We start from the raw sequence: 261,132 nt of genomic DNA, 5'->3' as shown, positions 1-261,132 counted from the left end.
GTGGGACTATTATTTGTTTTTCAACAGAACAATGACCCAACACACCTTCAGGCTGTGTAAGGGCTATTTGACCAAGGAAGAGAGTGATGAAGTGCTGCATCAGATGACCTGACCTCCACAATCACCCGACCTCAACCCAGTTGAGATGATTTGGGATGAGTTGGATCACAGAATGAAGGAAAAGCAGCCAACAAGTGCTCAGCATATGTGGGAACTCCTTCAAGACTGTTGGAAAAGCATTCCAGGTGAAGCTGGTTGAGAGAATGCCAAGAGTGTGCAAAGCTGTCATCAAGGCAAAGGGTGGCTCCTTTGAAGAATCTCAAATATAAAATATATTTTCATTTGTTTAGCACGAGTTTTCTTACTACATGATTCCATATGTGTTATTTCATAGTTGTGATGTCTTCACTATTACTCTACAATGTAGAAAATAGTAAAAATAAACAAAAACCATTGAATGAGTAGGTGTGTCCAAATTTTGACTGGTACTGTATAAAGGTAGTTATCATTGAAACGTCACAATATGGTGAAAAACTTTCGATTTGCCTGCTGGGGGGCAAGGAGACCCCCAGCTCTGCAAAATCCATTGAAAACGGCATGCTATTTGGTTGTAATATCATCACTTCATCACATCACATTTCCGATTATTTGCGCACATTTAGCATCATCGTCAGAGTTATACAGCAAGTAACTAACTGCATGCTTTTCATGATCAGTAAACATATTTGAGTGATATAAAATAATAGTCAACTATACCTGACAAGTATGAGTGGTTTAGGTTCATTTCCCATCCTTTGTGGGGTCTGCCTGTCAAGCAGCAGTAGCATGCATTTGCCATGTACTGTTGTGTTAGCTGATAATGTTTACTTTGCAAGCTACCGGTAGAAACGTTGTACAATTGGCTAAACATAGTGGTAAGTAGTCCTAATGTACTTTTTCTCCAACCAACGTAGGCCTACCTAGCGAAGTTAGCTAACATTATCCCCGTTTCAACATTGTTTTTAAGAGTGCTTAATCACAATTGCTACGGACAGACATGATACATTGGTTGAAGGACCACATCAAATTGGCTAGCTAGCTAATAACAGATCACATCAATATGGTTAGTTAACAAGCTAACTTTCAAGGGATAAACTAGATGGCTATATCCAAATATTGTTTGATTTGCTTTCCATCTATAGTGGTGATGACAGTAGTACGACTGACAACTTTACCAGGATGAGGACTTGCCGATGTCAAGCTCTTCCCGAAAGCCCAATCTCTGATGAAGCAAGCTAAATTACACGTTGTTTGCTTAGCTTGCTAGCTACATGCCAACTGGATAGGCTACCCTCACGTATCGGAAAGTACATGATCAATTTATATTTGTTTATTTCTTTAGGGGGTATGATTAATTGATGTTTATTGATCATGAAAAGCATGCAGTTACTTACTGTAGTAACTGATGATAGAGCTAATTATTGTTTTGCATGAAATAATCTAAACGTTTTTGTTCTGACTATGCTCTTCAAGATGTGATGATATTACAACGAAATAGTTTACAACGAAATGTATTTAACAATACCTTGAAAACGGCATGTAGTTGTCAATGGTTTTAGCAGAGCTGTGGTCTCATATGTTCTGCTCCGTATTGTTTTATTGGTAGTTTTTATTGATAATTACCTATATTGAACATTTTTATTTACTGTTAGATATTTTATTAAACTAATATTTGTTGGCTTATTTACAGTTTGAATTATTCCACAGTTTGTTGTGGGTGTGCGGCATTAAACAGCAAACTTCAAGTCTTTTCCACAGATTTTCAATGGGATTCAAGTCTGGGCTTTGACTGAGCCACTCAAGGACTTTTACATTCTTGTTCTGAAACCATTCCAGGGTTGCTTTGGCTGTATGCTTGGGGTCATTGTCCTGTTGGAACATAAATCTTTGCCCCAGTCTAAGATAATTTTCACTCTGAAGCAAGTTCTCATCAATGGTTTGCCTGTATTTTGCTCCATTCATTGTTCCCTTTAGCCTTACCAGTCTCAAATTCCCTGCCCCTGAAAAGCAAACCCATAGCATGATGCTGCTACCACCTTGCTTCATGGTAGGGATGGCTAGACGGTTGATGAGCTGTGCTTTGTTTTCTCCAGACATAGTGCTTTGCATTCAGGCCAAAGAGTTACATTTTTGTCTCATCAGGCCGCAGAATGTTTTGCCATATGCTCTGTCTTTCACAAGCCTTTTTAGCAAATTCCAGGCATGTTCTCATGTGCCTTTTTCTCAGGAGTGTCTTCCATCTGGCCGCTGTCCCATAAAGCCCAGATTGGTGAAGTGCTGTAGAGACTGTTGTCCTTCTGGCAGGTTATCCCATCTCAGCCAAATAACTCTGTAGTTCTGTCAGAGTGGTCATTGGGTTCTTGGTCTCCTCCCTGGCCAAGGTTATTCTTGGCCGGTTGCTACGTTTGGTCGGATGGCAAGCTCTAGGCAGGATCTGTGTAGTTCCAAATGTTTTATATTTCCCAATGATGGAGACCAGTGTGCTCTTGGAAACGTTCAACACTCTAGAAATTCTTGTATACCCTTCCCCAGATATAGGCCTCATCACAATCCTATCTCGGAGTCTACAGACAGTTCCTTGGACATCAAGGTACAGTTTCAACTCTGACATGCACTGTCAACGGTAGGACATTTATATATACAGTACCAGTCAAACATTTGGACACACCTACTCATTCAAGGTTTATTATTATTTTTTATGTTGAGATTGTTGATGGTGAGATTGTAGAATAATAGTGAAGACATCAAAACTATGAAATAACACAAATTAAATCATGTAGTAACCAAAAAATATATTTTCTATTTGAGATTCTTCAAAGTACACACCCTTTGCATTCACGCTCTTGGCATTCTTTCAACCAGCTTCATGAGGTAGTCACCTGGACTGCATTTCAATTAATAGGTGTGCCTTGTTAGAAGTTAATTTGTTGAATTTCTGTCCTCGATGCATTTAAGCCAATCAGTTGTGTTGTGTGACAAGGTAGGGGTGGTATACAGAAGATAGCCCTATTTGGCAAAAGACCAAGTCCATATTATGGCAAGAACAGCTCAAATAAGCAAAGACAAACGACAGTCCATCCTTACTTTAAGACATGAAGGTCAGTCAATGCAGAACATTTCAAGAATCATCAAACGCTATGATGAAACTGGCTCTCATGACGACTGCCACAGGAATGGAAGACCCAGATTTACCTCTGCTGCAGCAGATAAATTCATTAGAGTTACCAGCCTCAGAAATTGCAGCCCAAATAATAAATAATGCGTCACAGAATTCAAGTAACAGACACATCTCCACATCAACTGTCCATGAAGATTGCGTGAATCAGGTCTTCATGGCTGCAAAGAAATCACTACTAAAGGACACCAATAATAATGAGAAACTTGCTTGGGCCAAGAAACACAAGCAATGGACATTAGACTGGTGGAAATCTGTCCTTTGGTCTGATGAGTCCAAATGTGAGATTATTGGTTCCACCCACCAGACGCAGAGTAGGTTAACGGATGACCTCCGCATGTGTGGCTACCACCGTGAAACATGGAGGAGGGGTGATGGTGTGGGGGTGCTTTGCTGGTTACACTGTCGGTGATTTATTTAGAATTCAAGGCACACTTAACAAGCATGGCTACCACAGCATTCTGAAGCGATACGCCATCCTATCTGGTTTGCGCTTAGTGGGACTGTCATTAGTTTTTTTAAACAGGAAAAGGGATATTTGACCAAGAAGGAGAGTGATGGAGTGCTGCATCAGATGACCTGGCCTTCACAATCACCCAACCTCAACCCAGTTGAGATGGTTTGGGATTAGTTGGACCACAGAGTGAAAGAAAAGCAGCCAACAAGTGCTCAGCATATGTGGGAACTCCTTCAAGACTGTTGGAAAAGCATTACAGGTGAAGCTGGTTGAGAGAATGGCAAGAGTTTGCAAAGCTGTCATCAAGGCAAATGGTGGCTGCTTTGAAGAACGTCAAAGATAACATATTTTGATTTGTTTTACACTTCTTTTTGGTTACTACATGATTCCATATGTGTTATTTCATAGTTGTGATGTCTTCACTATTATTCTACACTGTAGAAAATAGTGAAAATAATGAAAAGCCCTTGAATGAGTAGGTGTGTTCAAACTTTTGACTTGACTGTTTTTCATTTTGGATCAAAGTAGCTCGTACTGTAGCTAGCTAGCTGACAGCTGACAGTGTCAGCTGGAGATGACGTGCAGGACATGCTAATTTAGCCTTTTACAATCTGAGAGTAAATAGAGACCAATATATTGATAAAAGTAACTTTGTCCGAGAGATGGTTATCAACGCTTCACGCCAGGTCGAAAAACCCTTGAATGAATAGGTGTGTCCAAACTTTTGACTGGTACTGTATATTCTTTCTAAATCCAATTCAAACAACTGAATTTGCCAAAGGTGGACTTCAATCATGTTGTAGTGACATTTCAAAGATGATCAAAGGAAATTGGACAAACCTGAGCTCAATTTGCAAACATTTCTAAAACATGTTATCACTTTGTCATTATGGGGTATTGTGGGTTGATAGGTGAGAAAAAATATATTTAATTGATTTTGAATTCAGACTGTAACACAACAAAATACGGAATAAGTAAAGGGGTATGAATACTTTCTGAAGGCACCATATTTCAATTCATGGTGTACTGATGTATTAAAACAATATGGAACTAACATGTTGACATGTTCTGTTGTAGATTCAAAGCCAGATGAACTAATTGCAGAATGTATCCATAATCATGAATGAATAAGCATATTTATTTGGCATATTTATTTGACAAGAATGCACCTAGCCACCACATCAAACACCTGAACGGCAACAATTAATCAATTGATCAAATTACATCAGCTGATGTCACAAAGTGCTGTACAGAAACCGAGCCTAAAACACCAAACAGCAAGCAATGCAGGTGTAGAAGCACAGTGGCTAGGAAAAACTCCCTAGAAAGAACCTTGGAAGAAACCTAGAGAGGAACCAGGCTATGAGGGGTGGCCAGCCCTCTTCTGGCTGTGCCGGGGGGAGATTATAACAGAACATGGCCAAGATGTTCAAATGTTCATAGATGACCAGCAGGGTCAAATAATAATAATCACAGTGGTTGTAGAGGGTGCAACAGGTCAGCACCTCAGGAGTAAATGTCAGTTGGCTTTTCATAGCCGATCATTCAGAGGATCTCTACCGCTTCTGCTGTCTCTAGAGAGTTGAAAACAGCAGGTCTGGGACAGGTAGCACGTCCGGTGAACTGGCCAGGGTTCTATAGCCGCAGGCTATAGACTGGAGCAGCAGCACGACCAGGTGGACTGGGGACAGGAAGGAGTCATCAGGCCAGGTAGTCCTGAGGCATGGTCCTAGGGCTCAGGTCCTCCGAGAGAAAGAAAGAGAGAAAAAGATCACAGATTAAAGCAATGTAATTGCTTTAAATAAATCTAAATAGTAAACAATGAATACGCCTTTTAAACATAACATATAAACATCTGACTTGAAGTAAAGATTAAATTATTTATTCCTGCCACAAACCTGGGACATCGAAGAGCACCATATGAACTGTTAATTTTATCCGAGAGTGTACAGATTCTTCTGCTTTTACATTTTTTGCAGAAATAACACAAAATGTAAAACAGCATATTGTGATTTTTGGTTGGTGAGATACAAATGGAGAAACAACTGAATGCGTAAGGTAGGTTTTATATAAAATACCAGGTCAAATCCAGCAGAATGAGAAACACACTTAACAGACTCCAAACCGGGAAGCCAAGCCTAAACACAGCTATATCAACACCCTTGTCAATTTAACAGGTCCATGTTGCTACTGCCATTTGATTGCAGCACATTCAACACTGCATTCAGTCAACCCCAGAATATGCAGGACATCATTACACACGTGAAAAAAAGGTAGCCTAAACAGTACACATCAACACTTTTAAATGTGTTACTCAGTCTAGATGTCATCCAATCAAGAGAAGAACAAGTGAAGGAAGCAGCACAGGGGAACTTGGTGAAAATAGGGTGGGTTTATAGAGTTAAGATGGAGAGTTCCAAAGTTTTGGAAGTTGAGGGACCATGGGTCATAAAAGGCATAGTGTGGAATAAGGGGTAGCTAGAGGGATGGTTGGCCATATAATAAACATTAAATGGTGTGTTGTTGTGCTTCCTTACCCCTTTTAGGTCGTTGCCACAAATATCTGGCCCAAGTCGAGTCATACTCGGGGTCTCAGCATGTATCCCTCAAAGTCATTCCGTCTCAGTTGCAGCATTCAAATCATGGTCATCATTTGTCTGTGAATCACATTGTTAAAGAAGATAAGTGATCACAGCATTTCCACAAATGATCCATTCACAATACAAATTAAGCACTGAGGACAGCTAGCTCTCAAAGTGCTGCTTCAAATGTCTTCGGGTCTGCATCTAAAAAAGTCAAGTGCAAAATGGAGGAACAGGCTTGGATTTAATTCAAAGTAGACAAAAATGATAAACTAAGCTATACAATGTGACAAACTACTACACATATGAAAGACTGTACCACACAGGCCAGTACAATAGCCTACACATGGAGAGGATCCTAAAGACACATACAGTACCAACTAATACTACTCACCCGACAGACAGAACAGGTGTGAACCAGTGCTGCATTGGCTGTAGGCTTCTGGTATGCAGCTGCTCTCTTCTTCTTAAAGCAAATGTATGCTTGATCTGAAAATGTGGTTGAATGCTCTGTATGGAGGGTGTGATACAATAGCGGAACCTCCGGAGGCATGCAGAGGCCAAATTGAGCTCTGTACCGCATCGCACCACACCTCCCAAATTTTGTAACAATGCGGAGGTTTAGGAATAGCTCCGCACTGACATGATTGGTTGATGGTAAGTGGTGGCATTACGTCCTGTATAAACAAACTCACTTCCTTGACAACTTCCTTCACACAGCTCTACTCAACAGCTCTACGCTGCTCTGCGAAGTGCAAAAAGTATGAATGCCCTGACTTCTGCAGAGGCCGTATCAGCATAAATGCTTCACTGCCAATGCGTATATCAGATTGACCATGCAGTACCTTTTAGCAGCTGCCGCCTTTTCATCAGTCAACAAGTTCAACTTCTATCTGAGATTGGAGCATGCATTATATATCATTACCATCTAAATGAATCCTCCCCCAACCCACCTCCAATTGTACCCATAGTGCAGGAAAATGACTTACAGGGGTGGACAGCTCCAGATCTGAATTGCAGGAGTGTGTATAAGCTTTTGTTTCAGCCCCTCTCATACCTAATTACAAATCAGCCTATCGCCGGGATTAGTTATGTTGATCAACATGTTGATCTAACGCCTGACTATCAAATCAACACTTTACGTAGTAAAGATTGTAAAAGTAGTTTTTTTTATTTTATAATTTGATTATTTTGTTGAGCTTCTTTTTGAAATAGAAACAAAACAAACAAAAAATTGGTGGAATTAACCACATCACTGAGACTCTCAAGGGCCCTTGTATATTTTTACAGGGGAGAGGAGGAGGATGAATGAGCCAATCATAAACTGGGGATTATTAGGTGACCTTCATGGTTTGAGGGCCAGATTGGGAATTTAGCCAGGACACCAGGGTTAACACCCCTACTCTCACAATAAGTGCCATGGGGTCTTTAATGACCTCAGAGAGTCAGGACACCCATTTAACATCCCATCTGAAAGACAACACCCCTACACAGGGCAGTGTCCCCAATCGCTGCCCTGGGGAATTGGGATATTTTTTAGACCAGAGGAAAGAGTGCCTCCTACTGGCCCTCCAACACCACTTCCAGTAGCATCTGGTCTCCCACCCAGGGACTGACCAGGACCAACCCTGCTTAGCTTCAGAAGCAAGCCAGTAGTGGTATGCAGGGTGGTATGCTGTTGGCAATTATAGCAACATTAACTCGTGATAGATCTTTAGTAGTAATCAGAGGAATGAAAATTGATTTCAAAATTTAAATAGGCTAACTCTGAATGTCTGATAAATACCCTATTTTACCTCGGTCTAACACCAATGGAAAATGGCACCAAATATTTTCCAACTTTTTTTTAACTTGGCAAGTCAGTTGAGAACAAACTCTTATTTTCAAGATTGGCCTACGAACAGTGGGTTAACTGCCTTGTTCAGGGGTAGAACGATAGATTTTTATCTTGTCTGCTCTGGGATTTGATCTTGCAACCTTTCAGTTACAAGTCCAAACTCTAACCACTAGGCAACCTGCAGCCCCAACTAACCTGGTCTTAGCAGCTTTATAAGTTCTCGATTCGGGGGGAAAAGTGTATCTTATAAATAATAATAATATATTTATTTATATAGCGCTTTTCATTACAAGTAGTATCTCAGTACCTACCTTGACTAGCAGAAAGGTTCGGAAGCATTTTTTCAACTAACCTTTTCTTGACAATACTTTATGAATGTCCGTGTTCAGTTGCAGGTGGTTCCCCCCAAAAATATTCAGAATGTTTTGTATCTGGTGAGAACTAAGAAATGCCTCTTGCTTGTGTGTAGATCTTTGTTTTGGTTGTACTGTGTGATGCACTGTCTACTTCTACACGTGGCCGAGTCGCATAAAAACCACTAGTTCCTGCAAAGATGTTGGGAAATGCAAGATGTCTGGCAGCTAAAATGGCAAGGAAACTCTTACTCGGAGCAAAACAAGGATTTTACTATCTTTCTGAATATTCTCTGGTGTTTGGAGAACCACCTGCAACTGAACACGGACATTTATCAGTCACACTTTTCTTCAGAATCAAGATCTAAGAAAGTATCGCCAAGACAAGGTTAGCTGTTTGGAAGGATTCACATATCACCACCGTAACGATGTGTAGCTTCCAGACGACAGCCTTATGGAGGGCCCAGAAACATGGGTTCGAACCCTAATTGGTAACATTGGTGCTGTGACCCAGGTGGGTCTCTTCGAGGAGGAGAAGGTAAAAGAGGGAGGTGGGGTGGTGATGATGTGTAACTTCTGTTGATGGTTAACTTTGTTTGTTCCTCAGAGTTGCGTGGACAGGTTGAGAAACAGCAGATCCGGGCTACTGGAGAAGTACCGCCAAATGGGAGAGTCAGCACTGTGACACCAAAGGCCAGATGGTGATTGAGGAAGAGTGGAACGCACTCCAGTCAGCCAACGGAGGGCTTCCTTCCCTTTGCAGTAAAGACTGCATAGGAGAGATGAGGGTTTATTGTCAGTTGGCTGTACATGACAGTTAATCATATAGCTAACATGACTCCTACATAGAACAAATCTACAGCTAATCCTACATGAGCCATGTAACATGACATTACATAAGGCAGATGTATTGATACTAGTTAATTGTTTTATAATCCTGTCTTCCCAACACAGATGTAGTATCATGAAGGAGTATGATGAACTGGCAGTGTTTGAAGAGATCCAACAGGAGCTCATGTCTCAGGGTAGTTTAATTTCCCAAATTAATGTTGCCTGAATACATTACACACACAGAGAAAACGAGACGAAACCCCCAAAATGTATGGTTCTCACTGTGAATAATATTTTCTCTTTATACAGCACTCTACATCATTGATGAAAATGGGAAAAGTATGCAGTTTGAAGAGTTCTACGTGAATTCAGTTGTGGAAGAGATGGTCGGGGAAAGGGAAATCATATGTAAGTGTTTCAATCTCTCAGAGATGTGCCTTTGCCCCAAACACACTTCCTCCGAGCTGGCCAATCAGCAGTCTACTCGCGTTAATATATATATATATTTTTTACCCCCTTTTCTCCGAAAGCCATGCGTCCTCCGAAACACAACCCAGCCAAGCCGCACTGCTTCTTAACACAGCTCGCATCCAACCCGGAAGCCAGCCGCACCAATGTGTTGGAGGAAACACCGTGCACCTGGCGACCTGGTTAGCGTGCACTGCACCCGGCCCGCCACAGGAGTCACTAGTGCACGATGAGACAAGGATATCCCTACCGGCCAAACCCTCCATAACCCAGACGACGCCCCACGGACCTCTCGTCGCGGCCGGCTGCGACAGAGCCTGGGCTCGAACCCAGAGTCTCTGGTGGCCTAGACCACTGCGCCACCCGGGAGGGTCATTAATATTTTTTATAAGCCAAATACAGAAAACCTGAAAAATTGGAAGAAAAACACTTTCACTCATATTGTAATAAATTATAGGTCATATTTCATAGAAACCTTCAAACACTGGACAGTTACTTCAAAGTTTACCAACCTCCCAAACCAAGATGCCCTTTTTACACTGAATACAAATATTAACGCAACATGCAACAATTTCAACGATTTTACTGAGTTACAGTTCATATAAGGAAATCTGTTGATTGGGAGAAAAAAAAATGAGGCTCTAATCTATGGATTTAACATGACTGGGAATACAGATATGTATCTGTTGGTCACAGATATCTTAAAAAAAAAAAAAAAAAAGTAGGGGCCTGGATCAGAAAACCAGTCGGTATCTGGTGTGACCATCATTTGCCTCATGCAGCGCAACACATCTCCTTCACATAGTTGATCAGGCTGTTGATTGTGACCTGTGGAATGTTATCCGACTCCTCTTCAATGGCTGTTTGAAGTTGCGGGAACTGGCACACGCTGTTTTAGAGCATCCCAAACATGCTCAATGGGTGACATGTTTGATGAGTATGCAGGCCATGGAAGAACTGTGACATGTTCAGCTTCCAGGAATTGTGTACAGATCCTTGACACATGGGGCTGTGCATTAACATTCTAAAACATTAAGTGATGGCGGGGATTGAATGGCACGGCAATGGGCCTCAATCTTGTCATGGTATCACTGTGCATTCAAATTGCCATCAATAAAAGAGGATACGTCTCTACTTATCATTTGTGCAGAAATCCTTAGGTTGTTACAAACCCACAGTTTCACCAGCTGTCCTGGTGGCTGGACTCAGACAATCACACAGGTGAAGAAGCTGGATGTGAAGGTCCTGGGCTGGCGCGGTTATACGAGGTCCGAGGTTGTGAGGCCGTTTGGATGTTGTAAAATTACGTTGGAGGCAGTTATGGTAGAGAAATTAACAATAAATTATCCGGTAACAGCTCTGGTGTACATTTCTGCAGTCAGCATGGCAATTGCATGCTCCCTCAAAAGTTGAGACATCTGTGGCATTGTGTGTCAAAACTGCAATTTAGAGTGGCCTTTTATTGTGCCCAGTGCACCTGTGTAAATTTCTTGCAGTTTAGTGAGCTTCTTGATATACCACACCAGTCTGGTGGATGGGCTATCTTTGCAAAGGAGAAATCCACACTAAACGGGATGTAAATACATTTGTGCATAAAATCTGAGCGGAATAAACATTTTGTGCATATGGAAAATTTCTGGGATCTTTCATTTCAGCTCATGAAACCAACACATTACATTTATATTTTTGTTCAGTATAGTTGGGCATTTTGTTGTCCTGGCCAGATATTCCTCACGATCATTTTAAGTAAGCAACTTTTTTCTGTTCTATGCTCATGGCTGATTGTTTTTTTTTACCTTTATTTAACTAGGCAAGTCAGTTAAGAACACATTCTTATTTTCAATGACACTGACTGGATCTTCATTACACCTTTTATAAAATGTTAGTTGACCATGCTTGGATACTATTTGAAATAAAATCATGCTGAACCACTCATTTGTGAAACATATTATTTTGTCATACAGTGACTTGTGTGGTGACTGACATGCTTCCAAAATGTTGACAAATGACAATGACAGCCTTCATACATTAACCTTATTTTGAGACACAGTAAAATACAGAAGCATTTGCAACGCTGATAAATTTGTAGCAAAGCAGTAGTTCAATATTAAATTACTGTTCAAAGCGGCAGAAACTCATACAACAGTCTAAATGATAACTGACATGTCCAAACTGGGCAATGACTTCAATCAGTGCCTATACTTTCCCTCAAATTTAAATACTTTCCATTTGTTCACATTTTCAATGTAGAGGGGGATGGTGTCTTACTGAAATTAGTTTGGTTTGTGAATTTATTTATACACAGCTTGTTGAATCTATTCATTCCAAACATTAATTGCATTTGACAAAGCCACTGAGGTCCTCCAGGAACTTGATGTATTCGTGATGCTCCATGGCAGTGCTCAGCTCAATCAGTTCATCAGCAAACGTGTTGTCAACCCCCCGGTCAGCCAGGAAGTCCATGAGGTGGTCATACAGGGCCTGAGGTAAACCACAAAGGAACGGCCAGTGAGAACTTCAAAATTAAACCGTAACCATGTGCAGCGGTCTAAGGCATTGCATCTCAGTGCTAGAGGCGTCACTACAGACCCTGGTTCGATTCCAGGCTCTATCACAACCGACCGTGATTGGGAGTCCCATAGGACAGCGCCCATTTGGCCCAGCGTCACCCAGGTTAGGCAGTCATTGTAAATAAGAATTGATTCTTAACTTCTTTGGGCTGGGGGCAGTATTGAATAGCTTGGATGAATAAGGTGCCCAGAGTAAACTGTCTGCTACTCAGGCCCAGTTGATATATGCATATTATTAGTATATTTGGATAGAAAACACTCTGAAGTTTCTAAAACTGTTTGAATGATGTCTGTGAGTATAACAAAACTCATATGGCAGGCACCTGAGAAAAAATCCAACCAGGAAGTAGGAAATCTGAGGTTTGTAGTTTTTCAACTCTTGGCCTATCGAATACACAGTGTCTATGGGATCAACTTGCACTTCACAAGGCTTCCACTAGATGTCAACAGTCTTTAGAACCTTGTTTGATGCTTCTACTGTGAAGTGGGGGCGAATGAGTGGGGAATGAGTCAGAGGTCTGCCAGAGAGCCACGAGCTGGACACGCGCGTTCACGTGAGAGTTAGCTTGAGTTCCATTGCATTTCTGCAGACAAAGGAATTCTCCGGTTGGAATATTGAAGATTTATGTTAAAAACATCCTAAAGATTGATTCTATACTGGGCTAAACGCGTGAACAAAAAGGAGGTATTTGGAATAATTATGAACATCATCGAACAAAACAAACATTTATTGTGGAACTGGGATTCCTGGGAGTGCATTTTGATGAAGATCATCAAAGTATATATTTATAATGCTATTTCTGACTTCTGTTGACTACACAACATGGCGGATATATGTTTGGGTTGTTTTGGTCCCTGAGCGCCGTACTCAGATTATAGCATGGTGTGCTTTTTCCGTAAAGTTTAAAAAAAAATCTGACACAGCGGTTGCATTAAGGAGAAATGTATCTATAATTCCGTGCATAATAGTTGTATCTTTTATCAATGTTTATTGTGAGTATTTCTGTAAATTGACGTGAGCCACATCTGCAGTCTGCAAAATCACCGGATGTTTTGGAACTACTGAGCGTCAATGTAAACAGATTTTTTAAAATATAAATATTAACTTTATCGAACAAAACATACATGTATTGTGTAACATGAAGTCCTATGAGTGTCATCTGATGAAGATCATCAAAGGTTAGTGATTCATTTCTCTATTTATGCTTTTTGTGACTCCTCTCTTTGGCTGGAAAAATGTCTGTTTTTCTGTGACTTGGCTCTGACCTAGCATAATCGTTTGGTTTGCTTTCGCTGTAAAGCCTTTTTGAAATCGGACACTGTGGTGGGATTAACAAGAAGTATATCTTTAAAATGGCCCTGCACTTTCACTGGCTGTTGTCATATCGATCCCGTTAGTGGGATCTCAGCCCAAAGAGGTTTTAACTGACATGTCTAGTTAAATAAAGGTTAAATAAGCCAGCCACCTTAACTGTCGTGGGAGTAGGTTTGCAGTGTCTGGAGAGTAATACACCTCATAATTCCTGGTTATAACTCATGTTGCTTTCTAAAAAGTGTGTCACAATTCTACCAAAGCTGCATTAAGAACAATATTGAATATTGTTGGCAGTCAAGTTATCATTGACACTTAGAAGTATTTGTAATGATATTTAATTTGCAGACAGATGGTCCAAGATACAGTACTTACCCAGTCCAGAGAGTCTGTGTTGAGTGTGTAGGCGGTCTCCTTCCACTCTACATCTCCCTCAGGCTGGAAGCTGACCTCACGGATGGCAAAAATATCACTCTCCTCTTCCCCTTCACCATGGATTGCCTGGAAAATGTATTTAGCCTAAGATTGTCAGATATATTGCTTATTAATTAAATGTGGTAAGAAACAAAGCAATAAAGCCTTAGGTGATTAGCAACTGAGGGGGCATGCTTCCCAATTATGTTGATAAAGATGTATTTTGTTTCAACTTAGTCTGGACTATACATGAAGCCAATGATGATTTACTTGTAGGATAACTTACCTCATCTTCAGGATAATGGCAGTCAAACACCAAGGAATGTTTTGCCGCCTGTTTTGTCACCTCGACAACGAAGTTGGGTGAAGACACAATATCTGGCTTTAAGGAAACAAAATACACATGGTTCAAAACCTAAACAATGTAACAGTGCAACACATTCAGTGCAGTGTGTGTCCATTTCGGAAAATACAGTACAAAGAGGTTTACCTCATTCTCTGCAGACTTCTGTCCCTGTGCTTGTTCAGCCTCCTCTTCAAACTTAGGGGGAATACTGTTGTTGACGTTGAATGTGACGGTCACTCTAAGTAAAAGGACGAGGGGTCAGACAATGTAGAGTCGCTTATAGAAAATGTAGTTCAAATTACTTTCAAATAATGTTAAAACTTCTTGCCCCTACTTGAGACGCATATGTCCCAAGTAGGCACCTGGAAATGCAAATGCGCTACGCTAAATGCTAAATGTACTCGTTAAAACTCAAACCTTGATCAAAATTCACAAGCAGGGTATTAAATTAAAGCTACACTCGTTGTGAACCTAGCCAGCAAGTCAGATTTTTAAAATGCTTTTCGGCGAAAGCATCAGAAGCTATTATCTGATAGCATGCACCTCCCAAAATGCCAGCTCGACACGTAAACAACAGATTTTGCGATAGACGGCGCTACCCAAAACGCAGAAATAAAATATAAAACATTCATTACCTTAGACGAGCTTCTTTCTTGGCACTCCTATATGCCCCATAAACATCACTATTGGGTCTTTTTTTCGTTTAAATCGGTCCATATATACCCAAAATAGCTTTGTATAGAAGTTGTGTCATTCAGAAAAATTCATCGTTTTTAAACGCTGCGTAATTTTTTAAAATTAAAAAAGTCGACGATAAACTTTCACAAAACACTTCGAAATCCTTTTGTAATCCAACTTTAGGTATTAGTAAACGTTTATAATCTATCTAAATGATTACAGGGCGATGTCTCTTCAATAGGTCCTCACTTCAAAAACAATGCAATCTGATCTCTCCCTAAACTGCTTCCGGGTGAAGACTGGAAAACTTGGGGTCAGACAGATGGATTTTCCAACAATTAATTCGATTGAAAATTAGTACAATGGCGCCATCGTGCGGAATTTGTAGACGGTGCAGGCAAATTCCCATTAAATTCTGTTCTCCTTTAACAACTGGTGGAAGTGACTTATGGAAATTATTTTTTGCTTTCAGAGAGCAGTTTTTCTTGCGTTTTTCAATGAAACACACGCTCTGTTATAGTCACAGCCGTGATTTAACCAGTTTTATAAACTTCAGAGTGTTTTCTATCCACACATACTAATCATATGCATATACTATATTCCTGGCATGAGTAGCAGGACGCTGAAAAGTTGCGCGATTTTTAACAGAATTTTCAAAAAAGGAGGGGGTAGGATGAAGAGGTTAACTGGGTTCATTTTGTGCAGTTATGGATTTATTAATACAACATCTAGGTTAATTATTAGTCAAATAAAATGTCTGCAGGGATTGTATCAGTACCGGTCATTTACTAATCTACTTGGTGTAGCAGGCAGGGATAAACTAATATCGAGATGGACTTACTTTTCTCCAGAAATTGTCCTAATGAGTTTGGCTTCTGTGCCGTTCTGCTGTAGCTCCCACCCTCCAGACATCTTGGGAAGAGTACTGCTTTTCTGGATCTTCTTCTCTTCTTTGATTTCATCCGAAAGGAAATTTCCAAAGGCTTTGTCTCCTGAAACCGAGCAATTATATAGGATCTTAGAACAGAAGATAAGTCAGTATTAGCTACATGCTAGTGTAACGGATGTGAAACTGCTATATATATAGCATCGCAGTGCTAGAGGCGTGACTACAGACCCTGGTTCAATCACAGGCTGTATCACAACCGGCCGTGATCGGAAGTCCCATAGGGCGGCGCACAATTTGCCCACTGTCGTCCAGGTTAGGGGAGGATTTGGCTGGGATAGGCAGTCATTGCAAATAAGAATTTGTTCTTAAAAGACTTGCCTAGTTAAATACAGGTTAAAACTGTATATACACAATGTCCCAAAGATTATGACCAACCCCTATACATTTGCACCCACCAATGTTCCATTCCCATGGTCACATGTGCATTGAATTACACACGGGTCCAGATGTAGATGACATCAAGGATAACCAGCCAGTTAACATCACTTTCAATAGTTACTGAGCTTAGCCTTCCGCACTGCTCTAGAACAAGCGGTCTTAACTGATAAACAAACTAGCTATGAATATGACTAGCTACGGATAGATGTACACAGACGAATGTTCCAAACCGTGGGTGAAACGCATTGGTGACATTTGTTGCCAATTTCGTCCAACCTGTCAGCTACATGACAACGGTTAAATAAATTATGTCCATGTTTTGCATCCTGGTCGCAGCGATTCCTCCATTGCTTTACATACAGGTAACTAGTAATTATATTCAACAAGTCCAAGTTGAACCCTATTTAGCAGGTTAGGAGAGCCTTTCCACTAACCCTAACCTTAATTTCCAACCTTAACCTAATTATCCCGACCTGCTGCGTAAATATAGCCGTATAGAAGTGGCGTGTTTTTAAGGAATGTCATATTTAGCTAGCAGCTAGATAGCTAACGTTAGCTAGCGTACTCACACAACAGTAGATAGTTAATCCAGCTAGTTATTACCTTCTGTGTGTAGTGATCCACATCCACAGGACACAGGAGTAAATCCTTTTGAACTGAAGAGTTTTGGTCTGTATACCGATTCGGCCCCGTTATGGCTCATCATCCAGAGAGACCGGCTGAAAGGCCGTATGGTTCCGGAGTTTGGAGAACATAATGTCGATCTCGTAAGTGGCTGGAGACTTCGGGCCGAAAACATTGTGGTTGTAGAAATTCGAACTGCAGTACTCACCGTTCGGGAAAGAGACTTTAGCATGGTTATAGATTGGTAAATTTGACTAAATAAGAAAATATAATAGTAAAATAAACCCAGAGTATCAGTTACCCACTACTGACGTTACAGACAGATTACTGCCTGAGAAAACACGTGGGAAGGACACCCTGACCTCCTCAAACTTTGAACCGGAAGTGGTCCCAAGGTCCAGCCCACTGAGGTTTTGCAACGTTTTTTGTAATCTTTTGGGGGGAAATAATAGGTATTAAAATATCTTAAATATTGGACCCTTTTTTTCAATTTTCGCCGTCATGCCCAAATCTAACTGCCTGTAGCTCAGGACCTGAAGCAAGGATATGTATATTCTTGATACCATTTGAATGGAAACACAGAAGTTTGTGGAAATGTGAAAATAATGTATGAGAATATAACACATTAGATCTGGTAAAATATAATACAAACAAAAAACATGCGTTTTCTATTTTTTTTTCCTTCGTCATCTTTGAAATGAGAGAAAGGCCGTTATATCACTTAGGAGTGTAGGCGCAATTTAGATTTGGGCCACTAGATGAAAGCAGTGTATGCATAAAGTTTTAGACTGATCCAAATAAATCAAATCAAATTGTATTTGTCACATACACATGGTTAGCAGATGTTAATGCGAGACAATGCAGTAATAACCAACGAGTAATCTAACCTAACAATTCCACAACAACTACCTTATACACACAAGTGTAAAGGGATGAAGAATATGTACATACAAATATATGAATGAGTGATGGTACAGAACGGCATAGGCAAGATGCAGTAGATGGTATTGAGTACAGTATATACATATGAGATGAGTAATGTAGGGTATGTAAACATAAAAGTGGCATTATTTAAAGTGGCTAGTGAAACATGTATTACATAAAGATGGCAAGATGCAGTAGATGGTATAGGGTACAGTATATACATATGAGATGAGTAATGTAGGGTATGTAAACATTATATTAAGTGGCATTGTTTAAAGTGGCTTGTGATACATTTTTACATCAATTTTTCCATTATTAAAGTGACCGGAGTTGAGTCAGTATGTTGGCAGCAGCCACTCAATGTTAGTGGTGGCTGTTTAACAGTCTGATGGCTTTGAGATAGAAGCTGTTTTTCAGTCTCTCGGTCCCTGCTTTGATGCACCTGTACTGACCTCGCCTTCTGGATGTTTGTCCGTGATGTGTACGCTGAGGAACTTAAAACGTACTACCCTCTCCACTACTGTCCCGTCGATGTGGATAGGGGGGTGCTCCCTCTGCTGTTTCCTGAAGTCCACGATCATCTCCTTTGTTTTGTTGACAATGAGTGTGAGGTTATCTTCCTGCACCCCACTCCGAGGGCCCTCACCTCCTCCCTGTAGGCCGTCTCGTTGTTGTTGGTAATCAAGCCTAACACTGTCTGCAAACTTGATGATTGAGTTGAGGTGTGCATGGCCACGCAGTCGTGGGTGAACAGGGAGTACAGGAGAGGTCTCAGAACGCACCCTTGGTGGTCTGTTCAATGCTGGTCCGACCAATCTGATTCCACACTCCAAGACTGCTTCCATCACATGGACTGGGATATGTTTCGTATTGCGTCAGACAACAACATTGACGAATACGCTGATTCGGTGAGCGAGTTCATTAGAACGTTGAGGGCAGCGTTGAAGATGTTGTTCCCATAGCAACGATTAAAACATTCCCAAACCAGAAACCGTGGATTGATGGCAGCATTCGCGTGAAACTGAAGCAAACCACTGCTTTTAATCAGCGCAAGGTGACCGGAAACATGACCGAATACAAACAGTGTAGCTATTCCCTCCGCAAGGCAATCAAACAAGCTAAGGGTCAGTATAGAGACAAAGTAGAATCTCAATTCAACGGCTCAGACACAAGAGGTATGTGGCAGGGTCTACAGTCAATCACGGATTACAAAAAGAAAACCAGCCCCGTCACGGACCAGGATGTCTTGCTCCCAGGCAGACTAAATAACTTTTTTGCCCGCTTTGAGGACAATACAGTGCCACTGACACGGCCTGCAACCAAAACATGCGGCCTCTCCTTCACTGCAGCCGAGGTGAGTAAAACATTTAAACGTGTTAACCCTCGCAAGGCTGCAGGCCCAGACGGCATCCCCAGCCGCGTCCTCAGAGCATGCGCAGACCAGCTGGCTGGTGTGTTTACGGACATATTCAATCAATCCCTATCCCAGTCTGCTGTTCCCACATGCTTCAAGAGGGCCACCATTGTTCCTGTTCCCAAGAAAGCGGGGTGGAGATGTTGTTACCTACCCTCACCACCTGGGGGCGGCCCGTCAGGAAGTCCAGTACCCAGTTGCACAGGGCAGGATCGAGACCCAGGGTTTCAAGCTTGATGATGAGTTTGGAGGGTACTATGGTGTTAAATGCTGAGCTGTAGTCGATGAACAACATTCTCACATAGGTATTCCTCTTGTCCAGATGGGTTAGGGCAGTGTGCAGTGTGGTTGCGATTGCGTCATCTATTGGGGCGGTAAGCAAATTGGAGTGGGTCTAGGGTGTCAGGTAGGGTGGAGGTGATATGGTCCTTGACTAGTCTCTCAAAGCACTTCATGATGACGGACATGAGTGCTACGGGGTGGTGGTCATTTAGCTCAGTTACCTTAGCTTTCTTTGGAACAGGAACAATGGTGGCCCTCTTGAAGCATGTAGGAACAGCAGACTGGGATAAGGATTGATTGAATATGTCCGTAAACACATCAGCCAGCTGGTCTGCGCATGCTCTGAGGACGCGGCTGGAGATGCCGTCTGGGCCTGCAGCCTTGCGAGGGTTAACACGTTTAAATGTTTTACTCACATCGGCTGCAGTGAAGGAGAGTCCACAGGTTTTGGGTTTTGGTAGTGGGCCATGTCAGTGGCACTGTATTGTCCTCAAAGCGAGCAAAGAAGTTGTTTAGTCTGTCTGGGAGCAAGACATCCTGGTCTGCGACAGGGCTGGTTTTCTTTTTGTAATCCGTGATTAAATATAGACCCTGCCACATATCTCTTGCGTCTGAGCCGTTGAATTGCGACTCTACTTTGTCTCTATACTGACGCTTAGCTTGTTTGATTGCCTTGCGGAGGGAATAGCTAAACTGTTTGTATTCGGTCATGTTTCCGGTCACCCTGCCCTGGTTAAAAGCAGTGGTTCGTGCTTTCAGTTTCGCGCGAATGCTGCCATCAATCCATGGTTTCTGGTTTGGGAATGTTTTAATAGTTGCTGTGGGTATGGCATCACTGACGCACTTGCTATTAAACTCGCTCACCGAATCAGCGTATTTGTCAATGTCTCGAGATGGCTATGCATATTAATAGCATGAGGCTAGTAGCATAGCATCTCTCTCCATTGAATACAGGCAATTGACGTCAACAACCCTCATCAAATATTTAAAATAGGATTAAAATAATGACATGTATCCACCAATCCAAAGAATGTAAAGGCGGGAGCTAGACAGCCCATCTTTCCGCTTTGCCCATTGTTAGGACGGAGAGACATGTATCTTGTCAATATATCCATAATCTTTGATATTAAAGATGTACTATGCAGAAATCGCTCCACCATTTCCTGGTAGCTACAATTCTAATAGTTCTCCTAATTTGAGTTTATGTGACAAAACAAGCAAGAGAATCATTGTACCAACTAAACCACTGTGAAATATTTTTTCCATAACCAAAAATATTGTATTTTCAGTTGTTTGAAGCCGGTGTACAATACCAAAAGTAAAAGATGCAAAAAAATTAAACTTAACAACGAGAAGCATAGACATAGCGCTCATAGAACAGATCTTCCGCTTCTTAGACTTGCTTTCAATGAGAATGTCAGATCTATAACTGTGAATTTGGTCAGTTCGTACAAAAAAAAGTACATATCGCAGCTTCAGAAAGTATTCCTTCCCAACTGACGTATCCCAACAGCCTGATTTCAATATGGATTAAATTAATTGTTTCTCCACACCCATCTACACAATACACCATAACTACAAAGTGAAAATATTTTTGGGGTCCATTTTTGTACATTTATTGAAAATTAACCACATAAGTATTCACACCCCTGAGTCAATACTGTAGAAGCCTATCACCTATGGCAGTGATCTAAGCTTTGAGTAATCGCCATATCTATATATCTATGCCTGTATCAGCTTTGCACATGAAGATTTGGGGATTTTCTCCCATTCTTCCTTGCAGATTTTCTCAAGCTCTGTTAAATTAGATGGGGAACAGCGGTGAACCGAAACCTTCAAGTCTTTCCACAGAAAGTATTATTGATTTTATATTTCAATCTTGTCTCATCGCTGCAACTCCCCAATGGGCTCGGGAGGCGAAGGTCAAGTCATGCATCCTCTGAAACATGACCTGCCAAACCGCACTTCTTAACACTGTGTCAGAGGAAACACCATTCAACTGACGATGAGGTTAGCCTGCCAGAAGAGCATGACGAGCCAAGTAAAGCCCCCCCGGCCAAACCCTCCCCTAACCAGTATGACGCTGGGCCAATTGTGAGCCGTCCTATGGGACTCCCGATCGGTTGTGATACAGCCTGGGATCGAACCCGGGTCTTTGGTGACACCTCTAGCACTACGATGCAGTGCCTTAGACCACTGTGACATTCAGGAGGCCCTGTTTCACAGATTTTCAATGGGATTCAAGTCTGGGCTTTGGTTGGGCCACTCAAGGACTTTCACATTCTTGTTCTGAAGCCATTCTAGTGTTGTTTTGGCAATCATTGTCCTGTTGGAACGTAAATCTTATCCCCAGTCTAAGGTCGTTTGCACTCGGAAGCAGGTTCTCATCAAGGATTTGCCTGTATTTGGCTCTAATCATTGTTCCCTCTATTCTTACCAGTCACCCAGTCACTGCCACTGAAAAGCATCCCCATAGCATGATGCTGCCACCACAATGCTTCACAGTATTGTGCATTTTTCTCAGGAGGGGCTTCGGTCTGGCTACTCTCCCATAAAGCCCAGATTGGTGAAGTGCTCTAGAGACTGTTGTCCTTCTGGCAAGTTCTCCCATCTCAGCCAAGGAACTCTGTAGTTCTTTCAGTATGGTCATTGGGTTCTTGGTCACCTCCCTGACCAAGGTCATTCTTGCCTGGTTGCTCAGTTTGGTCAGAGGGCCAGCTCTAGGCAGTGTCATAACAATGAATGGAGACAAATACAGGCATATCCTTGATGAGAACCTGCTTCCAAGTGCAAACGATCTTAGACTGGGGATAAGATTTACATTCCAAATGGATAATTATTATTATGGTTTTTTAAAACCTTTATTTAACTAGGCAAGTCAGTTAAGAACAAATTCTTACGTTCAATGACAGCCTAGAAACAGTGGGTTAACTGCCTTGTTTCTTGGGCAGAACAACATATTTTTACCTTGTCAGCTCAAGGATTTGATCTTGCAACCTTTACGGTCATTAGTCCAACGCTCTAAGTACTAGTCTACCTGTCAACCCAAGCAATGACCCCAAGCATACAGCCAAAGCTCTTAACCACTAGGATGCCTGCCACCTCAGGTGGAAAACATAAGACAGAACATTAGAAGATACTGTACCGTCATACTGTGTCTTCACTTAATCATGCAGTTGAAAAGACAAACATTATTGCAAATAAAACAAAAATAATCGAGGAAAAGGTTTTTATTAGAAATACTAGTGGATATAACCAGCGTATGTCGTATAAAGTCACCCTGTCATGTTTTATAATAATATTCTGACTTTCAACACAGGTCAGGTTGTTCATCATCCAATGAAAAACACTGCCTCTAAATGCAAATATTCTGCAAACAATGACTTTTCAATAATATATATTGCCATTGGTTATCCAATAAACCTATCACACTCATTGAACAACCATTCTTGATTGGGGAAATTATTTATCAGCAGATTATCAAATTCTCCATATGAAATCTTCAGCAATCACATATCTTAGATGCACATTAATTGGCTAAATGAAGTGACCAACCTCACAACAAGCTTTGAAGTCCATTTAATCAGAGATCAGTGCAGCTTCCTTTGGAGCTGCCAGTTAATGTACATTACTGCAGCAGCAAAGCATGCATCAGGTAAGAAAAAGTGACTGTAGTTGAAACAGCAGGCATTTGCGAATGAAAGACATTCAATTCACTCCTTCTTCACCACCTCAACTGACAGATACCATACCATATTAACCCAGCCACACACACAAACACACTATGACCACCCACCCCCACTGATGTGGACAGATGTCTTGGTATTATTTTTAGGACTATTGACAGAGCCATTTTCTTTGTCAGTAATAACACCGATTTCCATGACAGTTGATGTAATTGTGACAAAACTCAATGAAGACAAAAAAGTCAACCTATGCCAAAGTGGCTCCTCTATGCAAAAGCAACAGCTGCTTACCATATGTTTAATTAAATACTGTGATATAATATCTAATTATTTCAATATGTCAAAAGAAAATATGTACATGTTACATGGTATGGCATTTATGGTATATACAGGTAACTGCCAAAATAAAGGAAACACCAACAGTGTCTTAATAGGGTGTTGCCACGAGCTGTCAGAACAGCTCCAATGTGCCTTGGCATAGATTCTACAAGTCTCTGGAACTCGGCTGGAGGGATACGACACCATTCTTCCATGAGGAATTACATAATTTGGTGTTTTGTTGATGGTGGCTGTCTCAGGCGCCGCTCCAGAATCTCCCATAAGTGTTCAATTGGGTTGAGATCTGGTGAATGAGACACACGCGCACCTACCAACCCACCCTTTAAACCCCCTATGCTCCTTTAAGACCCCTCTTTCAAAGTCACTGAAATCCCTTCTTTTAGCCATGGTACCAAAATAATGGGCAACTGGGCATTTCTATACAATTGCTTAATTAAGAGTTCGTGATATCCAAAATCCTTGGGATGCCCGTACCCTAAACCATTTTCAATTTCAATGGGATAAGGACGTCCCAAGGATTCCAGATAGCAAGGTCTCTTAATTAACTCAGGAACTACTTCTGTGTGGAAGCACCTTCTTTCAATATACTTACTATCCCTCATTTACTCAAGTGTTTCCTTTATTTTGTCAGTTACCTGTATGTCCCGTTTTTTAAGCAAGTGACAAACAGCCAATAAGTTAGACCAGGCGCCAATATTTAAATATGAACATTTAATATAAGTAAGATGTTAAAAATTTAGGTTTGAAGGAATAACCAGGAATAACCACCTACTTCTGTGAGTTAATCTATGCTGCTAAAAAAACAGGCAAATATTTAGAATGAGTGTTTGAACTCAATCATGATGAGACCTAATTTCTGGTTGTGTAGCAAATATGTGGCAACAGGCAATGATTAGGCAATAGCTGGAAGAGAGAAAACAAATGAAGAAAAAATGTCAGCTTGTAACTACAGTAGCAGGAACTTTAGTTTGTAACTTCAGTCATAGATGGGTTAGCTGACATCACAAAAACAATGTGCATGCTTCAATGGGGCAGAAAGCCATGTGTTGTGAATCTGGATGACAATAAGCTGCCATGTGGGAAATCGTATGGGGCTAGTTTTATCTTGTTCTTGACTGATGTCACATGTGCATCAAATTCACAAGCTAGCTAACCAATGACTGTAACAATGTATTTGAGAGACAACAAGTGCTCATTGTGCAAATGTATTTATGTTTTAAATAAACATTGGAGACTAAATATAGTTTGTCAGCAATCTAAGCCAACTCTGTCTGTTTTGCCCCATAGTTGCGCACTCGCCTATAGGCCAGAGGAATCTAGCTCTTTGTCGTTCAGCAGATGTCAACTCTAATAAAACATTCTGCTTGTCCATGAAGAGGTAGAAGAAATCACTAAGAAGAACCCAGACCCCTCTCTCTTTCAGACCTGTCCAAATGTTAAATGTTCTGCCTTGGACTGGCACACAAGGAGTGCTGAAGAGTCTTTCTATGCTGTGAATCTTTGTGTAAACAAAAACTAGCGATTCAGCAAACAGGAAAGAGTAGAATGTCAATCTTCTTTCCATCATGCTTCCATCCAGTATTGTCACGGGGTTGGGGGTGAGCGGGGGTTAGGTGTGTCACTGGTCAAGAAGGTTAGGATCTGCTGTGTCTCTTGTCACTCCAGAGTTCTGTCTAATCAGAGGCTAGCTCTTGGTGGGGCGGAGCTTCCGGTGGAAGTACTTGGGTGCGACCTCCACCAGCCAATCAGCATCCACCAGACACAGGTCCCTCATGTAGCACTTAGAGGTGTGCAGGGGCTCATTGAAGACCACGTAGGCAGGCTTGGCCTGGAAGAGGACAGAGGAGGTGTGGATGGCTACAGGCTGGGGGGTGTCCAGGGCCATGTAGCTGCCGTCTGGCTGCAACTCTGCAGCGTTTACAAACAGACCGTGGGCCAGGCAGCGATGCACGCTCCCCGTGTCCGACCCACACGACTCCAGCTTCATGCTCAGCAGGAACAGAGGGGAGAAGGAGATGGACATTATGTGTGAAAAGAGCTAGATCATTTGTGTATATGCAATGGATTTGTTCAGGTGAAAGATATCCATGTATTAGTTCATCAAGAAAATAAGAAGACCTTAAAAGTTGAAACAATGCCGCAAACACATTTGGAAGCATACATTTCAGTGTGCAAATTCCCCTTTTTTGCTGATGAAGAGCAATTTTGAGAGAACTGGTTACTTGTGGTGTGATGGATTTGTTTCGGTACCTTGAGGCAGATATCTCGTAGCTGTGCACGGACCTCTCCAACCATGGTCATGTTCCTGCTGTTGACAAAGTTCTCCCGACACCACTCCTACAACACGGGACACACATCAGAGCCTGTACTGAATCTACACTATATATAAATGATAACACTGCACAAAGAACACAGGGGACAGTTTCCCAGACACAGATTAAGACTACTTCTGGGCTAAAAACAATGCTCAATAGAGAACCTCTATTGAAACAGCATTTTAGCCTGGGAATTTAACTCTACACGGTGCATTCGGAAAGTATTCAGACCCCTTCTCTTTTTCAAAATTTTTAAACAATTAAATTAAGATGTTCCTCATCAATCTACACACAATACCCCATAATGACAAAGTGAAACCAGATTTTTGCCAATATATTACAAATAAAAAACTGAAATACCTTATTTACATAAGTATTCAGACCCTTTGCTATGAGACTCAAAATTAAGCTCAGGTGCATCCGGTTTCCATTGAACATCCTTGAGACGTTTCTACAACTTGATTGGAGTCACCTGTGGAAAATTCAAATGATTGGACATGATTTGGAAAGGCACACACCTGTCTATATAAGGTCCCACAATTGACAGTGCATGTCAAACCAAGCCATGATGTTGAAGGAATTGTCTGTAGAGCTCCGAGACAGGATTGGGTTGAGGCACAGATCTGGGGAAGGGTACCAAAAAAATGTCTGCAGCATTGCAAGATTAAATGAAAGAAGTTTGGAACAACCAAGACTCTTCCTAGAGCTGGCCGCCCCGGCCAAACTGAGCAATCGGGTGAGAAGGGCCTTGGTCCGGTAGGTGACCAAGAACTCAATGGTCACTCTGACAGAGCTCCAGAGTTCTTCTGTGGAGATGGGAGAACATTCCAGAAGGACAACCATCTCTCTAGCATTCCACCAATAAGGCCTTTATGGTAGAGTGGCCAGACGGAAGCCACTCCTCAGTAAAAGGCACATGACAGCCAGCTTGGAGTTTGCTAAAAGGCACCAAAAGTCTCTCAGACCATTAGAAACAAGATTCTCTGGTCTGATGAAACCAAGACTTAACTATTTGGCCTGAATGCCAAGTGTCATGTCTGGAGGAAACCTGGCACAATCCCTACGGTGAAGGATGGTGGTGGTAGCATCATGCTGTGGGAATGTTTTTCAGTGGCAGGAACTAGGAGACCAGTCGGGATCGAGGCAAAGATGAATGGAGTATAGAGAGATCCTTGATGAAAACCTGCTTCAGAGCGCTTAGGACCTCGGACTGGGCCGAAGGTTCACCTTCCAACAGGACAATGACCCTAAGCACACAGCCAAGACAATGTAGTAGTGGCTTTGGGACAAGTCTCTGAATGTCCTTGAGTGGCCCAGCCACAGCCCGGACTTAAACCTGACCGAACAGCTATGGAGAGACCTAAAAATAGCTGTGCAGCGACACTCCCCATCCAACCTGACAGAGCTTGAGAGAATCTGCAGAGAAGAATGGGAGAAACTCCTCAAATACAGGTGTGCCAAGCTTGTAGCGTCATACCCAAGAAGACTCAAGGCTATAATCGCTGCCAAAGGTGCTTCAACAAAGTACTGAGTAACGGGTCTGAATACTTATGTAAATGTGATAGTTTATTTTATTTTATACATTTGCAAAAATGTCTAAACTCGTTTTTTCTTTGTCATTATGGGGTATTGTGTGTAGATTGATGTGTAAAAAAAATATTTTAATCAATATCAGAATATGGCTGTAATGTAACAAAATGTGGAAAAAGTCAAGGGGTCTGAATACTTTCCGAATGCACTGTATGTCCAGAGGTACTGTATACAGCTGATCATAGCTGAAGTGCATTTTGTATAGTCTCCCCCACAGGCTTCTTCTTCCTCGAGTTATCCACTGACCTTGTTGGCGTTCACTTTCATGAAGGTTCTGTAGATCTAGAGCGGTGTCAAGTGATCTCCCACACTGGTGGTGAACTTCTTGCGTGCGGCAAGACACTCCTCTCGGCGTACAGGGGGGTTGTAGACCACCGTGTCCACCGACAGCAGAGAAACGATGGTCAGCACCTCCTCGGAACACTGGAAGTCTGGCGACAGCAGGATCGTCTGTAGATGTAGACACACAAGAGAGAGATACAGCGAGGGATAATGTGTTAATACAGTATTTATTGTTGGTCATGGGGATCAATACAAACAACCTCCAATAAAAAAAACTTTCCTGTGTGTCTGTGTCTTACCTTGGCATAGCGTGGCTCCAGGGGGAAGCTGGCAAATCCTCTTGCCCAGAGGAGTGAGGGTGACCTGCTCATCTTTCTTCTCTACAGCCCCTAGTAGATCCAGCTGCTCCACCGCCGTACGCATCGCCTCTGAACAGTCATATTAACATTACGTGATTACAACCAACTCTGACCAAACACGTTGACAACATGAATGCAATAACTAAATGTAAGTTTCTCTGGATAAGAGAGTCTGCTAAATGACTAAAATGTAAACGTAATTACAGTAGTACAACTAACTCCTATCTGAGTCTACATATCAGTGAATTGACATAATAACACTTCTGAAGACGTTAGCATCTCAGTGAACACACAGCAGACCTGGGACTGGATGACAGACTGCTTACCAGGAGAAGGCTTAGACATGAAGTCAAAGTTCATCACGTCAGGAATCCCCAGAGCCAGAAGCTGCAGCATGACACTGGCCAGGTTACACCTACAGGGGAGAACACAGGACAGGAATAGTTACACCTGCAGAGGAGAGAACAGAGGAGCAGAACACTCACTCATAATGACCTAGAGATGCATCAACTTATGCTGCAGCAAGAACTGGGTCGTGTTCATTAGGGCACACCGTAGCAAAAACTTTTACGGTGGAGAATGAAAACGAGCGTTTCTTATTGGACATGTTAAGGTACCTCACCATTTCATGCCTACTGAAAATTACCCTGTTCTCTTTTAACAGGTGAACAGTGACAGCAACTAGATTTGCTTCGGCTCCTAATCTAAGCCATCATGGTCCTACCCACCTCTATCTCAGGCACGGTCATAGGGATGAGGTTGTCAAACTCGTCCTCGGTGTAGAGGCGGTAGACAGACCCTGAGTCCTCTCTGCCAGCCCTGCCCGCCCTCTGCCACGCCTGGGCTTTAGATACCCACTGTACTGCTAACACCTCCAGACCACTCTCTGGGGGGCAGACAGAAACACATTACAAATAATGAGGAACACAATGAAAATAAGTCTGTAGACTTTATTATATATGTTAATCTTTGATTTTTAAAGCCTATTTTTGTTTTATCATATTTATTTAGAAAATATACAATTTCATTTCGTAATTCGAGTTCATTCATTTATTTATTCACACTATGCCACAGACCTGAGTGACTCGCAAGTAGAGAAACAGAGTTTAAAAGGCATTGTGTACAGTCAGTGAGGAATCTCACCTGGGTTGAAGTGTTTTGCTTTCACCATGCCTGTATCAATTATGTATTTGATCCCTGAGATGGTGATCGACATCTCAGCGATGTTGGTTGAGAGAATGACCTTCCTACAACCCTGGCAAAACAATATAGTTGCTTGCAGAGACCATGTATCACATTATACAGTGCCTTCAGAAAGTATTCATACCCCTTGACTTATTCCACATTTTGTTACAGCCTGAATTCAAAATGTATTAAATCAATGTAACATTTTCCCCTTTGCGAGGCATTGAAAATCCTCTGTGATATTTGTGGTTGAATCTGTGTTTGAAATTGACTGCTCGACTCAGTGACTTTACAGATAATTGTATGTGTGGGGTACAGAGACGAGGTAGTCATTAAAAAAATCATGTTAAACACTAGTATTGCACATAGAGTGAGTCCATGCAATTATTATGTGACTTGTTAATAACAATTTTACTCCTGAACTTATTTAGGTTTTCCATGACAAAGCGGTTGAATACTTATTGACATTTCAGCTTTTCATTTTTAATGAATTTGTCAAATTCTCTAAAAACATAATTCCACTTTGACATTATGGAGTATTGTGTGTAGGCCAGTGACACATTGCAATTTAATCAATTTTAAATTCAGGCAGTAACACAACAAAATGTGGAAAAAGTCAAGGGGTGTGAATACTTTCTGAAGGCACTGTAGATGACTGCAAGACATTGAGGGTGGTGTAGGTGTATCCTACCTTAGGTGCGGGCTGGAAGAGCCTGAGCTGCTGAGCAGGGGACAGAGAGGCGTACAGGGGGGTGGCTGTCATGGGACCACAGCCGTCAGGGAGGTTCTTGGCGATGTCACGGCAGGTACGGGCCAGCGCCTCTATCTCCTCCTGCCCCGTCATGGCCACCAGGATGTCATATGATGTAGGGGCTTCCTGTTTAGAATGGACACATCACAACCCCACCCTGTCTGGCATCATATGGTGATTTGGAATCATGTCTCCAACTTGTGTTTCCAGAAAGGTATGATTAATGTAAGTTATAAGGTTGAGTAGTGATAGTAGTAGCCTGGTTAGTAGCCTGACTGAACTAGTGAGTGCAGCGTTCAGTCTGGTTTAACCAGGCCAGGTGTCTGGGCCATCTTAAACTGAATCAACTCTTTCTACATGAGACATTTATTTCTCTTCAGCTAAAGCACCCCAGCAGCCAGGCCAGCCATAGCACACTTACAGTGGGGCAAAAAAGTATTTAGTCAGCCATCAATTGTGCAAGTTCTCCCACCTAAAAAGATGAGAGAGGCCTGTAATTTTCATCATAGGTACACTTCAACTATGACAGACAAAATGAGAAAAAAATCCAGAAAATCACATTGTAGGATTTTTAATGAATTTATTTGCAAATTATGGTGGAAAATAAGTCACCTACAAACGTGCAAGATTTCTGGCTCTCACAGACCTGTAACTTCTTCTTTAAGAGGCTCCTCTGTCCTTCCCTGTATTAATGGCACCTGTTTGAACTTGTTATCAGTATAAAAGACACCTGTCCACAACCTCAAACAGTCACACTCCAAACTCCACTATGGCCAAGACCAAAGAGCTGTCAAATGACACCAGAAACAAAATTGTAGACCTGCACCAGGCTGGGAAGACTGAATCTGCAATAGGTAAGCAGCTTGGTTTGAAGAAATCAACTATGGGAGCAATTATTAGGAAATGGAAGACATACAAGACCACTGATAATCTCCCTCGATCTGGGGCTTAAGGGGTCTCATATGCAAGTTCAAATCCCAGAGCTGACAAGGTACAAATCTGTCGTTCTGCCCCTGAACAGGCAGTTAACCCACTGTTCCTAGGCCGTCATTGAAAATAAGAATTTGTTCTTAACTGACTTGCCTAGTTAAATAAAGGTAAAATAAAAAATAAAATATGACCTCCCGCAGGAGCTTACCATCTGTCATGAACTTTAGCTTTGTCTCTGAGGAGGTGACATCCTCAAATCGCACCGTGTAGCCAACCTGAAGGGCATGATTGGATTTCCTGTTAGGCCCATCTTGAGTGTTTGGTAATGGTATCAGCCATGCTGCTGCCACTCGACCATTGATGATGATCTAGGCTGCGAGGGAAAGTATGAGCACCACATCCTTGCTATTTGATGCGTGTTCAAAATATGTCTGTCTTTTTCACCATACAGTTTGATCACTGATTGTAATGTAAAAGGTTGTTTTTATTTACCAGCTTCCCCAGTTGAGCTCTCTTCTCCTCTGCCACCCTCGATGCCTGGGAGATAGCTGCCAGTCGGCGGGGCTGTGTGACTGTGACGATGCCCTGTCATCCGATGCCATACAAGTACTGAGGGATCTGGGTGGAAACGCATTATCTGGAATGATGAATCACACTTCACCATCTGGCAGTCCAATTGGCGGATGCCAGGAGAATGCTATCTGCCCCAATGCATAGTGCCAACTGTAAAGTTGAGTGAAGAGGAATAATGGTCTATGGCTGTTTTTCATGGTTAGGGCTAAGTGACAGGTAGCCTAATGGTTAGAGTGCTGGCACAGTAACCGAAAGGTTGCTATATCAAATCCCCGAGCTGACAAGGTAAAAACCTGTCGTTCTGCCCCTGAACAAGGTAGTTAACCCACTGTTCCTAAGCCGTCATTGTAAATAAGAATTTGTTCTTAACTGACTTGCCAGGTTAAATAAAGGCTAAATAAAAAATGTAAATAAATAAGCGCATTAGTTCCAGTGAAGGGAAATCTTAACTCTTCAACATACAATTCTGTGCTTCCAACTTTGTGGAAACAGTTTGTGGAAGGCCCTTCTGTTTCACCATGACAATGCCCCTGTGCACAAAGTGAGGTCCATACAGAAATGGTTTGTCGAGATCGGTGTGGAAGAACTTGACTGGCCTGCACAGAGCCCTGACCTGAACCTCATCGAACACCTTTGGAATGAATTGGAACTCAGACTCCGAGCCAGGCCTAATCGCCCAACATCAGTGCCCAACCTCACTAATGTTCATAGCTGAATGGAAGCAACAATGTTCCAACATCTAGTGGAAAGCATTCCCTGAAGAATGCAGGCTGTTACAGTAGCAAAAGGGGGACCAACTCCATTTTGGAATGAGATGTTCAGCAAGCAGGTGTCCACATACTTTTGGTCATGCAGTGTAGCTAGCGTAGCCAACCCAACTCTCATGTGGCACTACCTGGCAGTGATTACCCTCGCTGTAACTTTAAAATAACTGTGGGAAAGCAGTGCTCGGCAGGCAGGGACACTGTGTGCCAGTGTCCTAGCTAGCAGGTAAATAATATTTCCCTGTGGATATTTTGTCTCAAATTGTAACCCACTGAATGACCAACTGCACAGACAACCGGTAGACTAAGTTCAAATGTAATTGTATTAAACTTTCTGCCTTGTAAGGGAACTTTACAAGTTTTTGCAGTGCTTTGTTTCAAACGGTATACCAATAATTGGTATCATAGTCTGATTTATTAGGAAAAAGTATGGAGAACATACAATTTGGAACTATTATGTGAGTCTACGGTAATTACATCCTTGCTATGATTTGATCTTTACTGTTAATAAATAGGCAAAATATCCAATCAAAGACCTGCGTCTGGAAAGCGATTTTATTTATGCTTTGCACACGTTTAGCTATGAACATTGAGAAGGGTGCAATTGCAGTCTTCAATTCGGGGAGTTCCTGTATGTGCGCATTCCTGCATCTGCAGGAACACCTCTTTATACTTCTATTGGGCAATTTGCAGCTAGGACAGGCGGGAGCGCTCCAGTATAGTTGGTGGCGTTAATGCACAATAACGTTGGGTGCCAGCCGCTGAGAAACCCCAAAGAAGAAGGGGCCGGACCGACAACTGTAGCTAGCTAGCTAGACCTCGGTAGACAGTGTCATTTATCCCTATTTACTGTTCTGATAACGACGGCAGGTGTTCGGCAAGAGGGTGCGAAGGACACTGTGTGCTAGCTTAGCCAGCTAGTTCGGTACACAGCAGGTGCAAGCGACACAGTGTACTAACTAGCAAGCTAGCTAGTTAACCCAGTATCACTGGTAGACAGTGTCCCTCGCCCCCGCCTGTCAGGCACGGTTTTCTCCGGCACACAGCATTTGGAAGGCGGGAACAACATCATGTCCTAGATTTTTTAATTTAACTTGCAAGCTAGCACATGGTGTCGTCCAAACGTCCCGGCTGCTGTGCTAAAGGGAGGAGGGGGCGACTAATAGACAGTGTCCTTCGGCCCCGCTTGCCGGGCACTGTTTTCCCGCAGTTCTGTTAACTACAGTGAGGGTAGGGTGTTCAGCAGGTGGGAGCGAAGGACGTTGTCTATCGGTGTCACTCCCACTACCTAGCAAGGAGGCAGGTGTGAAAACGGAAAACTAAATTATTATTTCCCTTTTGCCCCACAATAAAAAGTGTCACAAGCATGAAGATGCTCAGGGGGAGGCGTTCTTGCATATGCAGCATTGCCCTAAATTGCGTATTCCTGCAAGTGCAGGAATGCCATAATTTGCGTGATGCAGTTGCACACTTGCAATCTCACCTGTGCTGTGCTACATTTTTACGTTTTAGTCATTTAGCCGACGCTCTTATCCAGAGCGACTTAAAGTTAGTCCATTCATCTTACGATAGCTAGGTGGGACAACCACATATCAAAGGCATAGTAAGTACACTTTTCCTCAAAGTAATTATAATGAACATGAGAGCTCGAAGGTGGGGGGGGAGAGTGGAAGTGTTGGTTCAGGAAAGTTCTTTTGGGGGGGATTAATATGCTAGAGTTGGCTATTGCAGGAACTTTTGATTTTGTTTAGCCAATTTACATATAAATACATGATTATGAAGCTGTCTACGTTGGTTAATACATTGAGACTTCGCCTGGTATATAGGAATATGTTTCCTTTGCACTTCTATTGGTACCGATGCATTTCACTTTCTAGGTAGCAGCATCCCAGCCTTGTCAAAACGGGAAAAAGGAGATCCCGGCTTAAATATCGGGTTCGTGGGGCATGGTCTATAGAAACACGCTATACAAAATAAACCTTCAAGCTTATTCTCAAAGCGTGTCCAAAGGGAAATTAAACAGAAGATACGTTTTTATGGACGCATACTTCCGAGCTGAACAGCTGTTTACCTTTTCGACACATTTGGTAAATTCCGTCGCATTAGTTTGACGTCATTGAACCCTCTAGCGGTGACTATGTGCAATGATAATGGGGGCCAACATTAGCCTCATTGCGCGCGAGATGGCGCTGCCTTCAATATCTTGGCACCTTTGGGTTTAAATGTCTCTTTTTTTCTCGATTGGTTTTTCAGGTGGGCGGGCTTAGAGGCGTGTCTAGAAACTTTAGATTGGTCACTTATGACAGAGAGGAAAAGGAAGAGATGCCCAACTCGGCGGAAAAATCTTTCTCCTCCAGCAGGTGGCGTTTTTTCGTTGTTTCGCCCACACTTTATATCGGAGTTGTCTCGAGATGGCTATATGCATATTCATGTCTGGCATGAGGCTAGTAGCATAACATAATTCAATTCAATTCAAAGGGATTTATTGGCATGGGAAACATGTTTTCATTGCCAAAGGAAGTGAAATACAATAATACGCAGAAGTAAAATAAACGTTAAACATTACACACACAAAGTGCTAAAGGAAGAGAGACATTTCAAAAGTCATATTATGACTGTATACCGTGTTGTAACGATGTGCAAATAGTTAAAGTACAAAAGTTAAACATAAATATGGGTTGTATTTACAATGGTGTTTGTTCTTCACTGGTTTCCCTTGTGGCAACAGGTCACAAATCTTGCTACTGTGGTATTTCACACAATATAAATGGGAGTTTATTGAAATTGGATTTCTTTTCAAATTATTTTTGGGATTGTGTAATCTGAGGGAAATATGTGTCTCTAATATGGTCATACATTTGGCAGGAAATTAGGAAGTACATCTCAGTTTCCACCTAATTTTGTGGACAGTGTGCACATAGCCTGACTTTTCTTGAGAGCCAGGTCTGCCTACGGCGGCCTGAGACTGTAGATAGTCAAAGCTTTCCTTACTTTTGGGTCAGTCACTGTGGTCAGGTATTCTGCCACTGTGTACTCACTGTTTAGGGCCAAATAGCATTCTAGTTAGCTCTTTTTTTTGCCAATTCTTTCCAATTGTGTTCTCTTTGTTTTCTTGTGATTTGGTTGGGTCTAAACTTTTTGCTGTCTCTGCGGGATCTGTTTGTGTTTATGAATAGAGCCCCAGGACCAGCTTGCTTAGGGGACTCTTCTCCAGGGTAATCTCTCTGTAGGTGATGGCTTTGTTATGGTAGTTTTGGGAATTGCTTCATTTCAAGTGGTTGTAGAATTTAACAGCTCTTTTCTGGATTTTCAGAATTAGCGGGTATCGGCCTAATTCTGTTCTGCATGTGTTATTTGGTGTTTTACTTTGTACACAGGATATTTTTGCAGAATTCAATAGAGAGTCTCAATTTGGTGTTTGTCCCTTTTTGTGAATTCTTGGTTGGTGAGCGGACCCTAGAACTCACAACTATTTTTTTTACCGTTATTTTACCAGTTAAGTTGACTGAGAACACGTTCTCATTTACAGCAACGACCTGGGGAATAGTTACAGGGGAGAGGATGGGGATGAATAAACCAATTGTAAGCTGGGGATGATTAGGTGACCGTGATGGCATGAGGGACAGCTTGGAAATGTAGCCAGAAATGTAACACCCCTACTCTTACGATAAGTGCCATGGGATCTTTAATGACCTCAGAGAGTCAGGACACCCATTTAACGTCCCATCCGAAAGACAGCACCCTGTCCCCAATCACTGCCCTGGGTTATTGGGATATTTATATAAAGGGCAATGGGTTCTATAACTGATTCAAGTATTCTTTTAGCCAGATCCTAATTGGTATGTTGAATTTTATGTTATTTTTGAGTGCGTAGAAAGGCCATTCTTGCCTTGTCTCTCAGATCTTTCACAGCTTTGTGGAAGATACTGTGGAGCTGATGTTTAGGCCAACATCTCTCACCATTGAATACTGGTGGTTGACATCAACAACCGTCATCGAATATTCAAAAAAGTACAATAATGAGATGTATCCACCAATCCAAAGAAAGGATAGGCGGGAGGACAACCTGCCTTGCCGCTTTGTGGACAACAACTCCCATTGTTAGGAAGGAGAGACGTATCTTGTCAGTATATCCATAATGTTTGCTCATGGCGAGGCATTATACATTTTTGGTATTTCCCTTTCCCTTAATTGTAGTTCTTTCAAAAAGTAAACATACAAATGTAAAAACTTAATGTAGGCCTAAATGTATATTTTCTTTTGTTTATCATACTACCATCATCAAAATGTTCATGAATTTTAACCACATTTAAATGGACATAAAGCTCACTCATTTCATAGAGAGTGTTACAAACTGGACTATATTTAGTAACTTAGTTTACAGAGATAGCGATGGGCTTTAAATAGGCATTTGGTAATAACAATTCTGTCTACTTGTCTTTAACTTAATTTTCTGAAAGTCAGACTCTTCCCACATGCCAACATATTTTTTTCAGCTTCAAAAGCATCTACATTCACAAAATTGTGTGTGGTTATCCTTAGATATATTCTCAAGACTTGCCCAGAGGGAAAATGTTGATATGTTGTTTATATGTTTTTCTAGATAAAACATGTTGGGGAAAAATGTCGTTAGTATTTTACAGATAGAAAGATGAAAAAAGTGTTAATCCTCAATCTGCTCAGGACAGGTCCGGTCCCAGAGTGCCTTAACAAAATGAAGCCAAAATATTTAGGCTGACTTCATCCAGTGTCTAGAAACATGTATTTGTGTGATGTTCAAATGTGCGCATATTTAATGAATGATCACTTAATTTACATGTTTCTAAAACATATTTCAAACAATTTGAATACCAAAAAATATTATATTTGTGTCCACATTCTACTGGTAAATGTTGATTGTGATATGATTAAGGGAAATCTGGCCTTACCTTGGAGGGCCTGAGGGACTAACTAACAAATGCTTGGCCTTGTTGGCGTGTTATTGGTTGAGTATTCTTGGATGCATGACGTCAAACAGATGCGCTTCTGATTAGCTTAATGGCTGACTTGAACAGAAAGCGCCAAACGATTTGGGACTTGATACATAAGTGAAGTAATTGGGAAATAAATTAAATAGCTATACTATACCTTGAGTTGAGTGGAATCTACTTACTAAAGTTAGCTAGCTAGCTAATTACTTGTGAGCCAGCAACGCTAATATGTAAGACAAAAAGCAGGCAGTCGGCTCTAACTAAGTAACACCATAGTCCACCACTAGCTAATTGTTTTTCTTCACCTTTCCACAAAGTGTCTGGTACAGTGCATTCAGAATGTATTCAGATCCCTTTATTTTTTCCCACATTTTGTTACATTACAGCCTCATTCTAAAATGGATTAAATAAATACAAATCCTTATCAATCTACACACAATACCCCATGACATAGCAAAAACAGTTTTTTAGACATTTTAGCAAATGTATTAAAAATAAAAACATTTTTTACATAAGTATTCAGACTCTTTGCTATGAGACTCGAAATTGAGCTCAGGTGCATCCTGTTTCCATTGATCATCTTTGAGATGTTTCTTTTTGATTGGAGTCAAACTGTGGTAAACTCAATTGATTAGACATGATTTGGAAAGGCACACACCTGTCTATATAAGGTCCCACAGTTGACAGTGCATGTCAGAGCAAAAACCAAGCCATTAGGTCGAAGGAATTGGCCGTAGAGCTCCGAGACAGGATTGTGTCGAGGCACAAATCTGCAGAAGTGTACCACAAATTGTCTGCAGCATTGAAGGTCCACAAGAACACAGTGGCCTCCATCATTCTGAAATGAAAGACGTTTGGAACCACCAAGACTCTTCTTAGAGCTGGAAACCTGGCCAAACTGAGCAATTTGGTGGAGAGGGGCCTTGGTCAGGGAGGTGACCAAGAAACCGATGATCACTCTGACAGAGCTCTATAGTTCCTCGGCGGAGATGGGAGAGCCTTCCAGAAGGACAACCATCACTAGAAAACTCCACCAATAAGGCCTTTATGGAGTTCGAATATCTCTAGAGGGACCTAAAAATAGCTGTGCAGCGATACTCCCCATCCAACCTGACAGAGCTTGAGAGGATCAGCAAAGAAGAATGGGAGAAACTCCCCAAATACAGGTGTGCCAAGCTTGTAGCGTCATACCCAAGAATGCTGTAATTGCTGGCAAAGGTGCTTCAACAAAGTACTGGGTGAAGGGTTTGAATACTTACTTAAGTGTAATATTTCGTTTTTTTTATTTGTAATAAATGTGCAAAAAAAAATCTAAAAACCTGTTTTTGCTTTGTCATTATGGGGTACTGTGTGTAGACTGATGAGAAAAAAACTAAAATGTAATACATTTCAGAATAAGGCTGTAATGTAACAAAATGTGGGGAAAGTCAAGGGGTCTGAATACTTTAGGAATGGACTGTATTAAGCCGAAGGGCATACAAATACACAGCATATGGGGATTTTGAACTATATGGAGACACGAAGGGGAGAACCTGCTACACTAACAGTACATAACCAGTGCCAAATTATGTCAACTGAAATTAATGTGATAAACCAGTTAAACATGTCATGGTAGACACAGTATTCAAAGGAGGACATCGTAACGGCGTGCATTCACCAAACATTTAACTGAGGAAAACAGATTTGTTTTATAGTAATTGTCTGATTGGGAACCACTATTGCCTATAAAATTACTGTGTCAAATTATTTCAGTTTGGCATTGGAAGTTTAACGGAGTACAGGAGTCAAATCGTATCGGGAGTCTCGTCAGATCAAATGTTATCAGCAAGCCAGAGCGGATAGAGTACAAGTAGAACAAAGATGTATGTCCAAACAGATAACAAATGTATCATTCAACATTAGATTCCACCTAAAACAATGACATGAGCTCTGTCCAAATTAATTTCAGCTCAACTCCTCACTTCCTCTCTACTCGCATCTTCCTCAAAATCCATTGGACATTTGAGGCGAGGAACTTTGAGTCCTCTCCTCCAATGGGATTTTAAGGAGGCACGGAAAAAGGATGCAAGGAAAGATAAAATGGCACAGAGCTGTTGCATGTTTGCCTCAGTATGGAATGGCAGATGTCACTATGTGAGATTCGTCATTATTATTAAGCCATTAGAAACCTTCCTTAGACCTTTAGCTAAGAAACACATAAATGAGCACATACAAGTATGTTTAAGGATGTTTAAGCATTCATACATTACTGTTGGGAGTGCTGTGCCATACCTTTATCTCCCTGGTGCAGCAGAGCTGACACGCTAAAGATGAGGTTGCGGCAACGCTCTGGCTGTTCTCTAGACAGCGGTAATGCTGGAACGTGTCCCAGGCAGGCACAGTTGGTGGCCACGTCACCGACCTAACACTGTAAAATCATGTTTAATAACTTAGCTAGTCATGTTGGCAATAGAACAAGCTTTCAAATCATACCCATCTGACCCAGATTGCGATTTATAATGGACACGTTTTTGCTTTTCCTTATAGTTGAATACTCTTCGAGTCATAAAGGTGCATTGCAATTGCTTAGGAACTGTGCACACTTTGGAGAGGTGTGTGGCCACTTGGAGACACCAGTAAGTCTCCTCACTCAAACCACTGTCATTTATTTGTCTTATGGTGTCCCTACCCCACATTTTCCAGGAATAGTCTAGTCATGTTACTGAATGTATCCAGAGTATTTTAGATTTTTTTCCCCCCGCCAAATTACAGTAAAAGTATAATGAACATAAAATCAACAGTGTAATGTTTGGATTCAGTCTTGTGTCAGGGGAACTGTTGTGTCCTCACCTTTTGGTCTAATAATTTTCCTATGATCTCTAAACTGTTCCCTTATGCATTTGCTTTTCATATTTCTTCTGCAAAAAACATATACATTTAGCCCTAACCATGTAGGCCAATTCCCATGAGATGTAAAGGGTTAAAATCCTTGTAGCTCAAATTTTTATGCAAGTGACATCAATGCATGATTTATGCAAAAGTCTCAGTTGTGTATAGGTGTTTAACAGTGTGTGTGGGGGAACTAACCGAGTCATTGAGTGTGTATGGAGACTGGACATCACTGAGTGCAGAGTAGAGGGGCAAGCGCAGACCAACAGTGATGTCCCTTTCTCTAAACACTGGTCTGGGGAGCACCAAATATCTAAGGAGATGAGAGAGAGGGATGCCACAAAACACTGCACTAAATCTCACACAAGAAAAGTAGACTCATGTAAACATAACGTATATATCCTACACTAAACACACACTTGCATATACAGTGCCTTGCGAAAGTGTTCGGCCCCCTTGAACTTTGCGACCTTTTGCCACATTTCAGGCTTCAAACATAAAGATATAAAACTGTATTTTTTTGTGAAGAATCAACAACAAGTGGGACACAATCATGAAGTGGAACGACATTTATTGGATATTTCAAACTTTTTTAACAAATCAAAAACTGAAAAATTGGGCGTGCAAAATTATTCAGCCCATTTACTTTCAGTGCAGCAAACTCTCTCCAGAAGTTCAGTGAGGATCTCTGAATGATCCAATGTTGACCTAAATGACTAATGATGATAAATACAATCCACCTGTGTTGTTGATTCTTCACAAAAAAAATACAGTTTTATATCTTTATGTTTGAAGCCTGAAATGTGGCAAAAGGTCGCAAAGTTCAAGGGGGCCGAATACTTTCGCAAGGCACTGCATATACAGACCCATTACTCACTCTCTCACACAGAACAAACATGCACAAAGAGAGAGAGAGAGTCTAGGTATGTGTTAACCATGATCCAGGGTAGAGGAATATCATCTGGTTGTCGTCATCAGGCATGGTGTTGGCATAGCGGCTGTTTGTTGAGATCACACTGGGACGCATCACTGTCATCAACACCTCCCCCCATTGGTCTGGTAACTACGCCAACACAACAGGTACATAGACATGGGAGTTTGATACCCATGGTCAGGACTCCACTGAGGAAGGTGGAGGGACACATACAGTACCAGTCAAAAGTTTGGACACAGCTTCTCATTCAAGTGTTTTTCTTTATTTTTTACTATTTTCTACATTGTAGAATAATAGTGAAGACATCAAAACTATGAAATAACACATATGGAATAATTTAGTGACCAAAAAAAGTGTTAAACAAATCAAAATATATTTTATATTTGAGATTTTTGAAAGTAGCCACCCTTTGCCTTGATAACAGCTTTGCACACCCTTGGCATTCTCTCAACCAGCTTTATGAGGAATGCTATTCTAACAGTCTTGAAGGAGTTTCCACAAATGCTGAGCACTTGTTGGCTGCTTTTCCTTCACTCTGCGGTCAAACTCATCCCAAACCATCTCAATTGGGTTGAGGTTGGGTGATTGTGGAGGCCAGGTCATCTGATGCAGCACTCCATCACTCTCCTTCTTGGTCAAATAGCCCTTACACAGCCTGGAGGTGTGTTTTGGATCATTGTCCTGCTGAAAAACAAATGATAGTGGGACTAAGTGCAAACCAGATGGGATGGTGTATCGCTGCCGAATGCTGTGGTAGCCATGCTGGTTAAGTGTGCCCTGAATTCTAAATAAATCACTGACAGTGTCACCAGCAAAGCACTCCCACACCATCACACCTCCTCCATGCTTCACGGTGGGAACCACACATGCGGAGATCATCTGTTCACCTACTCTGCGTCACAAAGACATGGCGGTTGGAACCAAAAATCTCAATTTTGGACATGAGACTAAAGGACAGATTTCCACCAGTCTGTCCATTGCTTGTGTTTCTTGTTCTTAATATTAGTGTCCTTTAGTAGTGGTTTCTTTGCAGCAATTCTGTCTCCTCTGAACATCTTGAAATGTGTCTATTACATGAACTCTGTGAAGCATTTATTTGGGCTGCAATCTGAGGCTGGTAACTCTAATGAATTGATCCTCTGCAGCAGAGGTAAATCTGAGTCTTCCTTTCCTGTGGCTGTCCTCATGAGAGCCAATTTCATCATAGTGCTTGATGGTTTTTGCAACTGCACTTGAAGAAACTTTCAAAGTTCTTAATCTTCTGGATTGACTGACTTTCATCTATTAAAGTAATGCTGGATGATGGACTGTCATCTCTTTGCTTATTTGAGCTGTTCTTGGCATAATATGGACTTGGTCTTTTACCAGATAGGGTTATCTTCTGTATACCACCCATACCTTGTCACAACACAACTGATTGGCTCAAACGCATTAAGGACAGAAATTCCGCAGAGTCAAGGAAAAGCAGCCAACAAGTGCTCAGCATTTGTGGAAACTCCTTCAAGACTGTTAGAATAGCATTCCTCTTAAAGCTTGTTGAGAGAATGCCAAGAGTGTGCAAAGCTGTCATCAAGGCAAAGGGTGGCTACTTTGAAGAATCTCAAATATAAAATAACACTTTTTTTGGTCACTACATGTGTTATTCCATAGTTTTTATGTCTTCACTATTATTCTACAATGTAGAAAATAGTAAAAATAAAGAAAAACCTTTGAATGAGTAGCTGTGTCCAAACTTTTGACTGGTGCTGAGTTGTGCAAGGCACAAGATGAGTTAGGGAACACCCATGACCCCAAAAGCCTTAGAAGAAAGTTACGTTGAGGTCAAAGGTGACTCACAGGTCCAACCTTGGCGTCCTCTGCCTCGTAGATGTAGTGGTCCAGGGCAATGAAGTAGAAGCCTGACTCCATGTCAGACATATGTTCTTTGCACACATACTGACACGTCTCCTGAGAACAACTGCAGTGAGAGAGAAAGTAAAAATAGGAAATGTCAAGAAATGTCAGACAGAGTTCAACTGGAGTTGAAAAGTTTTAACATCTTAATGTTTCATTCAAGGTAACAGTCCCTTTAAAGACTGCTGCTGTATCAAAAGAGGCAACTATGGAAAACCATGTAGCCAAATAAGTTATTAGGCGAACTGTACCAATCTACGCCACTTGTCAGTCAGTATGGCTCAGTATTCAACAGCCTGCTGTCATTTCATGCCAAACCCTCGTCGTAGAGAGCTATCCTCCTATAGGTTTTCACTTCATCCCTTAACCTAACCAACTTGTACACATTCAGTATAGAATCATCTTTATAGAACTATCTTTCTAACCAAATAGACAACAGTTGGTCAAAGTCAATAACATGTTGGCATCCCGAGTGGCGCAGCGGTGTAAGGCACTACATCACAGTGTTTCGGCGTCACTATAACCTGCGGTTTGATCCCGGGCTGTATTATAACCGTCCGTAACCGGGAGACCCATAGGGCGGCGCACAATTGCCTGAGCGTCGTCCGTGTTAGGGGAGGGTTTGGCCGGGGGAGCTTTACTTGGCTCATCGCGCTCTAGCATCTCCTTGTGGTGGGCCGAGCGCCTGCAGGCTGACTTCTGTCATCAACTGAACGGTGTTTCCTCTGACACATTGGTGCAGCTGGCTTCTGGGTTAAGTGAACAGTTAGAAGTATACAATATTAGCTATTTAGTTTGGAGTTTTATCTCTCTTGGCTCCCCCTCACCCCATCTCAATCAAGGGTTTCTTCTCCAGTGAGGGCCATCCCTGTCTGTTCTCGCCCAGCCTCTCCCTCCTCCGCCACTCACCCCCCAGTCATGCTGGTCTTTCAAGTCCTCCTTCCATACTAATCCCTCGTTAACTTAGCTAGCTAACCCACTGGGCAAACACTGGTTGGATCAACGTTGTAGCCACTTAATTTCAATGAAATTACGTTGAACCAACATGGAATAGACGTTGAATTGACGTCTGTGCCCAGTTGGAATGCTCTTGGTTAAACCAAAGATACTGGTAACTTTTATATGTGATTAAATGCAGTGTTTATTTTGGCACTATATTTTTGTCTAAATAAAATGATAATTTTTTTTGTCATTTGAATAATGATTTAGTCTAGTTATTGTCATGACAAACAGTGGGCCATTTTAGTCAACTAAATGCCCTTTCATTTTAGTCACATCACATTTGTATTGCCTCATTAACATATAGTAAACATAACTCACTGACTTCCAGGTGCACAAACATACATAGCCTTGTCCTACCAACATTTTTCTGCATAACATCCTATTCTCTTCCCAACAGCAAAAATATGACAAACATACAGTGGGGAGAACAAGTATTAGATAACCTGCAAAATCGGCAGTGTTTCCTACTTACAAAGCATGTAGAGGTATGTAATTTTTTATCATAGGTACACTTCAACTGTGAGATACGGAATCTAAAACAAAAATCCAGAAAATCACATTGTATGATTTTTAAGTAATTCATTTGCATTTTATTGCATGACATAAGTATTTGATCACCTACCAACCAGTAAGAATTCCATCTTTCACAGACCTGTTAGTTTTTCTTTAAGAAGCCCTCCTGTTCTCCACTCATTACCTGTATTAACTGCACCTGTTTGAACTCGTTACCTGTATAAAAGACACCTGTCCACACACTCAATCAAACAGACTCCAACCTCTCCACAATGGCCAAGACCAGAGAGCTGTGTAAGGACATCAGGGATAAATTGGAGACCTGCACAAGGCTGGGATGGGCTACAGGACAATAGGCAAACAGCTTGGTGAGAAGGCAACAACTGTTGGTGCAATTATTAGAAAATGGAAGAAGTTCAAGATGACGGTCAATCACCCTCGGTCTGGGGCTCCATGCAAGATCTCACCTCGTGGGGCATCAATGATCATGAGGAAGGTGGGGGATCAGCCCATAACTACATGGCAGGACCTGGTCAATGACCTGAAAAGAGCTGGGACCACAGTCTCAAAGAAAACCATTAGTAACACGCTACGCCGTCATGGATTAAAATCCTGCAGCGCACGCAAGGTCCCCCTGCTCAAGCCAGCGTATGTCCAGGCCCGTCTGAAGTTTGCCAATGACCATCTGGATGATCCAGAGGAGGAATGGTAGAAGGTCATGTGGTCTGATGAGACAAAAATAGAGCTTTTTGGTCTAAACTCCACTCGCTGTGTTTGGAGGAAGAAGAAGGATGAGAACACCATCCCAACCGTGAAGCATGGAGGTGGAAACATCATTCTTTGGGGATGCTTTTCTACAAAGGGGACAGGACGACTGCACCGTATTGAGGGTAGGATCGATGGGGCCATGTATCGCGAGATCTTGGCCAACAACCTCCTTCCCTCAGTAAGAGCATTGAAGATGGGTCGTGGCTGGGTCTTCCAGCATAACAATGACCCGAAACACACAGCCAGGGCAACTAAGGAGTGGCTCCGTAAGAAGCATCTCAAGGTCCTGGAGTGGCCTAGCCAGTCTCCAGACCTGAACCCAATAGAACATCTTTGGAGGGAGCTGAAAGTCCGTATTGCCCAGCGACAGCCCCAAAACCTGAAGGATCTGGAGAAGGTCTGTATGGAGGAGTGGGCCAAAATCCCTGCTGCAGTGTGTGTAAACCTGGTCAAGAACTACAGGAAACGTATGATCTCTGTAATTGCAAACAAAGGTTTCTGTACCAAATATTAAGTTCTGCTTTTCTGATGTATCAAATACTTATGTCATGCAATAAAATGTAAATTAATTACTTAAAAGTCATACAATGTGATTTTCTGGATTTTTGTTTTAGATTCCGTCTCTCACAGTTGAAGTGTACCTATGATAAAAATTACAGACCTCTACATGCTTTGTAAGTGGGAAAACCTGCAAAATCGTCAGTGTATCAAATCCTTGTTCTCCCCACTGTATATAAAAATTATCTGCCATGTAAATTCCTAATTCAACCTACATAGATATGGCATATTACATAGGAGAGAGAAAGAGAGGCACAATCACCTGATGGTTTCGGAAAGAATTGGCAAAGTAGTTTGGGTTGAACCTCCATCACTCAGTTGCATCATTACCATTGTTATCAACGTTCCACAACCACATTAGGCCTTTTCACACTATTGTTCTTAGCCCCATGCTAGACTAGCCCTGGGATAGCTTAGTCTGTGTTTACACACATTTAACCCTGGGCTAAACTTGAGCCTTGGTCTAAGGATTCACACTTGCATTCCAGAGCCCTGGGCTAACAAACAAACACAGAGATGCGACCAATTTTATTTTTGTTTTATTTCACCTTTATTTAACAAGGTAGTCTAGTTGAGAACAAGTTCTAATTTACAACTGCGACCTGGCCAAGACCTGGCAAGGCAAGACACATACAACACAGAGTTACACATGGAATAAACAAACATACAGTAGAAGAAAATCTATATACAGTGTGTGCAAATGAGGTAAGATAAGGGAGGTAAGGCAATAAATAGGCCATGGTGGTGAAGTAATTACAATATACCAATTAAACACGAGTGATAAAAGATGAATGTGCAAGTAGAGGTACTGGTGTGCAAAGGAGCAAGATAAAATAATAAATACAGTATGGGGATGAGGTAGTTGGATGGGCTATTTACAGATGGGCTATGTACAGGTGCAGTGATCTGTGAGCTGCTCTGACAGCTGGTGTTTCAAGCTAGTGAGGGAGATATGAGTCTCCAGCTTCAGTGATTTTTGCAGTTCGTTCCAGTCTTTGGCAGCAGAGAACTGGAAGGAAAGGCGGCCAAAGGGGGAATTGGCTTTAGGGGTGACCAGTGAGATATACCTGCTGGAGCGTGTGCTACGGGTGGGTGCTGCTATGGTGAACAGTGAGCTGAGATAAGGCGGGGCTTTACCTAGCAAAGACTTGTATATGACCTGGAGTCAGTGGGTTTGGCGACGAGAGCACACAGGTCGCAGTGGTGAGTAGTATATGGGGCTTTGGTGACAAAAAGGATGGCACTGTGATAGATTGCATCCAATTTGTTGAGTAGCATGTTGGGAGGCTATTTTGTAAATGACATCGCCGAAGTCGAGGATCAGTAGGATGGTCAGTTTTACAAGGGTATGTTTGGCAGCATGAGTGAAGGATGCTTTGTTACGAAATAGGAAGCTGATTCTAGATTTAATTTTGAATTTGAGATGCTTAATGTGAGTCTGGAAGGAGAGTTTACAGTCTAGCCAGACACCTAGGCATTTGTAGTTGTCCACATATTCTAAGTCAGAACTGTCCAGAGTAATGATGCTGGACGGGCGGGCAGGTGCGGGCATTGATCGGTTGACATGCATGCATTTAGTTTTACTTGCATTTAAGAGCAGTTGGAGGCCACGGAAGGAGAGTTGTATGGCATTGAAGCTCGTCTGGAGGTTAGTTAACACAGTGTCCAAAAAAGGGCCAGAAGTATACAGAATGGTGTCGTCTGCGTAGAGGTGGATCAGAGAATCACCAGCAGCAAGAGCAACATCATTGATGTATACAGAGAAGAGAGTCGGCCTGAGAATTGAACCCTGTGGCACCCCCATAGAGACTGCCAACGGTCTGGACAACAGACCCTCCGATTTGACACACTGAACTCTATCTGAGAAGTAGTTGGTGAACCAGAAACCAGATTGCATAGCGGGGAAGGTATGGTGGGATACAAAATGGTTGGTAATCTGTTTGTTAATTTGGCTTTCAAAGACCTTAGAAAGGCAGGGTAGGATAGATATAGGTCTGTAGCAGTTTGGGTCGGGAGTGTCTCCCCCTTTGAAGAGGGGGATGATCGCGGCAGCTTTCCAATCTTTGGGAATCTCAACAGTGATGGTTTGTATAAACCTTTCCGTCTGCCTGTCTGACCTCAGAAACAACGTTTCACTTTTGAAATTCAATTTCGTCCCTGAACAGAGAATGCTGTGCACGAGACATCAACTTTTCTGATCCAGGCAAAATCATGCAACAATATTATTATCATGGATATGTACAACTAAATGTCAATAGAAAAGCTATGTCAACATTTTGAGTTTGCTGCCCTTCCAGCTGTAGAGATTGTAGCTTTACTTGGCTAATTGAGAAGACGCTAGCCAGCCTGCATAGCAAAATAATTGTTAGGCATAGCAGGCAATATTTTTGCGCAGATTAAAGGATTTTGTTTTTTGTACTTATCAAAATGATATGCAGAACGCATTACAGGCATCACAAGCATACAGTGCATTCAGAAAGTATTCAGACCCTTTGACTTTTTCCACATTTTGTTACTTTACAGCCTTATTCTAAAATTGATTAAAAAAAGTATAATAATCCTTAGCAATCTATACACAATAATGACAAAGTGAAAACGGTTTAAGTGCACTGTAAATTAAGTGTCAGTGCAGCTTTTGTGATTGGACAATGAGCATTATAGGAGTTGTTCTTGACCCTGTTTCACACTACCTATTTTGGCACTAAAATCTCTCTTAGCACAGGGCTAAGGAGGCTCCAAGCCTTGGGCTAAGGTGCAGCTTGAATGCACCTATTAATGTCCAAAAGTAGAACGGAGCTAATAACTTTGAATGGGACCTATTGACTGTTCGCCCAGTGATGTAGTTGAGTCACTAAACCTCGAGTCCAAGTCCCCTGTGCTAGGGTCCAAGTCCAAGTCCGATTCACCAATGGTTGAGTTACACATCTCTATGGCTGAAGTCTGAGTCCCAGCGCTCGAGTCCTGGTCCAAGTGCTTAAGTCTGAGTCACTGGGTCCACATGAACTGAAAAGAAAGTTATTTACCCAGTCAGATATAGCCTAGTGGCAAGAGGAATGTAGTCAATAAATAGTTTGCTATCCCTTTTCCTTTCTTTCTGTGTCACCAAATGTTTTCATATAGGCTACTGGTAATGTTACCAGGACCACGTTCAGTTGAAAATTGTTCTAAAACGTTGCAGATGGAAATTCCATGAATAGAGCCAACGTTATTCAACATGTCAGATAGGCATATTTGTTCTACATAGCATATTTATATCTGAACGTTACAAAACATTGCGTACTGCTGAACGCGCCCCCAAGTTGTTAGCTATAGAAAAGATTATGGATATACTGACAAGATACACGTCTCTCCGCCCTAACAATGAAAGTCATTGTCCACAAACAGTCTTTTTTCAATATTTGATGAGGGTTGTTGACGTCAACGACCACTATTCAATGGACAGAGATGCTATGCTACTAGCCACATGACATGAATATGCATAGCCATCTCGAGACAACTCCGATATAAAGTGTTTTTCTCAAAGTTGCTGGGATGTCACGTAACAACTTAAGCATTACGAAACTTCTATTTGATCAAATAAACCTTATGTAGCAAATTCAACTCAACTCTCTCAACTCTCTCATTGACCAATTCATACCAAAGGTGTTTGTTGGGGTTGAGGTCAGGGCTCTTGGCAGGCCAGTCATGTTCTTCCACACTGATCTTGACAAACCATTTCTGTATGGACCTCGCTTTGTGCACAGGGCATTGTCATAATGAACCATAGAGCCCTGACCTTCCCCAAACTGTTGCCACAAAGTTGATAACAAACTATAGTTTTGGCAAGTCGGTGAGGACATCTACTTTGTGCATGACACAAGTAATTTTTCCAACAATTGTTTACAGACAGATTATTTCACTTATAATTGTATCACAATTCCAGTGGGTTAGAAGTTTACATACACTAAGTTGACTGTGCCTTTAAACAGCTTGGAAAATTCAAGAAAATGATGCCATGGCTTTAGAAGCTTTTGATAGGCTAATTGACATCATTTGAGTCAATTGGAGGTGTACCTGAGGATGTATTTCAAGGCCCACCTTCAAACTCAGTGCCTCTTTGCTTGACATCATGGGAAAATCAAAAGAAATCAGCCAAGACCTCAGAGGAAAAAAATTGTAGACCCCCACAAGTCTGGTTCATCCTTGGGAGCAATTTCCAAATGCCTGTAGGTACCACGTTCATCTGTACAAACAATAGTACGCAAGTATAAACACTATGGGACCATGCAGCCGTCATACCGCTCAGGAAGGAGACGCGTTCTGTCTCCTAGAGCTGAACAAATTTTGGTGTGAAAAGTGCAAATCAATCCCAGAGCAACAGCAAAGGACCTTATGAAGATGCTGGAGGAAACAGGTACAAAAGTATCTATATCCACAGTAAAACAAGTCCTATATCGATATAACCTGAAAGGCCGTTCAGCAAGGAAGAAGCCACTGCTCCAAAACCGTCATAAAAAAAGCCAGGCTACGGTTTGCAACTGCACATGGGGACAAATATCATACTTTTTGGAGAAATGTCCTCTTGTCTGATGAAACAAAAATAGAACTGTTTGGCCATAATGACCATCGTTATGTTTGGAGGAAAAAGGGGGCGGCTTGCAAGCCGAAGAACACCATCCCAACCGTGAAGCACGGGGGTGGCAGCATCATGTTGTGGGGGTGCTTTGCTGCAGGAGGGACTGGTGCACTTCACAAAATAAATGGCATCATGAGGTAGGAAAATTACGTGAATATATTGAAGCAACATCAAGACATCAGTCAGAAAGTTAAAGCTTGGTTGCAAATGGGTCTTCCAAATGGACAAAGACCCCAAGCTTACTTCCAAAGTTGTGGCAAAATGGCTTAAGGACAACAAAGTCAAGGTATTGGAGTGACCATCATAAAGCCCTGACGTCAATCCTAGAGAAAGAATGTGGGCAGAACTGAAAAAGCTTGTGCGAGCAAGGAGGCCTACAAACCTGATGCATTTACACCAGCTCTGTCAGGAGGAGTGGGCCAGAATTCACCCAACTTATTGTGGGAAGTTTGACCCAAGTTAAGCAATTTAAAGGCAATGCTACCAAATACTAACTGAGTGTATGTAAACTTCTGACCAGGTGGGAATGTGATGAAATAAATAAAAGCTGAAATAAATCATTCTCTCTACTGTTATTCTGACATTTCACATTCTTAAAATAGAGTGGTGATCCTACCTGACCTAAGACAGGGAAGTTTTACTAGGATTAAATGTCAGGAATTGTGAAAAACTGAGTTTAAATGTATTAGGCTAAGGTGTATGTAAACTTCCGACTTCAACTGTATGTGGAACCATTTACAGTAGCGTGGTTAGTGAATAAATGTAGTGAAACTAAAGAAGAAGAGGGGTTAGAGAAAATAGAACTGCATTGGGTATATCATTCTATGTTAGGTCCTACTACCCGTACACGGAGATTGAACTGGGTTTTTCTACAGTTCCATACAGATAAGTCACTCAGTCCACATGACATAGAACCTGATTAAAACAAAATCATGGGGCACCATGCCAGATTCAAACAAAGGCAGTGCAGAGACAGTTGGTCCCACACCAATGACGGCTGGGCCTGACCTCTGACACTGCCCTGACTGATGCTGTCTTGGCGGTTCTGCATATATAGATCAAACTACAGGGATGAAACATGCAGGGTTTGGTATTGTTACAATTGATAGAACCACTCACACACAACAACCATTACCAGATACTTTCTCAGTTCAACAGGCTGAGCTTTTGGCACTAACCACTGCCTGTAAAATGGGAGAAGGGAAAAGGGTTACAATTTTCTCTGATTCTGCTTATGCAATAAGGGGTTTTCTCTCTTGGTGTGGTGTCTGGAGGAGTAGGGGTTTTCACAATGCTTGTGGAAGTCTTATTCATAATAGAACTATGGTTTTAGATCTCTTGGAGGCTATGATGCTGCCCTCTGCTTTGGATTTTGTGAGTATGGGTAACGCCATGGCAGATGAGGCTGCTAAATTGGCTGTTCTTCTCTGCTGCTGTTGGGAAAGACACAGATTATTTGGCATCTAAACAGGTTTTGGATGTTGGTTCTCATTTGGTATGGCAACAGCAGGGTTGTAAACTTGGAGACAGACTCTTGTCTTATCACCTCTGTTTGCCAAGTGGCCCATGGTATGGCCCATTTAGTGTTAGTAGTGTTAATAAAGGCCTGTGGTGTACACCACATGAAATGTTGACAGGAAGACCCATGAATGTTCCCGCACACAGACCCATGACTGACAGACAAATAGGCCTGACTCTAGCTGAAGTAGAACACTTGGAGTCCATGAAAGAGCTAATGACTATTGTTAAATCTCTCCACTCTCACACTAGGAAAGCTCAGGAGGAGGTACCAGGTGAGGACCCCAACTACCTGCCTGTAGAGGTTGGAGACTGTAAAAATCCGGGTCCACAAGAGAAAATATAACCAGCCAAGATAAATGGGGCTATTCAAGGTAACCATGGCAACACAAACGGCGGTCAGAGTTCAGGAAAGGTCCGGCTGGCACCACCTGTCCCACTGCCAGAAGGTGTTCAGCCCACATGATGATGATGGAGCCAGACACAGCCTGAAACAAGAGGCAGAAGCAAATGTGAGTCGAGACCAAATACTGGAAAAAGATGAAGGGCAAGACCAAAGCCCTGAAGAACCAACTGTTTTAAATGTTGTAAATAACCAAACCCTTAGGGGGAATAAGAGAGGGAAGATGACCGCATGTGGTCATTGGTAGTTGACTGTTTTGGCTCTATCCACACTACTTGTTTGTGGGGGTGAAGCCGGCCCTGTCAACACGTGGGTAAAGTCTGTTTGAGACTTAGGTAGAAATGTGTCCCCAAACGGGACTGCAGTGTTAATTTTGTCTTAACCCAAATCCATGAGAGAGTTGTTTGGTTAAATGAGTGATTAATATGATGCCATTGGTGTTGACCCCAACTATGACCCTCTTGCTTGCCCAACTGACCCAGAGGATGATTACTATACTACCTATATGTGAATGGTTAAAAGTTCTAGATGTCTAACGTCGATTTCTGTACATGGTTATATGAGACTAGGTAGTCTCAAAGGGGGGAATGTTGGGGTTTACCCTGTGGGTTGGGTGAGGGGCTACACCAATGCCATGATTACTGTATATATGTGATAACCTTTGTATGCCTGCAATGCGCAATGATGGGTACATGGAGATGTACTGCTTTAGTTCTCAGGCTGAGAATCATCTGCACCTGCTGATAGTCACACAGGCTCAAGGCTGAGATAGCAGAGTGAGAAACCACAGTCTAGACATGTTTTTCTCATCTTAGTTACTTTGTATCTAATCCAATGCAACAACGTTAAGGTATGATTGACGTTAGGTTGACAACGCCCACTAGTATATGGAGCTTTGTCTCCTGTCTCGCCTCACAGATCTTTACTATAAACTACTGAGGTATTCTGTATGTGAATCTCTGTCTGCAATTGCATTTTATTATGAAAGAGTTGTATACCAAGGTTCCTGTGTCTGTGTCATCTATCTGAAAGACTGATTGTTAAAGGAAACTTACATCACCCCATGCAAAGGACCAACCAACAGCGCTTCAGCACTCGGCTGTCCCGTTCTGTGAGCCTGTGTGGCCTACCACTTAGCATCTGAGCCGTTGTTGCTCCTAGATGTTCTACTTCACAATAACAGCACTTACATTTGACCGGGGCAGCTCTAGCAGTGCAGAATCCTATGACAGCGCCACTGTGAAAGTCACTGAGCTCTTCAGTAAGGCCACTCTACTGCTAATCTATGGAGATTGCATGGCTGTGTGCTCCATTTTATACACCTGTCAAAAACGGGTGTGGCTGAAATAGCCGAATCCAGTAATTTGAAGGGGTGTACACATACCTTTGTATATATATATAGTATAGATACTGAAGTAACATGACTGAACAAGGTGTAGCTAAACAAATGGTTAACGGTCTGGTCTGCAAGTAGCCTAGTTTTAGAACGCCCTGCGGTATGCCTTATGAATGTAAAATGCAGCCCGCCAATGCACAATAGGTTAATGTCTTTTGAACTAGAATCAATACGTTTTCTCTAAGGTAAAGAAGGAGACTTGGCTATGCTGGATACAGAACCTGTATATGAAATGCAGTGGGAAAAGTGGGAGGGTTGAGTGAGACAAATTCAAAGACAGCCTACTTTTCTATAGCCTACTCAGGGGAGAGAAAAACATAGCTAGACTGTTGGTTTACTATTAAACTCAATGCTATCGTTGTTTTTAATTGTGTAAAGCAGCAGCTTGTGTTTCTTAACCAGACAAACGGTAGCTAACTAGAAGGCTGGTGGTGACAATGGCGATTTTCCACTACAGGCTGTTCAGTGCAGTGAATATCATAGTTCCTATTTCATTTCCACTTGCCCATGGCCTTATCCGGTTTAGTAGGCTGGTGGGTGGGGTTACAAATGGCAGTACTCAATGATTGGTCTCATGCAAAGATGTCAGTCTCGCTCCCGTATGTTAGTCATACTCATGCAGGAGTCACAAGTCATTTGATCAATAGGCGAGGTTTAGGGCCCCATAATAATTATGACTTTGTGGCTGTGTTAACTAGTGACGACAATGTTCATTGGCTCAAATTTTTACCTGTAATAAAATTATAGTATAAGATTGCAGTTGTGAGAGCAACATTTGTTGTTGTGAGAGGTGTATTTCTGAGTCTTGACATGTAATAAGTATCTCTGCAAAAATAAGTATCTCTGTCTCAAATTAATATTTTGCTGCGGCAATGATGTTCTGTTCGCTCAAACTCACACTTGCAATTGAAGTTTAATTTGCGTGCCCCCGATGCCTGTGCGCTCTGTAGGACCCATCCTCAGCCCGCGTGAACACATTCTGTGCTCTCCACTGGTCTGTGGCTTGTTTCACTTATCCTTTGCTCATGGGACATATCCTCTGCACTCTCTATTCAGTGTTTGCTTGCTCAGTGATGTTTATTCTTGCTCGACAGAGCCATCTTGCGCGCAATGTACTTTAAAGGCTGATTTTACAGCAAAGCCTAACATACAAAAAAAGTTAACACAAAGAAATATCATGTAGGAGCAAGCTGCTGAGATAAATATCACCAACAGTTAGTGGAAGGTCACATAATGGTCTGTGCGATCAGGGATCCTTGGGACATCCCTACCCCATTGAAGTTGAAATTCAAAATCAAAATGGTTAATGTAAGGGTTAGGTAATAGTTAAGGTTAGAGTAAGGGTAGGGGTTAGGGTTTAGAGTAGGGACGTCCCAAGAATCCCGTATAGCCCTGACAGTCACATAATGGTCTCAGAATTCCCAGAGCTAGGGCAACAGCACTAGGAACATTGCTACATTGCTAGGCAACCGGTATGTCTAGAGCAGGAGTGTCAAACACAAGGACTGGTGCTGAATCCGGCCCGAGAGGTGGTCCATCCTGCCAGTAATAAAAATAAAAAAAATATCTTAACAAGATTGGTAGCACCAGTTTTTTTTGTCATAGTTTTATAAATTAATCAAACTGTGCATTTTTTTTATTTGCAAAGCCCTTTTTATAGTCTTTTTACAGTAGCCTGGCTTAGATCCAGAAAAGCATGCAAGAGCAGAGTGGTCAGGAAAAAGTTTCTAGAAGGGAGAAACCTAGAGGGGAACCCGGCTCTAAGTGGTGGCCCATACTCTTGTAGCTTTACCAGCTAGAGATAAGCCAGAGTTTCAGTTCAGAGTGTGAGCATGTTTGTCAGACTGATTGACGTGAAATGAATTAAATTCAGTCCACTTATATCTAACCTCTCCTTCCTTAGTCCAGACCTTAAAGTCCAGTAGAGCCATGCCCACATTAAGATAAACATGGAAGGACCAGACACTGAGGACTATCTCCACTAGCACTGGCCTAGACATAGACAACCCATTGATCGTCATGTCATTTTAGAGTAGTGCCATTACAATGGGTAGTTGGAAATATCTATATCAATACCAAGGTTTGTAAATAGTGACATGAGATGTCACTCACTCACTAGCTGTGTTAGGGGATGCTTATCAGCACAAAAAGTTGTGTAACAGAAAACTAAAGAAGAATGATTAAATGTATCGTTCAACCAGTGGACATATTGATTGCAGGCATTTATTTGAAAAATAGAAATAGACATTTATTAACAAACATTAAAGAAACTGTTACACGGTATTAGAATACCCGCTCCAGTATTTCTCCAGTATTTTCTAAATATTCAGTGGAAGCAGGATCAGGCAGCGTTCACCCAATTACAAGCCATGTTTTTCCAGATTAAAGGCAGACACTGTACATGGTTTGCAAATGTTATGTGAATGATTCCAGCCTAGCCTACTTCTAGTCTCTCACAGTCATAAACTAACACATTGATATATTGAACTATTTTCCCCAGTAGCTTACAGCTCAGTAGTCAGTACACAGACACTGTAGTCCAGGATATGACTCATAACATCAGTATCTTTATAGGAACTACACAAATCAATGTACAGTATGTCATGCAAACACTGGGGTTTAATAAATTATCTGGAAGTGAGTAGACCTGCTTGATATAGGCCTAGGGGCAGGTATTTGAGATTGCATTATCGGCACTATTGGTTCCATTGTTTTGCAAACTAAATCAATACACCTGAAGTATTTGAAAGCGTCTAATATGTATTTGACCCAGCCCTAGACTGGAAATGACCTTCCACATTTGAAAATCATGGGAGATTAGCATTGTCTCACGTCAGATATCACGACGAGTGTCGCGTAGGAGTGACACGATCTGATGGAAGACAATAGGGAGATCAGAGCATTAGCTCAATATGAGCTAAATATGGTACCTAAACCAACCACAGAAAAATAGGGGTAAATGTCAAATCAAAGCAAATTGTATTTGTCACGTGTCGAATACAACAGGTGTAGACTTTACAGTGAAATGCTTACTTACAAGCCCTTAACCAACAATGCAGTTTTAAGAAAATCCCCCAAAAAGTAAGAGATAAGAATAACAAATAATGAAAGAGCAGTAGTAAATAACAATAACAGAGCTATGTACAGGGGGTACCGGTACAGAGTCAACTCAATGCAGTAATTATGTACATGTAGGTAGAGTTATTAAAGTGACTATGCAAATGTGTGGTTTTGAAGTTTTAAATGCTTGCTTATTTGCTATTCAAACATTTGGGATAGATAACTAATGTACTGTAAGAGATACTTTCCATTGCTGGACAGAGATATGAGTTCTGAAATTCTAGTTTAATTCAAAATAGCATGATAATAGGCAGAATCTACCGCAAACGCAAAACCGATTTGTGAAGGTGCTGGATGCAAAATGCAAAAATACAAACTACAAAATACAAACTGCTAGTGTGGGAGTGTGCAGAGATGTTTTCCATTTCGTGGTATCCAATTGTTAGTAATTACTATTGCAGGAGTCGCTGGTGCGCGATGAGACAAGGATATCCCTACCGGCCAAACCCTCCCTAACCTTGACGACGCTAGGCCAATTGTGCGTCGCCCCATGGACCTCCTGGTCGCGGCCGGCTGCGACAGAGCCTGGGCGCGAACCCAGAGTCTCTGGTGGCACAGCTAGCGCTGCGATGCAGTGCCCTAGACCACTGCGGCATCCAGGAGGCCCCCTTTTTAAAATTCTAATTAGTAACACCCTTGTGGTGCGTTGTTGTGTTGAACTCATCCCTAAGCGACATACAAGTAACTGAATTATATTACTTTAATGGTTATGTGAACGATTAACAGAACGTAGTATTTATTAATACAATCTAATTGCATTTTATTCAATCTGTTATTTATTAAGTAATTTCTGTCTCTTCCTCATACCTTGTGTAGGCTACCCCTACCAAAAATAAACACAATACTATATGAAACATCTGTATTGGAAAGCGAAAGAAGCAGGCAACATGAAGTCCAAGTTCATCTAATTCATTCACATGGCAGAATACAATAGAACTCTGAATTGCGTGAATAAAACAAAAAATTTTAAACAAAACACCCACATGCATTATACAGGGAACTGTTTTTGTAGCCTAAGTTTAGGTCAAGCATATGTCCGTGCTATCTCTGTGCACCACACAGGAAGACAGTGTCAGGGGGAAATGATTGCATGGTGTGAGAAGGATGTAATGTTTCTTATGTCTGTGACAGATGTTGAATGATCTGATCAGTAGCTAAGGGAAGAAGTCGTTTTTTGACTTAAGGACTGTGGAACAGTAACACCTTGGTTAACAGCAAGATGATATAGTATTTGTTTGTTTTGGAGAGTGGGAAGGAGAGAGAAAGAGGGAGTAGAGTAGAGAGCGAAAGAGAGGGAATGAGAGGGTGTGTTTGAGAGGTAAGGGTGACAGGAAGAAACTTGAATGTGAGGAGAGTCAGAGAGGGAGAAAGAAAGAGAGAGTGAGTGAGAGAGAGAGGAGGAAGTCTAACTGAAACTGAAACATGTCAGCTGTTGGGTAAGTGAGACTGAAGAAGAAAAATAGGTAATAGAGAAAAGGTGTGAGAGAGAGAGAGGCAGGGTCAGGGTGTATGCATGCCAGCGGGATGGAGAGACCCTCCTGTCTCTCACGGAGCAGCAAGATGAACAGCTACATCACCAACGCCCTCTCTGACTTCTTCTTCAAGTATGAGACCCCCCGCCAGGTGCTGGTGCGGAACAGGAGAGTGGGGGTCGTGTGCCGATTGATTCAGCTGGGGGTCCTGGCTTACATCATTGGGTAAGACTCTTTTAAAGGATTCTGTTATTTACCGGGACTCTACAGGCATGCAAACTTAGAGTGGAGCGTGGTGAGCATGTGAGTTAGTGTGTGAGCTTGTCTGTTGCAAGTTTCAGCAAAACTGAGTCATTTCTCGACTGCAAAATGCATGACCCAGCTTTCATTATTTACATTCAATGGCGTGTTTGTTGAAATGTCAAAATGTGTGTAGTGGAGATCTTTACAATGTAAAACACTACAGAGTAAAATGCTACAGATATCACGAGATATCTGACCAAATTAGAAAGTGATATTTAAAGATGCTCTCTGGGATCTAGAGCATGTAACATATAGTACAAATCGCAAAGCAAAAATGTATACATAACATAAACAAAATGGATGATATAGCACACAATTGTGCACAATTTTCGGGGACAGTTTTTGCTTGTGAGCGCTACTTTAAAAACTACTGGCTGAAATTATACAAAACCTTTAGAGCACCACTATATTTAAGGGTGATGACTTCATAATGCAAATATATATATTTTTTGGCATACAGGAGGGATGTATGTATGGAACTTTCTTGTGGATGGATCTAGTGACATCTGGGCTAATTCTGGTTTGATATTTAGGGTGATGAGTCTAATGAGTTTAATGACCAGGGTTGGTGGAGTAACGGATTACATGTCCATTACATGTCCATTACAAAAACAAAAAAAATTATAATCTGTTACATTACTAGCAAAAAAATTGTAATCAGATTACTTCTAGCAGAAGCATGTTTGCGAAAAAATTAATTGACACCTTTCTGTTTTCTCACTGACATTCAAATCAGCATTGAAAAAAGGCACGTTTAAGTTTGTTCCGCCTGAGCAAGTCTGACCACAAGTCAGAGACCACTACGATGACACACCAAATGAGTTTGATGGATTACAGAAAAAGAGCAGGAATAGGTTTTTGTAGGCTACAGTCCAAGCTATGTCTTCCAATGTTGCGACTGCTATCAGCCTCCAAAGATGATCCAACTTGGATAAACGTTTGGAGGTAAGGGAGTGGCCGAAATTGACACAATTGTTACCCGGAGGAAAATGGGGGAGGGTCATGTTTTTTCAATTTCAGTCTGGGGGAGGGTTTAGTATTTTTTGATTTAGTCCAGGGAGGGTCATGTAATTTGTAATCGATTAACAAACCTAACACAATCGTAAATATAAGCGCTGGCGGTGGCACTATAGGTTCAGGGGTGTGTCAGAAATATTTTTGCAATCTTCACATTCAAAAATTATCTTTACAGTGCTTGTTGGTGGTGGTGTGAAAGGGCTGGGTTTTAATGACTAAACCAGTTGTGGGTGTGTCAAGGCTTAGCCCCTCACTGGCCAATATGTGGTTGCTTCACTTTGTGTATTTATGATATTTTATGTATGTATTGCCATGGATACAACTCCAATTCAAATGTTAGTCCCGTTATAGTTTGTTCAACAGCTTACAGAAATGAAATAACAAAATGTAGACCCATCCTATCTTTGCTAAATACTTAACTTGAACCTGTTTGCAGTCAACATTGTTCTAAGTAATTGCATGGCTTCAATGTGGAAATATATAGCCTACATAGCATTCTCACTGATATAGGGGCTCACCCTACTGTATATTGAATTATGGCTGAGCATGGACATGCCAAACGGTGTCAATAAGCAAGATAAAATGAATTATTGATAAGGCCTATAAACAGAGCAAATAATTCTAAATTCTCAAATTCTAAACAAAACGAACAAACAACTTGTTTTAAATCGGCTATGTCTAAATAGACTTACTGACACCATCATGGATCCCTATGGGCATATAATAGGGTATTAAAACAAGGCAGACTAAGCACATCCAAACTTTTCACAAATATCCAATATAAAGAGAAAGGGAGAATATCCACTCACCGTTGTTCTTTTCCCTTCGGAAAAAAATCAGACCCCTTTACTTTTTCCACATTTTGTCACGTTACAGCCTTATTCTAAAATCGATTTTTTTTTAATTCTCAGCAATCTACACACAATACTCCATAATGACAAAGTGAAAACTTATTTACATAAGTTTTCAGACCCTTTGCTTTGAGACTCGAAATTGAGCTCAGGTGCATCCTGTTTCCATTGATCATCCTTGAGATGTTTCTACAACTTGATTGGAGTCCACCTGTGGTAAATTCAATTGATTGGACATGATTTGGAAAGGCACACACCTGTCTATATAAGGTCACACATTTGACAGTGCATGTCAGAGCAAAATCGAAGCAATGAGGATGAAGGAATTGTCCATAGAGCTCCGAGACAAGATTGTGTCGAGGCACAGATCTGGATAAGCGTACCAAAACATTTTTCGGCAGCAGGGACTGGGAGACTAGTCAGGAATGAGACAAAGATTAACGGAGCAAAGTACAGAGAGATCCTTGATGAAAACCTGCTCCAGAGTGCTCAGGACCTCATACTGAGACAGGACAACGACCCTAAGCACACAGCCGAGACAACGCAGGGTGCTTCGGGACAAGTCTCTGAATGTCCTTGAGTGGCCTAGCCAGAGCCCGAATTTGAACCTGATCAAACATTTCTGGTGAAACCTGAAAATAACTGTGCAGCAACGCTCCCCATCCAACTGGACAGAGCTTGAAAGGATCTGCAGAGAGGAATGGGAGAAACTCCCCAAATACATGTGTGCCAAACTTGTAGCATCATACCCAAGAAAACTCGAGCCTGTAATCGCTGCCAAAGGTGCTTTAACAAAGTACTGAGTAAAGGGTCTGAATACTTAAATAAATGTGATATTTTAGTATTTAATTTTATTGTGTGTAGATTGATGAGGGAAAAAAAACGATTTAATCCATTTTAGAATAAGGCTGTAACCTAACAAGATGTGGAAGTGGTCTGAATACTTTCCTAATGCACTGTACATGGACGTTCTTACCATAAAACCAGGACATTGTGAATCATTCTAATTTTGGTTTTAATCAAATAAAAAATACATAAAAAACAAGCTATCTGTTCATTTTTTTCAACAACAACAATACATTTATGTAAAATGTAATGATATCATAAAATCACTAGGATATAATAGGCTCGACACGTTGGTGTTGAACCAGCCTTCATTAAATTAGGCCTAAGGTAAGGGTAGCCTATGGAGGGATTTTGGTTTTAAAAATGGGAAATGGCAAACAAGCAATTATTACGGGAAAATAACTTCTAAATACAATGTTAACCGGTATTCACCACGGTTCTCATGTAATTTCCTGATGGGCATGGACACATGTAGCCTACATCATGGAGGGGGTTTTACACACCTCCAAAGCATGGCTAAAATAATGCAGGCCTGCCTACAATAGATGGACAAAAATGAAAAGTCATTATTGCGTTGTCCATTATTTCCAAGGCATTTATCCCTTACTTAAATAATAATTAAACAAAAAATACCTTATTAGGCTATACAGTCATTCTACAGTACCTTTTTAAATCACTTTTAGAAATATGAGTTTGGCCAGTCTTTGGTTTGAGGATCATGCAGTGAGCATTACATGCCTAGTTTGTTATTTTTTTATATATTTTTTATTTATTTCACCTTTATTTAACCAGGTAGGCTAGTTGAGAAAGTTCTCATTTACAATTGCGACCTGGCCAAGATAAAGCAAAGCAGTTCGACACATACAACGACACAGAGTTACACATGGAGTAAAACAAACATACAGTCAATAATACAGTATAAACAAGTCTATATACGATGTGACCAAATGAGGTAAGATAAGGGAGGTAAAGGCAAAAAAAGGCCATGGTGGCAAAATAAATACAATATAGCAAGTAAAACACTGGAATGGTAGATTTGCAGTGGAAGAATGTGCAAAGTAGAAATAAAAATAATGGGGTGCAAAGGTGCAAAATAAATAAATAAATACAGTAGGGAAAGAGGTAGTAGTTTGGGCTAAATTATAGGTGGGCTATGTACAGGTGCAGTAATCTGTGAGCTGCTCTGACAGTTGGTGCTTAAAGCTAGTGAGGGAGATAAGTGTTTCCAGTTTCAGAGATTTTTGCAGTTCGTTCCAGTCATTGGCAGCAGAAAACAGGAAGGAGAGGCGGCCAAAGAAAGAATTGGTTTTGGGGGTGACCAGAGAGATATACTTGCTGGAGCGCGTGCTACAGGTGGGTGATGCTATGATGACCAGCGAGCTGAGATAAGGGGGATTTTACCTAGCAGGGTCTTGTAGATGACATGGAGCCAGTGGGTTTGGCAACGAGTATGAAGCGAGGGCCAGCCAACGAGAGCGTACAGGTCGCAATGGTGGGTAGTATATGGGGCTTTGGTGACAAAACGGATTGCACTGTGATAGACTGCATCCAATTTGTTGAGTAGGGTATTGGAGGCTAATTTGTAAATGACATCGCCAAAGTCGAGGATTGGTAGGATGGTCAGTTTTACAAGGGTATGTTTGGCAGCATGAGTGAAGGATGCTTTGTTGCGAAATAGGAAGCCAATTCTAGATTTAACTTTGGATTGGAGATGTTTGATGTGGGTCTGGAAGGAGAGTTTATAGTCTAACCAGACACCTAGGTATTTGTAGTTGTCCACGTATTCTAAGTCAGAGCCGTCCAGAGTAGTGATGTTGGACAGGCGGGCAGGTGCAGGCAGCGATCGGTTGAAGAGCATGCATTTAGTTTTACTTGTATTTAAGAGCAATTGGAGGCCACGGAAGGAGAGTTGTATGGCATTGAAGCTTGCCTGGAGGATTGTTAACACAGTAGAGGTCCTGGATGGCAGGCAGCTTTGCCCCAGTGATATACTTGGCCGTACGCACTACCCTTTGAAGTGCCTTGCGGTCAGAGGCCAAGCAATTGCCGTACCAGGCAGTGATGCAACCGGTCAGGATGCTCTCGATGTTGCAGCTGTAGAACCTTTTGAGGATATCAGGACCCATGCCAAATATTTTTAGTTTCTTGAGGGGGAATAGGCTTTGTCGTGCCCTCTTCACGACTGTCTTGGTGTGTTTGGACCAATCTAGTTTGTTGTTGATGTGGATACCAAGGAATTTGAAGCTCTCAACCTGCTCCACTACAGCCCCGTCGACGAGAATGGGGACGTGCTCGGTGCTCCTTTTCCTGTAGTCCACAATCATCTCCTTAGTCTTGGTTACATTGAGGGATAGGTTGTTATTATGGCACCACCTGGCCAGGTCTCTGACCTCCTCCCTATAGGTTGTCTCTTTGTTAATGATGGTTTTGGAGTCGTGCCTGGCCATGCAGTCGTGGGTGAACAGGGAGTACAGGAGGGGACTAAGCACGCACCCCTGGGGAGCTCCAGTGTTGAGGATCAGCGTGGCAGATGTGTTAATACCTACCCTCACCTACTGGGGGCGGCCTGTCAGGAAGTCCAGGATCCAGTTGCAGAGGGAGGTGTTTAGTCCCAGGATCCTTAGCTTGGTGATGAGCTTTGAGGGTATTATGGTGTTGAACACTGAGCTGTAGTCAATGAACAGCATTCTCACATTGGTGTCCCCTTTGTCCAGGTGGGAAAGGGCAGTGTGAAGTGCAATAGAGATTGCATCATCTGTGGATTTGTTTGGGTGGTATGCAAATTGGAGTGGGTCTAGGATTTCTGGGATAATGGTGTTGATGTGAGCCATTACCAGCCTTTCTAAGCACTTCATTGCTACGGACGTGAGTGCTACGGGTCTTTAGTCATTTAGGCAGGTTGCCTTTGTGTTCTTGGGCACAGGTTGACTATGGTGGTCTGCTTGAAGTATGTTGGTATTACAGACTCAGTCAGGAACATGTTGAAAATGTCAGTGAAGACTCCTGCCAGTTGGTCAGCACATGCCCGGAGCACACGTCCTGGTAATCCGCCTGGCCCCGCAGCCTTGTGTATGTTGACCTGTTTAAAGGTCTTACTCACGTCGGCTACGGAGAGCATGATCACACAGTCGTCCGGAACAGCTGATGCTCTCATGCATGCCTCAGTGTTGCTTGCCTCGAAGCGAGCATAGAAGTGATTTAGCTCGTCTGGTAGCCTCGTGTCACTGGGCAGTTCACTGTGCTTTTCTTTGTAGTCTGTAATAGTTTGCAAGCCCTGCCACATCCGATGAGCGTCTGAGCCGGTGTAGTATGATTCAATCTTAGCCCTGTATTCACGCATTGCCTGTTTGATGGTTCGTCGCAGGGCATAGCGGGATTTCTTGTAAGCATCTGGGTCCAGCACCTTGAAAGTGGCAGCTCTACCCTTTAGCTCAGTGCGAATGTTGCCTGTAATCCATGGCTTCTGGTTGGGGTATGTACGTACAGTCACTGTGGGGACAACGTCCTCAATGCACTTATTGATAAAGCCAGTGACTGATGTGGTGTATTCCTCAATGTCATCGGAAGAATCCCGGAACTTGTTCCAGTCTGTGATAGCAAAGCAGTCCTGTAGTTTAGCATCTGCTTCATCTGACCATTTTTTATAGACCGAGTCACTGGTGCTTCCGAGAACAGAGCTGTGGTCGGATTTATCAAATGGAGGGCGAGGGAGAGCTTTGTACGCGTCTCTGTGTGTGGAGTACAGGTGATCTATAATTGTTTTCCCTCTGGTTGCACATTTAACATGTTGATAGAGATTTGGTAGAACTGATTTAAGTTTCCCTGCATTAAAGTCACTGGCCACTAGGAGCGCCGCCTCTGGGTGAGTGGTTTCCTGTTTGCTTATTTCCTTATACAGCTGACTGAGTGCGGTCTTAGTGCCAGCATCTGTCTGTGGTGGTAAATAAACAGCCACGAAAAGTATAGCTGAGAACTCTCTAGGCAAGTAGTGTGGCCTGCAGTTTATCACAATATACTCAACTTCAGACGAGCAAAATCTAGAGACTTCCTTAGATTTCATGCACCAGCTGTTGTTTACAAATATGCACAGACCGCCCCTCCCCCGTCTGTGTGCTGTTCTATCCTGCCGGTGCAGCGTGTATCCCGCTAGCTGAATAACCATGTCGTCATTCAGCCACGAAGCATAGGATATTACAGTTTTTTATGTCCCGTTGGTAGGATATTCGTCTAGATATTCGTCTAAACATATTGCTACAGTAGATAAGATGGGGAGAAGTCTGTCCATAATAAAGTGCTGCTCCATCTTCTTCCTATCAACAAGGCAGGTCCTACAGGCTCCAGTTTTGTCGCACCTGGACTACTTTTCAGTCGTGTGGTCAGGTGGCAGAAAGAGGGCTTAGGAAAAATGCAATTGGCTCAGAACAGGGCAGCACGGCTGGCCCTTGGATGTACACAGAGAGCAAACATGAATAATATGCATGTCAAACTCTCCTGGCTCAAAGTGGAGGAGAGATTGACTTCATCACTACTTGTGAGCGGTATTGACATGTTGAAAGCACCGAGCTGTCTGTTTAAACAACTAGCACACAGCTCAGACACCCATGTATACCCCACAATACATGCCACCAGAGGTATCTTCACAGTTCCCAAGTCCAGAACAGACTATGGGAGGTCGCACAGTACTACATAGAGCCATGACTTCATGGAACTCTATTCCACATCAGGTAACTGATGCAAGCAGTAGAATCAGATTTAAAAAACAGATAAAAATACACCTTATTGAACAGCGGGACTGTGAAGCTACACAAAGGCACAGACACATGCATATACACACATCATAACATACGCACTGTTTTTAATTTACATTTTTTTATTTCACCTTTATTTATATCCTCTTGAAACTAGGGGGCACTATTTTTATTTTTGGAAAAATAACGTTCCCAAAGCAAACCGCCTATTTCCCAGGACCAGATGCTAGAATATGCATATAATTGACAGCTTAGGATAGAAAACACTCTAAAGTTTACAAAACTGTCAAAATATTGTCTGTGAGTATAACAGAACTGATATTGCAGGCGAAAGCCTAAGAAAAATCCAATCAGGAAGTGACTCGTGTTTTGAAACAGTTGTGTTTCTATGCACCCCTATTGGCCAGGAATATCAACCAGATTTTTCTACGTATTCCCTAAGGTGTCTACAGCATTGTGACGTAGTTTCACGCCTTTATGTTGAAGAATGAGCGTAAACGACTACATTGCGTAAATGGCCAGCTGAGGGCTCTCAGTGATTCTTGCGTAAAAGACAGAGGTAGTCATTTTTCCTCTCGCTCCTACTGAAAAGCCAATTGTCCCGGCTGATATATTATCGAATAGATATTAGAAAAACACCTCGAGGATTGATTATAAAAAACGTTTGCCATGTTTCTGTTGATATTATGGATATAATTAGATTTTTTGTCGTGACCGCTATTTCCGGTGGATTTCTCAACATAACATGACAAACAAACGGAGGAATTTTGGGTATAAAAATCATCTTTATGGAACAAAAGGAACATTAGCTGTCTAACTGGGAGTCTCGTCAGTGAAAACATCCAAAGATCATCAAAGGTAAACGGTTGATTTGATTGCTTTTCTGATTTTCATGACCAAGTTTCCTGCTGCTAGCTGGACATAATGCTATGCTAGGCTATCGATAAACTTACACAAACGCTTGTCTTGCTTTGGCTGTAAAGCATAATTTCAAAATCTGAGATGACAGGGTGGTTAACAAAAGGCTAAGCTGTGTTTCACTATATTTCACTTGTGATTTCATGAATATGAATATTTTCGAGTAATATTTTTTTACCGTTGCACAATGCTAATTAGTGTAGTTGATGGCAATTCTCCCGGATCTGGGATGGGTAGTTCCAAGATTAACCTGGTAGGCCAGTTGAGAACAAGTTCTCATTTACAATTGCGACCTGGCCAAGATAAAGCAAAGCAGTGCGACAAAAAAACAACACAGAGTTACACATAAACAAATGTACAGTCAATAACACAATAGAAAAATCTATATACAGTGTGTGCAACTATACACGCATACACATGGATTTTGTTTTGTAGATATGTGGTAATGGAGTAACGGCCTGAGGGCACACACTTAGTGTGTTGTGAAATCAGATATGAACGTATTGTAATGTTTTAAAATTGTGTAACTGCCTTAATGTTGCCAGACCTCAGGAAGCAGCTAATGGGGATCCATAATAAAGACAATTACAAATACCCACCGTCAACCAATCATGTCAGTGTGGAGCTATACAGAACTCTCCACATTGTTATTTTTTTTTGGAGGAGCACGGCAATGTGGTATGGAGCTCAATTTGGCCTCTGCATGCCTCGGAGGCTCTGTAACTACGTCATACCGTCCATATGGTGCCTCCAACCATATTTTCGGATCAAGCATAAAAGCCTATTTATTTTTTAACTCAAAGCAATGAGACCAATCAGTCCTCTATGACAGCAAAATCATAAACAATAGAGTAGGCTAATTAGTCCTTAGTTTTGGGGTTATGCTTAGGTATAGCAATTTGGCTAATCTGTAAGTCCTGTTTTTGAAGATTAAGGGTATTAAATTGAGTTTTTAGCCTAATCATATTAGAATCTGCAGTAGAATGCAATAGGTTAGAAATAGTCTACTTAACCAACCCATAAAGTAAAATGCAGCATCCATTTATGTCCAGCTATGTAAACTCTAACATTAATTTATCCTGCAATAGATGTTCAAATGGTAATACAAATGTTTGTCTTCTGCTAATGCCTCTTAACTAGGTTGACGTTTATTGGGACGAGTCTTGTTCTTTAGGCAGAACTGAGTGATTTTCAGCTGCAAAACCCCAATTTGCTGAATTGTAAAAAACGATTTATTGGGTTGCTTTTTGGTCTTAATTTAAGGTTAGGGTTAGGCATTAGGGTTAGCAGTGTGGTTAAGGTTAGGGCTATTTAAGGTTAGGATTAGGCATAAGGGCTAGCTATGCGGTACGGTTAGGGTTAAGGTTAGGTTTAAAATCTGATTTTAGGACTTTGTGGCTGTTCCAACTACTAACCTGCGCCTCTTAAGGGAAAAGTAATCTAAAAGTAACTGAAAGTAATCAAGTAATCAGATTGCGTTACTGAGTTTGGGTAATAATCCAAAAGTTACGTTACTGATTAACATTTTGGACAGGTAACTAGTAACTGTAATGGATTACATTTAGAAAGTAATCTAGTGTACCCAACCTAATGACTTACTTTTTTTTAGGAGGTGGATCAGCTTTCATATTGAGGATAGTTTGTTGCTTCCATCAATGTAATTGTCTGCATCATTTAGAAACCCCATTTATTTTTTGGGTAAATATATCTATATATATACATACATCCACATACAGTGCCTTGCGAAAGTATTCGGCCCCCTTGAACTTTGCGACCTTTTGCCACATTTCAGGCTTCAAACATAAAGATATAAAACTGTATTTTTTTGTGAAGAATCAACAACAAGTGGGACACAATCATGAAGTGGAACGACATTTATTGGATATTTCAAACTTTTTTAACAAATCAAAAACTGAAAATTGGGCGTGCAAAATTATTCAGCCCCTTTACTTTCAGTGCAGCAAACTCTCTCCAGAAGTTCAGTGAGGATCTCTGAATGATCCAATGTTGACCTAAATGACTAATGATGATAAATACAATCCACCTGTGTGTAATCAAGTCTCCGTATAAATGCACCTGCACTGTGATAGTCTCAGAGGTCCGTCAAAAGTGCAGAGAGCATCATGAAGAACAAGGAACACACCAGGCAGGTCCGAGATACTGTTGTGAAGAAGTTTAAAGCCGAATTTGGATACAAAAATATTTCCCAAGCTTTAAACATCCCAAGGAGCACTGTGCAAGCGATAATATTGAAATGGAAAGAGTATCAGACCACTGCAAATCTACCAAGACCTGGCCGTCCCTCTAAACTTTCAGCTCATACAAGGAGAAGACTGATCAGAGATGCAGCCAAGAGGCCCATGATCACTCTGGATGAACTGCAGAGATCTACACCTGAGATGGGAGACTCTGTCCATAGGACAACAATCAGTTGTATATTGCACAAATCTGGCCTTTATGGAAGAGTGGCAAGAAGAAAGCCATTTCTTAAAGATATCCATAAAAAGTGTTGTTTAAAGTTCGCCACAAGCCACCTGGGCCACCTGGTCAGATGAAACCAAAATTGAACTTTTTGGCAACAATGCAAAACGTTATGTTTGGCGTAAAAGCAACACAGCTGAACACACCATCCCCACTGTCAAACATGGTGGTGGCAGCATCATGGTTTGGGCCTGCTTTTCTTCAGCAGGGACAGGGAAGATGGTTAAAATTGATGGGAAGATGGATGGAGCCAAATACAGGACCATTCTGGAAGAAAACCTGATGGATTCTGCAAAAGACCTGAGACTGGGACGGAGATTTGTCTTCCAACAAGACAATGATCCAAAACATAAAGCAAAATCTACAATGGAATGGTTCAAAAATAAACATATCCAGGTGTTAGAATGGCCAAGTCAAAGCCCAGACCCGAATCCAATCGAGAATCTGTGGAAAGAACTGAAAACTGCTGTTCACAAATGCTCTCCATCCAACCTCACTGAGCTCGAGCTGTTTTGCAAGGAGGAATGGGAAAAAAATTTAGTCTCTCGATGTGCAAAACTGATAGAGACATACCCCAAGCGACTTACAGCTGTAATCGCAGCAAAAGGTGCGATTACAGCAAATCAGGTTTTGATTTGTTAAAAAAGTTTGAAATATCCAATAAATGTCGTTCCACTTCATGATTGTGTCCCACTTGTTGTTGATTCTTCACAAAAAAATACAGTTTTATATATTTATGTTTGAAGCCTGAAATGTGGCAAAAGGTCGCAAAGTTCAAGGGGGCCGAATACTTTCGCAAGGCACTGTATATACAGTGGGCTCCAAAATTACTGGCACCCCTGACTGGCAATGCACAAATACTACATAAAAAAAATATAAACAATTTAATTACAGAGAAACTCAAAATACCAACACGTGAGAAATTACTGTACTTTATTGATGCTTCAATGGAAGCCACCAAAATCGTACAATTATTTAATGCAAAATACATTTGACCAAAATCAAGGTTTCATAATTATTGGCACTCCTCATTTAGTACTTAGTGAAACCACCTCTGGAGTCCTTTCCTGTAATGTTTGACAAGGAACATATTTGGAGGGATTTTGGACCACTCCTCTAAGCAGATCCTTTCAAGATCCTTCACATTCTTAGGTTTGCGCTTATCAACTGCTCACAAGTTTTCGATTGGATTGAGGTCCGGCGACAGAGATAGCCATGGCAGAACATTGATTTTGGTGTCACAGAACCATTTCTGTGTGGATCTTGAGGTATGTTTTGGGTCATTGTCATGTTGGAAAGTCCACCTACGGCCAAGTCCCAGCCTTCTGGCAGAGTGAACCAGATTGTCAGCCAAAATTGCCTGATACTTGGTGGAATTCATTATGTCATCAATCTTAACCAGTGCCCCTGGACCTCTGGAATTAAAACAGCCCCAAAACATCACTGACCCACCAAGGACTGCAATTCTTTCACAGTGATTATTGGGGATTTTGTTTCTTCTCTCACCATCCTCCTCCCTATCCTGGGGTTTTCAACTGTTCCATATCTTTTGACTTTTTTATAATTACCCTGACAGTGTTCAATGGTATATTCAATCGTTTGTGGATCTTCTTGTAGCCATTACCAGATTTATAAAGGTCTATGACCATCTGTCCTTTTGAACTGCCAGTTCTTGTGTTCTTTCTTCATGATGTTGGATGACAAAGGGATATTGCATGCGTGTTACCTCATTTTTATACCCTAGTGAAACAGGAAGTGATGTAATGGCTCAATATAGTTCCTTAAGACTTAGATCAACTTAAATAAATGGAATTTAATTCCTTGTTTAATCTTGGTAGATGTTATTTACAATAATATTTAATTGTGAAACCTTGATTTGGAGGACATTAATTTTTTATTAAATCAATCAATTATTTTGGTGGGTTCCATTGAAATGTTAATAAATAACAGTATTTCTCACATGTTGGTATATTGAGTTTACGTCTATAATTATATTGTTTATATTTTTTTAAGTAATGTTCGTGCATTGCCAGTCAGAAGTGGCAGTAATTTTGGAGCCCACTCTGTACACATATAAACATTCATACATATACACATATATACACATACATACACATACATATATGCACATACACTTCTATTTGAATATACCTTCCTTTATTATTCCCCGCAAACCCTACCATCCTTCTCCTAATTGGAGTAAACTAATAAACAATAAAACTAACAATTGAAGTCAGAAGTTTACATACACCTTAGCCTAATAAATTTAAACTCAGTTTTTCACAATTCCTGGCGTTTAATTCAAGTAAAATATTCCCTGTTTTAGATCAGTTAGGATCACCACTTTATTTTAAGAATGTGAAATGTCAGAATAGTATTAGAGAGAATTATTTATTCAGCTTTTCTTTCTTTCATCATATTCCCAGTGGGTCAGAAGTTTACATACACTCAATTAGTATTAGGTAGCATTGCCTTTAAATAGTTTAACTTGGGTCAAACATTTCGGGTAGCCTTCCACAAGCTTCCCACAATAAGTTGGGTGAATTCTGGCCCACTCCTCCTGACAGAGCTGGTGTAACTGAGTCAGGTTTGTAGGCCTCCTTGCTTTCACACGCTTTTTCAGTTCTGCCCACACATTTTCTATGGGATTGAGGTCAGGGCTTTGTGATGGCCATTCCAATACCTTGACTTTGTTGTCCTTAAGCCATTTTGCCACAACTTTGGAAGTATGCTTGGGGTCATTGTCCATTTGGAAGACCCATTTGCGACCAAGCTTCAATATATCCACATCATTTTCTTACCTCATGATGCCATCTATTTTGTGAAGTGCACCATTCCCTCCTGCAGCAAAGCACCCCCACAACATGATGCTGCCACCCCCGTGCTTCACGGTTGGGATGGTGTTCTTCAGCTTGCAAGCATCCCCCTTTTTCCTCCAAACATAACGATGTTCATTATGGCCAAATAGTTCTATTTTTGTTTCATCAGACAAGAAGGACATTTCTCCAAAAAGTACGATCTTTGTCCCCATGTAAAGTTGTAGACCGTAGTCTGGCTTTTGTATGGCGGTTTTGGAGCAGTGGCATCTTCCTTGCTGAGCGGCCTTTCACGTTATGTCGATATAGGACTCCTTTTACTGTGGATATAGATACTTTTGTACCCGTTTCCTCCAGCATCTTCACAAGGTCCTTTGCTGTTGTTCTGGGATTGATTTGCACTTTTCACACCAAAGGACGTTCATCTCTAGGAGACCGAACACGTCTCCTTCCTGAGCGGTATGATGGCTGTGTGGTCAAATGGTGTTTATACTTGCATACTATTGTTTGTACAGATGAACATGGTGCCTCTAGGCGTTTGGAAATTGCTCCCAAGGCTAAACCAGACTTGTGGAGATCTACAATGTTTTTTCTGAGCTCTTAGCTGATTTCTTTTGATTTTCCCATGATGTCAAGCAAAGAGGCACTGAGTGTGAAGGTAGGCCTTGAAATACATCCACAGGTACACCTCCAATTGACTTGAATGATGTAAATTAGCCTGTCAGAAGCTTCTAAAGCCATGACATCATTTTCTGGAATTTTCCAAGCTGTTCAAAGGCACAGTCAACTTAGTGTATGTAAACCTCTGACCCACAGTAATTGTGATACAGTGAATTATAAGTGAAATAATCTGTCTGTAAACAATTGTTGGAAAAATTACTTGTGTCATGCACAAAGTAGATGTCCTAACCGACTTGCCAAAACTATAGTTTGTTATCAAGAAATTTGTGGAGTGGTTGAAAAAATAGTTTTAATGACTCCAACCTAAGTGTATGAACTTCTGACCTCAACTACAGGTTTCTACTTCCAGCTTATACGTACTATTCACTTTTTGCATACAGGATGAATAGATGTAAAGAGGAACTTTCTTGTGACTGGCTGTTGTGGCAGCTGAATTAATTATCTGGAGGAATAGTGAAGAATGATGGAACAGCAGCTGGCATGTTATATTGTATACTGTGAGCATATAAGGAACAAGGAGCTAGAATTAGCTGCAGCTGAAGACATCCCTCTTATCACCAGTCTTGGGTAATGCAACATTACTGCATATTGGGAAACTTGTTCACATAGATACTCACATTGGACCAATCCTCTCCTTAGCTTGCAGACTTGCTACCACATGTAGGTTTGCAAATAGTGGGATGAATCAGTGTTGTGGAAGGAGGATGAATTCTTTGGACTTTCATGTTGTACTTTGTACTTTCTTACTGGAGATGCACCAGAAGACAGACTGTGTTATGTCTCAACAAAACAAATGATTTGTTTACACTTTGTGTGTGTATGTGTGTGTGTGTATATACGTGTGTGTGTGCATGCCTGCGTGTGTGTGTGTGTTTTGTGTGTCTGTATACATCTTCAGGCATCTGGACTTTAGGAGCTACAGGACATGAACAGGCTGAGGCATGTGCTCACACAGATAACAATCAAACATGGGTAAACTCACAGCTACACTGCTATTTCTCAGAGATATTCCTCCTTGAGATAATGCCAGAAAGGCATGTGACATTTCAAAAGTTCATTCTCTGTCGAAAACACATTAGAGAAACTTAAATGCGCTCAGCTTGGCAGATTCAGTCATACCAGAATTATAACACCTCATAAATTTGTTCTTTCTTTACATCCTAAAGACATTCCCCTACCGTTAGGCCCTTGAGCAAGGCCCTTAACCCCAGAACATGCTCTCCATCCAGGGACGCTGCACTGCAGCTTGACCCTGTGCTTCTCCAAACTGTATGTGTTATGTGTGCTGTCTGGGGTTGGGGGGTGATTAGGAACCTGTCCAGGACTCTCTTAATCAGAGCCCTACTGGATTTGAGCTGTTGTGAAGGAAGTTGTCAAGGAAGTGGGTTTGTGTTTATATAGGACCTCCCACCCCCACCGACCGTCAACCAATCATGTCAATGCGGAGCTATACGGAGCTCTCAGCAATGTTACAAGATTTGGGTGTTGCACGGCATGGAGCTCAATTTGACCTCTGCATGCCTCTGGAGGTTCTGCAATTGTGTCGCACCATCCATACGGTGCCCCCGGCAATATTTTCGGATAAAGCATAAATTGGCTTCTATCCAGAGCGACTTACAGTAGTGAATGCATACATTTTCGTACTGGTCTCAGGTGGGAATCAAACCCACAACCCTGGCGTTGCAAGTGCGATGCTCTACGAACTGAGCCATACAGGATCAGACGGCTATGGGCCTTAATAGAAGTAGGGCGACTCAAAAGAAATCTGTCTGAAAAACAGTGTGCTCAGCAAGAGCCACAAAGCCAATCACACATCAAAAAGATCTGTCGCATGGTCTGTCTGACTTTGTCGGTCTCTCTCTCTCTGCCAGGCCTTGGGACACAGAACAGATACAGATCTTTCTTAGATTGTTCTAGTGGAAAATGCTTTTCCTCATTTCACGCTTTGGTTTCTTCTAATGTGGCTGTTTTTACGTTTCTCTCTATGTGGACTTTAATTATCATTCAGAAACAATAACAGCGATAGGATTTGTAGTCTTAGCTTGACGGAAACATCCAGTTGAAACGTACCAGGTTCTTTAATTCTTTAAAGTTTAATTACAGCCAAACAACACTGTGTGTGTGCACATGTGTGTGTGTGTGTGTGTGTGTGTGTGTGTGTGTGTGTGTGTGTGTGTGTGTGTGTGCGCGCGACACTTGTGACTTTAGCTGTAAGGCAGTGGCAGGGAGTTGAAGATGTGTGTAACATCCTGTCTCTGGGGCTTGATGCCAGGGGGTTATTACTTTATATGTCATTTATATAACATCTGTACTTGTTTTATATGTCCTTTTATATTATACCAGCGTACGTACGTATAGCCCTATGACATCATCTACTTACCTGTTAATTCTCTTGCTCACAAGCTGGTGTCCATCAACTTATTCTGTGCCTGTATAGTACAGTTTTTTTTATTGCTATCTACCTGTCCTGTTAGTTCCTCTATTTCCTTTGTTAGTCTGATCTCTTTTAACCGAAGCTGCTTTTGTTTTTAAAGATGAATATTTAATTAATTGGCCTCTAAAAGGTACATTTCAAAGTGTCCCATACAATAAGGGGATCGGATGTGCCTATGTCATGCAGGAAAATGTCAGTTCTAAAATATTTTGTATTAGTTAGGAGCCAATTGTCGTCCAGTAGGCTTTGATTTCATTTCCAATATCCCTACCAAGTGGAAATTCTGTAAGAGTTATGTGGAGGCCAATTAGATGATGGTTCGATCGCATTCTGTCTCCTATCAACACTTTTGAAAAAACTTTTGGTGCCAGTGAGAATGAAACTAGCTTGATTAATAATAATAATAATATAATATAATAATATTGATTAAGCCTCCTCCATGTACAGTATATCTCACTAGGTCCGGGTTTGTTAGCCTCCATGTATCCACCAGGTCTAATGTGCCCATAATATTTGTTATCTCCTTAAGTGCATAAGGGTGATAGTTTGTAGTGTGATTTCCTTTATGGTCCATTGAAGTACTTAAAACCGTGTTGTAATCTCCCACCATAATAATAGGATCGTTTGTTGCTTGTGAGCTCAATAGATTGTTATAAATCTTTTTTTAAAGTGTGGATCAACATTATTTGGAGCACATAGATTAATTATCCAAATATGTTTATCGTTCAATAGCATATTCAAAAGGATCCACCTTCCTTGCGGATCTGTTTGGACAGTTTGCACATTTGGCTTAAAATTATTATTAATTAATATCATCACCCCTTTTGAATGTCTTTGCCCATGACAGAAGTGCCTTTTTCCACATAACTTAATCTATAAATGTCAGTGGCAGTTATGAGGGAGGACACATTTTTTTTCCTTCTGAGCATGGCCTTATTTCTATTACAGCATATTGGATGACTGGCATTCATATTCCATTCACTCGGCTCAATGTAACATCGATAGGTTTAGGCTACTGCATGATACTCAAATTGTCCCTGTTACCATCATGGGGTTGTTCGTCATGAGGGAGAGAGATAAACAAAATAGGGATGTTGTGTTGTAGGCCTAATTTGGAATGACTGGCTCAGCATTGCAGGGTTACTCACAACCAGGTTGTTATCTTGGAGGCCCTGAAGAGCTGGTTGTTAATGTAGAGCTTGTCCAACGCCAGGTGCACTTTCTGGCCCTGTGGTGTTTAAGAATAGTGTAAAGAACCCGTCTACTGTCCACGATCTCTGAAGAATATTGTTAATTGATAGATAAATTGTTTCCGCATAGCCGCGGGAAGTGGAGGTGCTGAGCATGCTGCGGCACCCCCTGAAAAATCAGAATGTTTATTTATTTTTATAACAAATATTTTTGGGAGAAAAAAATGTTGTTTTCTCACAAAAGTAGTGCACTGGACCTTTTAATAGTCCTGTATTAGCGGACCGATACAGCCGTCTACAGCACGGGCAAAATGTTTTTTTTGTCCTGCACCCCTACCCCCAAACGAGCGCAGCACTCCCACCCCCAAACTACTTCCCGCTGCTATATCCTTCAGGTCCCTTCCTCTTCCCAGCACTGTCACTTTAATTTTGTAACGGGTTAACCTTGCAACAACAGGTCTGTCGGGTCTGTTCCCTGCCAAAACGGTGGGCCCTTTGGTAATCCACATTTTACCGTGTTCCTCCGTCATCCTGAGTTGTTCTTTCAAGTAGTCTTTGTTTTGCTCTTCCTCCACCCCTATCATAACAATGTTGTGCCTCATACATCTGCATTTGATATCTAGAATTGCAGCCCTCATTTATTTGTTATCATCCTGTAGTTTTGTGGCATGGAGTGTTTCATTTTCTGCCATTATTTGCTGTATTAAGCTGTTATTAGACTCCACCGATACTTTTTCTGCTATTGCTCCAGGGATCAAATCCAGCTTTTTCAATTGCTCGTTCATGTTTTTCAAAGCAGCTCTGTCGTCTTTGGCGAATGTTGTTGGGTAACCTTCGTCAGTCTAACCGTCCATTGTGATAGAACGTTTGGTCGGCCACAACTCCTCTGTCTCGCTGGAGGAGAGTACTGCTCTTTCCTGCTTTGTCTGTTGACTTAGATAATTGCATTGCTAAATCCTATGATATGCTAAGTCTGGTATCTTCTATGCTAAGTCTGGTTTGCTTCCTTCTTTTAATTGATGGCTAAATTACAATTTCAAACAATCAATAAGGAGACAGGTTTGAAGCTCAGCACGTCACTGCCACCTACCACGTCACATCTGCTCAATCTGATGATGATGAGACCATTATTAATAATGACAAATATAAAGTTCCCATGATGAAAGCTTCAATGTGAATACGTTATACTACTCAAACCAAGTTTAACGTGAGAAGATGCATTAAGACCAGCCTTACTGATTGAACTTACATTAACTAGATTAGTCATACAACACATCATACATGTATGACACATACAGTACTGTACTGTAACCTTGACCTATACTGTAGCTGTTGGCATCATTTGAAAACGGTTGTCTAGAAATGCTGGCAATACTCATGGATCTTTGCCCTTGCCTGTGGTTTCATATCTCAGATGCTGAAATCACTAGTACTGTATGAGCCTGGTTCCTCTCAAGGTTTCTGACTGCTAGAGACTTTTCCCTCACCACTGTGCTTCTGCTTGCTTTTTTAGGGTCTAGGCCGGGTTACTGTAAAGCACTTTGAGACAACTGTTTGGGCGTTAAATACATTTGATTGATCTATTGACTGATTTATGGTATCCTCTGTGTCCTCTGCTCCATCCAGTTGGGTGTTTATCTATGAGAAAGGCTACCAGTCGACAGACACGGCCGTGAGTTCTGTCTTTACGAAGATGAAAGGGGTGGGCTACACCAACGTGGATGGAGAGGAGAGGGTCTGGGACATGGTCGACTACGTCTTCCCTGAACAGGTGGGTCATTGGCTAATATCTTCCTTGAACAGGTGGCTGTGTGTGTTGACGAACAACACTAGTACTGTAATGAATGAGAAACTGAATGAATGACCTGAAAGGTCACATATCATTACACCCTCTAGGAACTGAGCCTTACAGTACATCTACTAGTGTGCTGTAATACTAGTGCAATAGCAATGCGTAATAAAGTACTACAGCGAGGTTCATGCAGGGAAGTCAGACAGATGGTGTCTGACAGATTGAAGAAGAAGGAGGAAATAAAGAAGGTGAAGAACATGAACTGTGGTATCGTGATATCATTGTCAACACACAGGTGTGAGAGTGAAACTGTACCTAACTTTCATCAGTGGTTCCTTTGCACGCATCCTGATCCTGCACACACATTAGGCAAATACAGAGACAAGCAGAAGAGTCTCTGTAAACACAGTGACATTGTTTGCCTAAGTGTAGTCAGCTCATGTTGACCGTGACTAAGCAATAAAGAGATACAAAGAAGACACTACTGTTTACTCTGAGGGGTGTGGCCATGATGGGTCTATTTAATTCAGAACCAACCAGTTCGACTGATGGTTAGGAGTAAGGAGATCAATGACCAAAAACAGCAAGAAGGTCAAACACACAGATTATACAGCCTGTGATCTTATATTGAGTATCTATTTGCCTATTCAAGGTATTTACCGGAAGATGACCTTGTCTGATATCATAATATATGGTATATGTTAACTTATTCAAGGTCATTACCTGAAGATTACCTTGTCTGTTATTTATTTATTTAACCTTTATTTAACTAAGCAAGTCAGTTAAGAACAAATTGTCATAATATATGGTATCTGTTAACTTATTCAAGGTATTTACCGGAAGATGACCTTGTCTGTTATTAAAATATATCAAATCAAATCAAAGTTTATTTGTCATGTGCGCCGAATACAACAGCGCCGAATTACAGTGTTACTTACAGGCTCTAACCAATAGTGCAAAAAAGGTATTAGGTGAACAATAGGTAAGTAAAGACATAAAACAACAGTAAAAAGACAGGCTATATACAGTAAAGAGGCTATATACAGTAGAGAGGCTATATACAGTAGAGAGGCTATAAGAGTAGCGAGGCTACATACAGACACCGGTTAGTCAGGCTGATTTGAGGTAGTATGTACATGTAGATATGGTTAAAGTGACAATGCATATATGATAAACAGAGAGTAGCAGTAGCGTAAAAGAGGGGTTGGCGGGTGGTGGGTGGCGGGACACAATGCAGATAGCCCGGTTAGCCAATGTGCGGGAGCACTGGTTGGTCGGCCCAATTGAGGTAGTATGTACTGTACATGAATGTGTAGTTAAAGTGACTATGCATATATGATAAACGGAGAGTAGCAGCAGCGTAAAATAGATGTTGGGGGGGCACACAATGCAAATAGTCCGGGTAGCCATTTGATTACCTGTTTAGGAGTCTTATGGTTTGGGGGTAAAAACTGTTGAGAAGCCTTTTTGTCCTTGACTTGGCACTCCGGTACCGCTTGCCATGCGGTAGTAGAGAGAACAATCTATGACTGGGGTGGCTGGGGTCTTTGACAATTTTTAGGGCCTTCCTCTGACACCACCTGGTGTAGAGGTCCTGGATGGCAGGCAGCTTAGCCCCAATGTAGTACTGGGCTGTACGCAGTACCCACTGTAGTGCCTTGTGGTCAGAGGTCAAGCAATTGCCATACCAGGCAGTGATGCAACCAGTCATGATGCTCTCGATGTTGCAGCTGTAGAACCCTTTGAGGATCTCAGGACCCATGCCAAATCTTTTTAGTTTCTTGAGTGGGAATAGGCTTTGTCGTGCCCTCTTCACGACTGTCTTTGTGTGTTTGGACCATTCTAGTTTGGACCATTCTAGTTTGTTGATGTGGACACCAAGGAACAGCATTCTCACATAAGTGTTCCTTTTGTCCAGGTGAGAAAGGGCAGTGTGGAGTGAAAGAGAGATTGCATTATCTGTGAATCTGTTTGGGCGGTATGCAAATTGGAGTGGGTCTAGGGTTTCTGGGATAATGATATTGATGTGAGCCATTACCAACCTTTCAAAGCACTTCATGGCTTCGGACGTGAGTGCTACGGATCTGTAGTCATTTAGGCAGGTTGCCTTTGTGTTCTTGGGCACAGGGACTATGGTGGTCTGCTTGAAACATGTAGGTATTACAGACTCAATCAGGGACATGTTGAAAATGTCAGTGAAGACACCTGCCAGTTGGTCAGCACATGCCCGGAGCACACATCCTGGTAATCCGTCTGGCCCCTCAGCCTTGTGTATATTGACCTATTTAAAGGTCTTACTCAAGTTGGCTACGGAGAGCATGATCACACAGTTGTCCGGAACAGCTGATGCTCTCATGCATGCATCAGGGTTGCTTGTCTCGAAGCGAGCATAGAAGTGATTTAACTCGTCTGGTAGGCTTGTGTCACTGGGCAGCCCGCGGCTGTGCTCTCCTTTGTAGTCTGTAATAGTTTGCAAGCCCTGCCACATAAGACGAGCGTCGGAGCCGGTGTAGTATGATTCAATCTTAGCCCTGTATTGAAGCTTTGCCTGTTTGATGGTTCGTCGCAGGGCATAGCAGGATTTCTTGTAAGCTTCCGGGTTAGAGACCGCACCTTGAAAGCGGCAGTTCTACCTTTTAGCTCAGTGCGAATGTTGCCTGTAATCCATGGCTTCTGGTTGGGGTATGTACGTACAGTCACTGTGGGGACGACGTCCTCGATGCACTTATTGATAAAACCAGTGACTGATGTGGTGACTTCTTAATGCCATCGGAAGAATCCCGGAACATGTTCTAGTCCGTGATAGCAAAACAGTCCTGTAGTTCAGCATCTGCTTCATCTGACCACTTTTTTATAGTCCGAGTCACTGGCGCTTCCTGCTTTAATTTTTGCTAGTAAGCAGGAATCAGGAGGATAGAGTGGTGGTCGGATTTACCAAATGGAGGGCGAGGGAGAGCTTTGTACGCGTCTCTGTGTGTGGAGTACAGGTGATCTAGAATTATTTTGCACATTTAACATGTTGATAGAGATTTGGTAGAACTGATTTGTTTCCCTGTATTAAAGTCTCCGGCCACTAGGAGCGCCGCCTCTGGGTGAGTGGTTTCCTGTTTGCTTATTTCCTTATACAGCTGACTGAGTGCGGTCTTAGTGCCAGCATGGTGGTAAATTAACAGCCACGAAAAGTATAGCTGAGAACTCTCTAGGCAAGTAGTGGTATATGGTATCTGTTAACTTATTCAAGGTGTTTACCTGAAGATTACCTTGTCTGTTATCATAATAAATATGTTCACTTATTCAAGGTATTTACATGAGTCTCATGGTGATTTCCAAAACAATGTAATTGACACTGGTTATACAGTATTGATTGAGTGATTCAACATTGTATTACACCCAAATGTATTTATTTTCTAGATATTGAAATAGGCAGTATATTGAGCAGTTTTCTAGTAGTAGTAGTATTAATAGTAGTAGTAAAAGCTGTCTTGTACTACTGTAACTACACAGACATGTCTTAAAATAACATTCATCTACAAAGAAATTATATTGACTCTAACTGCACTATCAATTACAGTGGGGCAAAAAAGTATTTAGTCAGCCACCAATTGTGCAAGTTCTCCCACTTAAAAAGATGAGAGTGGCCTGTAATTTTCATCATAGGTACACTTCAACTATGACAGACAAAATGAGAAAAAAAATCCAGAAAATCACATTGTAATCCGTGTTGCCCAGCAACAGCCCCAAAACATCACTGCTCTAGAGGAGATCTGCATGGAGGAATGGGCCAAAATACCAGCAACAGTGTGTGAAAACCTTGTGAAGACTTACAGAAAACGTTTGACCTCTGCCAACAAAGGGTATATAAACTTTGTTATTGACCAAATACTTATTTTCCACCATAATTTGCAAATAAATTCATAAAAAATCCTACAATGTGATTTTCTGGATTTTCTTTTCTCATTTTGTCTGTCATAGTTGAAGCGTACCTATGATGAAATTACAGGCCTCTCTCATCTTTTTAAGTGGGAGAACTTGCACAATTGGTGGCTGACTAAATACTTTTTTGCCCCACTATAGATGCCATTGTGGTACTGCCGTAACAGGAATCGATGTAATTGACAGGAATCAATGTAATAACATCTGTCTTTGCATGATAATAACCACTTCCCGAAATGGTCACAAGTCAGTGACTTGGCATCATGTGACCGAATTACACAAGCATGCCATCCAGACCTGTGTTGAAATACTATTTAAGATCTTTCAAATACTTTTAGTGTTTACTTTAGCCTGCCTGGAGTGTCAGGTGGCTGGGGTTTGTACTTTGGAGATGTTAGACTTTGTTGTTGATTCCATTACAACAGGGAAGCTCAATCAAGCACAGATAAAGTGTCAATCAAGCAGAGCTAAATGGCATCAAATAGTATTTGAACCTAGGTCTGATGCCATCTAATGCTGTTACCCAGGCAGGAAGGCTCCAGTACCAGTCCTTATTAATTCAGGGCCACATGTCCTGTGCTTTATATGGCCTCTACATATGAGTTAGTTTACATTAACATGTACGACATCCTGGTCGAGACTCGAGAGAAGGCCAATAGAATGAAACAGGAGAGCAAGGGTCATAGAAATGCAATTACTAGAACAAGAAAAAGTCCCTCAGACCAGCGCTATTCGACTGCACCTTCATGTAATTCAGTATTTCTGTTGCATGGCGGGGGATTTTGATCTGTTACAAAAACAACAGCGACAAAAGGTTTGTCACATAACATGGAGAGATGACCTGCAGGTCTGTGAAAGGTAATAACTTTTTAAATGACAACTGATTTCACCTCATGACCTTCTGATGTGATGACATTTACAGGTAAAAATATATCCGGTAGCAGACCTTGTTGTTCCCATAGGGAATGGATGGAGGATCGTTATATATGCAGGTCAAATTCAAATCATTCGATATGCTTTCATAACAAGGTCAATGTTGCCAAAGCGAAGTGATACAATAATAATTATGAAAACAACAGCGACAACAATAACAATAGTGGCTATAATACTAAAGAAAAACAAATGGCTTCAAACTGTATGATTGTCACATTTAAAGATACAATTATAATCTCTCTGTGTCTCTGTCTCTCTAGCCCTGTTTTTACATGGTGCTAACATGGGTCCTTTGTCCTGCCTAATCTTGTCTACATGATTGTGCCCACATTTCCAGAAATGTTTCTGTTATCTCTGCACTGTGTCTGCATTGCCTGATTACTTCCTTTATGCAAATTATTTCACAGGTATTTCTTCAAAATAATATGTATTTATTTATTGTAAGACATATTGATGTAATCAGTCAATGCTACCACCTGTCAATGATTTTAGAGGGCTAAATAATGAAGATTTAAATAGTTTTTCTGTTCAGATCTGTCTACACTTGTAAGATATCCAGACACAATGCGTATCTGACTACCTCTGGATGTGGGCAGGATGATCTGATCACAATCGGATCACAATGTGTATTTTGATTGTCTACAACTGTCTAAAAATGTGGGCACAATCAGAATGCAGACAAGATAAGAACAAAAGACGCAAGTTAGAACCAGGTGTAAATGGGGCTTTTCTCTCTCGTACCTCAGGGAGACTCATCTTTTGTGGTGATGACCAACTACATTATAACCAAAGGTCAGAAGATGGGAAAATGTCCTGAGGTATGTCAACTCATCTCAAAAGTGTTTATTGGATTTTCTGTATCTCTTTGTATATCTTTCTGACATGAATGTATTTTCATAAATACTAAAGCTAAATGGAAAGTACATCATATCAGCTCATCTGCTTTCATTGTGAGATGCTGTCAATGACACATGTAGAGAAGAAAAATTATAATACATTTGCACAGAGATCATCAATCAGGAAAATGTGGTCTAAACAGATAGTCTTTTATTGACCTATTGTATCATGTTTCGTACACACACACACACACACACACACACACACACACACACACACACACACACACACACACACACACACACACACACACACACACAAAAAAAAACATTGACTCTAACTCCTTCCTGTGTTTCAGCTCACAGAACCCAGGTATCTCTGCAACTCCGACTCAGACTGTGAAAGAGGGATAATAGAACGTACGGGACATGGTAAAGTCCTGACGGCATGGCAGTGTGACAGTGTGACACAGTCCCACTCACTTACTTAGTGTTTGTCAACTTCTGGTCGGTGGACCAGCGTTGGCTCATGGCACATTGCTGGCCGGTCCTGGCCAGTTCCTGAGATGGTTAACTGAACTGAACATATTCTCAGTTCTACAGTGCTAGCAGGTTGTCCGCCAAATGAGGAAGAGGTATAGTTTGCCGGTCCCTGACACAAGAGGGCCATAGCTTCTCGGTCCCTGGTATAAAAAGGTTGAGAAACACTGCACTAACTAACCCTCTTCACTACCTACCTAGCCAAACTAACCATTCTTCACTGCCACTACCACAACCCTCCCCACCTGACTACTCACACTGGCCATCTATAACTACAATAAGGGATAAACAACAAAGGGATGTGAGTTCAGTGCAAATAATTCAGTCCTTCGTAGTCTATCCTTTACTTTGTTCAATTATTACTACTGTATGTATTGGATTCTAATTACTTGTAATCAGAATCAGGTGTTGTTTAACATGGCACATGATTTCACTTGTCAGAGAGCTAAAAACCTTGTCAGGGAGATAAGTGTTCAGGTTGTATCATCATTGTTTCCCTGCCCAAAGTCATGCATGCAAGAAGAAAAAGTAGGCTTGATTTCAGATCAACAACTTTCCATGTTCTTAGCAACATGACGCAGGGTGGTTGAGCGCCTTGGCTCACCATTATATTAAAGCATGCAAACAGAGTCCCACATATTATGCATACATGCACACAACCACTGCCTTCCGTTCTACAAGCTAAGTAAAATCGACGACCTACGAGGAAGATTAAACTACCAACGGGACATTAAAAACTGTAATATCTTACGCTTCATGGAGTCATGGCTGAACGACGACGACATTATACACTCTATCGGCAGGATAGAACAGAGGCTTCTGGTTCAACAAGGGGTGGCGGACTATGTATATTTGGAAATAACAGCCGGTGCACGATATCTAAGGAAGTCTCGAGGTATTGTTCGCCTACCTAGAGAGTTTTCACCTGTATTTTTCATAGCTGTCTACATACCACCACAGAACAATGCTGGCACTAAGACCGCACTCAATGAGCTGTATTCCGCCATAAGCAAACAGGAAAACCCTCATTCAGAGGCAACGCCGGGGACTTTAATGCAGGCAAACTTAAATCTGTTTTACCAAATTTCTATCAGCATGTTAAATGTGCAACTAGAGGGAAAAAAACACAGAGATTCGTACAAAGCTCTCCCTCGCCCTCCATTTGGCGAATCTGACCATAATTCTATCCTCCTGATTCCTGATTACAAACAAAAATGAAAACAGTGACTCGGTAAATAAAAAAGTGATGAGACGAAGCAGATGCTAAGCTTACAGGACTGTTTTGCTAGCACAGACTGGAACATGTTCCGGGATTCTTCCGATGGCATTGAGGAGTACAATATATCAGTCATTAGCTTCATCAATAAGTGCATCGACAAAGTCATCCCCACAGTGACTGTACGTACATACCCCAACCAGAAGCCATGGATTACAGGCAAAATCCGCACTGAGTTAAAGGCTAGAACTGCTGCTTTCAAGGAGCGGGACACTAACCCGGAAGCTTATAAGAAATCGCGCTATGCCCTCCAATGAACCATCAAACAGGCAAAGCATCAATACAGGACTAAGATCGAATCGTACTACACCGGCTCCGACGCTCGTCGGATGTGGCAGGCTTTGCAAACCATTACAGACTACAAAGGGAAGCACAACCTAGAACTGCCCAGTGACACAAGCCTATCAGATGAGCTAAACTACTTCTATGCTCGCTTCGAGGCAAATAACACTAAAACGTGCATGCGCTGACCAACTGGCAAAGTGTCTTCACTGACATTTTCATCCTCTCCCTGTCCAAGTCTGTAATACCAAAATGTTTTAAGCAGACCACCATAGTCCCTGTGCCCAAGAACACTAAGGTAACCTACCTAAATGACTGCTGACCCGTAGCACTCACATCTCTAGCCATGAAGTGCTTTGAAAGGCTGGTAATGGCTCACATCGACACCATTATCCCTAGACCCACTCCAATTTGCATACCGCCCTAACAGATCCACAGATGATGCAATCTCTATTGCACTCCACACTGCCCTTTCCCACCTGGGCAAAGGGAACACCTAATACTGAGTCAGTGCTATTCATTGACTACAGCTCAGCGTTCAAAACCATAGTGCCCTCAAAGCTCATCAATAAGCTAAGGACCCTGGGACTAAACACCTCCCTCTGGAACTGGATCCTGGACTTCCTGACGGGCCACCCCCAGGTGGTAAGGGTAGGTAACAACACATCCACCACGCTGATCCTCAACACAGGGGCCCCTCAGGGGTGAGTGCTCAGTCCCCTCCTGTAATCCCTGTTCACTCATGACTGCACAGCCAGGCACGACTCCAACACCATCATTAAGTTTGCCGATGACACAACAGTGGTAGGCCTGTTAACCGACAATGACGAGACAGCCTTTAAGGAGGACGTCAAAGACCTGGCCGTGTGGTGCCAGGACATCGACCTCTCCCTCAATGTGATCAAGACAAAGGAGATGATTGTGGACTACAGGAAAAGAGGTCTGAGCACACCTCCATTCTCATCAATGGGGCTGTAGTGCAGCAGGTTGAGAGCTTCAAGTTCCTTGGTGTCCATATCACCAACAAACTAACATGGTCCAAGCACACAAATACAGTCGTGAAGAGACCTATTCCCCCTCACGAGACTGAAAAGATTTGGCATGGGTTCTCAGATCCTCAAAAGGTTCTACAGCTGCACCATCAAGAGCATCCTGATGGGTTGCATCACCTCCTGGTATGGCCAACTCCAACTGCAAGGCACTACAGAGGGTAGAGTGTACGGCCCAGTACATCATTGGGGCCAAGCTGCCTGCCATCCAGGACCTCTATACCAGGCGGTGTCAGAGGAAGGCCTTAAAAATGGTCAAAGAATCCAGCCACCCTAGTCATAGACTGTTCTCTCTGCTACTGCATGGCAAGCGGTACCGGAGTGCCAAGTCTAGGTCTAAGAGGATTCTAAATAGCTTCTACCCCCAAGCCATAAGACTTCTGAACATCTAATCAAATGGCTACCCGGACTATTTGCATTGGCCACCCCCTCTTTTACGCTGCTGCTACTCTCTGTTATTATCTATTCACAGTCACTCTAATAACTCTACCTACATGTACAGTTGAAGTCCGAAGTTTACATACACCTTAGCCCAATACATTTAAACTCAGTTTTTCACAATTTCTGACATTTAATCCTAGTAACAATTCCGTGTCTTAGGTTAGTTAGGTTCACCACTTTATTTGGTAGCATTGCCTTTAAATTGTTTAACTTGGGTCAAATGTTTCGGGTAGCCTTCCACAAGCTTCCCACAATAAGTTGGGTGAATTTTGGCCCACCCCTCCTGACAGAGCTGGTGTAACTGAGTCAGGTTTGTAGGCCTCCTTGCTCGCACACGCTTTTTCAGTTCTGCCCACAAATGTTCTATATGATTGAGGTCAGAGCTTTGTGATGGCCACTCCAATACCTTGACCTTGTTGTCCTTCAGCAATTTTGCCACAACTTTGGAAGTATGCTTGGGGTCATTGTCCATTTGGAAGACCCATTTGTGACCAAGCTTTTACTTCCTGACTGATGTCTTGAGATGTTGCTTCAATATATCCTACAACATTTCCCTATCTCATGATGTCATCTATTTTGTGAAGTGCACCAGTCCCTCCTGCCGCAAAGCACCCCCACAACATGATGTTGCCACCCCGGTGCTTCACGGTTGGGATGGTGTTCTTCAGCTTGCAAGCATCCCCCTTTTTCCTCCAAACATAACGATGTTCATTATGGCCAAATAGTTCTATTTTTGTTTCATCAGACAAGAAGGACATTTCTCCAAAAAGTACGATCTTTGTCCCCATGTAAAGTTGTAGACCGTAGTCTGGCTTTTGTATGGCGGTTTTGGAGCAGTGGCATCTTCCTTGCTGAGCGGCCTTTCACGTTATCTCGATATCGGACTCGTTTTACTGTGGATATAGATACTTTTGTTCCTGTTTCCTCCAGCATCTTCACAAGGTCCTTTGCAGTTGTTCTGGGATTGATTTGCACTTTTCGCACCAAAGTACGTTCATCTCTAGGAGACAGAACACGTCAACTTCCTGAGCGGTATGACAGCTGCTTGGTCTTCAGTTGTTTTGAAATTGCTCCCAAGGATGAACCATACTTGTGGAGGTCTACAATTTATTTCTGAGGTATTGGCTGATTTATTTTGATTTTCCCGTGATGTCAAGCAAAGAGGCACTGAATTTGAAGGTAGGCCTTGAAATACATCCACAGGTACACCTCCAATTGACTCAAATTATATCAATTAGCCTGTCAGAAGCTTCTAAAGCCATGACATAATTTTCTGGAATTTTCCGAGCTGTTTAAAAGCACAGTCAACTTAGTGTATGTAAACTTCTGACCCATTGGAATTGTGATACAGTGAATTATAAGTGAAATAATCTGTCTGTAAACAACTGTTGGAAAAATTACTTGTGTCATGCACAAAGTAGATGTCCTAACCGACTTGCCAAAACTACAGTTTGTTAACAAGAAATTTGTGGAGGGGTTGAGAAATGAGTTTTAATGACTCCAACCTAAGTGTATGTAAACTTCTGACTACAACTGTACATATTCCCTCAATTACCTCGATTAACCGGTGCCCCCCGCACATTGACTCTGTACAGGTACCCCCTATACATAGTCTCGCTATTGTTATTTTACTGCTGCTCTTTAATGACTTGTTCCTTTTATTTATTCTTATTATTCTTTTTTAAACTGCATTGTTGGTTAGGGGCTTATAAGTAAGCATTTAACCTGTTGTATTCGGGCACATGTGACTAATAACATTTGATTTGATTTGAACCATTAACTCGCAGACAAATGCAATCGACACAAGTCATAAGCACAGTCAGAGACATAGGCAGACAGATTGGCAGACACATAGGGAGTAGTAGGAGCCAATCTAATAAGCCTATACAGTAGAATTATGAACCGATATAACGTAGGAAGTTGAAAGGGTTGGCTATGTATTTTGTAACTGTCCCAATATGCCCATGGGTTATATCTAAGCCCTTTCAACCTCTCAGAATCACATCAGCTTCAATGTTTTTTATGCAGAAGGAAATTAAACTCTTCAGATCAGAGAGATAAAAGAGATATCTCTGCACTCTTTTTGCTCACTTAACAGTTTCCTTTGGTGTTCTGTAATGAGATACATTTTAGATAAGATTTTAAGTAGCGAGGAGAAAGAAAAAGTGGACATACTTCATGTTGAAAAGCTATATCCCTCATGTGTCTTTTCTCCATGTCTATGTCTCGCTGCCCCCCTCCACCGCCCACCCCAAGGACATATGACGGGGAAGTGTGTGGGGAACACAACCAAGACGTGTGAGGTTGTAGCCTGGTGCCCTGTGGAAGATGACCACGCAATCCCAGAGTATGTAGGATCACTGAAAATTCTGTTAACACTTTACATAAAGCCTGTAGCTATAATAATGTATTACTTGTTATATGTACTGAATGTTACTTTGAATTGAACCAAGTGATTTGTAAGCTATTTTATGAAAGGAAAATGGTCTCCCTCCATTTTTTTAAGATGAACTCTCTGTACGTCTATGTGTGTTTGATGTGTTAATGCTTTGTTTGTCTTCGTTTTCTATGTTCTACTGTTTTCCGTGCAGTCCCGCACTTTTGATGTCGGCAGAGAACTACACACTGTTCATCAAAAACTCTGTCACCTTTCCAGCATATGGTGTTAAGAGGTGAGTGACCCCTTTTTGATACACCCCTTTTTGAGTGACCCCTTTTTAATAAATCTTGCTTGTTTGTAGGTGACCAAATACTTATTTTCCACCATAATTTGCAAATAAATTCATTAAAAATCCTACAATGTGATTTTCTGGATTTCTGTCATAGTTGAAGTGTACCTATGATGAAAATTACAGGCCTCTCTCATCTTTAAGTGGGAGAACTTGCACAATTGGTGGCTGACTAAATACTTTTTTGCCCCACTGTATGTCACTCCCTTTGGTTCCTTCCCCAGGCGTTATTGTTTATGTTCCTGTGTCAGTTCTGTTAGTTGGTCGTGCTTCTTATTTTGTATTATGTTGTTTATTTATTAAAACACTCACTCCCTGAACTTGCTTCCTAACTCTCAGCGCACATCGTTACAAAGGCATATATACATTTTTCAACCATTTTCCATCTTAAAAATGTCTGGATAAACAGATGGTTAAGGGGTCTTAGAAATACATCGAAACACAATGTTGATGTAAAGATTCCAGCTGTCATGCCCTGGCCATAGAGAGGCTTTTATTCACTATTTTGGTTAGGCTAGGGTGTGACTAGGGTGAGCATTCTAGTTTCTTTATTTCTGTGTTTTATATTTCTTTGTTTTTTGCCGAGTGTGGTTCCCAATCAGAGGCAGCTGTTTATCATTGTCTCTGATTGGGGATCACATATAAGTTGTCATTCTCCTTTTGGTGTTTGTGGGATCTTGTTTTTTGTTGGCTCTGTGAAGCCTGCAGAACGTGACGTTCGTTATTCTTCTGTTGTTTTTGTTTGGTGTTCTGAGTAATTAAAGAATCATGAACACTTACCACACTGCACCTTGGTCTCCTTCCGATGACAAACGTTACACCAGCCAACTAATAAAAACATTTAGTTTTGGAGACATTGATTGCCTTCTCTAAGTTTAAGAAATATTACCCTTTGCCTTGTAATTCCGTTACCGAAATCATAATAGTCACAAACAACAGTGGGGTCACCTGCTACTGTCCTCTCTTCCACTGGCATACTTTTCAGCTCAAAACTGTTTTCTTTCTCTTTCTGTTGTCTGGTGGTCAAAGCAAGAGTGTTAAAGTGGCTAGTGATACATAAATTACATAAATAGCTAGGTGGCTAGTATTACAGATTAACAACAAAACGTTTTAGATGTATTTATTCAATAGCCACGATCAAATGTATTTACAAGCATAGCACCTGCGAGTCCTGCACATCACCTGCAGCTAAAATCAAATCAAACGCTGTGTGTGTCACTCGACACTTTCTCTCCTCCGCCACGGATGATAATGGCTGTGTCAAAAAAAAACATACTAGCGTACTACATACAGTACCAGTCAAACGTTTGGACACACCGACTCATTCAAGGGGTTTTCTTTATTTTTCCATTTTCTACATTGTAGAATAATAGTGAAGACATCAAAACCATGAAATAATACATATGGAATCTTCAAAATAGCTACCTTATGAATTGATGACAGCTTTGCACACTCCTGGCATTCTATCAACGAGCTTCATGAGGAATGCTTTTCCAACAGTCTTGAAGCAGTTTCCACCTATGCCTAGCACTTGTTGGCTGCTGTTCCTTCACTGTGCGGTCCAACTCATCCCAAACTATCTCAATTGGGTTGAGGTCGGGTGATTGTGGAGGTCAGGTCATCTGATGCAGCACTCCGTCACTCCCCTTCTTGGTCAAATAGCCCTTACGCAACCTGGAGGTATATTTTGGGTCATTGCCCTGTTGAAAAACAAATGATAGTCCCCCTAAGTGCAAACCAGATGGGATGGCATATCTCTGTAGTATGCTGTGGTAGCCATGCTAGTTAAGTGTGCCTTGAATTCTAAATAAATCACAGACAGTATCACCAGCAAAGCACCCCCACACCATCACACCTCCTCCTCCATGCTTCATGTTGGGATCTACACATGCAAAGATCATCCGCTCACCTACTCTCACAAAGACGACGGTTAGAACCAAAAATCTCAAATTTGGCCAAAGGACGTGTGAGACCAAAGGACAGATTTCCACTGGTCTAATGTCCATTGCTCGTGTTTCTTGGCCCAAACACGTCTCTTTTTATTATTGGTGTCCTCTAGTAGTGTTTTCTTTGCAGCAATTCGACCACAGAGTCTCCTCTGAACAGTTCATGTTGAGCTTTGTCTGTTACTTGAACTCTGTGAAACATTTATTTGGGCTGCAATCTGAGGCTGGTAACTCAAATGATGTTATCCTCTGCAGCAGAGGTAACTCTGGGTCTTCCTTTCCTGTGGCGGTCCTCATGAGAGCCAGTTTCATCATAGCGATTGATGGTTTTTGCGACTGCACTTTAAGAAACTTTCAAAGTTCTTGAAATGTTCTGCATTGACTGACCTTCATGTCTTAAATAATGATGGACTGTCATTTCTCTTTGCTTATTTGAGCTGTTCTTGACATAATATGGACTTGGTCAAATAGGGCTATCTTCTGTATACCACCCCTACCTTGTCACAACACAACTGATTGGCTCAAACGCATTAAGGAAAAAATAAATTCCACAAATTAACTTTTAAAACCGTCTGATTCTGGACAACCTCTCCCTTTCTGTCTATCTCACTCACTTTCAAGTTAATGTCACCTCTCCCAGCTCTTACTGACACCTACCCATGAACCCCCCCCTCTTTCCAGTTACTATATACAACATCCTCAACCACTGAGCACCAAACGACACCAGACGTCCACGGACATTGAAAAGTAGTTGAAATTTGGTCAGTCCACCCTGGCCTTGATGTTAATGTCCACAGACGAACCGGACTGGACTAAGTCTGAACCTATCATAGATGTATATTTCACAAGTTTGAATAGTACAATACAGTGAGTAGGCACAGTAGAGAATAGTACAATACAGTACAATAGAGTACAGTATATTGTACTCCCATGAAGTTGTAGAAACATGTCAAGGATGATCAATGGAAACAGGATGCAACTGATCTCAATTTCTAGTCTCATAGCAAAGGGTCTGAACACTTGCACATGAGGTATTTATGTTTTTTATTTTTAATAAATGTGCAAACATTTTCAAAAAACGTTTCGCTTTGTTATAATGGACTATTGTGTGTAGATTGCTGAGAAAAAAATGTATATTTAATCCTTTTAGAATAAGGCAACAACATAATAAAATGTGGAAAAAGTCAAGGGGTCTGAATACTTTCCGAAGGCTCTGTATATGTGTGATGTAATACATTTATACAACGGGTGGGTAAAAGTACAATAAAAAAGTACATTATTCATATAATGATTTACATATACATAATTTTTTACCTCTTTTTTGTGATATCCAATTGGTAGTTACAGTCTTGTCCCATTGCTGCAACTCACCTATGGAATCGGGAGAGGTGAAGGTTGAGAGCTATGGGTCCTCGAAACATGACCCTGCCAAGCCGAACTGCTTCATGATACACAGCTCGCTTAAGCCAGCCGAACCAATGTGTCGGAGGAAACACCATCCAGCTGGCAACCGAAGTCAGCTTGCAGGCGGGAGAGGTGACCCACCACAAGGAGTCGCTAGAGCGCGATGGGACAAGGAAATCCAGGCCGGCCAAACGCTGGGCCAATTGTGCGCTGCCTTAAAAATGTTATTTTGATGAATTTATTCATACTATTTCATAGTCCCGACACAAATCTAGGTTTGCTACCCAAGCCGGCTGGTTCGTTCTATCGGTTCGGTTGCCAGAGTCATGACCCAGTCGTTAAGTCTTTGTTCTGCATCTATGGACTCGACCCAGTCGTTCTATTACCATACTGGCAATGTTGTTATCCCTTGCTTGCTAGTTAGCCAAGTACGGCTAACTTACGGTCACGTCTAACAGTGCAGTCAGAATAACAACAAAATAGCTGCATTTGCATTTGTTTAAGCTGTTTTCTAGTGACAATTTACAGCATTTTGATACATCCATAACAATGAGCTAATGATACGCGATTTCACCTGGCATAGAAAATGTGTTCTCTTGTCAGGACACTTGTTCGGAGGAGCTAGCCAACAACACAGCTACCAGAATCACTTAAAACGGAAGCTGGAAAGACTGCAAACTAGCTGCACTTTGTTTTGTTTTACCTGTTTTCTATTGACATTTCTTTGTATATATCCATAACAATTATGCTAGTTCATAATTTCGACAGGCTGAGAAAAGTTGCCTGTCTGTCTGTCTCATCCCAACTCCCACCCTTACATTTTCCCATTACTATGGGAAAGCTGGAGATCGAATTTCAATACTGAAACAATGTTGCAAATGTCAGAGAGACAGACAGTAAGGTTTATACAAATCTCTGATATTGAAAACCAATTGCTAGTCTAAAAGAAATGGAATGTCTAGATGGATATGTCTAGATGCTTCTAACAGTGGATATCAACTTTATAAATTGTCTGACTGGGCTGATGAGACAGTGGATTTCACAGTGAAACGGAACAGAGTAATAGGCATTTCAAAGTCATAGCTTTAGCCAGAGGTAACTTGTGGAATAGACACTGCCTGGAATGCGTTTTAACAAATCAGTGTCAAGGATTAGAGCCACCCGTTGTATAAATGTATTACATCACACATATACAGTGCCTTCGGAAAGTATTCAGACCCCTTCACTTTTTCCACATTTTGTTACGTTACAGCCTTATTCTAAAATTAATGATTTTCTCCCCCAGCAATCTACACACAATACCCCATAATGACAAAGAGAAAACAGGTTTTTAAGAAACGTTTGCACATTTACTAAAAATAAAAAAATAAAAACACCTGACATAAGTATTCAGACTCTTTCCTATGAGACTCGAAATTGAGCTCAGCTGCATCCTGTTTCCATTGATCATCCAGATGTTTCTAGAACTTGATGGTAAATTTACCACCTGTGGTAAATTAAATTGATTGGACATGTGGAAAGGCACACACCTGTCTATATAAGGTCCAACAGTTGATAGTGCACGTCAGAGCAAAAACCAAGCCATGAGGTCGAAGGAATTGTCCGTAGAGCTCCGAGACAGGATTGTGTCGGGCACAGATCTGGGGAAGTGCACCAAAACATTTCTGCAGCATTGAAGGTCCCCAAGAACACAGTGGCCTCCACGATTCTTAAATGGAAGAACCACCAAGACTCTTCCTAAAGCTGGCCACCCAACTAAACTGAGCAATCGGAGGAGAAGAGCCTTGGTCAGGGAGGTGACCAAGAACGCGATGGTCACTCTGCCAGAGCTCCAGAGATCCTCTGTGGAGATGGGAGAACCTTCCAGAAGGACAATCATCTATGCAGCACTCCACCAATCAGGCCTTTATGGTAGAGTGGCCAGACGAAAGCTACTCCTCAGTAAAAGGTACATGACAGCCCGCTTGGAGTTTGCCAAAAGGCACATAAAGGACTTTCAGACCATAAGAAACAAGATTCTCTGGTCTGATGAAACCAAGATTTAACTTTTTGGCCTGAATGCCAAGCGTCACTTCTGGAGGAAACATGGCACCATCCCTACAGTGAAGCATGGTGGCGGCAGCATCATGCTGTGGGGATGTTTTTCAGAGGCAGGGACTGGGAGACTAGTCAAGATCAAGGTAAAGATGAACGGAGAAAAGTACATAGAGATCCTTGATGAAAACCTCAGAACCTCAGACTGGGGAAAAGGTTCACCTTCCAACAGGACAACAACCCTAAGCACACAGCCAAGACAATGCAGGAATGGCTCCGGTTCAAGTCTCTGAATGTCCTTGAGTGGCCCAGCCAGAGCCCGGATTTGAACATGATCTCTGGGAGAGACCTGAAAATAGCTGTGCAAAAATGCTTTTAATCAAATTTGATCAATTTTAGAATAAGGCTGTAACATAACAAAATGTGGAAAAAGTCAAGGGGCCGTAATACTTTCCAAATTCACTGTATTGTGTATGTAATGCATTGAATAAGGATTGCGATGGCATGTGACAGCTAATCCATAAGTAGTGGTAGGAGTGATATAATTACCAGATCCATTCATGTTTAGGCAAGTAGTATCCCAAATGTGATATTGATTCAAATATCTATGTAGTTAAATAACCAGTACAGTAAGATATAAACTTGTCATCTTTTTTAACAATGATCTCTTCCCATTCCCTTCCCAGGAGTAACCTTGTAGAAGGTATCGACAATCAGTACATCAAGAGTTGTGTGTATGACCCGACAACGTCCCCACTGTGTCCCATTTTCAGACTGGGTGACTTGGTACAGCTGTCTGGCTTCAACTTCGCCACCATAGCCAAAGTGGTGAGCAATAATAATATACTATTTATGAGTGAAGCAGGTTTACAAGCACCTGTCAATCCATGGGTTGGCTGTGTGTTCGGTGTTGGTGATCATAGTGTTGGTATTTATTGTTGAGTCATTGATCGATGGTGGTGTTATTGGTAACGAGAGTATGCTCTGACGAAGGTCATTACCGAGGGAAAGATGAGTAAAAAAAACAGAAATTGCTTCTGATTTAAGTGTCTGGAGACTACTTTTTCACTTAGGTGTTATTGGTACCTCCATTGATTGGCAATGTTGATGGCATAGTATTGTGTTGTTTGGGGTTAGTTGTACCCTCATTGACTGGATGTATTGTACCGATTGTCATGTGACAGGGCGGGGCGATTGGTATCGTCATTGACTGGACCTGTAACCTGGACTATGACCAGTCGGAGTGTAAACCGGTCTACACCTTCCACGGTCTCTATGGAAATCCCAATGAGATAGACATGGCTAGAGCGTCTGTTGGATACAACTTCCGGTAAATAAAACATCTGCCATGTGTGTCCTGTGTGGTCTTGCGGTTAGTGCTGCAGACTCTGGTACAACTTTATCCCATATTCGGTGTGGGTTTGAATCTGACTCACTGCCTTTCTGACTCGCAATCTTGCCTGCATTTCCTGTCTCATCTTCACAGTCCTAGCTCAATAAATCAGAAAAAAAACCCATCTGCAACAACAGTGAAGTATTTATTGACCTTTCTGTTAAGGGCCCCTTTCTTATTGTAAATCAAAAAGCCTGTTCTGAATTTTGAATAAGTGAAAGAAAAACACTTAGAAAGGGGTCTTGTTAGCCATGTGACTAAGAAGAGTATGCTCTATACGACTGTATACGACTGTATTCATTATACAGAGTACTCTTAGTTGCATGGCTTAGGTAATGTAAAAGGCAGAAGAGCGAGAAATACAGATCTGATTAAAGCACTAGTCTAGAGGCTGCTCAAATGTTTACATTTTGTGCTTTAGGTATGCAAAGCATTATATGGAGGACAAACAGGAAAAAAGAACACTTCTGAAAGTGTTTGGGATTCGATTTGACATCATTGTTCGTTCAGTGGTAAGTTCATGAAGTTCATGGTTGCGATCCTTGTAATGGTCCAGCCAGTGTTTCTGAATTCCTCCCTTGCAACGGTAGATGAAAACGATGAAGATTGTTAATCGTATTGTTATTTCCCAGGCCAGAAAATTTGATATCATCCCAACACTAACAGCTATAGGGTCTGGCGTTGGAATCTTTGGAGTGGTGAGTCTTGCAATACTACACATCTTATCTGGTATTTCAAAGCATACAGCATCTCAAGTAGGCTACAGTATCTCTTAAGCAGCTTGCATAGTGTAGACTAAACAAACAGCTTTAACTATTCAGTCGTGTGACAGCGGTAGTTATGAACACATAGTTAAATGTCCACTGAGTGTACAAAAGATTTGGAACGCCTTCCTATTATTGAGTTGTATCCCCTTTTGCCCTCAGAACAGCCTCCATTTGTCTTGCCCATTCGCCCTCTGAACGGCACACATACACAATCCATGTCTCAATTGTCTCAAGGCTTGAAAAGGATTCTTTAACCTGTCTCCTCCCCCTCATCTACACTGATTGAAGTGGATTTAACAGGTGACATCAATAAGGGATCATACAGTGCCTTGCGAAAGTATTCGGCCCCCTTGAACTTTGCGACCTTTTGCCACATTTCAGGCTTCAAACATAAAGATATAAAACTGTATTTTTTTGTGAAGAATCAACAACAAGTGGGACACAATCATGAAGTGGAGCGACATTTATTGGATATTTCAAACTTTTTTAACAAATCAAAAACTGAAAAATTGGGCGTGCAAAATTATTCAGCCCCCTTAAGTTAATACTTTGTAGCGCCACCTTTTGCTGCGATTACAGCTGTAAGTCGCTTGGGGTATGTCTCTATCAGTTTTGCACATCGAGAGACTGAAATTTTTTCCCATTCCTCCTTGCAAAACAGCTCGAGCTCAGTGAGGTTGGATGGAGAGCATTTGTGAACAGCAGTTTTCAGTTCTTTCCACAGATTCTCGATTGGATTCAGGTCTGGACTTTGACTTGGCCATTCTAACACCTGGATATGTTTATTTTTGAACCATTCCATTGTAGATTTTGCTTTATGTTTTGGATCATTGTCTTGTTGGAAGACAAATCTCCGTCCCAGTCTCAGGTCTTTTGCCGACTCCATCAGGTTTTCTTCCAGAATGGTCCTGTATTTGGCTCCATCCATCTTCCCATCAATTTTAACCATCTTCCCTGTCCCTGCTGAAGAAAAGCAGGCCCAAACCATGATGCTGCCACCACCATGTTTGACAGTGGGGATGGTGTGTTCAGCTGTGTTGCTTTTACGCCAAACATAACGTTTTGCATTGTTGCCAAAAAGTTCAATTTTGGTTTCATCTGACCAGAGCACCTTCTTCCACATGTTTGGTGTGTCTCCCAGGTGGCTTGTGGCAAACTTTAAACAACACTTTTTATGGATATCTTTAAGAAATGGCTTTCTTCTTGCCACTCTTCCATAAAGGCCAGATTTGTGCAATATACGACTGATTGTTGTCCTATGGACAGAGTCTCCCACCTCAGCTGTAGATCTCTGCAGTTCATCCAGAGTGATCATGGGCCTCTTGGCTGCATCTCTGATCAGTCTTCTCCTTGTATGAGCTGAAAGTTTAGAGGGACGGCCAGGTCTTGGTAGATTTGCAGTGGTCTGATACTTCTTCCATTTCAATATTATCGCTTGCACAGTGCTCCTTGGGATGTTTAAAGCTTGGGAAATCTTTTTGTATCCAAATCCGGCTTTAAACTTCTTCATAACAGTATCTCGGACCTGCCTGGTGTGTTCCTTGTTCTTCATGATGCTCTCTGCGCTTTTAACGGACCTCTGAGACTATCACAGTGCAGGTGCATTTATACGGAGACATGATTACACACAGGTGGATTGTATTTATCATCATTAGTCATTTAGGTCAACATTGGATCATTCAGAGATCCTCACTGAACTTCTGGAGAGAGTTTGCTGCACTGAAAGTAAAGGGGCTGAATAATTTTGCACTTCCAATTTTTCAGTTTTTGATTTGTTAAAAAAGTTTGAAATATCCAATAAATGTCGTTCCACTTCATGATTGTGTCCCACTTGTTGTTGATTTCTCACAAAAAAATACAGTTTTATATCTTTATGTTTGAAGCCTGAAATGTGGCAAAAGGTCGCAAAGTTCAAGGGGGCCGAATACTTTCGCAAGGCACTGTAGCTTTCACCTGGATTCACCTGGTCAGTGTATATTATTTCTTTATGTTTATGATGCTAATAATCGTGTTGTGTTTCCGAAGGCGACTGTAGTATGCGATCTGATCCTTCTGTATCTACTACCAAAGAGGGAGTTCTACAACAACATGAAATTCAAGGTCACAGAAACAGTAGAGCAGGTGAGTTTGAGTTTCTAACTTTTTTGTAGCGTTGATCCTCAGTCATTCAGTTTAAACAAAAAAATGGGAGCATAGAGGCATTCTATAAATAGTTGTACAGAAAACTAGGCAGACAGACCCTCAACAATACACATAGTAATTTACCCAGCAGTTCATGTGTTTTCTCTAAGAAATACATGGTGTAATTGTCTCCTTCTTTGGGGAAGGCTACTAGGTCCCACTTTATTTGCATTGTCCCTAAGAGATGATCTCTGCATGCTCAAACTATCAGCAAACTATGGGAGAATCTCAATTGGATTGGCTCGATTACCTGCATCCTTTCCTCATTGGAGAGAAAACATGGAAACAAATGCACGTGTATAAAATTAGGCTCTCCTTCTCCACTAGCGTGTCATCAGGCAAATAACAATTAAAGAGAAGAAATGATTCTTGAATTGTGGTGGGAAGATGTCGGAAGATGCATGGCTTCCCGCACTGCTGACAACTATTTTTTTCTGCTCATACAGGAGTAATAAAGGCCTTGTGCACTAATTTTGTGAAAACAAAAACAAAACAATTCAGATTTATCAGGGTGTGCTGCAGCATCCTCGGCACCCCTACTTCCGCGGCTATGCATTGGTGTTACTTTTACTACTGGTGGCACAATGGTATCATAATGGTAAAGCATATTTAAAGTAATTTAGTTGCCATATTAGTTGATTTAGAATGGGAAGATTTAAATAAATACAAAACAAAAAAATTAAGTTCATTTTTCCCATGCCAAAATGCCACCGCAATTCGAGAACGACCAATGTGTATGTAATGAGTTGTGCTAGACATTCTATAGATAAACGATAAGTAGCGTATCGTTTTTAAATGTGGGCATCCTTTTTCCCCCTGAGAAAAAAACAGCTGATTCAAAGTGGGTGCGGCGGATTTCAAAACTATTCCGTGGTAGAAGAGGAGCATTTGAGAATCTCCCTGTCAACTGCAACACTGTTTAATATGCCACAGCTTGGATGTGGACATGGGGTTAAAGGCGCTGTATGACCAATCCCAATTCGGTTTGGTTGTACAGCAGTTACGGTGATACAGTGTCTGCAGAAGTCAGGGCATTCATACTTATTCTGCTTTGCGGAGAAGAGTAGAGCTGCTGTGAAGAAGGTTGTCAAGGAAATTAGTTTGTGTTTATACAGGACCTCTCGCCTCCATCTACCGTCAACCATTCATGTCAATACCGAGCTATATCGATCGATACAGCGATACTGTGCGGAGCTCGATTTGGCCTCCACAAGCCTCCAGAGGCTCTGTAATTGCGTCACACCCTCCGTACGGAGCCTACGCATCGCATTGGCGTTCAGGGTTAGGGTTGAGTTGGGATATGGAAATTAATCTAAGGTTTGAGTTAGGATGAGTGGATAGTTACTTGAATAGTTTGTTGACAAGTGAACATCTATAAAGCATCTATTGGGGACTATTCAAACAACATGTTTATTTCCATCCCAGTTTTAAGTAACAGCATGCGTGGACAGATTCAAAGTCCTACTGTCATTCTGTAGTTAAAGTCTAAAGACGCTGTCCCTAGATAGATATCCCTACAGATGGTTACCAGGCAACATAGACAGATGATGTTCTGTTCTGACAGAAGTAGAGAAAACGGAGGGCAGATCTTAACCTGCTGTCCTCCTCTCTTGCTACTACTCCTACTCAGCTATTCTCTTTAAAGAGGCTAAATGAGACGGGAAGACCGTTGGTTTTTTATTTGCAGTGCGACAACCTGAGGCTGGGTATAAACACGTTCATCTATTACATCCCCGACGTCTATGCAGGACCACAAGTCTCAGCCAATATAATCCTACAACATAAAGTGAGTGCATGTAGTGAAAAGTAAAGTGTGCTTTGTCTTGGGGCAAGGTTGCTGGTGCATGCTGTGTTCTAACCCTGATCAATTGAGGGTTTTTGTGGGATTTTAGGTTATTTCATGATATTTTCACTGTTTTAATTTCCATTCATTGTTATATTTTATGTTGTGTTTTGCCTAATATATCTGTAACTACTGTATATGTATGCTGCTTTCTTGGCCAGGGTTTACTTGAAAAAGAGACTTAAATCTCAATGTGACTTCTCTGGTTAAAAAAAGCTTACAAAAAACCTGTTTAAAATGGAATATTATTTACCTTAATCTGGATGTAATTCACTTATATTCAACCCTCACATGAAGTAAATATTTTTTAAATACACTGCTCAAAAAAATAAAGGGAACACTTAAACAACACAATGTAACTCCAAGTCAATCACACTTCTGTGAAATCACTTAGGAAGCAACACTGATTGACAATAAATTTCACATGCTGTTGTGCAAATGGAATAGACAACAGGTGGAAATTATAGGCAATTAGCAAGACACCCCCAATAAAGGAGTGGTTCTGCAGGTGATAACCACAGACTACTTCTCAGTTCCTATGCTTCCTGGCTGATGTTTTGGTCACTTTTGAATGCTGGCGGTGCTTTCACTCCAGTGGTAGCATGAGACGGAGTCTACAACCCACACAAGTGGCTCAGGTAGTGCAGCTCATCCAGGATGGCACATCAATGCGAGCTGTGGCAAGAAGGTTTGCTGTGCCTGTCAGCGTAGTGTCCAGAGCATGGAGGCGCTACCAGGAGACAGGCCAGTATATCAGGAGACGTGAAGGAGGCCGTAGGAGGGCAACAACCCAGCAGCAGGACCGCTACTTCCGCCTTTGTGCAAGGAGGAGCAGGAGGAGCACTGCCAGAACCCTGCAAAATGAATTCCAGCAGGCCACAAATGTGCATGTGTCTGCTCAAACGGTCAGAAACAGACTCCATGAGGGTGCTATGAGGGCCAGACGTCCACAGGTGCTTACAGCTCAACACCGTGCAGGACGTTTGGCATTTGCCAGAGAACACCAAGATTGGCAAATTCGCCACTGGCGCCCTGTGCTCTTCACAGATGAAAGCAGGTTCACACGTGACAGAGTCTGGAGACGCCGTGGAGAACGTTCTGCTGCCTGCAACATCCTCCAGCATGACCGGTTTGGCGGTGGGTCAGTCATGGTGTGGGGTGGCATTTCTTTGGGGGGCCGCACAGCCCTCCATGTGCTCGCCAGAGGTAGCCTGACTGCCATTAGGTACCGAGATGAGATCCTCAGACCCCTTGTGAGACCATATGCTGGTGTGGTTGGCCCTGGGTTCCTCCTAATGCAAGACAATGCAAGACCTCATGTGGCTGGAGTGTGTCAGCAGTTCCTGCAAGAGGAAGGCATTGACTGGCCTGCCCGTTCCCCAGACCTGAATCCAATTGAGCACATCTGGGACATCATGTCTCGCTCCATCCACCAACGCCACATTGCACCACAGACTGTCCAGGAGTTGGCGGATGCTTTAGTCCAGGTCTGGGAGGAGATCCCTCAGGAGACCATCCACCACCTCATCAGGAGCATGCCCAGGCGTTAAAGGGAGGTCATACAGGCACGTGGAGGCCACACACACTACTGAGCCTCATTGTGACTTGTTTTAAGGACATTACATCAAAGTTGGATCAGCCTGTAGTGTGGTTTTCCACTTGAATTTTGAGTGTGACTCCAAATCCAGACCCCCATGGGTTGATACATTTGATTTCCATTGATAATTTGTGTGTGATTTTGTTGTCAGCAAATTCAACTATGTAAAGAAAAAAGTATTTAATAATAATATTTCATTCATTCAGATCTAGGATGTGTTATTTTAGTGTTCCCTTTATTTTTTTGAGCAGTGTATATCTTACATGCTTTGTTTGGTTTCTCTTGAGAGTTTTAGGTTTAAAACAAGGGACACAGGAACTAGTCAGATACAAATGGATCCTTCTAAGTCTGAGTCTGTCTTTCAGGAACCCTTAGACGAGTTCTCGTCAGAAAAATAAGTATCCAAGGTAAGCACATTGTGTGTGTGTGTGTGTGCGTGTGTACGCGCGTGCACATGCATGCGTGTTTGTGTGCACCATTTTGATCACCTTAAACTGTAAAAGTTGGTTAAAGTGAGTGAAAGACCAAAAGATATTGTGCTGTAGCATATAATTGACGTCTTCTTGGCCACACAGAAACATTCAGATGAGGTGCTAGTGCATCAATGACTTACTGCAATCAATCTGAGGTTTGTGTTGACTGGTGTGGGTCCTCTGGTTTCTGTTGGAATACTTCAAACAAATCCCTTCTCCTTTCCTCCCTTCCTTAAAGGAATAATCCACTCATTAGTCCACTGTTGAAATCGCCCCAAAAATGTTTGCATGTCAGCAGTGAAGCTTTCAAGCTGTAGCACTTTTAAGATGCGTGTAGCACTGCCACATCATCATGATGATACATTACGCATGTGGTAGTGCTATACTTTGCTTTTTGAAAGTAATTTATCTTGAAAACTGACATGCTAAACATTTTGGGACTGTATTAACAGTTCACTGGGCACAAACTGGTTGAATCAATGTTGTTTAAACATCATTTGTCAACGTATTATGACGTGGAATGTACGTGGAAAATACATTGGATTGGAAAAAAGTAATCAACTATTGTTGCGTGGTGCCTAAGAACAGCCCTTAGCCGTGGTATATTGGCCATCTACTACACCCTTTTGGGTCAGGCCCAGAAGCTAGGATATGCATATTATTAGTGAATTTGGATAGAACACTTTCTAAAACTGTTTGAATAATGTCTGTGAGTATAACATAACTGATTTGCCAGGCGAAACCCCGAGCACAATCCATCCAGGGAATTCTTTTTTGAGGTCAATCTGTTTTCCATTAGTTTTCTATGGTAAGCCCATTTTAATAGGAATCTGGTTGCAGTTCCTATGGCTTCCATGAGATGTCAACAGTCTTTAGAAATTGGTTGATGAAGAAGTAGCCCTGTTCTTTCCATGTGTTACTCCAGGTGGACTCTAGTCTTTTGGTGCGTGCGACCTGGAACGCGCTTCACTTTGTTTTCGTCCGGTATTGAACACAGTTTATCTCGTCTTAAATTTGATAATTTATTTACGTTTTACGATACCTAAATTTGGATTAGGAACGTTGTTTGAAATGTTTGGACCAAGTTTACATGTAACTTATTAGATACTTTGTAGTCATGTTGGGCGAGTTGGAACCGGTGTATTTTCTGAATCAAACGCACCAAATAAATTGACATTTTGGGGGTATAAAGAAGGAATTTATCGAACAAAAGGACCATTTGTGATGTTTCTGGGACATTTTGGAGTGCCAACAGAATAAGATCTTCAAAGGTAAGGCATGAATTATATCGTTATTTCTGAGTTTTGTGTCGCACATGGCTGGTTGAAATATGACTTTCATGTGTTTGTATGCGGGGTGCTGTCCTCAGATAATCACATGGTCTGCATTCGCCGTAAAGCCTTTTTGAAATCCGACACTGAGGCACAGTTAATAAGAAGTTAAGCTTTATTTGGATGTATTATACATGTATGTTTTCTGAATTTATATTATGAGTATTTCTGTTTTAGAATTTGGCGCACTGCAATTTCACTGGATGTTGTCAAATCAATCCCGTTATCGGGATCTGAGCGGGAAGGGATCACTAAGTTTTTAACCAACAGTGCACTTCAAGAAGAGTTCAGAAAATATTTACCAAATAAACTAAAGCAATAAAAATAATAATAAAAAGTAACACAATAACATAACAATAACGAGGCTAGTAAGGGGTAGTAAGTTTTAAGTTCCCCGGCGTACACATCACGGACAAACTGAATTGGTCCACCCACACATACAGCGTGGTGAAGAAGGCGCAGGAGGCTGAAGAAATTCGGCTTGTCACCAAAAGCACTCACAAACTTCTACAGATGCACAACCGAGAGCATCCTGTCGGGCTGTATCACCGCCTGGTACGGCAACTGCTCCGCCCACAACCGTAAGGCTCTCCAGAGGGTAGTGAGATCTGCACAACGCATCACCGGGGGCAAACTACCTGCCCTCCAGGACACCTACACCACCCGATGTCACAGGAAGGCCATAAAGATCATCAAGGATCTATCATCCAGAAGGCGAGGTCAGTACAGGTGCATCAAAGCAGGGACCGAGAGACTGAAAAACAGCTTCTATCAGACTGTTAAACAGCCACCACTAACATTGAGTGGCTGCTGCCAAAACACAGACTCAACTCCAGCCACTTTAATAATGAAAATTGATGGAAATTGATGTAAAAATATATCACTAGCCACTTTAAACAATGCTACTTAATATAATGTTTACATACCCTACATTACTCATCTCATATGTATATGTATATACTGTACTCTATCATCTACTGCATCTTTATGTAATATATGTATCACTAGCCACTTTAAACTATGCCACTTTGTTTACATACCCTACATTACTCATCTCATATGTATATACTGTACTCTATACCATCTACTCCATCTTGCCTATGCCGTTCTGTACCATCACTCATTCGTATCTTTATGTACATATTCTTTATCCCTTTACACTTGTGTGTATATGGTAGTAGTTTTGGAATTGTTAGATTACTTGTTGGTTATTACTGCATTGTCAGAACTAGAAGCACAAGCATTTCGCTACACTCACATTAACATCTGCTAACCATGTGTATGTGACTAATACATTTGATTTGCTATATACAGGGGGTATAGCATAGAAGGAATTTAGCTCATCTGGTAGGCTCGCGTCACTGGGCAACTAGCGTCTGGGTTTCCCTTCGTAGTCCGTAATAGTTTTCAAGCCCTGCCACATCCGACGAGCATCAGAGCCGGTGTAGTAGGATTCAATCTTAGTCCTGTATTGACGCTTTGCCTGTTTGATGATTCGTCTGAGGGCATAGCGGGATTTCTTATAGGCGTCCGGATTAGTGTCCCGCTACTTGAAAGAGGCAGCTCTAGCCTTTAGCTCGATGCGGATTTTGCCTGTAATTCATAACTCTGTTTGGGATATGTACATACGGTCACTGTGGGGACGAAGCCGATGACTGAAGTGTATGCTCCTCAATGCCATTGGATGAATCCCGGAACATATTCCAGTCTGTGCTAGAAAAACAATCCTGTAGCGTAGCATCCACATCCATATTGAGCAAGTCACTGGTCTGTCTGTCTGTCTGTCTGTCTCTCTCTCTCTCTCTCTCTCATACCGAATTCCTAGCAGCAGACTAGTAATTAATATCAGACTTGTTCTTATTCTGAAATTTTACAAACAGTATCATACTCACTCATTCTTCTTATACAACAATTAGATGTAAACCTCATATCTGAGGCTATTATATAAACAGCGTTATGGTAATGTGGCCACACCGTCTCCCATGAGCTCCCCCAAGTTGTAACAAACGGACCGATCTTTATTACCTTCTCCGGAACATGAAATTTGTTCGAACCTCAAGTTCTGTGATGTGGAAGAAATTCCTTTGTTCTCTATGAAAATTCACTCTGTCTCTTATACTATGTGGCCATGAGGCGGGGTCTTCTCCTCAGGAATTTAGGACCTCTCTCTAACCACAGCAGTCTGGTTGTAGAAGCAGAGATCGGAGGATGGTGCTCGCTGTACCCAAAGAGGGCAATGTCATGACACCTGCATTAAAGTCCCTGGCCACGAGGAGCGCCACTTCTGGGTGAGCGTTTTCTTGTTTGCTAATGGCTTTATAGAATTGGTTGAGTGCGGTCTTAGTGCCTGCATCGGTCGGTCTGTGGTGGTAAATAGAAGGCTAAGAATAATATAGATGAGAACTCTGTTGGTAGATAGTGTGGTCTACAGCTTATCATAATGTACTCTACTTCAGGGGAGAAATACCTTGAGAATTCTTCAATATTAGACATCGCGCACCAGCTGTTATTGACAAAAAGACACAAACACCCCCACCCCTTGTCTTACCAGATGTAGCGTCTCTGTTCTGCCAGTGCATTGAAAATCCCCCCAGCTCTATATTATCCGTGTTGTCGTTCAGCCACAACTCTGTGAAACATAAGATATTACAGTTCTTAATGTCCCGTTGGTAGGATAATCTTAATCGTAGGTCATCAATTTTATTTTCCAACGATTGCATGTTAGCAAGTACAATTGATGGCATTGGGAGTTTAGTCGCTCGCCTACGGATTCTCGAAAGGCAGCCCAATCTGCATCCTCTTTTCCTCCGTCTTTTCTTCACGCAAATGACGGGAATCTGGGCCTGTTCCCAGGAGAGCAGTATATCTTCCTCGTCGGACTCGTTAAAGGAAAAAGCTTCTTCCAGTTCGTGGTGAGTAATCCCACTTCTGATGTCCAGAAGTTATTTTCAGTCATAACTAATGGTAGCAGCAACATTATGTTGTAACGGTCTTCTTGTGGTGAAGTAGAGGCGGACCAAAAAGCAGCGTGATTATATTGATTCATGTTTAATAAAAAAAGGATAAACACGAACACTACAAAACCAACAAACGTGGAAAACCAAAAACAGCCCTGTCTGGTGCAAAACAGAGACAGGAACAATCACCCACAAACACACAGTGAAACCCAGGCTACCTAAGTATGATTCTCAATCAGAGACAACTAATGACACCTGCCTCTGATTGAGAACCATACTAGGCCGAAACATAGAAATACCCCAAAACATAGAAAAACAAACAGACTGCCCACCCAACTCACGCCCTGACCATACTAAATAAATACAAAACAAAGGAAATAAAGGTCAGAACGTGACATATGTACAAAATAAGTACAAAAATAAGTTACAAACAACGCAAAAAAAACAAACAAAATAGCACAATTGGTTACGGGCATGTATAACGTCAGCCATCCTCTTCGGCGCCATCTTAACTACTGTCTACATTTTGAGGTTACTGTAACTATACATTTCTTATTAAGTAATCACATGAAGTGTGCATTTCCAAGATTGCATGCATAGGTTGTCATAGATCTGTGGAGATCTTCACAATTGCTGTAATAATCTGTACAGAATTTTGAACGACATCGATCACTTGCTGTAATCTCAACTGCAAACAGGTAGTTTGGTTTTGCTATTAGATGAAGCACAGTGATAACACATTAATCTGTTGTAAAAATAATAAAAATATGACATTGTACTCCTATTTTAGCTTTTCTCTGGTTTTAAATGGTTGAAATTACAGTGATAGACATTTGGTTGACAACTTAACCAAAAATCAGACATTGTTTTTCCATTGGAATTTGGTTGTGCTTTTAGATGGTTGAAAGCATAGTGATAACATGTTGGAAATTCAACTAACTTTCGGCTGTCTTTTTGAGTGGGTGAATATAGGCTGCAATTAATCAACATCTCAACCAAATATTACCCAAATAATGACTGTCACGACTTCTGCCGAAGTCGGTGCCTCTCTTTGTTCGTTCGACGGTCGACGTCACCTGCTTTCTAGCCATCGCCGATCCACTTTTCATTTTCCATTTGTCTTTTCACACCTGGCTTCACTCAACTAATTACTTGTTTATTATTTAACCCTCTGTTCCCCATGTTGTATTTGTGAGTGATTGTTTATTTGTATTTTCGGTCTGTTATGGTGTGCTCGTGATGTTACTTTGTACATTGGACATTTTGAGTAAAAGTACGTTGATTACTCATATCTGCTGCCCTGCGCCTGACTCCCTACACCAGCTACACATAGACCTTTTTACTTCAACTTTGAAAGTACGTGGTGTGCCCAGTGGGAGTGGACTAATTAAAAAATAATAATATATTATTTCTTAACTACAGTAATCCCTGATCTGACATGACTGGATAGGTAGACGCTATGCATTAGATCCATTGCTTACATACTTACCGTCAATACTTACGTCAAGGAAGGGAAGGAGGACGGAGGGATGCATTTTGGAAAGTATTCAAACATGGACCAGAAGAAACACATCAGTTAACCACATGAGAATGTTAAAGTATTTGTGGGGAGTCAATTCTTAGGACTTCAAAACATTTAACATCTGACACAATTCTTTCCTTATGTGCACACTCTAATCTATGCCCCCTGTGACATAGGCCTATTGAACTGCCCAGTGGGCTAAATGACCTGTTTTTAAAGTCCCATTTGAACATGGCCATGTTTTCTGTTTCTCTCCTACAGGAGTGATCCTAAAAAGGGCAGATTCATGACTCTTGGGCTCCAGACAGCAGAAACAGGTGGATCCGGCTCCAACTCTGCAGAACACAGACTCCAGGCTGTACTGCCATGCAAAGGACACTTGGACAGGAAAATACAGTCTCAAACAACATTCTTCTCTCTTCAGCTCAATTATTCAACTGCTAATTATGTATACCTTCAAATCTTGGCAACAGACCTCAAATGATGCTATCTGTTTTGGAGATAAACCGAGATAAATACAGGATATTATTCTTTCAGAGACAGAAGCAGCCGCCCTCCTTTGTTCACCTCATAATAAGAATAAGAATACCCTAACCCTAAAAGCACAGTTCTCTCAACATTGCAGAATTAGCACTGAGTATTAGTTGAGTGTTGGTTCATTACCTCAAAGCTCCATGGTTTATAACACATTTTTAGCAGCCCTTCTACTTTATGGGAGAACCACCGATTTCCAACTTGATATGACCATTATAACACAGTTCCATAAAATGTTTATAACACGGTTATTTATACTTTATGGTAGCACCACCCATTTCAAACCTCTTCCATCGGCACAGAGCCCTCAATGTTGTCTTCAAGAGACAACACTAGAAGGACTACTGGTGGGGTACTCCACTTTGAAAGACAAATAATTATGTATTTACAGTTTGCGATTGCCATGTGAATTCAATAAACCATGTTCTGAGTTTAGGTTTTACTCTTGTATGTCCTTTTACAGGTTACTTACAAAATACAAAATTATTCAAAAATGATTATAATAATTGTTTTCTTTTATTGTGTGCCTAGGTGTACAAAAAGCATGCAAAAATAGCTTCTGTATATATTTGGTACATATTTACATTGTAACAGCAGGTGGGCCATGCTTTTTTGTTTGTGGGACTTTACGAACCTTGACATTCAAGCCCCATTCATACCTGCTTCTAACATGCATCCTTCATCCTGATCTTGTCCATTATAAATTCTGATGAAAATCATTTCACAATACATCTTTAAAATGCCTACACCTGACTAAAAATGTGGACACAATAATAATGTTGAAGAGATCAGGACACGACGCAGATTAGCACCAGGTATAAACAGGGCTTCAGAGAAAGGCGAAACAGTGCAGACATCTATCAACACAGGAAACAGGACCTTTAACACAGAGACTGGACAATCCCATATGATACATAGCAGCGATGCTAAAACCATGACACTGTCCTAATCTTAACATTATGTACACTCTCACAGGCCTGTTTCATCTGTTGAAGACGATTCCCTCTTTACCCCTGGTTGAAGGAATTATAAAAGTGTCAATATCATCCAGCTCAACTCCCAAGACAATGTAATGTACCTGGAATAATAGTCAGAAAGAAAGAGCACCTGAGTGCATTTAGAATCAGAACACAACACTGAAGTAATCTAATGACAACAACATTGCACTTCTGACACACACACATACCTGTACATATAAACACATACATTACAAAGGTGAATACACCTTAGACACGGATAAAGATTCTTGCGAGTGCAGTGCTCCAGACAGACTTACAAAAAAAACGGTGTTTCCCTTTAGCATCACCGTCAACATATAAAGTGCCATCTCATCAGAGGGGACTTGAACATGGCAGACAGCTGGTTCACAACAGGTGCCGTCTTTGTTCCGATCCCAACAGCCCTTCAGTTAGGAGAAGTTAGTCACCGGTCAGTCTGTGGGTTAAGACAAACCCTTAAAAGCTCCATCAAAAAGCAACTACGTCCAGCGCAACACGAACATAGCGTTCACCCTAAAGGTACCAGGGGAAAAAAGTAAAGGTAACAAAATAAAAAGCCATAGCAGAAAACAAAGCAAGCTCTTCATATGGTTGATTGAAACTCTGCACTTGAAATTGCATGTACCGGTAATAGAAATGATAAAAAAATATATATATATATTCACAAAGACGGAAGCACAATTAAATATGGCTGCCGTAAATAGGTGACACTGACGTGTAAAGGCAACAGCAGGGCAATGAAGAAGAAAAAGACTGGGAAAAAGAGAAGATGGGAATAAGTGAGTGAAAGAGAGAACACTCTCTGGCCCACAGGGAATGCATAATAAAGCTTTTTTATTCCACTACGATCCCTCTACCCCTCTACCCATTCTCTGACTGTAGCACCTAACAGGTGCACTGATATGTCCACCAGAGGGTTACGATGCATCCAAAATGGCACGCTAATCCCTATGTAGTGGCTATTCCCTATACAGTGGCTATTCCCTATTCAGTGCTTATTCCCTATATAGTTGTTATTCCCTATATAGTGGCTATTCCCTATATAGTTGCTATTCCCTATATAGCTAATCCCTATGTAGTGGCTATTCCCTATACAGTGGCTATTCCCTATACAGTGCTTATTCCCTATATAGTTGTTATTCCCTATATAGTGGCTATTCCCTATATAGTGGCTATTCCCTATATCGCAGCTGTCTTGTGAATGTGCCATTCAAAGGTAATTTCCGAATGCGCCGACATCTACAACGTTTACCATGAATGCAATCTCAGCAAATGTAGGAACATTGCCTTTAAAAGCTGAATTGTCAACACAGTGTGATAAGACTGAATCCTGGTCTTAGAGAGACAGACAGCAATATTACACATCTCCCAACCACACATCTACTGACATCAGGTCTTCCATACTGCCTATAAATACTGCATGACTAAGATGATATTATAGGAAACATGTTTTGAAGTTGCATAAATTGTGTCCATCATTTCTATGATTGTGCACACAATTAGTAGTTTTTAAAATTGAGAGGCTCAAATCACAGAGGCTCAATTCAGAAGAGGCATTGACCCTTGTATATGTATATGCTACCCTCCTATCGATCCTCAGAACCTATTTTTAATGGAGTGTTTTGCACAATAGAATTGCATCAAGTCGGAAGAGAGGGATGAATGGAAATCACTCCACTGGGCCATTCTCTGCCACATGGGGATTGTGTGGTTGTGAATAGATAGTTGTTGTTGTTTGTGTTGTTCCTAATCACCATGGTCCCTGGAAGAGCTGTGGAACAGATCGCTGTGCTCTGACTGACAACACGCTTTCATATATAGTACAAAGTGCCTGAGCTGGCAGAGAGAGAGGGAGGGAAACAGAGAGAGGTGGAGGGATAGAGAGGGAGACAGAAGGAGAGAGTGGTGTTGAGGAAGGGAGAAGGAAAGAGAAAGGGGAAGAGAGGGAGAGGCAGATAAACAGGGAGGGGGGGAGAGAGAGAGAGAGTCCCCTCTTTAGCTGTTTGTCACAACCAAACAAAGAAACACCATGACAGCTATTAAAGTTCTGAAAGCTCCCTCTGATTACAGCACAGTCTAACTGGAGATTATCCATCACACACACTTACACACACACTTCTAGGGCCACCCAGGGGCATTTTGAAGGGAAAATACATCCAAAACTTTCCTGATAATTTGGTCAATATATCCTAACCACAACTGAAATACCAATAATTTCTGTATTACTTTAAACTCTTGGTCTAACTCTAACACTTCATAAAGTGACCACCAAACTCCTACTTTAACTACATTTAAATGTCATAACCAATTATTACATTTGTGCAGCCTTCACCATGCTTGGATGTTGTGAGAATAACACAATTATTACATTTGTGCAGCCGTCACCATGCTTGGATGTTGTGAGAATAACACAATTATTACATTTGTGCAGCCTTCACCATGCTTGGATGTTGTGAGAATAACACAATTATTACATTTGTGCAGCCTTCACCATGCTTGGATGTTGTGAGAATAACACAATTATTACATTTGTGCAGCCTTCACCATGCTTGGATGTTGTGAGAATAACACAATTATTCACATTTATTTCATAAATTAACCTTTTACTAATCAAGAAACAGTACATACAAACACCATTACCTGCTTTCACTTCCATTTTGAAATGGAGAAGAATGTATAAAGGACAAATAACCCAGTACAATCTCACATGCATCCCTATCAATGAATGGGCCAATTTCCAATGAAGTTTTTCCTAAATTGAAATAAAACAGTTACTTGGTTCTGGGAGGGTGATTAATTGGCTGCATAAATATGATTAGTGTTCCCCCTTTCACAATTGTGAAAAAATGTGTTTTAAGGAGGATAGGTTTCTGCTTCTTGTCAGAGTCTAGGAGACAGGGGAGAGAAACAGGCTTGCTTCATCCTACTGCCTGAGATTCAGAGAAACAGCACGTCTCTAATTCTGTACCCTACTAAAAACATTAGAGAATGAAGGGGAGACAATTAGAGCAACACAGAGGAAGATACCAGTCCACACAGACACCAAACCACATCACCCCCACCCTGAAACTCCACTGGCTCCCACAGGATCATCTTCAAAATGCTCACATACCTTACTGACCTCCTGCACCCCTACACTTCACTGCGCTTTTCTGACATTGGCCTCCTAACCATCTCTCACACCAGGCGCTGCTCCATGGGAGACAATGCTTCTAGCATTGCAGCCCCCCCAACTCTGGAACTCCCTCCCTCTCCATGTCAAAACCTCACAATCCATACGCATATTCAAGTCCAGACTAAAGACACACCTCTTCACATTATCTGCTGTCTTAGAGATCCCTCACTAGTTCACTTCCCTAGTTAGTGTCATCCTGTTTAGTTTTTTTCCCCCTGGTTAGTCTGTCCTTATGTTCGGTGTAGTTTTATATACTTACTCATTTTAATGTATGATTTTATTGCTTTTAATCGTGCAGATTAGATTGTGTACGTAAAGTGAATTTGGGTGTCTTGTAAAGCGCTTAAAATAAAATATATTATTATTATTATTATTACTTAAGGGTTATGTTGACAGCTTAGCATGTACGGGTGAGATAGACAACAATGACATTACACTGACACACACATTTATGATCTATGTACAACGCTGCAGCATTAATGGGGCAATCCGCAGATGAAACAATAACAAAAAGGTTCCCCTCTGTTTTGGTAAAAAGCTTAAAGATTGGCCTGGAAAAATGTAAACACTCTGATATTAATAGATTGAGCTATGGATGCAAGGACTGACCCTTCAATATATACAAATGATAGTGTCAAGCATATTTTGAGGCTATACAGTGTGTGTTTACAGACATTGGAGTAAAACAAGCTTTTGGTTCTGATGGGGTATGACAGTTAAACTAAGCTTATGAGGCATTTATAAGTTATATTCTTCAAGAATCATAGGTATATATAATTAATACATTTATAAGTCCAAAAATGTATGAAGCGTCTGCAGATTGCCCCTTCAAACTACTGAAAAAAAGCCCTGTGTGTATGTCTTGTTTCAAACGGTAGGGGGCGTAATAATGTCAGTTGCATGCTCCAGTCTCTTGGTCATGCTGGCTCTTAGGGCACCAATATTGTCCACTGTGAATGGTGCCTAGAGAGTCTCTGAACAGCGATAACGTTCACCATGCATTGTCTAGGTAAAGTGACATCGAAACACGAAATTCCTCTTCTCCTCAGCAACATAATGCCAGCAGTGGTACAGTGTTGTCTGGGTTCTATGTGCTTCTTTGGGTGATTACACGCAATGATGGAGTGAGGAGAGATCAGGGAGGGATGGAGGGAAGGAAAGGATTAGAAGAGCAGAGTGCATCATAGATTTAAAGGGAGAGAGGCAATGTACAGATTGGGCTTTAAAGGGGAACGGCATATCATTTTTAAAGGGGAAGCCATGCTTGAGTTGAACCACTTCTCACAAGTAAAAACACTGTTTCAGTCCAGAAGCACTGAAGGTAGGAGCGTAAGATTGCGGTTAAGAGGGCTGTGTAGAACTGGGCTGAGCTGAGCTGACTGGAGGAGAGGAGGAGGAACGGGATTCAGGAGAAGGGTTCATCTTCATGTAGGTCTTCGAGCTCTCCCTCCCTACTTCCCTCTCCACTGCTGCCCTTTCTGAAAGAGTGACAGGAGACATATAGAGGGGAAGAGAGAGAGAGAGAGAGAGAGAGAGAGAGAGAGAGAGAGAGAGAGAGAGAGAGAGAGAGACAGGGAAAGAGAGAAACCGTAAAAACAAATACATATTTTTGTTGTTGTTGCCTTCTTGAAAATGTGAACTTTCATGTGCCTTAATCACAAACTGGTATGTGATCTGTAAATATGAATACAAATATAAAATGACAAGCCTAGTTTATCCCAAAATAAAAAATACTATAGAATACTATGGTTAAATACTATAGTATTCACTGTAGTGTTTTTGCGGACTTCCGTATAGTATTTACTGTAGTGTTTTTTTTTATATAGCTTTGACATAGCAGTGGGGGCTTTGTCTTTGAGGAAATCTACTGGACAAAATACTCCAACAGCAAATTTTCCATAACCTGTAGGTAGGTAGGTAGGACTGAATTCTGAACAGATCAGTTCAGAGTTTCTGCTCTTTTCTATAACCTGTAGGGAACACAATATATCCCAATTTGTGCCACCCATAAATGAGAAACCTACATGCCAAGTATAGATATTGGTGGCACAAATTGGGATATGGGGAGGGGAATGGGCAGGGTGTATGCAAATGATATAGTGTAGTATATACTAAAGTATTTACTGTAGTGTTTTTGCAGACTGTAGGGTTGTTGTGGATATTACTGTAGTATTTACTGTGATGTTTTTGCAGTCTGTATTGTACTGTAGTATTTACTATAGTATTGCACAGTATACTACACATTTCTATAGTAAGTACTACACATGATCGAGGTGTGTAGTATAGTATTCTACAGTATACCAGTTTACTACAGAATTCTATAGTAAGTACAGTAGTATTCTATAGTAAACTGTAGTATTTTTGCATGTGGGTAGCCAAGGAGAAAGCACTTAGCTATAGGGAGAAAGACAGGATCGTTCCTGACTTGCCACGATTGGCTGAGATAACAGATAATATGGTGCTGATGAACTTATTTAGCTAGCTAAACAAAGGAGACAAAAAATATCCATTCACATAGAGTCCCGTTCACATGTGAAATCTTACAGATGGGTGGGACTAAGGCTTAAGAGGGTGTCTACAATGCTGAATGGGTGTACACAAAGAAGAGCTCTCCAGCAAGTTTAAAAACCTCAAAAGTGGGTAAACAAGTATATCAACTTTCATAGCAGCATTACTTTCCCATAATTTTCTCCAATTGCAGTATATGATATGGCATTTCGAAGCTCGGAGTCTGCACTTTTATAAACTGTAAAGTCTTATTTTTGTCACAAATTTAAAAAAGCTCTTGTAACCAGTCACATATTTAATCTCTATCATACACGTGGCGAGAAACAAGAGCCACCTAATGTCATCGCATTGAGAAAGGCAAGAAACACCATCTTCAATGACAACACACAGAAATGGTGACAACAACACGTCATGTGTAACACAGGGAGATGGCAGTCGGAGACTTTTGAGTCACAGTTGGATTGAGAGTTGGGGAAAAACATTTGCCCCGCGATTCTCATGAAGGAACACCAATGGATAAGGACAACAGGATGGGGGGTTGTTAGGAATTTTGACAGACAGCGTGCCAGACCAATGACCACACAACTTTACCTTAGAGAGGGGTGGAGTTTTAAAGAGTGGCGGAACGGCCACGCATCCCTGCAGCAGATAGAGCGGGGAAGAAAACGGACACAGAGTCAGAGGTCAGAGCCTGAGGTCAGGAGAGGTCGTTGGAGGGTGACGGAGAGCTATGAGCATCCTTCCACCACTACACTCATCCGGGAGTCAGTTGCCCTTCGACATTGATCAGTTCAGCTTTGAGGTTTTACCCTAATGGTTAGGGATAGGGTCTGTGGAGGGTAAGCTGATCCTAGATCTGTGCCTGAAAGCATCCATCTGTCATGCAATGTCAGTTAGCCTACATTAGTGTGTAAGGTTTGTAGAGACGGGGTGGTTGGGTCATGTCCTCAGCAGGGGGCAGTGGTGTTGTGCTTCCAAGTTGATGGGCAGGGTTAAAATAAAATAAAATAAAATAGTATTGGCCGCATACACATACAGCTCTGGAAAAAATTAAGAAACCACTATAAAATAATCAGTTTCTCTGGTTTGACTATTTATAGGTAGGTATGTGTTTGGGTAAAATTTACATTTTTGTTTTATTCTATAAACTACTGACTACATTTCTCCCAAATTCCAAATACAAATATTGTCATTTTAGTGTCACGTCTGCTCCTGCTCCTCCCCTCCGGCGTACGATGTCACCAGAATACTAACCAACGGTCCTGGGATTCATCATTACACACACCTGGCACTCATCATTACGCGCACCTGTGAATCATTATGATTCACACCTGGACTCCATTACCTTCATCATTTCCTCCCCTTTATACAGTGCCTTGCGAAAGTATTCGGCCCCCTTGAACTTTGCGACCTTTTGCCACATTTCAGGCTTTAAACATAAAGATATAAAACTGTATTTTTTTGTGAAGAATCAACAACAAGTGGGACACAATCATGTGGAACGATCAAGTGGAACGACATTTATTGGATATTTCAAACTTTTTTAACAAATCAAAAACTGAAAAATTGGGCGTGCAAAATTATTCAGCCCCCTTAAGTTAATACTTTGTAGCGCCACCCTTTGCTGCGATTACAGCTGTAAGTCGCTTGGGGTATGTCTCTATCAGTTTTGCACATCGAGAGACTGAAATTTTTTCCCATTCCTCCTTGCAAAACAGCTCGAGCTCAGTGAGGTTGGATGGAGAGCATTTGTGAACAGCAGTTTTCAGTTCTTTCCACAGATTCTCGATTGGATTCAGGTCTGGACTTTGACTTGGCCATTCTAACACCTGGATATGTTTATTTTTGAACCATTCCATTGTAGATTTTGCTTTCTGTTTTGGATCATTGTCTTGTTGGAAGACAAATCTCCGTCCCAGTCTCAGGTCTTTTGCAGACTCCATCAGGTTTTCTTCCAGAATGGTCCTGTATTTGGCTCCATCCATCTTCCCATCAATTTTAACCATCTTCCCTGTCCCTGCTGAAGAAAAGCAGGCCCAAATTGGAGCTGTGTTGCTTTTACGCCAAACATAACGTTTTGCATTGTTGCCAAAAAGTTCAATTTTGGTTTCATCTGACCAGAGCAGCTTCTTCCACATGTTTGGTGTGTCTCCCAGGTGGCTTGTCTTTAAACAACACTTTTTATGGATATCTTTAAGAAATGGCTTTCTTCTTGCCACTCTTCCATAAAGGCCAGATTTGTGCAATATACGACTGATTGTTGTCCTTGGACAGAGTCTCCCACCTCAGCTGTAGCTCTCTGCAGTTCATCCAGAGTGATCACTTGGCCATTCTAACACCTGGATATGTTTATTTTTGAACCATTCCATTGTAGATTTTGTTGTTGATTCTTCACAAAAAAATACAGTTTTATATCTTTATGTTTGAAGCCTGAAATGTGGCAAAAGGTCGCAAAGTTCAAGGGGGCCGAATACTTTCGCAAGGCACTGTATGTCACTCTCCCATGTTCACTCACCAGTTGGTATTGTTCTTGTGCATCGGTATACTGCCTTATGTTAGTGCCGTGTTCTTGGTTTTGTTGTTTTATTAAAACGTTTCACCTGAACCTGCTTCCGACTCCCAGCCCCATCATTACATTTAGAGAATTTATTTGCAGAAAATGAAAACTGTTCAAAATAACAAAAAAAGATGCAGTGTTGTCAGACCTCGAATAAGGCAAAGAAAATAAGTTCATATTCATTTTAAACAACACAATACTAATGTTTTAACTTAGGACGAGTTCAGAAATCCTCCACCAAATTTCACAGTGGGTGCAGCAAGGCTGGAATCGGTCAGATTTGTCTTTGTGAAGGATGCATGAAAAAAATCCACGTACAAGGTTGTCCTGGAAGAAAACTTGCTTCCTTCTACTCTGACAATGTTCCCCAACTCTGAGGATTGTTTTTTCCAGCAGGAAAATGCTCCATGCCACACAGCCAGGTCAATCAAGGTGTGTGGACCACCAGATCAAGACCCTGTCATGACCATAAAACCATGAAACTTCTGGAATGTGAGGAAGATGGATGGTCAGCTCCTTTGTTTTGTTGACGTTAAGGGAGAGGTTGTTTTCCTGTCACCACTTCGCCAGGGCCCTCACCTCCTCCCTGTACGCTGTCTCGCCGTTGTTGGTAATCAAGCCTACCACTGTTGTTTCGTCTGAAAACTTCATGATTGAGTTGGAGGTGTGCATGGCCACGCAGTCATGGGTGAACAGGGAGTCCAGGAGGGGGCTGAGCACGCACCCCTGTGGGGCCCCTGTGTTGAGGATCAGCGGGTGGAGGTGCTGCTACCTTCACCACTTGGGGTAGCCTATCAGGAATTCCAGGTCCCAGATGCACAGGTTGGGTTCAGACCCAGCCTGAAGGCTGAGCTGTAGTCAATGAACAGCATTCTTACATGCTGTAGGTGTTCTGCTTGTCTAGGTGGGATAGAGCAGTGTGCAGTGCGATGGTGATTGCTTCATCTGTGGACCTATTGGGGCGGTACGCAAATTGCAGTGGGTCTAGGCCCTAGGGTGTCGGGTAAGGTGGCGGTGATATGATCCTTAACTAGCTTCTCAAAGCACTTCATGATGACAGAAGTGAGTGCTATGGGGCGATAGTCATTTAGTTCAGTTACCTTCACTTTCTTGGGTACAGGAACAATGGTGGGTATCTTGAAGCAAGTGGTGACAGCAGACTGGGATAGGGAGAGATTGAATATATCTGTCAACATTCCAGCCAGCTGGTGTGCACATGCTATGAGGACACGGTTAGGATTACATCTGGGCCGGCAGCCTTGAGAGGGTTAGCACGCTTAAATGTCTTGCTCACGTCGGCCACGGAGAATGAGAGTTCACAGTCCTTGGGAGCGGCCCGTATGGGTATCACTGTGTTATGTTTGGATGTTAAATGACAAGACAGTCATTGATGCAAGTAACCAGTGTTGTTCAGCACATTCCAATACATCTGGGTATATCAAGCACACGGGTAAAAACACTGTTGTTGCAGTAATTAGCATTTACCAACAGATGGTAAACAACACTTTTAACATATTCCATTTGATAAAATAGGAAAGGAGCTGTCAATTCACAATCACAACAAACCTAGTAATAACATCCAACATGAACAGTTCAGTTTTGTTTTTAAACACATTTTGATAATCTCTTCACTTTTCAAATTTGTAAACTTCTTTAAAAAAAAGTGTAAAACAAAATCGTGGTCTGTCAACAGTCCATAATAGGAAACCTACAGATGAAGTATTTTAGGTGTCAGGGACAGCCGCCCACAGCGTGAAAAGACAAGGGGCTTTTCTGTGAGGATTGTGGGATCACGGCAGGCGGGTCACATGACTATCTTAGGGAAGTGCTGATGAACATGGGAGTCCTGATGGCTGAGGGAGCGGCTGCCCTGTAATCCCTTGGCTCTTGGCCCAGTGAGTCAGGCCCATGACTTGCTGGTGGTCCGTTCTTTGTCATGCGACCCCTATGACCATCAGGGTTCTGAGAGGTGCTGGCTCAGCAACCCGAAGGTCAAACCTATTACGATGGTACAGTGATCCATTCACTTTGACCAAGTAGGAGCGTGGTGCAACTTTATGCACACAGGATGCAAGTCTCCAGAGGCCCGTCCGGTCCCCTGGTAGTGGCTTCATCCGCACCGCTTCACCTACCATAAGCTCAGGTAAGTAATTTGCTGATTTGTCATTGATGAACTTGGACATCTGTCCTCTGTGACAAAGCTTCTCCAGCATGTACGTCACCACACAGGGCTCCAGGAGAGTGTTGGCTACTGGCAGAGCTGCTTTTAAGCTCCTTGCCATGAGGCGCTAGGTCGGGCTGCTATTCATGCCTTCAGTTGAGGGTATTGCACCACTGCAGGACCGCTTTCCAGGCATCCTTGCCTTTGCAATTTTGACTACCGACTCTGCCTTCCCTTTGGATTTTGGGAAGGCAGAGTCGGCAGGGTGACATGGCGATGAGGTGACATGCTCAAATTCGTATTCTGCAGAATATTTCCGGAACTCAAAACAGGAGAATTGGGGTCCATTATCTGAGATTACACTACATGGCTGGCCATAGCAGGCAAACTGCGCATTGCAACGTTTGATCGTCGTCACTGCTCAGAGGTCGGGGAGGAAGTCAATCTCCCAAAAGTCTGAGTAATGATTGAATACCAGAAGAAAGTCTTTGCCACTGTGCTGGAAGAGATCTAGACTTCCTATTGTCGCTCTCTGTTGCTCAATGGCATATTCAATGCAGATGGTGCATTTACTGACATTGTCATTTATTTCACTCTGCATTCCTGGTCAATGCAGCATGTCACATGCTTTTCTGTAACAGGCCTCACCTCCAATTTGACTTGAGTGCATGCGCACCAACATCTCATGGTGCAGGGACCGGGGAAGAACAGCTATCTGACCCTTGAATATCACTCCATTTTGAACACTGAGCTCCTCTTTGACTGGCCAATATTCTTCGATGGCTAGAACAGGTTCTTCCGTGCAGTTGGGCCAGCCCATCAGAATCACAGACCTCAATGCCTGGAGGTTTTCGCCCCGGTCTGTGTGCTGTCTGATTTGTAACATTGGGGTAGTCAGTCTGGTTGACGTGTTCAACATCCACTTGCTCTGTTTGTAAGCTGCAAACTGTGTTGTTCATGCATGGCGCATGTGTGTGCCTGATGTAGTAGAGCACTACTATACTAAGCACACTGGTAAGAACACTGGTGTTGCAGTAATTAACATTTACCAACAGATGGCATACATCTTACACCCATAACATGTTATCATTAAAGCAGAAAAGGTGTTTAGCTTGTCCGGGAGCGTCTTGCTGGTTTTCCCTTTGCAATACATGATTGTCTGGAGTCCCTACCACATATGTCTCATCTCTGAGTCTTTGGATTGCAACTCCAATTGCAGCTGACATTTTGTCTGTTTGATTGCCTTACGGAGGGCATAACTGGACTGTTTGTATTTGGCCATATTCACAGTCACCCTGACGTGGTTAATTCAGTGGTTCGCACTTTCAGTTTTGCGCGAATGCTGCCATCTATCTACGGTTTTTGGTTTGGATAGGTTTTAATCATCACAGTGGGAATAACATCCCCTATACACTTGCTGATTAACTAAGTCATTGTGTCAGTGTATACGTCAATGTTATTCTCAGAGGCAACACGGAATTGAGTCGTGATCTGATTTCCCGAAGGGAGGATGGGGGCCATCCCAGAATGGAGCGTAACAATGGTCGAGAGTTTTTGCACGAGTACTGCAGGACATGTGTCGATAGAACTTCGGCAGCGTTTCCTCAGATTTGCATTATTAAAGTTCCCAGAGACAATAAATATGGCCTCAGGTTTAGGGCTGTTAACTTCTTGGTGACAGGGGGCAGTATTTTCATGTCCGGATGAAATGCATGCCCAAATTCAACTGCCTGCTACTCATCCCCAGAAGATGAGATATGCATATTATTAGTAGATTTGGATAGAAAACACTCTGAAGTTTCTAAAACTGTTTTAATCATGTCTGTGAGTATAACATAACTTATTTAGCAGGCGAAACCCCGAGGACAAACCATTCAGATTCTTTTTTTGAGGTCACTCTCTTTTCAATGGGTTTTCATTGGGAATCCGGACCTTCTTGCAGTTCCGATCGCTTCCACTGGATGTCAACAGTCTTTAGAAATTGGTTGAGGTTATTCCTTTGTGTAATGAAGAAGTACGTCTATCTTGAACGAGGGTCACTTGAAGTGTACTGTTAGATAGAGGCGCGTGACCAGAAAGCATGCTTCAGTTTGTTTTCTTCCTGTATTGAACACAGATCATCCCGTCTTCAATTTTATCGATTATTTACATAAAAAAAATACATAAAGTTGTATTACAAAAGTAGTTTGAAATGTTTTGGCAAAGTTTACAGGTAACTTTTGAGATATTTTGTAGTCACGTTGCTCAAGTTGGAATCAGTGTTTTTCTGGTTCAAACGCGCCAAATAAATGGACATTTTGGATATATATCGACGGAATTAATCGAACAAAAGGACCATTTGTGATGTTTATGGGACATATTGGAGTGTCAACAAAATAAGCTCGTCAAAGGTAAGGCATGAATTATATTTTTATTTCTTCGTTTTGTGTCGCGCCTGCAGGGTTGAAATATACTTTCTCTCTTTTGTTTACGGAGGTGCTATCCTCAGATAATAGCATGAGAGCCCATGAGCTCATGTTGCGCTACATTTCTATAGTCTATGCAATTGCGTGAGAAAACAGAGTTTTGATGGCCTCTATTAAAAATAGGAGGATCCCCATCAGCTTTCTATAGGCTAGGCCTACTCTATTTATTTAGCAACTTTCCTAATATCAATCACATTGCTTTGCAACAAGAGTATATCCTACCTGGCTGGCATGAAAATGAACCATGGGAAAAGCGTCCTCCATTCGCTATTTAATTGTATAGATGACATGTATTTTTTCCCCATGCCCCTGTTCGGAGACAGGTGCATGATTATGGTCCATTCCAACTCAAAACTAATTTCACACATATATTATTTAGTATATGTAAAGACAACATTAAATTAAGAATAGTCTGATGGGTGACAATATTAGCATATCACTTGTGAAGGATTGTCATGACTGTCCTGTGAGGATTGGAATGGGTCAGGTCAGGTTGGCAATGGATGACAGTAACCAGACCTTCAATCACACACAGAAGAGGAGAGGAGGGAACTGGGCCGGTTTGACGGCTCACACCCTGCCATAAATTAAAGGAGAGGAGATGCAGAGAGATCTCCTTCTCCAAAACCCACCAAGGAATGTGCTTTGTTAAAACCTTTTGTGACTAGGGGGCAGTATTTTCATTTTTGGAAAAATAACATTCACGTAGTAAACAGGATATTTTGTCAGGACAAGATGCTAGAATATGCATATAATTGACAGCTTAGGATAGAAAACATTCGAAAGTTTCCAAAACTGTAAAAATATTGTCTGTGAGTATAACAGAATTGATATTGCAGGAGAAAGCCTGAGAAAAATCCAATCCGGAAGTGCCTCATGTTTTGAAAGCGCTGCGTTCCAATGCGTCCCTATTGAGCAGTGAATGGGCTATCAACCAGATTACTTTTTCTCCGTATTCCCAAGGTGTCTACAGCATTGTGACGTAGTTTTACGCATTTATGTTGAAGAATACCCGTAAGCAGCTACATTGCGCAACTGGTCACCTGATGGCTCCCAGAGTGATTCTCGCGTAAAATACAGATGTAGCCATTATTCCAATCGGTCCTACTGATAAACCAATTGTCCCAGTGGATATATTATCGAATAGATATTTGAAAAACACCTTGAGGATTGATTATAAACAACGTTTGCCATGTTTCTGTCGATATTATGGAGCTAATTTGGAATATTTTTCGGCGTTTTCGTGACTGCATTTTCGCCGGGCGATTTCTCAGCCAAACGTGAAGAACAAACGGAGCTATTTCGCCTACAAAAATAATATTTTTGGAAAAAAGGAACATTGGCTATCTAACTGGGAGTCTCGTGAGTGAAAACATCCGAAGCTCATCAAAGGTAAACTATTTAATTTGATTGCTTTTCTGATTTCCGTGACCAAGTTACCTGCTGCTAGCTGGACAAAATGCTATGCTAGGCTATCGATAAACTTACACACATGCTTGTCTAGCTTTGGCTGTAAAGCATATTTTGAAAATCTGAGATGACAGGGTGATTAACAAAAGGCTAAGCTGTGTCTCAATATATTTCACTTGTGATTTTCATGAATAGGAATATTTTCTAGGAATATTTATGTCCGTTGCGTTATGCTAATTAGTGTCAGTCAATGATTACACTCCCTCATGCGGGATGGGGAGTCACAACAGACTTTTTCCCGCTGAAACTCTAACACATTCAAAAAGCGAATACTGGAACAATATTTATAACTTGAGAACGTGGGGAATGGCCAGATATGATCTATAGAACACTAATGTCATATTGGTTTTGATTTTGTAATGTGATTAAAAGTGTTATAAAGGAAATACTATAACTTGAAAAGAATATACACAACATGTCGAAGTCTCCATCTACGTTGTATATGAGGTACGAAAAATATTAAAGTATTTCTGTTAACTTCTTATGGCTGCAGGGGCAGTATTGAGTAGCTTGGATGAAAAGTTTCCCATTGTAAACGGCCAGCTCCTCAGTCTCAGTTGCTAATATATGCATATTATTATTAGTATGGGATAGAAAACACAAAAGTTTCCAAAACGGTCAAAATATTGTCTGTGAGTATAACATAACTGATATTGCAGGCAAAATACTGAGGAAAATCAAAACATGAAGTGCCTTCTATTTTGAAAACTCCATGTTCCATAGCCTCCCTTTGCTACATTTAAAGGGATATCAACCAGATTCCTTTTCCTATCGCTTCCTCAAGGTGTCAACAGTCTTCAGACATAGTTTCAGGCTTTTATTTTGAAAAATTAGCCAGAACGATAACATCGCGTCAAGTGGTCACATGAGTTTTGCTCGCGCAACTGAGTTTGGACAGCCATTGCTTTTCCCTCACCTACTGATAAAGACATTTGCGGTTGATATATTATCGATTATATATTTTAAAAACAACCTGAGGATTGATTATAAAAAACATTTGACATGTTTCTGTGGACATTATGGAAACTATTTGGAATTGGTCTGCGTCGTCGTGACCGCTCTTTCCTGTGGATTTCTGAACATAAAGCGCCAAACAAACGGAGGTATTTTGGATATAAAAATAATCTTTATGGAACAAAAGGAACATTTGTTGTGTAACTGGGAGTCTCGTAAGTGAAAACATCCGAAGATCAAAGGTAAACGATTCATTTGATTGCTTTTCTGATTTACGTGACCAAGCTACCTGATGCTAAGTGTACTTAATGTTTTGTCGATAATCTTACACAAACGCTTGGATTGCTTTCGCTGTAAAGCATAATTTCAAAATCTGACACGACAGGTGGATTAACAAAAGGCTAAGCTGTGTTTTCCTATATTGCACTTGTGATTTCATGAATATAAATATTTTTTGTAATATTAATTGAATGTAGCGCTATGCTATTCAGCGGTTGTTGATGACAATTATCCCGTTAACGGGATTGCAGCCATAACAAGTTAAAAACTGAGCTTAAATGTATTTGGCTAGTTTTTGAAAACATAGTTGCACACCTCATGGTTGTATTAATTTGGGATCTATTGCATCCCACAAATGTCCCAGAGTATGTTTGGAATATTTATTTATTGCACAGAAGGACAACCAATAGAATAGGTTGACTTTTGTACTATGGGGGATAGTAGATTGACATAGGCTAGTAGTGCCTTTGCTGTTCGTTAGGCCTTACTCATCTTGTTGGCTGACGAAAAGTAGGCTAAATGTAGACAGTTCTATCTTCAATATGCGCCTCGGAATTAGATAAGAGGGACGCACACAGTTGCGTCTCCAATGTATCTGTCTTCATTCACTTAGCCTACTTCTTAGCTGAAATTCCTGTGAGAAGGATCACGTGACGGGAAATTGGCTAATAAGAATTTAGATCACGTTGGTCACGTTGGTATGAAGAGATTCGGGAGAGAGGTGCAGGAATGCGTAATATATATTTTTACTATAGCCCAAATTACGGCATGCCGTGTAAAGGCACGGGGACGAAGACCAAACAAACACTTACACAAAACACAGGGTTGAGACCCAGACAAAAGAGCAAGGAGTACCTCGAATACATACACACACGCACAATGATTAACATACGGGACGAGACCCGGAATCATCTGCGCAATCCACAAGGGCATGAAAGCCCAAAACACACAGCACAGGTACTCACACGCACCAATGGACATTGTAACAATAATCGACCCCACCATGGTGAACAAAGGGCGCATATATACAAATACAATCAGTGGGAATAGGGGCTAGGTGTGCGCAATGAAAGTTCCAGAGGGATCCTTGACAGATTTCTGAGAGAGTCTGCTTCGGAGCACCGCTCACTTACTGCCACACAAGGGGGATGCCTCTTGGAAATTTGAGGCCTCGTGAGAATATTATCAAGTGCTTATCAAATTGTGAATGAAAGACTGATTCCTTTCAAGCACATTTTTTCTTTAGAGTCCCATCATCTAAACAATAAGCCTAAAGTTGCAAGCAACATCTAAATTAAGTGTAACGGCTGTCCTCTTCGTCTTCCTCTGATGAGGAGTAAGAGATCGGACCAATACTCAGCATGGTATGTGTTGAGGATATTTAATAGAACGGAACACTTAATGACAAATTAACAAGAAAACGAAAAAATGAAACCGAAACAGTTCTGTCTGGTGCAGACACAATAAACAGAAAACAACTACCCACAAATCAAGTGGAAAAAACAGGCTACCTAAGTAAGATTCTCAATCAGAGACAACTAACGACACCTGCCTCTGATTGAAAACCATACCAGGCCAAACGCAAAACACAACATAGAAAAACGAACATAGACAACCCACCCCAACTCACGCCCTGACCAACCTAAAACAAAGACATAACAAAATAATTAAGGTCAGAACGTGACATTAAGCATATAGGAGGACTGGTTATTTGTTAACTGCTCAACACAGAATAGCCGCATGTGTGCACTTCCTTTGAAATCGTTTCGAGAAAACATCCTTTCTTTTTTTTAAGCTATGTTCAATTGTATTCTTCATACTATAAAATAAGAAAAAACAATGCCATGGAATTCTAAGCAAATCCTGTCTGCTAAATGAACTAGTGTAGCCCACAGCATAGTCATATCAGGGCCTAACATAAGGACAACTTGGAGTATGCTATTCTGTTCTGAAATTGACAACATTGTCTTCATATCATGTTTCTTTAGACCTGTCTAAAATAAATAACTGCTTTCTTGTGATGGTGTAGGCTACATTAAATGGATTTATTAGACTTTAAAAAAAGTAAATGTTCTAAAAGGTCTGCATCAGTGGCTTGAAGGCTATGCGTGGAAGCCAGGAGATGCTAAACATGTTTATGTTAATTAATGGTCAATTACCGTGAGACCAGCTGTTATTTGCTTGACAATCACCGGCTGACAAAATTTCATGACCGCCACAGCCCTACTCAGGATATGCGGTTTCCAGTTTGCACAAAGTGCAGTGCAGTTCCTTGAGAGCCATCGAGGTATCGGCTTGAGGGGGAATATACACGGCTGTGATGATGACCGAAGAGAATTCTCTCGGGATGTAATGCGGTCGGCATTTGATTGTCAGGTATTCTAGTTCGGGTGAACAAAAGGACTTGAATTCCTGTACTTTACCACAATCACACCATGAGTTTTTAATCATGAAACATACACCTCTGCCTTTCTTCTTCCCAGAGAGTTTTTTATTCCTATCTACGCAACTGAGAACCCAGCTGGCTGTATGGAGGGGGCAGTATATCCGGGGAGAGCCATGATTCCGTGAAACAGAGTAAGTTACAGTCCCTGATGTCTCTCTGGAAGGAGATCCTCGCCCTGAGCTCGTCTACTCTATTGTCCAGGGACTGAACATTAGTGAGTAATATAGTCAGAAGCGGTGGATGATGTGCACACCTCCTGAGTCGGACTACTAAGTCCACTCCGAATACCTCTTCTCTGCCGACGGTGTCTTGGCACAACCTGGGATAAGTTTAATTGTCCTGGGGGTTACGAACAAAGGATCCAATTCGGGAAAGTTGTATTCCTGGTCGTAATGCTGGTGAGTTACCGCTGCTCTGATATCCAAATGTTCTTTCTGGCTGTAAGTAATAACACAAAAAACGTTCTGTTGCTTAGGAACTAGAAGCAGAGCTGTCTGTCGGTGCCATCATTGGCAATATGGAAAGGTTTTGTTATAAATGACCCGTCAACTTCAATGAACGATGGCGATGAATTGGGTTTTCTGTCCATGATATCATTTAAGGTACTCCAAAGTCCTTTTCCATTGGTTTTTATGTCATTTATCTTGGGATAGTAATATAATTTATTATTATTTTTGTTCAATTTAGTCACATTTCTCAGTTTACAGTATGTCAACCAATCAGTTTACAGTATGTCAACCTCTTGAATAATTTCTTTAAATTATACGATTTTTCAATTCACCATCAATCGAGGGGGCTTTAACAGTTCTCACAGTTAATTTCTTAGCAGGTGCATGCTTGTCAACAATTGGCATGAATAATTTTACAAATATTTCCAGTGCTGCATCTGGATTAACTTCCTCATACACAACATACATTTTTTACATATTCAACAAAAGAGTCCTGAGAAAACATTTTGAGTTCTGAGAAAACACTTATACATTAAATTACTTCATGCCCAACCTTTGGCTTTCCTTATTATTGCCACAATGTTATGGACACTACAGCCAAAGGTAACTGATAGTGCTTTGGAGCAAAGCTTTTCAGCATTAGTGAAGAATAAGATATAATCAATACAAGTGGATATCACAGATCCAACACATGCACTCTAATTGGTTGAGTGATAATCTGGGTCAAATTACAGGCATTAGTCACAGTTAGGATTTTTCTCTTGAGAGGAATCGCTAATTGCTAACCAGTCAATGTTCAGGTCATCCTTTGTTGTGTCAAATACAGATTTTGTGTCACATGTGTCTCCAACTTTCTCACTATCCTTATCTTACCCAGTGAAGTTACATGTTTAGGAGAAATTGTTGAATTAATGACAGGCCCAGTATAGGTCTAGTATAGCCAATAAACATAATGTTTTCTCAAGGTTTACTATTCCAAAGGGATAGTAAATGCATACAAAATAACAAAAACATCACAGGTCAGGGGTATCTGAGGTAAAACCGGGACAGTTCCAAACCATTATGTCTTTCGCTTATTCACTGCCAGAGGGGGAGGATTAGATTAGAGAACAGAGAGAAAGACAGTGTAACGTGGTGAGGTTGGACCCAGGTGCAGAGAAGAGACCGGATGAGGAATCAGTGGTTAAGCATAAACATAAATACTTTACTGATAAACAGTAGCTGCAGGATCACAATACACTGGAAAAAAACAACAAAACACTAAGTCTTGAAAACTCACTCAGGAAACAAATGCACACGGTAAACAATTTAACCTTCTGCAAAGGAAACCAGAAAACGAACCTCTTTTAACAGGGAAATATTCATGAGTAATAGGACACACCAGAGTGTCATTATTGTCTATAGGACGTTCTCTGCCGCCCTCTGGTGACAGGTAGAAACCATGACAGTACCCTCCCTTCTAGGAGCGGCTCCAGCCCCTGAGCCAGGGCGACCACCACATAGTTGGTTAAAGTCCCTAACAATTCCCGGATCCAGGATGACCCGGGCAGGCACCCACTCCCACTCCTCGGGACCGTAGCCCTCCCAGTCCACCAGGTACTGCAGGGTGCCTTGGACTTGACGAGCCTCCAACAAACGGCGGACAGTTTAGGCTGGGCTTGAGGGGGCGGAGCAGCAGGTGTGGAGGGAGAGAAGGGACTGGTCCTTACCATCTTGAGACGGGAGACATGGAAGGATGGACAGACCCTCATAGACCTGGGAAGCTGGAAATGATAGGTGATCGGGTTGATGCGACTCAGGATCTTGAATGGTCCTATGCAGCATGGAGCGAGCTACCACGAGTCCACCTTTCAAGGGAAGATCACGGGTGGAAAGCCACACCCGTTGACCCGGTCAGCGGAGCCGAAGAGGCCTTTGCAGCTGGTTTGCCTGGTGTTGGTGTCGAGCAGAGGACTGGAGCAAGGAGGATCGTGCTCTGATCCAGGTGCAGCGACGTCCTCGATTGAACGCCTCGGTTGATGGCACCCCCGCGTCGGCTTCTTGTTCAGGAAACAAGGGGGAACCTGAACTGACACTTGAACGGCGACAGTTCGGCAGTGTGTTATGAGCATATTCTGCCCAGATGAGGAACTTGCTCCAGCTTCTGGCCTGAGTGGTGACGAAACAGCAGAGGAACTTCTCCAGCTCCTGGTTGGCCTGCACAGTTTTTCCATTAGACAGTATAGATATTGTCCCAAAATGTTCACAATATTGCATATCCAACATGAACTTCCAAATAATAAATGTGTACAAATTATAATGGACCTGTATAATGTATTTATTTTTTTGGCCCAGAAATGGCTTTTGACGAACAAATGGGTCCCAAAAAAATCAGTTCAGGGTCTCCATAAAGGAATGTCCTGTACAATAAATAAAAAATATATCTCTATTTATTTTCCACCATTAACATTTTCACCATTCAATTTACTTTTCCTAGTTATTTATCATTAAGTGAAATGTTCTGATCCTAGAGTGTGTTTTATGCTCTGTCATGGTTAAAAAAGCCATAAAATGAAACAAATATGGCTATTGGCCAATACTACAAAGAAATATCTGATATAGGGTGTGTGGAACCCCGAGGAGAGACTCACCGACACCCCCAACAGGGAACAGAAGGCCTTCCAATACCGTGCAACGAACTGGGGCCCACGATCTGAGACAATGTCCTGGGGAAGCCCTTGGGATGGAGGTAACCCTGTGATAAAGTCTAAGGACAGATGGGACCAGGGCCAGCTGGGGATGGGCAGAGGTTGGAGAAACCCAGCCGGTAGCTGTTGTGAGGACTTGCTTTGGGCACAGGTGGAACAGGCTGCAACAAAGGATCTCACATCCTCAATCATGTTGGGCCACCAGAATTTCCGCCTCAGGAACTCCCGTGTCCGATTAACCCCTGGATGCCCAGTTAATTTTGAGGATTGTCTCCATTGTACCACTCGAGAACGGGCTGATCGTGGAACATAAAGTCTGTTAGTGGGACCTCGGCCGAGGTCAGGTTCTCGGGTCTGGGCTTGTCGTACCGTGGTCTCAATACTCCCGATGTCACAGGAAGGCCAAAAAGACCATCAAGGACAACAACCACCCAAGCCACTGCCTGTTCACTCCGCTACCATCCAGAAGGTGTGGTCAGTACAAGTGCATCAAAGCTGGGACAGAGAGACTGAAAAACAGCTTCTATCTCAAGGCCATCAGACTGCTAAACCGCAATCACTAACTCAGAGAGGCTGCTTCCTACATAGAGACTCACTAGTCACTTTAAACAATGCCACTTTAACAATGTTTACATATCTTACATTACTCATCTCATATGTATATACTGTATCGTATACTATCTATTGCATCTTGCCTATGCTACTCGGCCATCGCTCATCCATATATTTATATGTAAATATTCTTATTCCATACCTTTAGATTTGTGTGTATTAGGTAGATGATGGGGAATTGTTAGATTAAGATATATATATGTAAGATATATATATTGTTTTATAATACAAAACATACACATAGAAATGACAACATCACACAAACATCCACTACATCACACCTGCTCAGACCCACATGCGCCCCCCCCCCCCCCCCAGCATCACTCTCCACCACATGGCCTTAAACTACACCATTTTGTTTCTCTTTGTCACCCACGTACTTTCAACATGTAGATAATAAAGCATTTTACCTTCCCATTGTGTTAACGGAGGACATTTTTTCAAGATGATTGACAAGAAAAGTAGCATCAAACCTGCACCTCAAATGTTAAGTCTTGAAATATGCCGACAGATCAAAAGTAAACTCTTTCTATCTCTACCCATAACTTTTGGACTTTATAACATTCCCAGAAGGCATGGATTATTATAACTTGATGAAAAATGAACCTGGTAATATAATTTAATTTACTGTGGGCCTAAGATCTATGGCTTTAACCTTCTGAATGAATGATTATATTGAAGAAAGAATCCGCCTCTTATGAGTTCTGAGAGCCGATCCGTTACTCAACGGAATAACATCAATTTATTTAGCCTAATAGTAGGCTATTATTCCCCTTTTCCTGCATGAATTAATTTGCATGAATTAATTTGTATGCATGTCTATTCAACATTTAGCTAAAAAAGAAACCATGCCATGAATAATGAACAACATATTTTTATTTTCACAATGCAATGCATGTCACGCCCTGACTTTAGTTTTCTATGTTTTATGTATTATTTTGGTCAGGTCAGGGTGTGACGAGGGTGGGTATGCTTGTTTTCCCTGTCTAGGGTTTTTGTATATCTAGAGGTGTTTGTTAGTCTAGGTTTATTATAGGTCTATGGTGGACTGAATTGGTTCCCAATCAGAGACAGCTGTTTATCGTTGTCTCTGATTGGGGATCCTATTTAGGTTGCCATTTCCATTTTTTGGGTTTGTGGGTTATTGTCTATGTGTAGTTGCATGTCAGCACTAGGTCGATATAGCGGCATGGTTATTAGTATGTTTAGTGTTCTTTATTTCATTAAAGAAGAATGTATTCATATCACGCCTAACGTGACAATGCAGCACATTGACAACTCAAATCACTTTGAAAGACCCTTCTAATATTAGCTACTAAAACAATAACTTCAAAAACAGTCCATTCAATCACTCTGATTTCTTCAGATTGCTGTGCAGGAAAAGGATATCATCCACCGTGCCTGGTTGCAGGCTTGCAGCTGGCTTCTCTCTGAAACAACACATCCCTCTGTTGGTGACAATTTATCCTTTGGAACCAGACATCAACCAGGTGAAGAGTAGGCTGTTTGCTTGCCTCCAAGTCGAGTGTGAAGCGATAGCGGAACAACAAGATCCACAAGTATTCTTTCACAATAGCTGGCCTTATGTTATCTACAGTTTTGAGCTGGGAACTGTCCTACTCCATGGTGAATCCCACCCTCTCCACGAGCACCCACTCTTTGTTTATGTAATGGGCTGTAGGGCACAAGTATCCTTTTTCAAAAATCGTAAAGAAACAAACACCTCCATTAATTTACAAAAGGATAGTCTAACAGCTCAGATAGGTGTGAAAAATCCCCCAATTTGTGCCACAGTTCAGATTACCGATAGATGTTGCAGTCAGTCAGAGTTGAGTCATATTGTATAGTGTAGCCTAACGGACAAAAAGGGCAAACTTACAAGGTATTCAAGGCTTAAGTCCCATTTGGCTCAGTTGGTAAAGCATGGCACTTGCAACTCCACAGTTGTAGGTTTGATTCTTATGGGGGACCAGTACGAAAAAGTATGAAAATCGTTCTGGATAAGAGCGTCTGCTAAATGACTGAAGTTTTACATTTCTAACTCAATATCACAGACCTGATTTGTCCTAATGAAAAATGCATCAACCCCTACAAATATGTCAATCTATTATAATCCACATAATAATTCAAATGAAATGAGCTGTAGCGAGAGAGAGACTGTGTATGCTACAGACGATCAGAAAGAATGTGTCTTTAACCCTGCATTATAGTATAACTTATTATGAATGAAAGCCACGAATGAGTAAGTCACTCAGCCTGATGCTGAAAAATATAGCTGTCTGCGGTTCTGAAACAATCTTCAGTGCAGCATTGAATTGGCGCTTTTCCCTATATGTTACTATGTGCATAGTACCGAAGTCAAGCAGCATTTTGGTGTTGAGAACAACGCGGTAGAGGCAGCAGCGGAGAAACATCCCTTGCCTTAACCGTCTAAGAAAATTGAGGAGAGGAAACCCCAATTTAAATAGGTCTATAATTAAAAGCCTAACTGTTAAAAGGTGCCTGGCTTTATAAATCATAACCATATATATCGTCAGAAACAAGACAGATCCTGCTTCTGTTCCCTGTTTGAGTGTTTGTTTAATAGCCTACTGATTCTGTGAGCACCAAATATCTGGCTGTTTTTAATATTTTGCTATGCTGTAATAAAGGCTTTAAAAAAAATGTTAAAACAGACTTTCTGGTATTACTTAGAATGTATTTTGTGTTGTTTACGCTGTTCCAAGCAGGCAGAAAAATGATACTGTAATCTAACAGCACCTGTCGTTAACACATATTGTGCACACCAGCAGCAGCAAACCACCCTGCATACCACTGCTGGCTTGCTTCTGAAGCTAAGCAGGGTTGGTCCTGGTCAGTCCCTGGATGGGAGACCAGATGCTACTGGAAGTGGTGGAGGGCCAGTAGGAGGCATTCTTTCCTCTGGTCTAAAAAATATCCCAATGCCCCAGGGCAGTGATTGGGGACACTGTCCTGTCCTGTGCAGGGTGCTGTCTTTTGGATGGGACGTTAAACTGGTGTCCTGACTCTCTGTGGTCACTAAAGATCCTATGGCACTTGTTGTAAGAGTAGGGGTGTTAACCCCGGCGTCCTGGCTAAATTCCCAATCTGGTCCTCAAACTATCACGGTCACCTAATAATCCCCAGTTTACAATTGGCTCATTCTCCCCTGTTACCTGGTAAAATAATAGATACATTTAAAAAAACACAGCTGTTACTACTATACCCTTATTATTATGATCCTCATTATAATAAGTCATGTCAATTTCATTATAGTACTAGCCTTGTATAACAAACAGCGAGCTGTAGGCCAAAGTGCCCACCCTGTTTAGTCTTAATACCATAACTTTCTACTCATGAAGCCTCTTTAGTCATAAGAGTTCCACCTAGTTGACAGATATTTAGGAGACTTCATGAGCTGTTCAAGTAAAGAGTTACCAGGAGGTATCTTGATTATATAAAAAGGAAGCAAGTCAGTGGTTCCTGTGCCAGAGAGAAATTTGCTTTGGCGTTGTTCAAATAATGTTTAGAGATTTCTATATAATCAACCCATAAATAATCTAGACCTACATGCAACAGTGGCTTTTGTGCTTTTTACGATTTTACACAAGGCCTAATTCACATGGTATGCCTGAAAACTTAGAACCACAAGGCTAATAAATTATCAAATGTTCCTTTCGACTATTTCATGAATCTATATATTTTTATTTCAAGTTATCCCTTTGGAGCGCATGCAAAAGTGATTTAGAGTTGTTGAAAGAGAGTGACGAGTGTGTTCCGCTTCCATAATACTGTATGATTCAGAAATCAAATTCAAAATAATGTTATGCATGCCAACATTTAAGGCAATAATTAAGAGAAGGCAAAGTTATCATGTCAGGCAAAAATGATAGTTTTACCATTGCAATATTTGATGTACAGTCACATTCACTTTGATTGTCTGAAGTGTCCAGTAGAATTCACAACTGGCAATGCCTCATCTGGGCCAGGTGTAAATCGTTTGGCAAGCTATTGTTGCAATACAAAACAAGCCATCCACCCTTGATGGGCTATAAGCAGGACAATAGACTTGCTGAGTTGATTTCTATTTTTAGGGACTTGAAATGTATTAATGGACGTTTTAGGTATAGCTATACCTAGGCTACTGTAAAATGCATGCTCTTAGGCCTACAGCTCGATACAAGGCTACTAGTCTACTAAGCCTACTAATGATAATGACATGACTTATTATTATAATGATAACAATATGAATAATTGCAATAAGAAGAAGATCAATAAGGAGGATATGAGGAGTGAGTGATGTGTGCTAATTGCAGTATGTGTGTCTGTGTCAAACATGTGCTGCTAGATAAAACAAAAATAAATCAGACCGATTTTTGGTTAGGGTTTAGCGTAGGGTCGTCCCAAGGATCCCAGGAGGGTACTAACCCTAGTTAGCGGGCTAGATGGGGGTGGAAAAACGTGAATTGGATACTTTTTACATTTTTTGTTTCACCTTTATTTAACCAGGTAAGCTAGTTGAGAACAAGTTCTCATTTACAACTGCGACCTGGCCAAGATAAAGCAAAGCAGTGCGACAGAAACAACAACACAGAGTTACCCATGGAATAAACAAGCGTACAGTCAATAACACAATAGAAAAAAAAGAAAGTCTATATACAGTGTGTGCAAATGGCATGAGGAGGTAAGGCAATAAATAGGCCATAGTAGCAAAGTAATTACAATTTAGCAGATTAACACTGGAGTGATAGATGAGCAGATGATGATGAGCAGATGGTGTGTAAGTAGTGATACTGGTGTGCACAAGAGCAGCAAAGTAAATAAAAACAATATGGGGATGAGGTAGGTAGATTGGGTGGGCTATTTACAGATGGACTATGTACAGCTGCAGCGATCGGTTAGCTGCTCAGATAGCTGATGTTTAAAGTTAGTGAGGGAAATGTAAGTCTACAGCTTCTGCAATTTTTGAAATTTGTTTCAGTCACTGGCAGCAGAGAACTGGAAGGAAAGATGGCCAAAGGAGGTGTTGGCTTTGGGGATGACCAGTGAGATATACCTGCTGGAGCGCGTGCTACAGGTGGATGTTGTTATCGTGACCAGTGAGCTAAGATAAGGCGGAGCTTTACCTAGCATAGACTTATAGATGACCTGGAGCCAGTGAGTCTGGTGAATATGTAGCGAGGGCCAGCTGACTAGAGCATACAGGTCGCAATGGTGGGTGGTATAAGGCGCTTTGGTAACAAAACGGATGGCACTGTGATAGACTGCATCCAATTTGCTGAGTAGAGTATTGAAAGTTATTTTGTAGATGACATCGCCAAAATCGAGGATCAGTAGGATAGTCAGTTTTACTAGGGTAAGTTTGGCGGCATGAGTGAAGTCCCTGACAAGTGACAACCCATACACAAAAACGTAACTACGAAGCTCTACTTTGTAACCTGCTGTGTTTTTTTGTGTCTCTGAAAACAATTTAGTGACAGCTTGGGGAATACCCTTTGCAAAAAGCAAATATAACACCAGATTTCGAGGGCTACACTAAAGGGCTGTAATGTTAACGTTACCACAGAGTCGAACGTTATTAGATTTACATTTACATTTACATTTGGGCATAGGCATCCATTTATTGTCACGACACCCAACACCCTCCCGTGACAATTCAAGTAACATTATAAACTGGGTGCTTCGAGTACTGAATGCTGATTGGCTGACAGCCGTGGTATATCAGACCGTAAACCACTGGCATGGCAAAACATTTATTTTTACTGTTCTAATTACGTTGGTAACCAGTTTATAATAGCAATAAGGCACCTCGGGGGTTTGTGGTATATGGCCAATATACCACGGCTAAGGGCTGTATCCAGGCACTCCGCGTTGCGTCATGCTTAAGAACAGCCCTTAGCCATATACCCCAAACACCCGAGGTGCCTTATTGCTTAAGTGTATGGCCAGTGCGCATTGCTGTCACTTTATTGAGCTGGCAAGCGTCTGTCAACTCAGGACTCCACATAGAAACAGTAACAGCTAGTTCACAGTAGTTCACTCTCATCTCCTACTAGTGTAGTTGCGTTGGGTGATAGTATTCAGTCTTGCTGTAGGGCGCCAAGGCAAGATAAGCTTATAGCCATGTAAAGAGCACCCACTCCAGGACAAATAATGAAATGCGAAAAAAAAGTAAAATTCTACAAAAAATAACTTTTTTCCGAGCATTTTCTCCACATCTTAGATCAATCCTTCTTTTTTTGTTTACACCAATACAAATACAGTACATCTGTAAAAGCCTAATATCAGCCGTCAAAATAGGCTCCATGTAATATCTGTTATTGGGCGTGTAAGTCACAGAAGAGATATTATTGGTGGGTGACTGATAACTTGGCAGTTTGGGTGTTGGAGCTGTACTACTCACATAAGCAGGTTGCTAGGTGCAGACATGGACCTCTCCGCTCTACTCCTGGGACACTCATAGGGGTTACTGAAGGATCTCTTGCGCAGCATGGCCTTCACCAGGATCTGAAACACACACACACACACACACGACTTAGAATCAGATGATTCACACACAGACGTACACACACAGACCCATGACCATGCAAACACATGTTTGTACGTCCATGAAGGCAGGCAGACACAAAGGCATGCGTACACACACATACACACACTTCAGACTCCTTACCACGGTGGACAGGCTGGGGACAAACTTGACAGAGTTCTGCACCTCCTCTTCAGTGACCTCCACCACACTGCAGTGGTCCTCCTCTAGAGGCAGAGGATCACAACCATCCTGGGTCACCCACGGGTCCAACTGACGGAGACACACACAACCAGAATGTCACAATGATATGGTATGTGCTTGGGCACAACTGGACAAATCCTACCATGAGAGATATGCCCATGCAGAAGAATCTAAAGTTACTGTAAGATCCTTGTCAAATCATTACTGGAGACGTGGATGATAAGACAACCTAATGAGGCTTCCTGAAATGATGGAACAGGACAAAAACACAGAGAAAAGCAAAAAGACAAAGCACTCAGAAAGCCTAGCAGAGAGAGGGGGAATAACTATCAAAATCATCTATTGGCCAGACTCTAGAAATGCCTGATGCTGTAAACAGTCTTCTAATGGCTAAGGCTGTCTACTGTCAGGGATGCCGTCAGGAGAGAGAGAGAGCGAGAGAGTGAGAGAGAACGACACCAGGATGTCAGGTCTGGATAGTTCTTGCTTCCTCTATGTGTGTCAGTGGCTTTGAGTAAATTGAAGCATTTCATGGTAAGCTAATCAAAGATAGCAGCTAAGCCATTCTATTTTGATTTGAAACAGTCCATGCCCTTCTTTTCCATCCTTCTTTTTCTTCCTTCTTTCCTTCCTTCCATTATATTTCATTACCATGGCAATTTGCATTCAAAGGAATACAATAATATTTGAATATGATGATATCATAATCAAGCATAGCAAATTTTGTAGAGGTTTTAATTGAGAATGTTTGGTTGATAGGGGCCAATGTTTGTTTGGATATCAGTTTTTGTGGCAACAACCCCAAGACTAGATGTTAAACTTGTCTCTGCTATCAAAGATCATACATTTTTCCAAAATATACATAGCCCTTGCCCTATTCAGTAACCAGTGGAGGCGGCCACCCCCAGTCTCCCAGAGTTGTACATGGAGTAGTACCAGGATTTCTGGAACACATACAGTTGAAGTCGGAAGTTTACATATACCTTAGCCAAATACATTTAAACTCAGTTTTTCACAATTCCATTGACATTTAATCCTGGTAAAAATTCCCTGTTTTAGGTCACCCCTTTATTTTAAGAATGTGAAATGTCAGAATAATAGTAGAGAGAATGATTTATTTCAGCTTTTATTTTTTTCATCAAATTCCCAGTGGGTCAGAAGTTTACATACACTCAATTAGTATTTGGTAGCATTGCCTTTAAATTGTTTAACTTGGGTCAAATGTTTTGGGTAGCCTTCCACAAGCTTCCCACAATAAGTTGGGTGAATTTTAGCCCATTCCTCCTGACAGAGCTGGTGTAATTGAGTCAGGTTTGTAGGCCTCCTTGCTCGCACACGCTTCTTCAGCTCTGCCCACACATTTTCTATGGGATTGAGGTCAGAGCTTTGTGACGGCCACCACAATACCTTGATTTTGTTGTCGAGAAGCCATTTTACCACAACTTTGGAAGTATGCTTGGGGTCATTGTCCATTTGGAAGACCCATTTGCAACCAAGCTTTAACATCCTGACTGATGTCTTGAGATGTTGCTTGAATATATCCACATCATTTTTCTTTCCTTGCCATCTATTTTGTGAAGTGCATCAGTCCCTCCTGCAGCAACGCACCCCCACAACATTTTTTTTTGCTGCAAACCTCCCGCTTTTTCCTCCAAACATAACGATGGTCATGATTGCCAAACAGTTCTATTTTTGTTTCATCAGACCAGAGGACATTTCTCCAAAAAGTATGATCTTTGTCCCCATGTGCAGTTGCAAACAGTAGTCTGGCTTTCTTATGGCGGTTTTGGAGCAGTGGCTTCTTCCTTGCAGAGCGGCCGTTCAGGTTATGTCGATATAGGACTTGTTTTACTGTGGATATAGATACTTTTGTACCTGTTTCATCTAGCATCTTCACAAGGTCCTTTGCTGTTGTTCTGGGATTGATTTGCACTTTTCACGCCAAAATACGTTCATCTCTAGGAGACAGAACGCGTCTGCTTCCTGAGCGATATGATGGCTGCGTGGTCCCGTGGTGTTTATACTTGCGTACTATTGTTTGTACAGATGAATGTGGTACCTTCAGGCGTTTGGAAATTGCTCCCAAGGATGAACCAGACTTGTGGAGGTCTATAATGTTTTTTCTGAGGTCTTGGCTGATTTCTTTTGATTTTACCATGATGTCAAGCAAAGATGCAGTTTGAAGGTAGGCTTTGAAATACGTCCAGAGGTACACCTCCAATTGACTCGAATGATGTCAATTAGCCTATCAGAAGCTTCTAAAGCCATGACATAATTTTCTGGAATTTTCCAAGCTCTTTAAAGGCACAGTCAACTTAGTGTATGTAAACTTCTGACCCACTGGAATTGTGATTACAGTGAAATATAAAGTGAAATAATCTGCCTGTAAACAATTGTTGGAAAAATGACTTGTGTCATGCACAAAGTAGATGTCCTAACCGACTTGCCAAAACTATAGTTTGTTAACAAGACATTTGTGGAGTGGTTGAAAAACTAGATTTAATTACTCAAACCTAAGTGTATGTTAACTTTCGACTTCAACTGTACATATCCACATTTATGTCTATGCTCCAGCACAACATCCAGTCCTTTTATGAGTACTTCTGCCAGCTTCAAGCCTTCTAATATAGGGAGCTGATGCGGAGGGCCGACTTTGAAAGAGAGGCCCGCATGCACCCAGTGATACAGAAAATAAAGGCCTGGTCTGACTCTGAGGACACTGCTGAAGAACAGGAAGAGGTCGTGGCGCCTCCACAGATGAGGCAACATGGGAACTCTGACGAGCAGTGGCTCTTTTCTGATGAGGAGATGGAGGAACTGGAGGCCATACCCACACCCACACATAGCCCCTGGAGAGAGATGATCCGCTGACAACAGATCAGATTACAAGTTAGAACTCGTAGGGAGAGTGGATTCAGCCTTCACCTTTAGTTTTGGGACTTCGCTTACTTGCACTTGTGTGTGATCTTTAACACTAAGGACAGCTGTTGATCTGGCAATCTACTGGGAGAACACGTTCAGTCATGTTCATGACCCATTCAGCACTGCCTGTTAATGAGTCCCATTGAAACTACCTTATGCAAGTAACCTCCTACAGTACCATTCGTCTAAGTAAGGGGGATGCCGGTGGAGCCCTGGACTGGTTTCTCCTCCCCTCACCTTGATCTCAGGTATGGTGATCCTGGTGTCAGGGTTTTTGTCCAACATTTTCAGGATAAGAGTCTTCAACTCCTCACTGATCTCTGGCCTACAAGAACACAGACACACAGACAGGGGGGGGTTCGACAGTTCTGTTAACAGCAGTTATTGATCACGTAAACAATGAACAGAGGTAAAAATCCTCCAACAGTATCCATCTTAAATAATGACAGTGGTGGTAGCTAAGCTAACCCAGGCAGTGTTGTTGTAAGGTGTTTGCATTGAGATGAGCCCGTTATGTAATGTGATGTTGTTGTGTTAGGGGGACTAGGGAGCAGCATGCTATCTTCCCACACAGAACAGCTAAGGGTCCACACCAGACGCACGCACGCATGCACAGAGACTATTTCATTAAGCTGGGGATGACAAGATTACATGTCCTACACAGACAGGGAGACTATTTCATTAGGCTGGGGATGACAAGATTACATGTCTTCCCCACACATACTCCAGCTGACACTCTCGCTGTGTTCCTCTCTCTGTCTCCCTCTCCCGTCTGTTTTTATCTAACTCTTCTTCTTTCTTTCTCGCCTATACCGGACACAGAGAATTAGAATTTGCCTCCAGGCTACTTTTTGTCTGGCATTGGGTGTTTTTTCAGAGAGTGAAGGATATAAGAGGATAGAGTGAATGAGAGAGAAGGAGAGAAGAGGAGAGAGGAGACTGGGAGTGAGTGTTACAGTCTGCAGGTAACCACTACTGACACTCCGGTTTGGCTTCAGAGGATCTGTTTTTTTTTAATCACATTCAGTTGACAGAACACTAGGAACATCACCATACTTTTGAAGGGTGTGTGTGCTTGTGTGAGAGTGACTCCTCTGAGCAACACCTAAGTTGGCAGCGTCGGTTTCAACTCTGGGATGTCTGGAACATCAAGTCTGTCTCATTTAATAAAGAGGACGGAGGGGTGATGGAGTAATGGGAAAGAGAGAGAAAAAGAGAGACTTACGACTCTGGGAACTCCACACATTTAGTCCTGATCTTATTGTGTAGAACCAGGATGTATTCATCAATGAACGGACACTGCAAGTTGAAAAGCGAAAAGAGGAGAGGACAGACGAGGAGAGGTAAAAAAAGTGAGCGTTATAAGTTATAATTAAAATTCTAAGAACATCCTGGGGGCAAAACAAATCTGTATTCCTAGGTAAGAGCATAAATGTGATGTGAACCAGATTGCACTAAAATGAAATGCTAAATGTTCCACTGTTCCATTAGACGTCTGTGAGTTATACAGAGGGGCCAACTGTGCTAGCAGAGACTCATAACTATCTATACATAGGAAAAACCCCTCTTCCACCACTTCTCCCATAGAATGTCACTGAAAAAAATAATGTTTGGTGGCAGGCTGGGAAGTAGTGAAAAGAAGAGAAAATGGACACAGAAATCAGCTGGCTTGCTTACCTTCCCAAACACAAAGCAGTAGACAGTCACTCCCATGGCCCATACATCCAATGCCTGAAAAACAATAGCAGTCAAACGGTAAGAGGAGCTGTACCAGTGAACACATAGAGAAACACAGACTCATAGACTCAGAATAAGATTACACAGACAGACATACAGACTGACAGACAGACACAAAAAGACACAGACAGGTAGATACAGACAGATAGACAAGCACTCAAGCACACACCCACACACACAGACACACCGCTCATACCACTTTCCAAGTCCACTATCAGCCCAACGAGTGTATCTCTAGGGACCTTTGCAGGGCAATCAGATAGGAAACAGAATCAGAGAGCCAATCGAGCCTCAGCCTGCAGCCATCCATCAGTCTCATTCCTGCCCTGCTCTCTCTCTCTCTTCACCCCCCCCCCTCTCTCTCTCTGTCCTCGATCTAACAGCTGGGTTCCAATGTGCAGCACACTGACTGACCAGGACACTCTCTCTCTCTGCCTAATTGGCTTGCTTACTGGCTGGCACTATGATTGATAAACCCTGCCCTCTGACCCCAGCCACTCTATCACACAGCCTATCTTCTTTCACATGGCTCATTAGAGCACTGCACAGCCAATCTCTTCTATACAGATACAGACAGGCTACTGCAATTTCAGAGCGACTGAGAGAGTGGCTTTTGTTTTGTGTGCTTTTAAACATCGTCCACTGAAATCAAATAATTTAGATTGTGTTTTGCTGCTGAGTATAGAATTAGCAGACGTCAATGATACAGTGTTTGCTCTCGAACAAGGCTCGGGGACTACTTGACAAATCAGAACAGGAGTGGCACTTGTACAGCACATGTTCCCTGAAGACAGACAGAAGGAAGGCTAGTGGCCTAGAGCACTTGTCTCCTACCCAATTCATACTCTGCTGACAGTTTTGCCTGTCGTGCAATTTTCTGTTCCAAGTTCTCAGTTGCAGGCAGGGTCTTCCTGTCCGTGACCAAACCCATCAAATCAAACGGCCATTCGGGGATTATCCAGAAAAAGGCCTGAAAATGAATTAGTTATCTTATATAAAAGCGGGTGGGCTGATTAAATAGAAGCCCAAAGAGATGAGCTGTCAGTCAGAGCAGCACAAATATGCTGATGTGTGTTGTGCTGCCTAGTGATGGACTCTGCTCTGCTCCTCTCCTCTCCTCTCCTCTCCTCTCCTCTCGTCTCGCTGCCTGACGCTTGTTGCTAAAGTATGCAGGGAGGGGCACGGAAAGAGAGCGAGAGATAGAGAGCGAAGGAGGGAGAGAGGTAGGCTTCCTCCTGGCATCGTTGGCCCCACAAATGCTCTCCTCTCCTTCCCTCTCTTCTCCTATCCTCCCCTCCCCTCTCCTCACCCACCGCTCTCCTCTCTGCTCCACTTTGACTGGCGGCGGCTCATTTTAATTTCATGGTTTTTATTCCTCTTCCTCCTGTTTTGCCTCCTGTTCCTCAGCTTGTTCCATGGCTCGGCTGGCTACAGGCCAACATCTACTGCAACCGATGCTGCCAACCCTTGAACATCCACAGCTCTATATAAACAGCCTGGGAAATATACATTCCCCATGTTAGCAAAAATATTGTACTGCAACGAGAAAGCACACACACATACACACACACACACACACCCACCCCTCTCCCACACACACACACTCTTTGACCATACCTTTCCACTGAAGCTCTGGTGGATATCTGACAGGGTCTCTGGGGCCATGAAAGCAGGAGTCCCAGCCGTAGAGGAGAGCAGGGCATCGTTGCCCTCAAACTGGTTACTGACCCCAAAGTCAGCAATCTTCACATGGCCGTCATCCCCCAGCAGCACGTTAGCAGGCTTAATGTCCCGGTGGACAATCTTCTGGTAGTGCACTGAGGAGAATGGAGAGAGAGAGAACGAGAGATAGGCATTTTACAGGGTATTCTAGCAAAATAGCACCTTGTAGAACTTAGTATTCCATGGGCCTGCACCTGACCATTATGATTTGGCAAAGATCCAGCATTTTCTGGGGTCAGAAAATTGCAGGGCAATGCTAGTAAGGGGGGAAAGTGTGAGTGTTACTTCACGAAAGGCAGTATTTTTTGCCTTTCATGAAGTACTCTTTGAAGAGGTAGGTAGGGTTTTAGATGGATGGACAGGGACTCTGCTGTCCTAGCTTCAGAGTGAAGCTGGTTCCATCATTGGGGTGCCAGGACAGAGAAGAGCTTTGACTGGGCTGAGCGGGAGCTGCCAAGAGACCAGAGGTGTCAGAACGGAGTACTCGGGTTGGGGTGTAGGGTTTGAGTATAGCCTGAAGGTAGGGAGGGGCAGTTCCTTTTGCTGCTCCATAGGCAAGTACTATGGTCTTGTAGTGGACGCGAGCTTCGACTGGACCCAGTGGAGTGTGCGGAGTGACATGGGAGAACTTGGGAAGGTTGAACACCGCATAGCAACGATAGAAGAAACCGTGTGAGGATATGACGGAGCTGAGTGACTTGGTGTATAGAGAGAAGAGGAGAGGGCCACCAACCGAGCCCTGGGGGACACCAGTAGTGAGAGTACATGGTGCAGACCGAGATCCTCCCCACGTCACCTGGTAGGACTGGCCTGCCAGGTAGGATGCAATCCAAGAGTGTGTAGAGCCTGAGACGCCCAGCCCTGAGAGGGTGTAGAGCAGGATTTGATGGTTCATGGTGTCGAAGGCAGCGGATAGATCTAGGAGGATGAGAACTGAGGAGAGAGTCAGAATTGGCAGTGTGGAGAGCCTCCGGGATACAGAGGTGCAAAGTCTTGGTTGAGTGACCCCCGTCTTGAAGGTTCCTGGTTCCGTCCGGTCAAGATCGTTCTGAGAGAGATAGCGAGAGAGTTGGTCCGAGACAGAATGCTCAAGTATTTTGGAAGGAAAAGAAAGATGGGATACCAGTCTGTCATTTTTTGATGTCAGATTGATCGAGTGTTGTTTTCTTGAGGAGGGGAATGGTGACTCTAGCTATTTTGAAGTGAGAGGAGATGCAGCCAGTGGTCAGGGATGAGTTGATGAGGAACGTGAGAAGGTCTCCAGAGATGGTCTGGAGAAGGATGGGTTGGGTCGAGTGGGTAGGTTGTTGGGCGGCCGGACTTCACTAGTTGCAGGATTTCATCTGGAAAGAGAAAAAGGTCAGGAAGGTAGGGCAGGAGAGGAGGGCCGAGCCGGCTGGGAAGAAAGTGCAAGTCATAAGATGCAGAACGGGAGCAGAGTAGGGTCGAAGAGGCAGAATCAGGAGACAGGAGCTCCTCTACTTCTAATACCAGGCAAATAGGAAGACATCTTACTCATTATACATTTTAGTCATTTGGCAGATACTCTTATCCAGAGCAACTTACAAGAGCAATTAGGGTTAAGTGCCTTACTCAAAGGCACATCGACAGATGTTTTACGTAGTTGGCTCATGGATTCAAACCAGTGACCATTCGGTTACTGGCCCAACACATTTAACACCTACAGTGGGGCAAAAAAGTATTTAGTCAGCCACCAATTGTGCAAGTTCTCCCACTTAAAAAGATGAGAGAGGCCTGTAATTTTCATCATAGGTACACTTCAACTATGACAGACAAAATGAGAAAAAAAATCCAGAAAATCCCATTGTAGAATTCTTTATGAATTTATTTGCAAATTATGATGAGGTGCTGGGTTTGCGCCAGACATTGCGTTTTCCTTGATGTCCAAAAAGCTCAATTTTATTCTCATCTGACCAGAGTACCTTCTTCCATATGTTTGGGGAGTCTCCCACATGCCTTTTGGTGAACACCAAACGTGTTCACTTACTTTTTTCTTTAAGAAATTGCTTTTTTCTGTCCACTCTTCCGTAAAAGCCCAGCTCTGTGGAGTGTACGGCTTAAAAAGGTCCTATAGTCAGATACTCCAATCTCCGCTGTGGAGCTTTGCAGCACCTTCAAGGTTATCCTTGGTCTCTTTGTTGCCTCTCTTATTAATGCCCTCCTTGCCTGGTCCCTGAGTTTTGATGGGCGGCCCAGATCATGTGACACTTAAATAAAGTCCACCTGTGTGCAAACTAACTAATTATGTAACTTCTGAAGGTAATTGTTGCACCAGATCTTATTTAGGGCGTGAATACATATGCACGCACCACTTTTCCGTTTAAAATGTTTTACTTTTTTTTGAAAACAAGTCATTTTTTTCATTTCAGTTCACCAATTTGGACTATTTTGTGTAAGTTCATTACATGAAATCCAAATAAAAATCTACTTAAATTACTGGTTGTAATGCAACAAATGTAGCCTTTGTTTCTGAAATCACCATTACAAACTAATTAACTTGTCATTTTTTCAGATTAAGTGTTTGAGTTAGTAATGAGATCAAACAGGAGCTAGTTTTTGGTTCTACCTGGAACCAAAAAGGGTTATTCAAAGGGTTGGTTCTCCTGTGGCGACTGCCGAAGAACCCTTCTAGATAGTACCTTTTTTCTAAGAGTGTAGCCCAAGCTTTGCCATGCTTCTACAGAAGCCTACAGAGCACATTAGATTGGATTATATTGTCCTCCAAGAAGGAAATTAATTTCCACATGCTTGTACATAAACATAGAGACCAACAACAAACCCATACACCCAATCATAACATTTACAATAACAAACCAAACCAAATTCCCCTACTGTATAGAGAGCATACACTTCCTACGTAGCCCATTCTCTACAACGCTACTACAGTACAGTTTACCTATTGATGTACTGATTGTGCTCATAGCCCTGTGAGCCAGACCACACTCAGGCTAAAATGGCCTTAGAAAAGCCCTAATTGGTTATGAGCTCAATGGCGCTGAGGGGAGATTGTGTGTGACACACCAGAACAGAGAAGCTCTTTGGAACCTGAACATACTGTGGCTGGATGGGAGATAGATGAGGGATGAGTGGAAAACACAAAGAGGGGGGAAATGGAATCGGAAATCTACCAGGCACACTGTTCAACGCTGTTCAGTTTAATGGAGGCAGTGGTGGTGTCTGGCTTGCCTCTCCACTGAGATTGATATGAGGGTAGTGGGGTAGTCTGGTAGCTCAGAGCGAGACCCTCGGATGGTACCTACAATCATGTATACATGTATGTGGGTCCTTACAGCGCTCCATGCCCAGGATATTGAGAACGATCTCTCTCAAGGAGGGGTGGAGGAGCAGTAAGGGAGGAAGAGGGGAGGAAGATGAGAGGAGAGGGAGGAGTATGATGCTGGTACTCACAGTACTCAATGCCCAGGACAATGTCTCTGAAGTAGAGGCGTGTTTGCTCCTCAGTGAAGGGGCTGTCTGTGGGGACCTCCATCACTGGACTGGGACCGCATCAGGAACCAACACACAAACACACAGAGAGAGTTAGCGAGAGAAAAAGACAGAGAGAGAGAGAGAGAGAGAGAGAGAGGGATAGAGACAGATATCTCTTTCCCCTTATTCTTTTCCTTTCCTCTTTTTCTCCCTCTCTCTGTCTGAGTAACAGTTAAATAGGCAATAGGTGGATTAGCTGGGAAAAGTTTCCCTTCCATTGAAGCAAAATGTCTTGATTCAGAAATAACTCCCCCATGCGACAACCTCTATTTCTTCTGTTTTCTTCATAATGTCATAAAGCCGTTAGCTACACATCAAATTGGCTTCTTTGTGATAGAAACAGGGGAATCATATTACTAATAGCTGATAATGTGCTGTGAAAGTCCTGCCTACTTCCTGGAACATGTCCCATACTGTTTTTGAATGGGATTAACAAAAGGTTTTACCTTTTAAACCTACTGTTTATAGCATTTTAATGATAATACTTTTGAATCTCATTCAAAAACAATATGAGATATAATCCAGGAAGTAGGAGGGACTTTTGTAGAGTATAGCTGATATTAATATTACATTTGCGTCTTTGGTGTCCAAAGCGTCTATGGGTCCAAAATGTCTTTGGGTCCATTTTTCTACAGGAAGGGATGTAGAGTGTAGAAAGTGTAGAGAAAACCTGGTGCACTGGTGTAGTGCTAATACCACTGATAATAACTGTCAAGTGTAAAACATAAGCACGTAATGAATCCCTCTGGTGAGAGAGAGAGAGAGAGAGAGAGAGAGAGAGAGAGAGAGAGAGAGAGAGAGAGAGAGAGAGAGAGAGAGAGAGGGGGGAGCAGTGAACAAACACAGGAACTACATCAGCTTTGAGTAATGAAGGAGAACACCGGAGAGAGGGAAGAGAGGAGAAGGGGGATGAGGGGAAAATGGAAGAGGGGATGGCAACCTGGTCTCAGAGCATTTCATATTATTCTGTATGTAAATCCGAGCAGTGGTGGAAAGTACTTAAGTAAAAATACTTTAAAATACTACTTAAGTAGTTTTTGGGGTATCTGTAATTTACTTTATTATTTATATTTTTGACAACTTTTACTCCACTACTTTCCTAAAGAAATGTACTTGATGTACATTTGGCTACCCGGTTCAATGCTAATTGTCCGGGTAGCCATTTGATTAGCTGTTCAGAAGTCTTATGGCTTGGGGATAGAAGCTGTTAAGAAGCCTTTTGGACCTAGACTTGGCACTCCAGTACCACTTGCCGTGCAGTAGCAGAGAGAACAATCTATGACTAGGGTGGCTGGAGTCTTTGACAATCTTTAGGGCCTTCCTCTGACACCGCCTGGTATAGAGGTCCTGGATGGCAGGAAGCTTGGCCCCAGTGATGTACTGGGCCGTGCGCACTACCCTCTGTAGCGCCTTACGGATGGATGCAGAGCCGTTGCCTTAACAGGCAGTGATGCAACCAGTCAGGATGCTCTCGATGGTGCAGCTGTATAACTTTTTGAGGATCTTAGGACCCATGCCAAATCTTTTCAGTCTCTTGAGGGGAAATAGGTGTTGTGGTGCCCTCATCATAACTGTCTTGGTGTGTTTGGACCATGATAGTTTGTTGGTGATGTGGACACCAAGGAACTTGAAGCTCTCAACCTGTTCTACTTCAGTCCTATCAATGAAAATGGGTGCGTGCTCGGCCCTCCTTTTCCTGTAGTCCACGATCATTTCCTTTGTCTTGATCACGTTGAGGGAGAGGTTGTTACTACACTGACAGGTGTAGACCTCCCTATAGGCTGTCTCATCGTTGTCGGTGATCAGGCCTACCACTGTTGTGTCATCTGCAAACTGTGGAGTGCAATAGAGATTGCGTCATCTGTGGATCTGTTGGGGCAGTGTGCAAATTGGAGTGGGTCTATGGTTTCTGGGATAATGGTGTTGATGTGAGCCATGACCAGCCTTTCAAAACACTTCATGGCTACAGACATGAGTGCTATGGGTCGGTAGTCATTTAGGCAGGTTACCTTCTTGTTCTTGGGCACAGGAACAATGGTGGTCTGCTTGAAACATGTTGGTATTACAGACTCAGTCAGGGACAGGTTGAAAATATCAGTGAAGACACTTGCAAGTTGGTCAGCACATGCTTGGAGTAACGTCCTGGTAATCCGTCTGGCCCTGCGGTCTTGAGAATGTTGACCTGTTTAAAGGTCTTACTCATATCGGCTATGGAGAGCGTGATCACACAGTCATCCGGAACAGCTGCTGCTCTTATGAATGCATCAGTGTTGCTTGCTTCGAAGCGCGCATAGAAGACATTTCGCTCATCTGGTAGGCTAGTGTCAGTAGGCAGATCGCGGCTGTGCGAGAATGTGATATATTACATTTCATATGGTATGTATTCATTTGTGGGAGTCCATCACCCATTTGGTATGAGATGTTACGAATTACAATTCGTATTATATGTTACGAATTCGCAAAACGTACAATATGTTACGAATTAGCAAAACGTACAATATGTTCAGAATTTGCTAAACTTATGATATATGTTACAAATTTTGCTAGGTTGCTAATGTCTGCTAGCTGGCTAACGTTAGCGAGGCTAGAGGTTGGTGTTAAGGTTTGGGATAAGTTTAGGAGTTAGGTTAAATGGTTACGGTTAGGGGAAGGGTTAGCTAAAACGGTTACATTTAAGGTTAGGGAAAGGGTTAGCTAACATGCTAAACAGTTGCAATGTAGCTAAAAAGTAGTAAGTAGTTGAAAAGTTGCAAATTAGCTAAAGCATAAGTTGACCATAATGAGATTCAAACTCCCAACCTTTGGGTTGCTAGATGTTCACATTATATGCCCCAACCATTCACCCCGACCAACCACTCTAGTTTTGTTTTTGCATTAAGTAACCATATGTCTTTTGTAACCATACCAAACATAACATATCATACTAATTTAAGTATCCTGAATTTACGTGTACATGTTCATGCACACGTGTTCATGTCTAGTCTATGAGACCAGGATGGGGGTGGGGACCAGGCTTTACTTATTGTTGGAGAAAGTGCTACTCACCCCTTTGGCATCAAATCAAACACTGCAGGAGAGGGAGAGAAGAGAAACACATCAGTCTACATACGGTGCATTCAGAAAGTATTCAGACCCCTTCCCTTTTTCCACATTTTGTTATGTACAGCTTTATTCTAAAATTGATTAAATAAATAAAACATCTCATCACTCTACATACAATACCCCATAATGACAAAGATAAAACAGGTTTTAGACATTTTTTGCAAATGTATTAAAAATAAAATGCATAAATACCTATTTACATAAGTATTCAGACCCTTTGTTATGAGACTCAAACCAAATCAAATTGTATTGGTCACATACACATGGTTAGCAGATAATGCGAGTGTAGCGAAATGCTACACTCGAACTTGAGCTCAGGTGCATCCGGTTTCCATTGATCATCCTTGAGATAATTCTAGAACTTGATTGGAGTGCACCTGTGTTAAATTCAATTGATTGGGCATTATTTGGAAAGGCACACACCTACAGTTGACATTGCATGTCAGAGCAAAGACCAAGTCATAAGGTCGAAGGAATTGTCCGTAGAGCTCCGAGACAGGATTGTGTCGGGGCACAGATCTGGGGAAGGGTACCAAAACATTTCTGCAGCATTGAAGGTCCCCAGGAGCACAGTGGCCTCCATCATTCTTGAATGGAAGAAGTTTGGCTGGCCGCCCGACCAAACTGAGCAATAGGTAGAGAAGGGCCTTGGTCAGGGAGGTGACCAAGAACCCGATGGTCACTCCGACAGAGCTCCAGAGTGGAGATGGGAGAACCTTCCAGAAGGACAACCAACTCCAACTTCATGGTAGAGTTGTCAGACGGAAGCCACTCCTCAGTAAAAGGCATGACAGCCCACTTGGAGTTTGCCAAAAGGCACCTAAAGGACTCTCAGACCATGAGAAACAAGATTCTCTGGTCTGATGAAACCAAGATTGAACTATTTGGCCTAAATGCCAAGCTTCACGTCTGGAGGAAACCTGGCACCATCCCTACGGTGAAGCATGGTGGTGGCAGCATCATGCTGTGGGGATGTTTTTCAGTGGCAGGTACTGGAAGACCAGTCAAGAGTGAGGGAAAGACGAACGGAGCAAAGTCCAGAGAGATCCATGATGAAAACCTGCTCAGAGCGCTCAGGACCTCAGACTGGGGCGAAGTTTCACCTTCCAACAGGACACTCACCCTAAGCACACAGCCAAGAGAATGCAAGGAGTGGCTTCGGGACAAGTCACTGAATGTCTTTGAGTGGCCCAGCCAGAGCCCGGACTTGAATCCAATCGAGACCTGAATATAGCTGTGCAGTGACGCTCCCCATCCAACCTGACAGAGCTGGAGAGGATCAGCAGAGAAGAATGGGAGAAACTCCCCAAATACAGGTGTGCCAAGCTTGTAGCATCATACCCAAGAAGACTCAATGCTGTAATCACTGCCAAAGGTGCTTCAACAAAGTACTGAGTAAAGGTTATGAATACTTATGTAAATGTGTTATTTATGTTTAAAAAAATAATAATTAATTTGCAAAAATGTCAAAAAAGCTTTTTTTGCTTTGTCTTTACAGGGTGTAGTTTGAAGAGGGGGAAAAACAATTTAACCAATTTTAGAATAAGGCTGTAACATAACAAAATGTGGATAAAGTCAAGTGGTCTGAATACTTTTCAAATGCACCGTACAGTACATACATGTCTGTCAAAGAGACTGTAGTATATTCTAGAACTCTGCAAAATGGGTTGAAGACTGACAGACACACACACCAAGTTACAACATCTTTTCACCCGGGGCCTTAAATGAGCTCAATAATTTCATTAGCCAATGGCCATGCTTAGCTACAGTAGATTAGGTGGTTTGATACCTAATTCCGCCTTTCTTTCTACTGCCATGCCTACTACCTTGGGCCAGTGACCGAAAGGTTGCTGAATCGAATCCCAGAGCTGACAAGTTAAAATCTGTAATTCTGCCCCTGAGCAAGACAGTTAACCCACTGTTCCTCGTCAGCTGATTAAGGCAGCCCCCCGACCTCTGATTCAGAGGGGATGGGTTAAATGCGGTAAGCACATTTCAGTTGAATGCATTCAGTTGTACAACTGACTAGTTATCCCCCTTTCCCTACTAGTACTGGTCGAAGGAATCCAGCCATAGTCTATGTACCCTGTGGAGTTGTGGTTCACTCTTAGAAAAGAAGGTTCTTCCTAGAACCATAAAGGGTTTTTCAATTGGCCCCATAGGAGAACACGTGGAGCCCTTTTACTAATACAATGTTCTACGTGAAACCCTTTCACCACCTTCACTTTCACAGCTAAAGGGTTCTACTTGAAACCAAAAAGGGTTCTCCTATGGGGACAAATGAAGAAACCTTTTTTCTAAGAGTTTGTGGTAAGGGCTTCATTAATGAGCTGTCCTCTAGTTTAGCATTTTCATATGGAGTCAGCTATGCCAACTGCTAAGGGCAGCAACAGGCTGATTTAGAGTTTGAGATAAGCACGCTCAACTTGGACTCTCACATAAATCATTCATTAATGTCAATGGGAGATTAAGTGCACATCAAGAGAGCGGGAGAGAGCAGTCTGGTGAGGTACATACCCATGTGGAGGTTGTCCTCTGCAGGATCATCCAACACCTGCAACAATGATAACACATCATCAGGAATACCTCATATAATAGAATACACAACAGACTCTTGTTAAGGGAATTTATCAATAATGACTAATTATGTATACATTTCAATCAGGACTGACTAATCAGAATACTATTATATTACTGTATATGTATGAATTTTCTTTATAATCCTAGTACTGAATATAATGTGTGTAAATATAATCAAGAATTAGAACAATGACTGTCTGTTCCTTGGTAGAAATGAATGAACTTATAGCCAGACTGGCTAGAAGGCTTATCTACACAGGCAGACCTTGGCTCTGATCGTAAATTATCTTAGTAGGGAGAGACGATGTGGGAAACTTGAGAACCATATAGCCATTGTACTGGAGCGGAGATGAGACGGGCTAGTACAAAAACTAATGACGCCATTTTCAGTTTATAACCTGTGGTAAAATGTATCATGGGTAGTACTCTCGAGAATAAACGCTGCTGGTTGATTTTAAAGACTGGTCTCTGTCCATTTTATACAAATAAGAGTCTTACAAATTCTTATGAATTGACAGAGTGTTTCATTGTAATTGGGTATTAAAACATAGAGGAATTTAATTCCTGTAACAACCCTATAGAATAAGGACATGGCATTAGCATTACACTGAATAATGCAGCGTAACAAGTATTCATTGGCCTTTAAAGCACCTTTCTTAAGAGTATGTTAGATGCCAGTTTGAACTGAGGCCCAAACGAGGGGGATGTTAATATCTAACATGTACTCTATCATTGTACTAACCATCTGTGACAAATGAAATTGCCATGTTATGTTTTACATTTTCCTCTAGCAGAAACAGTAATATTTGAAAAGGAGAGAAAGGTTCTGAGCATAATAAGAACATTTTACTGGTCTAGAATCCAATATTGGCTCTAAAATTCATTAACAAAGCACTATTAATATGGTCCCATCCTAGACCCAACCCAGGCCCAGTACAGTAGAACAGTGTTTGCCAAACTGTTTCACTAGGGCCCCCCTTACATCATTGGGGAACACCCCGCGCCATTTTAAAGCTAATTTCCTGCAATTCCATTTTTTTTTGCCATGGGATGGAAAGAACATTTAGCAGTTTTAAAGTTAATTTCCTGTTCATGTGATAGCAAAATCAATGAGCAAAAACATCTAGCTAAAAAATGTTAGCTGACATGGGCTAGGACTTTTCTGGTCTGAAATGTTAGGAATTTCTTTCTTTCTTAATGTGTTTGAGCCAATCAGTTGTGTTGTGACCAGGTAGGGTTGGTGTGCAGAAGATAGCCCTATTTGGTAATTTCTCAGTGCTTATTTGAGCTGTTCTTGCCATAATATGGACTTGGTATTTTACCAAATAAGGCTTTTTTCTGTATACCACCCCTACCTTGCCACATCACAACCGGGTCAAACGCATTAAGGAGGAAAGAAATTCCACAAATTAACTTTTAAGAAGGCACACCTGTTAATTGAAATGCATACCAGGTGACTACCTCATGAAGCTGGTTGAGAGAATGCCAATAGTGTGCAAAGCTGTCATCAAGGCAAAGGGTGGCTACTTTGAAGAATCTCAAATATAAAATATATTTTGATTTGTTTAACACTTTTTTTCGTTACTACATGATTCCATATGTGTTATTTCATAGTTCTGATGTCTTCACTATTATTCTACAATGTAGAAAATAGTGAAAATAAAGAGAAAACCCTTGAATGAGTAGGTGTGACCAAACTTTTGACTGGTACTGTACATATATATATATATGTATATGTATATGTGTATATATATATATACGTATATATATATGTATATGTATATGTGTATATATATATATATATATATATATATATATACATACGTATATATACATATACATACATATATATATATATATATATATATATATATATATATATATATATATATATACATATATATATATATATATATATATATATATATATATATATATATATATATATATATATATGCCAGACTGGGTTCAAATGCCTTCTGTTTCATTTTTATGTATCTATATATCTGTATATATATATATATATATATATACATACATATATATATATATATATATATATATATATATATATATGTATATATACATATACATACATATATATATATATATATATGTATGTATATATATACATATACATACATATACATACATACATATACGAATACATATATATATATATACATATATATACGTATACATACATATATACATATATATATATATATATATGTATATATATATATATATATATATATATATATGTATATATGTATATATATATATATATATGTATATGTATGTATATGTATATATACATATACATATATATATATGTATGTATATGTATATATACATATACATATATATATATGTATGTATATGTATATATACGTATGTATATATATATATATATACACATATACATATATATATATATATATATATATGTATGTATGTATACATGTATGTATATATATATATATATATATATATATATATATATATATATATATATATATATGCCAGACTGGGTTCAAATGCCTTCTGTTTCATTTTTATGTATCTATTTATCTGTATATATATATATATATATATATATATACATACATATACATACATATACATACATATACATACATATACATACACACATACATATATATATATATACATATATGTATGTATATATATACATATACATACATATACATACATACATATACGTATACATATATATATATATACATATATATACGTATACATACATATATACATATACGAAATGTTAGGAATTTCTTTCTTTCTTAATGTGTTTGAGCCAATCAGTTGTGTTGTGACCAGGTAGGGTTGGTGTGCAGAAGATAGCCCTATTTGGTAATTTCTCAGTGCTTATTTGAGCTGTTCTTGCCATAATATGGACTTGGTATTTTACCAAATAAGGCTTTTTTCTGTATACCACCCCTACCTTGTCACATCACAACCGGGTCAAACGCATTAAGGAGGAAAGAAATTCCACAAATTAACTTTTAAGAAGGCACACCTGTTAATTGAAATGCATACCAGGTGACTACCTCATGAAGCTGGTTGAGAGAATGCCAATAGTGTGCAAAGCTGTCATCAAGGCAAAGGGTGGCTACTTTGAAGAATCTCAAATATAAAATATATTTTGATTTGTTTAACACTTTAACGCTTTATCTAAATATTCCGCAAACGGAAATACACAATGAACAAAAAAACATTTCAGTTTCTCCTCATTGCTTAGCCACATAATGCAAGGGTTTGTTTGAATTCAAGACCAGATTGATCTCAGTTTGTCATTGTCAGATTGGCCACGCATTTCGGTTTCTTAATCCAGCCCTGGGAAAGGAGGGCGGCTGGCTGCTCTGGGATGGGGCTGTAGAGTTGAAATACTAAGCTAAGAGGAGCTCCACTTTCACTGTAAACTCATTACGAATGACTGGCACAGTGCTGCTGGGAGCCCCAGAGGTACCCATGGCCACCCACTGACTCCATCCCATCCCCAGTTTCTAAACCCTGCCCTCCTTTCACTGTAAACTCATTATGACTGGCGGGCCTGGCATGTTGCCACCCACTGACTCCAGCCCCAGCCCTCCCCGAGCCCTCTATCCACCAACACCTAGCCCTCCACCCACCCAGCCCTCCATCCTGCTCTGATGAGGCACTCAATTACGGCTGGGAGCCCCCGCCATCTGCCTGTGATTGAAGAGCACTCTGATGGTGTCACTTGGGAGAGGAGAGAGAGGGTCAGTGCGGTGCTTTTCTGTCTATCATCTCTAAATGTGCCTCTCCCATCTATTCCCATCTCCTTTACATAAGCCACTGTGGTAAGCAGCGCAGAACTTGATTGCATCCCAAATGGCACCCTATCCCATATAAAGTACACTCCTTCCCAGCTAGCACATTTGGTTCCTTGGAAATTGTGTGTCTGTTTCTGGTTTCACATTGTTGTGGGAATGAAGCTATAAATAGAATGACTGGTAAAACTAAATGTTTTTTCAACATTGTGAGAAGAGAAGTGAAAATGTTGCCTGTTCTGGGAACATACACTACCGTTCAAAAGTTTGGGGTCACTTAGAAATGTCCTTGTTTTTGAAGGAAAAGCAATTATTTTGTCCATTAAAATAACATCAAATTGATCAGAAATACAGTGTAGACATTGTTAATGTTGTAAATGACTATTGCAGCAGGAAACGGAAGATTTTTAATGGAATATCTACATAGGCTTACAGAGGCCCATTATCAGCAACCCTGTGTTCCAATAGCACGTTGTGTTAGCTAATCCAAGTTCATCATTTTAAAAGGCTAATTGATCATTAGAAAACCCTTTTCCAATTATGTTGGCACAGCTGAAAACTGTTGTCCTGATTAAAGAAGCAATAAAACGGGCCTTCTTTGGCCTCATTGAGTATCTGGAGCATCAGCATTTGTGGGTTTGATTACAGGCTCAAAATGTCCAGAAACAAAGATCTTCTGAATCTCATCAGTCTATTCATGTTCTGAGAAATGAAGGCCATTCTATGTGAGAAATTGCCAAAAAACTGAAGATCTCGTACAAAGCTGTGTACATTTTTAGGTTTCTGGGATGTTCTGAGAACGTTTTACTCTGGTTCTGTGAAATTTGTCCTGGGATGTTTTATGGCCGATCTGAGAATGGAAAATATAGGTTATTTGAAGGTAATTAAATATGTGACTGACCGGCTCAAATTGGTCTTATGTAGCAACATTTTAAATTGTTTTTTTACATTGGATAAAAGTAGAGACTCAGTGATTAAAAAATGGTTTCTCATACACTACAATTGAGAAACAATGGGAAAGTAATTCTGCTTTGAAAATGTATCAACTTGTATACTCACTTTTGAGAAAAGTGGCCTTTGAATGTTTTGGTACCTACTGTAGAGCTCTTATTTGCCTAAACTCATTCAGCATCGTTCACACCCTCGTAAGCTTTAGCCACACCTATCTCTGCTTTTCCAACAGTCATGAAGGAGTTCCCACATAAGCTGAGCACATGTTCGCTGCTTTTCCTTCACTCTGTGGTCCAACTCATCCCAAACCATCTCAATTGGGTTGAGGTCTGGTGATTGTGGAGGCCAGGTCATCTGATGCAGCGCTCCATCGCTCTCCATCTTGGTCAAATGGCCCTTCACAGCCTGGAGGTGTGTTGGGTCATTGTCCTGTTGAAAAACAAATAATAGTCCCACTAAGCACAAACCAGATGAGATGGCGTATCACTGCAGAATGCTGTGGTAGCCATGCTGGTTGAGTGTACCTAATCAATCGCAGACAGTGTCACCTGTAAAGCACCCCCACATCACACCTCCTCCTCCATGCTTCACGGTGGGAACCGCACATGCAGAGATCATCCATACATCTACTCTGCGTCTCACAAAGACATGGCGGTTGGAACCAAAAATCTTAAATTTGGACTCATCCGACCAAGGACAGATTTCCACTGGTCTAATGTCCATTGCTCATGTTTCTTGCCCAAGCCGTTCTCCTCTTCTTATTGGTTTCCTTTAGTAGTGGTTTCTTTGCAGCAATTCGACCATGAAGTCCTGATTCACAGAGTTTTGTTTGAACAGTTAATGTTGAGATGTGTCTGTTATTTGAACTCTGTGAAACATTTATTTGGGCTGCAAATTCTGAGGCTGGTAACTGTAATGAACTTATCCTCTGCAGCAGAGGTAACTCTGGGTCTTCCTTTCCTGTGGCGGTCCTCATGAGAGACAGTTTCATCATAGCGCTTGATGGTTTTGCAACTGCAGTTGAAGAAACTTTAAAAGTTCTTAAAGTAATATGATGGTCTGTTGTTTCTCTTTGCTTATTTGAGCTGTTCTTGACATAATATGGCCTTGCTCTTTTTCCAAATTAGGTGTCATCTTCTTTTTACCACCCCTACCTTGTCACAACACAACTGATTGGCTCAAACACATTAAGAAGGAAAGAAATTAAACAAATACATTTTTAACAAGGCACAACAGTTAATTGAAATGCCTTTCAGGTGACCACCTCATGAAGTTGGTTGAGAGAATGCCAAGAGTGTGCAAAGTTTTACCTACTTTACCTACTTTTCTCAGTCTTTTCTTCACGTTTTGTCTTGACAAAACAGTATATCCTTTGCGTTCGAATCATTAAAGAAAAAATCTTTGTCCAGTTCGAGGTGAGTAATCGCTGTTCTGTAGTCCAGAAGCTCTTTTCGGTCATAAGAGACGGTAGCAGCAACATTATGTATAAAATTTGTTACAAACAATGCAAAAAACAAACAAAATAGCACAGTTGGTTAGGAACTCGTAAAACGGCAACCATCCCCTCCGGCGCCATTATTAAATGTATCTACTGTTACACACCGTATGTACCTGTATGTATAGAGCATAATGTATTTACTATTTTATTCACGTTTTCAAGTACTGGTGACAAATTATGCATTCCGATACTTGCATAGATTGTAATGGACACATTTGAAGGTTGTACTGACTATGAGCTAATGCTAAGCTAATTCTTAGCTTTGTGTGGTGCCATGTTTGTTGACATCATACAATACATTCTGGTTGTCACGTAAATGTCTGTCAGAACAAAGACGTTATAACAAAACGAGGTGAAGGGACGGTTCACTCGTCTTTTGAGTAAACTTCCAGAAGCGAATGATGGCATTAAATGATGATAGATGACACAACCCCTTCAATATGCATACTGCAAACAGACCCAACTCATCTTGCAATCTCTTCTCTTTGGTTGACACGAAAAAACAAACATGGCGGCGTGCACAAACTACTCATCTTCGGGTTACTTTAGATTTTTACTCAATTATTTTGATCACTGGTTAGGTCACTCGTGATGTGACGAATTGTAAACAGTAATTGCTATTAGATAATTCATATATGGTTTCTGTCAGTCGAGACCTAACACCGCTTGTGTTAGGTAACTTTTCTCAGTTAGCGCTACAACTAATGTAGCCTACATTTTCCGGTTTGGATGAGAATTGTGTTATGCTGTTGCTACTTCTGTGAATGTCTGAACATTGCATCCAAAAATAAACTGCTCATATTGAGGACAAAATGTTGTAACTGTTTGTGCAAAATGTTTCTGTAACAAAACAATGTGGCCAGCTCAAACGCTGACTGTTGTAATCAATCGTAACAGCATGTTCTAAATAAGTGTTCTAATCACACCTGTTTGAGCATACGTTACAGGGACAACTGTAGAATGATCACACCCTTTTGTTCGTACATGTCAAAGGGTTAAGAAGATAAACAGAGAATTTTGTTGATAATGACAACGGAATGTACAGTTGAAGTCAGAAGTTTACATACTGTACACTTAGGTTGGAGTCATTAAAACTCATTTTTCAACCACTCCAAAAATGTCTTGTTAACAAACTATAGTTTTGGCAAGTCGGTTAGGACATCTACTTTGTGCATGACACAAGTCATTTTTCCAAAAATTGTTTACAGACAGATTATTTCACTTATCACAATTCCAGTGGGTCAGAAGTTTACATACACTAAGTTGACTGTGCCTATAAACAGTTTGGAAAATTCCCCAAAAAGATGTAATGGTTAGGCTAATTGCCATCATTTGAGTCAATTGGAGGTGTACCTGTGGATGTATTTCAAGGCCTACCTTCAAACTCAGTGCCTCTTTCCTTGACATCATAGGAAAATCAAAAGATATCAGCCCTCAGAAAAACCATTGTAGACCTCCAAGTCTGGTTCATCCTTGGGAGCAATTTCCAAATGCCTGAAGGTTCCACGTTCATCTGCACAAACAATAGTAGGCAAGGATAAACACCATGGGACCACGCAGCTGTCATTCCGCTCAGGAAGCAGACGTGTTCTGTCTCCTAGAGATTAAAGTACTTTGGTGCGAAAAGTGCAAGTCAATCCCAGAACAGAACAGCAAAGGACCTTGTGAAGATGCTGGTGGAGACAGGTACAAAAGTATCTATATCCACAGTAAAACAAGTCCTATATTGACATACCCGGAAAGGTCGCTCAGCAAGGAAGAAGCCACTGCTCCAGAACTGCCATAAAAAAGCCAGACTACGGTTTGCAGCTGCACATGGGGACAAAGATCGTACTTTTTGGAGAAATGTAGTCTGGTCTGATGAAACAAAAAAAGAACTGTTTGGCTATAATGACCATTATTATGTTTGGAGGAAAAAGGGGGATGCTTGCAAGCCGAAGAACACCATCCCAACCGTGAAGCACGGTGTGGCATCATCATGTTGTGGGGGTGCTTTGCTGCAGGAACGACTGGTGCACAAAATAGATGGCATCATGAGGAGGGAACATTATGTGGATATATTGAAGCAACATCTCCAGAAGTTAAAGCTTGGTCGCAAATGGGTCTTCTAAATGGACAATGACCCCAAGCATACTTCCAAAGTTGTGGTAAAATGGCTTAAGGACAACAAAGTCAAGGTATTGGAATGGCCATCACAACCTCCTGACCTCAATCCAATAGAAAATGTGTGGGCAGAACTGAAAATGCATGTGCGAGCAAGGAGGCCTACAAACCTGACTCAGTTACACCAGCTCTGTCAGGAGGAATGGGCTAAAATTCACCCAACTTATTGTGGGAAGCTTGTGGGAGGCTACCTGAAGCGTTTTACCTAAGTTAAACAATTTAAAGGCAATGCTACTAAATACTAATTGAGTGTATGTAAACTTCTGACCCACTGGGAATGTGATGAAAGAAATAAAAGCTGAAATGAATCATTCTCTCTACTATTATTCTGACATTTCACATTCTTAAAATAAAGTGGTGATTCTAACTGACGTAAAACAGGGACGTTTAAACGTCAGGAATTGTGAAAAACTGAGTTTAAATGTATTTGGCCAAGGTGTATGTAAACTTCCGACTTCAGCTGTATATTTTTTATATATTTTTAAAAACCTTTAGGAAACGTTATGCAGAAGTACTGAAATTCTCATAGAAGAACGTTGTTTTCTTAACGTTCTCTCAACTATTTGAGAACACTCCATTGTCAAACCAGTTGAAGAACGTCTCTAGAACATTACCCAAAATGGTATTAAATGTAAACATGTTTGAAGAAACTTCTGTTAAAGTAATGAAATACCAATAAAATAACGTTTTTTTGGTCAAGTTCCTTAAATGTGCTGAGAATGTTCCAAAGCCAAGCAATTTTATTGCACCATTCCCTGAAAGTTGTGAGAAGGTTGTAAAAATAAGGATGGGAAAACCACGCTCTCACCAAGCTTTAAAAAACATATGGTTCTCAGAACGTTATGTGCTACCTGGGTAGGCTATATCCTCACCTCCACCAGTTTGACTATGTTGAGATGGTCCAGCTTCCTGAGTATGGCAATCTCCTGGTAGACCCTCTCCAGGGGGCCTAGGACTTTGGGCTGCTCTCCTTGGACCGCCACCTTGGGTCCTCTAGGAGGGGGGCGACCTGCAGGGAATCACAACAGCCACACAAACCACCAACCTCACGTTAGCTGACAATTCCATTAAATTCAATACAATTTTATTAATCTCTTTAGGTGCAATTAAGAAAGGCAATTTCCTTGAAAGCATCCTAATCAACACCCTCCACAACAAAGTCCCTGTTAGCAGTCTCACAAAGCATATATGAGACACAAGTCAATAATTATCCTTAAAATCACTCATATCTGGGTACATGAGAGAAGCCAAGTGTATACAGGTGTCATGCTACTGCTTAAGATTAGTGTGACCACATTTAAAATACCCAATTGTGGGGACAAGGGAATGATTTGAGGGACATTTACGAGACAGACTAGTGTAGCTTACATAGAACAGCGAGTGTGAAACTGAATGGGATTTTTTTATTCATATTTTAATAGGCTTCATATAGCCTACCATTTGTATTTCATATGAATACTTTTGCTTATTCAATCAGATCACTAACATAGGCCTACGGCATTGCACCAAATCTTGTTTCAAAAACATCTAATCTGTTCTTCAGAACCAAAGATTTGCTTGTTTTGACTGTTGACCAATGACCAGTCATCAGCATTGGCACACAAAAATGGGCATATGTCATATGTGTGATTTGGGTGGGCATTATATGTCCTTTATTTCTATCATTTGTGTTTCTATGTGTTGGCTGGGTATGGTTCTCAATCAGGGACAGCTGTCTATCGTTGTCTCTGATTGGGAATCATACTTAGGTAGCCCTTTTTCCCTCCTTTTGTTGTGGGTAGTTAACTTTGTTTGTGGCACTTAGCCCTGTAAGCGTCACGTTTGTGTCTTGTTTTGTTGGCGTCATTCCGAAATAAAAAGTAATGTACGCTCATCACGTTGCGCTTTGGTCTTTTTCCCATGACGGTCGTGACAACATATCCAGATTAGTGACCTGAAAGCAGATGTTTCATTTTCTATGGGTTTTCATGGCAAAAACAGAGTAGACTACACTCATATTATCCATATAAAATACAGTTTAGCAATCTGCTACAGACGCATCTTTGCCAGACCTGGTGATGATTCCACTGATTATTTTCATATTTCAAATAGGCCTAGTTCGGGTGCGTTTCTAATTATATACCTCAGTGGTTATGTGTCTAGAGATAGCTGTAACATCGTACTACCTGCAATACTAATGGGATGAAGATGTAACATATTCTGACAAATGAATTACAATATTTGTAAGGAAGAAAAAAGCTAGACAAATCATGCTTTCCATCAGATCTTGCATCCTCCGCTGTGTACAGGTAGACCATATGATCCTGCTTGCTCTGGACTCCAGAGAAGTGAAAATGTGACATGATATCCTTAGTTGATTATTGACTGCTAACATAAATGACTTTCAGCTCAAAATGCAGGTCTAAAACCCAGGTTATTTCTATATCTTGTGTTTTGAAAATGCATCACCGTTTATGGCTATAATGACAAGCTACATTTGCGCAGCGACCTGCTCTTAGAATGCTTGGACTTGACTCGAGACTCGACACATTGTACTTGGGAGTCGACTTGAGAACGGGATCTTGTGACATGCCTGTGACTCGAATAATAGTGACTTAGGCCTCCTTACTTTTGTAGCTCTTCGTAAGTAGTCCTCTCCAAGCTGTTCTCTCCAAATTTAGCTGGAATTTTGCCCGAAACGATTTGACAAATGTGATTGGTTGACGATATGACATTGGCCCACGTCTCGATTTTGCGCTGCACAGAATAACAGATCTCAACAGCAGTTGACAGCAATTGGAGAAGTGTTTTACATCACCAGTGCGAAATCCTTATGATATACAGTGCATTCAGAAAGCATCCAGACCCCTTTCCCTTTTCCACATTTTGTGCCTTATTCATCAATCAGCACACAATACATACCCCATAATCACAAAGCAAAAACAGGTTTTTATACATTTTTGATAACGTATTAAAAATTAAAAACAGAAATACCTTATTTACATAAGTGTTCAGACCCTTTGCTATGAGACTCTAAATTTAGCTCAAGTGTGTCCTGTTTCCATTGATCATCCTTGAGCTGTTTCATCAAATTTCTGGGAGTCCACTTGTGGTAAATTCAATAGATTAAACATGATTTGGAAAGGCACACAGCTGTCTATATAAAGTCCCACAGTTGACCGTGCATGTCAGAGCAAAAACCAAGCCATGAGGTCAAAGGGATTATCCGTAGAGCTCCGAGACATGATTGTGTCGAGGCACAAATCTGGGGAAGGGTAGCCAAAACATTTCTGCAGGATTGAAGGTCTAGAACACAGTGGCCTCCATCATTCTTAAATGGAAAAAGTTTGGAACCAGAAAGACTCTTCATAGAACTGGCCGCCCGGCCAAACTGAGCAATCGGGGGAGAAGGGCCTTGGTCAGGGAGGGGACATCTCTGGAGAGACCTGAAAATAGCTGTGCAGCGACACTCCCCATCCAACCTGACAGAACTTGAGAGGATCTGCAGAGCTGAATGGGAGAAACTCCCCAAATACAGGTGTGCCAAGCTTGTAGAGTCATACCCAAGAAGACCTGAGACTGTAATCGTTGCCAAAGGTGCTTCAACAAAGTACTGAGTAAAGGGTCTGAATACTTATGTAAATGTTATATTTCAGTTTGTTATTTTTAATACATTTCCAAACATTTCTTACAAACCTGTTTTTGCTTTGTCATTATGGGGTATTGTGTGTAGATTGATGAGGGGGGAAAAAACGATTTAATTAATGTTAGAATAAAGCTGTAACTTAACACTTTGAAAAAGTAACGGGGTCTGAATACTTTCCCGAATGCACTGTATATCTTGTCATAAGTGCAACCCCAAAAGACAGGTTGGAATGTATGACTGAAATACAGGACAAATCAAACTTTTTTTTGTAAATTAGTGGTGTTTTAATTTGTTGATAAAATGCAGGATTGTTTGGTTGCAGGACGTGGGACTGAAATGTGTGACTGCCCCGCCCAATCTGGAGCATGTGGTCACACTACTTAACATCCTATCTGTATCCTTTGTTTGATGGTCCTTTGAGCTGGATTGTAATTATATAATATATTCCATTTAGAAGACACTTTTATCCAACATGACTTACAGTCATGCGTGTATACATTGTTTACGTGTGGGTGGTACAGGGAAATCAATGACACCAACTGAGCTCCAGAGGACCAGAGACCAATGAGTGTTGAATGTGTAAAAGCCAAACAGTGTTCCACGTACGTGGGAATCCATACTGCTTCATCAGCTTCTTCTTGGACACCACCTTCATGGCCTGGAAGAGAAGGAGAGGGGGATGAGATTGGTGATATTGGTGAGCTAACATGCCATTTATTTCATTCTGGTCACTCACTCACTATTAGTTGAATCACTATAACAATAAACACACACACACACACACACCATACAGTGCACTTTAGTGCAGAACAGATTTGAGTACATCAAGTTTATTCAATAATGTTTGTTAATTCATTAATCCATCCATTTATTTATCCATCCATCCATCCATCCATCCAAGTCTTTCGGCATTCAATAAATGTCATATTCATTAGCGTTCAGTACACAATGGTCGGCGTGACACTCGCAGTCAAAGCATCCTAATTTCTAGTGAAATGGATGGCATAATAACATTAACTTCCTGGATTCATTTCCATATTAATAAAATTAAATATTTCATAAATATTGTTTCTTGTGCTAATGATGTACTTAAAATTCCCAGTACCACTCACACTGCAGGTGGGTAAGTGATTGCATAAATGACTCTAGAAAGGAAGTGATACACGGTGGAACAATGCTTCTGTTAAGGAAGGGTTGACTTCTGTTAGTGACTAGTTTAACTCTACTAGCTACCATGTAGAATACAGTTATGGTAATGACTCCAGGAAGCTAGCTGATGGTCCAATACTGGAGCCTACAGTTTGTTACCATGCAGTAGGTCTACAAGGCGGTGGCCACTGGCCATACATTCAAATATAAACTCATTCACTAGTTACCTACAGTAATGCTATTGAAGTTCAGCCTACACTTTCTTCTGTAAGTAAGATCTTTCAATCCTTCAGCTCAGGATAGAATTAAAAACATTCTGTGACATCACATCTTCATCATTCTGGTGTTCGAATGATGCGAGAGCCCAGTTCCTTCAGTGGCACACACACACACACACATCTAATTACCTTCTCCTCTATAGCACTAATTAGGTGTTAATTCCTTGCACCTGCGGATTAAATGTATTTTTGTGTTTGCTAATGAATAAGACCCATCTGAAAGCATCACACAGCATTATTAATGGCAGCATTCATATTCTCCCTGTGTGTGTAATGTTAAGGACATCAGATGCTGTTCAGGCATGATGATGAAGGACCATGGATGGTGCATATTTTATAGGAGATAATTTATATTTCTCCCAGTAACACCACCATGCTACATTCCCTGATTCTGTGTGTAATGTCAGGGACATCAGACTAGTCGTTGTTCAGCGGATGAAAAGGATGAATGGATAGTGCATATCTCAGAGGAGAGATGTTTTTTCATTCTGTTAATTCCACTGCTACAGTACCACCATTAGTAGTGTTGCTAGTTATTCCCTGCATGTGTCAAAGATCACAACATTGGAGCCTATTCAAGATCCAACAGATCCACAGATGGCGCAATCTCTATTGCACTCCACACGGCCCCAGATAGACAAAAGGAACATCGACATGAGAATGCTGTTCATTGACTATAGATCAGCGTTAAACACCATAGCGCCCTCCAAGCTCATCCCTAAGTTAAGGACCTTGGAACTGAACACTTCCCTTTGCAACTGGATCCTGGACGGGCTGCCCCCAGGTGGTGAGGGTAGGCAACAACACATCCGCCATGCTGACCCTCAACACGGGGGCCCCTCTAAGGTGCTAGCTTAGTCCCATTCTGTACTCCCTGTTCACCCACGACTGCGTGGCCCTGCACGACTGCAACACCATCATTAAGTTTGCCGACAACACGACGGTGTTGTGCCTGATCACCTGATGAGACAGCCTATAGGGAGGGAGTCAGAGACCTGGCAGTGTGGTGCCCGGACAACCACCATTCCCTCAATGTCATCAAGAAAAAGGAGTTAATCGTGGACTACAGGAAACGGAGGGCCGAGCACCCCCATTCACAGCGACAGGGATTTAGTGGAACGGGTCGAGCGCTTCAAGTTCCTCGGTGTCCACATCACGAAGGATCAGCCATGGTCCAAACACACCAACACAGTCGTGAAGAGGGCCCGACAATGGCTCTTCCCCTTCAGAAGGCTGAAAAGATTTGGCAAGGGCCCTCAGATCCTCAAAAAGTTCTACAGCTGCACCATTGAGAGCATATGCATCTGCATCTGCATATGCACTGCATCTGGAACCAACAGGACCCTGAACAGCTTCTACCCTCAAGCCACAAGATAAAGCTAAATAGTCAGTGAAATAGCTACCTGGACTATCTGCATGACCCCTTTTGCACTAACTTTTTTGACTCATCACATACACTGCTGCTACTGTTTATTATTTGTCACTTTATTCCTAGTATATGTACATATCTACTTCAATTACCTCGTACCCCTGCACATCCACTCTGTACTGTTACCACTAGTATATGGCCAAGTTATTGTCACTCATTATATATCTATTATTACGTGTTTTACTTTTCTAATATTTCTCTATTTTTTCTCTCTGCATTGTTGGGATGGGCCTGTAAGTAAGCATTTCACTCTTAGTCTAAATCTGTTGTTTACAAAGCATGTGACAAATACAATTTGATTTGATTTTATACACTGTAAAAAGTGGGATGAAGCTATTGTTCACCTGAAGAGGTTTTACTGATTGCAATGATTGAAAACACTTATTTCGTTCAACTTATTCTATTCAATTTGTCTGAAATCAAATAATTATTGGTCTATTGGTTAATAATTTAGTGCTATTAAATTGGCCTGTGTGTATTTCATCAGTCATCATGTATCTTATTTATCCAACTATGACACGCGCACAGCATACAGAACCTATTTTGAGCAGGATTTCTTCTGTAGCTCCTCAGCTGGTTGCTGCTGGAGTAAAAACATGTGCTGTTATAAGCCCATTCATCCTAAATGCAATCACGTGTTAAAAACAGCTTTGGTGCGCGACTAAAAATAGCTACTATTTTTATTTCTCAAATGTTATTTGCAGTGCACTGAAGGCAGTATGCTGAAGGCTGAAGGCAGTATGCTGAAGGCTGAAGGCAGTATGCATTGCTGCTGAAGGCAGTATGCATTTTGAAAACATACTTAATCGTTTAAAACCTGAATACATACTTTCATATTATTAGGGATGTCTTGCCTTGCTCCAAAGTAGCCTATAGGAAAAATCTGACCAACATGGAGGCAAATAAAGACTTTATAGGCAGCGCATGATTTCCAAGTTTGGGGAAGCTTACAATTTATCCTACCATTTCTACCGTTCTGCGTGTCAGTTATGATTTTCATATGCAAATTTTTGTGGAACAGTTTCATTTCAATAATGTTTCATTTCTCAAAATCATTGTCACGTGGTTATTTATAAAAATCGGAATTAAAATGATACAAATTGAAAAGTCAACTAATGCCAGATCACCAGCCTCTGCCATATGGACACATTGATACACCGTGATCCATTGGCAGCTAAAGAAATGGTCGCATGGAACTCATTGCCATTGATTTTTCACATCAAGGATTGGTGATTATTTGAGGGGATTTTTCAAATAGCTTACTGTGAGGAACTATAGTTTTAATATATTATAATTCGCAATGGATGTTAAAAAACACTTTCCTAAATGTCCACATTGTAGGCCAGGTACTGGCTAGCAGGGTGCGCGCTAATAGTGTTTCAATCGGTAACGTCACTCGCTCTGAGACCTTGAAGTAGTTGTTCCCCATGCTCTGCAAGGGCCGTGGCTTTTGTGGAGCGATGGGTAACGATGCTTCGAGGGTGACTGTTGTCTATGTGTGCAGAGAGTCCCTGGTTCGAGCCCAGGTAGGGACGAGGAGAGAGACGGAAGCTAAACTGTGCTCCCTCAACATTATCAGGCCAGAGAAACCAGACATGTTCATTGCTCACATTGAGCACTCCAAACAAAGGACAATGAAAACATTTAAAAATCTAAAAAATGATGGTTATGAAATAAACCAAAAACGTTTCCCAACTGTAGCAGGTTTAGAACTCTGCAAACAATGTTTCCATTCCCAGAATGAGAACGGTAAATGACTGTAATTAATACATGCATTAACTGAAATGTATGTAACCAAATGACAGGGATTAATGGTACATTTACTAAATGGTGACATATGTAATGGGGAATTGATTAAAAATATATATAAAAAGGACAAACAATTCACACAATGAAGCCAAAAGCACAGAAACCAAAGGCACAACCCTAGTAATATTAGCAACCTATCCTAGATGTTGCATTTTTAGATTCCCCCTCTTTCTATGTTTCTAACAGAGATTTTCCTCTCTGTTACATATGGAACCGCTATCAGGTGCGCTGTTTAGAATGGACTTTTCCCAGCTGCACTGTTTAAAATGGTGTTTTCCAGCAAATTGCATTTTAGCAAATGTTTGAAAATTATATTTTTATTGGCTGCTTCATTACACAAGTTGAATGTTCAGTTAAAATGCAATACCATAATCCAGTGGCGACCCTTCAATGTATTTATATATTTGGGTTTTTTCCCGTTTTGCATGTTATTTTGGTATAGATACGTGTCACATATCAGTTTGCAAACAAAGTAAAAATATTATATATCATTGAGTTAATAAAGCTGCATACAAACATGTTTTTTTGTTGTTGAGTAAGGCAGCTCCAAAATGCTGGTGTTTCAGCCTAGCTCAGTGCTTTCTGTGGTGGTGGGGCAAGCCAGCAGAAAATATGGAGCGTTGCGCCGTGATTAGCTCAGTGTCTGTCACTCATGGGGACACTACGTTACCGCCAAGTCTAAGGGTAGCGCTAGAAAATTGTAGCCCCTTGGGTGCTGCCATAGAGTTACATTAGAAGTGCCCATCCAAGAAGGCGCAAGGTCATTGGCCACCAAATGACGTCAAATCACGTTATATGTACAATAGCTTTGATTAGACTGATCATGTCAACATCATACTTTCAAAATCTTAGCTAGAAGTCATCATCATGAATCAAGTTGACAATCTACTGGCAAATCCTTTTTAATCCTTGTCATATGAAGATAAATAATGAAGAGAAATTCTAGATAAAACATATCGGTGCTCATCAGCCATTGGACATAAACATTAAACAACAAGTTGGAAATAGCAAGGATTGCAAAGCAATCACTAGCCTGCTATTCAGGGGAGTGGCTGTGTGGTCCAAAATCTGACATTAAAGGGGATATTTTCCATGTTTAAAATTATAAACATTCAACATTGGCCATGCTGTCAATGAAGCATGGTTTGTGACGCGCTCAAAACAACTATTAAATCGGAACTGCGAAAACTTGACTTCAGTGAGTTCAAGACAACTGGGCAGTCGGGAATAAATTAGCTCCGACTGGGAAAATACGGTTTGAACTGTCATCCAACTCGGAATTGTAAATTCCTCTTTCTAGAGCTACGACCTGAAGATCAATGACATCATCATGATTCAACCGCTTTTATGAATCCAGAGAATGCCAGACTTTGATGACAGAATTTGCCCACGAAGGACCACCGTGCCACCTTCCTGTTCAAGTGAGCACAGCACAACAAGATGTGTCCAAAAATGTATTGTATGTTGCTGCATAAATTATGTAATATGCCAGGGAGATATGTATACTGTAGCTAAGAAAGTAATAATAAGTGTATGTTGTGTAGTAAGATGTTAGTAGTCCATGTACCTCACCCTAATAATTTAGTCTATTTACCCCTCTTAATTTTGCCTACTGTTCTGACTGTGTGCACATGTAGCCTATAACCTGTTTTAGAGAAATGTAATACAATATTAATTTAAGAGCTTTCATTGTCTGCTTATATGCCCCCTTTATTTATCCTACGGTTCTGACTTGGTGTACAGGGAGAACACTGTAAGAACGGCCCATGTTCTGAATTCTGTCACTGTACATTTCAAAGTGCTAAACAAAGAGTTACATTGACTACGTCTGTCCTAGCTCGCTCATTAATGTCTTAATCAAAATTACAGATTGCCTCTTATCCGCTTGTCGTAGTTTATACATCTCAATTGTCAGTAGAAACCACATTTGTTTAAGTAAATCAGCTATATCAGCTATGTTTTTTTTTAAACAGTAAATGAGGCTGAATGAACTGTTTCACTGCCAGACAAGGCTCCGCTGATAGTCAGGTGTAGCAGTGGTAAGATGTTGGGACTGCTGTTGGGTCAGCTTTATGAAGGCCCTAACAGTTTGTGGGAACCATTTGTTACCGTTATAGTGAAATTCATGTATTGTTTAGTGTTGTGTAGTGGCTTTGCTGGCATGCATCCCACTTTTAAAAATGTTTGCCCCACCAAGATTTACATGATAAAATCGCTACTTCCATAATCTAAATGTGATTTCTGTCATTCTGAGCACCACGGCCGTACGCCCTAATGAGTTATGCACTCACTGCATATGGGTCATGTTGTCGGGCGCCACATTTTCGGAAACCCTCTAGCAACGAGCCTGATATATTAAGGTAGCCAATGCTTGGTTATGATATTGTGGCTACTAGATCTGAAAGTCTTGTGTAAAGAATATGTTTGGACATTATTTCAAGTTATTGAACCAACTTTATTTCTTGACTTACATGGTATTTATTTAATATTTAATTTTATTTTGCTTGTAACTCAATGTAAGAAATTTGAAAAGGTAATTTCAAATCAAAGTAAATTTGGAACAAGATTAAATTTGTAGTTATATACGACTGTAGTTGTCCACTGATGTCCTATATGTCTTATCTCCTTTTCAAAAGGCCTGGGGTGGTCCTGATGACTATCTCAACAGATAAAAGTAATATTCCTAAAGGACACAAACTGCTAAGAGCCGTACATAATCTGAATTCTCCACCACAGAAATAAATGATATTTTCTTGAGTTCAAGGACAATCCCTCCCTTGGTAAAGGGATTTACAGAGTCCTTGTAGTGCTGACAAGTTGAGGAGCATTGGTTTGTCAGAGCAAAGCGAGGGAAGCTAGGGAAGAGACAAGAGAGAAGGAAGAGAAAGTCATGCATATTAAAAGGTGTGTCAGGGGAAAACCGTGTGTGTATGTGTGTGCTATGCAGGCAAAACTGCTGTTTTCCAAACACTACGGGGTAGGGAGTGGACTACTACTATGACTACTACAGAGCCAGAGAGAACACAATGAGCCCGTGGCAATGAGCTGACAGTGCAATTAGGCTGGATTACAAATGCATGAAGAGATAGCAAAATGCTTTTTCAATCACACAGATTTAAATAACACTGACAGAAAATACCATCTCACTGATCTACTACTACAGTAGCGTTTCCAGAACTGCTCTCCTTCAATTGAATGCACTCTTTGTCACTCTGGATAAGAGTGTTCACTTGCTAAATAACTTAATTTACATTTTAAAGTAACTGTCCAGCGAGAATCTCACTATAAATGTGTATATTCTGTTAACTCATACCCAAATAATGTTGTTGACTAGTCCTATACAATTATTTGTTTACAAAGCATAAATTAAAGAAAAAACACTTTAAAAAAAACACACCTCAAACTTGTATGTCAAACAGAGAGTTTAAAAATGCTTGCTATTTCCTCATATAATGTGATGTTTAATTGTCATTAATAGATTTCATGACCACTATACACCCACACATTCTGTTGTTGGGATATTCCCACACTATTTAAATACAGAAAAGCAGCTTTTTAACATACTTAATAAATACATTTTGTAAGGAAAATAATTTCACTCATATTGTAATAATAATAAAATAAATGATATGTCATATTCATCTCCAGGACCATCCTAACATTAACATGTAAGAATTTTACATTTCTAGGTGTTGTAGTAAATTGGAGAAAATTGGAGGAAGATAAGTGTTTCCAAGGTGTGCATCATGTGATTTTAATCAATTATGAGTAGGCGTTGCCAACTAGTTGTCTACTAATTGTCTACTATTTGGTTGATGTCATTGGAAACACTTCTCTTCATTTATCTTTTATACTACAAAACATAGAAACGTGAAATCTTCACATATGTTGATGTTAGGGTGGTGCTGGAGATGATGAATATGAAGTTTAAAAACATTTGAAATGTTCCTTTAATTATAGGCAATGAAAACACTGGACAGTGACTTTAAATTATCAAATGTAACAACCTCCTTGTTTACAGTGGTGTACTGTACAGCTGACACCATGCAGGTCCCCTCCTGGCGATCCCTTCCTGTTGCACCCTCATATCCTTACTCATGTCGCTTTTATCCTCCATCCATGACTTGTAAAAGGACAACAGGATATTTTATTGGCCCCCTGCCTGCTGCCTCCAGCAGACACGTTGAGAACAGACAGTGACAACCACAACCACTGCTGTAGTACACCATTTCCATAGCAGTGGAGGCTGGAACTGGTTGTTAGTCATTAGAACATTTTTACAGTGTGTATCGTATCCACTAGGGTTGCACATTTTGGGGAATATTCAGAGATGGAAAATGTCCATGGGAATTAACGGGAATATATGGAATTAACGGGAGTATAGGGGAATTAACAGGAATATATGGGAATTAGCAGAATTATATGCAAATTAATATTAATGCCATTTAAATGTAGATATTTTTTGCATTGGATATATTTACCACATCATATGGAGACAGAAACATATATATATTTTTTTTACCTTATCCTAAGTAGACATACTTGCAAATGAAATCCTTCCAATAGAAAAAAAACAAAAAAACGATTTAATTACGAATTGAACTTCAATTATTAAATGAGTTGACTCTTCACATGGGATGATGTCACTGAACCAGAAAATAAAGGGAATATTGAATGATCCCCAATGATCCATCGCATCTCCCAAAAACATTTTCAACATACCTGTAAAATGATAGTCTAGAAACTAAAGCTTAGGTTGTCTTCCTGTCAGGCTTCCATGTCTTCTCCCTGGACCTCCTCAATGTCCACCTCTTGAACATCAGACTCTGAGGCCTCAACTTCACTGTCACGTTCCAACCTTGTTGAGGATGGCTTGTTGTCAGGCTCAAAAAGCCTCACATTTGCCCAGATGTCAACCAATTTGTCAACCCTTGTATTGGTCAGCCTGTTGCGTGCTTTGGTGTGTGTGTTCCCAAACAAGGACCAGTTGCGCACTGAGGTGGCTGATGTTGGTGGGATTTGGAGGATGATGAAGGCAACAGGGGAAAGAGCCTCAGATCCACAAAGTCCCTTCCACCAGGTGGCTGATGAGATATGTTGGCACGACTGCCACATTGCATCTCCATCCCAAAGTCCTTGCTTGGAAGTGTACTTCGCCAGACTGCCAAGAAACTTGCCCTCATCCAGGCCAAGGTGGCGAGACACGGTAGTGATGACACCATAGGCCTTGTTGATCTCTGCACCAGACAGGATGCTTTTGCCAGCCTACTTGGGGTCCAACATGTACGCTGTGGCGTGTATGGGCTTCAGGCAGAAGTCTTCATACTTTTTGTTGCATTTCAGAAGCAGTTTCCTCTGCTTGGAGCAACAGTGAAGTGGGCAGGGCAGTACGGATTTCTTCTCTTACATCTGCAAGCAGAGTCTGAACTTCAGACAGGATGGCACTGTCTCCCTCAATCCGTGCAGTGGCTGCTGCTATTGTCACACCCTGATCTGTTTCACCTGTCCTTGTGATTGTCTGCTTTTCTATTACTAGTCCTCACAGTTTTTTTTGCCTGTTTTTCTGGACTCCATTCCCGCCTGCCTGAACATTCTGCCTGCCCTGACCTCGAGCCTGGCCATTCTGTACCACTCTGAACTGATTTTGACCTTTTGCCTGTCCACAACCATTTTCTTGCCTACCCCTTTTGGATTGTTAATAAACATCTTAGACTCTAACCATCTGCCTCCTGTGTCTGCATCTGTGTCTCGCCTTGTGCCCTCATAGCTATAGGTTTCAGGAGTTTCAGGCTGCTTACCACTCTCTCCCAAAATACATAATCCAGGAGGATCCTCTTGATGGGGCTGTCCATATCGGCAGACTGTGATTAGGCCATTTCTTGGAGAGACTCCTTCTCCTCCAGGAGACTGTCAAACACGATGACAACACCACCCCAATGGGTGTTGCTGAGCTGCTTCAATGTGGTGCTCTTATTCTTCTCACTTTGCTTGGTAAGGTAGATTGCTGCTATAACTTGATGACCCTTCACATACCTAACCATTTCCTTGGCTCTCTTGTAAAGTGTGTCCATTGTTTTCAGTGCCATTAACGTCCTTGAGGAGCAGATTCAATGCATGAGCAGCACAGCCAATGGGTGTGCTGTGAGGGTAGGACTCCACTTTAGACCAAGCAACCTTCATGTTCGCAGCATTGTCTGTCACGAGAGCAAATACCTTCTGTGGTCCAAGGTCATTGATGAATGCCTTCAGCTCATCTGCAATGTAGACACTGGTGTGTCTGTTGTCCCTTGTGTCTGTGCTCTTGTAGAATACTGGTTGAGTGTTGGAGATGATGTAGTTAATTATTCCTTGCCCACAAACTTTCAACCACCCATCAGAGATGATTGCATTACAGTCTGCTTTCTCTATGATTTGCCTGACCTTCACTTGGGCTCTGCATCCAGCAAATTAGTAGATAAAGCATGTCTGGTTGGAGGGTTATATGCTGGGAAAAGAACTTTTAGAAATCTCTTCCAATACACATTGCCTGTGAGCATCAGAGGTGAACCAGTTGCCAACACAGCTCGTGCAAGACATTCATCAGCATTTCTCTGACTACATTCCTTCATTGAGTCAAAACTTCTGATTCCAGGAGGACCATGAGCTGTTGCTATCGATAAGGTGTCTAATTCATAATTTGCCCCTCAAATAGAAGTAGATGGACTTTTGTCAGAGGTTGCTTGTTGTGAGCGCCGAGGGAACTTTCTGCACTTGGCCAGGTGATTCCCTCCTTTTCCAGGTGATTTTGTTGCATTCTTCACATATGATTTGGCACGGTATTTGCAAATTTACACAGCTTTTCCTTCTACATTAGCTGCAGGGAAATGTCTCCACACATCAGATAATGCCCTTGGCATTTTCCTGTATAGATTGTATACATCTATAAAAATATCCCAAATACATTTCAATGTACAGATAAAGTTAAGCAGTTAGATTAAACAACTCCTTTGTAGGAAACATATTTTAAAATGAAACATGTATGGAAACAGGTGAATTAACTTCTCTAGGGTAGGGGGCAGCATTTGGAATTTTGGATGAAAAGCGTGCCCAAATTAAACTGCCTTCTACTCAGGCTCAGAAGATAGGATATGCATACAATTGGTAGATTTGGATAGAAAACACTCTAAAGTGTCTGTGAGTATAACAGAACTGATTTGGCAGGCGAAAACCTGAGAAAAATCCATTCAGGAAGTAGGATTTTTTGTTGTTGTAGTTTTCTATTCAATGCCATTACAGTATCTATTGACTTAGGACTCAAATTGCAGTTCCTATGCCTTCCACTATATGTCAACAGTTGTTAGAAATTGTTTCCGGCTTGTATTCTGAAAAATGAGGGAGTAAGAGCAGTCTGAATGAGTGGACCCTGCCGTGTCACAGAGCTTTTTCATGTGCGCGACCGAGAGAGTGCCTTTCTTGTTTACCAACGTTGTTGTCCAGTTGAAATATTATTGATTATTTAGGCTAAAAACAACCTGAGGATTGAATATTAACATCGTTTGACATGTTTCTATGAACTTTACGGATACAATTTGGATTTTTTGTCTGCCTGTTGTTACTGCGTTTGAGCCTGTGGATTACTGAAGAAAACGCGCAAACAAAACAGAGGTTTTCGGATATAAGGAGAGACTTTATCGAACAAAAGGAACATTTATTGAATAAATGAATGTCTTCTGAGTGCAACCATATGTAGATCATCAAATGTAAGTGATTCATTTTATCTCTATTTCTGACTTGTGTAACTCTTCTACTTGGCTGGTTACTGTTTAATGATTTATCTGCTGGGCTATGTTCTCAAATAATTGTAAGGTATGCTTTCGCCGTAAAGCATTTTTGAAATCTGACAGTGGTTGGATTCACAAGAAGTTCATCTTTAAACCTATGTAAAATAGTTGTATCTTTTCTGAATTTTTATAATGAGTATTTCTGTATTTGAATTTGGCGCTCTGCAATCTCACTGGATGTTGGCCAGCTAGCGTCCCACATACCCTAGAGAGGTTAACACTCCTCAGTTAGCAGGCTCAAGCAAACTAAAACCCACATGGTAGCAAAAACTATGATTTAATTTGTTTGGGCTAGGGGGCAGCATTTTCACTTTTTGATGAAAAGCGTGCCCAGAGTAAACTGCCTCCTACTCAGTCCCAGATGCTAATATATGCATATTATTAGTAGTATTGGATAGAAAACACTCTGAAGTTTCTAAAACTGTTTGAATGATGTCTGTGAGTATAACAGAACACATATGGTATTTCAACTCAGCCCCTATTGAGGAGACCTTTGGATATTGGTAATCTTGCACTTCCTAAGGCTTCCACTCGATGTCAGTAGTCTTTAGAACATTGTTTCAGGCTTCTACTGTGAAGGCGGGCTGAATGAGAGGGGATTGAGTCAGGTGTCTGGCAGAGAGCCACAGGCTCGTGACGCGCGGTCATGAGAAAGTTACCTTTCATTCCATTGCTTTTCTGCAGACAAAGGAATTCTCCGGTTGGGACATTATTGAACATTTATGATAAAAACATCCTAAAAATGGATTCTATACATCGTTTGATATGTTTCTACGACCAGTATATAAGAATTTTCATCCGATATTTCCGCTGGACTTGCCCGCGCCTCGTGAGTTTCGAGTTGTTTACTAAACGCCCTAACAAAAGGAGGTGTTCATAACTTTATCGAACAAATCAAACATTTATTGTGGAACTGGGATTCCTGGGAGTGCATTCTGATGAAGATCATATAAGGTAAGTGAACATTTATAATGCTATTTCTGACTTCTGTTGACTCCAACATGGCGGATATTTCTTTGGCTGATTTGGGCTCTGAGAACCGTACCCAGGTTATGTTTTTTCCATAAAGTTTTTTTTTTTTTATCTGACACAGCGGTTGCATTAACGAGAAGTTTTTCTAAAGTTCCATGTATAATAGTTGTATCTATTATCAATGTTTATTATGAGTATTTCTGTGAATTGATGTGGCTCTCTGCAAAATCACTGCATGTTTTGGAACTACTCAACATAACACGTCAATGTAAAATGAGATTTTTGGACAAAATATTATCGAACAAAACATACATGTATTGTGTAACATGAAGTCCTATGAGTGTCATCTGATGAAGATCCCTGCCGGCCAAACCCTCCCCTAACCCAGACGACGCTGGGCCAATTGTACGCCGCCCCATGGGTCTCCCGGTCACGGCCAGCTGCGACAGAGCCTGGACTTGAACCCAGCATCTCTAGTGTCATGGCTAGCAGTGCGATGCAGTGCCTTAGAACACAGCGCCACTCGCGAGGCCTGATTTTAACACACTCTGCTGTTGGCTACTATTTACTAGTTAACAAAAAATCATGTATGTCAAATAAAATATATTCACCCCACCCAGTATTGTAATCAAAACTTACCAGAAAGCATGTAGTCCTTGGCTCAGTGTAGTAGTGTGGGCTCAATAGCATCTCATTAGTGTGCAAGATCTTGAGAATCAGCTGTATATGTGATGGAAGAATGCACTGTGCATGCAGAGGATTGCAATTCCATTGAATTGGGGATAGTTTAACCAAAATATGCCACAAGACCTAGAATTGCCTTATGTGTATCCCACAAAAAAAAGTTCACCGTTATAAGCTAACTTTTTTGATGAATTTAAGAATTCCCGGGCTTCACTTCCCATGGAAAATGTGGGGAAATTTACCGGAAAGTTTCCGACCCTTTGCAACCCTAGTATCCACCACCCCGTAGTCTAGGGAACAACACTGTCCATCTCAGCCCAGTGGTCAGGGAGGTGTGTGCATGCATGCGTCCTTCCGAACAACAGACTGGAGCCCCAGAGACAAAACCAGGGACCAGGGATACTCCTAATTATTCCCCACTGCTCTTTTTTTTAGCAGTATGCGAAATGAGCGAACGCTGCAGAGATTGGAGCCTGGTAGAGCTCGAGTCCCTCTAATGCTGCCAGACCTCAATGGTACTGGACCTCTGCCAGTCACGTTGGCTGAGACAAGGTAACAGCTTCGTCAGCATTGTAATTACAACACGGGCTGAGCGAAACACTCACTCACACACACTCACTCACAAACATACACAAACACAGAGAGAGAGAGAGAACATCCGAGATGATAATCTGGCTAGTTTGTTTAAGCGATTCTAGCATGCAAAACTGGACATCAAAATCCTAAAATACAAAATAATCTGTTGCAAAATCAAAATATGTACTTGGCATTTCTGTTGCATGGAAGCCTTCCCCGTTGCCGTGATAAGGTGACTGGTATTGTGCTCTCTGTGTGTGTGTGTGTGTGTGTGTGTGTGTGTGTGTGTGTGTGTGTGTGTGTGTGTGTGTGTGTGTGTGTGTGTGTGTGTGTGTGTGTGTGTGTGTGTGTGTGTGTGTGTGAAGATTACTGGTCCGTGTGTGTGTCTGTGTGTAAGGGCTGAGCTCCCACTGTGGGCACAGATGCACAGATCCAATCAATACAGTGTGGAGCCAAGTTTGAATGCCAGGAAATAGAATTAAACCCTGGCAGGTGCCAATCTTCTCCTCATCTCCATCTTTCTGTCAACAATCTCTCCTTCTCCGGCAGCCAGGGTGGAGCAGAGCAGAGGAGAGTGTTTGCAAGGTCTCCGATGCCAGGAGCAAGCCTCTATCTCCCGCTCTACTCCCTTTTCTCTCATCCCTCAGTATATCTCTCCCACACCTCTCTCTCTCTGTCCACCTCTATCTCCCCTTCTCTCTCGTTCTCACCCCCCTCTCTCTCTCTCCCCTGTCTCCCTATCACTCTCCAGATAAGACCAGTCTGTCTCTGTTGTGAACCATGCAGGGGATAGGGTCTGATAAAGCTGTAATAACATGCAATTGTCCATGCATTTACAGGCCATCTCCCTGCTAGTATGAGCACTAACATGGGGAACGGGGAACCAATTCCCTCTGACATAATTGCTTGGCATCAACACCATTGACGTGAGCCGCAAATATGCGCATGCACGCACGACACACGCACACACACACTGGGGGCAACAAAGACAGTGTGCAGGCAGATAAAAAGCCTTGAGTTGGGCCATTAACCTATCAAGCTAACAAAGCATTCCACTTTACAAAGAGCTGAAAATGGTTAATGGATCATAATTGTCTCCTTTTAGGAGAAAGAGGGCCACACACACACACACAACTTGCATAGTGTTTGTCGTCATCCTCATTGTAGGCCAGTTTGACCACCCCATAGGAGCCCTGCAAAGTCACAGGAGAGGAAAAAGATAGATGTCAATATTAGAACATATTTAATCATTCAATGCAATAGCATAGTGCCAGAAAGTATTCACATCCCTTAACTTTATTCACATTTTGTTGTGTTAAAGCCTGCATTTAAAATGGATTACATTGAGATTTTGTGTCACTGATCTACACACAATAATCCATCATTTCAAAGTGGAATTACGTTTTAAGAAATGTTTACAAATGAATTAAAAATGAAAAGCTAAAATGTCTTGAGTAAATAAGTATTCAACCCTTTTGTTATGGCAAACCTAAATAGGTTCAGGAGTAAAAATGTGCTTAACAAGTCACATAATAATGCGGGGCGGCAGGGTAGCCTATTGGTTAGAGCATTGGACTAGTAACCGAAAGGTTGCAAGTTCAAATCCCCGAGCTGACAAGGTACAAAATCTGTCGTTCTGCCCCTGAACAGGCAGTTAACCCACTGTTCCTAGGAAAATAGGAAAATAAAATAAAATTTGTTCTTAACTGACTTGCCTAGTAAAATAAAGGAAAAATAATAAATTGTGTTTACTCAATCTCTGTAGATTAATAGTGTTTTAACATGATTTTTAAATGACTACCTCATCTCTGTACCCCACATACAGATAATTGTAAGGTCTCGCATTCGAGCAGTGAATTTCAAGCACAGATTCAACCACAAAAACCAGGGAGGTTTTCCAATGGTTCCCAAACAAGTGCACCTATTGGAAGATGTGTTAAAAAAAAGCAGACATTGAATATCCCTTTGAGCATTGTGAAGTTATTAATTATGAATGTGTCAATACACCCAGTCACTGCAAAGATACAGGTGCCCTTCCTAACTCAGTTGCCTGAGAGGAAGGAAACCGCTCAGGGATTTCACCATGAGGCCAATGGTGATTTTAAAACAGTTAGAGTTTAATAATGGCTGTGATAGAAGAAAACTGAGGATGGATCTAACACATTGTAGTTACTCCACATAAATGACAGAGTGAACAGAAGGAAGACTGTACATAATAAAACTATTCCAAAACATACATCCTGATTGCAATAAGGCACTAAAGAAATACTGCAAAGAATGGGGCAAAGAAATTGACTTTTTGTCCTGAATACAAAGTGCTCTGTTTGGGGCAAATCCAACACCACACATCACTGAGTACCACTCTTCATATTTTCAAGCAAGGTGGTGGCTGCATCTTGTTATGGTTATGCTTGTCATCAGTAAGGACTACTGAGTTTTTTAGGATAAAAAGAAAGGAATAGAGTTAAGCACAGGCAAAATCCAAGAGGAAAACTTTGTTCAGTCTGCTTTCCAACAGAGACGGAGACAAATGAAAATGTCCTCCCATGAACACCATTCTTGTTTAGTGTTTTACGTATTGTCAACAGAGATTTTACAATTTTCCAGAGATTTCTGTAAGGTTTTAGCTGACACTCTAGGAGTCTTCTTATCCTCAATGAGCATTCTGCGCTGTGCTCTTGCAGTCATCTTTGCAGGACGGCCACTCGTAGGGAGAATAGCAACACTGCTGAACAGTCTCCATTCATAGACTATTTTTCTTACCGTGGACTGATGAAAATCAAGGCTTTTAGAGACAGCTTTATGCAAGTCAACCATTTTTAATCGTAGGTCTTCTGAGATCTCTTTTGTTTGAGGCATGGTTCACATTAGGCAATGCTTCTTGTGAATAGCAAACTGACATTTTGTGAGTGTTTTATTATAGGCCAAGGCAGCTCTAATCAACATCTCTAATCTCGGCTCATTGATTGGACTCCAGGTTAGCTGACTCCTGACTCCAATTAGCTTTTGGAGAAGTCATTAGCCTAGGGGTACACATACATTTTCCAACCTACACTGTGAATGTTTAAATGATGTATTCAATATAGACAAGAAAAATACAATAATGTGTGTGTTATTAGTTTAAGAACACTATGTTTGTCTATTCTTGCGACTTAGATGAAGATCAGATCAAATGTTATGACCATTTTATGCAGAAATCCAGGTAATTCCAAAGGGTTCACATACCTTTTCTTGCCACTGTATATACACTGCTCAAAAAAATAAAGGGAACATTTAAACAACACTATGTAACTCCAAGTCAATCACACTTCTGTGAAATCAAACTGTCCACTTAGGAAGCAACACTGATTGACAATACATTTCACATGCTGTTGTGCAAATGGAATAGACAACAGGTGGAAATTATAGGCAATTAGCAAGACACCCCCAATAAAGGAGTTGTTCTGCAGGTGATAACCACAGACCACTTCTCAGTTCCTATGATTCCTGGCTGATGTTTTGGTCACTTTTGAATGCTGGCGGTGCTTTCACTCTAGTGGTAGCATGAGACGGAGTCTACAACCCACACAAGTGGCTCAGGTAGTGCAGCTCATCCAGGATGGCACATCAATGCGAGCTGTGGCAAGAAGGTTTGCTGTGTCTGTCAGTGTAGTGTCCAGAGCATGGAGGCGCTACCAGGAGACAGGGCAGTACATCAGGAGACGTGGAGGAGGCCGTAGGAGGGCAACAACCCAGCAGCAGGACCGCTACCTCCGCCTTTGTGCAAGGAGGAGCACTGCCAGAGCCCTGCAAAATGACCTCCAGTAGGCCACAAATGTGCATGTGTCTGCTCAAACAGACTCCATGAGGGTGGTATGAGGGCCCGACGTCCACAGCTGGGGGTTGTGCTTACAGCCCAACACCGTGCAGGACGTTTGGCATTTGCCAGAGAACACCAAGATTGGCAAATTCGCCACTGGCGCCCTGTGCTCTTCACAGATGAAAGCAGGTTCACACTGAGCACATGTGACAGACGTGACAGTCTGGAGACGCCGTGGAGAACGTTCTGCTGCCTGCAACATCCTCCAGCATGACCGGTTTGGCGGTGGGTCAGTCATGGTGTGGGGTGGCATTTCTTTGGGGGGCCGCAAAGCCCTCCATGTGCTCGCCAGAGGTAGCCTGACTGCCATTAGGTACCGAGATGAGATCCTCAGACCCCTTGTGAGAGCATATGCTGGTGCGGTTGGCCCTGGGTTCCTCCTAATGCAAGACAATACTAGACCTCATGTGGCTGGAGTGTGTCAGCAGTTCCTGCAAGAGGAAGGCATTGATGCTATGGACTGGCCCACCCGTTCCCCAGACATGAATCCAATTGAGTACATCATGTCTTGCTCCATCCACCAACGCCACGTTGCACCACAGACTGTCCAGGAGTTGGTGGATGCTTTAGTCCAGGTCTGGGAGGAGATCCGTCAGGAGACCATCCGCCACCTCATCAGGAGCATGCCCAGGCATTGTAGGGAGGTCATACAGGCACGTGGAGGCCACACACACTACGGAGCCTCATTTTGACTTGTTTTAAGGACATTACATCAAAGTTGGATCCGCCTGTAGTGTGGTTTTCCATTTTAATTTTGAGTGTGACTGCAAATCCAGACCTCCATGGGTTGATAAATTTGATTTCCATTGATAATTTTTGTGTGATTTTGTTGTCAGCACATTCAACTATGTAAAGAAAAAAGTATTTAATAATAATATTTCATTCATTCAGATCTAGGATGTGTTATTTTAGTGTTCCCTTTATTTTTTTGAGCAGTGTATATTATTTCCTCCCCCCTTTTTTCTCCCCAATTTAAAAAAAATCTTGTCTCATCGCTGCAACGGGCTCGGGAGAGGTGAAGGAGGAGTCATGCGTCCTCCGAAACATGACCCGCCTAACCGAGCTCCTTATCCCAGAAGTCAGCCTCATCAATGTGTCGGAGGAAACACCGCTCAGGCTACAGGCACCCAGCCCATAGGACTATGGGACTCCCGGGCCTCGACTCCTTGGGGACTATGGGACTCCCGCCATTCTATGGGACTCCCGGGCCCCGGCCAGTTGTGGCACAACCCGGGAATGAACCCGGGTCTGTAGTAACGCCTCTAACACTGCGATGCAGTGCTTTAGACGGTTACACCACTCGGGAGGCCCCAGTTTCACCTTTTATATCATAATACTGTATTCTGTAGTAAAGCAGGATGAGGTGATTCATGGGCAAGCTATACTGTATGATTCAGGTTCTGATCAAAGCAACATGACTCATTCAGAGCCTTTCATAATATGGGAGAGACAGTACAGATAGCCTGGGTTATCATCCTAAAGAGAAACTACCATTGGATCAGGTCTACTGTGATAAAAATCCACCACCACCATATTTTACAATAGATGTGTGGTTCTTTTCTGCATATGATTCCGCTTTTCAAGGCCAAACCTACCACTGGTGTGCGTGGCCAAAGATCTCTATTTTCATGTCATCTGACCTGAAAATAGAACTCTTTGGCCACGCACACCATTGGTGGGATTGGTGTGGAAAAGAGGAATCATAAAGTACCAGAAAAATGTTGCCCAAAACCTGGTTGCCTCTGCCAGGAGGCTGCAACTTGGAACTTGTTAATTCAAACAAAATGAACATTTTGCAATGGCCATCTCAGTCTCCGGACACATTGAAAATCTGTGGTTTGAATTGACATGGGCAGTCAATAGGCACAGACAAAGGATATCAAGGATCTAGAAATATTCTATATGGAGGAATGGTCTAAGATCCCTCCCAATGTGTTCTCCAATCTCATAAAACATTTTAGAAAAAGACTCAGTGCCATTATCCTCACAAGGCGAGGAATTGAAAGGTATTGAAAACAGGAGTGGCAATAATTTTGACACCTATCTTTTTGAGAAAAAAATGATTACTTGTTAAACAAAATATATTTCTCAAAGAAATTGAACTAGTATAAAATATAATGTTCCAAAAATGGTTTACACACAATAAAGCTTATTATGTATTTTATAGTCTTTTTTGCTCATCTTTATCAAGGGTGCCAATCATTTAGTACCTGATTGAATATGCACTGCATTCTGAAAATATTGATTAATACCCCATAATGACAAAGTGAAAACAGGTTTAGACATTTTTGCAAATTTATATATATATAAAAAACAGAAATACCTTACTTCCATCAATATTCAGACCCTTTGCTATGAGACTCGAAATTGAGCTCAGTTGCATCCTGTTTCCATTGATCATACTTGAGATTGGAGTCCACCTGTGTTAAAAATCAAATGATTGGACATGATTTGGAAAGGCACATACCTGTCTATATAAGGTCCTACAGTTGACAGTGCATGTCAGAGCAAAAACCAAGCCAATGAGGTCAAAGGAATTATCCGTAGAGCTCCGAAACAGGATTGTGTCGAGGCACAGATCTGGGGAAGGGTACCAAAAAAATTGGCAACATTGAAGGTTCCCAAGAACACAGTATCATTCTCAAATGGAAAAAGTTTGGAACCACCAAGACTCTTCCACGAGCTGGCCGCCCGGCCAAACTGAGAAATCAGGGGAGAGGGGCCTGGGTCAAGGAGGTGACCAAGAACCCGATGGTCACTCTGACAGAGCTCCAGAGTTCTTTGGGGATGGGAGAACCTTCCAGAGGACAACCATCTCTGTAGCACTCCACCAATTAGGCCTTTATGGTATTGTGGCCAGACGGAAACCACTCCTTAGTAAAAGGCACATGACAGCCACTTGGAATTTGCCAAAAGGAAACTAAAGGACTCTCAGACCATGAGAAACAAGATTCTCTGGTCTGATGAAACCAATATTGGATCAAGGGAAAGATGAACGGAGCAAAGTACAGAGAGATCCTTGATGAAAGCCTGCTCCAGAGTGCTCAGGACCTCAGACCGGGGCGAAGGTTCACCTTCCAGCAGGACAACAACCCTAAGCACACATCCAGGACAACGCAGGCATGACTTCGGGACAAGTCTCTGAATGTCCTTGAGTGGCCCAGCCAGAGTCCGGACTTGAACCCGATCTAACATCTCTGGAGAGACCTGAAAATAGCTGTGCAGCGACACTTCCCATCCAATCTGACAAAGCTTGAGAGGAACTGCAGAGAAGAATGGGAAAAACTCCCCAAAACACAGGTGTGCTAAGCATTTAGCATCATACCCCAAAAAACTTGAGGCTGTAATCACTGCTAAAAGTGCTTCAACAAAGTTCTGAGTAAAGGGTCTGAATACTTATGCAAATGTTGGATCTCAGTTGTTTAAAAAAAAATACATATGCAAACATTTCTAAAAACCAGTTTTTGCTTTGTCAGTATGGGGTATTGTGTGTAGATTGATGAGGGGGGGAAAAGATTTAATCAATTTTAGAATAAGCCTGTAACGTAACAAAATGTGGAAAAAAGTCAAGGGGTCTGAATACTTTCCGAATGCACTGTAGATTGAACAGCTACTACTGTAAATCTAAAATATGGGCCTCTTGTATTGATGGCCAGGCCCTCTAAAGGTTAATGTACATTACAATCTATTGATCCTCTCTGATAGTTACATAAGTCTATCCGGACTGAAAAGGCAGACACAGGCACAGAAAGAGGCAGACAAACAGACAGAACCAGGCCAGGGATACCACCAACAGTGTTGATAGAAGGTGGGCTATTCTGCTTAGGGATAATATTGATTAGAATAGTTTATTCATTAATGAATTTGTATTTAGTGCCAATGATAGCAGACAGCACAATCAGTGTGAGACATTTCGATTCAACAGGGACACAATTGTAAAAGAACATGATGTACAAATATCAGAAAGGTGATTGATTGAAGACAGGGTATTCTGCATTTCTGAATTAGTTCAAGGCTCACCTTTCCGATCTCACTCTTCAGCTTGTACTGGTTCAGCTGGATACAGTTCTGCAGGAGGAAGAAAACAAAGGGATGACATTAAACGAGAATATATGAAAGAAGAGAGAGGATGATTCATCCATCTACCATATCCACCTGAGTAGAGAAATAGAACATTGGATGACTCAAATACAGCGTTGGATTCATGAACAATATGTTCTCCACTGACTAGCTCATTTTAGAGATGTTATTAGTGATGCCTACGGCCACTGAATTCAGTTTACAGTCATACATCCATTACAGTGCTGTATAAACTGCTTGGAGCTCCATAGCAACCACTGATAATGCATGTAGTCAACAAGGGACAAGGCAGAGAGAGGAGCAAAGAGGAGTTAAACTGGTCAGAGAGAGATAGAAAGAAGAGGAGAGAGAGAAAAACATAATAATAATAAAATATATATATTTATACACAGTGGGACAAAAAAGTATTTAGTCAGCCACCAATTGTGCAAGTTCTCCCACTTAAAAAGATGAGGTCTGTAATTTTCATCATAGGTACACTTCAACTATGACAGACAAAATGAGAAGGAAAAAAAAAATCTGAAAATCACATTGTAGGATTTTTAATGAATTTATTTGCAAATTATGGTGGAAAATAAGTATTTGGTCAATAACTAAAGTTTTTCTCAATACTTTGTTATATACCCTTTGTTGGCAATGACAGAGGTCAAACGTTTTCTGTAAGTCTTCACAAGGTTTTCACACACTGTTGCTGGTATTTTGGCCCATTCCTCCATGCAGATCTCCTCTAGAGCAGTGATATTTTGGGGCTGTTGCTGGGCAACACGGACTTTCAACTCCCTCCAAATATTTTCTATGGGGTTGAGATCTGGAGACTGGCTAGGCCACTCCAGGACCTTGAAATGCTTCTTACGAAGCCACTCCTTCGTTGCCAGGGCGGTGTGTTTGGGATCATTGTCAGGCTGAAAGACCGAGCCACATTTCATCTTCAATGCCCTTGCTGATGGAAGGAGGTTTTCACTCAAAATCTCACGATACATGGCCCCATTCATTCTTTCCTTTACACGGATAAGTCGTCCTGGTCCCTTTGCAGAAAAACAGCCTCAAAGCATGATGTTTCCACCCCCATGCTTCACAGTAGGTATGGTGTTCTTTGGATGCAACTCAGCATTCTTTGTCCTCCAAACACGACGAGTTATAAAAGTTATATTTTGATTTCATCTGACCATATGACATTCTCCCAATTCCCAGACATTCTCCCAACTTCAGACGGGCCTGGACATGTACTGGTTTAAGCATGGGGACACGTCTGGCACTGCAGGATTTGAGTCCCTGGCGGCGTAGTGTGTTACTGATGGTAGGCTTTGTTACTTTGGTCCCAGCTCTCTGCAGGTCATTCACTAGGTCCCCACGTGTGGTTCTGGGATTTTTGCTCACCATTCTTGTGATCATTTTGACCCCACGGGGTGAGATCTTGCGTGGAGCCCCAGATTGAGGGAGATTATCAGTGGTCTTGTATGTCTTCAATTTCCTAATAATTGCTCCCACAGTTGATTTCTTCAAACCAAGCTGCTTACCTATTGCAGATTCAGTCTTCCCAGCCTGGTACAGGTCTACAATTTTGTTTCTGGTGTCCTTTGACAGCTCTTTGGTCTTGGCCATAGTGGAGTTTGGAGTGTGACTGTTTGAGGTTGTGGACAGGTGTCTTTTATACTGATAACAAGTTCAAACAGGTGCCATTAATAAAGGTAACGAGTGGAGGACAGAGGAGCCTCTTAAAGAAGAAGTTACAAGTCTGTGAGAGCCAGAAATCTTGCTTGTTTGTAGGTGACCAAATACTTATTTTCCACCATAATTTGCAAATAAATTCATAAAAAATCCTACAATGTGATTTTCTGGATTTTTTTCCCTAATTTTGTCTGTCATAGTTGAAGTGTACCTATGATGAAAATTACAGGCCTCTCATCTTTTTAAGTGGGAGAACTTGCACAAATGGTGGCTGACTAAATACTTTTTTGCCCCACTGTATATAGAGAGAGGACAGATGGACAGACAGAAAATAGTGAAAGAAAGGAAGGGAGAGGGAAGCTCGACCGCTCTTTCGGGGTCGGTTCGATCAAGAGAAAGAGAATTTAAACCTTACATCAGGCTAAGCCTACACGAAACACAGACCTTATTTTAAGTGTTTCTAAAATCGCCCTGTTGGACCGCTAGGTTTTATGGTATTATGACACCTCCAGTGTGGGGTTCTATAGGGTCAAGACCCAACAGCACATCAACAACATAAGAGGAAAGAGCACATGAGTGAAATATATATATATATATATATATATACACATGAGAGAGAGAGACACACACATGAGAGAGAGAGAGAGAGATGGACAGACCAAGGAAAATTAAAATAAAGAGGGAGAGAAGTAAGGAAAAATAATGAGAAAGGTGGTGATTCAAACTGGGTGCTGTTGCTAGTCTGCTCTGTCGGGTTGATCGATAGAGATAGAGACAAAGAGTGAAAGGGAAAGAGCGAGAACATTGAGTGGAGTTCCCTCATTACGGTGAGACAGCTGTGGTTTAGGCTTAGACATCCCAGATCCTGGGCCCCTGAAACTGGGGCACTGCACTGGAGCCGTGAGCATGTTTGCAGTCTGAATGGGGCTGAAACTAAGCCCTGGATACAGTCAATCAAATAATCAAACTTATTTTATAAAGCCCGTTTTACATTAGCAGTTGTCAAAGTGCTTAAACAGATACCCAGCCTAAACCCCAAAAGAGAGCAAGCAATGCAGAGGCAGAAGAGCACAGTGGCTAGGAAAAACTCCCTAGAAGGCAGGATCCTAGGAAGAAACCTAGAGAGGAACCAACTACTGTACGCTGCAGGCCACAGACACACAGGGGGGGGGGAGTGATCTACCGTGTAACGGGTGAGGTAGTGTAGTACAGCACAGAACGTGGGGTGGTGTAGTACAGCACAGAGGGTGAGGGAGTGTAGTACAGCACAGAGGGTGAGGGAGTGTAGTACAGCACAGAGGGTGAGGGAGTGCCAGAGAGGGTCAAGCGTAGTACTACAAGAGGTATGAAGACACAAACACACAGTGAGACTCAGAGTGTAAGGTATGCTACTGTATGTGGAGTGAGATGCAGGAAGTGAAAGTGAGTGAGCAAGAGAGGGACAGAGAGAGCGAGAGAGAAAGAGAAACCGGACACTGTTGTTAGCCCATTGTGCCAGGTCCAGCTGGCGCATGCTCAGTGACATCTCCACTGCAGTATATACTGTATCTGAGGAGCTGATGGATAAAGAGCTGGGCCATGTTGAAGGACCCCACACACACACACACACACACACACACACACAGTGTTTTTGCATGTTTTTATTTTTGTTTAACCTTTGTTTAACGAGGCAAGTCAGTTAAGAACAAATTCTTATTTTACAATGACGGCCATGTTCATTGATTGTCTGATTAATGTTATGCTACACAAAGATAAAGTTTTTTTTTTTAAACTAAACTAATCTGTTAGTAGTTGGACTTATTGCACCCATTACTGAGATTGTTGTTCCATTTTGAGGTAGTCTCAGTATTCAATCTTCCCTACCCTGGCAGTCAGTCTGAATGCAGGTTGCAGGTGATAAAAAATGTCACTTGTTGGATATCCTAACACTGGCTGGATTCCAATAGGAATTACACATCACTTTGCAAGCCAACATAATGTGACTTGCAGGCCAGATGTGGCATATAAACCAGGGGTTTCCTAACACCACTGTGTAATGGTATAACTAGGCCCTCAACTAAAGGCCTTATGATATATACTTAGTTTATTAGGTAAACCACCTCATTCACTAAAATTGTTAACTCAAACAGACAGTGAGTCACGTGGCCGTGGCTTGCTATATAAAGCAGGCAGACAGGCATCGAGGCATTCAGTTAGTGTTCGATTGAATGTTAGAATGGGCAAAACGACTGACCTAAGTGACATTGAGCGTTGTATGTTCATCGGTGCCAGGCGTGCCAGTTCCAGTCAGTGGTGGAAAAAGTACCCAAATGTCATACTTGAATAAAAGTAAAGATACATTCATAGAAAATTACTCAAGTAAAAGTGAAAGTCACCCATATAAAATACTACTTGAATAAAAGTCTAAACGTATTTGGTTTTAAATATACTTAAGTATCAAAAGCAAATGTAATTGCTAATATATACTTAAGTATTAAAAGTAAAAGTATAAATCATTTCAAATTCCTTGTATTTAGCAAACCAGACGGCACAATTTTCTAGTTTTTTTTTATTTACGATAGCCAGGGGCACACTCCAACACTCAGACAATTTACAAACTAAGCATGTGTTCAGTGAGTCCGCCAGATAAGACACAATAGGGATGACCAGGGATGTTCTCTTGATAAGTGCATGAATTTGAGCATTTTCCTGTCCTGCTAGCCATTCAAAATGTAACGAGTACTACTGGCTGTCAGGGAAAATGTATGGAGTAAAAAGTGCATTATTTTCTTTAGGAATGTAGTGAAGTAAAAGTAAAAGTTGTAAAAACTATAAATAGTAAAGTAAAGCACAGTATCTCAAAAATGTCTGGCCTCCTGGGCTTTTCACGCACAACAGTGTCTAGGGTTTACCGAGAATGGTACAACAAACAAAAAACATCCAGTCGGCGAAAACAGCTTGTTAATGAGGTCGAAGGCCACAAACAGGCAAATAACGGCACAGCACAACTGTGGTGTGCAGAACGCCATCTCGGGAACGCACAACTTGTAAGTCCTTGTCACGGATGGGCTACTGCATCAGATGACCCAGAAAGCCATTCCTCCCTCCCTCCTATTACTCCACCCATCCCTCCACTCCCTTCTACCCTCTCGGGGGGTGAGAGTTGCTGAGCTGTCATTTCCTTCTATGCATCTCTCCATTGACACGTCTCTTCCTCCTCTCCTTGTCCATTGATTTCTCATTTCTCCTCATGTCTTACAGGGAGGATGGATATCATGTTCCTCATTTAGTAACTGGTCGAAACAAGTGCGCTATGTAGGGAATAGGGTGTCATTTGGGACGCACACTTAGACAGTCATGAATACTGTAGCTCTCTGAGAGAATCTCCAACCAAACAAGCATCCTGTGTAGCCTGCTGCTGCATCGCTAGTATGGCAACAAAATCATCTCTTTCTACTCCTTAGTTTACTTAGCATGGAGGTGGAGAAGAGTATAAACTACACCTCCATTTTAGTTTTGTCCCTCAACTCGAAGTGGCCCTGTAGGAGAAAGTGATCAATAGTTTCTTTCAACCCCTCAGTGAGCGCAGAGACACACACACACACACACCGGAGTGTACTGCGGGAGGATGGTGGCCTGCTGAGCTAGACATTAGTCGACCCTGACTAAATATCGGGTGATGAGTCAATAATTAGAGAAGGGAGATTTATTGGTGCCACAACGCTGCTCATGCTTTTTTTCTGAAAAGTGGGAAGGAGATGCTGTCATTGTGGTTGGGAAGTGAGGAGAGAGTGTGGGGGGAGAGAGACAAGATGAGAGATATGAGAGAGAGAGAGAAAAGGGAGAGATTCTACAGGAACATAAAAAATATGAGACAAAGGATGTGGGATGCTATTGTGGATGTGGTTGTAATCATGTTTCTGTGTGCTGTGTTTTGTCGAATACTGTTAAAGTATCTCTGTATTGTTGGTTTCGGGTGTTTCTCTACAGATTACTGTTTTTAATCCTCGGTTTAACAACAAGAGACTGAAATTAAAGCCACATAAATAAAGCTCATGGTGGAGAGGGGGGGAGAGTAGCAGGGAGAAAAATAGAGCAAGAAGGTACGGAAGGAGAAAGAAAGAGAGGCGAAGCATAGTGACCGAGAGAGAAAGAGACAGACAGAAACAGTGACAAACATTGAAAAATACTCCACAGTTTAATAATTTAGTTAAAACATGTTCTCTCCATGCCATTTTACTGTCGGTCAGGGGTAGGAACTTGATTCAGCCGCGGGCCGATTGTTGTCGGAGAGGACGGTCAAGGGGGCAGGACATAATTATAATAATTTCTACACTGCAAATTGACCACAACTATGACCCCCCTCAAAAAATATATATATATAATTTCATACCTTGATTACATTGAGACACGATCACATTCACTGAGTGTACTAAACATTAGGAACACCTGCTCTTTCCATGACAGACTGACCAGGTGAATCTAGGTTGAAAGCTATGATCCCTTATTGATGTCACTTGTTAAATCCACTTCAATCAGTGTAGATGAAGGGGAGGACACAGGTTAAAGAAGGATTTTTAAGTCTTGAGACAATTGAGACATGGATTGTGTATGTATGCCATTCAGAGGGTCAATGGGCAAGACACAAGACTTAAGTCTCTTTGAATGGGGTACGGCAGTAGGTGCCAGGCCTACCGGTTTGAGTGTGTCAAGTACTGCAACGCTGCTGGATTTTTCATTCTCAACCGTTTCCAGTGTGTATCAAGAATGGTCCACCACCCGAAGGACATCCAGCCAACTTGACACAACTTTGGAAAGCATTGGAGTCAACATGGGCCAGCATCCCTGTAGAACTCTTTCAACACCTTGTAGAGTCCATGCCCTGACGAATTGAGGCTGTTCTGAGGGCAAAAGACAGGGGGTGCAACTCAATATTAGGAACTCAATATCCTAATGTTTTGCACACTCAGTCTCAGTGTGTCTCTTCTTTTATTCGTGGAAATAATTGGTGAACACATTTGTATTATATTTACCCCTTTTTCTCCACAATGTCGTGGTTTCCATTTGGTAGTTACAATCTTGTCCCATTGCTGCATCTCCCGTACCAACTCAGGAGAGGCGAAGGTCGAGAGCCATGTGTCCTCCAAAACACGAACCCTCCAAGCCACACTACTTCTTGACATGCTGCTCGCTTAACCCCAAAGCCAGCTGAACCAATGTGTCGGCGGAAACACCGTACAGCTGGCGAACAAAGTCAGCGTGCATGCGCCTGGCCCAACACAAAGAGTCACTAGAGCGCGATGGGACAAGGACATCCCAGCCTGCCAAATGCTCCCCCAACCCAGACGATGCTGGGCCAATTGTGCACCATCTCTTGGGTCTCCCGGTTGTGGTTGGCTGCGACACAGCCCGGGATCGAACCCGGGTCTGTAGCAGTGGAGGCTCCTCAGTGAAATTTCATAAAAATAAAAACAGTGAAACATTAAAAAAGTTATCCTTTTTAGATAAAACTAAATATATTCATGTCCCCCCAAAAAATTTAATAAAATACACTGTTTTGCAACGAAGGTCTACAGTAGCCTCAACAGCACTGTCTAGGGTAGCACCATTGTGTAGCCGGAGGACAGCTAACTTCAGTCTTCCTCTGGCTGCATTGACTTCAATAAAAAAATCTAGGAGGTTCGTAGGCCTCACTCCCTTTCATAGACGTACATGGTAACTATCACCACTTCCGGAGGACGTCCTCCAAACAATCAAAGCTTTGCAGTATGAACCGAAATGTTATCCATCCAAAAATATAATTAGGATCAGAGAATGAACCTAGTGTGTTGTGTTGGAGTATTGCCACAGAGCATTATGGGGGTTCTATGTGTTGCTTTGTGTCATTGCTGGATAGAGATTAAGATTGAAGAGTGATAGTTGAGCATTTGTTTTAATTATTCAACTCAAATGTGTTTTTTGTAATTACAGGAGACAGAGGAGGTTTGCACACTCAGTGTATGTCTCTTCTCAATTATAAATTGTTTTTCTTGGTTTTAGAACTTTATTTTTGTCACACCCTGATCTGTTTCACCTGTCCTTGTGCTCGTCTCCACCCTCCTCCAGGTGTTGCCCATCTTCCCAATTATTCCCTGTGTATTTATACCTGTGTTCTCTGTTTGTTTCCAGTTCGTCTTGTTTGTTCAAGCTTACCAGCGTGTTTCCTGTCTGCTCCTAACTTTTCCCAGCCTCTCTTTTCTCGTCCTCCTGGATTTTGACTGTACCTTTGCTCCACCTCTGGATTACTGTCCCTGGCCTTGCCTGCACTCCTTTTGACCAGAGACCTATGGGGAATAGGGTGCCATTTGGGACGCAACCTAAGCCCGGATTCTGCTAACCTTTGTGCATCCCATATGACACCCTATTCCCCATAGGTCTCTGGTCAAAAGGAGTGCACTTTTAGGGAATATGGTGCCATTTGGGACGCATACAGGTTGTTCACGCTGTGCATTCTGTGGAGGTATGCAGAGGTTAGCATCATCCAGGCTGTAGCGGTGCTGATTGACAAGGAACCAGGAAATGCTTCTGACCTCACTCACAATGGATAACCTACGGCAGGGGTGTGGGTCCCGGTCAAAAGTAGGGCACTAGGGAATAAGGTGCCATTTGAGACAAACAGACAGCCAGAGCCAGAAAGAACCCTTAAACTGCTCATTCCCACATTTGTATTTCTGAACATTCTCCATGTGTCAGTCATAGCAAAGTAGGATAAACTCATCTCCCTACCTGACAGTTCTACTACCTGAACTGAAAAAAAGAGAGGAAAAAACAACCTTTCATTAAAAAGAGTGTCTTTCAGAGAAGAGCTGGTGGATTACACTCAAATTGTACAACTGATGTACAACACATTTGGCATAATGGTTGTAGAGTTTTTCTGAACAAAAATAAGTACACAAGGGTTGTGCAGACAAAATCTCTATCGCAAACATATAAGATGTTTCATAACGATTGTGACAAATTAATTTTGTGAAACCTAATTGTGTACAGGTCCATAAATGTAAGAAATAGTCTATATACTACACTGGCTATTCCCCTCTCATTCCATGTCCAGACAACCAACTCCTGAGCCTCTCTATACATAAAAAACCATGTCACTTTGAGTGTTTATCAGGGGGCTGGTATAAAGGAGGATGTGTCCCACAAAAGGTAAAGCGGTATTGACTAACATGATCCCTTCTCCTGCTCTCTGTCCGCCCATAGGATGTCATTATGACACACACACACACACACACACACACGTACTGTAAGTGAGTGAATCAGGTACCTGCTGAGCTCACCGATGTGAACAATCAACCACATGTTCTTCATGTAATTACCCTAATTCTAATACAACACTCAATAATGATGTGAAGACTGATGTACTCTGACACTAATTCTCCAAAGATACATTTTTATGGGAAGAAAATGACAAAGTCTCAATTGAATGCATGACTGGAGATTTGTATATATTTTACCGGTAATACACAATTCCCAACAGTATTGCAATTGGATCCACTTGGGTATTAACTATTAGGTACATGATTTGGATTCCAGTTCTTGAGGAGTGTATAATCGAAGATTAACTGAGGTAGTGAAGAGTAAGTGAAGTATATCTTCATCCCAAATGCCACCATATTCCCTATTAAGTGGACTACTTCTGACCAGGGCTCTAGGAAATAGGGTGCCATTTAGTACGCACTCTTGGAGACTATTTCCGAGTGCTCTCTCAGATGAGACCAGATGGTAATTCAGCTAGAGGCAGAATATTCAAGATGTAGATTACAGATTTCATGTCCCCGAGCATAGCACTGATTCATTCAGAGCACACATGTAGGCTACACGCACTGAACACACACACAGACACACACACACACATGCTGTTAAGACTTAAGCTCTAAGAGAGAGAAATCTCCTGACCCCTCTGTCTGACTGACCGCTTAGTGGCACATCACACGCAGGACATTCACTTTCCATCTAATACAGAAACAGAGGTCTACTTTGCATTAAAAAGCACGAGTCACAATTGCACGATGGACCGTACAATCCTACTCATTCAATGTCTGAGAACCCTGGTCACAACACGCACAGCTAAAACACTCACGCCAACCTTGACTGCAACAAGGAGAAAATATGATTTTTTTTTCACTAGTTTCCACATTTTGGATTTTATTCTATTCATCCTTTATTTAAACCCAGATGAACGTGAACCTCTTGATATTCTGCCAGATGCTCTACCACTTAACTATGCCTCCAAACCCATTATAAACCTAACAGTTAGCCCTCTTAATTCAACTCAATTTGTTCCAGAGGAGCAATAATAATGATTATTGCATTGAATTGAATTTCTCTCTCTCTCCCTGTGTCGGTGCAGTCAGTTCTCTCACCTCGGCGTCTGAGATGGAGACGCGTTTGGACTCCACGGTGGGTCTGCGTACCACACGGGGGGAGACGTGAGCCCCCCCTGACCTCCCAGATGGGTACGTGCCCCGCTCCTGTAGCGACAGCTTCCTCCCTGAGAGGTGTGGCCGCTGAGCAGGGCCTTTCTTAGCTCCTCCTTGCTGAGCCCCAATCCTCACGCCATTGGCCGGTGAGCCGCCCGTCTCGGTGGTCGTCACAGTCACGGTGGCCATCATGGCTGTGAGGTCACTGCGGTCAGGGGTCATTGGGTCAGGGTCAGGGCTGAGGTCGTCCCTTCTGCAGCCCGGGTCGGTACTCATCGCCATCACTGGATGGAGGGATGGGGGAGCGCAGGACGAAGAGGAGGTGAGAGCCCACCAGCATCAACGTGGTGTGGGTCTGGGCCAGCCTGGGGGAGCACTGGATCTGCAGGGAACCGAGAGAGGCGAGAGGGATGAGTTCATATAGAGAAAATTATTTTAATTTAGATTTCCATTTCACATTTCTTTACCCAGGAAGTCCCATTGAGGTCAGGGGACCTCTTTTACAAGGACGCGCTGGCCAAGATGGCAGCTCAATAAAAAGCCATAGATCAAACACACTACATGGTATGGATATCATATGATATGAATGATATGGACACTGGTATTGCATTATGTTCCATGATTAACAGGTAAGTGATAACAACCAGAACAATGTAATCTACCCAAGAACATGTATCACAATACACTGCGTAGTTTGATTGAGTCAAGTTCACACATCTAAAAAGGTCACACTGTCATGTATAGGCAGTTTATGACATTGTGCTCTGAGGACAGCCAAGGTAAATAACTACAAGTAGGACAGTGTTCTTCTATCTCTCCCTCTCTCTCTGTGTGAGAAGCTGATTGTTCCAGCAGGGCCGGCCAGCAGATTAAGTCGTCCAAGCGTGTGTGTGTGCGTGTGCCGTGTGTGTAGTTGTCTAGGCATGCCGTGTGTGTAGTTGTCTAATTGAAATAAATTACCCTGTGATGAAAGTCAATCTAGGCCCACAGTTAATTATGATCCATTCCTCTGGACATGCTCCTACTGTGAGTGTGTGTGGGTTAACACAGCTCTCATCAACAACATCCACTTTCTCATGCAATTACTCTGAGTGGGTGTGTATATGTGTGTGTGTGTGCTTGAACCTGTGTGACAATCACAGCAGATCTTTGTTCATTGTGAGCCCTTTAATCACAAAATGTAAATCAGGGAAGTAGATAGTCATAGTGAGCTGGTATCAAAGCAAGGCTGTGCAGCCAGTTGGTTGATGTGTTGTTGTCTCTGCAGATGAGAGAGCACAGATATGCAAAGTGGACCAGATCTACTCCATCCAGTTATCCATCCAAAGGCCAGGGAGGGAAGAAGAACTGACAAGAAATCTCTCACATTACAATCCTTCCATCTCAAAGAGCCCTTCCACATCTATCTTAGTCAGGGAGTGTCAGACAGACACACACACACACACACACACACACACACACACACACACACACACACACACACACACACACACACACACACACACACACACACACACACACACACACACACACACACACACACACACATAGTGAAAAGCTGCTCTGGGAAGGTGATTAATGCTTTTACCTCCAAGAGCTCAATGTGTCCACCTCTTTAGGGTCAATAATTCAGAGAAAGGGGCTTGATTGGATATAAAATGGTGAATCTATTTACAATAACCTTTGTGAGGAGTTTCAGTTGTCTGAATATCAATATTATTTTAGAGGTTACATTTAGAGTTGTGAAATGGGACATCGTCATCTTCTGCTATTCCTGAGATTTCTCAGGACACGAAAACCTATCCGCTTAGTTGGACTCAGAGTGCCTTATATTCTAAAATAACTGAGTGCTCCAGTTTTAACTTGGGTCAAATGATTTCATGACGCATTTTATTTTTCACCAGGGCAGTCTTGGCTCCATGTCAATTGGAGTCTTTTCACAGAAACATACATGTTTGATTTTATCAAGTATCACTGCCTCTCTCTCACTCACAACAAGCACGGCAGGACACACACATATCAGGGGGGGGGGGGAATAAATATGGCGTTCTCTTCGGAATAAATATTGCGTTCACCAAGGGGAAGGCCATTTGTTTCCATCCCTTGAGGGATAACAGTCAGGGCTTATTGAAATGGAGAACTCTGTGCTTCAGCAGACAAAGTGTCCAATTAAGTGTGTGTGTGTGTACACACGTGTGAGGGTGCACGCATGGGGACCACTGTGCAAACATTATGTTAAATTGGTATACAGTGCCTTGCGAAAGTATTCGGCCCCCTTGAACTTTGCGACCTTTTGCCACATTTCAGGCTTCAAACATAAAGATATAAAACTGTATTTTTTTGTGAAGAATCAACAACAAGTGGGACACAATCATGAAGTGGAACGACATTTATTGGATATTTCAAACTTTTTTAACAAATCAAAAACTGAAAAATTGGGCGTGCAAAATTATTCAGCCCCCTTAAGTTAATACTTTGTAGCGCCACCTTTTGCTGCGATTACAGCTGTAAGTCGCTTGGGGTATGTCTCTATAAGTTTTGCACATCGAGAGACTGAAATTTTTTCCCATTCCTCCTTGCAAAACAGCTCGAGCTCAGTGAGGTTGGATGGAGAGCATTTGTGAACAGCAGTTTTCAGTTCTTTCCACAGATTCTCGATTGGATTCAGGTCTGGACTTTGACTTGGCCATTCTAACACCTGGATATGTTTATTTTTGAACCATTCCATTGTAGATTTTGCTTTATGTTTTGGATCATTGTCTTGTTGGAAGACAAATCTCCATCCCAGTCTCAGGTCTTTTGCAGACTCCATCAGGTTCTCTTCCAGAATGGTCCTGTATTTGGATCCATCCATCTTCCCATCAATTTCAGCCCTGCTGAAGAAAAGCAGGCCCAAACCATGATGCTGCCACCACCATGTTTGACAGTGGGAATGGTGTGTTCAGGGTGATGAGCTGTGTTGCTTTTACGCCAAACATAACGTTTTGCATTGTTGCCAAAAAGTTCAATTTTGGTTTCATCTGACCAGAGCACCTTCTTCCACATGTTTGGTGTGTCTCCCAGGTGGCTTGTGGCAAACTTTAAATGACACTTTTTATGGATATCTTTAAGAAATGGCTTTCTTCTTGCCACTCTTCCATAAAGGCCAGATTTGTGCAATATACGACTGATTGTTGTCCTATGGACAGAGTCTCCCACCTCAGCTGTAGATCTCTGCAGTTCATCCAGAGTGATCATGGGCCTCTTGGCTGCATCTCTGATCAGTCTTCTCCTTGTATGAGCTTAAAGTTTAGAGGGACGGCCAGGTCTTGGTAGATTTGCAGTGGTCTGATACTCCTTCCATTTCAATATTATCGCTTATACAGTGCTCCTTGGGATGTTTAAAGCTTGGGAAATCTTTTTGTATCCAAATCCGGCTTTAAACTTCTTCACAACAGTATCTCGGACCTGCCTGGTGTGTTCCTTGTTCTTCATGATGCTCTCTGCGCTTTTAACGGACCTCTGAGACTATCACAGTGCAGGTGCATTTATATGGAGACTTGATTACACACAGGTGGATTGTATTTATCATCATTAGTCATTTAGGTCAACATTGGATCATTCAGAGATCCTCACTGAACTTCTGGAGAGAGTTTGCTGCACTGAAAGTAAAGGGGCTGAATAATTTTGCACGCCCAATTTTTCAGTTTTTGATTTGTTAAAAAAGTTTGAAATATCCAATAAATGTCGTTCCACTTCATGATTGTGTCCCACTTGTTGTTGATTCATCACAAAAAAATACAGTTTTATATCTTTATGTTTGAAGCCTGAAATGTGGCAAAAGGTCGCAAAGTTCAAGGGGGCCGAATACTTTCGCAAGGCAGTGTACATTATACCAGTGTAAGACTGGCTTATGTTGAGTCTAGAAGTGAGCAGAAGTGTGTGTGTGTGTGTGTGCCCACATGGAAAAACACTTCAGCTCAATATAGAATACTACAGTACTTAGAATTCTGAAGTAAACAGTAGTATACTGTTCTACACAATGTAGTATACCTTGATCATGTGTAGTACTTATAGAATTTTGTAGCATACTGTTGGAATAATATAGTGCACTACAGTCCACAAAAGCACTACAGTAATTACTATAGTGTATACCTCCTTTTTTTTTTTTACTAGTGTATACTATAGTATTTGTTCATGTGGGTGCCAGTATGTGTATGTGTGCCTGCGTGAGAGCATTTGTGTGTATGTGTGTGTGTGTGGGCGTACTTGTCGACCCCACCATGACAGTTCCCTCACAGTGGACGGGCAATCTCAGTCCTGGAGGGCTGGCTGCTTGTTGCCCCTGACAACCATTAATGTGGAGGATATTGACAACGCACACATGAATTCAGCCAAAATATTACAGCTTACAATGTTCCCCGGTCTGATAACAGTTGTTCTACCCAACAGTTGGGAAAGCCTTTTAATGGATTGTGATGGTGGTTGAGGCGGAGAGGAGTGGCGGACGCAGGGGAGGGTGGGAGAGAGTTAGAGACAAATACCATTGACTCTTGACCCCATTGAAAAGCCACTTCCTGGTGTTAACCGTTCTCTATTAGCCAACCAGTGATTAACTGATGCTACAGCAGCACTCTAGTCTTCAGGAACCATTCATAGGGATTGAGCCTATCAGGGAATGGTATTCATATGATGTCAGGGAGAGAAAGAGAGCTAAACAAGAGGATGTGATGACTTTTAATAAACAAGAGGACTGATGACTGTTAATAATTATTATTTGCAATGACAACCTGCACAGCAAATTTGCAGGTGCTAAAATCTTGGTGTTGGGGTAAAAAGTGTTGTATCTGAATGTTGATTCAAGTAGGGTTAACACCAGCGGGATTGAAATTGACACCACCTGCAGTGAATAAATGAAGTGTTATTTTAAATCACAATGGAATCACCACCGCGTGGTGTTGTTAATCGGCTGTGTTGTCACTATCTCAGAGAGAAAGAAATATGGGAGGGGGCTCATTATTATATCATTCCCAGTATGCTTTGTTGCAGGTTGCTTTTTAGAATAGTGAATTTGAACCTCTCTGCGCACCAAACCCGTTAGCGGGATGAAATTCGACAACATACGGTGATCGATACATAAATAGTCATATTAAACATTCATGAAAATACAAGTGTCTCACATGTTTCGAAAGCCTAGAATCTTGCTAATCCAACTGCGTTGTCAGATTTTAAAAAGGATTTACTGCGAAAGAATACGATGCGATTATCTGAGGATTACGCACAGGCGTAACAAAATCACAAACTGCAATAAAATAAATAGTTTACCTTTGACGATCTTCCTCAATTTGCAATCCCAATGCTCATTGTTACACAATGAATGGTCTTTTGTTTGATAAAATCAATTTTTATAGCCTAACACAAAACATTTTGTGAACTGCTTGTGTCGTGAATTCCGTCTCATTCCATTTTCGACGACACATTCAATGTAAATACACACACTAAACGTGACTTTTCCAGTCATGTTTAGTTTCATTGCAATCAACTGGTTTGTTTGTAACACAACCAAACCTGATGGGTCATTTCGCGGGACGTATTGATTGAAAGAAACCGATTTGAAGACAAGTAATGACATCATTGTGCACCAATGATATGACCACTGTTTCGTTGATTGACTGTATTTTAACCCAATGACCACTGATCGTCTTGAAATCTAGCTGGGTAGATAGCCAATGAGCTGAGGTAAACGGCAATACAGTATGTAATGTTTATGTGTTGGAAGACCAACCCATGTAGTAAACTCCGGTGTAAAGAGGGTCATTCGCCATTGAAGATTCATACCGGAAGGAGCCATGCATGTTACGCACAGCGTTGTTTTGGTAAAGCGCATCTTCAGCTGTTTATATATCAATCAGTATGGCGACTAAGTCAGGGAAAGCTAAATCTAAGTCTAGATATACAGATGCACACACACAATTTTAGAAGAAATTGATCGGAAATGTGAGACAGAGATTGTTGGAGGACGATTCATTTAGCGATTCCCAAATGGAGGAATATTTTTTGAACGGAGAGGACATCGTTTTGGACTGGTAAGTTCTTCTCATGCTAATGCCATTGTTTGAAATTAATAATATAAAATATTATTTGTGATTTTTAAAATTTTTAGTAGCAATATATAAAAAATGTATGTAAGGAAATGTGAGATGCGTGTGTGTGTGTCTGCCGCCCCACCCCACCCCCGCATGAAATAGCCTATTTGAGGCTGTTGAGGGGAGGGCAGGCCCACAACAATGGCCAAAGTGAAATGGAGACAGTAGATACTGCTGGTCTGTTGTAATATAATAAAGACAGTAGAGCTAGCTGGTCTGTCATAATATAATAGAGACAGTAGATCTAGCTGAAATGTCATAATATAAAATAGACAGTAGATCTAGCTGGTCTGTCATAATATAAATGAGACAGTAGATCTAGCTGAAATGTCATAATATAAAATAGACAGTAGATCTAGCTGGTCTGTCATAATATAAATGAGACAGTAGATCTAGCAGGTCTATAATAATATACAGTGCCTTGCGAAAGTATTCGGCCCCCTTGAACTTTGCGACCTTTTGCCACATTTCAGGCTTCAAACATAAAGATATAAAACTGTATTTTTTTGTGAAGAATCAACAACAAGTGGGACACAATCATGAAGTGGAACGACATTTATTGGATATTTCAAACTTTTTTAACAAATCAAAAACTGAAAAATTGGGCGTGCAAAATTATTCAGCCCCTTTACTTTCAGTGCAGCAAACTCTCTCCAGAAGTTCAGTGAGGATCTCTGAATGATCCAATGTTGACCTAAATGACTAATGATGATAAATACAATCCACCTGTGTGTAATCAAGTCTCCGTATAAATGCACCTGCACTGTGATAGTCTCAGAGGTCCGTCAAAAGCGCAGAGAGCATCATGAAGAACAAGGAACACACCAGGCAGGTCCGAGATACTGTTGTGAAGAAGTTTAAAGCCGGATTTGGATACAAAAAGATTTACCAAGCTTTAAACATCCCAAGGAGCACTGTGCAAGCGATAATATTTAAATGGAAGGAGTATCAGACCACTGCAAATCTACCAAGACCTGGCCGTCCCTCTAAACTTTCAGCTCATACAAGGAGAAGACTGATCAGAGATGCAGCCAAGAGGCCCATGATCACTCTGGATGAACTGCAGAGATCTACAGCTGAGGTGGGAGACTCTGTCCATAGGACAACAATCAGTCGTATATTGCACAAATCTGGCCTTTATGGAAGAGTGGCAAGAAGAAAGCCATTTCTTAAAGATATCCATAAAAAGTGTTGTTTAAAGTTTGCCACAAGCCACCTGGGAGACACACCAAACATGTGGAAGAAGGTGCTCTGTTCAGATGAAACCAAAATTGAACTTTTTGGCAACAATGCAAAACGTTATGTTTGGCGTAAAAGCAACACAGCTGAACACACCATCCCCACTGTCAAACATGGTGGTGGCAGCATCATGGTTTGGGCCTGCTTTTCTTCAGCAGGGACAGGGAAGATGGTTAAAATTGATGGGAAGATGGATGGAGCCAAATACAGGACCATTCTGGAAGAAAACCTGATGGAGTCTGCAAAAGACCTGAGACTGGGACGGAGATTTGTCTTCCAACAAGACAATGATCCAAAACATAAAGCAAAATCTACAATGGAATGGTTCAATAATAAACATATCCAGGTGTTAGAATGGCCAAGTCAAAGTCCAGACCTGAATCCAATCGAGAATCTGTGGAAAGAACTGAAAACTGCTGTTCACAAATGCTCTCCATCCAACCTCACTGAGCTCGAGCTGTTTTGCAAGGAGGAATGGGAAAAAATGTCAGTCTCTCGATGTGCAAAACTGATAGAGACATACCCCAAGCGACTTACAGCTGTAATCGCAGCAAAAGGTGGCGCTACAAAGTATTAACTTAAGGGGGCTGAATAATTTTGCACGCCCAATTTTTCAGTTTTTGATTTGTTAAAAAAGTTTGAAATATCCAATAAATGTCGTTCCACTTCATGATTGTGTCCCACTTGTTGTTGATTCTTCACAAAAAATACAGTTTTATATCTTTATGTTTGAAGCCTGAAATGTGGCAAAAGGTCGCAAAGTTCAAGGGGGCCGAATACTTTCGCAAGGCACTGTATTCAACCGTATGTTCCCTGTACTCTATATACAGTATATCTGTTTATTATACCTGTTGATACAGGGCTCATATGTGAAACTATTCTAACTGAACATTTTCTTTCACAGTGACTACGAATGGGAGCCCCCAGTGCCAAGGTGTCCATCTCCCACTGAAGCTGGTTCATCCAGCTCCTGCCACAAGTGGTGTTCATCTGCCCAAATGTATTTCTGCAGGCATGGATGTGCCTCAGGGCCAAAAGGGCACAGCATGGAGGCGTCGCTGTGTTCTTTGCTAAAATGAAGTCCCCCATCACCTGCACTACATGCTTGGTGACCCTCTGCTTTACAGCAGAAAGCGACTGCTATGGCACCTGGCATCAGCAGCACAATATTGTGTAGAGGACTGAGGGTCTTCCAGATATTGAAAGTGTTATATTTTAAAATGTATATATTTTTTTCATGTTTTTTTCTCCATTTTTTGGGGGGGGGGGGGGGGGGGTGTGTTAGAATACCATTTTGGTATTTTGTATATAGTTATTCCATTCAAAATGTATAACTTCCCCAATTTGGCCACTTGGGTACATTTGGGCAACTTGTGTGGGAAATCTGGGTGAATTCATGATAAATGTCATGTAGCACACTCATTTTGGAAGTTATCATTCTGAAACTTTGCACAAGTACTGTAAGGGCACTCTTATGTTTTTCACTGAAATTGTCCCCATCATCCTATCGGAATGTTTGTTTTGTCTTGTTCATTTTAAAGATGGTGATACAACAATACAAATGAAAAAACGTATGGTTTTTTCATTGTATTATCTAAACCAGATCTATTGTGTTATATTCTCCTACATTCAATTCACACAAACTTCAGAGTGTTTTCTTTCAAATGAAATCAAGAATATGCATATCCATGGTTCTGAGCCTGAGCTACAGGTAGTTAGATTTGGGTATGTCTTCAGGCGGAAATTGAAAAAAGTAGGGGGGTAGCTGTAAGAGGTCTATGTTTCTGCATGCACATTGATTGATACATTGATCTAATACTACACAAAGATAAATAACATACATTTTTCTAAACTAATCCAATCTGTAAGTGGTTGGACTTATTTCACCTGTTTTTGAGATGGTTGTTCCAGTTAGATGAGTTAGGTAGTCTCATTTATCAATCTTCCCTACCTTGCTAGCAGTGTACCACTCCGTTTTGGAATGTTTCGTTCCGGGAACTATTTGGCCGGATCCAGTACCTCTCGCAGCATGAAAAATAATTGTCACTTTTTGCAATGTAAAAATTTGAATAAAGGTGGTCAAAGTTCATTCAATTTGCCTCTCTTAGATAATAAAAAAAAAAAAAGTAAAAAAGTAGATTTTAAGCCTGATATTCTAAGAGTTGATTTTGGTTTGGTTGGCCCGGGATTATGATTTGCGTAACATTGTAACCTGTTTTGAGACCAATGCGTGGCCGTGGTTGTGTGAGTAGCGCGCCTGTATCTCTCACAGAACTAGAATGAGATTCAGGTTCTATGATCTCTCTCTGCTCTGATCGACATGAGCTTGCAACTCTCATCTCTTATCACGCCTGCTCCCTCAGCGATTATTGGACTCACCTGGACTCAATCACCTCTGTCATTACCTCCCCTATATCTGTCTGTTCCCCGCTTCAGCATTGATTGTGATATGTCCTTGTTTACCCGAGTGCTGACGCTGTTCTTGTCTTGTTCCATGTCTGTTCCGAATAAATGTTTGACTCCCCGTACCTGCTTCTCTACTCCAGCGTTGGTCCTTACATATCTCCAGTGTAGCAGTTAATCATTTCATTATAAAATCAGAGCCTCGGGGGTTCAGGAGGACCTGTAGCAACCCTGATAAATTGAAATACATTTTCCAAAGTGATAGAATAACTGTTCTGTTCAGAAAGAAAGAAATTAAATAATTCAGAATAGCCTACTACACCATGAAAATGCCCATAATTTAGCCACAGAGGATCAACAGCTTATTTTTTTTAAATAGCCTTGCTGTGGATTGTGTGTAGCCCAATAACAAGGCTTAGCCTTCAGTCGGTAATGTACGGCAAATCTGTCATTGAACAGCATGCAGATAAAACAGGCCTTTTGCAATATTTCAAAAATTGGAAACCAAATGGCTCCTGCTGAAAAGAGAAGACTCTAATCTGTCTGCTGTAGACTAACAAAATATTTGATCAACTTCCAAATTGTTTTGCAAAGTAAAACAAGAGCGAGATAGGCTTTTGGCACGAACGCTTCGGCCATCACCAGTGAGTGAGCTGCGCATCATTGGGTGAGTCAGTGAAACTGGAAAACATCTTTAGGACTATAATTTCCTCCTCATATTGTAGCCTACAATATGTCTCCAGCCCAGGCTATTGATGGATTCAAGGTAGTTTCTATTGGTCTCATATTCTCAGTTTGTCAGTGTCAAAGTAGCTTGTCATTTCGATCATATGCGTGGTATTAAAAAAAACATTCTGCCAAACACATAAAATGTGTTTCTAAAAAAGTCAAATGCACTACGCAAATGCGAAGATGCAACGCTTTATTATAAAGGAGATTTTTTTCCTCATGCGTTCCAGTAACCCCAGAGCTCCCCAGATCACCCCGCTACCGCGCTCACTTTTTGTTCCGGCACCTCCCGATTCACAAATCAAGCACTGCTTGGCAGTCATTCTAACTACAGTTGCGGGTGATTAAAAGTTTGAATTGTTGGCTATCCTAACTCTAGCTGGATTACAATAGGAATTACATAACACTTTGCAAGCCCGGCATAATGTGACTTGCCGATGGGGCCGCAAATCAGGAGTTTCAGACCATTGAGTTAGGGTAAAACTAGGCTGTCGAAGTAAGGTATTGTCAAAAATAAGTTAGGTATTGTCATAAATAATATAATTTTTATAATCAAATGTTATATTAGGCACTCAATTGGTGAAGGCTACAGGACTGAAAGCCATTAAATGCAAGAATCATGTTTCTGTCACTAGCAAACAAAATCACTCGAAAAGTACCCTGGGGAATAAATATGCAAATAAGGCTTTACACCCTACAGTGTTAAAACAACTACCCAAAACAAGTTACTAACAAGTTCCCTAACACTAAGAAAGTGTTAAATTAAGTCGAATTTACAACACCCATTGTGGTAGGGACCCAACACTCTTGGGGTGTTAGTTTAACCTGTTAAGCCCACCCGACACGCAGGCGTCCCATCTAGCCACCTGGAAATGCAAATCCGCTACGCTAAATGCTAATAGCACTCGTTAAAACTCAAACGTTCATTAAAACACACATGCAGGGTATTGAATTAAAGCTACACTCGTTGTGAATCTAGCCAACAAGTCAGATTTTTTAAATGCTTTTCGGCGAAAGCATGAGAAGCTATTATCTGATAACATGCAACACCCCGAAATACCTGAAGGCGATGTAAACAAAAGAATTAGCGTCGCCGGCGCTACACAAATAGCAGAAATAAAATATAAAACATTCATTACCTTTGACGAGCTTCTTTGTTGGCACTCCTATATGCCCCATAAACATCACTATTGGGTCTTTTTTTTCGATTAAATCGGTCCATATATACCCAAAATATCCATCTATGGAAACTGTGTGATTCAGAAAAAAACAGTTTCAAAACGCAGCGTCATTTTTTAAAATTAAAAAAGTTGACGATAAACTTTAACAAAACACTTCGAAATACTTTTGTAATCCAACTTTAGGTATTAGTAAACGTTAATAATCTATCAAATTGATCATGGGGCGATGTGTATTCAATAGCTCCACGTCTTCAAATCATGTTCGGAAATCTCTCTTCCAAAACTTCCTGTCGGAGACCGGATGGAATAGGGTCTCTTCTTTGTTTGACCAAGAAATAACTCTCAGGAAATTGACAAGACTGGCGACATCGTGTGGAAGCTGTAGGAATTGCAATATATATATATATATATATTTTTTTTTTGCAATTTAAAAAATATATATATTTCATAAAACGGCATTAGCATTTACCCGTCCAGAAGTACGTCCTGTCCTTGCAGAAACAGCTCCTCAATGTTTGAATCATAACACTCAAAGATTCCTCAAACAAAAAATCTGTCTCACTTTCCCGATCAATCTCTTCTATAATCTGGTGCAAATCTGTATACTTAGACTTGGACTTCGCTTTTCCTGATTTATTCACCATGATGTCTTCAATGAAATCATTGAAAAAACACTTTCCAAAATACTACTTTCCAAAACACTGCTGTGCGTAACAAGCGTGACTGCAACTACTCTGATGGTCAAGGCGAGAATGAAGTTCGTTAGGCATGCGTTTACAAACAAGGGATGGTGGACCAACCCATAACCATCACAAACTGGCGTTTACATCAGCTCATTGGCTATCTACCCAGCTCGATTTCAAGAAGATCAGTGGTCATTGGGCAGAAATACAGTCAATCAACGAAGCTTCGCTAATGTTATTGGTGCTCGTTGTCTTAAAATAAGTACACTTCGGTCAATACTCCCCGCAAAAAAAAAAACAATCAAGTTTGGCTGTGTTGCAAACATCCAGAGGATTGCACTGAAACCAACTATGACTAGATAAACGATTGTTTAGTGTGTGTAATTACGTCGAATGCTCCGTAAAAAGTTGATAGAGATGGAATTCACGACAAAAGGTTTAGTTTTAGAATATAAACATTTTATCAAAGAAAACGGCACTTCATTTGATCACTGGGACCCTCAGGAAGAGAAATAAGAGCAAGATATCAGAAGGTAAATCCTAATTTTACCTTCAGATGTGATTGTGTCAAAACTGTCATGGCGGAAAATGTTTGTTGTTGATCGCTCTTCTCAAACAAAAGCATGGTATTTGTTCTGTAATCGGAAAATGTAGTTTGATTACCAAGATTCTCATCTTTTGAAGGATGTAAGACACTTGCATTTTAAAGAATGTTTAATGTTACAACGATGTATTTTTAGAAATGAAATGGCCCCCGATGTTGATCCCTGTACGGGGATCGCAGCCATAAGAGGTTATTAATTAAGCCATTTTGCCACAACTTTGGAAGTATGCTTGGGGTCATTGTCCATTTGGAAGACCCATTTGCGACCAAGCTTTAACTTCTGGAGATGTTGCTTCAATATATCCACATAATGTTCCCTCCTCATGATGTCATCTATTTTGTGCACCAGTCCCTCCTGCAGCAAAGCACCCCCACAACATGAAGCTGCCACCCCTGTGCTTCACGGTTGGGATGGTGTTCTTCGGCTTGCAAGCCTCCCCGTTTTCCTCCAAACATAACAATGGTCATTATGGCCAAACAGTTCTATTTTTGATTCATCAGACCAGAGGACATTTCTCCAAAAAGTACGATCTTTGTCCCCATGTGCAGTTGCAAACAATAGTCTGTCTTTTTTATGGAGGTTTTGGAGCAGTGGCTTCTTCCTTGCTGAGCGACCTTTCAGGTCATGTCGATATATGACTAGTTTAACTGTGGAAATAGATACTTTTGTACCCGTTTCCTCTAGCATCTTCATAAGGTCCTTTGCTGTTTTTCTGGGATTGATTTGCACTTCTCGCACCAAAGTACATTAATCTCTAGGAGACAGAACACGTCTCCTTCCTGAGCGATATGATGGCTGCGTGGTCCCATGGTGTTTATACTTGCGTACTATTGTTTGTACAGGTGAACGTGGTACCTTCAAGCGTTTAGAAATTGCTTCCTAGGATGAACCAGAATTGTGGTCTACAATTTTTTCCCCCCCAGAGGTCTTGGCTGATTTATTTTGATTTTCCCATGAGCTCAAGCAAAGAGGTACTGAGTTTGGTAGGCCTTGAAATACATCCACAGGTACACCTCCAATTGGCTCAAATGATGTCAATTAGCCTATCAGAAACTTCTAAAGACATAACATACTTTTTGGGAATTTTCCAAGCTGATTACAGGCACAGTCAACTTAGTGTATGTAAACTTCTGACCCACTGGAACTGTGATACAGTGAATTATAAGTGAAATAATCTGTCTGTAAACAATTGTTGGAAAATTGCTTGTGCCATGCACACAGTGGATGGCCTAACAGACTTGCCAAAACTATAGTTTGTTAACAATACATTTGTGGAGTGGTTGAAAAACGAGTTTTAAAGATTCCAACCTTAGTGTATGTAAACTTCCGACTTCAACTGTATAATTGAGAAGAAAGTGGGTGTTAAACTTCCGATCACAAATTTGCTGTGTGGCAAGAGGCAACTGAAGCTAGCACAGAAACGACTGAGGGAGGGGAATGGGAGCTCGGAGAAAAGTTTCCCTTCACACTACCACCAAACATACAGTATGGTATAATTCAATATGGTTGAATACGGTTAATTGAGCAGTTCACGTCTCCTCTGCTGTCTTCAACTGAATAAAGATATGATGAAAAAGCCAGAACAAATTGAAAAAGCCTGACATCATCGTGTGTGTGTGTGTGTGTGTGTGTGTGTGTGTGTGTGTGTGTCTGTGTTCTCCATGATGCTTAAGCATACAACAGGAGCCACAACCTTCTCGTTTGAAGCACATTTGGGAACCATTTTAACGCCATTTGGGCTCCTCTACTTCCATCCATACCAATCCAATAATAATAATAATAATAATAATAATAATAATAATAATAATACAAGCTTATTTTTTTATAGCATATTGTAGAGGCAGAGCAATTTGGCACTCACTAGGCCTTTCCTCGCTAGCCCAATTATTATTTGATGATACATTTGCCTCTTTCTCAGCTGCAGGAAAAGTTCAATCTCCCCCAATCCCACTTTTTCTATCTCCAGACTAGAAACTTTGTCAGGGCTAACACACCTGGATTTCCCAATAGGCCTGCGAATACAGCTATAGAGAGCATCTTGGAGCTGAACAAGCTTCCTAGGGGCGCAATTTCAAATGTATATGCAATCATTCATGACTTCTTCTTCTTCTCCTTCTTCGGTGCCTTTAAAGACTCGATGGGAAAAGGATTTGGGGGAGGAACTTGGGGAAGACGCCTGGGAATCTGTGCTGCACAGGGTGCACTCGTCCTCTTTTAGCACTAGACACAGCCTCATTCAATTCAAGGTGGTTCACCGTATCCACTGGTCGGGGGCCAAACTTGGAAGAATATTCTCTGATTTTGATCCTACCTGTGTCAGATGTAAGGTGGAACCAGCCACACTGTTGCATATGTTTTGGGGCTGTCATAAACTGTCAGGTTTCTGGGAATTAATATTTAAATGTTTCTCTGATATATATGACACTGTTATAGATCCGTCTCCCCTTACAGCCCTTTTTGGAGTACTGCCCATGGGTACTCCCCTATCAAGAATCCAGTCGGACACTGTTGCTTATACAACTCTTTTAGCTAGACGGCTAATACTACAGAACTGGAAGATGGCAGCTCCCCCATCTTATAAATATTGGGTGAGGGATGTGTTGTGCTCTCTGAAACTAGAAAAAATTTAATTAAATTCTCGTGGGAACCCCAAACTGTTTGATGAGGCTTGGGCTCCATTCCGGTCTTACTTTAAACAGTCCATCCTCTGATGGCATTCCAATTAATACTGTAGCCTTCTGCCTGGTGTGTTTAACTTGTCTAAAGTATGGTATCTTTAAAGCAATTTTTTTATTTGTATTTTTATTTGTATTTTTTTTCTAGTTGAGTATATTATTTATATTGCTTTGTCTTGTCTGTGTGTGTATGTTCAAAACTGTTCAAAAACAGAGTTAAAAAAAAGAAGAAAAAAAAAGAAAGTATATTCATTAACCTAAACTAATTAGGAGGAGACGAAGAGAGTGCATACAGGTTCTTCTGATTGACACATGTTCCTCTATTAGCGACCCATATCTCCCTCCTGCTCTGTCTCAATTTGTCTTCTAAATTGGTTTGTTGTGTCCCAGGCAGCAAACAAAGACTGCCAAGAACAAAATGGAGATAATGTATAGGTTTTCAGAGCGAGACAGCACTGAGCGGACAGCACCATGAATAAATCTCAATAATACTACTGATGAAAAAAATGTAAAAAATTCATTGAGTTGTTTTTATGCCATAGCACGAATTGGAAGTGAGGTTCTCGCTCCACGCCGAGTTGTTTTCTCACTGGGTTTCATTCCCAGTTGACAGCTGAGTCATTGATATAACACTGTGACTACATACATAGTGTGTACGTGTGTTTCTATTTCCTTGTGTATTAAAAAAAGCCTCCTTTCTCTAGATAGCTGGAACACAAGCTTGTACGTGACCTTGAAGGCTTAGACAGAAATGATCATATTGTCAGCATGTAGTCTCATCTCCATCCACCAACACAAAACTCTCTCTACAGATTGGAGGGCAGTGGAGGTCATTGTCTCTCGCTTTCTCTCCCTATCCCCCTGGTATAATGCATGTGTGTTTGTGTGTAGAAAATCTATAAAAATGTTGATCACAGATAGCAGTGTGTTGGTGAATGAGGACCCCAGAGTACTGTATGCTGTGGATGTGATGGGTATTGATTTACAGGCTAGAAGCTCCTGAGGCAGAAGAGAGAGCACACTGACAGAAAGCACAGGCCTACTGTGCCTATGGAGTATTACACTGGGACCAATTTAGCTCAGTCAAACTAGGCATTCGCATTTTAAATAATTTCACTATTCCAATAATATCATGATTTTTTTCCCACCCGGATAGTCGAAATACATGTGTTTTTGAAAAGAAAACTTTGTTTAAACTTGGGAGAGAGGTGCCACAGTATAGGGACATTGAGAGTGAGCTAAATAAATGTGAATACTTGCTACTAATGCTATAGCTAACATGATTACGGGGAGAGGCACAACACTAGAATCGCTACTATCGTTATAACTCCAGGAGCCATAGTACCAGTCAAATGTTTGGACACCTACTCATTCAAGGGTTTTTCTTTACATTGTAGAATAATAGTGAAGACATCAAAACTATGAAATAACACATTTGGAATCATGTAGTAACCAAAAAAAGTGTTAAACATGGCCTCCACTGCCCTCCACTCTGTTGAGAGTTTTGTGTTGGTGGATGGAGATGAGACTACATGCTGACAATTTGATCATTTCTGTCCAAGCCTTTAAGGTCACGTACAGGATTGTGTGTGTGGATTGTGTGCAGGTGTGAGTGCATCTGCACGCAGAGTGAGGCGAAGACTTTTGGAGCATGTTCTGGTGTCAAGAAGGGCAGGAAAGAAGCCACTTCTCTCCCGGAAAAACATCAGGGACAGACTGATATTCTGCAAAAGGTACAGGGATTGGACTGCTGAGGACTGGGGTAAAGTCATTTTCTCTGATGAATACCCTTACCAATTGTTTGTGGCATCTGGAAAAAACTTGTCCAGGAGAAGACAAGGTGAGCGCTACTATCAGTCCTGTGTCATGCCAACAGTAAAGCATCCTGGGACCATTCATGTGTGGTGTTGCTTCTCAGCCAAGGGAGTGGGCTCACTCACAATTTTGCCTAAGAACACAGCCATGAATAAAGAATGGTACCAACACATCCTCCGAGAGCAACTTCTCCCAACCATCCAGGAACAGTTTGATGAACAATGCCTTTTCCAGCATGATGGAGCATCTTGCCAAAAGGCAAAGGTGAGTAGCTCAGGGAACAAAACATCGATATTTTGGGTCCATGGCCAGGAAACTCCCCAAACCTTAATCCCATTGAGAACTTGAGAACTGGTCAATCCTCAAGAGGCGGGTGGACAAACAAAAACCCACAAATTCTGACAAACTCCCAGCATTGATTATGCAAGAATGGGCTGCCATCAGTCAGGATGTGGCCCAGAAGTTAATTGACAACATGTCAGGGCAGATTGCAGAGGTCTCGAAAAAGAAGGGTCAACACTGCAAATATTGACTCTTTGCATCAACTTCATGTAATTGTCAATAAAAGCCTTTGACACATGAAATGCTTGTAATTATACTTCAGTATTCCATAGAAACATCTGACAAAAATATCCAAAGACACTGAAGCAGCAAACTTTGTGAAAATTAATTAATTGTGTCACTCAAAACTTTTGGCCACGACTGTATATAGTCTAAGTGTTGAGAGAATGCCAAGAGTGTGCAAAACTGTCAAGGCAAATGGTGGTTACTTTGAAGAATCTCAAAAATAAAATATATTGACATTTTTAACACTATTTTGGTTAATACATGATTCCATATGTGTTATTTAATGTCTTCATTATTATTCTACAATGTAGAAAATTGTTTTAAAAAACCTGGAATGAGTAAGTGTGTCCAAACTTTTGACTGTGTGTATTAATTTTAATAACTCTACCTACATGAACATATTACCTCGACTAACCGGTGCCCCAACACATTGACTCTGTACCGGTACCCCTTGTACACTGCTCAAAAAAATAAACACTAAAATAACACATCCTAGATCTGAATGAATGAAATATTCTTATTAAATACTTTTTTTCTTTACATAGTTGAATGTGCTGACAACAAAATCACACACAAATGATCAATGGAAATCAAATGTATCAACCCATGGAGGTCTGGATTTGGAGTCACACTCAAAATTAAAGTGGAAAACCACACTACAGGCTGATCCAACTTTGATGTAATGTCCTTAAAACAAGTCAAAATGAGGCTCGGTAGTGAGTGTGTTGCCTCCACGTGCCTGTATGACCTCCCTACAACGCCTGGGCATGTTCCCGATGGGGTGGCGGATGGTCTCCTGAGGGATCTCCTCTCAGACCAGGACTAAAGCATCCGCCAAATCCTGGACAGTCTTTGGTGGATGGAGCGAGACATTATGTCCCAGATGTGCTCAATTGGATTCAGGTCTGGGGAACGGGCGGGCCAGTCCATATAGCATCAATGCCTTCCTCTTGCAGGAACTGCTGACACACTCCAGCCACATGAGGTCTAGCATTGTCTTGCATTAGGAGGAACCCAGTGCCAACCGCACTAGCATATGGTCTCACAAGGGGTCTGAGGATCTCATCTCGGTACCTAATGGCAGTCAGGCTACCACTGGCGAGCACATGGAGGGCTGTGCAGCCCCCCAAAGAAATGCCACCCCACACAATGACTGACCCACCGCCAAACCGGTCATACTGGAGGATGTTGCAGGCAGCAGAACGTTCTCCACGGCGTCTCCAGACTCTGTCACGTCTGTCACATGTGCTCAGTGTGAACCTGCTTTCATCTGTGAAGAGCACAGGGAGCCAGTGGCGAATTTGCCAATCTTGGTGTTCTCTGGCAAATGCCAAACGTCCTGCACGGTATTGGGCTGTAAGCACAACCCCCACCTGTGGACGTCGGGCCCTCATACCACCCTCATGGAGTCTGTTTCTGACCGTTTGAGCAGACACATGCACATTTGTGGCCTGCTGGATGTCATTTTGCAGGGCACTGGCAGTGCTCCTCCTTCCACAAAGGTGGAAGTAGCGGTCCTGCTGCTGGGTTGTTGCCCTCTTACGGCCTCCTCCACGTCTCCTGATGTACTGGCCTGTCTTCTGGTAGCGCCTCCATGCTCTGGACACTACGCTGACAGACACAGCAAACCTTCTTGCCACAGCTCGCATTGATGTGCCATCCTGGATGAGCTGCACTACCTGAGCCACTTGTGTGGGTTGTAGACTCCGTCTCATGCTACCACTAGAGTGAAAGCACCGTCAGCATTCAAAAGTGACCAAAACATCAGCCAGGAAGCATAGGAACTGAGAAGTGGTCTGTGGTCCCCACCTGCAGAACCACTCCTTTATTGGGGGTGTCTTGCTAATTGCCTATAATTTCCACCTGTTGTCTATTCCATTTGCACAACAGCATGTGAAATGTATTGTCAATCAGTGTTGCTTCCTAAGTGGACATTTTGATTTCACAGAAGTGTGATTGACTTGGAGTTACATTGTGTTGTTTAAGTGTTCCCTTTATTTTTTTGAGCAGTGTATATAGTCTCGCTATTGTTATTTTACTGCTTCTCTTTAATTACTTGTTCCTTTTATTTCTTATTCTTGTTTGTAATTTATAAACTGCATTGTTGGTTAGGGGGTTGTAAGTAAGTATTTCCCTGTAAGGTCGGCGCATGTGACTAATACAATTTGATTTGATACTGTATGTATTGATTCAAATACTGCCCTCACTATTACTCCTACCTACCATTCCGTCAGCAACAGTGATTGCAGCAACTACCCAGTAGGCAAAACTATGAAACTAAGATGTAATTTCAACCAGTTTTGTCCAATTTGACTTAGGGAGGGGAACAGTTACTTGAATATCCAAACGGATGTTGGTATTCAATGTCTGTGAGAGTATTAATAAAATGTATAATTATAGGCCTATTTTAACAATGAAATTGAAAAGGCTTTGTCTAAATTAAATGGAATTATGTATGTGACAGTGCTACACAGAAGGATATACCATGAAATTTGAAATTCTTAATTCAATAACCAAAGGTGATTGTTGGGCCTGTCGGATTGGATGATGACTTTTGCTGTTGTATCTGATCGCTATTGCTCTATAAATCGTATTGACAGACCTCCTTCAATTCCCCAGTGGTGTAAAGTAATTAAGTAAAAATAATTTTAAGTACTACTTAAGGAGGTCTATTAGTACAGTTTATAGAACAATAGCGATCAAACAACAAAAGCCATGATCCAGTCCGCCAGGCCCGACAATCACCTCTGATCACATGCAGGCCTACATTCAGTTGCCTTCATACCGCATAATGTTCTGCATGCAGTCATATGGAGTTGAAAAGCTTTTGGTAACAATAATGTGGCCTCTGCAACCTGACAGCTGCACATGATAAGAGGATGTCCCCTCCTGCACCTGTCCAAAGGTGGACACTTTAGTGGTGGACATTTACCGGTGGTGTGAGTACATATAAAGAGAGATAACATAAGGGGAGAAAGCTTCAGAAAGATAATCACACACGCATGTGTAACAGTATTGTTTTTGTCCTTCTCCTTGTCCCAACCTGGTCTTGAACCAGAGACCCTCTGAACACATCGACAACAGTCACCCTCAAAGCATTGTTACTTATCGCTACACAAAATCCCACAACAAAAAAACACACACACTATGTTGGCCCACCACACAAGGGACCATGAGATTGACCTTCCACTAAACAAGGGGAGCTGCTTTCACAGTCCTAATGCAACCAGGTTCTTTGTGTTTCAATCCTGCATGAGTCTTCCAGGCAGACAAAAATTTTAACCATTCCCCTTATACAGTGACAGTGTGTCTTTATCTAACACTCAGACCAATACGCATTCCACAGTTGGGGCAAGCATTGTGCCCAACTAGCACACAGTCAAGCCCAGAGAAAATGCCAATGACCAGAGCCAAGAGAAATATTTTGGCCACAACAACAGAGAGAAAGAGAGCACTGCTGATGCCTCTATTTAACCCAAGTGCCCAACAAAGCAAAGAGCACTACATGGGAAGCCTGCCAAGGCTTACTTCAGTTCTTAACCAGAACAAACAAACACAAAGGATTTCTTTTCTCCAAAGCTGTTTAAACTACTGAAGGACAAATGTCAGGAGTGAGTGAAAGAGAGGACACTAAGTGGGTCACCACCCACTCCATAGTTCTAAATGGCAGGAAGTCAGGAAGACAATAGTATCATCAATGTTCATTAGGGCTCAGAATCACCCTGATGTAAAAGGTAACCCTAGCCTGGTTCCAGACCTATTGATACTATATAGCCAACTGCTATGGTCACTATTTGGAATAACAAGGGTTTGGGTAGATACGCGAAAAAATAAAAACATTTTAAAAAACACTCCCCATCCAATAGAATCAGATACTCAGCTCTCTTACTATGATCCCAGTGCTGAGAGTTGAGAAAGGAGGGGCTGGAGACAGTGAAACAGGGTAGAGGAGGCTTTCTGTCATCTGTCTAGAACCAGAGAGAGAGGCTGCTTTGCTACCTGTCCTTCGTTACAATCCCCCGGGCCCAGCAGTTTGGACCAGGTCCGCATGGCTGCCTCATCTGTCACATCTCATCCCAGTCAGGGGGAGTATGTGACACATTAGGTGCTGGGGGACTAGGGGAGAGAGGGATCAAGAGATGGATGCTGACGAAGAGGTGGAGGGTGAAAGCCAACACTTCCGCATTAGATGCTGTGAGAAGGGGGATGGGAAGGATAGGTGAAAAGGTATATGGAAGCGGCGGGGGGGAGCTGTCCAGAATGACAGCCTGGCCTAGTGATTGCTGACACATGTAGGAGAAGACCAGCCCTGTGGCATGCTTCATGCACACGAGAGAGAGCGAGCGAGAAAGACTAAAATAAGAGCTACAAAAGACTGGCACAAAGAGTTTGTTCTCCTCCATAACTGGTAGGGCTGCGCAATTTATACAATTTTAATCAAAATTGCAATATTGACATGTGCAATATCCATATCGCAAGAGGCTGCAATTATGTTTTTAAGCACCATGAATTCGAATATAATAAGGGTCCCTGTTAACCTTGGTTTCAACCCTGTCATAACTTCTATTGTACCTGTAATTTTCATTAGTTGTCATGCCAAACACCAACAGTAGAATCTGAATGCTGAGGAGTATTTCAGTCTGTAATAAAGCCCTTTTGTGAGGAAAATATTGGGAGTAATCTTAGACCATTCTTCCACACAGAACCTTTCCAGATCACTAACCAGGTTTCCATCCAACCTTTTCAGTAAAATACATGTCAGAAAACAATGTAATAACAGTCCTGCTGGAACTTGTCAGTAAACTTTCCAAATGTCGACAAAACAAAATACGCTGGACAAGGTGGGATCTGACGGTGCGGTGCGAGAAATGACGCTGGAAACGCTTTTATGTGCAAATATTGATATAATAACTATCATATTGAAGTAAACTTGGAGTCACACGATGACATGTTGTGTGGTCCTCCCACTACGACTCTTTGGGAAAGCATGCCGTTTATTAGGCTACAGATGAAAGTGCAAGATGATGAGCTTGATGCTCCTTTCCAATTAATATTGAGGGTCTTATTCTGGTGACATGATCGGCGATGCTTGGCTGCCATTTGACAAATAAATAAAAAATCTTGCTATTTTGTCCATAATAATCTCATCATGTAGGCTATACTCACATTGTGTCTGCGAGCGGTTGCCTAGAGTACCATACCAATAGCAGAGTGGGCACACTCGCTATATAACGCACATTGTTTTGTGAGAAAACCATAAATAGAGCTGAAAATGTGATGGAAACCCATTTAAATTGCATTTTTGGTTTGATACATGGGATTTATGTGCACTACGTCATCACGCACAGCCTTTTATCAAGCAAGTACATTTGATGGAAACACATCTCTGGTGGGAAAATACGCATAGTGTTTTTATGTGGATTTTAGAATATTTGCATGGAAATCTGTCGCCAATCGGATACTTTTTCATACTGTACAACCCTGGCGTTGCAAGCGCCATGCTCTACCAACTGAGCCAAATGGGACCTTAGTGGAAAATCCACTGGCGGCCAGATTTCAGCCTCCTGGCAGAGGCAACCAGGTTTTTGTTCATGATGCCGTTGACCTTAACAAGGACCCCAGGACCAGTGGAAGCAAATTGCTCCACAACAGCAAAGATCCAACACCATATTTTACAGTAGGTATGTGGTCATTTTCTGGTCATGCATCTTTCTTTTGACACAAAACCCATGACTAGTGTGCGTGGCCAAAGAGCCCTATTTTCATGTCATCCAACAAATATAAATGCCTGGAGTTTGTTAAACGGCATTGGTACATGGATTGGAACCGGTGCTATGGTCAGATGACAAGAAAATAGAGCTCTTTGGCCACGCACACTAGTCTTGGGTTTTGTGTCGAAATCGCTAAGCTCACTCCCAATGTGTTTTCCAATCTCAATAAACATTTTAGAAAAAGTCTCAGTGCCCCGCCAGGTGAGGTATTGAAAACAGGGTGTTAAACAAAATCGTGTTCTCTTGAGCATTCGTATAAAATAATATAATTTCCCAAATGTTGCTCATCTTTATCAAGGGTGTCAATCATTTCAGACTCCACTGTATCTACAGGAGCTGAACAGTTGGCAGCCTGTGGTGCCATGCCACTGTCTGAAGTAAAAACCTGCAGTCTTTTTAAGAACCTCATTCCCTTTGAGTGACTGAACTGAATCTCCTCCATACAATAAAGTTCAGCATGGGACTTATCTGTGCCCTGTGAAGCATACCTAGAGAAAGAGAGACTAGCTCTTTGTCTTTCTGCTGATGACTGTCTGTGATAGCACTATGATGATCAGTGACAGACAATGAGACACTCCGGGGAGGGTGGATTACTGCATCTAATGACTAGGACATACCTCTGGCAGCTTAGGTGCTAATGGGAACAAGATGACCATATATTAGCTACAGTATTAATAGCAAGGTTTATAAAAGGCTTATAACAGGTTATTAATAGGGTTCTGTACTTACCTTCTAAGTATAGCCTTCTATACTTTCCAGCTATTGACCCATTGACTGAGTGTGGTTGACTAGGCAATAGTTCCAATCAGCCTCTTTCCCCTGTGCCAACAACCATCAGAGCCTTCATATCAGGCACTCTTTAATTAAATCATTAGCTTTGAAGCTGGATTAGCTCGTTACAGTTCGCCACACCACTACAGCTAGCCTTAGCAATAAATCTGTCAGAGATCCCTCCCTGTACACTTGAAGGTGACCACAGTACAAAATGCAGCCGTTCCCACTTAGAAAACCCAGGCGTTGCCAAACAGCTTGCACACACAGTGTATGAGTACACACATCGAGACATCAGCAGACTGTCAATCTCAATGCACAGAAATAGAGCCAGACAATCTCAGCCAAATCCAGGGCTAACACTCACCCCCCTAACCCGACCTAGGACCAGGGCTGCTAAATCAGGATTACAGAGGAGGATACAGAGGTTTGAAGGAGGAGGAAAAGGAGAAGAGTTGCTGTTCTCTCCTACTACTCACACTCTCAGATGGGCTGAGACTGGAGCCTCTGCATGGCTGGTCTCTCAGGCAAAGCCAAAGTTCCAGGCCTAGGGGTCTCAGAGAAACAAGGCACCCCACTTTGGGCCCCCGAGACAGAGTCAAGGAAGTTCAGGATAATTCCCTGGTGTAACCAACATCCAAAAGTCCTCCCTCGAGTGCAGCCCTGTATCCCTCACACTGGCAGGTGTGAAAAACTGGAGCCCATTTTACATTTGAATAATTTAGCAGACACTCTTATCCAGAGCAACTAACAGGAGTAATTAGGTTTAAGTGCTTTCCTTGCTCAAGGTCACAGACAGATTTCTCACCTAGTCGCCTTGGGGATTCGAACCAGCAACCTTTCTGTTACTGGCCCATTGCTCTAAACCGCTAGGTTACCTGCCGCCCTGCATTGAATTAATCCCATCCATGACCTCAGCATGCCACTGGTTGGCTGTGTGTCTATTTTTAATATGGGCTAGGTAGTTAGCCCAGCGGTGGAGAGTTCAGAAAGAGATTAGTAGGAAGTAATCGTACCACTGTACCCTCGGGGCAGTGGGAATCTGGGTATGTCATCAGGCTTCTCTCTCGACAGGTGGGTGTGGAAGTTCCATGCCTGAGTGTACACTTATAGAACTGCATTCTCATGATGGATGCTACATAAGGATAGTAAGGGGGGGAATTATGTCTAGGAAACCCAGCTATGGTGCAGTGGGAGACCCAGTGGGTTTTAGATAAGGTACCAGCCAAGCCAGGAAAAAAAACAGAGTTACTACACTGACTGCACACATCCAATCTCTTATCTACACGACAGGAATAGACCTAAACAACAAGTATCTGTTAGTTAAACATGTGGAAAGAATCCTCTAAACTGAAAATGCGAAAACTTAGTGATTCTGCTTTGTGGATGACTATCTTTGTTAGTCTTCCAGGGACCGATCCTTTGTACTGTCTAAATCCTTCCCAGTGGCAGAATGCCCTGCTATTGCTGAGCGCCATCCTCTCTCATCCCTATGAGGGCTAGGCTAGCCTTATCAAGAACCAGGCTTCCCTATTTGAAAGCCTGGTGAAGTCAATAGCAGGAAGTAGCCTGGTGTAAATCAATGACGCCTTGCAACACATCAAACAAATCAAATGCCTTGCTTGGGCTGATTAATATAATATATTCATATTAATAAGTTGATATATGCAGTGTTTGTGGTGACTTAATTTCAATCAATTGCTGGCTGTCGGCTACACTTGATACACTCAACTTTTACCATAGCCTACGGGTAGTTTTCAAGCAGAGAAGTTGTAATGCCTTCGACTCGAATAGTGACGAACATAACATGTGACGCAGCACCCCTTCTACGTGCACGTGGAGGAGGGTTCTTGAAATGTAACATCCAATAAAAATGTAGTTGCTGGAAGCCAGCGGACTATTCTAGCCATTTCGGCTAATACAAAATTCTCCAGAGCTCCAAAGGACCAGCGTGACAACAATGTGATTTTGAGATATGGCTACACGAGACTAGGGCTTGGCTAGCCAAGTCAATGCCCCACCATGCTCCATCCTGTGTCATCCCTGTTAGGGCTAGGCTAGCCAGCTATCACAATGCCCCACCTTGCAGTGTCATCTCTGTTAAGTCTAGGATAGCCATGTATCACAATGCCCCATAATGCTTCATCCTGCGTCATCCCTGTTAGCACTAGGCTAGCCAGGCTGCCTGTCAGATGTCAATCAATGGTGTGAACCAAGCAAGCCTGTCCAAGGCCAACCCTGATGGATAATGAGCCTGCTCTGGATAGAGACTAGCACCAGCTTATCCTGTCTGCCTGCCTGACTGACTGATTGAGAGACTGACTGACCAACTGGTTGACTGCTTGTGGGGTTTGTTGAGGCCGGCTGGTTTTGGAGTCTTCAGTAGGGAAACATACTGTATCAATCAAGGGAGTCTGAGGGTCTTTCTGTGCCACCACACATTTGCATACTACTAGTAAAGTAGAAGGTGTAACATTATGGAACAATGTTGTTCAAATTAAACAAATAGTTAGCGGGGAGAGGCTATACAGACACTCCTGGCCTGCAAAGCAATGGCGTATGTTGCGCACTTGACAGCGGAGTGAACCGAATCACACAGGGTTGTTACAGCTAAGGAGGAAATGTGTTCTGGTGCTGTTGCCTTTCATGCTCTCCCCATTGAGTTGACCGTTTCACGGTGACATCTAGATGGCTACCAAAATTAGTTAACACTGTTCCATAATGTTCCATTAGTAGCTTAAACCTGTTCACTTTGATAGTAGTAGTATGCAAACATTTGGTGGCACAGAAAGAAAGGAAAATGTTGTGAGTCTGGTAAAATAATCTGTGGAATTGTGTAGGCTATAGCAACGTTGTATTAGTTTGTTAGAATTTGTTAGAGTTTGTTAGCATCTAGCGGTCTTATTTGAAATGTGTTCAATGCCTCAATTCATTTTATAAACTATATTGGATATATGGCTGTACAGATTCCTTGTGGTGTTGTTTGTGTCGCACTGCTTTGCTTTATCTTGACCAGGTCGCAGTTGTAAATGAGAACTTGTTCTCAACTAGCATACCTGGTTAAATAAAAGGTGAAATAAAACAATTAAAAACTCCTATTTGCCATATCTTCAATCTAAGCCTACTATAAAGTGTGTGCCGACAGGCCTGGAGGGAAGCAAAAGTCATTCCGCTACCCAAGAATAGTAAAACCCCCTTTACTGGCTCAAATAGCTGTTACTAACCCTTAATACACTTTTGGTTGAAAATTGTGTTTGACCATATACAATGCTATTTTACTGTAAATAAATTGGCAAGACTTACTGGGAAGAAAAATCAACAAGCACGACTTGATGATAAAAAGATTGTGGGAGCCGTTTTGTTCGACTTCAGCCTGGCTTTTCACATTATCGATCATAGTCTACTGGTGGAAAATGTGTTATGGCTTTACATCACCTGCTATATTGTGGATAAAGAGATTTGTTAAAAAGAAGACAGAGGGTGTTCTTTAATGGAATCCTCTCCAACATAATCCAGTTAGAATCAGAAATACCCCCGGGCAGCTGTCTTGGACCCTTACTTTTTCAATCTTTACTAATTGTCCGGTCCTCTGGCAGTCTATGGGGGTACCACAATGTTCAATTCTCGGGCCGACTCTTTTCTCTTTATATATCAATGATGTTGCTCTTGGTGGGGGCGATTCCCTGATCCACCTCTACGCAGACGACACCATTCTGTATACTTCTGGCCCTTCCTTGGAAACTGTGCTATCTAACCTCCAAACGAGTGTCAATGCCATACAACACTCCTTCCGTGGCCTCCAACTGCTCTTAAACACTAGTAAAACCAAATGCATGCTTTTCAACCGTTCGCTGCCTGCACCCGCACGCCCGACTAGCATCACCACCCTGGATGGTTCCGACCTAGAATATGTCGACATCTATAAGTACCTAGGTGTCTGGCTAGACTGCAAACTCTCCTTCCAGACTCATATCAAACATCGCCAATCCAAAATAAAATCTAGAGTCGGCTTTCTATTTCGCAACAAAGCCTCCTTCACTCACGCCACAAAACTTACCCTAGTAAAACTGACTATCCTACCGATCCTCGACTTCGGGGGATGTCATCTACAAAATAGCTTCCAATACTCTACTCAGCAAACTGGATGCAGTTTATCACAGTGCCATCCGTTTTGTTACTAAAGCACCTTATACCACCCACCACTGCGACCTGTATGCTCTAGTTGGCTGGCCCTCGCTACATGTTCGTCGCCAGACCCACTGGCTCCAGGTCATCTACAAGTCTATGCTAGGTAAAGCTCCGCCTTATCTCAGTTCACTGGTCACGATGGCAACACCCACCCGTAGCACGCGCTCCAGCAGGTGTATCTCACTGATCATCCCTAAAGCCAAAACCTAATTTGGCCGCCTTTCCTTCCAGTTCTCTGCTGCCTGCGACTGGAACGAATTGCAAAAATCTGAAATTGGAGACTTACTCCCTCACCAACTTTAAACATCTGCTATCTGAGCAGCTAACCGATCGCAGTAGCTGTACATAGTCCATCGGTATATAGCCCACCCAATTTACCTACCTCACCCCATACTGTTTTTATTTTATTTACTTTTCTGCTCTTTTGCACACCAGTATCTCTACCTGCACATGTTCATCTGATCATTTATCACTCCAGTGTTAATCTTCTAAATTGTAATTATTCACTCCTATGGCCTATTTATTGCCTACCTCCTGCCTTTTGCACACAATGTATATAGATTATTTTTTATTAATGTTATTGACTTGTTTATTGTTTATTGTTTACTCCATGTGTAACTGTTGTTGTCTGTTCACACTGCTATGCTTTATTTTGGCCAGATCGCAGTTGCAAATGAGAACTTGTTCTCAACTAGCCTACCTGGTTAAATAAAGGTGAAATAAAATAAAAAATAAAATAAAACTAATGAGTAAAGCCAGTTATAAAGCATAAAGGTTTCCAAAATATTTAGCACAGCCCCTTAAATCATCCATCTCTTCCCTTAATAAATAACGCTCCACGTTGACAGCGAGCAGAGATCCTAATTTCTGTCTTAATTGGTTATCTGACGAGTCAGCCCAGTCCATTTCTAATGGCCAAATAGAAGCAATTAACTGCTTGATTGATGCGCCTTAATGATAGTTAATGCCAGTCAGAGAGAGAGAGAGAGAACAAGGTGTGGCCCTCCCCGCTCGCCCTGTTCTACCCTCCTCTCCATCAGACTCCAATGTCTCCCAGCACTCCACTCGTTGAAATGACAAACACATGAGCCCAGTCATCAATAACAGCTTACCGCTCCCTCAACAGCACTCTGGAAGCACTGTTAGACTTCCTGCAATCCTGCCATGCCACTGCAGGGTTTACACACATACTTTATGACTCCAAAGCAGAGGGATGGAGGGATGTAAGTAATGGATAGAGCGGAACTCAATCTCTCCCACCAGCTCACTAGCACACACGTACAGCGTACAGACAGCCTCCACCGGCCGTGCAGCCGTGCCTAAACACCCAACCCCAAAACAAGTATGCATCCACACGACAGACTGTGAGCACATCTGTGGAGTTGTGGTACATTACAGAAATCTTGGTTACCGTGGGGACTCAAAGCAGGGGCTTTGCAAAAAAAATGTTGTAGTTACACTGAACAAAAATATGAACGTAACATGTAAAGTGTTGGTCCCATGTTTCATGAGCTGAAATAAATTATCCCAGAAAATGTCCATACGAACAAAAAAGCAAAGTTTGTGCAAAAATGTGTTTACATCTGTTAATGAGCATTTCTCCTTCGCCAAAATAACCCATCCACCTGACAGGTGTGGCATATCAAGAAGCGGATTAACAGCATGATCATTACACAGGTGCAGCTTGTGCTGGGATAATAAAAGGCCACTCTAAAATGTGCAGTTTTGTCACACAACACAATTCCACAGATGTCTCAAGTTGAGGGAGTGTGCAATTAGCATGCTTACTGCAGGAATGTCCACCAGAGCTGTTGCCATAGAATTTAATGCTACCATAAGACGCTTCAAACGTTGTTTTAGAGAATTTGGCAGTATGACCAACAGGCCTCACAACCGCAGACCACCCGTAACCACGCAAGCTTAGAACCGCCATATTCATCTTTTTCACGTGGGAGCGTCTGAGACCAGCCACCCGGACAGCTGACGTAACTGTGGGTTTCCACAACCAAAGACTTTCTGCACAAACTGTCAGAAACCGTCTTGGTAAAGCTCACCTGCATGCTCGTCGTCCTCAACATGGTCTTGACCTGACTAAAGTTTGGCGTCGTAACTGACTTCAGTGAGCAAATGCTCAAATTCGAAGGGCACTGGCATGCTGGCGAAGTGTGACCTTCACGGATGTATCCAGGTTTCAAATGTACCGGGCAGATGGCAGACAGTGTGTATGGCGTCATGTGGGTGAGTGGTTTGCTGGTGTCAACTTTGTGAACAGAGGTGGCGGTGGGGTTATGTTATGGGCAGGCATAAGCTACGGACAATGAACACAATACCATTTTATCAATGGCAATTTATATGCACAGAGATATCGTCACAAGATCCTGAGGCCCAAACATGTCACCCATTGTTTGGGATGCTCTGGATTGACGTGTACAACAGCGTGTTCCAGGTCCCGCCAATATCCAGCAACTTCACACAGCCATTAAAGAGGAGTAATACCACAGGCAACAATCAACAGCCTGATCAACTCTATGCAAAGGAGATGTGTCACACTGCATGAGGCAGGCAAATGGTGGTCACACCAGATACCGACTGGTTTTCTGATCCACGATCCTGCTTTTCTTTTTTAAGGTATCTGTGACCAACAGATGCATATCTAAATTCTCAGTTGTGAAATCCATAGATTAGGACCTAATTAATTTATTTCAATTGAATAAAATAAATTATTTCAGTAACATCTTTGAAATTGCTGCATACATTACATTCAGAAAGTATTCAGACCCGTTGACTTTTTCCACATTTTGTTCCCCTCAATCAATCTACACACAATACCGCATAATGACAAAGCAAAAACTGGATTTTAGAAACTGAAATATGACATTTACATAATTATTCAGACGTTTTACTCAGTACTTGGTTGAAGCACCTTTGGTAGTGATTACAGCCTTGAGTCTTCTTGGGTGTGACGCTGCAAGCTCAGCACACCTGTATTTGGGGAGTTTCTCCCATTCTTCTCTGCAGATCCTCTCAAGCTCTTTCAGGTTGGAACGGAGAACGTCGCTGCACAGCTATTTTCAGGTCTCTCCAGAGATATTCGATGGGGTTCAAGTCCGGGCTTTGGCTGGGCCACTCAAGGACCTTCAGAGACTTGTCCCGAAGCCACTCCTGCATTGTCTTGGCTGTGTGCTTAGGGTTGTTGCCCTGTTGGAAGGTGAACCTGAGTGCCAGTCTGAGGTCCTGAGCCCCCTGGAAAAGGTTCAGCAAGGATCTCTATACTTTGCTCCGCTAATCTTTCCCTCGATCCTGACTAGTCTCCCAGTCCCTGCCACTGAAAAACGTCACCACCATGCTTCACCGTAGGGATGGTGCCAGGTTTCCTCCGGACGTGACGCTTGGCATTCAGGCCAAAGAGTTCAATCTTGGTTTCATCAGACCAGAGAATATGGTTTCTCATGATCTGAGAGTATTTTAGATGCCTTTTGGCAAACTCCAAGTGGGCTGTCATGTGCCTTTTACTGAGGTGTGGCTTCCCTCTGGCCACTCTACCACAAAGGCCTGATTGGTGGAGTGCTGCAGAGATGGTTGTTCTTCTGGAAGGTTCTACCACAGAGGAACTGTGGAGCTCTGTCAGAGTGACCATGGGGTTCTTGGTCACCTCCCTGACATTGGCCCTTCTCCCCCGATTGCTCAGTTTGGCCTGGCGGCCAGCTCTAGGAAGACTCTTAATGGTTCCAAACTTCTACCATTTAAGAATTATGGAGTCAACTGTGTTCCTGGGGACTTTCAATGCAGGATAAATATTTTGGTACCCTTCCCCAGATCTGTGCCTCGACAAAATCCTGTCTCGGAGCTCTACGAACAATTCCTTTGACCAAATGGCTTGGTTTTTGCTCTGACATGCAACTGTGGGACCTTATATAGACAGGTGTGTGCCTTTCCAAATCATGCCCAATAAATTGAATTTACCACAGGTGGACTCCAATCAAGTTGAAACATCTCAAGAATGATCAATGGAAACAGGATGCAACTGAGCTCAATTTCGAGTCTCAGAGCAAAGGGCCTGAATACTTATGTAAATTAGGTATCTGTTTTTAATTTTTTATACATTTGCAAACATTACAAAAAAACTGTTTTTGCTTTGTCATTATGGGGTAGTGTGTAGATTGCTGATTTTTTAAATAGATTTTTTACATTTTAGATGGCTGTAATGTAATAAAATGTGGAAAAAGTCAAGGGGTCTGAATACTTTCCAAATGCACTGTATAATGTTTATATTTTTGTTCAGTGTAGTTTAATTGGTAAAGAGCTTTGAAGTGAATTAAAAAGTGTAAAAACATCTAATAATTAACATGATCCAATCTCGTCCATGCACCTCTACCAAGATCTATGACATCCTGGCTTTTATTGGTAAGCCCGGGATAAGTCGCTACCATGAAACTTAAGATAGTTGATTTATAAACACTCCTGAAAAGCCTTGGAATCTCTCTGTGCTTGTGCAGTGATAAAAACCACAAGGGGCCACATCGACAGACACATTCCAATGACAGAGACATAGAGGGAGTGTGAGCCAAAAGTCTATGTTGTGAGCCATGGGGTTTGTGGGGCAGACAGTTCTCAGAGACATGCTCTTCTTGAGTGACAGATTCTAGGCTTTTTTCAGATGTCTAAGAAGTCTGTTCTTTCCTTTCCTCAGCTCCTCTCCTATCCTTCATTTTACTAATCTGGAAGGACTGACCAACCACTCTAATGGGAAATATCTGCTATATTGCTTTCACCTGTCAAGTCTTTTTCAATCAGTACAGATGAAGGGGAGACAAGGAGAATATGGATTTTAAAGTAATACAGATAGAGCCTGGCCTAGATTGTTCAAAGGACCAGAGACAAAACACAGGCGAGAACAGCCATCTGTTACCTCAGCCTGCTTACCTCACCTTACCGGTCATGGGAAAACAACAAATTGGACGTGGTGACCCTGCTGAGGACACATAATGGAGGGCACTTAGGGTAGGATAAATTGTTGGTGCTTTGTGAACGTTCATGCATTAGAAATGAGTGTCAGAAGAACGTTTAGTGAAAGCCTGAACTGAACAATCTCATACTTCAAAAGGACACTTGTGGGTCTTTGTTAAGTTGTATCTATCAGGGCACAAGGTGTGACCCAGATGCAGACATAGGAGGCAGATGGCTGGAGTCTTAGATGTTTATTGATCCAAAAAGGGGTAGGCAAGAGAATGGTCGTGGACAGGCAAAAGGTCAAAACCAGTTCAGAGTCCAAGAGGTACAGAGTGGTAGGCAGGCTCGAGGTCAAAACCGGGAGGATTAGCAAAAAGGGAATGGAAAAGGCAGGAGCACGGGAAAAACATGCTGGTTGATTTGGACATACAAGATGAACTGGCACAGAGAGTCAGGAAACAGGGATAAATATACTAGAGAAAACAAGCGACACCTGGAGTGGGTAGAGACAATCACAAGGACAGGTGAAACCGATCAGGGTGTGACAGTATCCTTCAGGGAATTGTCTTGTGCTCATTGGCGTCTGCCTATCACTTAACCTGTTCTGGGCAGCACTTCAGAAGTGTGTTTGTAGTTCTCCCTAGTTCCGATCATTAGCAGGCAGCCAACGCTCGTCTCCTCCTAACATTGGGCAAACACTATCGGACCAATAAAAGGAGCAGAACAGTGCTTATTATGTCAGGGTCTGTTTGACAAATGCCCTGCAAACATTGACACAAATTAAGTTATGAGTGTTGGGGTTTTAAAGTGCCATCTTTATCAGTTTAAGTGGTTCCAAGGGCAGATAATGTTTCAGAGAAATAAAAGGGCATGGCACTCATAGAGAACAACCAGTCAAACAAAGAGAGAAAACGTAGTGTGCTCCAAAGTTGAACTTCCTTCCCTTTAAATTGGTCTTGCAACAACCACTCTGTGTTTCCCCTATACTAATTTGGCAGTGCCAGGCCGCTGCTGCTAAATCATTGCTGCCACAACAAAAAATATTATCCAAATATTATAATTTTCAGGATGTTAAAACTTTTCAGTGTAAACTTAAATGACTAAAACCAGATAAAGTATATAAAAATATATATATAATGGAGCTATATATTTGAGAACTAACAACCACCAAAATAAAAAAAAAACTAGACAGTCAGGGAGAATAAAAAATTCAAAAAATGTCATGGCATGGGGTCCCCATTGATTTTGTTATAATGTTTGAGTCACTCAGATAGCATAAGAACACAGCATAAGGCAAGGCAAAATTAGTAGATTTGCTTCAAAACTGATTTGCAGGAACTGCAGGAAACTAACTTCAAAATGGTAAAATGTTCTCTACACTATGGCAAAATGTGTAGACTTACAGGAAATTGACTTTAAAAGAGCAACAACCAAAAAAAAAGGAGGGTCTCTAACATTTTCCGTTGTAGACCACGCCATTGGCCTGACTGCCTACCCGCCTGTGATGGTGGTGGAGGTGTAAACTAATAAATAGGCTATTTACCTGAACGGACCTGGACGCAGGTTACCCACGTGCACATCACACACACACGCATAATCTATGGGCACAGAGAGCAAGAGCTGGAGCCAGAGCAGGTAACGCTGGTGCACAAGGGGAGAGGCTCTGTGGGAAACAGACTGGAACACAGGCTGATCAGATCAGGGCTTTTAAAGAGGCTCCCAGAACACCACACACAGGGCTTAAACAGAAAGACTAACCATACAGATAACACATACACAGGAATACAATGACATTAAATATACAGACACGCGCACACACACACAGGAGAGAGGGGGTGAGTGACCAAACTTTGATCAGGGTCTATAGGGTACTATGTAGGGAATAGGGTGTCATTTGTGACACATCCTAGGAGACCATCAGGGGGTAGCTTATTGAGTAAATTCATTAGTTTGCTCTCTGACACTCTTGCTGTACCGGGCTGGCATCGCCCTGGCCTGTTTGTTACAATGCCTTAATTACACATTTATACACATGCATGCAGCCAGACACACAAACATGCATGCATGCACACACATAATCAAACAAGTATACTATTATTTGTGTGTAAATGTACCGTAACTGAATTCATTTCAAATACATTTTCCAAAAGCCTGAGTAGTTTATACAGTATACTGTGATGAAGTTGACTTTGTGGGTAGGTCGTTCACCTTATACGACAGATAGACAGGCAGAAACACACAAAAATATCACTCCAAGCAGTTGCTCTGTTGTTGCTACATAAACACATCTTTACTTCCAGGAATCCTGGCTGTGTCTGTTATTGAAACATGGCCGCTTTTTTCTATGAACATCAAGCAACAACATGAAAGACTAGGTACATAGTGCTAAAAATCCAATATGGATTTTAAAAGGCTATTTGTGTATTGCAACGCTGCACTGGGCCTTTCAATCAAACATAAAGGGTAGGTCACCCTAGGAAAGTCTGGGTATGTCCCAAATGGCACCCTTTTATAGTGCACTACTTTGACCAAATGTAGAGCAATATATAAGGGATAGGGTGCCACTTGGGAAGCAGAGACAGTTTAACTGGACAGATTGGCTGGATAGATGTAATTTATAATGAACAACAATCTGTTCGATTTAATTGTGATTTGTTGTTCCAAACATATTGCTCACAGTATGCCTGCTGCAGAGAGACGACAGAGAGTATGTGTAAATGACTTTTGATCAGTCATGGAAATAAAAGTGCTGAAAACATGTTGGCTACCTATTTAAAGAGAAGATGGAGAACAAGCTATAGAATGAAATGTTTTGGCGCAGGTACAGCAGACTAGCACTAGCTAACACTTCCTGTAGCAAAATATTATTTAGAGTCAACAATATAACATTATCCAAAATAATATTGCAATATGTAACCCCCCCCCCCCATCACTACAGTTCATATGCCTACAGCTTTGCACCAAACGTAGGCCAAAGGATGGCAGATGGCGATATTGAGTAGTTTCATCTTACCGCCCAAAGGGAATGCATGCAGCCGGCTGTACACACGTATCCCCCGTGGACCGGTTTGTACATAAAACCTTTTCCATTCAGGCTGCAACGGTATTGATATCCTCCATAACTCAGTTTAATGCCGAGAAGCCGAAAAGAAATGGGGAAAATAAGGGTACTTTCTTTATGAAACACCATTTTCCACCACCATGCTAAAGTAACTAATGCCTAGCAATGCTAGTCCCGGATATTTTCCCTGTTTTTTTCTGCCTTCTCACCATTTAAATCGAGTTATGGAGGAAATCGACAACTTTGCAGCTTAAATGGAGATTTTGTATATGAAACACCAGTCCACGGGGATACAAGTGTATAGTCAGCTGTATGCATTCCCTTTGGACGGTTAAAAATGGAACAACTCAATTTTTCCTTCTCCCGGCCTTTGGGCTACACCAAATAGTGCCCTTCGATATGACTAAATTCATGATGATATCAGTACATCTAACTCAATATGCTTTATTCAATCCTAATTGTCTGCAATAGATCCTTATTTTAATCCAACTTGACAACCATAATTTGCAGCAACAAGGCAAACAAAACAAAACCCAAAAGTACAAGAGCACTTGAACAATTGAAAAAAGGGGATAACATTCAGTATTGTCAAGCTATCAGTTCTGACACGGGTAAGGAAACAGATAGGAGAAGCAACAGTCTCAAACTAACTCATCATGGCTGAAACCAACGATGTGAGGTTGCTACTGAGGAAAAGAGGGCGTAGGGAGTGGAAAACCCTTCTGTCAATGTTACAAGCACTGAGGGAAATACCTCCACCACCTACAGTAGCCGTCATGGTCATGCAGTTTGTTGCTAGCCTGAGCTCAGCCTGTTGGCCCCTCCCTGGCTGCAAATCCTCTGGTCAATACTGTCATGTTAAACATATCTGTCCACTAAACAGCAGGGATATCACCATACATCTGACAGACAGTACATGCCTTTAACTACAGTACCAGTCAAACGTTTGGACACATCTACTTAAAAAAACAACAACTGGGAATAGATGTTTTGGAAGCAAGACTGACACACACACACACCCTTCCCTCGGTTTTCCACAAAGGCCCAAAAAGCTGTTGATACTGTATGGTTTCCCCTTAGCAGCTTGCTCTTTGCACGTGTGATCATCCAGTGTTAAAGTAGTTCTACAGCAGCCTGGGGGCTCCCAAGTGGCGCAGCGGTCTAAGGCACTGCATCTCAGTGCTAGAGGCATCATTACAAACCTTGGTTCGATTCCAGGCTGTATCACAACCAGCCGTGATTGGGAGTCCCATAGGGTGGAGCACAACTGGCCCAGCGTCGTTAGGGTTCGTCCGGGGTAGGCAGTCATTGTAAATAAAAAATAGTTCTTAACTGACTTGCCTAGTTAAATAAAACAAATATTTAACAAATCCTGCCTATTGTATCTACACACTCAGCACTACAGGAAGTAAATAAACGTAGAGAAACAAGTGATGCTTGTGTTGCAAACACACAGGCACTAAAACAAACATGTTGCAGCTTCCTGAAATACACACCAATGAACACAAACCATTCATTTGGAAATGAGGATCTCAGTGGCCAATGCTACTGTATGCTACAGATGCCAGATCTAAATTTGATCATCCTGTTATTGCTGCACAGCAGGAAATGCAAACTTGTAGTGTATTTGAGGTTTAAAAGCTTATAAAGTTTGTAATTTCCACTTTAAAATGTCAGACTTTATTTGCCCTAACGAAAAATGTATCAACCCCTATAAAAAAAATGGCCATTCTTTACAATCCACATTCTCTGTTGCTGCAGGATAATTTTCCTGCTGTAGCAAACTGCCTCAAATTAAGATCCTACATACTGAGAGAGCGAGAGAAAGAGAGAGAGTTCAATAACAGACTTTACATTCAAAATGTCATGCAAATTACAGGGTGCATTTGAGATTTGAATAAGGCAAGCTAACAAACTGACTCTGCTGTGTGTGTACCGTTGTTGTTAAACCCCCCACAGAACCTGTAGTGCTACTGCTGCCTACACCTCACATCTCCCACTCAGCCAACACAAACCAAATCAGACACAAACACACACACAGACAGACACACACTGTAATGACAGTGAATGTAATGAGCTGTATCAGACACTCCTCTCCCGGCAGATCAATCATAGGCCATATTGGTAATAAGGCCTAATGAGCAGCAGCACAGTAGTTACGATTTGATGTGTTGTGGTGTGGTGTGGTGGGTAGGACTAGTAAACAATGCCTGTATATTGGTCAATTATGGACTCATTGATTAATAATCTAGTGCACAGCCTTATATAGCATTATATAGCCAGAAATGTATTTTTCTGTTGTATTGTGGGTAGTATACGACGACTGAATCAGACTCAAAAATGTGATAAATTACTGTTTTGCTGATGAATACCCTGCTAAGTGCCCAGCCACTCGGACAATGACTACTGCTTTACTTGTGTTTTCTCACTAACCAAGACATGCAAGTATTGGGTAGCACTGTAGACAAAGCCTGTATCAATGAGACTTGGCATGGTGAATTAAGGAATCACTATTTGCTGACTTCAAATAATGACATCACCCAATAGGCCCATACCACATTATACAAAATAAAACCTGTTTTAACACAGTTGCAGCCAACAGTATTTTTCAGTGACAACCTTTTTCGGGCATCTTCTTTCCATTTACACACAGGTGTTCGGAAATGCAGATACTGTAGCTAATTAGCACAGGTAGTCCAGTGCTTTCTGTAAACAAGCGTGTAATGTGGAAATATGGCTTTGTGGGAACCCTTAACCTATAAAGTTGTGTAGTAATTATTTTAGTATTATTATTATTTCTTGCTGATATGAAATATACTTTCCTTATGTATCCAAAATCGTGTCGCAAGCCATGCGTTTTAATGTTTAGAGCAGGGGTGTCAAACTAATTTTGCCCTGAGGTCCACATTCTGGAGGCCTGGATGGACGCACTGAAAATTGGTTATATTTCCTTACTGTCAAAATTTGCTACAAAATTATTTATTTTTTGATTCTCCCTGACTGTCTAGCTTTCATTTCGGTGATTATTAGCGAGCTGGACACAGTCAATAAACTATATGAATGTAGGTCCTACACCCCTAGTTTAGAGCAAGCATCAGAGCGCTTAACAAAACCCCCAGCCAGAAGATACGATCATCAATAAGCGCTAAGGTAGTTAGCGTATATGAATGGGCTAGGACATTGACAGAAAATGCATAGGAAGGACACATGATTCCTTTTTTGGGGTGGGGCTTGCCTGTTTTGCATGTTATTTTGGCATTAATACGTGTCACGTATCAGTTTGCAAACAATGTAAATTATATATATATATATATATATCACCAAGTTAATAAAGCCACATGTAAGCATGGTTTCCTTTTTGTTTTCTTGAGTAAGGCAGCTCCAAAATGCAGGTGTTTCAGCCTAGCTCAGAGCTTTCTGTGGTGGTGGGGCAAGCTAGCAGAAAAATGTTGCACCGTGATTGGCCCAGTGTTCTGTCACTCATGGGGACATTACGTCACTGCCAAGTCTAAGGGCAGAGCAAATAAATTCTAGCCCCTTGGGTGCTGCCATAGAGTTACATTAGAAGTTCCCAACTAAGAAGGCGTTTTGAACGGTCATCCAACTCGGAATTGTAAATCCAGCCTGTTTTCTAGCTACGACCTAAAGATCAATGACGTCATCATGATTCGATCATGTTTTTTTCCGAGTTTCCAGTTGTTTTGAAAGCACAATAAATCCAGAGAATGTCAGACTTTAATGACAATTTGCCCACAAAGGACCGCCGCACCACCTTCCTGTCAAGTGAGCACAGCACAACAAGGTGACTCCAAAAATGTATTGTATGATGCTGCATAAATTATGTAATATGCCAGGGAGTTATGTATACTGTAGCTAAGAAAGTAATACTGTATGTTATGTAGTAAGATGTTAGTAGCCCATGTACCTCACCCTAATAATTTGGTCTATTTACCCCTCTTAATTTCACCTACTGTTCTGACATGGTGGTGCACATGTAGCCTATAACCTGTTTTAGAGAAATGTCATCATCGAATATTGTAAGAGTTCTCATTGTTTGCTTATATGGCCCTTTTATTTATCCTACAGTTCTGACTTGGTGTACAGGGAGAACACTGTAAGAACGGACCATGTTATGAATTCTGTCGCTGTACATTTGAAAAGTGCTAAACACATATTATATTGCCTCTTATCCGCTTGTCGTCCCCTTATGCCATAGCTTGTACACCTCAATTGTCATTAGAAACCACATTTGTTTAAGCAAGTCAGCCACATCAGCTATGTTTTCTTTAAAGGCTATGATGCTAAATTAATTGTTTTGCTGCCAGACAATGCTCCGCTGATAGTCAGGTGTAGCAGTGGTAAGATGTTGGGACTGCTGTTGGGACAGCTTTACGTAGGCCGTTTGTGGGCACCGTTTGTCACCGTTATAGTGCAATTCATGTATTGTTTAGTGTTGTGTAGTGGCTTTGCTGGCATGCTTCCCACTTATTTGTTGTTGTTGCCCCACCAAGATTTACATGCTAAAATCGCCACCAGGAAGTACAGTATGCTGCTTTAGCATTCAGAACATTCTTTATTACCTTGATATGCCAAAATTGTGAGTGTACAAATGGCTTTATCTATTGCAATAATCGTAGCGCGTAACATACACATCAATTGAATGTCAAGGCGCTACTACATTGTAACAAATTGTTACAAATTGTCATTGCAACATGACGTTCGTCCGCATGTAAACTTGTCTTGACATTTCAGACAGGGGGAGAATAAGTGTGAAGAACAGACTACAGTATAGGCAACATGTACAGTGCATGCGAACATAGGTATACAGTAGGTAGCCTAATGCATGAATCCAGGTTATTTTGTTCCAAATGCTGCAATAGCCTACACAATTGACCATACCCTAAGCCCGTACAATAGTAGGAAAGCTATGACAGGCATATGACATTGTGGGGTAAACAAATGTGTCCAATGGTATTTCAAAAAGTTTCACTCACCGAAACAATCACCGGAATAACCAGTACGCCTGGACCAATATGTTTTGGAAAGCCCTCGAACACAAGATTGATGTCCCAGCTGGAACCGTCGGTATTGTGACAGTGACACAGCGTTCAATCACTAACATAAAAGCCAAATAATATTGGCTACAACTGAAAATGACTTTATGTCGGACAACCGCTTTTATAAATCCAACATGAAACACGCCCGTATCATTCCATACACACGCCTTGTCCCCTATATTGTGCGCTGAAATGTGTCCCATCGTTCACACCCAATGATCTATATATACACCAGTTGAATCTCAGGGGGCGCGGTTTTGAACCCACCGCGCCCACATCTTGGCACTCCCACACCTTGCAAAGAAATGCATTTATTCAAGTATATATATTTTTTGCCACGATTATTCTATTGTAGATACCATAATTCATACGTTTGAATTACATTAAGTGAGATAAACATAAAACAATGTATGCAAACATTTTCCTTAAAGTATACTTTTTAGAAAGTTATAATGTTACTGTCCACACTACAACAACAAAATACTTAAATACATGTAATTTTGTCCTTGAAAAATGTTTTATTGAAATACTGTAGAATTCCATTAATTCCAATAGAGGACTGCTTCTGCTGGGGAGTTTCAATATGGCCGATTGGTGCATCTCACTGTCCAATGCATCGCATTAGAGATCCAGGGTTTATGTACATTGTTGCTCACACACTCTCTTCCGCAATTAACCTAACACAACAAGCGTAAAATAAACGCCTGAAACTACACTGAACAAGAATATAAAAGCAACATGTAAAGTGCTGGTCCCATGTTTCATGAGCTGAAATACAATATTTTTCATATGCACATAAAATTGTTATTTCTCTCAAATGTTGTGCACAAATGTGTTTACGTCCCTGTTAGTGAGCATGTTATCCTTTGTCAAGATAATCCATCCACCTGAAAGGTGTGGCATATTAAGAAACAGGTGCACCTTGTGCTGGGGACAATAAAAGGTAAATCTAAAATGTGCAGTTGTGTTACACAACACAATGCCACAGATGTCTCAAGTTTTGATGGAACATGCAATTGGCATGCTGACTGCAGGAATGTCCACCAGAGCTGTTGCCAGAGAATTGAATGTTAATTTCTCTGTCATAAACTGCCTCCAACGTCGTTTTAGAGAATTTGGCAGTGCATCCAACCAGCCTCACAACTGCAGCCCAGGACCTCCACATCAGGGAGGATGTGATTGGCTGGGCTGGCTCCCAAGTCCGTGGACCTACATGTATGACCTCCCAAGCTACGTCCCTTCCCAGTCATGTAAACTCCATATATTCAATTGACTGATTTCCTAATATGAACTGTAATTCAGCTAAATCTTTCAAATTGTTGCATGATGCGTTCATGTTTTTGTTCAGCATATATCCCCTACATACTGGTCTTACTGAGTAGAAAAAAACGGTTATTTTCGGCACTGTTCAACCAATCCCTTAAATGTGGATTGGTTGACCGGTTAACAAGGGATACTCTTTTCACGCCACTTCGATACGAAGTGATTTTCCTAACAGATTAGGAGAGCATTTTCGCTAACTATTTTCCTTAACCCCCGTCTCCAAACCTGCTACGTTAATTATCCTAACCTGCTGCATAAATGATCCTAGCCAGTCAGAGCTGCCAACTCTCACGTATTGGCCGTGAGACACACGCATTTGAAGCTTTTCTCACGTTCGGCACGTCTCGTATATAACGCATTGGAAAGTACTGCGTTTATCTTTCGAATAGTTCCATTGAAGTCATTGCGTGAACCTTTCAACTGTGCTCCAAATCGTTTTGAAATCGGAGCATCTGAGCGTGCAAATTTAACATCACGAGCGGAACCTCTAGCATTGTCCTGTCTTGCCAGAACAATGTGAACCGTACATTTAAGCATATGATTAGTCTAGTTATGTAAGGGATCAAGGGAATTGGGTGCATGTTTTAAAGAAACGCACCTCAAGATTAGATTGGAGCTGAATTGAGAGAGAGAACGTTCTCCGCTAAATTGATTAAACTGTAAAACGAGCCGCACGGTAGCGTTGTTTTATGTATAACGTTTCTCCCGTCCCTGTTGTTGCAGAATGCAGCCTTTTGACAGCATGCACTAAAGTCGATTTAATCCACACTTGCCTTAGTCCTCTCGTTTGGTGATTAGCATTTAGGCTGTAACAACGGTATGTTTTAGCGGAAAAATTGGTAGGGTTACCTTATTTGTAACTATGTCAATTATTTTGTCAAACAGATTGTGAACAGAAAAGTGTCATTTTGATTCTAGAGAGGGGGACAATTAATAAAATAATAATTTGGTTAGGGTGTAGGGGCAGATTTTGTCATCTTATTTTATATATTTACTTTATTTAGTCTAATCAGTGGAATAATTATCATTCTTAAAAATTGGCTAAAATATAGGGTAATTACTATGCTTGTCAGGAAGAACGTTATTGTTATTCCCCACACTTATTTTATTATTCCACTTCTTCCCAATATTTCCAGTGTAATCACATATTTGAAATAGGTATGCCTACTTGTGTCTTTGAAAATGTATTATATGCATTATTGCAGCCATTCATGGACAGTAAGTCATACAAATAAGCATTGGATATTAAATACTCCAGGAATCAAATATATTTTTGGACATTTAAGTATTGTGCACATACTAGGCAGAGATGATAGGGAGACTCACAACTCATACACACATGATATTTTGTCTATGTAGAATAAGATTATGGTAAGTATCTTCAACTAGTAGGCATAAAGCACCTGGATATTGATATTCATGAGATTTTTCTTGAAGGTTGGGTGATTTTGAGAAATTATTGGAAACATAGATCTAGTGCGGCCAACCCTCCTGGAGAGCAAGCAGGATTTCCTTCCATCCCTATTTTAAGGAGAGAATTCTCCCAAATTACAAAATACAAGATGTTTGTATCCTTACCTTGAAAGCAGTCTATGGACAAGGATATTGCAATCTATAATTTGGTTACCCACTACCATCAACCATTAATATAAAATGTTCCTGTGCAGCACCTTGGTGTAGTGGTAACACTCCCTGGCACGTGTTGCTTACAACTTTCCCTGAGAACAGGGATCAATCCCTGCTTCCAACCTTGCCACTGTTTCTAGCATTTGCCTTTCTCCCTATCTCATGTCATTACTGTCTGAATAAAGTATCAAACCACAATTTAAAATATATATATATATATACTAGCATACTTTCAATTTCATCCCCACAAAGTTGTTGAATTTTGAGTGTTAATTTAATGTTCAAAGCATCCTGAATACACCTGACCTGTGGTTTTAATTTTTGTAAATGTTACCCTGGTCATAGGCCTAAGCCATGTCAAAATGCTAGAATTACAGGAAATGAGCTTAAAAACAGTCCAATTTTCCTGTCCCCTTAGGAGTTTCACTTGTTAACACCGTGGGTGCATTCGAGCTGATCACTTTTGTCAAGTTGGTGACCATCGTTGGCCTTTAATACTGTGTGGCATTATGGTGTTAAAAATGGTCAGAGTTGAGCCTACCTTTGGCCGCTTTTCCTGCCCGTTTTCTGCTGCCAATGACTGGAACCAATTGCAAAAATCACTGAAGCTGGAGACTTATATCTCCCTCTCTAACTTTAAGCATCAGCTGTCAGAGCAGCATGCCGATCACTGTATCTGTACACAGCCAATCTGTAAATAGCACACCCAACTACCTCATATTGTTATTTATCTTCTTGCTCTTTTGCACCCCAGTATCTCTACTTGCACATCATCCTCTCCACATCTATCACTCCAGTGTCAATGCTAAATTGTAATTATTTTGCCTCTATGGCCTACTTATTACCTTACCTTCCTTATCTTCTACATTTGCACACACTGTACATAGATGTTTCTATTGTGTTATTGACTGTACGTTTGTTTATGTATAACTCTGTGTTGTTAATTTTGTGCACTGCTTTGCTTTATCTTGGCCTGGTCGTAGTTGTAAATGAGAACTTGTTCCCAACTGGCCTACCTGGTTAAATAAAGGTGAAATAAAAATAAAATAAATGGCGGTGGCAGCATCATGCTGTGGGGATGTTTTTCAGTGGCAGGGACTGGGAGACTAGTCAGGATCGAGGGAAAGATGATCGGAGCAAAGTACAGAGAGATCCTTGATGAAAACCTGCTCCAGAGTGCTCAGGACCTCAGACTGGGGCGAAGGTTCACCTTCCAACAGGGCAACGACCCTAAGCACACAGTCAAGACAACGCATGGGTGGCTTCAGGACAAGCCTCTGAATGTCCTTGAGTGGCCCTGACAGAGCCCAAACTTGAACCCCATCGAACATCTCTGGAGAGACCTGAAAGTAGTTGTGCAGCTACGCTCCCCATCCAACCTGACAGATCTTGAGAGGATCTGCAGAGAAGAATGGGAGAAACTCCCCAAATACAGGTGTGCCAACCTTGTAGCGTGAACATTTCTAAAAAACTGTTTTTTCTTTGTCATTATGGGGTATTGTGTGTATATTGATGAGGGGGAAAAAACAATTTAATAATTTTTTGAATAAAGCTGTAACATAAAATGTGTAAAAAAGTCAAGGGGTCTGAATACTTTCAGAATGCCCTGTATAAATCAAGGAAAGGAACATACAGTGTACAATCCAACATTTACTGTAAGTTGCCACGTGTGATAGCAGCATCCTGGAATGAAACTCAAGCAGCTGGTGTGAGGAAGTAGTCCTGTAGTCCTGTACAGCAACCCTGTCTGCCTACATGTTTCTTGGGTCTAGGAAGTTGGTGTCCACTTGTACCACCTGTCTCCATTCTCCTGGACAGAGGTCCCCAGTGGGTGTGGCGTGGGTGTACCGTGTTGATGACTCTGTGTTGTTAGTCTCTGTAGTGTAAAGATAGTTGTGGAGGACCACACAGCCCTTAACAATACTCTCAGCTTTTCTGGGGCAAATTCATAGGCACGTCCCAGGATCCTCCATCTTACAGCAAGGATGCCAAAGCAGTTCTTGGAAATTATTCTGGCTCTTGAGTAGCTGTAGTTCTTGGCAACATCAAGACTAGAAGAACATTTTAATAAAAATAAGCGTATCTATTAGTATTGAACAGGAACATGAAGGCTATCAAATGTGTTTTGCAACAACTGTGTAGCCTATGCTTTGGACATGTCCCCCATCCAGAACGCCAGATCACTTTTATGTGAAGCGTAAAATCACATTGTCTGTATTGGTATAATTTCCACAGTAAGGGCTTCATTTTAACAAACCTAATACAGTGTCAAGAAAAAGTATGTGAACCCTTTGGAAATACCTGGATTTCTGCATAAATTGGTCATAAAATGTGATCTGATCTTCGTCTAAGTCACAACAGTAGACAAACACAGTCTGCTTAAACTAATAACACACAAACAATTATATGTTGTCATGTCTTTATTGAACACACCGTGTAAACATTCACAGTGCAGGGTGGAAAAAGTCTGAACCCTTGGATTTAATTACTGGTTGACCCTTGTTTGACAGCAATAAACTCAACCAAATGTTTTCTGTAGTTGTGGATGAGACATTCACAATGGTCAGGAGGAGTTCTGGACATTCCTCTTTACAAAACTTTTCGTTTCAGTTCAGCAATGCTCTTGGGATGTCTGGTGTGAACTGCTCTCGAGGTCATGCCACAGCATCTCAATTGGGTTGAGGCCAGAACGTTGACTGTGCCACTCCAGAAGGCATATTTTCTTCTGTTGAATCCATTCTGTTGTGGATTTACTTCAGTGTTTTGGGTTGTTGTCCTGTTGCGTCACCCAACTTCTGTTGAACTTCAATTGACGGACAGATAACCTAATATTTTCCTGCAAAAAGGCTTGATAAACTTAAGAATTCATTTTTCCGACGATGATAGTAAGCTGTCCAGGCCCTGAGGCAGCAAAGCAGCCCCAAACCATGATGCTCCCGCCACCATACTTTACAGTTGGGATGAGGTTTTAATTTTGGTGTGCTTTGCCTTTTTTTCTCCACACATAGTGTTGTGTGCTCCTTCCAAACAACTCAACTTTAGTTTCATCTGTCCACAGAATATTTTGCCAGTAGCGCTGTGGAACATCGTAGACTCGTCAATAGAGATGTTAGCATGTTCCAGAGATTTCTGTAAGTCTTTAGCTGACACTAGGATTCTTCTTAACCTCAATGAGCATTCTGCACTGTGCTCTTGCAGTCATCTTTGCAGGACGGCCACTCCTAGGGAGAGTAGCAACAGTGCTGAACTTTCTCCATTTATAGACAATTTAGCTTACCGTGGACTGATGATCAAGGCTTTTAGAGATACTTTTGTAACCCTTTTGTAAGTCAACAATTCTTAATCTTAGGTCTTCTGCAATCTCTTTTGTTCGAGGCATGGTTCAAATCAGGCAATGCTTCTTGTGAATAGCAAACTCAAATTTTATGAGTGTTTTTTATAGGGCAAGGCAGCTCTAACCAACATCTCCAATCTCGTCTCATTGATTGGACTCCAGGTTAGCTGACTCCTGACTCCAATTAGCTTTTGGAGAAGTCATTAGCCTAGGGGTTCACATACTTTTTCCATAATATTTCCATAATATGTGGTTGCTTCAAGTTGTGTACTTACGGTCCTTTATGTGTTGCCTTGGAATCAACTCCAATTCCAATGTTAGCCCGTTATAGTTTGTTAAATGGCTTAAAGAAATGAAATAACAAATGTAGACATATCTTTGCTGAACCCATTTTCCATCCACATTGTTCTAAGTAATAGCATGGCTTCAATAGCATTCACACTGATATACTGTAGGGGCTAGGCCTACTTTACATTGCATTATGGCTGAGCATGGACTTGCCAAACATTGTCAATGAGCAAGATTAAATTCGTTATTGATAAGGCCTATAAAGAGAAAGAGAGAATGTCCACTCACCGTTATACGGCTCCCAAATCAGCCTATATTTTATGAACATAATCGAAACCATCTTACAGATCAGGTCGCATTCACTTATCTCCAGAAGTACCATTGCAAGCGCGCCACAGACGTTGTCACCATAAAACCAGGAAGGTGAATCATTCTAATAAGTTTGGTTGTAATAAAATTAAACAAAAAACAAGCAATCCATTTTTTTAACAACAACAATAAATACATGTAAAATGTAATGATATAAAATCTGCATGATAAAAAGATACACACATTGCTGTTGAAGCAGCCTTCATTATGGTAGTCCTAAGGGAGGGCTTGGGTTTTGAACATATGAAACGGAAAACAAGCCATTTTAACAGGTTAGAGATAACTTCTAAATACGAGGTTCACTGGTATTCACCGATGTTCTCATCTCTCCTTTCATGATGGGCATGGACATGTAGCCTACACCAAAACGGGAACCTGCATGTCTAAAATAATGTGGGCCTGCCTACAATGCATAGATAAAAAGGGAATGTCAGCTCACTGTTTTATTCCTCTCAAACGTGATATTTTAATAAAGCTTTGGTGATTAAGAAACACCTAGAAATAGCTGTTCTATCGTTCAGCCTACAGCAGTAGCCTACATTCCATGAGACTTTTGAAAAAAATGGCTTGACATTAACCTGTTTTCCACTTGTCCTTCAGACAAGGTGACTGAAAATGTTGTTTTGTTTGATGCAAGAAACCACTTTACAAAATAAAATGCATTATTATTCCCATGAAATGAATACAGAGAATCAACAAATGATGCTACCCTCTGCCTACTTAGCTTAGTCAAGCCTGTTTCAAAATACAACACTGTCCCTTTAAGACAAAAAAGCTCTTTACCTGACTTGCCTTTCAAAGATGAAATGTACACGTATTGTGCTACTATAGGAAGCAATCACTCCCCTATTGCTGACTACAAATGATCTATAACTGGACTAATAACTCACTAACTAGCAAAACATAGGAACAAAATGTGCACGTGACTATATGCAGCTCTTGCTTTGATCTCAAAACAAGCGCATCTACTCACGACCACAGCTGTAAACACAGTCCAGTTTAAAGTAAATGGCACAGATCCATATATTCTTCTATGGTATATTGGCGATCACACAATTTATTGTGCATTCCGCCACCTACTGTAAGGGATGGAAACAGGATTCCCCAAAATTGTAACGGATGTCGTCTGGAGAAAGAGAGGAGGACCAAGGTGCAGCGTGGTAAGTGTTCATGTCTTTTTAATAAACAAACTGAACACTAGAACAAAACAATAAACGATGTTAACAAAACGAAACAGTACCGTGTGGCCCAAACACGGAAACAAACACCCACAAAACACAGGTGGAAAAAGGCTACCTAAGTATGATTTTCAATCAGGGACAACAGTTGACAGCTGCCTCTGATTGAGAACCATACTAGGCTGAACTCAAAAACCCACATAGACTGCCCACCCCAACTCACGCCCTGACCATACTAAAACAAAGACAAAAACAAAGGAACTAAGATCAAAACGTGACGTGTTGGTGAACGGATGATCTCTGCATGTGTATTTCCCAAACATTTTTGGTTACTTCATGATTCCACATGTATTATTTCATAATTTTGATGTCTTCACTATTATTCTACAATGTAGAAAACAATAAAAAATAAAGCAAAAACTTTTAACCAGTAATGTATATCCATTGATTCTTGAAAAATATAACTTATAAATGCCTCATGAGCCTAGTTCAACTGTCACACTCAATGAGAACCCAACATACAAGCTTGTGTTTCTCCAATATTTGAAAACATTGTAAATGTAAAAAAAAAACACTGCATAGCCTCATAACATGGTTAAAACAATAATTTTGATATCATGGATGGTCATTCCTTGCATCCATAGCTCTGTCTATTAATCTGAGAGTGGTTACATTTCTCATCCCGCAGCTTTTTACCGAAACAGAGGCGGGTTAACTGTTTTGTTATTGTTTCATCTGTGGATATGCCCTTTAAACAGCTGCATATTATCAAGATATCAAAGTGTCACCAACAAAAAGTTAAACAATAGGCCAATAGCAAATTCAGCACATGGCATTCATTTTTCACATGTAAACAGCACTTTTAAGTAGTGTTCAAAGCATGCCATTCCACGAGCACAGCATTTATTTGTCAACTCGAATCAATGAGCCCAATCAGTCCTCCATGACAACAAATCATAAACAACAGAGTAGGGCTGGCTAATAAATCCTTTGTTTTGGGGTTATGCTCAGGTAAAACAATTTGGCTAATCTATACTTCCAAATTTCCTTTGATGGGTTAGAAGAAGCCTACATAACCAACCAATAAAGTAAAATTGTACATCCATATATGGCCAGCTATGTATACTTTAAACTATATCCTGCAATAGATGTCATTCAATTGGTAATATACATGTTTATCTTCTTCTAATGCCTCTAAAGGGGATAGTCATCTAAAAGTAATGTAATCAGATTACGTTGCTGAGATTTGGTTATCCAAAATTTAACGGTAATGGATTACATTTAGAAAGCAACCTACCAACCCTATAACTGTATGTGTAGCCTATTAATTCACATTGTCTCAGACTTCAACAGCTGTTTCTATTGTAGGCTATCAACATAGAGAAACATTGTGTGTCCAAATGTTTTTGTAATTGTGGAAAAGAAAGCTTCATTTGCAATATCACTAATATCAGGTGAAATGTCTGACATCTAAAGGATTTGGGATATGAATAACTTCTTAGGCATTTATGGCTCTATTCAAATCAACAACCCAAATCTGGACTTTCCAGATAAGACAGTAAGGTTGGGTGTGATGTGTGATGCAATAGGCTAAAGTAGCTACAAATCAAATTCATATCAAACTGTTAGTGTGGAAAGAATGACCTCAAAATATTAAAGTGCCTTTGAACGGGGTATGGCACTAGGTGCCACCGGTTTGTGTCAAGAACTGCAACACTGTTGGGGTTTTCATGCTCAACAGATTCCAGTGTGTATCAAGAATGGTCCACCACCCAAAGGACTTCCAGCCAACTTGACACAACTGTGGGAAGCATTAGAGTCAACATGGGCCAGCATCCCTGTGGAACTCAATATTAGGAAGGCGTTCCTAGTGTTAGGTGTATTTAGGATTAATCACGTAATGTTGAATGACATGTAGAGGGTCTATTGTGAAGAAAATATAGCTGCCTCCTCTCCTCTGCTCCTTGCTCAATAGGATGTTGCCTCAGCAGCTTGTGTCACAGGTGCATTTTTTTGTTCCTCAGTCTGAATAATGTCTGTTTGGCCTGGCACAGTGATCCCCAACACACACAGTGAAGTTCCTTGAGGGAAGTTCATATGGAGTTCATCTTGGTTCCTTGGCAACAGCTCTGGTCTCAGAGAACACAGCTCAAGGACTGACACAATGGGTTGGATGGCGGAGAAACTGACTGGCCCTCCTTGAAGCGAGAGATTTGTATCTCGCACCCAAGACAAACACACACAGACATTTTAGCAGCCTCCTGTGTTTTGTACATAATGTCCTATGACTGAAAACAGCTTCTGGACATCTAAACAGCTATCACTAACCTCGATTTGGATGAACAATTCTACTTCAACGAGTCAGCAGCTCTGGACGTACTGCTCAATCCAGACCAGGCCCTAATCCCCAGGACTCGAAATAGGAAAAGAGGCAAACGAGCGGGCACACTGATGAGACTATGTCAGCGAGTAAATGGAATAGCGCCAGAGAAGATGGCTGCCGTTTACAGGCTGCTAACCAATTGTACTATCTTGTCTGTTAGTTGTGTTGTTTGTCACCATCTCTTATGACCAAAAATAGCTTCTGGATATCAGAACAGCGATTACTCACCTCGATCTGGACAAAGATTTTTTCTTTAATGAGTCGGAGGCAAAGGATTTACTACTGATACCGTACCAGGCCCAAATCCTTGCCAATCGCATGAAAAAGAGACTCTGATACAGTGGATGCAGATCCGGGTGCCTTGTGAGAATACGTTGGCGAGTGGTTATACCAATTTTACCATCCGTCGTATTGGCCAACGTTCAATCATTGGAGAATAAACTAGATGAGCTCCAGTCGAGACTATCCTACCAACGGGACATTAAAAACTGTAATAACTGGGCCTCCCGGGTGGCGCAGTGGTCTAGGGCACTGCATCGTGCCACCAGAGACTCTGGGGTTCGCGACCAGGCTCTGTCATAGCCGGCCGCGACCGGGAGGTCCGTGGGGCGACGCACAATTGGCCTAGCGTTGTCCGGGTTAGGGAGGGTTTGGCCGGTAGGGATATCCTTGTCTCATCGCGCACTAGCGACTCCTGTGGCGGGCCGGGCGCAGTGCGCTCTAACCAGGTCGCCAGGTGCACAGTGTTTCCTCCGACACATTGGTGCAGCTGGTTTCTGGGTTGGATGCGCGCTGTGTTAAGAAGCAGTGCGGCTTTGTTGGGTTGTGTTTCGGAGGACACGACCTTCGTCTCTCCCGAGCCAGTACGGGAGTTGTAGCAATGAGACAAGATAGTAACTACTAACAATTGGATACCACGAAATTGGGGAGAAAAAGGGGGTAAAATTCAAAAAATTTGGCTGAATGATGACATGGATAATATATACAGTTGGCTGGGTTTTCCATGCATCGGCAAGACAGAACAGCTGCCTCTGGTAAGAAAATGGGTGGAGTCTATTTGTCAATAACAGCTGGTGCGCAAAATCTAAAATGAAATACGTCTCAAGGTTTTGCTCGGCTGAGGTAGAGATAAGATAAGCTGTAAACCACACTATTACAAAGAGAGTTTTCATCTATATTTTACATGGCTGTCTATTTAACACCATAAACTGGTGCTGGCACTAAAATTGCCCTCAACGCACTGTATAGGGCTATAAGCAAACAAGAAAATGCTCATCCAGAGGTGGCGGTTCTAGTGGCTGGGGACTTAAATGCAGGAAAATTTACATCTGTTTTACCTAATTTCTACAATTGTATATAGTTGTTTAATTGTCTTATGTGCCCTGAATGCAATTACAAAAGTTTCAGTTCACGTTACACAAAGTGAAATGTAAGCTTTTGACCATGGAATGAATTCCTGACTCTGACGCTGTCACTGACAGTTTTAGGTTCAGGGGCAATTACTGTACTTTCCCTTTCCATCTTCATTCCCCGTTTATTCAGAGCACGGGGAAGAAAAGCCATCATGAAAGAGACATGAAACACTGCACAGTCATTTAACAGCAGCGTGCCCCTCCCCACGTGTGTATATGCTCCTAAAAAACATGAGGAGATGGGTGTGGCAGGACTTGCAGCATATCAAGCGTCAAAGTTCTAATTTCTATTTTAGGGCCTGGCTACACAGACGCTCGTTCACGTGCACGAGCAGTTTGGATTAAATTATTAAATAACAAGCCTTACAAGAAAATGCACATTCAGGAGCAGCGCTCTGAGTGGCTGGTGATTGTAATGCAGGGAAACTGAAATCCGTCTCACCTCATTTTTACCAGCATGTCACCTGTGCAACTAGAGGCGACAAAGCTCTAAATCACCTTTACTCCACACACAGAAACACATACAAAGCTTTCCCTCACCCTCCATTTGGCAAATATGGCCAGAATTCTATCTTCCCGATTCCTGCATACAAGCAAAAACTCAAACAGGAAGTACTAGTGACGCGCTCAATATGGAAGTCGTCCGATGAAGTGGAGGCTAAGCTAAAGGACTGTTTCAATAGTACAGACTGGAATATGTTCCGGGATTCAACCAATAACATTCAGGACTTTATCACCAGCCACCGGCTTCATTAATAAGTGCATCGACAATGTCGTCACCACAGTGACCGCACGTACAGATCCCAACCAGAAGCCATGGATTACAGGCAACAACCGCACTGAGCTACAGGCTAGAGCTGTCACTTTCAAGGAGCGGGACACTAATCCAGATGCTTGTAAGAAATCCAGCTACGAACTCCGACGAGCCATCAAATAGTCAAAACATCAACACAGGACTAAGATCGAATCATACTACGCCGGCTCTGATGCTCGTCAGATGTGGTATGGCTTGCAAACTATCACGGAATACAAATGGAAACCCAGTCACGAGTTGCCCAGTGACACGAGCCTACCAAATGAGCTAAATGCCTTCTATGCTAGCTTTGAGACATGCAACAATGAACCATGCATGAGAGCACCAGCTGTTCCATCGGATGACTGTGTGATATTTCATTAAAAAAAAATCTGCCGTTTCCAGCTACAATAGTCATTTACAACATTAACAATGTCTACACGGTATTTCTGATCAATTTAATGTTATTTTAACGTACAAAAAAAACAACTTTAAAAAACAAGGACATTTCTAAGTGACCCCAAATGTTTAACGGTAGTGTACATACAGTATCTACCTCAATTACCTCGTACCCCTGCACATCGACTCGGTACTTACCCCGTGTATATAGCCAAGTTGTCGTTACTCATTGTGTATTTATTCCTTGTATCATTATTTTTCTATTTCTCAATATTTCTCACTGCATTCATTTCACTCTTAGTCTTCACCTGTTGTTTACGAAGCATGTGACAAATACAATTTAATTTAATTGATTTGAAGAAGAAGAAAAACATTACGTCTGAGTGGAGTCCCCACATCCGCTTTTCAGGGGAAACGAAAGTTGTTGAAAATACTGTTTTCCTGAAAACAGGAAACATCAGCTTTTTGCCGTCTCCACGGAGAGTACTGTGGACTTGTAAACTGGCCTCCACATACAGGCCCAAGCCCTGCACAGTGGGCCTAGAAATGGCTTGTTAATTCATCAGTCATCATATGAATCATTTACTTCAAAGCTTCCACTGTGCTGCCCAAAGAAGTAAGGGCCTCTGCAAGAGACTGGCATAATCAACTGTAGCCAACTCTACACCTTACTTTTTAAATTTTTTAAGAGTCAGGTTGAGAGAGGAGAGACTGATTCTGAAAGCAGTGGGAAAATGCCTGAGGGTACATAGTGATATGACTTGGGAAAATACCTCAATCTTGGCAGCCCCGCATGAGGCTGCTATCAACCTGGCACTAGACTAGTGCTGCACCATCCTAAACATCTGCAATGCAGATAGGGGCAGAACACAGGACAGAATACCTTTTGATCAGAATGAGTGGGTAAGTCCTTTGCATCCAAAGAAAACCAGGACAGCATCTAAAAAAAACAGGACAGCAAGGAAAACGAGGGAGAGAGAGAGAAAATGAAGGAGAGAGTCTAGAGGGAGAGAGACAGAAAAACAGAGAGATTGTAAGAAACAGAGAAAGAGAGAAAGAAAAGGCAATTATTTACGAGTGACTCAGAAGTTTTATGCTGCTATCCAGGGCTTCTGTTCTGTGTGAGCCCCAGACCCAGGAGGACAAACAGGCTGCTGTCTCTCTCATGCAGGCCTGGGGCAGTCTGGAGTCCACTGGAGCCCTGGAGTGGAACAAACTACCTCACACTGATCCTAACAAGGATGGTACCCACATCCTCCCTCCTCTAACTCCCCAGGACCAGTGATGCCGGCTGGGCTCTGGGATGGAATAGTAATACCCTTGAGTGTTGGTGTGTGTGTCGCATGCAAGCAAGCACGCAAGCACACACAAACAGTAATTTTCCACCAAATATGATAGCACAGAGCAGGGACATCGCTAGGCCTATTTTAGGGGGGCTTTAACTTGGGAGTGTTTGTAACACTGAGGGGAAGACACGTTGCCATGGGGAGGGAGTCTCAAACATATTACATGCAAATAATTTGATCACAAACAGTGATGAGAGAGGATTCACAACAATAAAATACCTGGCCACCAATAACCTACAGAGAAACAGCTCCATCTTCTTCTATACAATATCAAGCCTCAGATGTATTTTCAGTTGAAGTGTGTGTGACTGAAAAGAGGGATAGAGCAAAAAAATAAATGTGCACCCAGGGGGTGCCCCAGGACTGAGTTTGGAAAACCCTGATCTAAGGGTTGGTCCAACTCAAGGTGTCATATGGAAAAATGCAAACCCCCTCCCCTTGTACTGTAAAATTAATTGCACACCCTCCCCCTAATAGAATGAACTCAAAATAATGTTTCCAACCACAAATAACAATTATCTGTATCGAATCTGTTTCCATAAACATGAATATCGACTTTGCCACTTCAGCATGCTTTTCTGACACATTCGATGACATGCAGGGTTACATCCCTCACTACCTTGTAGGCTTACCTAGTATCGAAGGTTTGGCTTGACAATCTCCATGTGTCATTCAACTTTTTGGTGTTTTGTAACACATTTCTCTTTCCATTCATCAAATGGCCGCTGCACAGTTTGGATTGATGGATTGATTTTATTTGTCAGTAAAAAATATATACATATATATATATATATATATATATATATATATATATATATATACACACACAGTACAAAGATTTTTTTAAGTGACTGGGATTGCACAATAAAGGCGGGGACGTATTTCCATTTTGGTCCCTATGTTTTACGTACATACATGTACAATTACAGCGATATAGACACATTACATAGATACATACGGGCGGCAGCGTAGCCTAGAGGTTAGAGCGTTGGACTAGTAACCGTAAGGTTGCAAGATCGAATCTTTGAGCTGACAAGGTACAAATCTGTCGTTCTGCCCCTGAACAAAGCAGTTAACCCACTGTTCCTAGGCCGTCATTGAAAATAAGAATTTGTTCTTAACTGACTTGCCTAGAGGTAAAAAAATAAATAAATAGATGCAGACACATTAGAGAGATACAGACAAACATTTTTTTGACCTCCAGGTGAGTATGAGGGGGGAGTTTAAGTAATTCTTACAAGCTTGTTTTGGCTGGTCTGTAGCTTATTCTTTAGACATTTGGGTCCATGATGTGTAGGCATAATCAAAGTGACACTGGACTAGCACACTTGCCAGAGTCTTTAGGGTGTCTGCAGCTAGGTTTTAATCCAATTGGCTTCATATTTTCATGCAAATATTCTAAAATATGCATAAAAACAATATGCAAATTTTCCCATCAGAGTTGTTTCCATCAAATTGACAACCCCCCCGTATTTTGGATCACCCCCACTATCTGATCGTTTTTCACAGCATTACATACCCACCAGTGTTGTGATTGGCTGTAATATTTGCTTATTGATTTGTCCTGCCGAATGCGAAAGATGTTTTGACTTTGTGGCTGTGATATTTAGTGGAAATCGGGTCAAGCAGCAAATGTACAGTAGAGGTCTCTCTGTCAAAACTGAATAATGTAGGGACCATTTTACAATCTAAATTGCTGTGAAACATATTTTCAATAACAGAAAATATTGTTTTTACAGCTGTTTGAATCTGGTGGACCAAAACCGAAAGTAAAAGGCTCAATCTTGATTCTCCACCATGTTACTCGGAAATGGCACGTGGGGGAGGGGGATCTTATTTTGAATGCAGCCCAGTGCTGTTGCAATTTACATTGCTTTCACAAATGGGAGAAATTCTGAGAAATTATTGGTGTAGCACCTATAAAACAATCCACAGGTAAAATAATTTTTAAAGAAGCTAATGATCCTCTGTGGCCAAATAATGCTTCTGGTGTTGTAGCCTATTTTGAATGATTTAATTTATCTGTTCACAGGAGTAGGCTAATTAAGCTATATAATTTTTGAAATTTTATTCAATTTACTTTAGGGGAAGCTTAGTTTATGGGCTCTGTAGTGCAATTGTGATGGAGTTCAAAACAAATGGCCACTGGATTGATGCAAATAATCATAATTCTTCCAGGCTACTTTGTAGTTACCTTCTAATTACATTTTCATCTACCCAAAGACGGCTATCATTAGCATCGCTAACGGCTGCACAAAGTGGTAGGCTCTACGCACTGCACCCACACTGTAAGGGTTTTCCTGTGGTGAAGGAGAAGCGGACCAAAATGCAGCGTGGTGGTTATTCATGTTCTTTAATAAAGGAACTAGACATGAAATAACTAACAAAACAATAAATGTGAGAAAACCTAAACAGTCCTATCTGGTGCAAACACAGAGACAGGAACAATCACCCACAAACACGCAGTGCAACCCAGGCTACCTAAGTATGATTCTCAATCAGAGACAACTAATGACACCTGCCTCTGATTGAGAACCATACTAGGCCAAAACATAGAAATACCCAAATCATAGAAAAACAAACATAGACTGCCCACCCAACTCACGCCCTGACCATACTAAATAAATACAAAACAAAGGAAATAAAGGTCAGAACGTGACACACACAGACAGGGGCATTCCTGTGCGGTTGTTTTCTCTTCAGAAAGCTGGTTGATTTTTGGCCACTCACACATTACTGTTTGAATAAATTAAGATAATATATATTTTTTTAAAGCATAGTCAAGTCAAACGGTCGCAAATGCGACAGTTTTGGTCATAGTATCAAACTCTGCTCGCTTTAACAAACTGCACTAGGATTCTCTCTCACTGAGTTCAACTTGCAGTTTGAGTGCAGAGGACGTTGCTATGGCAACATTGGCCCTTTCCCAGGTTTCTCACAGACACACAGGGCGCATTGTGAGTTGGTACCTGAAGGAGATACTGAGTTGAATCATTTAGTACACTGTTTAGATTGAGCAAATGTTTTGCAAAATATATACACTGCTCAAAAAAATAAAGGGAACACTTAAACAACACAATGTAACTCCAAGTCAATCACACTTCTGTGAAATCAAACTGTCCACTTAGGAAGCAACACTGATTGACAATAAATTTCACATGCTGCTGTGCAAATGGAATAGACAACAGGTGGAAGTTATAGGCAATTAGCAAGACACCCCCAATAAAGGAGTGGTTCTGCAGGTGGTGACCACAGACCACTTCTCAGTTCCTATGCTTCCTGGCTGATGTTTTGGTCACTTTTGAATGCTGGCGGTGCTTTCACTCTAGGGAGTCTCCAACCCACACAAGTGGCTCAGGTAGTGCAGCTCATCCAGGATGGCACATCAATGCGAGCTGTGGCAAGAAGGTTTGCTGTGTCTGTCAGCGTAGTGTCCAGAGCATGGAGGCGCTACCAGGAGACAGGCCAGTACATCAGGAGACCTGGAAGAGGCCGTAGGAGGGCAACAACCCAGCAGCAGGACCGCTACCTCCGCCTTTGTGCAAGGAGGAAAAGGAGGAGCATTGCCAGAGCCCTGCAAAATTACCTCCAGCAGGCCACAAATGTGCATGTGTCTGCTCAAATGGTCAGAAACAGACTCCATGAGGGTGGTATGTGGGCCCGACGTCCACACATGGGGGTTGTGCTTACAGCCCAACACCGTGCAGGACGTTTGGGATTTGCCAGAGAACACCAAGATTGGCAAATTCGCCACTGGCGCCCTGTGCTCTTCACAGATGAAAGCAGGTTCACACTGAGCACATGTGACAGAGTCTGGAGACGCCGTGGAGAACGTTCTGCTGCCTGCAACATCCTCCAGCATGACCGGTTTGACAGTGGGTCAGTCATGGTGTGGGGTGGCATTTCTTTGGGGGGCCCTCCATGTGCTCGCCAGAGGTAGCCTGACTGCCATTAGGTACCGAGATAAGATCCTCAGACCCCTTGTGAGACCATATGCTGATTCGGTTGTTCCTGGGTTCCTCCTTATGCAAGACAATGCTAGACTTCATGTGGCTGGAGTGTGTCAGCAGTTCCTGCAAGAGGAAGGCATTGATGCTATGGACTGGCCTGCCTGTTCCTCAGACCTGAATCCAATTGAGCACATCTGGGACATAATGTCTCGCTCCATCCACCAACGCCACGTTGCACCACAGACTGTCCAGGAGTTGGCGGATGCTTTAGTCCAGGTCTGGGAGGAGATCCCTCTGGAGACCATCCGCCACCTCATCAGGAGCATGCCCAGGCGTTGTAGGGAGGTCATACAGGCATGTGGAGGCCACACACACTAATGAGTCTCATTTTGACTTGTTTTAAGGACATTACATCAAAGTTGGATCAGCCTGTAGTGTGGTTTTCCACTTTAATTTTGAGTGTGACTCCAAATCCAGACCTCCATGGGGTGATAAATTTGATTTCCATTGATAAT

General features: G+C 41.7%; 3 protein-coding genes and 1 pseudogene across 7 annotated transcripts; 1 reads left to right on the top strand and 3 right to left on the bottom strand.

The window, feature by feature from the left end:
• Positions 1-11,677: 11,677 nt before the first annotated feature.
• LOC139420871 (complement component 1 Q subcomponent-binding protein, mitochondrial-like) lies at positions 11,678-17,388 on the bottom strand. Of its 2 annotated transcripts, none has more exons than XM_071171245.1 (6): positions 16,993-17,388; positions 15,904-16,054; positions 14,529-14,622; positions 14,325-14,420; positions 14,000-14,143; positions 11,678-12,223 (listed from the first exon to the last, which is right to left on the bottom strand). In XM_071171245.1, exons 1-6 carry the CDS (start codon positions 17,243-17,245, stop codon positions 12,074-12,076), a joined length of 888 nt encoding a protein of 295 aa, XP_071027346.1. In that variant the 5' UTR covers positions 17,246-17,388; the 3' UTR covers positions 11,678-12,073. The 2 variants fall into 2 exon arrangements, with proteins under 2 accessions (XP_071027346.1, XP_071027347.1); XM_071171246.1 differs by having other exon boundaries at positions 11,763-12,223; positions 14,000-14,125.
• Positions 17,389-25,147: 7,759 nt separating this feature from the next.
• Positions 25,148-30,472, bottom strand: LOC139422488 (ATP-dependent RNA helicase DHX33-like; annotated as a pseudogene).
• Positions 30,473-58,101: 27,629 nt separating this feature from the next.
• On the top strand, positions 58,102-111,009 carry LOC139420862 (P2X purinoceptor 1-like). 2 transcript variants are annotated; one of them, XM_071171223.1, is made up of 14 exons: positions 58,335-58,662; positions 78,349-78,493; positions 84,127-84,198; positions 84,576-84,648; positions 90,061-90,151; positions 90,396-90,476; positions 96,604-96,745; positions 97,102-97,247; positions 97,732-97,822; positions 97,943-98,008; positions 100,103-100,198; positions 101,946-102,044; positions 104,064-104,105; positions 110,243-111,009. In XM_071171223.1, the coding sequence occupies exons 1-13, from the start codon at positions 58,475-58,477 to the stop codon at positions 104,094-104,096; spliced, it is 1,323 nt and encodes a 440-aa protein (XP_071027324.1). In that variant the 5' UTR covers positions 58,335-58,474; the 3' UTR covers positions 104,097-104,105; positions 110,243-111,009. The 2 variants fall into 2 exon arrangements, with proteins under 2 accessions (XP_071027325.1, XP_071027324.1); XM_071171224.1 differs by lacking the exon at positions 101,946-102,044 and having other exon boundaries at positions 58,102-58,662.
• Positions 111,010-114,062: 3,053 nt separating this feature from the next.
• On the bottom strand, positions 114,063-242,383 carry LOC139422096 (calcium/calmodulin-dependent protein kinase kinase 1-like). Of its 3 annotated transcripts, XM_071173246.1 has the most exons (17): positions 242,154-242,383; positions 200,340-200,778; positions 190,231-190,278; positions 183,491-183,544; positions 168,241-168,292; positions 164,882-165,018; positions 155,517-155,553; positions 152,943-152,964; positions 149,817-149,905; positions 146,283-146,482; positions 144,606-144,659; positions 144,154-144,227; positions 143,166-143,253; positions 139,947-140,075; positions 139,680-139,783; positions 117,788-117,835; positions 115,757-116,166 (listed from the first exon to the last, which is right to left on the bottom strand). In XM_071173246.1, the coding sequence occupies exons 2-17, from the start codon at positions 200,676-200,678 to the stop codon at positions 116,094-116,096; spliced, it is 1,548 nt and encodes a 515-aa protein (XP_071029347.1). In that variant the 5' UTR covers positions 200,679-200,778; positions 242,154-242,383; the 3' UTR covers positions 115,757-116,093. The 3 variants fall into 3 exon arrangements, with proteins under 3 accessions (XP_071029348.1, XP_071029347.1, XP_071029345.1); XM_071173247.1 differs by lacking the exon at positions 117,788-117,835 and having other exon boundaries at positions 114,063-116,166; XM_071173244.1 differs by lacking the exons at positions 200,340-200,778; positions 242,154-242,383 and adding an exon at positions 196,633-196,678.
• Between the last annotated feature and the right edge of the window lie 18,749 nt (positions 242,384-261,132).

The sequence above is a fragment of the Oncorhynchus clarkii genome, chromosome 12 (genome assembly GCF_045791955.1).
Source record: "Oncorhynchus clarkii lewisi isolate Uvic-CL-2024 chromosome 12, UVic_Ocla_1.0, whole genome shotgun sequence".
NCBI classification, from domain to species: domain Eukaryota; kingdom Metazoa; phylum Chordata; class Actinopteri; order Salmoniformes; family Salmonidae; genus Oncorhynchus; species Oncorhynchus clarkii.
This window is presented reverse-complemented; position numbering and strand designations above follow the sequence as displayed.

Excerpts from the sequence above, each read along its gene's own strand:
- LOC139422096 (XM_071173246.1), bottom strand. The coding sequence starts at position 200,678 with ATGGCGATGAGTACCGACCCGGGCTGCAGAAGGGACGACCTCAGCCCT. Across the intron at positions 140,076-143,165 it reads TCACCATACCTGAGATCAAG|TTGGACCCGTGGGTGACCCA; the intron begins GTGAGGGGAGGA and ends TGTCTCCGTCAG. Across the intron at positions 139,784-139,946 it reads TCCCCAGCCTGTCCACCGTG|ATCCTGGTGAAGGCCATGCT; the intron begins GTAAGGAGTCTG and ends TGTGTGTTTCAG.
- LOC139420871 (XM_071171245.1), bottom strand. The coding sequence starts at position 17,245 with ATGCTAAAGTCTCTTTCCCGAACGGTGAGTACTGCAGTTCGAATTTCT. Across the intron at positions 14,623-15,903 it reads AGGACAATTTCTGGAGAAAA|AGTGACCGTCACATTCAACG; the intron begins GTAAGTCCATCT and ends CCTTTTACTTAG. Across the intron at positions 14,144-14,324 it reads GCCATTATCCTGAAGATGAG|GCTAAATACATTTTCCAGGC; the intron begins GTAAGTTATCCT and ends TGACAATCTTAG.
- LOC139420862 (XM_071171223.1), top strand. The coding sequence starts at position 58,475 with ATGCATGCCAGCGGGATGGAGAGACCCTCCTGTCTCTCACGGAGCAGC. Across the intron at positions 84,199-84,575 it reads AGATGGGAAAATGTCCTGAG|CTCACAGAACCCAGGTATCT; the intron begins GTATGTCAACTC and ends CCTGTGTTTCAG. Across the intron at positions 90,152-90,395 it reads GATGACCACGCAATCCCAGA|TCCCGCACTTTTGATGTCGG; the intron begins GTATGTAGGATC and ends TTTTCCGTGCAG.